Raw genomic sequence first — 280478 nt, 5'->3', positions numbered from 1 at the left:
TTATATTCCTTACCATTTTTGTTTATTATTTTGTACTGTTTTGCTATGGAGGAAAATAAATGTCTTTTGAAATGAAATGAAATGAAATTGAAATGAAACTCGCAATGCACTTTGGTGGTCTAAAACCACCATTAAGGAGATATAGGGCTTCAAAATGATATAGTAAATAGCGGCCATTTTGAATTTATGCTAATTAACACACTTCCTGACGTCCGATTTTGGTAAACTTTGGAAAATTATGTTCATTTCAACAAGGAGAATGTTAGGAAACTTGTTTTCTGCAGTTTCTAAATTGTTCGCATAGTATAATGTCATTTAAGCATTTATAACATAATTTATGACGTCACAACTACCATATGACGTCATGGGTACGTCATATGGAAATTTAAATATGCTAATTAGAATGTTAATTATCACATTTATATCTACTCGTAATGCACTTAAATCCAACCGTTAAGGAGATATGGGGCTTTAAAATAGCAAATGGCGGCCATTTTGAATTTATGCTAATTAACCCACTTCCCGATGTCCGATTTTGGTAAACTTTGGATATGATGTTCATGTTCACCATATCAACCAAATAAAACAAAAATTCTGTTGCAATTTGTTCTAGGTTCAACCATATTTTTACTGGACCATCTGACATACGATGCTGTATTACCACATATTTCTAAGATACTGGAGAAATATTGTTGCATGTGGAGATACACTGGGAATCGGATAGAATAAGTGCTTAAAATAAGCAGCAAAATAATCAATAGTCATTTGATTAAACACTTTAAAAAGCAATATTGTTGAATGGGGCAACAACACTCATACACAATCAGGAAGCGGGAAGCTGCACTGTGATTATTGATTGATAATAGCCATAGGCCTAGTGGTGGTGCTAGGATTTGTTATCCCTCGTTGACACGAAATAGAAAAAAAGACTGAAGCTACAAACGTTTCGTCAAATTGTGGCAGTAGGCCCTACATTACAAATCTATAGGTCTACCTACATCACAGTTTAGCATTTATCATTAACTGTCGCATTATTCATTCAGTGACAAAAACAATTAAAAAAAAACACGAGCTTGTTGAATAGAACCATGTGGATATCACATTTTCGTTGAATATAAAAGAAATTACAAATGCCCCTCGTATCGGTACGAAAACAACAAATCAAACGTCAAGAATATACTTGCGCTATACGTGTAAAAAGACTTGTGCGTGTGTATAGGCTACCTTATGTGTTTACTTTAAAAATTTAACATCTCGCTTGTACTAATCAATGATGCCTTCGTTGTCTAATGCTTTTAGAATTTCAAGCTCCGTCCGAATACATACCTACCTATAACCTACGTATATACGGACTACATTAACATGTTGGCTAATACATATTTCTTTTCGTTTCCTATAAGCCTTTTTGATTTGACATTGGTGTCTGGCGTTTTCATTATATGTTTCAAGTTAATCTTAAAGCAGCAATGAGATATGAACGACTCAAAGAAACGTGTTTCAAAAATATATAAATGACTGCTAATGTTAATAAACTTATAGTATACTTATAAGTTATAGTTATACTATTATTTTAAACATCATAAGTGTTTTATTAGTGTTATATTAATTTGAAATGTGTCATCCAAGCGAATAAAAAGTGAATTTTTAATCAAATGTATTGATATACCAGGAATACTTGTGTGTTTAAGGAAAATAGCTCACGTGTGTTGCATAACCAAAGTATAACTCACAAACAAACCCGTCAAACAAGTACCTTTCAAAAAATGACAGACAATTTTGTTTTATGTTTATTTCAAGACATTTATTCATTATAATACAATGATGATTCTCATTTCAGTATTTCTTTTATCATAGTTCTTCACATTAATGATATAATTAAATATTTTCTTTCGGTACAAGATAATGCTATATTGTCATCTCATGAAAAAGATTATCCAAATTTCACTCATAAGCATTAATTATTTGTATACTATTTTTAAAACATTATTATTTAAAATCTTGCTGTAATAAACGGATTAATACATTTAGAAGAACAAACCATTTTTTACCTAACAAGAAGGTAGTTAATCTAGGTAGCTATCTTGACATTTTCTCATACAATTATTATTTGTACCGTATAACTTTATATTTTGTACATCATAATTAACATGCTAAACTAAAGTTTTATGTGTTTATTAACCACCGAAACGAGTCAGTTTAGAGCATCCAAAACCATGCTATCTTGCTTTACAATCTCTAAAAACTAAGCTATAATCACCATTCAGACTAATTAAATTCTTTCACATATTTATTTAAAGGAAAGGTAGAAGAGAAGAGTGCTTTCATACGAATCCGAAGCCATATTTCTCGAGAGTCTATTTATGTCCATACCACAGTCACAAATGAAAGAACGTAGCAAGAAGAAAATAAAAGAAACATTAATTTTGAAGAGAGTAAACTATGTCTTAAGCTCTGTCTACACTATCAAACGTTATGTGAAAAAAGTGATGTCCCCATGTATGGACATGGTGATGTCATATCATTACCATATTTGGGCACATCATAGTTTTTTTTGTCAGACTAGTTTGATAGAGTAGATAGATCTTTAGAATTAGATAACTAAATGCAAAAATGCCTAATAATCTACACTATAAATGGTTCCCACTTGGACGCAATGAAACGCCATAGGCGCAACGCAAGTGAGTTGCCAATCACAAGCGACGTGATTGGTCAAATTACTTGCGGATCATTGCGTTGCGTCCAAGTGGGAACCAAGCTTAAATAGCAACATCGAAAATGGGACCACATGCATAATTGTAACACAAACTGTGAATTATATATCTAAGACCGCTACGTGTGTAGGCATAATAATATGATAATCGTAATTTGAAACCAATAGATATTTGTTTACAAAGTTATGAATACTCGGTGATATTAAAAAAAAAAAAAATGGTAAGTACGGTAGTCTACATACATTCGTGCATACATAATGACATCTTTGCATATATACGTTTCCACGTCACGGCAAGCATCAACTATTCAATCCTTTACGGTACGTTTTGCTGAGATTATAAAAACACAAAGCGGATTTATGAGAACATGCAATGCCAAGTTTCGATTTGCAATGACCTATGAATATTAATTTTATTAATATGTATTAGGTTAAAATGCGCATGTAGCCTACATCAGAATGTCGTCATCTGTATCTAGAAACGGCAATTAAAATTGGTCCTAACTCAAATAGGTTAATTAAGGGCCGGAGAGAAAGAAAGAAGGGCCGAAAAACAGGAACGTATTTATAACGGCCATTATATAACCGCGAATTGATAAGATAATATATGTTGCATTCAATCTGACCACTACTATACGCGCCTTTCGAGTCTCAAACTCATTCTGCACACGCTCATGAAGTGACAGTAACCTGTTCAGTGGTATTTTACCATGATCGCTCTCTGACTCAGTCACCCTTCATAAAAGGGGATTTATGATTAGGCTAGGCAAACAAGCCTGGTGTAAGTACGACTACATATTCGCGTACCACCGTCCCCAGTGGATTAGCCCCACGCGCACTAAATTACAAAGGTATTTACGTAATACGTTCACTGGCGTATCAAAATAAATGTCAACTTCAATCGAAACTTTCATCATATTGTCATGAAAGAGTACCGATCGACTACCACCCATGTGAACGTAGTGAAAGCTCACACTCAAATCCAAAAGTCCCTAATATCTCCGTAGTCGATTGATGCGTCTTGTAATTTGCCGCCGACAACGAAACTTCTGTACTTTTACTATAAATATTTTCCTGTATTTCATCAATATATAAATACACTGTTAAACGATGATTCCTGCCCTCAAAATCTGCACGTCTTATATACACTTTATTTAATCTGGCTGTACACATAATTCTAATTATACATTATTATCAATATTTACATTATTCTTTTGATACAAAAATATAATTTCTGAACTATTTGCTGCGAGTTGCGACTGATATATAAAATAGTACAAATCTAGATCTAAAACTATCTATAATGCTACCTCAATTAATTTTAAAATACAATATAATTTATATTATCTAATATTATAAACTGCAGTAAGTAGTACTATTATAATTATCTAGTGGTCAATAATACACACTGTACAGTATTTAAAATGGTAATGCTACATAATATGAATTAATGGTAAGGTAAGATGAGTCCCATATTCATTCTGAAGGTAAGAAAAATAGCTGTTAGGAGCACCCTTCCCTGGTTATATATATATTAGGAGCCAGCTTATTTGTACGTATTATGTCGTAGGGTGGCCAGTTCCTTTCCACGCCGCGTATCCGCCCTAATATTTTCCAATATCAAAGGTACACATTTACATCTGAGTTAAGCGTGGTTCCCACTAGAACGCAACGCAGTGACGACGTATCGACGCAAAGTGCTGTATTGCGTAATCACAAGTGGGAACCGACGACGCAATAGTGCTGCAAATATCGAATATAGGTTTGATTTCACGCAGGCGGAGGCAAACACAATGATTGGAAGGGCATTTTGTTACGTTGCGTAGATTGTGTTACGTTGCGTCGCAAGTGAGAACCAAGCTTTAGGGTGGCCAGTTCCTTTCCACGCCGCGTATCCACCCTAATATTTTCCAATATCAGAGGTACTTATTTACAGCTGAGTGAACTGAGAGTGTTCTTAGCGGGAATTGGACCCGTATGTATGACAGTCAAATGTCCTAACCACTACCGCAACCAGCTCTGAACGAATGAAATGAACTAAATACAATGTTACAACAAATCATATTTGATGGTGATAAGTTACTGATGATGTACAATTATAACAGACATACACGTTTTCTGCGCACACCCAACAATAAAGTATAAGAAAAATACATTGGGTTAAACCAATTTGTATATGGGACTATTACCAGCACTAATTGTTGGCATGATAGAAGTACTAGGTTGGCATTTATCTATTTGCGCAATTCAGTATTGTTTCAATTCAATATTGTTTTTATCTAACCAGTGTTTTTTTATTCTTTCAAATAAATGTGCACACATAGCCTATTTATTTTATTTTGAAAACAATATTAAAGAAATTAAAAATGGTTTTTTTTTTGCTAAACAATTTGATAATTCTGAGACTCCTTGAACAGATTTTAACCTACCATTTTTGCGTGGTAAAGCTTATATATAAATGATTATTGTTGATAATACTTATAGAAATAGCAGTGATATTTACAATGGAATGATGTTTCTATTTGATTAAAAGCAGTCTAGAAATACTAACGAGGCTAACACTATCAACCATGAAAGACAGTGAGGTAGATGCTGACTAGTACCTGACGATCGGCTTAGTCGTTGAGGATTGTTACTGTTACTGGTGTCAAGGTAGTCAACGCTGGCTATTTTCAGTACAGACAGTACTGGACTGGTGACCAGTGGCATTTTCCTACCGTTTATCATACTAGCCAAGTGCATCATAGACCCTATACAGGTAACTGATGTCTGAAAAGAATATAGTATATTTATGAGAAGTTATTTCCATAAATGTTTGCATTTGGTGTTGAGAAAAACACAACTTTGTGGACGAGCTTTGTTTATCATTAGGCGATGACTGGCCACATTGATTGAGTTGTCCTTACGTTGCGTCTTGAGACCAAACATTATAGTTAGGTCTACCAGTGGCATTATCTTATTACAAAATCATCATCTAATTTAAAATCATCATCGTTGCGTCATCGTCCTCACCACCTTTAAAGCTGACGTACCTGGTTAGGGTCACTTTCCTCTTCTACTGACCTGAACAGTAGGTTTCCTCTGGTCGTTATTGGAATCAGAACCAACGTACACTAAACAAAATAATATATATTGTTAATGATGAATTGATACACTAAATATTATTGAGTATGTATTCTAATTAAATGTATTCAAAGGTCGGAATGTGTTGTTACAAATGTTGAGTAATATACATACGCTAAAGTGTAGGCTACTCTATCATTCAAATATTCTTTGGTGAAATTGAGGAAATGGGCCTATTGCATTTCATCTTAAGTAAAATATCGTAAGTGCGATTGGTGAATACGGTCACCGACCATTATCTCCAACAAATAGAATTTATTATACGGGTAGGACCTACCTGTTGAATTGAAATAATAATGTATTTACAGTGTTGTTAACGTGAGTAGAACCAACCAAGAAATTACCATCATTACCAGTACTGTCCCGTTTAACAGGCAAATTACATAATACGACATATCCTGTGTATAATACAGTATGTTGTGCCAGTAAAGCTTGGTTTCCACTAGCGACGCAACGTAACGCAATCTACGCAACGTAAGAAAATGCCCTTCTAATAATTGTGTTTGCACCCGCCTGTGTGAAATCAAACCTGCGATGTTTGCAGCACTGTTGCGTCGTCGGTTCCCACTTGTGATTACGCAATACAGCACTTTGCGTCAAAACGGCGTTGCGTTACGTTACGTTGCGTCGCTAGTGGGAACCAGGCTTTAAGGGTTAGGTTAGGGTATATTCACACGTGTGTGAGGAAGGAGGAATGTGTGTAGACATTGGTCAAATTTACGGAACTTGTAAGTTGCATAAATACCTTAGAAGAGACTTTGGTCTCATTATCCAATAGTTCTTGCAACTGTTTATGAAACACGGCATCTGGTACCTGCTCCCCGATAAACTCACTAACATACTGTAATTCACTACTACTGTATCCGATGAATAAGTATGTTTGTCCATCTGAAAGTGTAAAATCTTTTTGGTAACTTTAAATTTTACTAAATTGTCCTGATTTTCTCTTTTATATCCTGTAAAACAAATAAACATTCCTACTGATTTTCAGGATTGATAAAATGCTGACATCACAAAACGTTTTAAAATCTCGAGCTATCATTATTTTCAATGACATAGCATGCCCTCTGTCGCTCAGTTTTTGTATTTAGTTTCATATCAATCGAACTTTTGCGTATTTAGTGAAAATAACTTATATAGGAATGATACAACTTTGTTGTTATTTCAATGGGAAAAATGGATTTCACCACAATTAACTGTAACATTTGAAATGATTGTTGTAATTGTGACTGTGTTTGGAACATTTTATATCTACTTACTGTTTAACTGATAGTCGCTGAGTTCATTTTCAGGTTTTGAGCATATAAATTCACCAGAAATACATGCACAAATTCCATTTCTATGTGTTGAATCATTCTCTATAACATAGAAAAAAAAACAACAAAGACATAAATAAAAAATCTAACGTAGGCCTATTGTACATAAGGCTAGATCATCTACAGACATACATCAGATAGAATATAATTGATTAATGTACACATATTTCAAATGATCACGAAAAAACAACACGTTTCCTTTACGTGGATAAAAGTGTCAACTTGGTTCCAAGGACGTAAAGCCAAACTCTTTGTGAGTTGACCAATCACAAGCGACAGTTCGCATGATCCATCGCGTTGTGTTACTTGCGTTGAGCTGACGTCCTTGTGTTGCGTTCTATATGGTAAAGCTTGGTTCCCACTAACGACGCAACGTAACGCAACCTACGCAACCAACGTAAAAAAATGCCCTTCTGATAATTGTGTTTTCCCCCGCCTGCGTGAAATCAAACATGCGATGTTTGCAGCACTGTTTCGTCGTCGATTCCCACTTGTGATTACGCAATACAGCACTTTGCGTAATAACGTCGCTGCGTTGCGTTACGTTGCGTCGCTAGTGGGAACCACGCCTTAGATAGGGTTCTTTAAGCGTGGTTTCCCACTAGAAGGCAACGTAGCGACGCAAAGTGTTGTATTGCGTAATCACAAATCGGAACCGACGACGCAATAGTGCTGCAAACATCGCAGGTTTGATTTCACGCAGGCGGGGGCAAACACAATTATTAGAAAGGCATTTGCTTACGTTGCGTAGATTGCGTTACGTTACGTCGGTAGTGGGAACCAAGCTTTACTTTAAAATAACAGTAATTATGCAACAATACAAACCATTGTAAACTGTGCTTTGGGTTTCCTCACAAGACAAATTCTGGCCATCAGGGATAGCATGGCAGTAGCCGAGTTTTCTGTCAGCTTTACACTGGCAAATTGAAGATTCGCCTTCAGAATTTGGAACCTGTAGTGACCATTATCAAAGAAGTAATTATATTTTACCTAAATGTACACACAATTTGATCAAGAACTCTATTAAATACCAAGGAGCTAAATTATGGAATTCAATCCATGTAGATATTAAAAATGCATCTAATACTTCTAAATTTAAATTAGTATGATGAACGTTAAATATATGTATTTTATAAGACCAGTTAGGATCGGATAATATGATTTAAATAGAAATTGTAGCTTTATTTTTTATTATTTATTATTAGTTTATGTATATATATATTTTTTTTCTCTTTTTCGTATTCGTATTTAATAATGTTATATCTTGTGGTGGGTCAAACTTAAAGTCTTTCTGACTTATATGACTCTCCCCCCACATGATGACTTTATTGCATTTATTATACTGTATGTATGTTATAATATTGTGGAAATGAATTGAATTGAAAAAAGAAGTTTATGGTAAATGGTTGCACATAATATACAACATTAATCGTATAGTTAAGATGTGTTTGGGCATAGAAAGAGATTTTTAAAGTATGGCATATAAAGCTTACCCGAATAAAAGTACCAATCTTGACACGTAGGGCCTTGGCTTCACTTTCAAGCCTTATCGTACATACTACGACCAAAACAAAAACAGAGAGGTTTTGCAACATTACAATTACGATGACGAAAAAAAATACGTATTACGTTAGTTATAGTTTTCGTTAAGCTCTGTCTACACTATCAAACTTTATGTGACAACAAAATGTGACGATGCCATATTATACAGACACGATGATGTCATCACTACCATATTTGGGCACATCACTACAATATTTGGGCATATCACTACCATATTTAGGCATATCACATTTTGTCTGTCATACTAGTGTGATAGTGTAGACAGAGCTTTGGAAATAAAAGTAAAATCTATTTCGCTCTTGGAAACAAATAATAGAAGACGCAATCTAGGCTAAATTTCATTTTTAAAAATAATTTTTGTCAAATTTACTTTGCATTTTTACTAATTTACTTTTCATATGCATGATGATATATAAGTATTATTATAACCAAGTATATTCCTGATTCAAAACAAGATATGATAAAATAGATAAAAACGATATATATTTTTTGAATTACGAATACTTGAGTGCTGGTCATCAACATGAATGGATCTAAGACTTTGCGAACATGACATTGGTCAAACGTTTGAAAATGTATAACTAATATGTTTTTCTCCTAAATTACGAAAATATTAATAGTTAGGTCCATGAGTAAACCCATTTTTTTTTTCATTTAATTTAATTTTTTTACACGTCGCTTTTTTAAAAAAATTTAAAATGGAATATCAAATTTTTAAAATAGTTTTTCCAATATGCAAACGGGTAAATACGTACTTTCGTAGTCTCTGCGTTCTTCCAACGTCGGATCCTGGTAATAAATAATTGATTTATCTGAAATTAGAAAAATAGATAAACATTAGATAAGCTAATGTGTTGCAATGTAATTAAGGAAACATGTTGAGAAAATGCCGGAAGTCACTGATGAGAATGAATTACATGCTTTTATTAAATTACACACGTGAGAGGAGTAAGTAGTAAAGTTAAATATAGCGCAAAAACCATGCCGATTCTGTAATGTGGTATAAGGGTCCTAATAAAAAGGATGTTGATTGAATTAAAGTAAAGCAGACAGTGGGTACCAAGCTTAAGCGTGGTTCCCACTAGAACGCAACGCAGCGACGTATCGACGCAAAGTGATAGTAGTATTGCGTAATCACAAGTGGGAACCGACGACGCAACAGTGTTGCAAAAATCGCAGGTTTGATTTCACGCAGGCGGGGGAAAACACAATTATTGGAAGGGCATTTTCTTACGTTGCGTAGGTTGCGTTACGTTGCGTCGCTAGTGGGTACCAAGCTTAAGCGTGGTTCCCACTAGAACGCAACGCAGCGACGTATCGACGCAAAGTGCTGTATTGCGTAATCACAAGTGGGAACCGACGACGAAATAGTGATGCAAACATCATAGGTTTGATTTCACGCAGGCGGGGGCAAACACCATGATTGGAAGGGTATTTTCTTACGTTGCGTAGGTTGCGTTATGTTGCGTCGCTAGTGAGAACCAAGTTTTAGAGAAAAAGTAGACAATGTAATACAATACACAAAATAACGAGTAGAGATTAGGAGAAATTTATGTTTCCTAAATTTTGGGGTTTTTTCACCTACCAACACAACTATTTTCTGAAACACGGCGTTGAAAAACTCGGCATTCTGAAAAGTCCACGGCGTTTGGGTCGCACGTACATTTGATAGCAATCGGGGTTTCGAAAAGAGCAGCGTATGCGGTCCGGCACGAACTGTAAACATCCTGATTGCATCTGTTTGGATCACAGTGGTTCTGGAAATTCTGAAATTGTACCCTAAAAGATATTTACAAAAGTTAACTTTACCTTATGCTTTATTTTTATGTTTTTTTTGTCAGAAAGAGACGGTCTACCAGGATTGTTCCTATGTGAAATGGGAGAATGGAAAGATCTGACAAAAGAAGAGAAGCATATAAATAGTAAGTTTTTCATTTTTTTCTACCTTCAAATCCCTAAATTATCAGATCCTGTGCCAATGGCGGTATTTTCATACTTACTGGCATCCAAGAATTTGTCCACATCGAATAGGAAGTTCCAAACAGTTAGGCACTGGCGACACTATCGTGCCGCACTCGCGTTCAGAAGTGGTATCCACACATCCGTCACCATTCTTGGCCCTCTTGCAGTCACTGAACAACACGGCGTGTGATATTATTGGATCTACATGCCTGATGAAATCACCCGTTGCTTGCTGACACTCAGCCTGTGAACAGTTGTGACATTCTCTGGAAAAGGCTACTAAGCTATCAAGACAAACGTCATCTGATTCTGTACATTTGTTTATAGCGTCTTGGTACGGTAGCATCTTGGCTGGAATGAGGTAAAACAACAATAAATATTTTACATTTGTGTACACCACTGGCGATCCATATTAATATTCGGCTCTTAGAATACAATGAGAATATGAAGCTTGACCAATCACAAGCTACAGACTGATCATCCGAATGTATTGATTGGTCAAACTACTTTCAGGCCTAGGCCTACATCCATTTACATTTGAACTATTTTAAACTCATTAAATAAAAGGCTTCGCTTTATAAATTATATTTTCAATGTGATCATGGCCGTTTGAACCATTTTATTTACATAACTTTATTTAATACTCTTTTCACTGTAATGTATAACGTGATACAGGCCAATAGGCCTACGATGTTGACTATTTTTCATTCAAAAAAGACATTGATGCCACCGGAGCCGCACTCGAAAAGCAAGCTAAAAACACCATTTTATGCGCTAAGTCGGCAAAGAAACAACGTTTTCCGACTTCACAATTCACAATATAAATTTACCTAAAAAACCTCGAAGTATTAGTAAATTAAAGTATTTCCAAATTACAAATATCAACTGTTTTTCAAAATTACGAACAACATACCATTAAGTGCCGTGTCTGATTGCACATTGTTAGATTGACAACCTGCGAGAAAAAAAAATGTGGTAACCATTAATGAAGGGAAGTTTGGGGTAAAAAGTGTGCATATTCCTATAACATGTTTGTGAGACGGTACATTATTGAAGCCCACAGAGCCCCACTCTTTAACTGACAGTTTGAGCATTGTCCAAAGTGGGTGAAAGTGCGACATCGATACCGCTCAAGATACAGATTGTCGATACGTTTCTAAAACTTTATTTATTTGTTGAAAATTGAATTGCTACACTAGTTATAAAGTGAGGTAAAAGAAGTGAAAATTGTTGACAAGACTATCTATTAAACTAGATTACAAGAGTGTTGCCAGCAGAAAAAACCGAATGTCTATACTGTATTATAAAGTTTATCGGATAACAAAATACCTCCCATGGATATGCCGTGTACAATCGTCGCCTGCAATAATTGGTTTCACCCGCAGAAAGCGAAACTCGTAAATATTACCTCGTCTTAGGCCAATGTTTTGTAGACAAACAATGAACTTTCGGTTCGCACAGGAAGTATCTGCCCTCTAACGGTCTGATGCTCAGATACAGCACTGGGAATCAGGTAAACGGTCGCAAAAAATGGAAATAAATTTATCCGTATCTCTATAAGTATACGTTAATTTGCTCAAACTCTCTAATGCTAGTGAGTTGACATACGTTCTTATTACGCTATAACTTTGTTTGCGTAGATAATAATATTTAACTCTTTATAAGAGGGATAATCACTGAATAATACAACGAGAGAACGAATCCCTGTATATTTTGATTATCTAAAAAAGTTTATATTCAAAGATATTCAAGATTTATTGTGATTTCATTACTTCTTTCAAGAAGGATCTATATACTTATATCTATATTAATTGTGTGGGTAGACGTTTATCGTTTGAAAGGATTATGACAACCATTACGAATATGCCGTTTGAAAAAAAAACACCATTAAACACCTCCAACATTTGTTATAAACAATAAAATCTGTTCCATGGTAATCCTCTAAATAATTTATGGTAGCAGTTTTCATTACGAGTGGGCGTTTGCGATTTAGATTTAATCTAGGATTTTGGTCCAGGGGCTGAATTCTCAGAGGCGAAATTCACAGGGGTATAACATCTATGTGACAGTGTAATTTTAGGCGAGACAGAATTGTGATTTATTCATATAAGATAGTTGTTTACATTAGTTATATTTGTGTAATTTATACATTAATGACATTGTACTTTTCCCGGCGGCTCACTAATGATAAAAAAAAATGAAATATTTAAAAAAAACCTGAAGAATTTAAAAGAATAGATAAATAGACATACAGTAGAACCCTCTCGTTTGGAATACTACTATATGGCGTAAGCGCAATGCAATTGAATTTGACCAATCACAGAGTGGTGGATTATTCGAACTGTGCTTGTCATTGGTCAACTCGCTTGCACTGGGCTTACTTTCTTGCGTCGCGTCCTTTTGGGATCTAAGTTTTTAGGTTCCCAGGGGTGTCATACTTTTTTTATAATAGTACAAATAAATGATTGCTTATTTACCATCAATACAGGGATTGTTAAACAACTTATCGTAGACAAACTGACAGCGTTTCTTGTGTTTCATAGTCTCCGGGCAGCCGCAATTCACCAGATTAAACGTATCTAATCCATCTCTTGCCTGTCGGAAATATATTAAAAAAAGATAATTGTAGGCATCAGCATTGGTTCAGTATAATTCATTTCTACTCTACGTAGCTCTCGAGTAAAATAGTAATAATACACATGCTCATATTTTTCTGAGCATAGTGAATTCTTTTCGTATTGGAGTTGCGCGTGGTAATGAAAGCTTTCTATGCAACTAAAACAACGCGTTACAGTTGCGCATCATTTAACGCCATTGATTTTAAATACAGTACTGTGTAAACGTATGTTGCGGTTTTATTTAATTTAAAATTACTGTACATTATGAACAGGAAGATCTACATGTCGAACATACTCAAGTAAAGTAAGGTTTGAGGTACACTTATGTGTTTACCAAAAAAGGAAATAAAGTAAGTTGACTATGTATCTACATTCTGTAGGATATGTAACGGTTACGATTACCTCTTGACATTTTGGTGCATCTGATACGCATGCGAAATACTGTTTGACGTCACATGAACAAGCCATTTCAAATGTGGTGAGGGCGTTGTCACATGACCTGTCTCTTCGACATCGGTTAATTTCTATCCAACAATCGTTCATGTTCAGTGCGGAACTTACAAAACTTGAACCAGCTTAAATGTGAAAAATAAAGAAGACAATTACATGTTAATTTTATTTGAACATTGCTATGAAAGGAGGCCAATTTACACAGACGAGCGGTAACGGTAATAAAAATATAGAATCTATGTTATTTCTTATAACTATTTACACAAAAAGCGAAGCGGACGGGCGGTTCCCACTGCTCCCCGCTCAGGATAGATACAGATTCTACGTGGGATAAGCTACGCGGTTTTCCGCTTACCGTTACCGCTCGTCTGTGAAAGTGGTCTAATGCTTAGTACATAGCAAGCAGAAGGTTGCGTCGAGTCGAATATCGGATAGGTGGCAGATTTCCACATCTTTATAATTTTCACCAAAAAAATAAATAAAAAAGTTATAAATTAAATTGCCGGAGTCTCCGAGTAGAAAAAGAACGTTCAAACTGAAGTGAAATTCTTAAATATGTATATTGACTTAAGTGAAATAGTATTTACTTAATTGTATGTGTGATTGTTCGTTTAGTTTTTTTAATACAAAAGGGATTTTAACTGGGAAAGCAGAACAGCTGATCTTCACTGCTGGCTTCCACGAGTCCGTAGAGCTTAATCCGAATTTCCAAAATTTCAGTTACGCTTGCGGGGGCTAATAAATATCAGTTTTTTAACCCTTTCACATCGTTCGCGCACTGCTGGATCCACCGCAGAATTAAGCTTGAATGACAGATGCTACTTACAGCTAAAGTCTGAATCGTATGATACCTCCGATGATATTGATGCTAATGAGTCACTTGAAGATTTCACGTCATTGGGTTTAGTTACTAATACTAGACACAGCAAAAAATTAAGACGAAATGGACGTTATTCAGTAAAAAATTAAAAAGCTTTCAAAATACATTACTTATCTTAGTCAACTTATAACGACATAAGAAATGTCGTACACGCTATTAAGTCTCTCTGTCTATGGCTCACAATGCAAAGTACAAGATGCAGGTCATGCCGTCTTTAAGAGATAATAACTGGGTTATATAGTATCCACCCATATGGATGTTAGTAATCGGAAAAAAGTGTAAATATGAATACAATTGAAGTACAATACGCCTATGTACTGCGATGTGGAGAAGGATGGGCAATGGTTAAATTCTATTTAAATCGTTCACAATGTTCAGTGTGAACGGACCTTAAATCATTCTCTGTTAAAAGGACATGGCAATTAACATTGCCAAGCTGGAGTATAAATTTCAACTTACTTATTACTTTCGATATTGGATCCATGTCAACATCTGTATTTTCTTGTTTTCCGGGTTCGACTTCTGATAAAGAAGCTGGAATAATTGAGGAAATTATTTTTAGACGGAATCGCGTTTAGTAATGCAGTTGCATTGAGTTTGATAAACTAAATTGAATTGGAACACACGGATGATAAATTGTTCCAGTACTCCTGTATGTATTTTTTTTATTCGAGGGCTCAAATTTCCTTCATTATTTTATACCGTATTAGAAAAGAAAGAAAGGCCTATATAGCACCTTGTCATTTGATTGGATGATTTTTGGTCACATGCTATTCAATTAATACTCCATTGAACCTACATCGGAGTGCTCCATAGCGCAGCGTGTAACGTCATTCTGAAACTTTTACCCAATGAAAACCTAAGCAGAATTAAATCACGGTAGGCCTAAATTTGTATTTTTCAGACTATTTTCAGAACTAATATACGTGGTGTACCGCAAACTTTATATCAACATTTGATTTCGCCATGCACACCTTCAAACAATAAGATACAGGTAAAATGTACTGTACTATCAATTAATTAATTAATTGTATTTGTACAATTTAAGCACATCATTTTAAGAAGCCATCTTTTTAGGTCAAGTTTTTCAGGTTAAGCATTTCCTTTAAGACACTAATTTCAGACTCTGTCTGGTTACCGAACCTACTCAAACAACATACACGTCGCCGAGAGCCCATGTGCACATGGTCTTATGCCAGGAGTCTAGCAGTCGTTTGTCTCTCAAAACCTAAATACAGTTAACAACACGACGGATGGCACGTTCACGTCCGTCACAGTCTGTTAACATCGTATTTTTTCGTCTATGAATTGAAAGCTCCACATTAAGGATCGATAATTATACAAAAATGGTTTACTTGAAAGAATTATAGGGTTATTTAGTGATGAAACTTGTTTATAGCGAATGTCACGAATGCAGTTATCGCATACGCAGCGTAGGCCTAATTTGTGTACATATTTAATCCTTTTGTGGTCGCGGTATGGCTTTTCGGGTCATTTGGCCTTTTGCTCTCATCATTATGGTTATAGATTTTTGAAAAAAATCAAAACTTACCAGCCGACTCTCGTACGGTATCATATATTAGTGACAATGTCATATACTGCAGTATCGTGTCTATTGACGGCAAAATGCCCCTAATATCTAAATATTACTTAACCTAACCCTAAATACTGTCGCACTATATCTCGTCAGAGAACGAGATACTGCATGCTCAGCTGAAAACTTACACGAGTAACTTGAGTAATCATCAGTTATAATGGTATCATCAGGCGTAGGATTTATAAATGCTCCATCTATGGATTTATAAGAAACGTGTTATTCATTAATTATATCTGGTAGAAACGATTATGATGCAGTAAATTGCTTTTATCAGAACACTGAATAGGAATTGTACGGTATTGACTAAAATAATACTGAATACATTGTACCCGATTTTCAGTGAGATATACATTATTTGTCCAGTAACATAAGCAATTTCCACAATACAACATCTCATGTGTATCATATTATGTGGTGCCTGTGCCATGGAATGCTAGTTAAGAGTTACGTTAAGGTCTTTGCAACAGGATTCACATGTGAAACACGTGTACGTCCTATGATATCATACTTCAAATAAGATATGTAGTGTACCGATAATCGACATTTTTAATTTTCATTAAAAACTTGATAAAGACACATGATTTCCAATATTTATTTCTAAAAATAAAAGAATTAAAACTTGTCAACTTGTATGAAACAGTAATATACATATTGGTCCAAACGTGGTATTAGTTATGCAATGTTCCACTAGGCGAATACATTCGCGCGCGAATCGAACAATCCAGATATTTGATTCGTTGCAAAATTGTTCACGTCACAAAAAAAAATACGCATGCGCACTAGTCAACGTTTGCCTTTCGCTGGAATGAATTCTCCAGGTTTTAGAGGCACTGATAAACTCACCTCCAACCTCACATGGATGTCTTGTTACTAAATTCTGGAATTGGCGGCATTCAGTGCTGTCTGGGTCGCATGTGCATTCGTTAAGGTGATAGTTTCTTCTCAACATCTCCAACATTTGAACACAAAACATTTTTTGTAATTCTGGTATTTGGCATGGTGAGCCTAAATAATGATTACAACAGGAACATTGTCAGCACAGTCGAGTGAGGGTCATCATCGTAAACCATTAGTTAAGCTTGGTTCCCACTAGGACGTAACGCAAGGACATAAACGCAACGCAAGCGTGTTGACCAATGGCAAGCGACAGTTCAAATACTCCATCGCTTGTGATTAGTCAACTCACTTACGTTGCGTTACATCCTTATGTTGTGCCTCTAGTTGGAACTAAGCATTATGCAAAGAAGTAAGGATGTGTATCGACTTTTACTGGAATAAAAAAATCGTCTTTGTTTCTCATGGTCATAATTGTGGTTTTCAAGATGAATTGGATAACTATCAATTTAAACATCAAAGAGTGGAATGTCGTTAACTCTGCTAATGCACCAACTCGAGTTCCTTTAACTTACCGGCGTCACCACACACGTCTGGTTTAGGGGTCTCTTCAAGAGCAAAACCACACTCCAAATCACCAAGACATTCGTCCCGCATATGTAGACAATCTTCAGACTTCACCAGTGTAACTAACATCAACAGCACAACCGAAGCTGTAAGACAGAAACGAAATACAACTGGTCAGTTAAGGTTGTTCCTCTGAAAATACTAATGTTTAAAAATAATTGTTTTTATTGAATACTTGATCCAAAACTATATACAAATTATCAGAAAACGCGTAATTTGAAGTAAAGAAAAAATTAAAGCCGGAAGCACACTTTCTGCCAGACAACTGGTTTTCGGTAAATTTATACTGTAAAAAAAATGTATCGAATATGCCATTTTAATGTCACAAAGGTTATTTACTTTGACTGAACATTGGATCACAATGATTTAAGGTGAAAAAAACAGGAAGTCCAATAAATTACCAAATTGCGAAGTTTTGGTTACATTTGATTATTTATTTTGCCTTTTTATTTTAAAGGTAAAATTATCATATTATTTCATATTTCAGGGATTTCTTGTTGCGGAACTTTATTAAATGCATTATAAACAGACCAATTGATAATTGAAGTATACATTGACAAAGGAAACGTGCCATAGAAATAAAAATAAATCAAGTCATGCAAATTCAAAAGCAAGATAATAAAACATGTTTATTAACCATAAAAAGTATGTATAAAAGCCTATTTTAAGTACATAGGGACAGGTCATCGTATTGACAGATTTAATATGTTTGCAGAAACTATATTTGCATTGTGGGTGGATGTTTTAATGGCAGAGTTCGCAGACAAGTCTAAAACACAAAAGCCTTTTGAGATTTCAGCAAATCACATGTCATTAAAAATACGCACAGGAAGTCAATGTATTAGTGTACTACAAGTACTTTGCCATTACTGGATAGCAACACTAACATTTTTATTAACACGTTTAAATTTGTTAGCACGAATAAACATTCAGGGAAACACTTTCTATGACGTCATCGTCAGTGTTATAATGTATGAATGAAAGGAGAAACAACTTTAAACATTTAAATTTTGTTGTTATATCATTACTTCCTTATATGGCAACATTTTATTTAATGATGAAGAATACATTAATCAATCAAAAACCCTCAAATACCATGTCATAATTGGCAGTTATTCATAATATAATAATATCGCATTTTTACACAATGCATAAATTGAATGTATATATTTCTGTCATAAACGAAAACAATCTCGTTTTCATGATATCATGATGGTAATCTTTTTAACAGTATCATATCGTTGCTATATTGTCTATCTTCCAAGATTGGAAACATTTTGTCAATACATTTTTTAAACGCAAACGGACGAAGATAAATTATCTAATACTGATGATCTTATCACAATGATGACTTGCGACAGTCAGTTATACTCTAGCTAGTGACATCTACAGAATCGAGTGAATATTATAATACACAAAGTTATACAAACGTAACTTCGACATTTTAAATAAATGTATATCGTAAAATTGCTAACAAAATAATTATTCAAAATTCCTTAAGACCGAAGTAAGCATGTCTCTTGAGTCAATTAAAGTCGCCACAGATTGACTTCTTCATCGGTACTTTCTACGAATGGATAACTGGTTGGGAACATGAACGCTACTTTAATGGTCATACCAAGTATAACATTTGTTTTATTTTACGATCATTCTGGAAAATACCATTTTTACCTGATCAATTTTATCAGGAAGCGAACCGGACAAAATTACTCAGCCAATCGATTTGTCTCGGAAAATATACTATCACCCGGGAACGAGAGTAATTAGAGAGATAATGCATAATTAGTGAGACGGTCATGGCCCCTGTTAATTAGCTGACTGACAAATGACGTGAAATAGCGGTCACTAAAAATATACCATAAGGTCTACTTACCAACCATCGCGTGAGTTATAATTGTTCAATAAACGTTAATAACGAAGATAGGTTTGTCATTTCGTAAAGTAAATAGGCCCAGAAAAAAATCCCGGTTGTCTTTGGTCGAGGCTAGACGCCAGCTGGAGGCAATCTCGACTCCAGCTTGATTTTGTCGTAGTCAAACAAATTATAACTATATATATTAATATTTATGGACGTTGCGTGATTTAGGTCATTGACTGTGAAAGCGAGACTGAACTAGATTTAACCATGGAGATTTAACACAATAATTTGAGGATTATTTACTTAAAGATCGTCGAGCGTGTAAACGAATACAATTATGTAAAAGAGTGTTTATTTTTTAATAATGTCAGTTTTTCCACATTTTACAATTACTGAGAAATATAAAGCGTGTAAACGAAACATTTGATTAATTGTTCATTTTATAATTTTTGTTTCCAGAGTTTTTCAGTACCGTATTAATGAGATAACAACGCGAGTCAACGAAAAAAAATGAAAATATAAAAATCGAATATTATAATCAAGACAAATATTTGAGATTATAGATACTTTTCTTCGGCATTGTTATGTTTAAATGTTTGGTGATTACAGTAATATTATATCGATCGAATTTGCATTGAAACTTTAAAGCGTCGCCTAGAAATATATTTTTATTGAGAGCCTGTTTAGTTATTTTACCCAACAATGGTAAGTTGATATGCTCGTAGCGGAACTCAGAATTGATTCACACAATAGGCCTAAACAAAATGTAGGTATGATTGTGGTATGTTTCCCAAGCACAGAATCAATTGATCATTTTTAAAGCAGATTTTAGTCTGGCCAAGATGGGCCTAAAGGTACTGTCACCTACATCATTTAAACACTCCGAAAGCTCAGCACATTCATGATTTTTTCTTAATTTTGAAAACTGTGTATTTAAAAAAAAATAGTCTCCTGGTGATAAACTAAAGTGTTTGCATGGCAGATCTAGGACGATACAACTTTAAACAAAAAATAATTAGGCCCTAATAATAATAAACGGAATAAAAAAAAAGTGTAATCTTCAATAATCAAATTCTTTTAAACGTGATCTTCAGCGCCAAAATCGAAGGTGTGGTTATATATATATATATCTTGTCTGTGGCAATTGGGAGCGTTCGTGTCTTCTTTTGCTGAGGACGTCTAAGGGCTTTCGATTAATTTATTTTTAGACGCAAAAAGTACAAATTACAGGTTAGAAAATCAATCCAATTTGCCCATTAAAGATTGGGTTGCGTGGGATAACGTATTATAATAAAGAACCAACACGTTTTGGTTTTTTTTCTGCAATCTGCAGCCCCAGGCATGGACCCACGTAAAGAGAGTAATTCTGAGACGAGGCAGTCTCGGGGCGGAGATTACAAGATTTCATTTTTTTAACGCCATCGTTACAAACGTATTACTCCTTCGAATAACGTTTTTAATGGAAGTTTTTAAAATTGTTTACACTTTCTTTATTTTGGTTGAATGGACCACCGTCATTTGAAATATATAAATAATAATAAAGGTAAAGGTATTTATTTTCCTCCTCAAACTTAACTGGAAACTGGGGAAAGACAGCTTACTCCCCAAACCCACGGCATCACAATTGGAAACGATTCCCTATTTTTTCTGCCACAAAATAGAAACTTTTCAGTAATATCTTTGGCAGAAAATTAAATTTGAAACCTAACTTCTATCTTGAACGTAATAACGAAACCATTTAAAAATCAGTGTTTTTAAATCTTTTTTTATAGCACAATAGGTTCTAATTTTTGTAGTGGAATCATGTGGAGACTATTATTGTCAATAATTACGGAACAGCGTATATATATAGACAATTCTTACTTCTTTTTTATGTAAGCTCTTGAAAGGAGAAGTGTCCAAATTTCAAATCATGAGAGAATAATGTGCTCTAATTAAGCGAATTCATTAACTAAAATGAAACATAAATACTGACGTCAGCACCCGGTTCTCGCATGGTATTGTGTAAATAATCAGCATCTGCTGTTTCTTGTCTGTCGACTACAACATCTCTAGCACATTGGCTAAGTTTCTACACTATACAAATCGGCTGGATCAATTAAGGGACAACGTTTGCTTAACTTAATGTTGATCCTTCTTTTGCACTATTTTTTTCCCAACATTAAGGAGCGGACCAACCCGGATGTCCTACCAACCCGCGATCCTACATTAAAGCTGGACATAACATACGCATGCGTGTTATCGCTGTTTTGCCTCTTGCAGTTAGCGCTGAATGTGAACAATACAAAATGAATTGAGGCCTATTGATTTTTGATTAGATAATAATACATAATGATTATTGTAATAAACCCGGTAATAATAAACGATTGAAAATTGGACTGATGGCTTTTTGTTGGTATACTATTGAGAATCGTGGCGCCAATGTACTAATCACTATGTATGTTTTTAAAATCTCACAATTATAATATAGAAAGTCGTTGACGTGTAAATGTATAAAATCAGTGAAATATAAAAAAAAAATCAATAAAAAACGTTTAGTAGGATAAATCTATTCAACTAAGCTTACTACCTGACCTAATGACAATATTCATATCCGTAATAAAAAAATTATATTCAACAACAATAACCGAGAAACAGGAGACAGGGAATACCAACAGTGAACTAAAGGTCTGTCGAGTGGGAACAGTTAGACATACATAAATAAAAATAAAAATAATAAATCTTTTTTTTTTAAGTTTTTTCAATGATAAAATTAGGATAGGATGTTATATTGGTAAAAGGACCTCCGCCTTATATCACGTGACCATTGCAGTGCTCCTTTATCTCTTCAAGGGTCACATAGGAAACAATGGTACTTTTTTTGGTGTGTGGGTTGTAGATTTACCTCAGGGCTTCCCTAATTTAAAATGAGTGTTTAATCACTTAGTGTCTGCTGTCTGTTTGAATTTGAAGCAGAGAGGTGCGGAACGTTCAATGTTTGCAGTGGGTTGTAGGTACCCTTTAGCGCAGAATACATTTTCCACACGGGTTGTTCAGAGACCCTACGGCATAATTTAAACAAATTAAATAGTTGACATTTACAGAGCAACTATCATAAAATTTTAAACACATTTTATGAATTCCCGTAGGTGTGTATATGTATTAAATAAATCACTAACGATATTCAAAATGTGTGATATAATTTTCTTCATCACACATATGAAAACTGTGAATTTTGTACGCGTGCGTCAACTTGTGTGTAGTTTACATATTTTGTACGCGCACTTCAACTTGTATTGTGTAGTTTACATATTTTGTACGCGCGTGTCAACTCGTGTGTAGTTTACATATTTTGTACGCGCACTTCAACTTGTATTGTGTAGTTTACATATTTTGTACGCGCGTGTCAACTCGTGTGTAGTTTACATATTTTGTACGCGCACTTCAACTTGTATTGTGTAGTTTACATATTTTGTACGCGCGTGTCAACTCGTGTGTAGTTTACATATTTTGTACGCGCACCCCAACTTGTGTAGTTTACATATTTTGTACGCGCACCCCAACTTGTGTAGTTTACATATTTTGTACGCTCACGTGAACTTGTGTAGCTTAGATTTTAATACGCGCTTTAATATGCAAGGCATCAACATTGATTTCTAAATACAATTACGATTAATAAAATCTCCTTTTAAAAATATTAATTTCTTTGCGTTGGTGGAATTTTTTATTTTCAGTAAATGCGATTGAATTTAGTAAAATGTTAAGTCAATTGGTAGGCTATTGATCCTTATAAACGTATAGTCCTTGGTTGGACACCCCCGCAGTATTATGCATAGTATTGTGCCTAAAGACGAAGTTATATTTACATTAATTATTGTAAATTATTTTTTAAATCATTAGAAACGTTTTTAATCAAACTGAATAACTAAATCTGTAAGATCATGTTGAAATTAAATTCATCTGATTTCGAATACAGATTTTGAAAATTATTTTTTAGTAAAATTAGGTGAGAGTTTATTTTTTTACAATCGTTTTCCTTATTTTATTCCATTTTTATAGTCATTGTTCCTGGTTCACAACATATAAGGATTACCACCTATCTGATAGGACAGTGTGCCTAGACATAAAATAAATAAAATATCAACCATTAATTCATCAATCATTCATTCACCACCAAATTAATACAAATCTAAATCAAGGTACCGTGTATTTTTTACTGTGGACTTAGACCTGTAGATTCTGCACTACAGAAGGCCATGAACGCTGAAAGCTCAAAATTAAATCAATCAAAATTAGATTGCTTTTTGAGAACAGGTATTTGTAATGCACAATGCAAGCAATTTTCTTTCATAATACATAGCGCTCTTTTAACCTCTCGTATGAAATGGTCTGTTAAAGAGCTATCAAGTCGTTACAGTATGTAAACACTAATGACAAATGCTGTTACGGCGTTCATTAAGCCATTACCGCCATTTACTACAATACAAAAAACGATGCAATACTGAAGTGGTCGCCTTTTTTTATAGGTTAGAATGGCGTGTTCTAAAATCTGATGACAAACAAAAATATACATAAAAAAATGTAGCCATGACTAGAATGACGTATTTGAATCACATGATTTAACATACCTTAAATAAACCGAACGTCAAAGGTTCATGAGAACACTATTACAAATTTAATACATAAATATTAACCAATAAAACTGAAAAAAGCTGGGGGATAGAATAATTTATTGACGATATGTTTTTGATAAAGATACTTGAAGTAGGCCTAGATTAAAAGTCAGACAGGTTCATGAAGAAAACAAATGTTCAGACGAATTACATTTCTACGCTATGCATATAATATATATGCATACGTTTTTACTGAATAAAATAAAAGCTAAGTTAGAAAAAAAATTGCGGATTACTGATGTGCTATTGTGGTTCACGGGTGTTTTTAATTGTTTGCGTCGACTTGACAATAAGGTGCTTTTACTCTTACAATATAGTCCGTCAAAAATATACTAAAGAGTATATTGTAACTTTATTCTGCTTGTCATTATTAAAAAAATGTAGTATAGTAAAGTATAGTATAGAGTATTCACCAATTTCTCGAGAATTCTCCAATTTAGGCCTAATGTGAATTCACCAATTTTTGGAGAAGTTCCTAAATTGCGTGAGAATTTACCAAGTTCGTAAGAATTCAACAATTTCGAGACAATTCATCACTCTCGTGAAAACTCGCCAATTTCATGATAATTCACTAATATTGTGAAGATTCACCAATTTCGCGAAAATTTAACAATTTCTTGACAGTCACCAATTCCGTGAGTAGTTCATCAATTTTGTGAGAATTAGCCAATAATGAATCTGAATCTGATATGACTTTATTTAGTTCTAAATTTGGAGCATTGAAATTTCATTTTATTTGTAAAAACTGTTCAGATTGAAACCCATTTTTTTTCGATTTATAAGTCAATCCAAGCAAGATTTAGATTTCCAATACTGTAAGTGTATTTAATTATTGTTTATTATAATGTCGCCGCATCTACCAATTGCATGCTAAGTGAAGACATAAACTTAAAGATATATTGTCTCCCTGAAAAAATTATTCTTTTTAATTATTTGTTAAATATGCCATTTTAATGTTACCTCATAGTTATCCACTTTGACCAAAAATTTGACCGGAAAAAACTGTAATTTAAAGCAAAAAATAGTCAAATTGCCTGCCAGCCAATGGGTTTTTGGTTGAATTTAACCATTTATTTTGTCATGTTATAAGTGAAAACATTAATGTGTTTAACTTTATTAAAACTACAAAATAATATATTCAAAGTCTGATTTTATTCATCTTTATTTTTCATGTTTTTGAGGGACAATACATCTTTAAAGTTTGAACATTCTCTATTTAACTATGTAAATGTATAAATTATTGACTTGAATGTGAAACACTTAAACTTTATGGAAAATATCTTACTAAGTGTGATATCTGGGCACAATCGATCAATGCCCTACCACTAAACGTATGGCTTTATGACATAACAACCATGTATATAGTATATGTCTATGTTTCAGTATCATTTTTCTGCAATATGCCTGTTCTGTCCACGTGTACATATGTCAACTATTCACTTTATAAACAAGAATGAACTAATGTTGTCAGACAAAAACGTTCCTAATAAAAAAAAAGAAGTTTATACATTATTAACGTGAACTTATGACATATGAATCATTCTAATCGTGTATAGTTGCTATAGGCCTACTTTATGTTTCCGCGCTATCATTCAACAAAGGTGTCATATATGGTAAAAGGTATTCTAATTATAAACACTTTTTCTATGTTCTATGTTTTATCCTTAGCGACGTTTATTTTCATTATTTGGAAGAATGTTAGTAAAAAAATTGAGAATCCGCATCAGGTGGTCGAAACTGATAGTATGTGATATAGTACCAACCTGTAGAGTATAAATAATCTTTGGGATTGGAGGAGTGATTTACCAAAATTTAAAAAAATAGTTTCACGTCTGGATTTGAGAGTCCTAATGTTTGTTATATTAAGAGCATCAGTATAAGACCAATCTATATGAAGTGAAGATTTTCTCAAAAAAAAATCTGATTTCTCTTTTCTGAATTCTCTCCAATTTTCTGGACTTTCGTAGAGTTATTTTTCATAATTTCACACGTTTTATACATTTTCGCGCCGCTCCTTTAGGCAGTTATATTCAAGAGAACGGAAGCATTAGGAAACAGTTAAATGGCTATTTGGAAACTCGGACTGGGCATGCGCACACCCCAAAGAACATCTGGGAAAAGAGAGTCTATGAAAACATTTGCTGATAAATATTGAGATGCCTGTATTGATTGATTGGTTGATTGATTTAGTAGGCCTATTCTTTATTTATCGATATTTATGTAGACGGTAGTTATCGTCAGATGAGCGGCGTTTTGTGTAAGAAATAATTCTTGTTATTTATTCTCATTGAGAACATGTGAGTAGTTCGTCGAAACCACCCTCAGCGTAGTGATAATTGGACCAATCGCAATTCGTCGTCGTAGCGTTTCTACGTCCTATTTTTCGAAAATAAACAACAACGTGACGTAATCAACAGGTTGCTTGTTCTTTTACAAATGAAGATATACTGTTACGCGGTTCAACGAGCTTGTAATGTTAGAATGTAATCAATATAGTATCACGTGATCATAGTGCGTTAAATTAAAGGTACATGGTAAAATACAATAATTAATCTAAGAATTAGTGACTCAACGTTAGTCAGGCTCGTCTAAAAAATAGTGACACACGATGTTTATGATAAACTAATTAACAATATTACCATGTTTGTCATCATTATCTTATTTAAGTTGAGTTGTTAAACGTTGCTTAATGTTCTAATTGAAGCTATATTAATAATATTATAACGCTTGGTTCCCACTTAAGCGTGGTTCCCACTAGCGGCGCAACGCAACACAGCGACGTTTTGACGCAAAGTGCTGTATTGCGTAATCACAAGTGGGAACCGACGACTCAACAGTGCTGGAAACATCGGAGATTTGATTTCACGTAGGCGGGGGAAAACACAATTATCGGAAGGGCATTTTCTTACAAATTTACAATTTTCGTTACGTTGCGTCGCTAGTGGGAACCACCCTTTAGACGCGACGCAATGACGTAAGCGCACCGCAAGTAAATTGACCAATCACGACGCCATCCGAACTGTCGCTTATGAAGCGTGGTTCCCACTAGCGACGCAACGTAAATTGTGTTTGCCCCCGCCTGCGTGAAATCAAACCTGCGATGTTTGCAGCATTATTGCGTCGTCGGTTCCCACTTGTGATTACGCAATACAGAACTTTGAATATTGAACTTTACGTCGCTGCGTTGCGTCCTAGTGGGAACCACGCTTCAAGGAGAAGTTGAAATTGATTTTCCCCCACGTTTTCAATCGAAAACGCCAATGTAAAACATCCTATTTCCTCGCACCGCACTCATGCCGTCACACGTACACGTCTGACAATCATTTTACACGGAGGCGTATACTACTGGTATATCCTTGCAGTGTCGCTGACAAAACTATAGCCATAAATCGTTGAAAAATCAATTACTATAGCAGTAGACCAAATAATTCAGATAAAATTTACTTTAAACCAAACAAGGCCCAGACGCGATTCGTGTAAATAAATCTAATTGACTACAACAATGTATAACAATTGGAAATTACGATTTTCATTAGTTTGTCCGTGGTCTATTGTTAGAAATATTTAATGGCCCATCCGATATCGTTATTAGACATCTCTATACCACAATTCAATTTCAAGAACAAATTGACTAATATTTTGTTCTTTTCTTTCAGAAACTTAATACAGAACCCACGCACGTACTTTAATCGTAAACTTAATTAAACGATAATCGTTTCCATGGTAATTCTCTTGAGAGACATTTTTAAAGGTCGCGACGGGTGCAGTTAAATATTATTGTATGTTACTAAATTACTAAATATTGTTTATTTGTGTTATTCGACTGTACAATTCATGGAGGTAAATACAACTATTGTTAATTTCAGAATGTGAGGTCAATAATTATGTTCATGTAGCCTACTTATTGTAGATAAATAAATCCTAAGTCAAATTACTGGGGACATGAGAACGTGGGTATTAGAGTGGTTTGACTCTACAGATAAAATAAGCGAAAGCTAAATCAAAACCGGGATCAAAACAGTAAGTAAAATAACCCCCAAAAGTGTCAAAGCTTTCGAAGAACACTATTCTTTCATTGAGCTAATATAATTGCGATATTACTAATAATTTTTGTCGGATCAGACTACTTGTACTGCACTTGTAACACACAACAAAAGTACGGGAAAAGGTAATATAATAAAAGGTGAAACCTAGATGTTTTAGTAAACGAAATTTATATGTAATTACTGTATCACTCTAAGAAACAGATTTTTTTTCGATTTCTTTTTTGTTTAGTTTATGGGTTGATTATTGATCAAAAGTAATCTTTTTTTTTGTTTTGGAAAAGTTCAGATGTCAATTTCAACCTTATACAGATAATTGATTTTAAGGCGTAAAATCTTTACTTTTATTTCTGTTTCGAAATGTTTTCCTGCCACGAAGACTTCGTCAGTTGTGACCAAGTTGTTTTTTTTGACGTAAAGAAAAGGCAAAAATACCGAAAAAGACTTGCACTAAGGACCACCGATCCATGTTGAGGTGGGGTTATGTATCGGGACTAACCTGGCCTTTCTCAATCGGAGTTGAAAGTCTATCGGATTTACATTTCGGTTTAGTCATTTTTCTACTTGCTTGCGTTGCGCTAAATATGTCCTTTGTTCGCGTTTGCGTCCGTATAGATTCGAAGCAAGCTTAAATGACGTCAGATAAATTAAGAACAAAAATATAATAGAAGAAACATCTTAATTTCTTTCTGTAGATGGCCCATACATGTGTATTTATCTATATTTTTAAGACTCATAAAATTACGATCGTATAGGAAATGTTGTAATACTTTTCGCCACTTCTGGCGCAGCAAAGCGCGAAGCGATTAGTATAATAGGTCTACTTGCAGACGACGTGCACACTTAGTGCGTCGGAATATATGGACTCATTTCTAAGATTTTAATGGTTATGAATATGCAAATTAGAGTTTAATGAGATATGATCACAATTTGAGTGTTACAGTCAGTTATTCTGAGTGTTATTTATACGGTATGATAATTTTCACAAAATAGCCAATTGTGATTTAAAAAAACATTCCAATATTATACATTTATCATGCTTAAAATACAGCCCAATCTTGGTATTTTTCTACAATTCGGCAAGTAGACCTAGGCCATAGCATATAAAACAGCTGTTCTGGAAACTCTGTTGCGTGCATGGTTGTGTAAAGTGAATCCTCTTTTCGATAGATTTCAACAATAATCACAATATTGGGGCCTTATTTAGATCCGGCCAAAACGAATCTTAGTCTTAGTTAGATCTATAAACTCGTTAATTTCCCCTCTCCACAATCTGGTTTTGTATTTCAAATGGTGGGGAGGTGGGGCGAACTCTAAAAAATAAATCAGTAAGTCAGCTGTCCTGTAACTTAAACTATGAAGGGAAATGTAAAACAACATGAACATTGTAAAATCAATCTATTGTAGAAAATGAATTCTTAGTTGAAAGCTGGGTGTATGCAATACATAGACTGTGACTCTACAAAATAATACCGGTGCGTCAGTAGCCTACAAACACACATGTTCCATTAATAATAATGCTATACCATTACAAATGCAAAAACCACTTTGCCTAAAACAACATCAATTCTATTGAATTAAATTAATTCGCTTATGAAAACCAACTACATTGTGTCATCAGATAATAAAAGTTATTTTTATACAAATCCATTACAAACATAGCAACGGATTTACTCGACTATTAGTGCTAAAATAAAATAAATAACTCACCAACAAAAATAAACCGGCGTGTCATCGTTGCTTTGGCTGTCTTGGTATTAGTATTACTTAAAATCATGAAACCTAAAACACAGGCCTATTGCCAAGGGGCCTGTGACCTGTTCGAAACGTATCGCCGTCGATATTCACTTCATGTACTTTATGTGCAATTATCAAAGTGACCACCACTTAATTACGATGTTAGAGCAAACAAAAACACTTCGTTCCAGATGGGGAATTGGCGAATATGACGTCGGTGGGCAGTATCTCAATCCGCTCCTGCCACTGTTTCCTATAATCGTCTGCGATGCCGGCGGTATTCTTGACTTTCCAACTTGGGCGTGATTAAACCTCTAATGAGATTTTAACAGCGCGTTGTACATACTGGGCGGAGTGTGTGTAACCGCTAGCGATAAGTCTATTGTTACGTATGATACGCGTATATATTTAATGTTACGCGCAGTGATTTCATTCGCTAATCCGGTTAAACGTCGATGTTTATTATGTAGTTGGGAGAAGTGTGATAAATTAAATTTAGCAATTGACAGGTGAGTTAATAGAGTTGTCTGAGTGACGAGAGATAGCAGTTGTGAATTTTCTGATACTTTAATAATTGAGTGTTTGCAATAAAATGATAAAAGCAGAACAAATCTTAAGCTAACAAACAAATGTGATGTGCGCATCACTACCATATTTAGGCACACCACACTTGTTTTGTCAAACTAGTTTGATAGTGGAGACAGAGCTTAATAGTAAAATAGACGCGTTTGATGGCTCTGCTAAACGTATACCCGATTCACACGTACCTATATCTTAGGGATGTCCCCTGAATAGATTGTAATTGTACTTAAGCTTGGTTTCCACTGGGACGTAACGCAAGATTCCGTAGGCTAGTGGAAACTAAGATTTAAGAAACCGTGTGACGTATAACCTACACGTAAGGGCAGCATGTAAGCCGCTGTTTTTTGGTTTTAAGATAAAAGGAAGGGTATAATTTCCTGTCATCGGTAAATGACTTTAGTAGTCAATCAGTGGCAAAGTTTAAAACATCACATTAACACGTTTATATCGGTAAAAAATAATATATTACGAGGATTTGTAACACAAGTAATGATTTTTTTAAATAATTATTAGCGAATAACCACAGGCCTATAATGACTTTTATTAGCCATATCAAAGTAATTGATTGCGCATTATAGTGACAGAATGTTCGCAGTTCGTCTGGCCTACGCAAATAGCGAAGTGAATGGCCAAGCGGTAGTAAAGGTATGGGTTCGTAGACCAGTCATCCGAGACGAACACGAATCGCCTGTTGGTAGAAACGTCCTAGTACCACTATATGACTGAAGCTAAATTCACCACAACCAAGACGAACCATGGTCGTCTATTGATGGTATACTTTTTTTTAACAGTAGAGCTAAATTCACCACAAACGAGAGGAACCAGGATCGGTTGTTGGTAGACGTCATATACACCACTAGAGCTAAATTCACCGCAAACGAGAGGACCAGAACAGAATCGATTCGAACCAGGGTGTCTTTGGTAGACGTCATACCATTTTAAGGAGCTTACGTCACCACAAACAAGACGAATCGGGATCGGGATGATAGACGTCTTATCAAATACCACTGGAGCTAAATTCACGACTAACGGCAAAACCAGAATCGACCTGGAGCTTAAAACACCACAAATGAGAAGAACCAGGATCTTCACTGTGGTAGAAGACGCCCTACCATTAGACCATGACTAGGGATTATATTATCATGTTCAATTTTGATTGATAAATTTGAGTCCGATCCATCCCAAAACGTGTTACTGTGCTAGAAATGTTTCCGATGGTCTTTTAAAATCATATTTATATATTTGGTGGCGATTACATTAAGCCCCCTGAGTAAACTATGTTCTTATACAAAAAGAAACACAAAAGCAAGCACGCGTACAACAGTGCAAATGTGACACTACGATATTGACATTGGAACGAATGTGTTGTCACTACTTCAAATGTGGACTTGTTTACAATTAAACTTACTGACGTCATCGACCTTATTTTGGTCATGGCAATATCAGTAATTTTAATAAACTCTCAATTGTCAAACTGTCAGATTAGTTTCTCATCTAAATAACGTAGCTTTAGGGCCTAAATCAACATCAAGAATGCTTTAATAATAATATTTGCTAATAATTACATGTAATTTGAGGTAATTGTTTCCCAGAAAGAAAACAAACATGCGAATAACGTCGTAGTAGTAGAACGAGGTTTAAAAACAGAGGTGAATGCCCATCTGAAATGAATACAATTATCTTTGGACGTGAGCAGGTTTAAATTAAACGCAGTTAATCTCAAATTCGTGTACACTGTACATAACAGTAGGAAATGAATGCATTGTTTTAAAGATCAACTGTCTACAGGATGTATCGCAAAAAATTAAAGGAGAACAAGTATATAGTTTACAATGTTTAATTTGCAGGAAGAATTATCGAGATTTCGAAATCGCTACATTTGGTTTTTGGTAATTTGTCTACTGTCTTCGGATATTTTCGGTTGCGTCGATGGGATTTTGGAAAAAAATAGTTTCCCGTCACATTTTAATATGAAAAATCGTCGACATACCCGTAGGCCTATGTGTTTCTATATTCTAATTCTCTAATAAACTTTATCCAATTAATCGGCATCTTTGACTAGACCATATAAAAATGCGGCGTTCGGATTTTGGCCGCGGAGTTATAGATAGACGCCGCATACATATAGTGTTAAGGCTTGTCTACATTATCAAACTTTATGTGACAAAAAAATCCAATGTGTCTATATATGATGATAATGTCATACCACTACCATGTTTTGTTTAGGTATATCAGTGTCATATTTGGGCACATCACACTTTTCTGTCTGAACTAGTTTAACAGGATGAACATTTGTTCGATTTTTGTTTCATGCACAAAAAATGCATATCCATCATATACTTATTGTCGATCGTTGTTGTATAAATGAGTCTTAAATAAGATTGGATATTTAAGGAGGCCTAAGGCTTATCCTTTTTTTATATTAGGTAAAAACCAGTGTTGTGACAACAGAAACCACCGTGACAGGTGTCTGGAATATAGTTTAATTTTCATCAGGGGAACCATTGAGTAACGCACTTAGTTGGTTATTGAGGTGATTTAGTAGCTTCTTAGGTGATAGAGCATAGCCTAAAAGAAAGGGATCTATTGTATGTATTTCTTGTAATGGGTTACACACTGCTAGTGTGTATGGATCTATCACATTAGGAAGAGATGGGGTGTAAATTATGAAGTACAGACCTGTTGTGGTAGATGTTACCGTGACTTTAAGATCAGGGGTGCTGATAGTGGGGGGTTTTAGTTGTATAGCTCTACCTTTGAAATATCATTTCGCCGATTCGTGTAGGCCTACTTCCTACGACAATATAGGCCTACCCGAAGGTGTCCCCTTAATAGGGGTTTTACTGTAGTTTTCAAAACTGAAATGCTTATAATGAAAAACCTGTATTACTGCTACTCATTTTGAAAGCGCAAGAATCACTAAAAAAATGTATACTACCAAGCCAGGCTATTTCAGACTTATCTTAATTAAATCCTCACTCTACTTGTAATAATAATCTCGTAACACCACCTGTCCATTCTATCCCATGTATCGGTATCAATAGAAGTCCAGAGTTTGAAACTTTCCCAGGCCATACTTTTAAGTGACCATTAATTTTCTCTCTAAAGACTCTCTAAACTCTCTCTAAATAATACAGTATAGGTGCGGATCAAGAGTACGTCATTTTCCGTACGCCATCCACGTCATAATCATTTTTATCCTACAATGCATAGCCGAATTGCAATATAGCCCTACTATAAATCTAATCAAGAATATTATTATTAATTAGGTTGTATTATTATTATTATGACGTTTCAGTAATTATAATTAAAGTTTTATACCTAGCAAATTCCCACACCACAAACGTCACTCCTCCCTAACCATCTGTGCACCTCTATACAATATTTCTCAATCCTAGCCTGCAGTATGTAAATGGTATTGACATACTTAATAAATAATTCGGAGACAGGCAGACATTATCAACTTTGCTTTACTACTGTATGTTATATTTAAAATTACTATTCTCAGATATTTCTTGTCTTGCATGATGTCATCTTACACTTATTAAATTAAAAGAAACATTGATGTGATGTTTGTCTGTTTAAAGCACTGTCTACACTATCAAACTTTATGTGACAAAAAATGTGATGTGCCCATATATAGAAATGATGATGTAATATCACTACCATATTTGTGAGCACATCACACTTTTGTTGTCAAACTAGTTTGATAGTGTGGACAGCGCTTTATAACTTTAAATTTGAAATCTGTATTCCAGCATACACCATTAAAATAAACAGACTGGACAAAGTTTTCAATAATATTAATTCTGTCACTTAAAAAGTGATTTTAATATTGTAGCATAGTTAATACAAAAGCATGGACATAGTTTACAGTGTCTATATGCATGCACAGTTGATACGTTTGAGTCTATATTATTATTAATACATGAATAACATCGTCGCTTTTGTTTAGGATGAACCAAGATATTCAGAATATAATTACACATACCAGTATGCCAAGCTAACATTGTTCTATTGCATGTCCCAAGAAATCAAGTTATGAATTAGGCCAAACAAATTTAATCATTTTTAGCATCGCATCCCAGTAAAATATCTTGTGGGGAGGTATAAAAAAAAGAATAAAAATACTCTTTCTGGGCGTAAAAAATAAATATTGTCTGGTTGATGAAGATGATTTAACTTTGTTAAATTTCAATAATATTAGACAGTTTGGGTTATGCAAAACAAATATTTGGCCTTACTAGACTGGGCATTAGGTACAGTATGGGTGTGGTATGGGTGTGGTATAATGTATTTAAGCATAGTAGTTAAGGTTGGCTTTCTTCTTTGATTGTACCTCTAGAATACCATCCATATAATCTTCATGGCAAAGCTCGGGTGCTCCACTCCTCAAAGCGATCATACCCTTAAAAACAAGAATACCACAATAATTAGATTATAATAATAATATTTATGAATGAAAAAGTGAGCAATATGGTACAACACATTGATCTGATAACAGAGGTGGTAATGGGTAAAAATAGCTGTAGTAGATAATAGCAATTTAGACTAAACCCTGCCTACTTTCACACAGTGTATGTCTCAATCTTCTATCCTTTGTTATTCATGTTATAAAGGCACAAGGATATAATTTTAAAGCTCTGTCTACACTATAACACTTTATGTGACAATGTGATATACACATATATGGGCACGATTACATCATATCACTGTCGTATTTGGGCACATCACATTTTTTCCCAACTTTTTGATATTATAGACATAGCTTAAGGGATAGAATATTGATACACACACGACACAAACTTGACATGCGTAAATGATCTCAGGAATATCATGCAAGTGATATTTCAAGAGAGTAAAATAATATATTTGTTATACTTACAGCTTCTACGCATACTGCTTTACATTGAGCTCCATTGAAGTCGTCTGTACAGCGAGCCAATTCTTCAAAGTTTACATCTTTACTGTAAATATCAAATGAATTAATCTAATAAACTTGTAAAACTTTACAATATTAAGTGGGATACAATTAACAGCAAAATCAAAACATGAAAGCAGTGAGGAATGACAACACATTGAAAACACTATTTCGCCTTAAAGATGTATTGTCCCCCTGAAAAAATAATTCTTAACAACATTTTTGTTGAATATGCCATTTTAATGTAACATAATAGTTATCCACTTTGACCAAAAATTGGATCGAAAAAAAATGTATTTACCTGGAAAAACTGTAATTTAAAGCAAAAAAATGGTCAAATTGGCTGCCAGGCAATGGGTTTTTGGTTAAATTTTATAAGTGAAAACATTATTAAAATAACAAAATTAAAGTCTGATTTAATTAATCTTCATTTTTCATGTTTTTGGGGGACAATACATCTTTTAATAATAAATTTATATCACTTACCCAACATTCATTTTTCGTGAGTGAATCTGCATGATTCGCGCTCTGGCTTCCTCGTTTGGATTTGGGAATTCAATCTTACGATCTAGACGCCCTGATCGCAGCAACGCTGGATCAAGAATGTCAACACGGTTAGTAGCAGCAATAACCTACAACGAGAATGATCATTAGAATAAAAGGTGGGTAATATACACCTGGGTTAACGAAAACCTAGGTTAATGAACGCTTGTATAAGGGACAACCTTGGGTTAATGAACACCTGTATAAATGTACACCTGGGTAAGTGTACACCTGGGTTAATGTAAATATGTCCTATCTTTAATAATCATTTACTACATAGTTACCTTGATTTCAGATGTTGAACTAAAGCCGTCTAATTGATTAAGTAATTCTAACATAGTTCGTTGAACCTCTCTGTCTCCTGCCTTCTCAGAATCGAAACGCTTTGTTCCAATCGCATCTAATTCATCGATAAATATGATAGCGGGCTGCTTCTCTTTAGCTAGTGCAAATGCATCACGGACAAGCTTGGCACCATCTCCAATAAACATCTGGACAAGTTGAGGTCCAGCTAGTTTCAGAAACGTTGACTAGAGAAAATGATATGAATAATAAATGTTATAATTATAGAAAAATGTTATTTGTATAGCAATGTGTACATATAACATACTGTACTTTGTTTTTGTTATGTTTAGGAAAATTGCTAAGATTAACCATATATGCAAATTCATTCAGTATCTTTCTTAATAGTGGAAATCTTGTTAACAGGACACACAGATACACAGCACTAAATCTAGACATTCAAAAATACTTCATTGGGAATTTATCTAAACAACAAATCCTGCGACCCATCAACAACATCCATTTTTTTCCGCGAACCAAACATTGGGTCACGACCCACAGGTTGCGGAACGGCAACCTTAGCCACCAAGCTGCAACTCCACATATAAAAACATAATTACATATATTGATTGTATCAAGCAGATTTAGGTTATGCTATGACTTGTTGAAGTATGACATATTCAAGTGGGTATCAAACTAAGACCGTATTTAGACACACATCTGACAAACTTCCCTTGTTTACCTTTGTCTGGGCAGCACAGGCTCTTGCCATTAGAGTTTTCCCTGTACCAGGGGCGCCATACAGCAACACTCCTTTAGGAGGTTGGATACCCATGTTGTCAAACCTCTCTCTGTGCGTCATTGGTAGCACTACTGCTTCTATCAGCTAAAGAACAAGAAAACAAAGTTAGCAAACTCTTAGTAAAATCAAGGCAATCAAAACAACATGATGCTGTACTGTTGATATTGGTCGCAGCCAGACATAAGATCAAAGGACTGTTACGAGTTCCCAGCTTGGCATGGCAAGTTCAGTGTCCTGTTGTTAGATTGCCTAATCAACAAATCATTATTACTAGGAATTTTTAAATCAATCATCCTGAAGATGAGGTATGCCTCTCTTTGACAATCACAAATTTAGCTACGAATATAATCTACCATATATAAAGTTACATTTTAAAATATTTAACAATTTTTGAAAATGTAACTAAAGAGTATAAATATGTGAGGGATCATTCACAACATAAACATTAAGAAGGCATGGCGTATAATCATAGAGAAAATAGCGCCCCAGGTGGTTTGTTATGATTTGTACCCATTTCAGTACTATATGTTGGTGTTCAATTTCTGTCCATTATTCCATACCTCTTGAATCTGTTTATCTAAGCCTCCAATATCACTGTATTGTTCTGTTGGTCTCTCATCTACTTCCATAGCTTTTACTCTTGAATCATATCTAAATAGAAAACAAAGAAGTCATGAATTTGAATGCTCTCGTAATAACACTATGTTTTTATTCTGTCAATAGTGGCCAACCTATCAGATTTAGTTGGAGTAGGGATTTGTTCAACTTCCTGGTTGGAAGATGCGCAGCTACCAAATTCTGGGATCTGCTTTCAAATCCTGTCAGAACTTTTTCTCATGACAACAAGAGAAACTCCACTCTCAAAGATTTGTTTACAACTTTTTTTATACAGAACATCTTGTAATTGCTTGTCTTGTGAATGCCATTGTCATCTTTAGAATGACAGTGAATTAATTAATCCTTGGATATGTTTCTAATAAATATATATACAGTCAACTCTCCTAACACTGGACACCTTTGGGCTGACCTAATGTATATGTCTGGTTTTCGGGAAATTCTGGTATTTAGAATGTGTTTTTAATGGTAAAAATGAATTTGGGACCTTTTGTACCTCAAGAAAAGTCTGGTTTTGGGAGAGTTTCCGGTTTTCAAAGAGTTGACTAGGCCTATACTGTATATATATTTATTTAGACATTTTTAATAGTTAATGAGTTTTTAAATATAAATTAAACTTTAACTTGTAGACTTACTCTGCTGGCAATGTTTCAAGAACGAGATAAGAATCTTTGTTGACGCCAACCAGATCACCTGGAGTGAGGTTCTCAGGTTCAACAAGACCAATAACAGGTAGAAAGTATGTCTGAAAAATGTAATTAAATCACTGATAAATAGGTAAAAGTTTATCAAAATAAAAACCAATGTAAATATATGTCTTATAGACAGTTCCGCTATCCGAATCAGCTTAACTTAATCAGTAAACATTGCTATGCTGAGGTCTGTACACCTCCGCAGCTACTACTGGTTAAATTTTAACTGTTTATTTTGTCTTTTAATGTGCAAAATCTTTATTTTTCAGCCAGAGTTAATAACCTTAATAAAAACTACAAAACAGCCTATAATTTGACTTATTTTGCTGGTTTTAAATACATATTTTTTCAATATAATAATATTTTCAAATGCTATAAACAGAATTAAACTTAGGGCTTTATCATAATCGTACTAAAGTAATACAAGTCTGATCGATTCAAAATTTATTGAATCTTTCCAGAGAGATGATTAGTATTAGTAGGAAAAAGAAGAGTCAAGCAATCGGTAAACAAAATTTTGTTTGAAAGGTAAGTGAAGCGATAACTAACCTGTCTTGTAGACGTCTTGATGACCGCACATTTGCCCTTGCGTTGTGAATCTAGGTCGACATTGGCACCATCTTCTTCCTCTTGGTCTTGAGGGTCAACGTCTAAAAGCTGGCCAGAAAATAAACAAGTGAACATTTCTATTAGGATAATAACTGTATGTCGTACAGTACCCGTCATTAAATGACACACTGAATGTGATATTTGTGTGTAACTGTAAATTGTCTAATTAATGTCACATTTTGGTGTCCCAATCTAACTGAAAATTAAGTTAAAATGTTGTGTTTTGTGAATCTCTCTTCTTTATGTAAAACACTTTTTTTTTTATTATCAAACAATACAGTATTTTAGTTATTTTCAGGAAGGTAGACAGAAATTGGGTCCTTACCTCAATAACATTGGATACTAAATATGGGAGTGTCTTGTTGACTTTGATTTTCTCTGTGTTTTCTTTTATCTTGTCCTTTTGTGCTTGTAACTCATGTTGAATTCTCATAGTTTCGCTTTTCATAATCTTATAAAAAAAATAAGCATATAATTGTTTTAAACAATTTTTCTTTAGGAGAAGAGTACAGTAGTAGTCTAATTAATTGGTCAATGTATATTCACATTCGGGATGGTTTTTGTATTATACAAAACAACCTAGAAAATTGCACCTTAATGGCGGGAGACAGTGAGGAGAAAACATATATCGGGAAACTCGGGCATGTATTTGGTTTGGTATACAGTAGTTGACTTACTTTTATTTCATTGTCCAAAAGTCTTGCAAGGCTAATGATTTCGTCTGTTGACATGCGCAGAACCTCTTCTCCAACTGCTGGTTCCTAAAAACAAACATAATTGCATCACATAAATTAATTATTACGAACTGGCTGCCTCTGCCAGTCGTAAATCCAATCCTAGATTCTATATTTATTGACGCTGACTGATATCGCGCCCCTTATAGTTTTTGATATACTAATATGTTATGATATCGGTGGATTGTAAGCCAGCTGGATGGCTGAATGGGTAGTACCTGGTTCTCGCAATGTAATGCTGTAGCATTAGGCTAGGGTTCGAAACTCGTTTCTGGTACTTTTTTTTTGTTTACATTTTTGTTTTATATTACTCACCATCTTCTTTATTGACCATCGTCTTTTCTCATAATTTTCCTAGAGGGATGTTTTTTTTTAGGTTACGAGGGCCGGAGGCCCGTGAAAGAGGGCCTTGGCCCGATCGGGTCAATAGGCGTAGATATAGAATCTACCTGGGATCTACGACTAGTTAGGGTAGATTCAGCCACTTCGTAAGTATTATGAATGTTATCATTTTGTAATGTATTATAGTAGGCCCTATATACTAGCTAGGCTAATCCTACTAACTAAAGAAGTACAGTAGGCCTATTAGTAGCTACTGTAGCTAGCTAGGCCTATTCTATGTTACAGTTATGCTAGGCTAGGCTAGCTAGCCTATATAGGCCTAGTAGTACTAGGGCCTACCTAGTAGCTAGCTAGGCCTAGCTAGGCTTTAGTCTTTGTCTAGCGGGCTAGGAAAATAATATTTTATTATTTGAAAAAGAAGGTATTATGTCTAGGACCGTAACGTTCAATAAGTTAAACAAATTTATGATAAATCGGCTAAGCCTAGAGACCTGCTGAAGCTAGGCCTAGGCTAGGCCGCAGTAAACGCCGGTACCGACTCGGTCGCTTCCACTTCCTTTCGCTGACTCATGTGGCACACGCTAATGAAAAATACATTTTTGTATAGCAGTCAAATCATGGAGTGAATTTTTTTGTAACCACGGTAAATATGTGTATATATATCCTACATCAGTTGGTTCTTAAAACACTAATATAAACACATTTAGAGAAATATACCTCTCCATCTTCTTGCCAAATTGCTTTATCTTCGAGTTGAGCCATCTTTCTTTTTTTGTTTAATGAAACGTTTGTTCGTTTTTAATATCTCAACTACCAATCATAGAGGGGGTACTACTTGAATTTTTAAATGCATATAAAATGAATACAACAAATTCTATATGTTACAGTAAATAACTCCGTGGATTTCTTTCACCAATACAATAGTGATCAGTTTGAGTTTTGAGATAATTAATGATAGTGAAAGTAAATTTGACTCTTCTGTCATTTTAGTGAATTTCTTTTCTTTTACCACTATTATAAGTTCTGTCAAAGATATTCTTAGGTTCTGTCAACACAACTAAACTGACCTCTCTCCCTTTGTACACAAATGCGTGCTCTATTATGCTGTTATAACACAATGACAATGAACATTTTTTTTAACCACGGTTAATATGTGTATATATATCCTACATCAGTTGGTTCTTAAAACACTAATATAAACACAATGAAAATCAAAACGACAATGAAAATCAAAACAGTAATTTTTAGTCTTTTTACATTGTTTTTATTTTTCATCTGAAATTAATAAACATAATAGAGGTCTACTCGTTTTCTTCGCTCCTCAGCCTAGCATGAGCATTCGTTACTTTGATGGCTAATTGCTGTGCACGTTCCACTATGAGTTTTCTCTTGCGAGCCGACACATTATGAGCAACTTCAGCGGCGTAGGTCTTGTTTGACATCATTAGTACTTCCAACTCCTAAATAACATAAAAAATGTAATTTAAATATGTACACAATTCCATCAAAGAACTTAGAAATGGGCAGCTAATAACCTAAGAGGGCAGCAAAGAATTTCGAGAGGGAAGCTAACAGTGTAAAGGAGGTGAAACAGCTTTAGAAAGGGTGGCAGGTTGCTTAGAAAGGGTGGCAAGCTGCTTAGAAAGGGTGGCAAGCTGCTTAGAAATGGTGGCAAGCTTCTTAGAAAGGGTGGCAAACAGCTTAGAAAGGGTGGCAAGCTGCTTAGAAAGGGTGGCAAGCTGCTTAGAAAGGATGGCAAGCTGCTTAGAAAAGGTTGAAAGCTGATTAGAAAGGGTGACAAGCTGCTTAGAAAGGGTGGCAAACAGCATAGAAAGGGTGGCAAGCTGCTAGAAAGGTTGGCAAACATGCATAAAGTATTTTTATGTTTTCCCTTAAACAGAATTTAAAATGGTGTTTGATTTTGTCTTTTTTAAAGTACAGTATTAGGTAATTTTTATTCATTTTTACAGCCTTACCTTAACATTGTGTACAAGGAACTTCTTGAAACCGTCTGGCATCATGTGTCTTGTTTTTTTGTTGCTTCCATAACCGATCTTGGGCATACGCATCTGACCCTTGAAACGTCTACGTACCCTATTGTCAATACCTTTTGGCTTTCTCCAACTTGGCTACATACAAGATAAGGAAAAGATTTATTTTAAATAATGTGCTTTATAATTTTATGATTGGTATTGTTTATAGATTTTATCGTTTTTCACAAGCTTTTGAATACAGTAAAAAAGACACTTTTAGGACCCAACATAGTGTCCCCTTAATAAATAGGGGTGTCATATGATTAGGGGTGTCATATGATTAGGGGTTGGTCAGTGTTAAAAAATATATTGCCACTCAATTGTTTAGTTTCAAAGGGTAGTGTAGGGAGGGGTGTCCCAATGGCGGGGTTCTACTGTATATTAATGTATTACAGATATCGGCATACAGATTGGTAATTGTGTATGCAAACAAACAAATTTAACCAAGCATAAACCTACCTTAACCTTTACATATCTATCACATTGATGACGGATAAACCGTTTGGTCTTCTTTTTGACAATTTTTGGTTTCACAAGTGGTCGAATAGCCATCTTGTTTGTTTTGGTAGTTGGTATACTGAAAAAATAATAATCAATAAGTTATAGGCTAGGCCTAGGTTAACTTGATTAAGGTCCTCTCTCTATGCAGGCTAGCCTACACATTTGTGTATCCGTGTACGCCTAGGCTAGCTAGGCTAGGCTGGTCATTCCATTCAGGCCACGAATGAACACAAACGTCCGCTCCGTGGACCGTGAGGCGTATAGGGCCTATACAATGACGTTTATTTCCTAAAATCAGACAAATATTTTAAAAAATAAAAGTACTTTGTGATTATATGTAATTATTTTAAAGTATAACTTCACATTTCAGATGAAGATGCAAGCGATATATAAAGGATAGTAACAGAAATAAATTCACTTCAATATTTCACTCACTTTCCAAAATCAAGATGGAATTGAAAAGGCCGGATTTAGAGGGCGCTGTTTATAAAAAAATTGATAACTCGTCGACGAAGAAAGATCGATTTTTTTGAATATCACGAAAAAAAGCAAACATGAAAGATTTGAATCATTAAAAAATAAATGTACAATATATACTCAGATAACTTGATTGCTGTTTTCTTTTCATTAAGAATGAAGATAGCTTAGTTAAAAAAATATAAATATATTATTTCACTTAAAAATATTGATGTCCTGGCAATTATTTACATTGTACAGAAAAACATCGCCATCTTCGCCGCCGTATGTCGATTTCTAAAGTTGCTTGATAAAAAATCAAAACAACTATCTCTGCAGCTATTTTACCACTTTTATAAGATGTTGTCGGCCTCATTAGGCTGTGGGGGGAAACTGGGGGGTATATCAGGAAAACGTAAAGAAATTTACAAGTACGAAGCACCATGGACTGTTTACAGCATGAACTGGAGTGTCCGTCCGGACAAAAGGTTCAGGCTTGCAGTCGGCAGCTTCGTCGAAGAATACAACAACAAGGTAGGCCTGACCATATTGCTGTCTGTGTATGCATTTACTTGGGCCTAGGCCTAGCCTAGCTTTTAAATTTTAGTATCTACTAGGCCTATCTATATAGTTATTTACCTAATTTGGCTAGGCTATGCCTAATTAATGTAATTTGTAAATGAAATGATGGTTAACTTATAAAATAAATATTTATTTTATAAATTAGTAATTACTAATTATTTAATTTTAGAAATTAGGCCCTTGTTGGGCCAAGGAGCCTCATCAACATAATTGGCACTTTTGATCAGTATTAGTAGTACTAGGCTATAGCCTACATATGTCAATATCCAGCAATATTATTTAAAAACAAAATTAGGCCTAGGGTGCGTAACAAAATTGTCCAGATAATCATCAATTCAGTGGTGAGTGGTACAAAGAATTTCTACTAGCTAGGTATAATCAATTCATTTTATTTTTATGCAGCAGCAGTGTGGTTTACGCATTATGATTGATCCTCATGACCTTAAAAATTGCCTTTTGACTAATTTTACAACATTGTTTTGCTTTCAGGTTCAAATTGTTGCATTAAATGAAGAAACGTCGGAATTTCAGAGCAAAAGTACATTTGACCATCCTTACCCTACAACCAAAATCATGTGGATTCCAGATAGTGTTAGTAGTATTTATTATTAAACAAAATCTGTAATGGTCTATTTTTTAACAAGTTACATTCGCCACATACAGCAATTCAATATCAAATCTGCGATGGCCTGTATTGTGTCACGGCAAATATCTTTTTTTTTAAAAAAAGCAACAACGATTTTTTTTTAAAAACCCCTGGAAATTTGCATAAAAACCCACAGATAATTTAACAAAAATACCACGGCGACCTTAAAATGAAACACCACATATTTTTTTCCCAATTGTTTAATTGGGTCACCTAAACTACAAAATATTTCCAAAGTATGCTTTGTCATGACAAATTGGTGAGAATGAACTGAATTAGTAATTTATGCGTTTTCTTATTTCTTTTTTTATACAGAAAGGTGTTTTCCCTGATCTTGTGGCAACAAGTGGCGATTACTTGAGGGTTTGGAGGGTGCATTCAGATTCGGAAACAAGATTAGAATGTTTGCTGAATAATGTAAGTACTTAAGTCCTGTTCACACAAGGACATATTAGCTAATTATAACTATACAATTTTTATTTTCTGCTATAGAGTATCACGGTGCTGACGTCACGATGGTAGGTGGCGCTGCGTGGTTGGTAGCGCAACCAAAAATGCGTTCAACCTGCCTGAGTGACTCCAAGGTCACCAATGGTTTGGAATAGGCTTATTGAAGTAGTCATTTTAAACTTAATAATTTTCAATAAAAACAAAACTAAAATTTCAAAAGATCACTAAACATTTGTTTTTAATAATCTATTTATTCTTCAACTACAGTTTAAGTTAAAAAAAAATCGAGCTAAGATACATAATTTGATAGAAATACAGATCTTTACTGTTTATCAACATAGTAGCGTTGAACGCATTTTTTGGTTGGCTAGCAACCATGCAGCGCCCTCTATCTTTGTGACGTCACACCGTGATACTCTATACTATACCTGATCTGAATACAGTGCACATCGGCTGTTGTAATTTCATAAAAAGGCTGTATTTGATAATTTTTCATTAGACTTTATGATATTCTAACATCCATATTAAGTAAACCTTGAAAATTCATAATCCACTAAATAAGAGTTTCCCAAATTATAATTCATTGTCATAACAGGAATTTAAAATTAATGATTTTGATTTCCTTAAAAATACTTTTAATTATGTTTACGTCATTCATTACAGTCATCGATTTAAAATGGAAACAAACAAATTTGATATTGGACTATGAATAATAATGTGACGTTGCACTTTAGTGGAGATTGGTAGTTAACATGCTTGTCTTCCAATCCCAAAGTCCGGGCTTCAATCCTGACTTAGTACCAGGGTTGTAACTCACCACTCTTTCAACTCCACTCCCTAAGCTTCAAATGAGATTTAGTTTATAATCACGATAAATTGTTAAGTAGTTTATCCATCCTATAATTAACGAGTTACTCGCTGTTGAATGCGTATAAAATATAAAAAAAAATAAATAATAATAAATTAAACTGAGTATTGTAATTTTACTGAAAATAACTAAAATATAAAAACCCAAATTGTATACATTCATGTTCTGTTCAACATAGAACTTAACAAGTACACAAGTCCAATTTCTTATGTTAGGAACTCATTATTATAGTAGTCTGATAGCAATAAGAATGACATTCTGTGTCTGTTCGCTCTCCCTGGAATGTATAATAATTTGCCATTTAAATTTTAACATACTGAAAGATCAAAGGATTCAAAGTATTCTCATTAAAGTTACATAACAGTGGTTTATTTGCAAATAATATGAGTTCATCTATGAATATCTTAAACTATAATATTGCATGATCAGAAATGCTAATTCACATCGTCTTCGCTTTTGACTTGTACAGCTCGTTAAACACTAGACTCTCTGTAAAAAGACACTTTATCCTAAGTGACATTTAATGGATGCAATTAGGGCTAAATCCTATCATGATCAGCTCGTATGCTTTACGGCTTTAGATGTATTATTTAGATAGGCAACACTCTGCTATAACATTTTTGCAATGTTTACATTTTAGCTCACTAACATATGGTGCGTTAAGTGTATTGTTTAGTCATTTTCAAACTGCATATGAGGTTGTCTAAAAGTAATAATTGACATGATGGACAATTTTTTTATCTTACAGTAGATTTAAATCGTAAAACTTTTTCTTTTATAATATTCTCATTTTGTCTTATTTATTTTATCTAGAATAAAAACTCTGATTTCTGTGCACCTCTGACGTCTTTTGATTGGAATGAGGTAGACCCTAACCTTTTAGGGACATCCAGTATTGATACAACATGTACTATTTGGGGTCTGGAGACTGGACAGGTGCTGGGAAGGGTCAACATGGTATCTGGACATGTGAAAACACAACTAATAGCCCATGATAAAGAGGTAAAATATTGTGCGCAAATATCATTTTAAAAAAAGATATTTTATTATCAAGTTCTGGTTGTTTTATGCTACAGTCATATCACTACCATGTTGTCTAGTTTATTTTTTTTTAGAATTTATTATGAGATGAGTAAGTTTATTTTGTGCCAAGCTTCCCTCGGTAAACCTACATTAGCCCCTCTCTCCATATGTAATAACATTGTGTTCCTTTAAATAGGTGTATGACATAGCTTTTAGCCGAGCAGGTGGAGGACGAGACATGTTTGCCTCAGTAGGTGCAGACGGTTCAGTAAGAATGTTTGACCTTCGACATTTAGAGCATTCAACTATTATATATGAAGACCCAAATCATCATCCGTTACTGCGACTGTGCTGGAACAAGCAAGATCCCAACTACCTGGCTACAATGGCGATGGACTCCTGTGAGGTAAGATTATTTTATCCACTGGTTTTCATTAAGCCACACATACGACATATGTATGCGCAGTCAACATGCAAGTTTTTAACTTCCTGCAATGATACATAATTCGCTTACGCACGTTTTGCAGATTTGTAATGCATGAAAAGTTACCTCACAAGATTCAAGATAGAAAGCCGCAAACCATACCCATAAAATCATAGGGCAGGTTCAAGGCTCTTGTCGGACATAGTTATTTATTGTAAAACAAGTGATAGGGGTTAAAAAGAAGGCCCAGTGTACACATCTTGCTTGTGTTCCCTTTAAAGAGCACAGTGCATCTTTTGAAAGACTAAAGAGTTACCATGGTACTCCTTCTCGCCCCTCTCATTTATGGTCCCTAGGTATTTAAATTTCCTTAGTTGAGGATAAATACAGTATGAAACAAACAAACCATCATACCTATTTTTTTCTTTTTGAATAGGTGATAATCTTGGATGTACGAGTTCCTTGCACACCAGTTGCACGGCTTAGCAATCACAGAGCGTGTATCAATGGGATTACGTGGGCACCACACTCATCATGCCACATATGTACAGCAGGTAACAATTTAATTTTTTTCCAAGGACAAAATAATGACATTTCAATTCAATTGGTTTTATTTTTCCATGCACAAGATCTGTGATGTGCCAAGCACAGATCTGTAAGGTAATGTGGACCCTTTGGAAATTATGTATTAAAAAAGCAAATTAAATAAAAAGATATAAAATATAGTAGTGGAGTAGAACATGTGTCTAGTATTTTGACTACTGAATATGGCACAGACAGGTCTTGAACCAATGCCTGTCACATGCTAGTCAAATTCCCTCCCATTATGCCATCACTCTTAAATGTACTAATTTAAATTAATGCCCTTTGTTATACGTTTATACAAAGCTTATAGAATTCAAGAATAGAGATTAAATCAGTTTATTTTCTCAATAGTTGTGAATCTTTCATGTTATTATGAAAAAATTTAACCAATGTAGTGTTTGAATTTATACTCTGTGAATAAAATTGTGGATTTTCCAATGAACATAAGTCACCTCTCAGCAAAGAGGTTATACCATGGCCTAGTCCCCTAGATTTCAGAGATCCTTAATTGATGTATGATTTTAAAAAAATATTTTAAGATATTGATTTAAAATCTTTAAAATGCTCTTTTCTTCAGCCGACGACCACCAAGCACTTATCTGGGACATCCAGCAAATGCCACGAGCCATTGAGGATCCAATACTAGCCTATACAGCAGAGGGAGAAATCAACCAGATTCAGTGGGCAGCGACACAACCAGACTGGATTGCAATCTGTTACAACAGCTGTCTGGAGATTCTAAGAGTCTGAAAGTCAGGTTGGTTATTACAGTGATCTAATCGCAAATAACGATTGTACAAAATCACTTGGGGATAATTCCAGACCTTTTTTACACTTTTATGTTGGATCTGTACAGTGGAAATTGTTGACATTTTTTATGGGGATGAAGGAGGTGGGTGGGGTGTGAGAGGGGTGGGGGTAGATACTGTGTAGTAAAGTCAGATAGCAGTATGTTACTGGTCTATAAGATTGTTTTTGGTAAACTACACTGGGAATTTATAAATGTAGTTTATTATATGAGGGACCTATCATAATTGTACATTGAACTGCCCTGTAATTTTTTTTAGTAATAATATTTTTGTCGTAGTACCTGCTGCTTGGGTTTGAATCTCAAGTAATAATTACATTCAAACACTGCATAGGCAAAAGGCATGATTCCAACTATCTAGAGATAGTTCTAGTCTCATCTGAAAGTTCTATGTACCATAATAGGCCCCGGTTTCACATTTTCCACCATTACCATGCCTGGAAAGCCCCTAGCATATCCATGCTAATGCCTGATATTGTTTTAGCGCCCTCTATAATTTAATGTATTCAATTTTCAAAGCGCTCTCTCTTGTTTGGCCATGCTTTCAGAAATTCTCCCGATCACTTTTCCAAGTTGAGGCTTCTGTAGTAGATTATTTAATTGTTGTTTATTGTGTAACTAGAATACGTTAAAATATATTAGGATAGAGACTAGGTGCTTGTAATGATTTGTGTATTTCTTATTAAATTCATTAGTTAACAATACCGTGACTTTCTATCAGTTACTTTACAGCAAGACCACTCAAGTTAAAGATCAGTATGTCAACATCTTTCTTAATGAGATTTTAGACCAGAATGCCTGAAGATTAATTGGTCTTTTTCTGGAAGAATACTGGTATCATAATGTTAATGTTTTTTTGTAGTTTATTATACATTATTGGTGTCAAATGTTTATTATTTGGTAATTACATTTATTATCACTGTTTTAGATTATAATTAAGAAATACATTACAAAAGAATTGAATGTGAATTAATCGATGTACATAATTGTTAAAATTGCTGGTAAGGTTGTGCACATGTTATGGGTTTCCTTAATTGTTCTTCAGGGGCCATTCATAGTGTACCGTTCATATCTGACAAAGCTAGCATTTGCAGTAAAACATGTACACAAAGTTGCACCAACTTATTATCAATTTGATTGCCAGTTTTTTATTTGGTGCACAATGTTATTTATGGAGAAGTAATTTTTGTAAATTTTGACATCATATGACCCAAATTTACCAACCTAAATTGTTTTCGATTTTCCCATGTTCAACCATATTATATATCTCTATGGTTCAACCATGATTTATGCAAAAACACTGCTGTTGTAACTTGAAATGAATGAAAAAAAAAAACAACTGTAATTTGTGATCATTATGCTAATTATATGTTTGTTAAATGTGAATGTAAATATTTGCTTCATATATGTTATGTATAGATCATTCCATAATACAAATATAGTAGAATAGAATGCTATTCAAGGGACGCTTTCCTTTTAAACAAAATAAGCAGAAATATGAGCTGTATGTTGTAAAGATGTCCCCCAAAACATGAACAAAAAAACAATAATAAGTGAAAAAGTTTTATGTGATTTTTTCAGGTGAGAAATATATCTTTACTATCAACCACTATTCAGTGGACGACATACCTATTAAGAGGATACATTTCCCCCTAATAGTAGTCTACAGTAACTAATAATTAATTAAATAATTAATAATAAAAACATTTAAAATGTGCGATAAATAAAATTGCTCATTTTTGGTATAACCAGCTGACATGTGTTTTAAAAATTACTGAAAATTAATTTTTTTAGCCAAATTTATGTAAATAACCGTTTATTTTTGTTCAAATGTTTGTACATTTTTTCATTTAAAAATTCTCATTTAACTGAACGTTATTTTTTGTAGATATTGCAATTTTTTTTGTGCTATAGTATAATTATTTAATTTGTGTGTTTCAAATTCTGCCACCAGCATTTTACGTTTTTTAATTTAATATGGGAATTTGATCTCCATGTATATATGTTCAATTATTATTATTCACTGTTTAGCATTAATATGCAAGCAGAATATATTGATAATTACTGGTTTAATGCATGTTGGTACCTGTACGTTTAAGGTTATTATTAGCATAGATTTAGCTTGTTTGTGTGTTAATAATATTAATTAAAACATAATATGTATACATATTCAGGGATATCAACCGTTTTAACTAGTAGTTGTACTCTTTACAAATTTGAGACACAATACATAGAGTTACTCGGGAACACCTTGTCCACAGTGGTACTCCATGGTTCAAATATTATTACTTCATGGTTCAAATTATAAATTATATTGTATTTTCAAATTAATATTTGTTTTCCTAAATATTAAGAATGTTGCACTGTGTTTTTTACCCCTATTAAGGGACACCTTTGGGACCTACAAACTGTCCCTTTAATAGGGTATTACTGTATATGATAAGGATGATATTATAAGGTACAGATACTATGCTGTTTTCCTATGATTTAAGTATATACTGTACAGTAAACTATTTTAAGACATAGGATAAAAATAACTACATGTAATAACTTAGGGATTTAATGTTTCGATACCTTTACAGGATAATCACCTAGCTAGTGTATCTTGGTAAATGTAATAAGTATCATAGGCAAATTCCTATATACAGTGTAACTTTGTGATACAGTTATAACATATGATAAACATGTGACACTCTATCATGGAGCTTTACTAAAAATAATGAATACATTAAGAGGTGCATCGTCAGGATAGTCAACTTTATGTAAGATAATGAAAAGAAAATGATGGTTATTTTTCAGAAGTTTTTTTTTTTTTAATATGTATATAAATGTGGATTTTCTTATTTCTTCGTAGGATTAATAAATGTTTAGAAATTCTACAGTAGAATATGTTTTACAGATAACCTGTTTGAAACCATGATTTAAATTCATATTTCTACGTTTAAAAAATAGTTAATTAAATTCTTGTAAATACTGTTAGTTATACACTTCTGTGAAATGTATTTGGTTATAATTTGTTAAAAATAATGTGTATGGTAGGTTAGTTTTACAAATTTAGAAATCAATATGAATTCCATTCATTAATCAATTGGCTGGTTTGTAAATATTATTGGTAGGGTTATTTATTTAATGTGAAGTGCATGCGTTCATCAAATACTTGTACTATGTGTTTACCAATAGGTCCCATCCATGTGTTTACCGGACCCTCCTAAACGCCACACGTCACACAAGGCTATACATAATAGCATGGAGGAACTATTCCTCAATGATAATACAGTAGTACCATACGCACCTAATCCTGGACGCTAATAATGTACTCAACCCTAAATAATCAACCTCATTCCTAAATTTAACTGAACCTAACCATATATATGTTTACTTCTAGAGTACTAACGCACATTAGTACCATAACCAGGGTTATATGGTACTGTATCGTATGCATAGCGTTGTGTGATGTGTGGTAGCGTTATGTGGCAGCGTTGTGTGACGTGTGGTAGCGTTATGTGACGTGTGGCAGCGTTGTGTGACGTGTTGCAGCGTTGTGTGACGTGTTGCAGCGTTGTGTGACGTGTGGTAGTGTTATGTGACGTGTGGCAGCGTTGTGTGACGTGTGGTGTTTAGTAGGAACGGTTATGTATGTAATTGTAATACCTTGGTGTTTAGAATACAAATAAGTTTATTAAACTTGGAGGTACTGTAACTTTAGATTTTAATTATTAGACGTCTTAAATTGGCGGTACTAAAGATTTTAATTAAAGAAGTCTCTAAATAGGCGGAGATCTATTTCACATGGCGATATTGTGTGATTTTAATTTTCTTCGTAACTTTTACCCACTACTTTTTAACTTAGTAGAAATAAGCTGATAAGAACAGTGTTCAAATTGACATGTTTTCAATAAACGTATTTATGACATATATACTGTTATAGCTTTTCTTTTTATTATTATAGCATTGGCTACAAGTTTATACAAAAATATAGTTTATCATTACTGTTGACAACTTGTACAAAAATCGTTGACAGACAGGAAGCGTCTCCTACACCCCCCCCCCCCCCACACCTAAATAAAATAAAGCAAGAAATACTCGGCGAATTTGATTTACAATACGGCATTACTCTTATAATACAGTACAAAATATAGAAATATTCTATGAATGAATATTATATTCCAAAGGTACCCGCTTAATTACAGTATATGGTTTCAAATGTGCCATAGCTTCCCGGCGTAGCCTAGACCTGTACTGCTGTGTAACAAGTTATATGGAAATTTAATTACATCCAACACTGTCAGTACAAGTTTAATCATATTTGCTGGCAGGTTTAATGATACATATCAATTATTGAGATGTGAAATTCAGGTTCAAGTGAAATAATAGTTCTTGTTCAAACAAATTAAACATAATTTTAGTTTTGATTCGTCAATACAATTTAATCAAACAGTATATATATTTATTTTACACTAGACATACGTAGGTGTGCTATGCAGATTTAAGTGTTTATAAAGTCATAAGTTAAAATGGTGTTTCAGGCAAAAGCAATGCCTATTGTACATAACATTGTCTTTGTCTTGAAATATGCAGATTAAAATAGGAACTCGGTAATAAAACTTACATTTGAAATGACAAAAATGGACTATAATCGATATAGCCGCGTGTCCACTGACGCGTCGACGCGTCAATGCAAGGTGCATCGGTTTTATATATCGAGTTTACAAGAAGCATTGAGATAGATTCGTAAAATTACATGTATCGAGATAGAGGCATCGATATAGACGCATCGACACATAGCACACATGGAGATAGACGCATCGAGATGGTAGATGCATCGATATAAACGCAGCGACACATAGTCTACGCATGGAAATAGATGCATCGACACATAGTACGCATGGAGATGGTATATGCATCGAGTTAATAGCTAGATGCATTGATATATATACATCAAGAGATGCATTGAAATGGATACATCGACACATATCACGCATGGAGATAGACGCATCCAGATGGTAGATGCATCGAGTTAATAGCTAGATGCATTGATATAGATACATCAATAGATGCATTGAAATAGATACATCGACACATATCACGCATGGAGATAGATGCATCGAAATGGTAGATTAATCGAGTCAGTTAGCTAGATGCATTGATATAGATACGTCAATAGATGCATGGTAATAGATGCATCGACACATAGCACGCATGGAGATAGATGCATCGAGATGGTAGATGCATCGAGTCAGTTAGCTAGATGCATTGATATAGATACGTCAAGAGATGCATTGAAATAGACACATCAACACATAGCACGCATGGAGATAGATGCATCGAAATGGTAGATTAATCGAGTCAGTTAGCTAGATGCATTGATATAGATACGTCAATAGATGCATGGTAATAGATGCATCGACACATAGCACGCATGGAGATAGATGCATCGAGATGGTAGATGCATCGAGTCAGTTAGCTAGATGCATTGATATAGATACGTCAATAGATGCATGGTAATAGAAGCGATAAAAAGACTCGTCGAGATATATGGAGTTTCCCGTCTTGTTTGTATAGACATTTGATAATAGTATATTTTCTGTTGAATTATTTGGGCAAGTTTCTGAAATGATGTGCAAACGTTCTACCAGCTAAATGCGTTTACTTGTACCAATTAATCTTTATTATAGTAGTGTGTAAACTGTTACAGCCCGAGTTGCAATATTCAATCCATCCCTGTGTAGAAATAATAATATAAATATTTGTCCTCGATTTTCCATAATACTAGACGTACATTTGCAGTAGTCGTTCAGTATGATTAACACACACACACACACACTGTATATTTATACTACATGTTGTTTTATATAAAATTGCGAAATCCAAATGGCAATTTGCTGACAAGTAAAGGGTAGCTAGATAAAATTTCTATAAAATAGAGACCTTTATAAACAGCTACGTGAAACAAACCTCCCTTTAAAATGTGTTGTAGCCTACTATACTGGTCGGGCGCGTTATTTCTTTTCATACACAAGTCCCCTCATGAAACGTCACAAAATAAACATGAATATGCATTAGTCATATACATATTCATGAAATGTATTATTTGAAACTCGTACTTACTTTTTTTTTAATACCTTATTCATTTGTTTTATTATTGATTGAAAGAAAGAAAATAAATGTTTACGTTGAATTGAATTGAATTGAATTGAAGGTGTGACGTAAGAATTGATCTAACTGCAATTCACTAATGCGAACGCGTTCTGTCGAGCCGTCTGTTGATCTGAGATGTCGACGTATCGGGTTCGAATCCCATGAGCAACTTCTTTTTACTTTAGAGTGAGAGAGATTATTTAGAAGGTTAGGTTTAGTTATATTTAGGAAGTAGGTCGGCCATCTTTCACATAAGGTGTACCCAACTTATGTACGAAAAGAAAAATCGCGGCCGGGGCTTTTTTATAATGTTCACAAGATAAGAATGACTTAAAAACGCAACCGGGTATTTTCTAATAAAAAATAGTATTTTCCTGTGTACTTGTAATTGATTATTACAAAAAAGTGGGGTGAAAAACATTTTTTTAAATTTTAAACTCGGAGTTACCCTTTAAAGAGGTGTGACGTGTTTCTATTGTGACAGTTACAAAACGAGCTAGGCAGTGTATCTGGGTGTATCAGCCTATGACACATAGGTCTAATTATTCTATCAATGCATTGTAATCCATCCGTGTTTAATAGTAATACAACAATACAATAACAACTTGTCGCACCCAGTTGATCACAATGTACTTAGTCTCAACTTTGTCTTTCAACCTAGTTGTGATATGGTTTGTTGACTAAAAGAAAGTGACAATTCCTAACATTCCTGTTATATATTTGAATTTGAATCAAACGAAACAACAACGGATATTAATACAGTAGAACCTCTATTAAGGAAACTTTTCGGGATCTGAACAAAATTTGTGTCCCAATCATAGATGTTGACCGTAGTGTTAAAACAATTCCTCTCGTTCAATTCGAGATTAATGTACCCTTGGTAGTGGTGTTCTAAAGGAAGGGTGAATTGACATCCCTGATTCTGAAAGTTTGTGGCGTTCTCGTTCAATAATACATTTATGCAGAGAATTTAATTTAATTGTTTCATATTAAAAAGGCCATGCCTATACCCACAACTTTCTTTCTTACATTCATTGTGTGAAGACATAAGTTCACTGAGATAAAAACTATCTGACACGGGGCGCCGTTCGATACACTATACCTGTTACCTTGTGAAGTAGTGTGTCGCGGCGCCCCGTAGTTAATGTTGAAACTCCTACTCTCTGCAATTTACAATGAAATAGAATTGGCGGAATTCCAAACGCCTGAAGAATTAATTGTTTGAAAGTTGATTGAATAAATACAAGAAAATCTTTTTTGAATGATCAGTGAACCTATGAAGGTGTAACAAAGCATCAAGCGACACTAAATCAACAGAACTTAACTCTGTGTATTACGGGGAAGTAACTATTATAAAAATATGTGCTTTGATAGAATAACGATGCTGTTTTTATGAATGTTTTAACACTAATATAAGAACACAGTATACTCAACACGGTATAGCTTTATTCACACAACAATATAACAACGACGTTAGAGTCTATTATAACTAAGACTAATTAGCATATTCTGCAGGTGTCTACTTACAAGAACAACAAATACTAGTGGTTTTTTTTTGTATGTTTTTACTTACATTTTATAAATAGAGGTATTAGCCTTAGGGATATTTTACAGTATTTTTTATGGCAATGCATTGTATGAGATTGTACATCTGGGATTTTCTTTTTCTATAAGGTTTGTAAAATTAACATTCCTTAAAATGGCTTTGTAAATACCGTTGGGCAATAACCACTTCATTGTATGGTAAATCACGGGAGATCGTTGTCAATGAAAACTGCCAACTTAATTCCATAGATGTAACACCCCCGATCGTGTGATCTGTAGTTAAATGGTTCACGGTACTTTGGGTCTTTTCTTCTTTCGTGCACTTACATTCTTTCTGATTGAGGGTTAGGGCGAGGTAGCTCATTCAACCATTTTGTGAATACATGTACCATTAGGCGGTATTCCACTAAAAGTTTGGTAGTATACACGGGTTTTTTTATTTGGTAAGTACGATTTTTTAACTTTTTCATACACACTGCTTTAGCATTCCATCAAGCTTTTTTTCGTCTTATAAATTAGTATTTGTGAAATTGGTATTGGCAGCTGTCATTTTAAAATTTAAACTAACGTACTGCGGACTATACTGTATGTGTTCGTTTCGCCCCCTGTTCATACTGTTTTGGACAAATATTGTTGTATATTGTTTAATATTAATAATATTGATGAATGGCTAGTGTTGCCCGCTAACTTTTCTGGCTGTTTTATTTTATCGTTTTTTATCTTTTCGCTTTTTTTTTGTATCTCCATTGAGATTCAGCCACTGATACCCACAGCATTGTCATTTTTTCAGTATTTTGCCTTTGGATTTGTTTAATATTGATATATATCTACGGAGTTCAGAGATAAACTTTTACGTATAACAATACTGCTTTGAATCCATCAGGCAGTTATAGTAATACAGGAATGTTTTTTAATGTATAAAATGGTTTAGGCCTACTATATTGGTCAGATGTCTGATGCAAAGCTACTTCGCAGTAGTTAAAAACAGTTATACTTTCTTACTAGTTCTCGGCAAGACGATCTCATTGGTTATTGTTTGATTATGACATAGGCCTAATACAGATAAGTGTAGTGTACTTCCACTAAGATGATGAAAGTTCCCAATCACGCGAAATTGATGTAAAGGAAATATCCAAGCTTTTCGAGTTAACACACTCGTTTCACCCAGTCCAACCCATTTAAAGTACATTAAAATTAAATTATTTTAGTGACAGAGAATGTTTGCTAGCGAAAATGAGATAATGTATTATGGTATCATCATTTGAATCATCCAAGCTTCATTACAAAATGATGGAGATCCTGATCTGATCCCGGTGTCTTTTTGTGTGTGTGTATGTTTGCCTTTTTAATTTAAACTTGTTTTTTCTTATGTAATGTAATTGATTTTACGCATCCGAAATAAAAGTAAAATGAATAGCATGGTCTTATTGTACGTCAATGTACACTCAAGACAATGAAGCTAAAAAAAACAAGAAGCAAAGTGTTATTAAGCGATACAAAGTTTTACGCGCGCGTACACAAATAGCACCACATCAACGTTTAAACGCGCGGGTACATATTATTTATTTCTACTAGGTCGTCGACAAATGCCAAAAAATAACAATGGAGGATTCATGAAAAATCCAACTTCAGAATATCTGAAAGTGGTGAACCATGAGATAAATCCCAAAGACAGCAACAATGAACGTTTCTATGCTTTTGTTAAAGTGGATTAAGTGTAATTAAATGCGGTGTATAGTATCCTAGCATAGCTTGTCAAGGTCCGATAGTAGGAGGCCTAGGCCCTGCCACATAAAAATGGTTGTTAACAGGAAAGGATAGACACAATAAAGACAAAATGACAATTATCATTGTGTTTGGAGATTTAGATGTTAGAAAACTAGTTAACTATGGTTAAATTATGAACCAATCACTATTATCATCATAATCATTATAATGTTGCTTTTGCTTTCTACGTCACGTTAAAAGAAGTTTTGTAAATGATGTTTTGATGTAGGATAATAAAAGATCTGTATCTGATGGTGTGATTTTTTTCTTATATTTTATTATTTACCTATTTATCATGTCGGCTTATGATGTATGACTACGGTTTCAGCCAGTGGTTGCTTGTGTCATTTTTTCAAAATAAAGATATACCGGAATATACTTTGTATTCCATATACTTATTGTAAAACAACCGAAACATTCTCAACTTTATTTACTACAAACTTACTTACCTGGAGTATACCGTAAACATTACATTTTTTAATTGACATATAAATAAATTGAAACTTAATTTCTATACTTGAAGTTTAAAAACTAAAACCACCAAGAAAAACAATGAGCTGTCAAAAAATGCAGTATAAAATAATTCAAATTTTTAAGGTTGAATACCTTTGAATAGTTCCTAATTGAATATTGTGGGCGTTTTCGTATTCTACGCCCAGTGTGATCACTTATGACACGCACCGATCCTCCCTGACATGTTATTGTTCAATAATAATTATACTGCAGGAGATATTTTACATCTCCCTGATATAACCATAGAGATATTATTATCTCTATGATATAACTTATTTCTAAATTACAGTCTGCTAACTTAACAGTATCTTTAGTTTTAGTTCCGTTGGGTTCTCAAGCAGATACAAAGAATTCAAACACATTTCAATTTAATATACGCGACTCTTGTGGCATAACTATGAAGCTATTTGTAGACCGATTTAGTGCGTACTCATAGACCTACTCTATATATATTCTGGTTTGTTTCTACACCTCATTGCATAATAACAAAACGTAAACTCCGACCCTTAGTACTCTATTTCGAAGCCATCGATATTTTATAGTATCTTCCCTTTCACATATACGGTAAAATCGATATGCTTTTCTATAGAAATTATAATTGTGCATCCAAAAGCGAAATATATACAACAAGCGGTTGTTGAATACGATTTGTCAATGTTGAAGGAAAGGCAAACATGACAGTCGTATCGGATACTTAAAACTGTCCCTAATATCTTGGTGAATTGTATCTAATTGGGATTTCTTTAAACTGTAATTCTTGATAGTATTGTAACCTTTATGTCGGAGTGGTCGTTCAAGAAATCTGCATATGCAGATCGTATGGACCGTTATATACACGACAGGTATAATACGTTTTACTTTATACTTTAGATACAGACTGTAGTTTGCTACACAACGTAATAGAAACGACATCTTATTATTTTTCTCTATTCTCGTTAGTCTATTTTAAATTATATTTTCTAATGGTCACTCTATTTCTATAACTCTATACTATATGATATAGTTAAGCATGAGGACGAATAATTTTAACCAAGTACTCGAATGTTACCAATTGTTAAAGTTGTATTCCCACCCCCCCCCCCCCCCCCTCAAAACAAAAGAAGACTTTTAATAGACTATTTTGCAGTTTTTGTAGAAAAAAAAACAACAAACATAATGATTTCACTTAAAATAGACAAAAAAACGGTTAATTTTAACCAAAACCCATTGTCTGAAAAGACAATTTCAGTATTTGTTGCTTTAAAATACATTTTTTTTCTTCAGGTAAATCATTTTTTTCGATCCAGTTTTTGGTCAAAGTGAATAACTATTATGTGATGACAATAACAACATATTTGTTAAAACTTATTGTTTCAGAGGGAAAATATCTTTAATATAATAAGTGTATCAGTACGTTTTTTTACAAGTCAGTTAAGTAGCCAAATAAAAGTCTTTATAAAATTTAAAAAATTGATATTATTAAAAGGCTACGGCCTATATTGTCCATTCACACAAACGCATCATTTCAGTTATTTCAGTATACTAATAGTATCTCAACGTAACTATACATTCAGTGAAAAGAAAATATTAAATAACGAAAATCAATTCTGTAAATAACGTCAACAGTGAACATGGGTGGATGACGGAATAGTGTAGTCACGGACCATGTAGACAGCTTCCAGTTGTTGATTAGGTACTGAGGTGATAGCTAGTGAAATATGTATGTAGTTTTCGAATGCTTTCTAAAGTTTTTTTCATAAATACTGCGAGACCGACTAATTCAACTTTAATCGACTTCTAGACTCAAGCTTCAGAATATAGTTATTTAAGTTATGTAAATTATATAAAATAAGGAATGAATGAAATTATTTTGTGGAAAATATATAGGCTAATAGTATATATAAAAGGCCCACTTACATTAGGACGATACTTACAGATACATAAAACAAATGAAATCTAAAAATGCTACTATTAGATAATCTTATGCTGCCATAGTCCAATCAAATGAATGACGTAATGATTAGCAAGAGCAATATCGTGACGCGACGATACGGTTGTATTGTTCTTATTGATCATGGCGTCATTGTATTGAACCATTATAATTAAAGACAATCACACTGTTCTAGAATGACAACTTTTTTATTTTATCGTCGGTTGTAATCGTCCTAGTATAAATGGGCCTATAAATGCAGTATTTAATTTCTCTCTTCGTGATTAATGTTTTAATGGTCTATTTTAGGTCGTACGTATGCCTAGTACCTATCTAGTTTTAAAAAAACCCCGACGGTTGTTAACATGGATAACTGACTAGTCAAATTCGTATCTGATTTTATCAATGAAATTCTTTACGCAATGAAGACGTTTCTCCATTGCGATTTTATTCAATGCTTTCTTCTATTCATTCGATGCATGCCATAAATTATAATTACAAAAGGTGCAATTGTTATAAAGACAATCGCCAAGTATGCCTAGTTCACGCTCTGACAGAACACAACCTTGTAATGATTACACATACAACACAGCACTTAAAATAGATAGACACACTAAACGTTTAAAAGAAAATGATGAATCAACATATTGAAATGTTTTCACGTGAACGGTAAGAGAAAATATCTGCACATTTTATTATAATATATTAATATCAGTGAATGTGCCTGTCATACCACGATCATTGTTTCTTTTTTATTGTACTTTTTCATTGTATTTGATTTGATTTGATTGTCAACCTAATACATTTTTTTTACAGAAATTTTGTACCCCCACCATACTCAGGAAGTAAGATGAAGATGTCAATTCGTCAAACATTCACCTTGTTTACAGGTGGTACCATGGTGGTGTCGGGAATGCTTATTGTCATCATAGGCCTGGAAATGATTCTGTACTTGAGTACATCGACGGCTGATCACGGAGTCTCACCATTAATTGCATTTGCTGGGTTATTGGTAATAAATATTATTGTGTTGATATAAAGTTTGCGGTACACCACGTATTTTGTGAAAAGAACTGTTGAGTTATTGTGCTTACTGTATACTAGGCCTATTCAATTATGACATAGATTGTCATCGTTGACATAACATTATAATCCACTTTTTATAATCATATCAGTTGTTAGAATGTTAGTATTATCACCATCACTATGGTAATATAAACAAGTCAGAAGTTGATTGTTCAACAGATTAAAGAACAGGGGCGTAATAGATGGAGAGAGGGGTAGGCCTACGTAAATTAACAGGGGCGTAATAGATGGAGAGAGGGGTAGACCTACGTAAATTAACAGGGGCGTAATAGATGGAGAGAGGGGTAGGCCTACGTCAATTCTTGATTTTGACCGTCCAAGGAAAACCTTGCTTGCGATGTGTTATTCTAAACTGTAGCTCACTCACTTGTTTTCTGAAATTGAAGAAAGTCGAACCGAGTAACAAATCAGATCGTTGTTAATAATATCGTAATTATGCTTAAGCAATGTTGGTTTATTTTATTTTGGTTTTAGGTCGCCGGTGTCGGTGTTGGTAACCTTATTTCTGGTGTACAAATGTCAGCAAAGAGAAGTCAACGATCTGTAAGTATGCTTACTAAACATTTTGTTGTGCCTTAGCTCGCAATTGGTACTGTCAAAGCTCGCATCGGCACTGTCATAGCTCGCATCGGCACTGTCATAGTTCGCATCGGCACTGTCATAGTTCGCATCGGGACTGTCATAGCTCGCATCGGCACTGTCATAGCTCGCATCGGCACTGTCATAGTTCGCATCGGCACTGTCATAGCTCGCATTGGCACTGTCATAGTTCGCATCGGCACTGTCATAGCTCGCATCAACACTGTCATAGTTCGCATCGGCACTGTCATAGCTCGCATCGGGACTGTCATAGCTCGAAATCGGTACTGTCATAGCTCGCAATCGGTACTGTCATAGCTCGCAATCGGTACTATAGCTCGCAATCGGTACTGTCATAGCTCGCAATCGGTACTGTCATAGCTCGCAATCGGTACTGTCATAGCTCGCAATCGGTACCGACATAGCTCGCATCGGCACTGTCACAGCTCGCACCGGCACTGTCACAAAGCTCGCATCGGCACTGTCACAAAGCTCGCATCGGCACTCTGTCAAACCTTGCATCGGCACTGTCATATCATAGCTTGCCTCGGCACTTTCAAGATTACCTCGTAACTTTTATAGCTTTTGCGAGAACCTAAGAACTGTTTTTTTTTTATAGATTTAATCATGTAATATTTTAGTTTGCCATCCACAAGATACGTGTAATCATTTAAATTATGTTATCGTTTCTATCATTAAAGGTTGCTTGGATATCCATGATAGCCAACCTGTTCTTACTCGTTCTCATTGGCGCTTCTATTGCTCTGGTAACCTATGATGTTTACGATTACTTGGATCAAACAGCAAACGACACTGATTGGCAATACATTGACCAAATGTACACCATCTTGACCTTCATATTCGTCAGTCTGCTGCTCCTGATAATCATCTCACTCTTTACTGAATGCTGCGTTGCCATCGATCCATTTGGCGTGAGTACTTTCAATTTTTTACAATGAAATTTACCTCTACGGTCGAGTCAACCGAACAGGCTCCCCAATTCACTCAAATCAATACAAAATAATGCAACCTTCAAAATAAAACTTAAAGAATATTTTAATAATGAACAGATTGGAATATCAGTTTAATTAAGTTATTTTTTAATATTGATTTTTGATGTGTTCTTGTCTTATATGTATTTTCTTGTTTTTCCATTTTTACTGCGTCCAACTTAATGATATATTGTACTAGGGCCAACCACTCACTTTTTCAGTTAATACGGATTGGACCCTATTGGAAATAAGTTTATATTTTATTTGTCGACTTAATGGGTTATCCTGGTATTCTTTTTGTACATTGTATATTTTAACTTTTGTGTATGAATATCGAATAATATCAATCAATCAATCAACCGTGACGGTAATTTATCATATTCAACCGGTACGTTTTTGCATGCTTTTCTTCTAATATTAATAAGCCTGCATTATTTTGTCCAACGTTTTTCCTGGGAGGTATCTCCCTGCAAGATGTTTGAAATGATAGGTTGTCAATGGCTTTTGTAAATAAAGAACTTAACCCATGCAGTTATACCATTATGCTGTCGATCTTTCCCGCTAAAATGAAACACCCCAGAAAATCACATCATACTAATATTAAACAAAGTACGATTTAATTACATTTGGAATGTAGTAAGATCAATTACTTTTAGACACGATATCACTTGGCTGTACATTTATTATTACTGTACAATATTAAATAAGTATAATGTATGAAACGCCATCTTTTTACGAATTGTAAGCTGAACTATTATTTATTGTGCGATTTATGTTCACAGGGACATGGATACCCACAACCGGGATACGGACACGGAGGATACCCAGGCCCATACAAATACTAGGTATGACGACATTTTGTTTACTGTTTTTTTCTATATATTTACCACACAAAACATTTCTTTTGAGAGAATATAAGAGTTAGTATCCACGGCTAACTAACTAAATAGAAAGTTGACCAATTAGCAATGAAAAGTGAATATTTTATTTTCTTATGCAAATAATATGCAAATATTGTGATAATAATATTGGCACTCTGTAGCTTTATAAACAAACACAACCTATTATGTCAACTTGTTTTCTATACATAACATCTATATTTTATTATATTTACAGGTACATGGCAACAATTTAAGCACATTGATTCTTTCAGGACTGCTCAGTACCAAGCTCAACAATGTTTATAAAATGTGTTCACAAACTCGACATAGGACTACTTTAATCACCCCACACCCTACCCCACCTCAAGTACCATACTCTCTGATTTCGATCCAAATCATAATATAATGAAAATGGGAAAATGCCCCAAAATGCTAAAAGCATTGGATGTATATTCTAGGTAGATTGAATAGTATTTATTAAACAACACAGTAGCCGGTCATTTACGTAGCCTGTCCTTCACGTAGCCTACAACAAAAGTTTGTATGCCGAAGTAGTAATTCAGACAGTAGTTGGTACCTGACCTATCATGTGCATCTCAGGAAACCCCTTCCCTCCCTCTTCATTGCTGGCATGGCACCCAATTCTCATTACATATTATGTACCCCACATATCCAGTACCGTATCAATACTGTTTTACTGTGTTATAGGCACATTCTTTGATATGTGTCACACGTATCGTACGAGGCGCCGGGATGCGATCATGTCAATGATACATACATGAAACATCTATGTACCATTATTACATAACGTGTCTGGTAGGCCACTGTACTGAGTTGATGGCACATTACAATACATACAATAGTAATCTTTTCACAACAAACAGTGTCGTGCGTAATTTAAAGATGTTACTGTAAAATAAGATTTTAGATAGACAATTTCAGGGCAATATTTACGAAGGATAATACATTATATTATGTACTATTTTATAGGTGTATATCATTAGACTGGTTTTATGAAATTTAGCTGGCAATAAATAGACTACTATTTGCCATTCGTTATCGAAAAAAAATAATGTAGATTAGCAACAAAATAGATCGAGCATTGATAAAACGACATTGTCTAAGTTTTTTTAAATATTCCATTTTATTTTTTCTTGTTGTAAAAAAAGACACTCTTCTTTACTCTAATAGTCGTTTTCAATTGAATCATAATACACATGTATTGAATATCAACAATTTGACAATTTAAAATGTGAATTTGTTTTTATTTAAACTGTATAACAAAGTGTATGTCGTAAATTGTTTAAAATAAGGTAGGCATTATCAAACAATGTCATATTTAACGAATATATTTTATATTCATTAAAGAACACAATAGGCTATACAAAAATTGCGAAACCTTGAATCAATGGCGAGAGGTTGTATAGCCTGCTACTATATACCACATACCATTATAAAATATTGTATTTAATATAGTCATGCAGTTACATTATAAAATAGGCATAATTTAATTAGTAAATATACCCCTTATTATTACATAATCCGTAGGCCTTAATATTCGATCAACCAACCAATGATTTACACCTGAAAAAAGGTTTTAGGCCTAATGCATATTGCAGAAAATATGCGCATTATCGGAATTAGAAAATGTAAATCCTAGTATCATTTATTATCTACCTTGCACTATTTAATGAGACCTTCTCATTGTATTATTATAGATATAGAACATCTATTTCATGTAAAAACAATTTGTTATATCAACGGTCATAATTTTTAATTATTTTTTTGTACGCAGAATTCATTATTCAATTGTTTTCAGATACTCAATAAATAGTGTGTTTTTTATAAAAGATATTTTTGTTTGAATTTATTGTTTTTTTTTATTACTGATGTGTTTCTCCAAGTCGGAACTACTGTTAAGATTAACATTTATCAGTTTCTGGCTGACATTATTTATCATTTTGTTGAACATGGATAATAACAATGATAATTTTTCATCGACAGATAACATCACGTACATATAGGCACTATACGATGTTATGATAAACCCCAAATCATGAGAATATCAAATATGCCTAGTACCCAAACCATTGTGGTCCCGTGGTCCCCGTCGGGGTATAGGCCTATACCAGTTACTTCAGTACGACCAAGGCAATCTAACAGTACACTGAGCTCGTCTTGCCAAGATAGGAACTCGTATCAGACTTTGAGTTCTATGTCTGGCTGCGACAAATACCAACAGTACTGTACTATGTACATATTTTCCGCGGCGCGCGATGTAGGGGCGTGGAACTGATCATGTCGCAGCCACAGATAAACCATTTGATTTCTGGAGCTCAACATCCTGTTGTTACCTTGCCTTATCATTATATACTATAACAAGGCCAACAGCATAGTGATACCGGACCGACAGACAGACCGACAGACAGACCGACCGACATAGTGAACTATAGAGTCGCGTCCACGCGACTAAAAATAGTGTACTGCTGTTGTTAGATTGCCTTGGTATGACCTGCTGGCCATTCTATATACTCCCAGTCATTGGTTATGCTTATGCTGAATAAAAACGAATTATATATATAAAAAAAAAAAAAAAAAAAAAAAAATACCCAAAAAGACGAAAAATAAACAATAAAGTTCATTATGTAAGATGCTACATTCATTTTTAGTTATAAGGTAAAGATATCTTTGTTTTAATTGTGCTTAAATTAATTAAATTTCCACTACAATACTGGTAGGTTCAATAAATTAAGTTATGAGTAATCCTACCATGCATTGAACAATGGCTGCTGTTGTTATTATTAATATTTATATAATAGGCTACATGTATTTGAATTAAGTTAAACAATGGTCCAAATAATATGAATAATTCAAACATGCCATTATACATGCGCAGCCATTAGCTTCGTACTAATAAATATTTAAACATACTATAAAAAATAGTTTTCAATAACTATTGATGGTAGGCATTACATTTATAAACAAGTGGTTTGGAATAAACCTGTGTATTCGATGAGTAGTAGCTACCGAAGTCGGATCAAACGTTAATTTTGATTAATTAGAGCCAAGGTGCATATTTTAAAATGACTAGTAAGAATAACATGCGAACGGTGAACGCCGATTTTTTGCCGAAACAAGGGGATTTTGCAGGGTTTGTTACGATTGAAGGTGAGAGGTATCCTCCGATGGTTCGAGATGCTATGCACGACGATATGAGAGCGTTTGAAGTGAGGGACAACGACGTATTTGTAGTCACATATTCAAAAGCAGGTAAATAAATTGTTATTATTCTAAATGATTTCGTGATCAGTAGGCGAATTTATACGGTAAATGTTTTTATTGTTTCTTATTTGGAAAACGTCCGTACTGTCAAAAACACAGTAGCCTAAACAATTGCTGATCGTTCTTTGAAAAAAAGTGTTACAATCTTGTATTTATTTTCTTTATGGATTATTATGCCGTACAGTTTGTACAAATGCTGTAAGCTATTAGGTCATTGATAGAGTCACATAAATCAATTTTGTTTTTTTTAATAGTATTTCTAGCCCGCATTTTTTATTCTTTGCTTTAGTTTATATACTGTAGTAAGAATCGACAATTGTTTGTAGATATCAACCCGCATCTGTAACTTTAATATTTGTTTTGGAGATAATGTAAATCCTAATAGAATGAATATATTATATCGGCTGAAAATTTTGATAATTAAGCTCCCAATGGCAAAAATAAAGTGCCTTTCTAAAGAAGCACAAATATTGTCAGTCAAATATAGGCTTACATACATGTTCAAACCCGTCGATCATTGTGTTCACATGAACGCGCGAAGGATGAACACAGAGTCGATCACGCATAAGTATAATTACAGATCTTTACATCCCACATAGTATTTAAACATTTTGTTTGTTTACCATAGGAACTCATTGGATGACTGAAATTGTAAAAAGTGTTTTAGCCGATGCAGACTATGAAAAGGCTGAGAAGACGTTTATGATACACCCAAAACCCTTAGAATACTTCAACACTGTCGCAGACATGGCTAAAATGTCACGTGATAATCCACGTGTTATTGTCACCCATATTCACGAACAGATGCTCCCAGAGAAAGTGTTCGAAGGCAAAGCAAAGGTAGTTTCTTATTTATTATATTTTAACCATTGTGAATATCTGGAAAGGATAGGCCTACTATAGTGATCGAGCCGTGAGCTGTTTTACAAAACCTTCTCAACGTAAAATGTATATGGATTATTTAATTAGTCTCGCTCAGTGACATTTTGATCTAGGCCTACTTAATCAGTCATTGATTTAGGGTAAAACGACACATTAGTGTATGATTATGTAGTCTATCTTCCGCCCACCCCCCTCCCCGTTTGCCAATAGTTGGGGTCTCTCTTAAATGACTCGTTAACAGCAAAACATAAAGCCTACAACAACAAAAGGTATAATTATAATACTCCAGTGACCGGCGCGATGTTTTTAGGCCTGTTTGAAAGTGGCGCTTAAATAATTTACCACCACACACTTTGAATGCCCCAAACCTACGCTTCGGTTGGGACACTTTCACGTTCTATATTAAGGGTGTGCTTTCCCGTGAAACCTATACCACCAGGATGAACATAAGACGTTAAAACACTACAGCCCATACAAATAGGGGACATTTCGTTGGGTAGGCCTACTGTGATTTTTGGTTTAATACAGCATATAATAATAGCATATTTTGCTTTGGGCCTTAGTTTATCAATCAATTAATCGACATTTATACCGACACTACATCATCATCAATATTGTATTTTTAGGTTGTGTTTGTTATGAGAAATCCAAAAGATTCCGCAGTATCATATTATCACTTTGCTCAACCTTTCCGCTACAGTGAAGAATGGGATACGTGGGAAAGCTTTCTACAGTCATTTATGTCAGACGACAGTAAGTATTACAAGCTCATGTACATCTGTTCTATTCCTATTTTCCTTTCCTTCCTTCCTTCCTTTATTTCTAAACTTTGAACACTATTGGTTAATATGATTGTATTATTATTATTTGTATTTATTTCTAGTGCCAGGACGATCGTGGTGCGACTACAACTTGAATTACTGGAAACATCGCAACGACAAGAACTTCTTCTTGACAACATTTGAAGACATGAAAGAGGTATTGTTTTAATCGTGTCTCTTATTATACCGTTAAACAGAAAAATACATATGAAATCATGTTGATAGTGACTGTAGTCTAGACATTTTTTTGTTAATGTCTGGTATACAAACAAAGCTATACACATCTGAAAGGGTGATATCTAATGGCGATACTGGACTTCCAACCTTTTTGTACGAACACACACACACACAAAAATCTTATTTCCGGAAAAAAAAGTCTCAAGCCGGCTGTGGTGAAGATTATTCGCATCCCCATCCGCTCCGAAAATGATATGCGCCCCTATTGCCGCTACACGTAACTACACAATTCAACCTGAGTCTGAAGTCAATCTTACTTTCATCTTATGAAATATTCTTCTCACTATCATTCATTACGTGTATAATATTCATGCTGTTGTAAATTACTAAGTGCAAAAACGTGTATTTCATCTTGCAGGATATAAGGGCAGTTATTGAAGAAGTTGCTGATTTCCTAGGCCATCCAGCTTCTGGAGAAAACCTTGATAAGCTCGTGGAACTTGCTTCTTTCTCTAGAATGAACAAAAAGTTTGATGGTCTACTACCAACCGGCTCAATTCCAGAGCCACTGAGAAAGAAGTTGCCATTCAAGATTCTAAGAAAAGGTAATGTGAAATAGTTTTCTCTAAGTACGACACATAGAAAATAGATAGGCAAGTGGTAGGCTGAATATAGTCTGGGTTCCTGAGTTTTGGCCTTAAAATATAAATATTTTGACACATATGGCGTTTCATATGTATCTACTTGAAACTTCAACTTTTAATTTCCTTTGGTTTATATAATAAAATGCATGCTTATATATCTATTGTTATCGTGTAAATGGGCCTTAACACAAAAAAGACAATGAATACAGACTTGGGGCAAGTCTATGCTGAATATTGTGCTCTACGTGAAGAATGCCTTCTATCTCTTTGATGTTCTTCCAGCAACCAAAACCATACAGAGAAGACTTCATATTAATATACTGTAGAAATCTTCAAGTAAAAACGATGTATTTTATTTATTATTTCATTATACAATTATTTTATAGGAAAAGTTGGTGATTGGAAAAACTTATTTACTGTTGAACAAAACGAAATTTTCGAGAAATATTATGACGAACAAATGAAAGGATCCAGCATGAAGTCACGTATTAAATATGAAATTAAATAGATGGCGGAAAACATGCAATCAAAATACTGTATATTAAAAACTTGCAGAACAATTCAAACACCAGAGAAATATGATCAAATGATATTTATTTGTAAAAATAGCTTAAATATATATTAACTTCTTATTTATAAATAAGAAAAATAAATTATATAGAATATTTATTACGTATTACACTAATTACAGTTCATGTAAGACAACCTGTTGTCAATTGCTTTGTGATGCATGATGCAACATTTTTGTTTAATATTTTATGTTGTCTCCATTGCAGATGATTAAATAAAAAAGAAAACAATGCACTTAATTTTATTTCAAGAATTGTATATCCTTACAGTATATAAACATTATAACACAAAATCGGTGGTAAGCTTGGCCTGGAAGTCATTTTAGCCTATGTTCTTGACGACGATTCGGCTTATAATTCGTAAATTTAAATAATATAATAATAATACTTGGGTCAAGTCAATGTAATTTGTTGTTATTAATCATGCAATATAACATTTATAATAATTCCATTGACACCAATGCATGATATGAAACTTTTGTGACATGTCATGTCATGCATGACCTGGCATGACATCTGACATGAAACACCTTTGTGTCATATTATGCGTGAGTCGAGTTTCAACAACACATACCTCAGGCCTGCTCCATTATCCTTTCAAGTGGTCGCGTACAGCTGGGATCATAAGCCGTTTTAAAGGCGGGCTTTTTATATGGTTGAAACGTCCACGAAGCTTATAATTTCTTACTTAGAACGACATATTACTGCATACCAAAACACCAATCCTCTTTAATTCATCGTGTTATAATCTGTATTTTGAGAGATCTGTGGTTGAGATTCATAACTACTTGTTCGCAAGCATATATAGGAAGGGGAACATAATTATACAGTTCCGTGAATAATTTTACCTACGTTATCTAGATATTAGGAGGGACACCTTCTCCAGGAGAGTTATTCTCTTATGGAATGCTCTGCCTACGGATGTAGTTTCATGTGCTACGGTGAACTCGTTCAAAGCAAAACTTAACGTCGCATGGTCTAACCACCCGCTGAAGTTTTCACCCTATATTGAATATGATTTTATTGCTAAGAGGGGCTTTTAAGCACTGAGTGCTTCGCCTCGATCCCGTAGACGAAAGTGTACGGGAAACAAGTAAACAAGTAAGTAAGTAAATTTGTTTTGTTGCAACCTTAACGTATTTGATTTTAAAACAACTGTCGTCTAAGCGGAAACGGATGAAATGGCAACAATTGCTAAGTAATGCAACGAATAAAATAAATTGAACAGAAAGTGGGGAATATGGATATAATACTAGAAGAAATTGCCAGATTACCAACGGAAAAAAGATCACGAGGCCTGAAAATAAGTACGGTAAGTGATTTGTTTACAAATTTATATCTATCTTAAGCCATACTCGGCAAATAGGTAGACTTACAGTGCAATAGTTTGGTAATATAAAGAAAAAAAATAGTCCAGGTCCTGTAGTATTAACTACATTTTATCATGTTTTATAATTCTAGAAAAAAAGTGTGCGTGCATTTGCTTTATTTAATTTTTTATTGGAAATAAACCATAAAGCTGCTAAAACGATACATTCCCTTCTTGTCAGCCCTTCCCTTTATCTATCCACAGGCGGTAAACATGCCTTCATAGTTCGCTTTTTGTAGCTTGGATCATTAGGGACTTTTAGATGTGAGTGAACGTGCACGACATTCACGTACACATGGGTCGTAGTCGACTGTTACTCGGCGATAGATAAATAAACGTTTAGGTTAAGTGGACATTTACGATTATTTAAAAATAACCAATACAAATCAATGATTCATAGTTTGCAAATAATTATAATTTGACAGAAATTCGCTTGACTACATTCTCAGAAAATCATCGCGAGATCATTCTCTGCCATGATTTTGGTAAACCTTTGCTGCAGTATTGGGCATACGTCCACTCGTACTCGGTATGATGTCGGTAACGTCAAAATGCCACTGAACAAGCGCTCAAATTTACGCATACCATAAAAATGACGTAATAGGGTAGCAGTCGACATAGTCAAGTGCAATTGTATATAACGATCGTTGGCTACAGTATTTGAATATTGTTTGTGCGTGTCGTTAAGAATAGGCAAAACAGAAGACGCACAGACTGTATAATGGTTTGACATTTTCAATAGGTTATTAAAGGAAAAACGTGACATAAGTACGTTTAAATTATTTCAGTATTCGTTATAAAGTAATAATAGCAATCAGAGAGTTGCAATGCAACCTCCAACAAAGTAAAGGATCAATAATCGTGATGAAAGATCCGTCTTGTAGCTTTGACGTAGGCTGCGGCCTAAAATTAATAAAAAGTGGTCCACATTCGAGATCCTGGTCCGGGACCAAATATCTATGTGGTTTAAATTTAAACAAAGTAAATAAATGAAGCAAAAAGTAAATATAGCAAAAATATAACCTCATAGGGCTAATAATAAGGGTCTAATCAATGGTCATTGTGTTGGTCAAACTTGTGTTTGACCAACAAAATGCAATAGGCCTATGTTATTTTATTTACCATGTGCATACAACACATGGCAACTCGGCATTATCTACGTAGGGTGGACATGCTAACGAATACCCACAAACACCTACGGCAGGATAAAGCAAGAAGCCGTTATGGTTTGGCGAGGAGCCAGGTCTAACTTCTGGGTTTGAATCTATGCAAATGTATTCATGTCCTCCCTTATGAGTGTAATAATCACCCATTAATAAACCTTCGTACTCCTTGGTCCATCCTTGTGGGCACGTACGTTTAGCTGGAATCATCAGACTTGTTGATCGGCCTTGTGCAAGGCACACAGCGCATACTGCATCTTTGTCGTGTAAACCAGCCAAAGGAGAGTAAGTACTAGTTTCAAATTCAGCACCGTATACCAAAGACCGAAGAGAGCCACTTGCTATTAACCCGTTGTTATATTCAGGCGACTCTGGTAAACACAGTGGGTTTTTACCACCTCCACTATGTAAATGGCTTCCACCAGCGATATATCCTACAAATAAAATAACGATCGCTTTACATACTGTTTTATTTAGATTTGTCGAGATATTCATCGGTGCATTGTTGGTGTCAATTGATGTTTTTTTGTATGGTACTGCAGACCAATATAATGCGCATTTAAGTGTGACACTCACTATTGTTACAACATTAATTTTCAAAATGTATACGCCATTTTTCATCTTTAAAGTAATAACATAGAATATACAGTTCTCCAAATTATATTAGACTATATACTGTAATATAAAGAGTTTACTCACCAGTATATATGACGTCAGACGTGTCTGGGGTGCAGTCAGTCCTACCCCAGTGTGTATACACAACGCTAGCATTTCTTGTTTCACACGTCATAAACTCTCCTTTGCAGTCGTTGGGTGGTAGATTCCCTATAAAGAAACCAACATTGTACATTCAAGAAATGTGCTATTATTAGGCACATTGTTATTGTTGTTGCTTCTGCTGATGTTGCTGTTGTTGTGTAAGAAAATAGATAAGAACATATTAATGAAAGAGAAAAAGAAAATCTCACCATCATCACCACCACCACCCAGTATGTTCCAAATGTAATTTACAACATTGTCGGCTACTTCGTCATCACCCTTAAAATAATGAAAATTCTCATAGGAAGATCGATATAAACAAGATATGAAATTAAAATATATCGAGAACAACAGTAAATGATGTCTCACCATACGTTGAGGATATCAATATAGTGAACCCACCGCGTAATGTTTGATGATAAAAACCGTGTTTCGTGAAAAAAGAAAGAAATTCTAATGAAATTAAATTTGTCATAAGTACGCATTAAAGCTTTAAAATTTATAAATTAAAAGATGATTAACATTTTTGAATTAATCAAATGGTATCATGGCTTAACAGTGTTGTATTAAATCCAATCTACGTGTATAGTGTCTGTAGTCACATATTTTCACCTTTGTAAAAAAAATCCATTTCACAAGCGAGTGTTTGTAGTCACAGTTTACTTCGTGGTGTCCATGTTTGTTTGTAGTATTTATTTCTATGTCACAGAACATTACCACAAGATTTCAAAACCACAAAAAAAAAACCCACCAAAATACGACATAGAGGATAAACCTTAAACTGGAATGCTTGATACATAGGGTTCCTCTACAAAACATTAACAAGATAAGTAAGACAATCAAAACAATTAAATATTATATACAAATACTACTTATAAACTTATAAACTTATAAAACCTCAGTGGTCCTAATTGGATAGTATATTGTATTCTTGAATTTTACTGTTTTACCCCTTTGATCACTTGTAAATCTAGTAACTCTTTTTATTTAAAGTTATTTAAAATTAGATATGCACTTTTTTCATAACTTTTAAGTTTAAACTAACAATTTTAATAGACATACAAGTACTTACTAGATAACACCCATCTAGATAACTCCCATCTAGATTACGTTAGGATTAGGGTTAATGAGGTAGGTTTTCATAGACAGTAATTGTAGCTTACCTTTGCTTGATTCATGACAATTAGACAGGAGGCAAAAACTGTGATATAGTTGACGATCTTCATGGCAGTTAATATTGATGCGGCTTCTTTAGATTTGATATAGGCCTACTTTAAATCGTAACACGTCGTCCAGGTTATATACTGATGTAGAAATTATGTTTTTGTTTAACAAATACTTGTAGTCGTTATTGATTTCAACTAATGGTGTTTTGTGGATACTGTACATTGATTTTAAAAACACTGAAGAAAACATGATAATTATGAACGGATTGTTTGACATGATTTACGCGGTAATATTTCAAGGATATGAAACATACAATTCCCAAAAAGATGGAATAGAATAATTAAACATATGATAAATTGTTAGAACGTAGGCTAGTCCAGAGCTGCTATAACACACGTTATGAACTATATAATCAGGACACTACGATAGTGTTGACGAAAGAAATATAACACGTCATGGCCTACATCTAAATACATTTATATCAAAATACTTTAACTGTAACGTTAAGTATAATTACACTTTATAAAATAATATATAAAACAAAATTGCTAAAATTTATAATTGGAAATTTGTGTTGTTTTGCATTAGTATGTGTGTGATCATTTTATACCTTCCAAAAATAATGTCACAGAAATTCCAGTCGAATAGACAATCAGTTAGCAGCTGGACTTCATCATTATATTCATCGACACGAATTCTGTGACTTACGTAGTGTTAGGGTTAACGTTTGCATACCACAATCAATTTACTGTATAAATACATAAACCAAAGACTTAGTGGTGTACACATTTTTCAGTTTGCACATTAAAGAATTGTTTGTTGAGACAACCAGATGTGTACTTATTCTCATTTGAGAACCAGTACAGCTCATGTCATGGATGGAATGGCCACATTGTTAACATTGATCTAGTGTGTGACGTAGTTACAATAAGCTTGTTTTTCCATATACAAAATGTTCTGTGCAAATTGAGTACTGCACAATCCCTCTATTGTTTTTACGCAAGAGCGAATAGGTTAGATTTTTTGATTGCCTACCTCATGAGTTTTTGCATTGGTGCTTATAAACAACTATATTTGTTATTAAAAAAAAGTTTATTTTTAAAATTAAATACTAATTATTGGTTTGATCATGAAAACATTTACTAATGCGCTGATTGTGTTCCGTTAATAAACGCCCTCACAAAAGTGAACAATTTTTGTGTGACGATAAAGAGGGCGCAAATATTGCAGCTTTGAAAAATAATAGAATTTTGATATGGCTTTGAATCCATAAAGAGGGCGCACTATGCATTTGTTTGAAATTTGAAATTAGTTATAGCAGATCAGTTTTTTTTCACAACTGAAAAAAAAATATTTTAACTAACAATACACAATACTCTGGCCTGGTATGCTCTAAGGAATTAGTTTATTAAAACAAACAATTAAACACATGACTGCCTGTCTAAATGATTCCCGTGTTCTTTAGGACAAAAACTTCCTAATAAAATAACAATTTATGGTTCTAGTGAGAAGTTTACAATAAGGGTCCAAGGGAATAAAGGTTTAATGATCACTCAGTACTTGCAAGTCGAATATATTACAAGTTGAGCCGAAGAAAGGCCGTTTTAGATGCACCGTTAATGTATTTACCATGTACAAACAACGCACGGTAACTCAGCATTATCAATGTAGGGTGGGCAGGCTAACGAAGACCCACAAACACCCACGGCGGGATATAGCAAGAAACCATTAAGGTCTGGTGCAGAACCAGGTCTAACTTCAGGATTTGAATCGACACAAAGATAGTCATGTCCTGCAAGGGTTCTATAATTAGCCATCAGTAAACCTTCGTACTCCTTGGTCCATCCTTGTGGGCACGTACGTTTAGCTGGAATCATCAGACTTGTTGATCGGCCTTGTGCAAGACACACAGCGCATAACGGGTCGTTCTCGTATAAGTCTTTCCAGGGAAGGTAATCATTAGCTTGAATTTCAGCACCGTATACCAGAGACCGAAATCTCCCACTTGCTATCAATTCGTTGTTATATTCAGGTGTCTCTGGTAAACACAAAGGATTTGTGCCACCACCACTATGCGAACCGTCTCCACCACCAATATATCCTATAAAACAATATTGAATAATAGAAAGATTGCTTGTAACTTTATGACTACTAGGCTAAATTAAAATTGCCATTCAAAGAAACATGCATTATGTATTATATAATACACTGACTGGCCTAAGCTATTCTTTTTTGTTTAAAAAAATGATTTGTTTACTTCGTCATTTGTATTAAGCCTGTCGTTTCCATATTTAATTTACAACTCATGTTATGCTGTCCTTTATATTCGCCTAAACTTTACTAGCCTTACTCCAAACGATGTTGTAATACAATAACCGAAACGTCGAGATAGTTTTAAATTGATTGTACTTCCTTTTAGGAATCATGATGATTATTATTATAATTTAAATGCAATTACCCACCAGTGTAGACGACGTGTGACGTGTCTGGGGTGCAGTCACTTCCGCCCCAGCGTGTATACACAACGCTAGAATTTCTTGTTTCACACGTCATAAACTCTTGTTTGCAGTCGTTTGCTGGATGGGTCCCTGTACCAAAGTAACATTGTACGTTTCAGAAATGATATATTATTATTATGCTTAGGCCTATAAATAATAGGCTAAAGGAAGCAGTCGATCATAGCCGCAACGGCGCAGATCCGTTTTTAATAGTGGGGGACGTATAAAAATGAATTTAATTTGAACAATTTAATGATTTTGCTGTTGAAAAGTGAGGGGAACAATCCCCCACTAAAATAAAAAGATGCAAATTAATATAAGTTTTACTTTTTTGATATACTGTAAAATATAAATATTGATCAGAGCATTTTTATAATATAATTATAATATATAATATAATGATAATATTTATCATTACATATTCTTAAAAGAATACTTTATTTTATTCCATATTCAGTTAAACTACATAACTTTAAATATTACGCTATAGTTTTAAACTATATTGGTATTCGTGAATTGTCAAGTTATTTTTTAAGTGGTACCTACTGTTTAAGATAATAATATTTTAGAATATTTAAAATGAAATACATTAAAATCTTACCAACATCATCACCGCCACCGCCGAGTATGTTCCATATGTAATTTACAACATTGTCGGCTGCATCGTCATCATCATCACCCTTTAAAATAATGAACATTTTTAGAAGGTCGGTGGGTTTGAACCCTTTTGTTTGTATTGTATGTATGTATGTATGTCTGTAGATAATCCTCCTGACACAGAGTATTTTTGTCAACCAGTTCACCGAGGTAAACCACCTGCTCAAACTGGGTTCTTGAAAGTGTACACGGGCAAACTGTGTACACTTCACCTACGGTTTATAGTCCTTATCCGAGAAGACTTTCACCACCAGAACTACCTGTAGGCCTTAAAAACATGCCGATATTGTTGGCTTTTTTTGGGTACAGTAAACGTTTAATCGCTAGCTCATTTGACTTGCTAATCATCTAAGAACTTAAACATTCCTCCATGGTATTAACAATAATTGACAAAAACGCTCGCGCATCGAAAATTATGTGCTGTTAGATATCGCTATAGTGACGACGCCACGAAGTGGCTAACTGCTTCGCGTAGTTTTTGATAAAAACCGCGCTTCGAGAAAACTCGATTAAAGTAGGAAAACTTCACAAAACACAACCTTTAGCTTCAAGACATTCTCATTTGATTAAATGTGTTATAATTTAAAGCTAAACAATTCAGCAAATAAAAAGTGATTAATTGTAATCTTCTTGTTAATTAATTAAGTTGTATTAAGGCTAATCAGTTTCATTTGATGAAACACAATATCCATTTCACATGCATAGTCACATTCGTTTCACTTAGGTAAATGTATGTTGTCCCCCAAAACCGGAAAAAAGAAGATTAATTTACATATACATGGCTGCAGTCGCGTGCTCAAGTTAGTGTTTACCGACCAGCCGACCGACCGACCGACCGACATAGTGAGCTGTAAGGTCGCGTTGCACGCGACTAAAATGGCTTTGAATAGGCCACTTCACACTTTTAACTTAAAACCCCCCATGTTTTGACTTATAAAAAGACAAAATAAACGGTTACTTCAACCAAAACCTTGTTGACTTCCAGTCAATTTGATTTTTTTTTTAAATTACATATTTTTTTTAGGTAATAATATTGTTTTTTCGATCAAATTGTTGGTCAAAGTGTATAACTATTATTTGGCATAAAAAATTCATATTGAAACAAAAAAAAACAACATTTAAACAAGTCCCCTTTTATCATGGGGACAATATTATCTTGCATTATCGCTTTGAGATATATTCATTAAAAACACCAGTCAAAATTTTTTATATAAAGGGGCAAGTGCTTTTACTAGATTTACACCAACTATATTCTAGATAACTTCCCTCTAGGTTAATTAATGATTGGGTAGGCCTACTCTTTCTAGAAAAGTTACTGTGTCTTACCTTTGCGGCCTGATTCAGAAAAAATAGACAGGAAAACATTGCGATGTAGTTGACGATCTTCATATTGGTTAACATTGATGTGCCTTCTTTAAATTTGAAATAAATCGTTACACATCCACGCTATTTATAGTCTGTATATATCGGATTTTTCTGTTTACAAGTCCATATGTAGTTTTAACTAATGGTGTTTTGTGTATACTATACACTGATTTTTAAAACACTGATGAATGATACATCACGTTCTGTCTGTTTAGCATGTTTGTCGACGTGTTTTTACGTGCTTGTTTCAAGCATATGAAAATTACAATTGATAAAAATAATTAAACATAATATAATATTTTGTTAGAAACTAACTTGGTCCTACTTGGCTTCATTTAAAAAAAAATCAATTAGAACATTTTATTATCTCCAAAAAGTGTGATATTGATGGATTGTTTCTGGACAATTGGTATGTTTTTGTATGTAACGTGATGTTTTGACAATTTAAATTTACAATATCATCACAACGTTTGATTTTGTTATGTTTGTAATTGTTATAAAGTATAGAACAGATGCCTTTAGAGATATTATCAAAGACAACTGGTCAAATAGGCAATCAGTAATGCAGATAATATGGGCTCACTATAATATGCATCGACACGGATAGCTGTGACTTACGTGATTTTAGTGAGAAATACACCAATGACCATAGACTTAGTATGATAAACAATTGTTAGTGTGCACATTGACTATTTTTTAAACAGATTGTCACAAGCTGACGTCATTTATAGTTTGACTGCTTTGTTAGTCCAAACTGCTGTATAGTTTGAGACGCCTTTTCTTACATCTGTTTTTCTATAGTCGAAACATTCTTAAATAGTTTTAGTTTTCATTTTGATTGCGTGTCTCCTGGGTCATTTGGTAAAAAAAGGTGACAGTACTTGCTAAAATTAAAAATTCTAGCAGTAGCCCGTGCTCTGCACGGTCTTTTTCTGCCTCATTTTCTGGTTATATAAAAGCGCACTCTGATAAAAGATAAAAATTAAAATAAAAACAAATTGTATCACGAATAAAATTCGGAACTACTGTATTTACGGCCATAGATTTTGTTGTACACTATCCCTTCACTTTGAAATATATAGGCTAAAAATGAAAGACTGGATATGGAACTTTACTTTTGACTGTTCAGGCTTTACGAAAATAAAAGACGCTAAAGAAAAATTGTACTGTGTGAATTAGATGATGCGCGCAAACACTAACGAACATGGCAAACTATATTTTTTTGGGTGTTTTCGTGTATTAATATGAAAATAAAAACAGGTGGACAAAAATCAAATGAAACACATTGCTGCGGAAACACGAATTGTTAAGTTTATTCATTTACATTTTATTTTTATTTCACTGGTTTTGATATTTTTTCAGTTTGTTTTGTGTGGGAGATTGTTACGTACTTGCTACTTTTGTAATTAAATTGTGGTCTAGCAGTAACCCGTGCCCCGCACGGTTTGGCTGCCTTAATAATAATTCGCATGGCATGATTAAGTATAATAAAAGCACACTCTTCCCGGCCCCTGAAACATTATTAAACAAACAAACAAGCAAATTGTCACGAATACAATTCGGAACTATTTACGGCCATTGACTTTGTTATACACGAAGTATTCCTTTACGTCGTAATACTGTAAGCTACAAAACGAATGCAATACAGGATATGGGACTTGCTGTGTGAATATTATTCTAGGTTGCGCCTTAGAAAGTGACATAAGAGGGACATATTCGTTTAAATATGTCAATCAGTCGGCAGATTAAAACATTTTAATTATAAAAAATGAATTGGTAAATTATCGAATTAAGATGTGAAGTATGGAGTAATAAAACTATATATAGCTGCTTACGGACTCTGAAATCAAAACAAAAAGTAGTGGTAGTGGAAATTAGACGATGCGCTCGGACACAAATTTTACATTTTGGGTAGTAGTTACGTAGTTACAATAAGCTTGTTTTTCCATATACAAAATGTTCTGTGCAAATCGAATACTGCACAATCCTTCTATTGTTTTTACACAAGAGCGAATAGGTTAGATTTTTTGATTGCCTACCTCATGAGTTTTTGAATTGGTTCTTATGAACAAATATATTTGTTATTAAAAAAGTTTATTTTTAAAATTAAATACTAATTATTGCTTTGATCATGAAAAAATACTAATGCTTTGATTGTGTTCCGTTGATAAACGCCCTCGCAACATTTTCACAAAATTGAACAATTTTTGTGTGACGATAAAGAGGGCGCAAATATTGCATCTTTTGAAAAATAGTAGAGTTTTGATATGGCTTCGAATCCATAAAGAGGGCGCACTATGAATTTGTTTGAAATTTGAGATTAGTTATAGCAGAAGAGTTTTTTTTCCCAACTGAGAAAAAAATATTTTAACGAACAAGACATAAACAGGGTACTCTGGCCTGGTATGCTAAGGAATTAGTTTATTAAAACAAAAAAATAACTGCCTGTTTAAATGATTCCCGTGTTCTTTAGGATAAAAACTTCCTAATAAAATAACCATTTATGGTTCTAGTGAGAAGTCTACAATAAGGGTCCAAGGGAATTAAGGTTTAATGATCACTCAGTACTTGCAAGTCGAATATATTAGAAGTTGAGCCGAAAAAAGGCCATTTTAGATGCACCGTTAATGTATTTACCATGTACAAACAACGCACGGTAACTCAGCATTATCAACGTAGGGTGGGCAGGCTAACGAAACCCCACAAACACCCACGGCGGGATAGAGCAAGAAACCATTTTTGTTTGGCGATGAACCAGGTCTAACTTCAGGACTTAAATCGACACAAAGATAGTCATGTCCTGCAAGGGTTCTATAACTACCCATCAGTAAACCTTCGTACTCCTTGGTCCATCCTTGTGGGCACGTACGTTTAGCTGGGATCATCATACTTGTTGATCGGCCTTGTGCAAGACACACAGCGCATAATGGGTCGTTCTGGTGTACGTCACTCCAGGGAAGGTAATCATCAGCTTGAATTTCAGCACCGTATACCAGAGACCGAAGAGTCCCACTTGCTATCAATTCGTTGTTATATTCAGGTGTCTCTGGTAAACACAAAGGATTTGTGCCACCCCCACTATGTGAATACTGTCCACCACCAATATATCCTATAAACAATATTGAATAATAGAAAGATTGCTTATAACTTTATGACTACTAGGCTAAATTAAAATTGCCATTCAAAGAAACATGCATTATGTATTCTGTTTATTTACTTCGGTCATTTTGCATTAAGACTGTCGATTCTATCTGTAATTTAAAAATCCTGTTATGCTGTGCGATATATTCGCCTAAACTTTACTAGCTTTACCTCAAACGATGTTGTAATACAATAACCGAAACTTCGAGATAGTTTTAAATTGATTGTACTTCATTTTATGAATAATGATTATTATTATTATAATTTACATGCAATTACCCACCAGTATAGACGACGTGTGACGTGTCTGGGGTGCAGTCACTCCTACCCCAGTGTGTATACACAACGCTAGCATTTCTTGTTTCACACGTCATAAACTCTTGTTTGCAGTCGTTTGCTGGATGGGTCCCTGTACCAAAGTAACATTGTACGTTTCAGAAATGATATATTATTATTATGCTTATAAATAATAGGCTAAAGGAAGCAGTCGATTATAGCCGCAACGGCGCAGATCCGTTTTTAATAGTGGGGGACGTATTAAAAGGAATTTCATTTGAACAATTTAATGATTTTGCTGTTGAAAAGTGAGGGGAAAAATCCCCCACTAAAAAACAAATGATGCAAATTAATATAAGTTTTACTTTTTTGATATACTGTAAAATATAAATATTGATCAGAGCATTTTTATAATATAATTATAATATAATTATAATATAATGATAATATTTATCATTACATATTCTTAAAAAGAATACTTTATTTTATTCCATATTCAGTTAAACTACATAACTTTAAATATTACGCTATAGTTTTAAACTATATTGGTATTCGTGAATTGTCATGTTATTTTTTAAGTGGTACCTACTGTTTAAGATAATAATATTTTAGAATATTTACATACATTGTCCAACCATGAAATACATTAAAATCTTACCAACATCATCACCGCCACCGCCGAGTATGTTCCATATGTAATTTACAACATTGTCGGCAGCATCGTCATCATCATCAACCTTTAAAATAATGAACATTTTTAGAAGGTCGGTGGGTTTGAACCCTTTTGTTTGTATTGTATGTATGTATGAATGTCTGTAGGTAATCCCCCTGACACAAAGTATTTTTGTCAACCAGTTCACCGAGGTAAACCACCTGCTCAAACTGGGTTCTTGAAAGTGTACACGGGCAAACTGTGTACACTTCACCTACGGTTTATAGTCCTTATCCGAGAAGACTTTCACCACCAGAACTACCTGTAGGCCTTAAAAACATGCCGATATTGTTGGCTTTTTTTGGGTACAGTAAACGTTTAATCGCTAGCTCATTTGACTTGCTAATCATCTAAGAACTTAAACATTCCTCCATGGTATTAACAATAATTGACAAAAACGCTCGCGCATCGAAAATTATGTGCTGTTAGATATCGCTATAGTGACGACGCCACGAAGTGGCTAACTGCTTCGCGTAGTTTTTGATAAAAACCGCGCTTCGAGAAAACTCGATTAAAGTAGGAAAACTTCACAAAACACAACCTTTAGCTTCAAGACATTCTCATTTGATTAAATGTGTTATAATTTAAAGCTAAACATTTCAGCAAATAAAAAGTGATTAATTGTAATCAGTTTCATTTGATGAAACACAATATCCATTTCACATGCATAGTCACATTCGTTTCACTTTGGTAAATGTATGTTGTCCCCCAAAACCGGAAAAAGAAGATTAATTTACATATACATGGCTGCAGTCGCGTGCTCAAGTTAGTGTTTACCGACCAGCCGACCGACCGACCGACATAGTGAGCTGTAAGGTCGCGTTGCACGCGACTAAAATGGCTTTGAATAGGCCACTTCACACTTTTAACTTAAAAACCCCCATGTTTTGACTTATAAAAAGACAAAATAAACGGTTACTTCAACCAAAAACTTGTTGACTTCCAGTCAATTTGATTTTTTTTAAAAATTACATATTTTTTTTAGGTAATAATATTGTTTTTTCGATCAAATTGTTGGTCAAAGTGTATAACTATTATATGGCATAAAAAATTTATATTGAAACAAAAAAAACACAACAACTTTTATCATGGGGACAATATTATCTTGCATTATCGCTTTGAGATATATTCATTAAAAACACCAGTCAAAATTTTTTATATAAAGGGGCAAGTGCTTTTACTAGATTTACACCAACTATCTTCTAGATAACTTCCCTCTAGGTTAATTAATGATTGGGTAGGCCTACTCTTTCTAGAAAAGTTACGGTGTCTTACCTTTGCGGCCTGATTCAGAAAAAATAGACAGGAAAACGTTGCGACGTAGTTGACGATCTTCATCTTGGTTAACATTGATGTGCCTTCTTTAAATTTGAAATAAATCGTTACACATCCCCGTTATTTATAGTCTGTATATATCGGATTTTTCTGTTTACAAATCCATATGTAGTTTTAACTAATGGTGTTTTGTATACTATACACTGATTTTTAAAACACTGAAGGATGGTACATCACGTTCTGTCTGTTTAGCGTGTTTGTCGACGTGTTTTTGCATGCTTATTTCAAGCATATGAAAATTACAATTGATAAAAATAATTAAATATAAGATAATATTTTATTAGAAAGTAAGCTCATTCTTAATTTTTTTCTTTAAAAAAAAAATCAATTAGAACATTTTATTATCTCCAAAAAGTGTGATATTGATGGATTGTTTTCTGGAAAATTGGTATCGTACATACGTGACGTTTTTATATGTAACGTGATGTTTTGACATTTTACATTTTCAATATCATCACAATGTTTGATTTTGTTATGTTTGTAATTGTTATAAAGTATATAACAGATGCTTTTAGAGATATTTAAATAGGCATCAGTAAAGCAGATAATATGGGCTCACTATAATATGCATCGACACGGATACGTGATTTTAGTGATACAATTCGCGTGCCACAATTACAAGATAAATACACCATTGGACATAGACTTAGTATGATACACAATTGTTTTTTAAACAGATGTGTAAAGATTGTCACAAGCTGACGTAATTTATAGTTTGTCTGCTTTGTTAGTCCAAACTGCTGTATAGTTTGTGACGACTTTCTTACGCCTGTTTTTTTCTATAGGCTAAACATTCTTCAATCCTTTTGTTATTTTCACTAAAATATCGAATAGTTTTAGTTTTCATTTTGATTGCGTGTCTCATGGGTCATTTGGTTAAAAAAAAAATTACTTGCTAAAATTAAAAGTATTACGTTAGTTAGGTTTGTAGCATAAGCATACGCCCTCTCACAAGTTGTGAGTAGAACATTATTGTGTGACGATATAGAGGGCGTAATTGTTACATTGTTGGCAGAGCAATACTACTGAAAGAGTTACAACATTGAATGGATTAGAAGTCATTTTTGTGTCAAAAATATTCTTTTCTAGGTTTTAAGGTATACGACTTCTGAGTTGAATATGTATACACAACTCTAGCATTTCTTGAACAGTTAAATCAGTCTGCCAAACAGCTGGCTTTCCGAAAATCGTGAGGGCGTGTGGCGCAGTGTGTTGGACGTTGGACTACTGATCGTGAGACCGAGGTTCGAATCCAACTCTCGCCGCATTGCTTGTATCCGTAGGCAAGATACTTTACTTACGTTTGCCTCTCTCTACCCAGGTGTATAAATGGGTACCCGGTTAGATCAAGACACAACTTTGCGCTGATTACTAGCTGCATTATGGAAGTCTGTTTTCATACGTGTTTGATAAAAAAAAATTACTGGGGTAATAATGTTCAGGGCATTGAGAGCTTGCTTATATGCTCTATATAAGAATGAACTATTATTATTATAATAATGTATTTTGAAGATAGGCTATGTCCTTTATATTGCAGAGTGGGTGTGTGACGAGATTTGGTTGAGTTATATTCATACACCTTATTCTAAGTTATATGAATCGTAGCATTTGTACGTTATGTAACGCACGCTTTTATCGTATCATATCAAACACTTGTTTGAACAAAGGCTTATGTAGTCTTTACTTCAATTAATCATTAGACACGTTTCGTGTATAATGCATAAAAAAGCAAAAGGAAAATGATAATTGTACTATATTACTAAAACGTTCTGTATGGATAAAATGTATTGTTTGAGGAAAGTTAAACCTTTGCACGCCTCTATGATACGTATTCATTTTAGGAGTAGTGAGGAAAATATTCAACATTATAAGTATGGAATAGAGGATAGGGAAACGTAATTACCAATAATATTACTAATTGTTATAATATGTACACGAAAGATGTCATTATCATCTATCATAGAATAGACCACTCTCTCGACCAGTAATTAATGATGAAAAGATCTTTTTTTTCCAAAAATATTTTCACAAAGGTAGATTTAGTTTTACATGGAGTATTTACACGTTAATATCTATACCTTTATTGATATTTATACTATTTGGAAAATACTATTACAATTGTTCTAATATCCTGAAATAAAATAATTTATGGATTAGCTACAATGGTCTTACGATTTTTTTAATCAATCTTTCAGACTTCACTTTATCCCTCAGACATAAATCTAATTTACCATTACCGTATTCTTAGATTCTCCTAATCTTCTTCCATTTCTAAGATGCAAAAACTATTTTGTGTAATAAAAAATCACATTATACCTTTACTTGATTCACGAAAAGACAGTACACACTTGCATACAAGAGATTTACATACATTTCGTTTACTGGTATCGTGTAAGCTGCTTTAGAGTTGATACGGGTCGCTCGTTATATTCGAGCATTGCCTTGCATTTGAGATTATATGAATAGGAATAGATTATAAAGTTACTTATAATTATTAGGTACCGCATGTTTTGTACGCTATCTCGGATGATTATTTGAAGAAAAGCTTACTGAGATTCGTCATTGCTCTTAGCTAATGTTTTTGTGTGTGTATATGCCTACATGGCATTTTGATACCAACAGAAATTAGTATAATGATGTTATTGACACGTTCAGTTGTGCACTAAGTTTGACGAACGTGTATACCTTTGCATGCGTTATAAGATGCATTTCACGGAAGCAATATTAACTTTGTTCGTCGAAAGTTGCTAGTGTTGATCTTACGTTTTTTAATTCAAATACAATTATTTATTTTCCCAAAACACGGTATCGTTATAAATAATGTCTTTAGGTACATATGCTCAAGGAATAACAATAGTATTTAATCACTGTCCTATCAGATAGGCAGTAATTCCACAGAGGCTGTGAAACAGATTACCGGGGTAACCCTTACTCGTCTCGAATGTGCACATGACAAACTTGGTACACGGTTTATATTCTTTATCTGAGAAGACTTGTTCCACCACCAGATCTAGGAGTGAGTCCGCGTCTAACCCATGCCGATATTGTTGGCTCATTAGGTACGGTAAACGGCGCACCTGCCTTAACCACCCGGTTATCGTCAACAGATTTTAGACTAAGACTTACTTTTAGATTAAGTGGACATTTAAGTTGACGTGACAGTGAATGTATGACGTAGTGACCTTGTGATCTGACTTGGTAATCTCTATAGTAGCGCTCATCCGTGTTGCTATTCCACCACCGCGCTGGGCCGGTGGAAATACACGGGCTTAGGCCAGGCTAAGTTTGTATAGCTTATGCCTAGCCGAGATCCTTTATTTTCTGAATGAAGGATGGCGTCCTAGTGGTAACACCCATGCCATAACCTTAATTAATAAAATTAATCATCGCGAGATTCTGGGCAGTGCAGTGTTATGAAGTCCACGTGGTACGTCTATGTCAGAGAGAGAGAACGTCGAAATGCCACTGATTGAACAAGCACTCACATTTGCCCGTCGACGTATCAGTCGCCTAGTGCATGCGCATATCATAAAAATGACGTAATAGCGTGAACATCTAAGAGTCCCTATTATTTACATTGGTTGGTCATCGATCGTCGTTTTACAAAGAGGGACGCTCTGCATGAAATAACTATTAAAACCCAACGGAAAGTATTTATTATTATTACTTGTATAACGCTTTGCTGACAAATGTGTATTATCAAAAATGTTCACCATTTCATTTCATTTTGGTATTGAGAACAGAGGCCTGTTTAAAGTTACAATTTACGTTATAAGAAACGTTGCATAAAATAATAAATAGTTATTTTGTGAAGATAAAGAGGCCGCAATTATAAAAAGAGTATTTCCATAATAAGCGATAGAGAAGACGCACTATACAATAACATTACATATATTTCCGCGATTTTGAAAGTTATTGGTGGAGTGCGTTTATTTTTTTTTTAACCATAAGATTACATGTTTAGAGCTCTACATTATTATGATAAAAATAAAGTGAAACTCAAACAGACTAGCATCTGTTATGCAATATATTATTCCATTATTCGTTAGATGCCGTGGTAAACGGATTACGTAACAGGTTTAAATTATAATTACAAAAAACTTTAAGTTTAAGTGATCAATCACTATACATAAACCAATCAAATTCCGTTTTAGGCAATGTACTGTACTGTAATTACCATGTACATACAACGCATGGTAACTCATTGCGATGAACGTAGGGTGGGCAAGCTAAAGAAGACCCACAAACACCTACGGCAGGAAAAAGCAAGAATCCGTTATGATTTGGTGCAGAACCAGGTCTAACTTCAGGATTTAAATCGACACAAAGGTATTCATGTCCTCCTGGGTGATCATGTCTATTACCCATCAGTAAACCTTCGTACTCCTTGGTCCATCCCTGTGGGCACGTACGTTTAGCTGGAATCATCAGACTTGTTGATCGGCCTTGTGCAAGACATACAGCACATAACGGGTCATTTTGGTATATGTCTTTCCAGGGAAGGTAATCATCAGATTGAATCTCAGCACCGTATACTAGAGACCGTTGATTCCCACTTGCTATCAATCCGTTGTTATATTCAGGTGTCTCTGGTAAACACAGTGCGTTTGTGCCACCCCCACTGTGTGAATACTGTCCACCACCAATATATCCTATAAAACAATTAACAATTAATGTGTGTATTTTATAACACACTACTGTTTAAAAAAAAAGTTTCTTAAATGATTTATTTACTTCGATTTAAATAATTTGCATTTAGCACGTCGTTTCCATCTTTAATTGAATGTTAACAAGCCTGGTTTGGCTTTGATATCCCAAATACCCTCAACTTTACTACAGTAGCTTACTTCAGACGATGTTGTAATACAATAACCGAAATATTTTAAACTTTATTTACTTCTTTTAAGGAATCATGATTATTATTGTTATAATTTACATGCAAACCTTGAAACAATTACCCACCAGTATAGACGACGTGTGACGTGTCTGGTGTGCAGTCACTCCCGCCCCAGCGTGTATACACAACGCTAGCATTTCTTGTTTCACACGTCCTAAACTCTCCTTTGCCGTCGTTAAGTATTTCATACCCTGCAAACAGTGTAATATTATACGTTCAGAAATGTGCTATATTGTAATTGTAGTATTTTATACCCTTGTGCATTGTGTATTTTTATAAAGCCACTGTTAGTGGTTATGTAGGCCTAAGAAATTAAACATGTATAACGATTTATTTAAAGATGTATTGTCCCCCTAAAACATGACAAATAAAGATTAATAAATTAGACTTTGAATAGGCCATTTTGCAGTTTTAATCAAGTTATTCACTTCTGTAGAAAAAAAAGGTTTTTTTCTCTTATAAAAAGACAAAAGAAACGGTTAATTTTAACCAAAAACCATTGTCTGACAGACAATTAAAATTTTTTTTTTTGCTTTAAATTACATTGTTTTCAGGTAAATAATTTTTTTTCCGATCCAAATTTTGGTCAAAGTGAATAACTATTTTGTGCATTAAAATGGCATATTATTCAACAAAAAATAATTTTTTTTAGGCGGACAATAATCTTTAACAACTTATTATCTTACCACCATCACCGCCGAATATGTTCGATATGTAGTTTTCAACATTGTCGTCTATTTTGGCATCATCATCATCGCCCTTAAAAATAATAATAGTAATAATAATAAATGTAATATAAATAAATAATCTAAATGTTTTGAAATGGATAGCCAATACATTAATAATTAATTGATGTTGCTCCATGCGTCAAGGACATGCAAATGAAAGACTGAGAATGACGCCATTACTTTAAAATGAGACTACTCTTAACAGCATTGGCGAAAATGTAGTAGAAACAATCCATTAAGAATTAGTTTTTAGCTTGAAACTAGTTTAAAAAACAGTTTGTGCCTTACCTTTGCTTGTTTCAGGAAAATCAAACAGAAAACAACTGTATAGGTAAAGAACTTCATTTCGCTATAGTACTCGTGCACTTTAGAGTTAATATGAATAATAACACATTCACATGTTGTTTATATACTGTAGGTACCGTATGTTTTTGTTGATGTATCTTAGATGCCTGTTTGAACAAAGGCTTATGAAGTCGTAGTTGTTTTTAACTAATGGTGTTTTGTGTATACATTGCATTAAAACACAGAGGGAAATTATTATAATGCTATTACTGATACTCAACCATGTTTGATAAAAGTGTAAACCTTTCCACGCTTTAAATAAATGCTGACATATGATATATTTCTAAAATAGGAAACAAATAATAATTTAAAATATTTTGAATGTAGATAATCTCAAGACGAACAACTAAAAAATAATACATACTCAATCATGTTTGATAAATGTGTAAACCTTTCCACGCTCTAAATAAATGCTGACATATTTTGAATGTAGATAATCTCAAGACGAACAGGTAAAAAATAATACAAAGTGCAATGCATTTAGTTTCATGTTGTGTGATGTCTCTGTGTTGGGCGTCGTTTTGGTTTGACTTTGAATACAATATTTTTTTTCAATTCTAACACACGGGTATCAAATTCATATTTTGTATTAAATATTGTTGAATTTGCTTGAATTATATAATTGTATGATTAATTAAAATAATGTTATAGTAACAGGTAAGAGTAATACTAATTAACTAATTATCAGAACGTATAGCGCTTCAATTAGATATACAATTTCCCATTATGTAACTCCTATCTCCAGCCCACCATCCCCGTAAAAATATAGCATATGGGTGTTATTATAAAGTACACATTTGTCAAAATATGCAACACATTTACTATGGCAAAATGCTGGTTAACTAACTGAATACAGTACTCAAAATAATTGCATGCAGTTTATTTTCAGTTACGTTGAACGTGTCTGCTGTCGTTGTATACATATACAAAACAACATAACATGTGGAGTAGCGTTGTCTCTGTGTAAAGTAGTATAGCATTGGTGGTGTTTTGCACGACAGTGAATTTAACGCCCCCACTAAATCTTTGAACCGAACAATCACTGTGTGACGATAAAGAGGGCGCAATTTGATAACAACCCGTTTCAATAGAGGACGCACTATACAACTGGTTCGTCATTTGCGATCGACATGCTCGAAGAGAAATAATGCAATTACCGATCTATAAGACTCCATTTAGACTTACGGTATGGACCGGCCTAGGGGTGGCCCTGGGTCGACAATTGATATGTTTAAAAAGTCATGGGCAAAACGATGACCTGGCATAATATGTATACCTCTCACGAGGTAGGATTATTTTAGGGTTAATGACTTTTGCAAGCAGGGGACCAGCAATAGCTTGAAAATGAATTAAATTAATTGTCGCAGCCGTTGTTTGTAACGCATGTGTAAAAATCCTGGAGTGGACCAAAATATAATTATTATGACTCAAACTTAAATGTAAATGGGATCTTTGTCATGGGTAGAGAGGGTCGAGTTGTATAAATGTTTTTCTACCAACAAAAGTTTTTCAGAACTGTTGCCGTTAGTTTATAAAAAACAAATAAAATACATTAAAGAGACTTAAGTGCTATGCAAATGTAGTTTAATTAAAACAGAAGTAGAAAAACCGACATGTTTAATATTTTCCAGAATTTAAAGATAGTACCATATGAAAATGTCAATAATGGTTTTAAGGAATTAAAGGTTAAATTACAATTGATGTGTATCTTGTTAAACATTGGCATTTGTTGGTTTAGGGTTAGGGTACTGTATTGTATTTACCATGTGCATACAACACATGTCAGCTCAGCATTATTAATGTATGGTGGACATGCTAATGAAGACCCACAAACACCTACGGCGGGATAGAGTAAGAGGCCGTTATGGTTTGGTGAAGATCCAGGTCTAACTTCTGGGTTTGAATCTATGCAAATGTATTCATGTCCTCCTTTATGAGTGTAATAATCACCCATTAATAAACCTTCGTACTCCTTGGTCCATCCTTGTGGGCACGTATGTTTAGCTGGAATCATCAGACTTGTTGATCGGCCTTGTGCAAGGCACACAGCGCATACTGCATCTTTGTTGTGTAAACCAGCCAAAGGAGAGTAAGTACTAGTTTCAAATTCAGCACCGTATACCAAAGACCGAAGAGAGCCACTTGATATTAACCCGTTGTTATATTCAGGCGACTCTGGTAAACACAGTGGGTTTTTACTACTTCCACTATGTAAATGGTTTCCACCAGCGATATATCCTACAAATAAAAAAACGATCGCTTTACATACTGTTTTATTTAGATTTGTCGAGATATTCATCGGTGCATTGTTGGTGTCAATTGATGTTTTTTTGTATGGTACTGCAGACCAATATAATGCGCATTTAAGTGTGACACTCACTATTGTTACAACATTAATTTTCAAAATGTCTACGCCATTTTTCATCTTTAAAGTAATAACATAGAATATACAGTTCTTCAAATTATATTAGACTATATACTGTAATATAAAGAGTTTACTCACCAGTATATATGACGTCAGACGTGTCTGGGGTGCAGTCAGTCCTACCCCAATGTGTGTACACAACGCTAGCATTTCTTGTTTCACACGTCATAAACTCTCCTTTGCAGTCGTTGGGTGGTAGATTCCCTATAAAGAAACCAACATTGTACGTTTCAGAGATAATATGCTGGTATAGTACAGCTTAGTTGTAAAGGTGTTTGCAATATCAAATTAAAGAGGTTTAATGTTAGTTTTTCAGACCAAGTCAAAGATAATCCAATTATTGTTTGTACATACAGTAATATTCATTTTTGGTATCAACTTATTTACTATGCAGCCTTCATTAGAAAAGTTCACATTCATTTTGATACGCTTTAACTGTATTTTGTGTCTTTATGTGTAAACTCTTTCTTATTTTGGGCCTTTTATTTTGAAAGATCATTATAAGATATAGACGTTTGGTATTCTATTAATATTGTATAACTAATAACTTTTTGTTTTACCACCATCACCGCCGAATATGTTCCATATGTAATTTTTAACATTGTCGGCAGCATCGTCATCATCACCCTTCAAAATATGGAAATGTGTTTAAATTGTATGAAGATTAATTGACAACTAAACTACTAAACATTTATAACTAAAGTGAGGTGATATTGCACAAATGTCTTTCTTGATAATATACCTCAGTGGCCATTGAAGCGAAGAAGGGTCACCTCAAGAAAGACAACACCTTTCACAAATGTATCTGCTTTTACAGTTAATGCATACGTTGTACCGCTCCCAGTACTCGTATCAGTGTACGCCCTTGGACAACTAATTATGTACCAAAAGTTGTGCCTTACCTTAGCTTGATTGAGGAAAACCAAACAGAAAACAACTGTATACTTGAAGAACTTCATTTCGTTATAGTACTCGTGTACTTTAGAGGTGATATGAATAGTAACACATTCACATGTTGTTTATATACTGTATGTACAGCGTGTTTTTGTTGATGTATCTCAGATGCCTGTTTGAACAAGGGCTTATGAAGTCGCTGTTGCTTTTAACTAATGGTGTTTTGTGTATACATTGCATTAAAACACAGAGGAAAATTATTATAATGCCATTACTGACACTTTCAGTATGTGAATCATGTTTGATGAAAGTTTAAACCTTTCCACGCTTCAATAAATGCTGACATATGATATATTTAAACAATAGGAAACAAATCTAAAGCATTGAATGAATTAGATAATCTCAAGACGAAATGTAAGAAAGTGATACACAGTTAAATAAATGTTGTTTCCTGTTGTGGGATAACAAAGTCTCTTTGAATTTTTAGATACAATTTTTGTTTCAAAGATGGTACAATTCTAATTCTAACACACAACTATCAATATACACTGTGTTACTAGCTTATGTATATTATAAAAACAAAATTCATATTTTTTCTACAAACAATTTTTGAATTCACTGTAATTATATAATGTTATGTTTCAAGAAAATAATTTTATAGTACGCGATCGAATCGGCGACCAGGTTACTGTAATACGGGGTATCGCTGTAATAATTAATCCAAACAATCAGAACGTATAGCGCTTCAAATCGTTATACCATGTCCCATTATGTAACTCCTATCTCTCCAACACCTCCTCAACCCACCCCCACCCCCCACCCGCCTTTAAAATATAGTACATGAATATGTTCTTATAAAGTTTTTATTTTTTGTCAAATATGCAACACATTTATTATGACGAATTGCCGTTAACTAACTGAATACAGTACTTAAATTGCGTGCAGACGTTCAAATCACGTTGAACGTGTCTGCTGCCGTTGCGTAAAGTACAATGTGCAAAATAAAATAAGAATCGTTGTCTCGTTCACCTTGTCGTGTGTATCATTGTAAAATAGTATAGCATTGGTCGTGTTTTGTACGATATTAAGTTAAACGCCATCACCAAGTCTATGAACGGAACTATCACCGTGTGACGATAAAGAGGGCGCAATTAATAAAATGGAAGCGATAACTATGAACGTACTATACAACTTGTTGACATTTGCGATCGACAGTCACGAAGATGAATGCAATTACCGAATGTTGCAGAAACATTCCCAGATCTATAAGACCCCAATTAGACTTACGATTTGGGCTAAGGCTGTATAAATACACAATGAAATCCTGGGCAGAACGATGATCAGGATTTAAACATCTCGGTATCTCAGGAGCGACTTTTACACGCAGTGAACCATAATCAACGGCTTGACAAATAAATTAAGTGAATTGCCGCAGTCATCGTTTGATCGGACTAAAATAGTTTCAAAGCACACTTTTTGAAAACTGTATAATTACTATAATTAGTATATCAAAAAGGTTTAAATAAATTTAAGAGACTTGGTATGCAATACAATAGTGTAGTTTTAATTTAAACAGAAGAAAAAACATGTGATTCCAGTATTTTTAAGATAGTACCATGTCCAAATAAATTGAACGTTTAAAGTTAAAATCTAAATTACAATAATAGGTTTAAGCAAATAAAGGTTAAATAATCATTGATTCTACAATTGTTTAAAGTAGCCAGTCGTTTTGTTAGGCTGTACTGTGCTGTACTTACCAGGTGCATACAACACATGACAACTCAGCATTATGTACATAGGGTGGACATGCTAATGAAGACCCACATACTCCTACGGCATTATGGATCAAGAAGCCATCATGGTTTGGCGAGGAACCAGGTCTAACTTCAGGATTTAAATCGACACAAAGGTATTCGTGTCCAGCTGTTTCCTTGTAATAACTACCCATCAGTAAACCTTCGTACTCCTTGGTCCATCCTTGTGGGCACGTACGTTTAGCTGGGATCATCAGACTTGTTGATCGGCCTTGTGCAAGACACACAGCGCATAATGGATCTTTGTCGTGTAAACCAGCCCATGGAGGGTAGGAACTGGTTTGTAACTCAGAACCGTATATCAAAGACCGATAAATGCCACTTGCTATCAATCCGTTGTTATATTCAGGTGTCTCTGGTAAACACAAAGGATTTGTACCGGCCCCAGAATGTGAATGATGACCACCAGCGATATATCCTATAAAATATAACGACTAAAGTACGAATTTTGTAGTTTAGATCAAACTAATATACACCAAAGGCTATGATGCGGCAAAAAGGCAGGGCACGCAGAATTTATTTTCATTTTTGTACCGAAATATCACGTGAAACTGGCTCCTCAAAACATCTTGTTGAATAGAACCAATGAACATACATAATTAACATTGGATGGAACGTAGTTACCCTATGTCTATATACTACATCAATCAAACAAATGACAGGGGCTTAATTGCCTTATGAATATAATTAAACGATCAAATGGTGAGAATAAAGCACTTAAGTATGATATTATTATACGTAATGTAATAGAAGTTTACTCACCCGTATACACGACGTCTGACGTGTCTGAGGTGCAGTCACTACGTCCCCAATGTGTATACACAACGCTAGCATTTCTTGTTTCACACGTCATAAACTCTCCTTTGCAGTTGTTGATTGGCTCATAATCTGTAAACAAAGTTGGACGTTTCAGAATTTTTGTAGAAATTAATTTAATGTTTGTATTATTGCGTAAAATCTGAGGTTGACCTGATCTACAGGCGGAAAAAGACAAAATAAACTAATTTCGAGTCCGTATATTCAGACTCACTAAAGTATATTTTACAGTTGCAAAAAGTCTGTTAGATGAACTTTTGGCACAATTCCCTACATAGGTTAAACAGAAATATTACCGGAGCTTACGATTTCACCAACAAATTAACTAAACAAAAACAATTGTCATTCAGTCAGTTCAAGAACAAAACTATTTATGATAGATGTGCAACAATATTATACTTTGGCATTGGGTGAATTTGCCAAGAATTTTCTTGTTGGTAACTGTTACGATCAATTTACAGATCTAAATATATTAAAATTTCATGACAATTGTACAAAAAATAATTTATTTTCATTCTTACCACCAGCGTCACCTTTGAAAAAGTTCCATATGTAATTTTCAACATTGTCGGCAACTTCAGCATCGTCACCATCACCCTTCAAAATAATGGACATTTGTTTAAATTGTATTTAATTGACAACTTAACTACTAAACTAAATAACATATTGATAACACCACACGTCCTAATTTCTTTCGTGGTCATGTATCTCGATGAGAGGCCATTGACGCCAATGAGTTCACCTCAAGCAAGACAACACATTTCACACAGTTATTTGCTTTTAAAAGTAAAGCATACATTGTACACCTCCCAGTACTAACATCAGTGTACGCACTTGGACAACTAATTATGTATCAAAAGTTGTGCCTTACCTTAGCTTTATTCAGGAAAATCAAACAGAAAACAACAGTATAGTTGAAGAACTTCATTTCGCTATAGTACTCGTGCACTTTTAGAGATGATATGAATAGTAACATATTCACATGTTGTTTATATACTGTAGGTACCGTATGTTCTGTTTATGTATATCAGATGCCCGTTTGAACAAAGGCTTATGAAATTGCTGTTGTTTTTAAGTAATGGTGTTTTGTGTATACATTGCATTAAAAACAATTAGGAGAATTGTTATAACGTCATTACTGACACGTTCAGTTTGTGTACGATGTTTGACGAAAGTTTAAACCTATTCACGATTTAAAAAGAGCTGACGTGACATTCTTCAAAAATAGGTTGAAAATCGATCGGTTAATAAGTATAATCAAGGGGCTCACCGTAATAACTAGCTTACCAGTATGATTCGTAAGCAACTGTTTCCCCGATAAAACATCTTTTGAGAGCAATCGATGCCTGACTCGATTTGTTCACAACCTTATGGCATTGATCGTATCTTTGCATTACTAGTACAAGTCGTTGTTACGTGCACGCAAGGCAAGATATAATTGCTCAATTTCGTTGCGCGCACATCGCTGCGTTGCGGTTTGGTGGAAACAAGCTAGCTTTAAACTTTTCACGCCTGTGTCGTTTTGATTCCGATTATTTAAATGATTTCTTTCCGAAAAAACGGAACCTATGTGAATGTAGCTTTATGGAGAGAACAATTACAACAACTTACAGCATCTATGTCAATGTTGTACAGAGCATAGCTTCAACAAATACATTATTTTATTTATTGTTAAGAACTTTATCCCATTGTTGGTAAATTAATAAATTGTGTTTGTATTACACTATACAATTTGCTTCCACTTTGTGTGAAGTATAAACAATTGATTAGGCAATAATCCGAATGCTTGTTTTTAATAAATCAAACATTTATAGATTAAGCAAGATTTCGATTTAATTTGGTTTTGGAAGATTTATCACTAAAATTGCAGGCAGTATACACATAAGAATATCGTTTTGATGATAAGTTAAACGCCCTTACGAAATCGAATCTTAAACAGAACAATATTGTGTGATTAATAGGCGATAAAAGAGGGCGCACTTTACTGTTTTTAATTTAGAAAATCGTGATCAGAAACCTTTGTAAATCATGGTGCTTGCACTAGTAGATCAGAATGTTTTTAAACTGTTCATTATCATATAATTATAATAATAACAAAAATAAAACGAAATTAGAGAGAGATACTTTGTATGGTATGCAATAATTGTAGTTTATTTAAAACACAACATTAAAGAAAAAAGAAGTAATTGAATTGTCAATATATTTGTTAGGATAATATTCCTAATCAAATTGATTTGAACACATGTTCGAATTAAAACATGGTTAAGGTTTTAATTTTATTATTTTCTTTAAAATTTAAATTTAAAATTACAAGTTTAGCCGAACAAATGCCGTTGTATGAGGCGTACCGTCACTGCAATTACCATGTGCATACAACACATGACAACTCGGCATAATCTACGTAGGGTGGACAAGCTAACGAAGACCCACAAACACCCACGGCGGGATATAGCAAGAAACCATTAAGGTCTGGTGCAGAACCAGGTCTAACTTCAGGATTTGAATCGACACAAAGGTATTCATGTCCTCCCTTATGAGTGTAATAACTACCCATCAGTAAGCCTTCGTACTCCTTGGTCCATCCTTGTGGGCACGTACGTTTAGCTGGGATCATCATACTTGTTGATCGGCCTTGTGCAAGACACACAGCGCATACTGCATCTTTGTCGTGTAAACCAGCCAAAGGAGAGTAGTCACTGGTTTGTAACTCAGCACCGTATATCAAAGAACGACCAGACCCACTTGATATCAATCCGTTGTCATATTCAGGTGTCTCTGGTAAACACAGTGCGTTTGTGCCACCCCCACCATGTGTATAATGTCCACCACCAATATATCCTAATTATAAATCATAACAATATCAACATATGGGCATTTTTGTTACTGTGTAACTACTAGGCTAGAATACTGTATCATGCTATGACCTAAAGTATGAATTAAACTAAATTAATAATTACATAATTTAAAATTAGTACATTAATTAAAATATTTCGTATTATGTTAGTTAACTTATTATCCTTTGTTCATTTCATAGCGAGTGAGTGGTTAAGACAGTGGAACCATAATTACGTAGCCATAAGATAAGGAATATAAACCGTAGGTCCATTGTACACATCTAGCTTGTGTGCACTTTAAAGAACCTAGTACATCTTTCGGCGTATTAGTACATCACAGGAACTGATCATAACTGGGCCCTCAGGTCGCCCAGTATAAATACATTATTTCAATTAAAAAAAATTAACTATTATATTTTTTTATACTCATTATGATTTTACTCATTTTATCAATTTTTATCTTTTATCTTTTTTTATTTTTATGATAATGATGATGAATAAAGATATTGGATTTGATTTGATTTAATGAACTTACATTCTATTCTAAAAATACTTTCAACACGTGTTTTGTAAATGAGGAATTCCTTTATACTGTAGAATCATATACACAAATATTGAATGTGGAGAATGTTTTTAATGGAACAGTAGTCAAACGTTCAAGGAATCGAATTTGTTCAAGGAATATACATTCATTCTATATGTCATTTTATATCGCACGTATTTTTCCTAAACTACCACGTGAAACGTACACTTTAAAACATGCTGAATAGAAAAAAAATGCTTTACTCTTAAATGGGAAAAAGTTACTACGGCCATTGATACGAATGCAACCAATCGAATGGCAAGGGCATTGTACTAAAGTGTTTTGTAATATAGAAGTTTACCTACCAGAATACACGAGGTCTGACGTGTCTGGGGTGCAGTCACTTCGACCCCAGCGTGTATACACAACGCTAGCATTTCTTGTTTCACACGTCATAAACTCTCCTTTGCAGTTATTGGGTGGCTCATACCCTGTAAACAAAGTCACGTTGTACGTTTCAGAAATGTGCAATTGTGCTACTTTTTAGCTACAAAGGTAATTTTATTATTTTGAGTAAAATCTAAAGTTGACCTGACCTACAGGCAAAAAAATCAAACAAAAAAGACAAAACAAATTGCATGTCCGTATTATTCAGACTTAAACAAAATTAAAAATATTGTTGATCTTAAGTCTCAATCGCACTGGTATAGATTAGATATATGGATATATAACATCATTCCTCACATAGGTAAAACAGAATGATTTCCGGAGCTTAATATTTCACAAACAAAAAATAAACTGAACTGAAATCAACTTATGTTGTCATCCGTAAGTTAAATAACAGAGCAATTAATAATACGCCATGTAACGTTTATACTTTGGCATTGAGTGAGATTGTCAAGACATTTCTGTTACGAACAATTTACAGATCCAAACATGTTTACATTACATGAGCATTGTACAATATTTATTGAATAAATTTATAATCTTACCACCATTTTCTCCGTTGAAAATGTTCCATATGTAATTTTCAACATTGTCGGCAACTTCAGCATCGTCATCATCACCCTTAAAAAATAATGGAAAATGAAAGATAAATTAAAACTAAACTACTAAACAAAATTTGATAACCAAGTGATGTTTCACCGTACAAAAATGTCTCACAGATGTCTTTTTGGTGACTGCTTAAGGAAGAAATGACTGAATTGGGGCTAGTGGGTGAGTCGTGGAAGGAAAATCTGAACCCCTTAAATATGGGTGTACAGGGGCGAAAGTACTTAATTCAGCATTTTACTGTACAATCGTCAATGTAGAAAACGCAAGCTAATGTAACAACCGTTAATGTGGAACAATCCACTGCTTATGTTGTAAAATCCCAAGATAATGTAGGAACACCAACAGCTTATGTAGTAAATCATAAGCTGTTGTAGTTAATGTAGCACGGTAAACAGCTAATGCCCATGTAGTAACTATCTTTAGCAAATGTAAAGCAATGATATATTTTACAAAACCTTTTTTCTTCTATCCATTTTTTGTTGCATTCAAATGGCATATTCAACAACAAAAAAACTTGGGACAATATGACTTTAAACCAACGTACACCCCTGAAAAACTAGTTTATGTAACATAATTTGTGTCTTACCTTCACTTGATTCAGGAAAACCAGACAGAAAACAACTGCGTACTTGACGGTCTTCATGTTCGTTCTTACTCGTGCACCTTGCTAGAGTTAGAGTTAATATGAATTTGTAACATTTTCACACGTGTTTATATACATTTTGGGTCACATGTTTTTGTTGATGTATCTCAGATGAATGTTTGGACAAAGGCTTTTCGGTCCTTACTGCTTTTAACTAATGGTGTTTTGTGTATAAATTGCATTAAAACACCGGGGAGATATGTTATAACGTCATTACTGACACGTTTAGTTTGTGCGATGTTTGACAAAAGTTTAAACCTTTCCACGTGTTAATAAGTGCTGACATGTGATATGTTTCAAAAATAGAGAGAGGATAGATAATTAATTGGATAGAACATGTTTCATCATTAGAGAAACAGTGAGAAAGAAATCAAAATTGTATTAACTTTCTAAAGTCTAAACGTGACGTTTTGATCGCGGTACACAAAGTCTTTTGTGCAGTGGAGTTGAGAAACTACAATTGCTCTAGGCCTAGATTTATCTAGAGGACGTTTTTTAATATAACATTTATTTTTGTTTTAAAATGTATATATGATTGTAACAGTTTTAATATGTGTTAATTGTATAGGCTACTATAACTTCAACCTTATTTTCTTTGACGTTCATTATAAAGTTGTTATAAAATAGGAAGAAAAATACAATTTATTGAATGTTGAGTGTTACTCTTTGATAATATCAACTAAATATCATTCACGTTTCAGATAATATAAAAACATATTAATAACATCAGGGAAGAGTTAAATTACATGGATAGCTCACGAACCTTACATCAAACGTTACAACGCGCGGCACCGTCGCTTCGATTACATAATCAACGGATGTGGACTCAATACGAAGTAATTGATTTGCGCATGCCCAGAACTATTTTTCGTCGTGTCAGTGATCGCTACACTAATCATCGGAACCGCCCCAGCCTAGACACCACCACTTGGTAACCGGACACATAACTTTCTTTTCGGCGATATCGAAAATTTCTATGCCTATAACAATTTCACTTTTCTCTGATAACATTCACGTTTTTTAAAATGTCAAAACAACTAGATTCTCTAATTGACTGTTATAATTGTATTTCTTACAATTTGTAACATATGTTTTATGAAAATACATTCACAGGAGATAGATCATCAGGGGAATGGACTTTCGGTTAAGCTAGAGTGATGAATCAGCTACTAGCTAAATTGGTATTACATTATTTGGTAGGCCTAGTTCCCATGGAGGTATTTTCTGATAAACTGTACAAAATCAGCAACTTATCCAATTTTATGGAAGGCTTGATCTCATTACAAAAACAATTCAAGATGAATGTAAAAAAAAACCAATATTGAGATACAGAGTAAAGAAAGTATAAGCGTGAATGATTTATTTGTAGGCAAGAACAATACTGTGTGTCGATAAAGAGGGCGCCAAACAGAAACGTTTTTACAAGAGATTCTTAGATCTGTAATATTCGACCAGTATCATTGGTAATACTCATTTGTATCACATTTGGTGCCTGTATCATGTAAGATTTAGGTTATGGTATATGATACTGTGAGATACATGTGAAGCACATTTATTGTTGTATTACCAAATGTTCTTATTATACTGGAGAAACTAATTAATCGTACAAGTGTTGATTTAATTTAATAACCTAAATCACTACTACCAGCATGTGTTATCATTCATTCTTATTCAAATTTACGCCATTCTAATTCATTAATTATTATTTAGGCAGGATAACATAATTCAGAAAAGAAAAGATCACACAATTTCTGTTTTTCAATATGGTCCTGCAATGAAACAACTATACAAAAAAAAAAAAAATAGAAAAAATATAACAATCAGTAAATACAGAATATTACAATAATACCTACGGCATACATATTGTATAGAAAAATATCTTTTTAAATTTTGAAAAATTCACACGTTTCCCATCAATATAATTGGGATATAAATTCATCTAACAGACATTTTATTATATAATAAAAATATTTGCTGGTATTGCAAACAAAGTAAAAATATCAATTTACCATTTAAAATTCATAAAAGATAGAATATATCAAATGCTGGTATAGATGACCACAAGAGCAAAGCTCGTTTAGTTCAGTACATTACAAACAACATGAAGACTAAAACTAAACTAGAACTAAACGTGACCAATAAACCAAAATACAGTACATAGATTGTATTAGGCTTTCCCTTTTTTTGTTTACATACTACTTTTTCTAAATGTGGATTAGATAATTTATTTGAAGAGATATGTAACACGATGGATGACAGGGGCGGATCTAGGATTTTGATAAAGAGGGGGCCGATATGGGAAAATAATCGTCTAGACATTTTTTTTCTAGACGCCCGGAGATAGCATCTGAGGCGTTTTGGCCAGTCGATTCTTGTCATATAATTATCTGAATATAGTGGGTTTTATAGACCATTTAATATACGGGACTGTTATTTTTTTTGGCGTCAATAGCCTAAAGCCTGTTTTCCCGTCACGAATTTTTACACATTTTTTACGCGATCGTTAATGGTTTCTTGGTTCTTTCGACGTTGCTGGGACACATGGAAGTTTTTCAAAGCCAAGGCCGGTCACGCGCAGCCGGGCCCGTTGAAAATTGAAAAAGTTACGGGTTTTGATGCTTCAACCCAGCCGGCCTAGGACATTTTTTCGGTGATATCTTAATCTAGGCTTTACACTAAAGACAAACATTAAATTAAATTGTTTTTATATTAAAATTTAGTTTTACTTACAATTGTTATTTTGAAATATCAGACTTTAAAAGAGTAAACAATGAAAATAATTAGTTTTTTTTCTTTGCTTTTTAAAGCCTGTATTACTTTTAATCTTGTACATAATTTATTTCAAGTTTTTAAACTTTTATTTTACTTACTGTATTATGGATGCACCTTCATTCAAGAAGTGTGACACTGTTTCAAAAGTATTACTTTTGTTAATGTTATTTTTTTATATCTTGTACATAATTTAGTTTAAGTTTCCTTGTACTGTAAATATGCCTATTGTTATTCATTTTTTTCCCTCTAACTGTTATTTTACTTACTCTGGACGCACCTTCACTCAAGAAGTGTGTAACTGTTTCGAAAGTGTAGCTTCCAAATAAATTATTAATTATTATTATTTTCTGTAAAATTCATTTTACACAAATGTATGGTGGTGACAAATAATAATTTTGCATTAAACAGTCACTTGTTTTTATTACGACTTGCCGGAAAGATAAAATGTTTATGATATGTCCTTCACAATATATTACAACCATACCATCATATTTTTTTATTAGACAAACACATATAGAAATTTCATTTACTTGATTAATATCTGACGGTTTAGCGTTTGTATTATTTTACTCATAACACAATGGCTACAGCTTTTTCCCAGGTAAGCCAGAAAAGCATTCCGAAGGAAGGGGAGTACGCCGGGTTAGTTGTGGTTGATGGTGAAAGATATCCACCTCAGGTGCGGAAAGACATGCATGAGCTAATGCTGAACTTTGAAGTACGTGATGATGATGTTTTGTTGGTAACATATCCAAAAGCGGGTAAGGTTATAAACAAAATGCTTTACATTTGAATTTGTTTCATGGATGGATACGGTACACAGAGGGCGGTCAAGCTTATACTGTATCAGAGCCATTGTAGGCCTACTGTATGTTGGTGTTTAAAGAAACTATTCCTACATTTTTTTTCGGTCTTAAAAGGTAACAAGGTTTTCGAAATTATTTACATTAGGCCTACATGATACCATCTAATATGATTAGAAGCAGGTATACTAAATTAGATATCAAATGCGCCATTTAATGTAAGTACGTTCCACATAAAATACACTATAAGTTTGTAAGCCTAAACATTTGTTATTTACAATTGAGAATAGGGAGGTTTCGCAACCTTACGAATACGATAACGAAAACGGATACGTCACACATTTGTGAAACTTTTGAGCTGATCCCCATTTCATATTCGTAAAGCGTATTCGTGTTGACGAATATCACCAGTCATATTCGTAACTACAAAACGAGTATAGTTTTTGATCTAGTTTGTACATTTTGCATTTGAATCAGGAATGATTCATGATTATAATTATAATTATAGATTTATTGAAAGTAATTTACTAAAGTAATTTACTAAAATGCCAGGTCAATTTTGATAAATAGCAGTTTTTAAAGTCCTCACTCACTTTGATGTTACGCTAGGCCTAGGTAGCCAAGCACCAAGCAACACGTACCTGCGCTTCGCTCAAATTTACCGCAGTCATATTTTGGAAAACTTTGAAAAATTATGCGAAACAGATTTTTATTGGCTTGACGAAAAAGAATACGTTTGCGTGACGTATCCGTTTTCGTTATCGTATTCGTAAGATTGAGAAACCTCTCTATTATCTCTAAGGTTGGTTTTACTGTTTAGTATTGTACTGTTTTGTAATGAGAATGAATTGATACTTTATCTACGTCATATCGGTTGATCTTTGACCGTTTACATACATTCCGGTAAGCCATTGTTCCGGCTTACAATAGTACAGCGGTTAAAGCTTCTGTTGGGATCAAAACGTAGGTCTTGCAGAATGGCCAAAACATTCACCAAGATTAGCGAAGATTCCATTCCTAAGAAAGGACAGTATGCTGCGCTTGTTGAAATTGAGGGGGATCGATATGTGCCGTCAGTGCGGGCTGATATGCATGAGCGAGTTCGGCAGTTCGTCGTACGAGACGACGATGTGTTTATTGTAACATATTCAAAGGCTGGTAAGTGGGTTTTTTTCGACTCCTCACCCACTCAACTTTGCATGAGAGGGTTTTGTTAGTAAAATTACTCAATGCTGCGTCACCCTCTCGTTTGTCTCAGATTGAAATTTGAGACACTGTAGTGAGTTGGATGAGAGGTTCCCGTTGATTTTTTTTCTGGTATAATTTTTTTTTTTCGATCCAATATTTAATCAATTTTAATAAATGTAATATTCTGGGATGGTCTAAGCCTACAATTTTCTCCAGGGAGGAAATATATTTGCACGTTCCAGTACAGTTTTTTGTTCTATCACCTTTTTTATTATTCATTTTTATCTTATACAGGAACTCATTGGATGACCGAGATTGTCAAAAGTATTTTAGCAGATTGTGATTATGAAAAAGCAGAAAAGATGTTCGGTATTCATCCGAAACCGTTGGAATATTTTGACACAATGATTGAACTTGAAAAGATACCACGTGACCAGCAACGCGTGATAGTGACTCATATTCACGAAGAACTCTTGCCAAAAGCTGTATTTAACGGAAAAGCAAAGGTAATCATTTTAAGTAACCGTTTTAAAATTAACACATGCTTTACAATAACTTTCTCAGACTCGCCAATAAAGAAATTATTAGGATGGAATACTTATAATTTTAATACATGGTAACATACTTGTCCTAGTGGGAATCAAGCTTTAGAGAAACATTTTACAAACAAATGCATCAACAGGCAACATTCAACATAATGATACAGTCAACATAATGATACAGTCGGCAATCAAACAGTCTTACATTTTAAAGCTCTGTCTACACTATAATACTTTATGTGACAAAAAATGTGATGTGCCCAAATATGGTAGTGATATGGCATCATCATTTCCATATATGGGCCCATCGCATTTTTTTGTCACATAAAGTTTGATAGTGTACACAGAGCTTAATATGCTGTCTATCGCTATATAGAGGCTTTAAAGCTTTATTTAACACATTTTTTTAAATGATTAATTTTCTATTTCAGATTGTTTATGTGGTTAGAAACCCAAAAGATTCCGTGGTTTCGTATTTTCATTTTGCACAACCTTTCCGGTATTCCGAGGAATTTGAAACTTGGGAAACTTTCCTGCAATGTTTCATGTCTGAAAATAGTAAGTAAACAGCACCCTAATATGACGTATGATAATGTTTCAATGTTTTAAGAATATTGTATTGATTAAAGATGTAGGCCTATTGTCCTTTGACTAATTCCAAAAAAAGAACAACAAAAAAAAAGATTTAGAAAAAATGTGGGTCATTTTGAAGTATCATAATAGCTGTTAACTTTCACCAAAAATCATTTAACTGAAATACAGACGTTTTTTGTTTAAAAAATAACTTTTCGATCAAAACATATATCATAATACAACGCGCTTGTTTGGCTTCTCTGTATGCATTATCATAAAACTTCCCCGCGATCTGTGTGAAAACACCTCCACTCAATCGTGACGAGTTGTAAACAATCCTAATTAGCATCATGCATAATGCATACATGTGGTTTGAAATCTTTGTTTACTTTCGTTTGCGACGATTTTCTAGACAAAATTTAATCAAATTAATTCACCTGTTAATTACGTAAACTTGTTGTTGTTGGCGCGAATTTTCGACTTAAAGTGAATAACTTTAATATTACTTTGATATGGCCAATTTAAATTTAGAATATTTTTACTTTCATTTTTTTAAGGGACAATACATCTTGCAAAGCGCTGCTTAACAATATCGAATTTCTACTATACAAGAACAACATAATTATCATTGTTTAACATTTTAGAATTTGAATGCTACATTTTAATTATGCCATCTACGGAAGCCATAATTGCTACTGAGATGGATAAATTAAGACGTCATTCTACATCATAGAATTAATTATCAAAATGTTCTTCGTTCGATACTTTAAATGTTCACATTTGAGATGTATTTTTTCACAGTGCCTGGTCGTTCTTGGTTTAATTTTAACTTAAACTACTGGAAACACAGGAATGAAAAGAACTTTTATCTTACAACTTATGAGGACATGAAACTGGTAAGACTGTGCATACACCCAATACGTTCATTAGGGATTTTACTATGATTTACTATTCATCATTCATCATTTAGCATGTGCGCATGCGTAATCGTATTGGTAGTTATCGTTGAGTAAATCTACATATGACGTAACATCGGGCATGGTGAACTGATCAGTAGAAAATAAATCCATCCATTATTTTCCACACCGTAGCTCAAGCACGATCAAATTTATAAACCTAATGAATTAAAGCTTGCCGTGAGAGTGCGCATGCGTAATCTTATTCGTAGGATTTAAAGATAATAACATGGAACTTATGATGTTTCAGAAGTTACATTAATTGAAAGTTTCTCTTCTCTTGTTAATAACAGAGAAATTATTCGTATACCAAATAATACTTTTTTTTTCAAGAACATTCGATCCATTATTGAAGAAATTGCAGCTTTCTTAGGAAAACCAACAACCAATGAAACACTAGATAAACTAGTCAATATTGCTGCATTTTCAAGAATGAATAAAAAGTTTGATGGAAAATTACCAAAGAATTCGGTTCCAGATAAAGTAAGAGAAGCGATTCCATTCAAAATATTACGAAAAGGTAAATACATTTTATTTCTTATTACAAATTATTTTTTACCACAGATTGCTAAAACGCAGTTTATTTGATATCTAAAGATGTTTATTGTGTACTCTATTTTATCCTTATTTTCTTAAAAGAAAGTTCGTGTATGCAACACAAGATAGTAGGCCAATGTAGGCTACTTACTGTTAGATATATTTACTCATCCCATAATTCCATCTAGAGCATTAATTTGCATATTTTTCATGAACATGTGTCAGAAAGAAATGCAAATGAAGTGTAGGCCTAAAAAGGGTCTTTCTTTTTTTGTCGATTTCGGATTTGAAAGTGAATCTTCCTAAACTTGTTAGATTTACACCAGTAATAATAGTAAGTGATAAGCTTAAATTGTAGTGGTTGGTTTAGTGCAGGTGTAGCTTGGTGGTTAACGTACTTGCTTTCTAATCCCAAGGTTCGGGGTTCAATCCTGCCTCAAGCCTCAAATGGGACTTAGTTTATCAGCACGATCAATACATTATAAAATAGTATGAATCACTAAAATAAATGTAAACGGTTACGTTCTTTTTCCATAAAGAGTGGTTCCCACTAACGACGCAACGTACTCGATGCAACGAAAAAAAAAATGCCCTTCCAATGTTTATGCCTCAGCCTGCATGAAATCCATATTTGTTGCCGCGTAGAATTGATTTCCCGTAGCGACTGTTTTGCATCACTTTTGCGTCGTCGGTTCTCACTTGTGATTACGCAATACACTTTGAATCGATGCGTTGCGCTACGTCACCAGTGGGAATCATACTTAATTCTTACAATTTTAGAAAATTCGATACATAACATATATAAAACGGACACATTTTAACTTTAATTTACAGGTCAAGTCGGTGACTGGAAAAACCAATTTACTGTCGCTCAAAATGAAGCTTTTGATAAATTATACGAAGAGAAAATGAAAGGGTCTAGTTTGAAAGATCGCATCAAATTTGAAATCTAAAATGTTAGTGTTCTACATAAAGGGACATACGTAGTAGTAGTAACGTACGGTATGGTAAAAAGGCCTTTCCTTAAATATATGGCAGTAAGCGAGCTGATCAAGCTTACGGATCCTTAAATATGTGGCTGTAGGCCTAAGCCAGCTGATCAATTTTACGAATCCTTAAATAATATATAGCAGTAATCGAGCTGATCAAACTTCCGGATCCTTAAATGTGTGGCAGAAAGCGAGCTGATCAATTTTTCGGATCCTTAAATAATATATGGCAGTAATCGAGCTGATCAAGCTTACGGATCCTTAAATGTGTGGCAGTGTGCGAGCTGATCAAGCTTATGGATCCTTAAATGTGTGGTTGAAAGCGAGCTGAACAAGCTTACGGATCCTTAAATATGTGGCAGTACGCGAGCTAAACAATTTTACGGATCCTTAAATATGTGGCAGAAAGCGAGCTGATAAAGCTTACGTATCCTTAAAATATAAAGCAAGCGAGGTCAAGCCATTGACTATATTCAACTGGCTTCTTTCCAATTAAAAAGAAAACAAAAGTTGAGGAAGCTTATCGTGGAGGTCTTTCTTGTTCAGCTCTCTCTGTGCTTCTGTGCTTCTTTAATAAAGATTCGAATTTCAGACAAAAATGATATTCTAGCGTTTCTATTCATGCAGACTAGTATAGAAATTGCAGTCTATGAAATATGGCGCTATCATCACCACTGCTCAAAAATATTGGTTATTGACGGTACTCAACGGCTATGTCGACTCTATATGGTTTTACGCTCTAGCGAACACAGGATGTCCGTCGTCCTCTTCTAACCGTCCTGTTTTGTAAAGTCCCTATTATTCCGATAGGACCGTAATGTAACCACCAGTACGGTTCAGTTGGTTTCAACCGGCCTTCAAGTTTCTTTTTGTTGACGTCATTATGTCAAAAATTAGAATATAAGTAGTGGGCCCGTAATTTCACCTATGATACACTGTATGTACTGTAGTATACAGAAGGGCCTGCTGTATATCATATGACACCATAAGCTTCATGTTATAGGATGGCATACGTCAGGTTTTTGCGCTCATATTTTAACGTCCCAAGTACATGTTGGTTGGATCTTTAATCACAAAGGTCACTTATAATTCATAAAAAATGGCGAATTAAAATCTAGTTTCAGGTTGTATTTGTGGTTAGAAACTCAACATTTGGTAACACATCTTTCTCACAAAGAAATTCACCAACAGACATAACATGTATAACTCTTTCACACAAAACTAGCATAATAACGTGAGAATTTAGGATACAAAATATTTAGATAGCGTGAAACCTTATCACGGCGCTAACAAAATGAGGTTATTTAGAATGTATCTTTTTAAAAATTGAATATAAATATCTTATATAAATCCAAAGGCAAATTACTGAAAAAATGACAATGCTGTGGGTATCAGTGGCTGGATCTCAATGGAGATACAAAAAAAAAGCGAAAAGCTAAATTAAAACGATAAGTATAACAGCCAGAGCTTTCGGGCAACACTAGCCCTTTATCAGTGCAAGTGAAGGAATTTGGATAACGTCATATCTTATATAATATATATTTTTGTTGATTTTAAAAATACATATTGCAAACAAAACGGTGGTGACAAAAGAAAAGAATGGTTTATTCGTTTTAAGTAGATTCTATTATTTATGCTAGTTCACTGCACTTATCAATGCACTGCTATTTCTGCCTACAGTAAAACGCGGTGAACGTTAACGCAATACAATAGTTTCTATTCTATTTGATAACCTTCATATCCAATTATGCCTTGGCAAATTATTATAATGTATAAATATTCCTTCATAGTTACTAAGAAAGGAAGCCATTTGGAGTTTAGATAAACGTCTACATTGGCTATTTACACAGAATGGCTACACAATTCTCAAAGATGAGCGAAAATGCCATTCCCAAGGAAGGAGAGTACGCTGGGTTTGTAGAAATTGAGGGTGATAGATATTTACCTCTAGTGCGGGCAGATATGCATGAGCAAATACGGAAGTTTGTTGTGCGAGACGATGATGTGTATATTGTAACATATTCAAAGGCTGGTAAGTGTAACAAGTTGGGGGTAGGGGGATGTTTGATTAATAGTTGAGGTCCACGTCTAACACGAACAAAACAAAGCCCAAGCATGACATTTTCTTCCATGGCCTTCTTTTTTTCCACAGGAACTCACTGGATGGCAGAGATTGTAAAAACTATTTTAGCAAATGGCGATTATGAAAAAGCAGAAAGGATGTTTGGCATTCATCTAAAACCATTGGAATATATTGACACAATGATTGAACTTGAAAAGAAACCACGTGACAAGCAACGTGTAATTGTGACGCATATTCACGAAGAGCTCTTGCCTAAAGCTGCATTTAACGGAAAAGCAAAGGTATTAAGTTTTTTTAGTAAAAATTAGTCTCAAGCTGAAAACTCAAATTGATGAAATAAACAACAAAGCCACTGTTTGTTTGGGCTCAGGTTAATGCGATCTACCGATAGAGGGGGTTTAGAGCAACATTGAACCTGATTATTTTTCTATTTCAGATTGTTTTTGTTGTTAGAAATCCAAAAGATACGGTGGTTTCTTATTTTCATTTTGCTAAAACTTTCCGGCATTCCGAAGAATTTGAAACATGGGAAAAGTTTCTGCAATGTTTTACGTCTGAAAATAGTAAGTAAGGAAAGAAAACATCTATATCGTTCATCTAAAATGTTATTTTAAATTGTTAAAGTAAACGAGTAATACAAGAGTTACAAAAGTAATTACTTATTGATTAATTTTAAAACAATAGGAGAATTGAACTTTTTATATAAGAATTTTAAATTGGATCCTAATTACATTTTAAATATAAGTTTATAACAATAAATTAATAATCAAATGTTTTTCCTTTTATTTTATTGATTGAAAGTTAATTAAAATATCATGTCTATAATTACGATTTTTCATCAATCTACACAGTTTTGCCAATATAAATGTTAACACGTTTTTTCACAGTGCCTGGTCGTTCTTGGTTTAATTTTAACTTAAACTACTGGAAACACAGGAATGAAAAGAACTTCTATCTTACAACTTACGAGGACATGAAACTGGTAAGTGTGAACACTGAGAAACAATTACATGTTGTGAATAAAATAAGTCAATTAATCAATCGTTCCATTTTCAAAGCGCCATTCTAACGACCCTTGTTCATAGCGCTGTCAAAAAGAAAAACATTAGAAAAAGTAAGTATTTAGAAGTAACTAAAACAGTCCAAATGTGACGAGATGTAAAGGCATATTGCTCCAGAGCCAGCAGTAATGAAAGTCCGATCTTCCCAGCTATGTTTTCTCATTGGAATGTGCAAGAGCATTTGGTTGCTCGATCTCAGTTCCCTTTTCCTCACTTCGAAGGATAATATTTCAGAAAGCTTAAAGATGTATTGTCCCTTGAAACACAAAAAAATTAAAGTCAAAATATACTAAAATTTCATTGCCCATATCAAAGTAATATTAAAGTTATTCAGTTTAAGTCGAAAATTCGAGCCCTAAACAACAATTTTACGTAATTAACAGCTAAATTAATTTGATTACATTTCGTCTGGAAAATAGTCGCGATTAAAAGTAAACAAAGATTTTAAACCATGAGTATACATTATGCATGATGCTAATTAGGATAATAACTATTATGATACTTCAAAATGACCCACTTTTTTCGAAATCTTTTTATTTTTATTTTTTTGGAATTTGACAAAGGGACAATACATCTTTAAGAAGCGCTGAAATAAAAATTCAGTGATATGTGTATAAACGATGATTACATCACTTAAATGTCTAGGAGTAGGTTAACAATCGTCAACTGTGTCTCGAAAGACATTTAAAATGCAGTAATCATTTCGTTTACAGTACCGATGCGAAAGCTCACTATTGACCAATATGAATAAACATTATAACATAAATAAATTACGAGCAAATAATTACTGTATATGTATCTTTTTTACAGAACATTCGATCTATTATTGAAGAACTTGCTGTTTTCTTAGGACATCCAACTTCCATAGATACTTTAGAAAAACTCGTAAACATTGCTGATTTTTCAACAATGAAGAAAAAGTATGACGGGAAGTTACCAAAGAATTCGGTTCCAGATAAAGTACGAGAAGCGATTCCATTCTATCTATTACGAAAAGGTAATTTGCTTAAATCTTTCTCTCACAAAAGTATGAAATAAATCCTGCCATGACAGACTTTATGTTGGTCTTTGAAGGAAATAATTCAACCAGATATAATGAGTCTATTACGATCTTAAAATGTACTACAATTGGAAAAAGAAATGTGTTCGGTATGAATATTATGAAATGAATATATTTTTACTAATAAAAGAAAAAAAACGGCGAAATGAACTGACTACTTGCTAAGCCACCAGGAACCGTTGAATCTATATTCAATTTTTTTAACAAGAAATGACGAGATCCCGTAAACATTTAAGAGGGTCAATACGATCGTTGTTTTTAAGTGTATCATATTTTCGAAAACATTACTGGTGTAGTTAACCTATTGAATAATTTCAGAACATAATACCATTCGATACATGAACACTTGAACTAACTGCTGCAGCTGTAATGATGTAGATTGTGACCGACTATTAATAGTTATCTACATACGACTCTAGGTGTATTCATTACTTTTAATGCATGGTATCATAATGTATAATTTAATAGAGAGTCTTCACTATGTTTAAACTTTAATTTACAGGTCAAGTCGGAGACTGGAAAAACCAATTTACTGTCGCTGAAAATGAAGCGTTTGATCAATTATACGAAGAGAAAATGAAAGGGTCTAGTTTGAAAGATCGCATCAAATTTAAAATTTAAACATGTATGGGTCAGACGTTCAGTGATAGATTCAATTGTATTGGTATAAACAAAGAGTTGTTTATTAGACGGTTATGGTAGCATTGTCAGAGCATTTTTTTTATCACTCAGTTTATAGTATTAGAGCTTAGAAAGGAAAATATCGCTAAAACAAAACAATTAATAATTTTGATGAATATTTTGCATAAGCGAAAGGAAGGAAAGAAGGTGAACAGACTACAGTATAATAATTCAATCATACCGTGTTCGTTCCGCGAGTTCCGACGTTTACCAAGAAGTAGATGGTAAATTACGTAATGCATTATAATGCAGAATATTGACACATGCTTTAGGCCTATTGGTTATGGTTAGTATAATATGTTGAAATGTTTAATTTTTTTGGGATTGAGAACAGCTTGTTGATCCTTACAGTATGTGGCTGCTTAAAGCAAACCGATCAATCTTAAACGGATCCATAACAATCTGTGAACTAATCATGTCTGCACAAACCACTCCCCTCCCCATTCAACCTGTTGTTCAAAATATTGTTTATGCAAGTAGATTTAAATCAATGACTGAATCGTAACATCTGACTGACCTTTTAATGCTAGTGCTTCATTCATAGCATAATCTCTTCCTGTTCTTGATATTACTTTCCGGCCTCAGTACAAATACCCATACATACATATTGTTTACACAAAACACTGCATTCAATGTGTACATGCTCATTATCTCTAAGTTTTTCTCGGTCGAGAGCACATTGCGAGTTAGGTTGTTGGTAATACCATAATATAAGCCTCATTGAATTGGCATACAATGGATCTATTTTCACGACATTTTAACGAAAGCTTAGGTTATTGTATGTCTTCACAAAGAGCTGTTTTGGAAAATCTGACAACGTCTGCATACAATATTTACACAGTATGGCAACACAATTCAACGAGCTTAGTGAAAATATCATTCCGAAGCAAGGACAGTATGCTGGGTTTGTGGAAATTGAGGGTGATAGATATTTACCCCGAGTGCGGGCAGATATGCATGAGCGAATACGAAAGTTTATCGTGCGCGATGATGATGTGTTTATTGTAACATACTCAAAGGCTGGTAAGTGATGGTTCTGAATATTGTATTTTTTACTTATTTTTATTATATCCTTCCTCTGGCTTATTCAACAATTACAAGAACAAAGAATGCGAAGTACGAAAGAGATTTATGCGAAGCAACTCTAAAGTAGTAGTTAATTTTTTTTAAACAGGGACTCACTGGATGGCAGAGATTGTAAAAACTATTTTAACAAATGGCGATTACGAAAAAGCAGAAAGGATTTTCGGAATTCATCTAAAGCCGTTTGAGTATTTGGACATAATAAGTAAATTTGAACAGACATCACGTGACCATCAACGCGTAATTGTGACGCATATTCACGAAGAACTCTTACCTAAAGCTGCATTAAACGGAAAAGCAAAGGTACTTATTTTTAGTAACACATTTTCATTAACATCATTCATCAACAGACTGGAAATGTTTATAAATTATAATACAGGGCAACAACTTTAAAGAAACATATACACCTACCAAGCACAATTATAGTGATGAAGGGCTAGTACTACCCACAAGCTCTGCATATTTTTCTGGCATTTTTTTTATCATTTGAATTTAGCTTTTTGCTTAATTAGTTTATTTTTTTATCTCCATTGAGATCCAGCTTATGATACTCAACAGTGTCATTATTCAGTAATTTTGAAGATACTAGCTAGCTAAAAGATTCAACGCTTTAGTTTAAAGCAACATTTAATATGATTACCTTGTCTATCTCAGATTGTATTTCTGGTTAGAAATCCAAAAGATTCCGCGGTTTCGTATTTTCATTTTGCACAACCTTTCCGGCATTCCGAAGAATTTGAAACTTGGGACAATTTCTTGCGATGTTTCACGTCTGAAAATAGTAAGTAAACAATTCTTCTTCCTTTAACTCAGAGAGTAAGACATTTTTACTATTCATTATTTGATGTACGATTTTGGCAATTTCAGGTTTAGTTATTTGCCGGGGTTACTTTTACACACCAAAGTAAATGTACCAAAGCCAACGTACCTGTGTAAATGAATAACTAACTTAATCCCTGTTACTAAAAAACAACGACTAAATTAAACAAGCAACAACAGATAAATATCTTCGTTAACATAAATTTTTATATCAAACTTTTTAAATTAGATCCAAGATATTTAAATAATAATAATAATAATTAATGTCTCTGCAAAAATGGCATATATATTCCGTTAGTTTTCTTTCACTTTAATTGAAAAATACTATTAATGAATTATCTATAATTACAATGTCTTATCATTCCACATTTTACAAACATTACCTTAGTATGCATCCCCTTAAAAACATAGATATATTGTTTTTACAGTGCCTGGTCGTTCTTGGTTTAATTTTAACTTAAACTACTGGAAACACAGGAATGAAAAGAACTTTTACTTTACAACTTACGAGGATATGAAACTAGTAAGTGTGAACACTGGAAGTGTGATTACATGGTGGGGCCTCAACATAACACATTGCAGCATGCGTAATCTTAATCCTAGTATTTTTAGTCGCGTCCACGCGACTCTATAGTTCACTATGTCGGTCGGTCGGTCTGTCGGTCTGTCTGTCGGTCCGGTATCACTATGCGTTTTATCGCTTTTCTGTACTTTTTGAACTGTTTTGATGTACAGAAAAGTTTTAAAGTACATTACTTTTTTTTCTGAAAGTTCATTTTTTTCTGAGAGCACGCGACTTAGGCCTATGGCTGTTGGCCTTGTTTAAATAATGACGTAATATTGGCATCAATCAAAAACGAATTCCCGCCATAATCGCATTCGCCGTGGCCCAACCACCACACTGTTTAAATAACCAAGTGGTATAAGGATGACCAATTTATGTTTCCTCCTTTATGTTATCATACGCTTGCGTATAAGCCCATTATCTGGACTGAATTTTGTCGATTTAAATAAAAAACAATATAAATGACCAATCATGACAAAGTGAAGTTTTGCAAGTTTTTATTTCCTTCTTATGATGTTCTTTCTTCTACTTTAAGACCTAACTTACTTTACAGAAATCCGCGTGTCTAGGAGGATGGTGATCATCGTCGAATGTGTCTCGAAAGTGAGATAACGGTCTATTAAATTGCCTTCTCATTTTGTGCTTACTATTGACCAATGTCCAACAACATTATAACACAAAAAAGCTTAATATTTCTGACTATATAATGATCTGTAACCCTTTTTGTAGAATATTCGATCTGTTATTGAAGAACTTGCAACTTTCTTAGGACAACCGACATCCACAGAGACTTTAGATAAACTCATAAACATTGCTGATTTTTCAAGAATGAAGAACAAGTTTGACGGAAAGTTACCAAAGAATTCGGTTCCAGATAAAATACGAGAAGCGATTCCATTCAAACTAATGCGAAAAGGTATTTGAATTAAATTCTTCGATAACAGATTTGTGTTGGTTTTCGATGGAATTAATACAACTATGTCTAATGAGTAGTCTATTACTGTACTATCCTAAAATGTGCTACCATACTACAACAATTGGATGTAACAATGTATCCAATCTTACAACGGCGAAATTAACTGGCCACCAGCAACACTGTATTATGTTCTATTACTTTCCATTTCAATTTATTTAAAAAACTCATCTTAATTACAATACAAATTTGAAAGCCAATTTAATGTCTAGAAAATGTCTAAGAAGGTGATACAATCTTTATTTTAAAGGGTCTCTTACTTCCGAATACAGTTGTAATGGTGCCACAGACGCCATGGGTCGTTACGGTATTCAATCAATTCATAACACAATTATACCATTCGATACATGAACACAGACTAAGCAACTGCTGCAGTTGTGAAAAGGTAGATTGTGACTGACTATTGATACAAGTCTAAGTGTGCTATGCTATCACTTGGTCCGTATCTATAGACAATGTACAATGTAATAGAGAACAATTCATTATTTTTAAACCTTAATTTACAGGTCAAGTCGGTGACTGGAAAAACCAATTTACTGTCGCTCAAAATGAAGCTTTTGATAAATTATACGAAGAGAAAATGAAAGGGTCTAGTTTGAAAGATCGCATCAAATTTGAAATTTAAACATGTAGGGGTCATATCGGGACAGACGTTCAGTAATAGATACAATTGTATTGGTATAAGCATAGAGTCGTTTATTAGACAGTTAAGGTAGCATTGTCTGATAATTTTTTTTAATAATTATCACTCAGCTTATAATAGAACTAGTTAAGAAGGAATTTTCAACTACTATTGTTTAGAAAGGAAAATATCGCTAACAATTAATAATTTTGATGAATGTTTTGCATAAGCGAAAGGAAGGGAAGGAAAGAAAACAGAATTAGAGTATAATAATTCAATTTTACCGTGTTCGTTCCGCGAGTTCCGACGTTTACCAGGAAATAGCTGGTAAATTACATAATGCATTATAATGCATAATATTGACACATGCTTTTAGGGTAGACGATTATCTTGATAGCACTATATGTCGCTCTTGACCGTAGGTGTGTAGCAACTTTTGACCAATTTTATAGCACCGTAATGCGCGTGTCAAGGGCGCACTACATAGCCTCACAAAGTACAGTAGTACTAGGGAAGAGTGACACTCTTGGTAGTACTGTATTTGAAAGAGTTTTACTGTATACAAATAAATGTTACATTGTGTTAATTTCGGTATAGTTATGGTTAGTATAATATGTTGAAATGTTTAATTATGTGAACAGCTTGTTGATCCTTAACAATCTGTGAACTAATCATGTCTGCAAAAACCACAACACTCCCCTTTCAACCAGCGGTAGAAAATATTATTTCTGCAAGTAGATTTAAATCAAGCGTAACATCTTAATAATTTGGATTTTCAGGTTGACCTTTTAATGCTAGTGCTTCATTCATAACATAATCTCTTCCTGTAAATGTTGATATTACTTTCCGGCCTCAGTACAAAGATGTATACATACATAATGTTTACACAAAACACTGCATTTAATGTGTACATGCTCATTATCTCTCAATTTCTATCGTCAAATACACGAGAGCACTTCGCAAGTTAGCTTGTGATAGCTCTGTTCGGTGTACCATAATATATAGTGCTGTTTATATTTTAAAAAAAAAATGTTGAATAGCGTTAAGTTGTTGAAATAACAATGGATCTATTTTACGACTTTTAAACACCATCATATGTTATTGTATGTAGCTGTTAATACGCGGAACGATTTTAGACAGTTACACAACGACTACCGTATCTACAGAATGGCTGCACAATTTACGGATGTTAACGAATATCACATTCCCGATGAAGGGCAATTTTATGGGTTTGTGGAAATCGAGGGTGATAGACATGTGCCACGAGTACATGTGGATATATACGAGCGAATAAGGAAGTTTGTGGTACGAGATGACGATGTTTTTATTGTAACATATTCAAAGGCTGGTAAGTGTTGGTTCAGAGTTCAATTCTCACTCCCTCTTCACCATGTTGTTCTGGTCCTAATGAAATGACGAATTTTGAATCTGAATTTTAATCATCGGTACCGAGAAGTGGCAATCTTTTTTGTGCGTTTTCCGTGTTAAGTGCGTACAGGCTTATTTTGCTTTTAATTTATATAAGAGATAGCATACTTTGCTTTAAAACAACATAACATTATTGACTGAAAATGAGGGTAAACTAGATTGCTCTATACTTGTTTGACCTCCTAAAATGGTGCACAAAAACACAATGAAGACGGCAACAAATGCCAGGAAAAGAACAGAAAATTGGTTAGTTATTTTTTTATAGGAAAAAGTTCAAACCATTTAGGAAGATCTTACCACGTGGTATGAACCCTTCATTTAAATCCTTACATATTTTTAAGTTGGTCCAAAACAGAACATTTCTTTTTATAAATTCCTACTTTTATTTAATAAAACAGGGACCCATTGGATGATGGAGATTGTCAAAAGTATTTTAACAAATGGCGATTATGAAAAAGCAGAAAGGATGTTTGGCATTCATCCAAAACCGTTGGAATATTCGGACACAATATTTGAACTTGAACAGATACCACGTGACCAACAACGCATGATTGTGACGCATATTCACGAAGAACTTTTTCCTAAAGCTGTATTTAACGGAAAAGCAAAGGTACTTTTTTCTTTACAGAACATTCATTCTACCGAGTGCAGCCAATGAACGGATTTGTAGAACTCCAGTACGGAAAATAGTATACTCTACAATTGCGTAGAGGTTAGGTTAAATTTGTATTTATCTATCTGTTTAAGTTTGATTCGAAAGCAAAAAGTTTTCCATTTCAGATTGTTTTTGTGGTTAGAAATCCAAAAGATTCCGTGGTTTCGTATTTTCATTTTGCACAACCTTTCCGGTATTCCGAGGAATTTGAAACTTGGGAAAATTTCCTGAAATGCTTCATGTCTGAAAATAGTAAGTAAACAATAAACCAACATCTGGATGACGTACGTTATTAAAATAACGTAAAATAAAAAGAAGATGACGTATGATCTACATTAGGAATGATGTATGTACATTTCATTTATTTAAGAAAACGATAAACACTTTATGTAACTACTCGAAAACTATAACATCGTTTTCAATAAATATTTTATATTTTGAGAGACATAAACATGTTACTAAAAAAGAAAAAAGAATATTGCATTACAAAATTGATTTTTAAAATAAAGTGAAAGTACATATCAACAGCAAAAAAGTAGGCTATTTAATAATTATTAAGTTCATAATAATTATATAATATTTCCTTCGAATTTCTTGATTTGGCAATTAAAATACACTGATATATCTAGGCTATAATTAGGGCCTCCAATCTTCCACTTTTTTTCAGAATCAACAGAATGTTTAAAACATACTTCATCCATAATTTAATTAGATAATATTGTTTTCACAGTGCCTGGTCGTTCTTGGTTTAATTTTAACTTAAACTACTGGAAACACAGGAATAAAAAGAACTTTTATCTTACAACTTATGAGGACATGAAACTGGTAAGTGTTTAAAAAAACCTAATAAGTCAGTGTAAGTTTTATATCTTCTATGCTTACTATTAAAGTAAACCTAATACAGATGAGCAAACGTAATTACATTTTTTGTCGAATCAATGAAGTTGACAACACACGATTATTCCAATCTATGTGATACAAAGACTAAAGAAATGTGGGAGTTTATCAGCAAATGAATTATAGTGGGTAGTAATTGTAGTAAATCCTTTTTAAGATGGTTTTAAGCTTGAAACATACGTCCTATTCAAATAATGGCAGTCGTTTTAGAATACTTTTTAAAACATTTTAAGAGTATTTATTGCATGCTAAGGACAAACTTTTTAAAAATAAAAAATGTTTTTGGTATACGCGGAATGGTTGTGTCTGTCCATTTTTGTATTTCATCATAATATCCTGATGGTGTCAAAAATTACATTTATTGTTAACTAATAAGGACATAATGATGTGTTTTATGATGGCATGTTTACCTTTTTAAGTTGACTATTCAAGGTTTCTGTTCCAACTTTTGATTTAATTAACACGTACATCAATCTCATGATTATACGTATATGCAACATTTTTAGAACATTCGATCTATTATTGAAGAAATTGCAGCTTTCTTAGGAAAACCAACAACCAATGAAACACTAGATAAACTAGTCAATATTGCTGACTATTCAAGAATGAACAAAAAGTTTGACGGGAAATTACCAAAGAACTCAGTTCCAGATAAAGTGCGAGAAGATTTTCCATTCAAAATACTACGAAAAGGTAATATTTCCTGAAATTTTCTTTCATTCCAAGTGTTCGTTCACATCTTGTGCATGTTTACGTGGTTTGATAAAAGTCCCCACCAGCATAATTTTTATAGATGATAGTAAACATTTACTTCTAAATTTTATAGCAGTTAATCATGTTTATTCTTTATTCTACGTACATTGCAAACTTAACATAATGTACACCTCATTATAAATGAACCTATGTCATTGTAATAGGATATGGTTTCTTTTTTTTTTAAGTTTGTTTACAATACCATTAAGGTACTGACTAAGTATAGCGGATCACCTAATCAGAATGTTGTTCGTGGTGACTGAATGCTTATTGAAAACATGTATAGGCCTAACTGATCATGCCTTCTCTACAATGCAATATGTGTGATGGCGCTAGTCATGCGTGATTCATTTTTAGAATGATGTAATGCATAACGGTATACATTATGTAGCAGAATCGGTACAACCGTACATTTTGATTACCGGTAGATTAGTGTATGTTTTTGCTATCTTATTATTACTTTCTACTTGATTAATTGAATTGAATTTATATATAGGCCTACAACAAAAATTAATACAGAACAAAAAATCACACTAAAATAGGATTTTTTTTCCACTTAGTGAAGATATTTGAATATCGTAACAGATAGTTCGTAGTACATTACTAGGAAATTAAGAAGAATGCATAACATGCTGACCATAATTTTACATATTAATTTACAGGTCAAGTCGGTGACTGGAAAAACCACTTTACTGTCGCTCAAAATGAAGATTTTGATAAATTATACGAAGAGAAAATGAAAGGGTCTAGTTTGAAAGATCGCATCAAATTTGAAATTTAAAAACGCAGTGGTCTACGTTATTATGACGGGTAATATGTGTGGTAGATTAATGGTAACAGGTCTTAGTTATTGTTGGTATTGTTACTTTATATTATATATCATTGGCTAACAACTTTTATCATATTAGTCGATCAGTTTATAATAGAAGAGTATAATTAAAATGAAGATCTAAATATGAAACACAAGTGACTCGAACAATAAATCGTTATATTTTTGCAAGTTTAAACGAGTGATGCGCAGTTAGTTTTACAGAACAGACGTAATTTAAACGAGTGCAGCCGATGAATCGAATTGCGGGACTCTGGTATGAAAAACAAACCCGTATAGATTGTTATACTGACCCTTGACACATCCGTTCCCTTTTATAATAGCAAATATGTTTAAATTTGATTTCGTTATTGCTGTTTCCAATAATATACAAATCATGCCATAGCGAAGGAAGTAAACAAGTAACTATATCAAACGTTACATGGCTGTGAACGTGTTTTGTGTGGTGGTTGTTGCAGCAGCATGTTTACTATAGGATTAATTTTTCGAAAACTTACGGATACGATAACAAAAACACGATACGTCATACCAGGGAAGAGTGAATTTTGTCATCAGTTTCTGAAAAAAAAAATCTTTATACTAGATTATTTCAATCAGTCGATAGAAAACAGCGATTTGATTTTTCTTCGTAACTAAGAGAAATATTGTTAACAATTGTATCCTCGAGTTCACTAACTCTAAAGTGCGAAACGTTATTGTACACAAATTATAACACACATTATATTCAAGCACCGACAGAATTTCCTCAAAATGTAACTAGAACATTCGATGAACATGCGAGTACTGTTTATTCTACAGCACTGTGTAACATGCGTGGACCACGCAGGCAATATTTATTCTACAACATTCTTTCAGGCAAAGTTCATGGTACAATCATGTTTTCTCCATGGTGATACCGGCTATTGTATTTGTATTAGCAAGATCATATTATATATTATAAATAATTAAAGATTCTAAAAAAATCAATCAATCAATATACATTTTAAAAATCAATTATCTTTATTTAAATCAATGCATATAACCTATAATTCGTCATAGTGACTAATTAAATCTAGTTTAATTTAGTTTTATATAAACGTAGAACCTAGATAATAATATTGAAAGTAATTAATTAAAAATGGTAGGTCAATTTGACGAAATCTAAGTAGAAGTTTTTTAAAGTTATCGTTCACTTTGATTTTTTTCTAGGCAGTCAATAATAATAATAATAATAATAATAATAATATTTATTTCCACAAATAATAAAGCGAAATACAGAGTAGCATAATACTGTAAATATACAACTGATAATGAACATAAATAATATAATGCAAGAAAAGAAGTTGGTAAGTGGAAAAGGGACGCCACAGCAAGCAAGCTTTAATTTGGGCGCCCCTTTCAATAGTGAAACAACTTAAACTTTAACATTTTAAAATATTGATATTAATTATTATAAAAACAACAATTGATAATTCAGTTATATGCGATTACAAATTAAACAATTTTCATAACATAAACACCTATTTACATTGTTCCTGTATTCAATAATATATAAACTTTTAATTTTCCTTTTGAAATTATACAAATTATTAATCATTCTAATTTCGTTACTAATATTGTTCCATATTCTTGGCCCTTCATAAGATATTCCCCTTTGTCCCATGTTTGTGTTCTTTTTGATGATATACAAATTATTTTTGTTTCTCGTATCATGTACATGAATAGAGTCATATGTTTGAAAAAAAGAATGAAAATTTGATGGCAGTTGATTTTTATTGTATTTAAACATAAAAAGTGAAACACATTTTTTATATAGGTCATAAACGGTAAGGGAATTAGTTTTTATAAATAGTGGTAAAGATGGATGGTAGTAGTTTGTTTTACATATAATTCTTAAAGCCTTTTTTTGAAGTACATGGATACGTTTCATGTTTTTGGCATCAGTAGTGCCCCAGACTGTTATACAATATGATATATTTGGTAAGATCAGTGAGTTGTATATAGTTAATAAGACTTTATAGGGAAGGATTTTTTTAAGTTTATTTAGGGAACCAATCATAATAGAAATTTTGGTGGCTATGCCATGTACATGATACGAGAACGTCAGGAACTGGTCCAGTTCAATACCAAGAAATCGTATGCTTTCTACACGTTCTAGTACATCATCGTTTATTTTGAGCTTATTTAGGCCAATATCAATTGGTTTAGTTTTGCCTTTAAACAATATGTATTTCGTTTTTGTTACATTTACAGTAAGCATGTTTGCTTTGAACCACATACTTAGACGATGTATTTCATTATTCATTATATTAAATGCAGTATCAATATCATCATGTTCTAAGAAAACGTTGGTGTCATCTGCGAACATTATTGTTTCTGTTTGCGTACATACACCAGGCATATCATTAACATACAATAGAAACAATAACGGCCCCAATATCGAACCCTGGGGCACTCCGTGTGTTATCTCTGTGTAATCAGATTTACATCCTTCGATTTCTACATATTGTTTCCTATTACTTAAGTAGCTTACAAACCATTCTAGAGCAATGCCTCTTATTCCATAATACCTTAGTTTATCAAGCAATATGTCATGATTCATAGAGTCAAATGCTTTTGACAGATCTAGAAAAACCCCTATTACGATTTTTTTATTATCAATTGCTTTGGTCAATGTGTCTATTGTTTGAAGAAGTGCTTGTTCGGTTGAGTGTCCCTCCCTAAACCCATATTGCGACTTGCTAAGTATATTATGTTTAAGTAAAAATGACATTGTCTGATCGTATACTACCCTCTCATAGATCTTAGATAGACATGGTAAGATAGATATCGGTCTGTAATTGCTAACCTCATCTTTATTACCCTTTTTATACACAGGCACAGTTTTTGCTATTTTTAATTGATCTGGAAATATACCACTCTCCAGTGATTTGATAACAATATGAGCAATTGGTTTTGAAAGTAGGTCATAATTACTTACAATATATTTTATCATTATATCATCATGACCACATGACTTATTCTTATCTAATTTACTTATATATTTCATAATATCGTGTTCAGTGACAGCCGTGAAGAATATCGAGCTTAACATATTTGTTCTCATGTACATTCTGTGGCTGTTCTGACTACTTCCAATATTTCTTGCCATTTCATAACCAATATTAACAAAGTATGTGTTGAAAGCATTTGCTATGTCAGTAGACGTGCTATATGTTTGAGTGTACATCTTAATATGATTTGGAATATTTATTTTTCTATTTCTACATAATATTTTATTTATTACTTTCCATGTATTTTTTACATTATTACCGTTTCTTTTGATTTCATTGTCATAATATTCTATTTTCCTATTTCTAATAGTTGTTGTTAGACAGTTTCGAAAACGGTTGTACTTTAATTTATTATTGTGTGTTGGTTTCGTTTTGTATCTTTTATACAATTTTTGTTTTGTTAGGATAGATTTTTGTATACCACTAGTCATCCACGGTGATCTTAACTTATCTGTTTTTATTCTAACTTGTTTAAGTGGGAAACACCTGTCTATTGTAGCAGTTAATTTATTTGCAAACGAATGGTATGCCTCATTAGCATTTGAATACGTTAGGGTATCTTCCCATTGCTCATTCAGGAGTTCTGTTCTAAAAGTTTGTGAACACTGTATTGTGTTTTGTCGTTTAAAAATATATTTTTGTTTCTCTGTTTTTTTAAATATTTCTGTCTTGTTTATACAAAATACTGGAAAGTGATCTGATAAATCTGATATTAAAATGCCGGATTTTATTGATTGGGTGGATATAGAGTTAGTAAATATGTTGTCTAGTATTGTAGCTGATTGGTTAGTGATACGTGTTGGTTTGTTTATGAGCGGAATGAAGGAGTTGGATAGTAGGCTGTCAACATGTATTCTGACATTGATATTTGTTTCATATGAGTTTAGATCAAAGTTTAGGTCCCCCATTAGGTAAGTTTCTTTCCCTTCATTTGTAAGTTTATGTGAGATTTCATCGATTTGTGTGTTACAGAGTTGTACGGTAGTTTCTACATTGTTTGATCTATAAATGACCCCACATATAATGGGCTTGGTGGATGTGTAGACTTCGACAAAGACACATTCAGCACCAGTAAGTAATTGACTTAGATCATTTCTAATTTTATACCTTATATCATTTTTTATGTAGATTGCAACTCCACCACCGGTTCTTGTTTCTCTATTACATGGGATAAAATCATAATTAGGTAGGTTATATAATTTCATATCAGATTTTTCCGATAGCCAGGTTTCAGTCAGTCCTATTATTGTAAATGGATAATTCAGAGTTGAAATATAATTTTTAATGTGATCAAATTTGTTTACCATACTACGGCAATTCAGTGAAAACAATGATAGGTTTACAGGGCTTGTGTTTGTGTTTTTATTTGCTGTTCTGAATTGTTTGGTGTCGTAGTATTTATTATCTAGAGTAATCATACAATCTTGCAGTTCATCTTCTTTATCAAAAGTTGAAAACATAAATTAATAAATGAATAGATAAATTATTTAGTGTCGGTAATGATAATAAACTAAAAGTGTGTAGCGCGTACAATTGTACGATAGTTTCTGCTCTTAAAATACATCTATAAATGTGCAGTATACAACCTTAAATATTTGTCCTGTTTAGAAAACTAATGTAGTGTACTTGCATTTATTTTTCTTGGTATAGTACTCCGTTAATATATAGGGATCCATTCTTAAACAGTGGCCGTTTCTTTTCCTTGTATGCCTTTGCCATGATATCTTTAAGTTCCCGTTTTTTGCGTAAGTCACTTTCTGGTAAGTCTTCAGTAACGAATATGGTCTTATTTTTCAGTTTTTTCCGTGCATCCGCTAAAACTAAGTTCCGTTGAGGCCGGTAGAGAAACTTAGCCAAGATGTGTCGTGGTTTACTTGCTGAACGCTTTCCAACTCGATGACAATTTTCAATAATGATGTCCGTAAGTCCAAGTTCCTTTTCAAATAAACTGTTAAGTTTGACATGTGTGTCCTCTTTTTCATCTTCCTGGATACCACCGAATCTTATATTGAAGCTTCTGGAGTATCGTTCAAGTCTAAGTGTGTCATTTTCAAGATCCGCCATTTTGTTTCCGTACGCCGCCATTTTGTTTTCGTACGCCGCCATTTTGTTTTCATATTCTTCCATTTTATTCGAATAGTTTACTTCAAGTTTTTCCACTTCTTTTTTTTGCTTCTTCTGCCGTTATATTTATAAAATCAATTGAGTGTTCCATTTCCTTTTGTGCCTTTTCAAGTTTTGTGATCCTTTTGGTAAAATTTTCCTGATTTTTTAAAACTTTGTCCAGCTTACCGTTAATTGTGTCTGATATTTTTTTCAGCTCGTCAGCTAGTGATGTGTCTGGTGTGTCTGTTTGAGTTTCCCGCTGGCCTATGTTTCCAGGGGTAGCGGCTTCACTTAACTGGACGCTTTTTTGTTCCTTTCTTTTAGACATCATTTAAAGTTTCAAGGTAAGTTGCTTTTCTTATATATATTAACTTCAAACTGTAGAAGATAACTTAGTTTGTAAGCAAAAATACTGACTTTTTAGGTGAGTTCTTGAAGAGCGAAATCAGGTTTGTCTACTGTTGTTCGCGCATGCTCTAAAAAAGTCAAGCAACCACGTTTCTGCAAAATTGCACTTCGTCAGAGCCATATATAGAGAGAGTTACGACTTTGCGTTCACGGATTTTAGAAAGTCACGTGGTGTGCACGCCGGCCATGTTTGTGTCCAACTATGCCTATGTAGCGTATGGAGTCGAGTCATTTGCTTAAAAAATGTATAACATTCACAAGGCTTTAAATATCGAATTTAATATCAAAACAATCAATTTGTTTATAGGTTTTTGTTAAGATAATAACGAAATCATAAAGTTACTGCGAACATGATTTTAAACAACAAAATGTAAAAACAATGCATTACTATAGAGAATCGCTGTACAAACTAAACGCGCACGCGTAGAGCGTGCATGGAGCGCACAACCAGAGCCATTCCTAAATTGCTATTTTTGTTGTTTTAAATCATGTTCGCAGTAACTTTATATTTTTTTTATTATTTTAACAAAAACCTGTAATCAAATTGATTGTTTTGATATTAAATTCGATAATTAAAGCCTTTTGAACGTTATACATTTTCAAAACAAAAGACTCCATACGCTACATAGGAATAGTTGGACACAAACACGGCTTCTAATCCATTCAATGCCGTAACTCTCTCTATATATGGCTCTGCACTTCGTTCAAATGTACCGCCCTCATATTTTGAATAGCGCCCTCAATATTTGATATATTTTTTAAATTTGTCCTTGCTAACGATCCTGAGATGATCTGATACTGGTATTTTTAGTCGCGACTCTATAGCTCACTATGTATGTAAGTCAGTTGGTCGGTTGGTAAACACTAACTCAAATTTGCGCACACTGCAGCCATGTATATGGCCTTGTTTTTTTGTGTCTGCTTTTTTTATTTAAACTTGTTTATGCAATTGATATTGTAACTATGGACGTCCGTTTCTCGAAATAAAAGTAAAATGAATGAATGTATCCGTTTTCGTTATCATATTCGTAAGATAGCGATACAAGCATAGGCCTACGGAGATGTTATAATGGCAAATATTGTATGGGATACAATTATTAACAATGAATTAATAAAAAGTCTAATCAGTTTGCGCATGTTCGTGAATATGTTAATTAGTTAATTTAAAGAAGAATAACAACAATATTTTCTAAAATCCAAATGCTTTAGACATACTATTGGGTAGTGTTAGCGGTCACGTGCTTGTATGCGACACAGGAACGTGTATAATGTGAAACTTCAGGAATAATTTAAGAAAATGTAATACGGTATCTTTATTTGCTTAGCGTATCCAGACAACTACCAATACCAATTTACCACTAGGACATTCTCCCCCCCCCCCTCCCCCTAGAACAACTACCACCGGGACATCTACCCACTTCTTATAGAGTATCACAGTATGACGTCACAACGATAGAGGGCGCTACATGGTTGCTAGCCAACCAAAAAATGCGTTCAACGCTACTATGTTGATAAACAGTAAAGATCTGTATTTCTATCAAACTATGTATCTTTAGCTTGATTTTTTTTAACTTAAACTGTAGTTGAAGAATAAATAGACTATTAAATACAAATATTTAGTGATCTTTTGAAATTGTAGTTTGTTTTTATTGAAAATTATTAAGTTTTAAAATGACTACTTCAATAAGCCTATTCCTAAACTATTGGTGGCCTTGGAGTCACTCAGGCAGGTTGAACGCATTTTTGGTTGCCTTAGCAACCACGCAGCGCCACCTACCGTCGTGACGTCAGCACCGTGGTACTCTATAGGCCTACTGGTAAATAAATATAAATGTTACAACATAAGGGCGCACTGAAATTCTTGACTTAATTAACATCCTGGTCAAAGTCTAAACAGGTTATTTGGTTCATATTAACTCTGCTGCTTCCTTTAATGATACGCATACACTTTGTGAAGTTTCGTTAAGCAAGATGGCTGGCCAGTCAAGTCGTACGCATTTAGTCATTGCTGTGATTCTTGGTATAATTTGTGGATTTGTTATTGGAATTTTAATCGGTGCTCTTGCGATTAATTCGGATCCGGAACCGAATGCAGCCTATGAAAAATCGATCCGAGAAGCTGATTCCAGCATCAGCAAAAAGTTGATGGAAACTATGAAGTCTTCCAACATTAGAGATAATCTGCTGTAAGTAAACAACAAGGCCAACAGCCATAAGTCGCGTGCTAAAACGCATAGTGATACCAGACCGACCGACCGACCGACCGACCTACCGACCGACCGACCGACCGACCGACCGACATAGTGAACTATAGAGTCGCGTCCACGCGACTAAAAATGCGATTGAGAAAAACAACAGAAACGATAGATTGAATTGCTTGTTGCTATAAGTAGTATAGTTCACACAATTATAAATGTATATCGTCCGTCATCTAAGGTACGGAAAGTAATATTGTCATTATTATTATTATTACTATTATTATTATTATGCTAATACAATTTAGTTCAGGCAATAGATAGGTTTATATTGTGCCAACAATAATGATAATAAAACGTATCGGTCAAGTTTAGGTTAGTCAAACAAGCACCGTTTTTGTAAAATGTGTAACCAGTTTCTGAATAAAAAAAATCTTTATACTAGATTATTCTTAATCAATCGATCGATATGTGTTCTTAGGTAAACAATATGCAAACTTCACCTTGTGAATTTGCGACAAAAAACATGTATAACAGAGTTAGTAAGATACTTTTCTAGCAAAAAAACACACAATTCTACTTTAAAAACCCCACAAAGGTAATTTAACCTCACAACAATTCGTACAAATATTTAGAAAATCTACATCATAGAGAATACATAGGCCCTAGTTACGGATAATGCTGAAAACAGCGATTTGAAAAAGATGACAAATATTGTTAACAATAATGGTAGCCTCGAGTTCACTAACTCATATGTGTCCAACATGTTATTTTACACAAATTATAACACACATTATATTCAAGCACGGACAGAATTTCCTCAAAATTAGAACACTCGATGAACATGCGAGTACTGTTTATTTTACAGCACTGTGTAACACGCGAGGACCATGCAGGCAATGTTTATTCTACAGCACTCCTTTCTTGTGATTTCAGGCAAAGTTCATGGTACAATACACCCAATTCGTTCATATTGACAAAATACATTCTTGTTTACTAATACCTAAATATATTTACGGTAGGGAGTATACCAAGTAAATATTTACCACAAATTGATTAAACTCAATCTTTATCTGTCTTTTCCAAACGACAGTAGCGTCACTAAATGTGTATCATATAAATCATTAACAAAATAAGCAAATTATCTGATAATAATGTTTGATTGTTCTGTAGGCGTAAGAAACTTGAATTTAAAAAACACTGAACTTTTAGCTAGAGATATCAAAACTTGAACATACCACCGATTTAAAGGATCGCTTAATGTTTGAGAAATGTTGAAAGTAATCTCATAACGCATAATGAAAGATTATTCTACAGCTGACGTACAGTTATGTGAGACATAATCACTGTCAACGTTGATAAGCTATTATATGAAAGAGTTGGCACGGGACAACTTGTTAATAATGGTTCATACCTCATAATATTACTTACATTTTCATTTAGCACACAATTTAGTCCTGCTAGCAGAATAACGACCAACTTGCAATTTATTAGAATAAACAAAAGAAAATCATGACCTTGGTTATACGTATTAATCTAATTTCCTAAATGTCTTTATTTACTACTAATTCAATAGGATGTTCACTTCGTAATTCTTTGTTCTTTTTCTCAATTATATTTATTATTTTTTTAATTATAATAGTTGATAATAATAATGTATTTATGATCTTAGTTCTACTTATAGTGTCTAATTTGTAATTTCCAATTTAGCTTTAAATGGAAGGATGTCGTTACAGCATTCAGGATTTTACCGGAACACTCCTTTAAGAACACTTTAATGGGGGATAAAATGGGGACAAAGTTTAACCAGGGAGTTGTTAATTATTAATTATTATCAACTCCTTGGTTTAAACAATCATTAAACAAATTGATATGTCATGAGACACTTTTGTTTAAAGCTCTGTCTACACTATTAATCTAGTTTGACAAAAAAAGTGTCATGTACCCAGTGTTAGTGATATGATATCATCGTGTCTATATTTGGGTACACACAGGTGTTTGTCACATCATGTTTAAATAGTGTAGACAGAGATTAATACTATTAGCGCACGTAGGTCTATAATTTAGCATTTGGTAAAATGTCTATCGTTTACTGATTTCTTCCAATTTATAACATAAAGAACGATCTGAGACATACAAAACACACAACAAAAAATACGAAATACTTTTTTAATAATGAAATAATTATGACATTTACATTTGAATGTATTTTCATATTTCTAACGTTGGGTAAATTAATATTTCTTGCAATTTCAAGATGTGTCTCACAATTAATTTTAGATTCTTTCATTTTGAAAGTGTATAATAAACCATTAGTTTTTAAAAACTTTAATGAAAATATTGTGTCTATTGTGCTTCTATGTTAATGTATTCGACTATAGATCCGAAATCGTTTCCTACCCTATATGTATTGCAATACGGCATAATGTGTTTGATTATTATATTATACGAATTAATTTTGCATTGGTTTCTTGGAATGTGTAGTGTTACATTTTAACTAAGATTAAAATGGTATGGTCTGTTTCTTGGATCGAAATTATAACTTTAAAAACTGATTTCATGGTAATCCTTTAAACAAAATGGAAAACAAATAAACACACGTACCGTAATACAATTATTTCTAAGTTACTGTAAGTTATTCCACTGTCCTTATATAACCTTTTTATAAAACATTACTTGTATTGTGATGATAGCCTACATTACAAACTTATTTTTGTTTAAATCGTGCTAGGCATTATAACTGCTTGAGGCACTCACTTGCACTTTGCAATGTCTGGTAAATTGAAATAAAAACAGATTGTCAATTATTCTATTTAAAATTAAAATGATAAACCGATTCGAAGTATTAAGGATTATTGGAACTTTTGTAAACTTAAGTGAAAAAAGAAAAAAAAAGTTTGTTTTCAGTTCTCAAGCAGAGAAAAAATTAGTTTTCATAATAAGGCTGGAATAACATAGATGATTATTGAAATTAATATACGTTATAATATTTAGGTCTGTCTCAGTAGTACCATAATTTTGTTAGATAAACTATATAACTACAAATCGTATAATGTTCATACTGTTGCAGAATGTACGATTTGCTTAGATATTATGAAATTACTTAATAAACATACATAAAGTCATAAAGAGATGAACTTTGCATTCATTTAAAGATTGGTTTTAGTTACAAAGGTCAAATGTGAGAACAGGAGGAAGTAAGAGAATTAGTATTTGATTTATGATTTCAGATGACATAACGTATAGGGCGTAACCGATTTTATATTATGTAATATAATTAAGTTTTATACTAAAAGTGATATGTCATCTATTTTTTACCAATATACACGTTTTAATATTCGTCATTTTAATAAATGACATTTCCATCCAATGATGGTTTATCTGTGTTTGTTTGTTGTCCTTTCCGGTCGCTAGCGTAACACAAAATGGTATCTGAACCGTGAATTCATTTCCATAAAATATATTTTACGTATGTGCATGACTATATCACACCCGATTTACGTCGTTTTCTGCGTCTGGGTACGACACGGGTTACACAATTCCGGATTATCTCAGGCGGTCTAAAAGAGTATAACTTGGAACTTAGTTCACTTTTCATTTTTTTTATTTAGACATAACTAACTTGCTTAGCTTTGGTTCACAAGAAACGTAAGGGAAACGCAAGTGATTTGACCAATCAGCGACACGGGATATTCCGAGCTGTTGCTTGTGATTGATCTCACTCACTTGCGTTAAATCTTCGTCGTAGTGTTACGTCCAAATGGGAACCGAGCTTTATTAAATTTCAAATTATTTTCCCAAAAAATAAAATATACAAAGATACACTTGTGCTAAAGAAACTTAAATAAGCCCACGGAGCTTTAAGACTATTTCCACCAGGAAAAAAATAACGTCGAATTATTGTTGTCGATAAAACTAAAGCCCCGCCTATTAACCAAATACCCGTAACTGTTTAACAACTGTTATCGATAAGAGACCTAGTATCAACATGGAGAAATAAATTATTAATTAATTTGAAACGATAAAGATGAAATCTATGTTTGAACAATACCATGAAAGCCTCAGTAATCTAATGGTTAGAACATCTGCATATTGTTATGTTCTGTTTTATCTCAACACGTGAGAGAGACATGCAACTCACAAAGGGTCCATTTTGTGTGCTTGTGTCAAGCTAGCCAACAATAAGCCAGCCGACAATAAGCCAGCCCACTTTTTTTTTCCAGCCAGCAATAACTATGAAACGCCGTTTGTGTATTTTTTACATTTTCAGTGTTGCTTATGGTTTTTATGGTATTAGAAATTCAATATTTGTGAGAAAACGGCGGATTTCTCCTGGGAGTCAATTGGTGGGATTATACTAGGGTACCTCCTTAGTCGTCCAGTATAAGTTAGGGCGGGACCACTGGTCCCGTTTACTCAGCCCTCATCTTTTAAAATCTAAGGGTAACACAATTACGATTTTTAATATTATAGTGAAATTTGATACTGTATTTGTGAGAAAATGGCGGATTGCCCCTAGGAGTCACTTGGTGGGATTATACTAGGGTACCCCCTTAGTCGTCCAGTAAAAGTTTGAATAGGACCACTGGTCCCGTTTACTCAGCCCTCATCTTTTAAATCTGAGTGTAACTCAATTACGATTTTTAATATCATAGTGAAATTTGATGCTGTATTTGTGAGAAAATGGCGGATTGCTCTTGGGAGTCACTTGATGGGATTATACCTAGGGTACCTCTCCTTAGTCATCCAGTATAAGTTAGAGTAGGACCACTGGTCCCATTTACTCAGCCCTCATCTTTTAAATCTGAGTGTAACTCAATTACGATTTTTAATATACAGTATAGTGAAATTTGATACTGCATTTGTGAGAAAATGGCGGATTGCTCTTGGGAGTAACTTGGTGGGATTATACTAGGGTACCTCCTTAGTCGTCCAGTATAAGTTAGAATAGTCTAATTACCGAAAACAACCGAAAATAACCGAAAACAACCAAAACAACCGAAAACAACCATAAACAACTATAAACAACCGAAAACAAACCGAAAACAAAATAATCTAAATACCGAAAACAAATTTTGTATAATACTTTTTTTTAATGTCGCCAAATGATCACGAATTTTCTTTGTAAAATAAATTTGAAAATTGAAAATACACTGGAAACGGCGGGATTACTAGCTATTTATGATACGATCTTGCTATTTAGTAATAAAAGTAACATTTGCCTGCTGGCTATACTAGAAAAGGCAAAAAATCATCATATGGGCTAGGCCTATGCCTAGGCTAGTCTGGTTTGAAAGGGCACTTCAGAAAAAGGGGGTTCGTTCGAACCCTACGAACCCCCTTGGCTACGGGCTTGTCAGGTACGCTATTTCGTTTTGGGTAGACATTACGTTCGCTAATCGTTTCCATGATTCTCTTTCGGTGGCCTGATGGTCATCTTTAATTAATTAATTAATCGATCGATATATTTATTTTTTTTATGTTTGCTATCCATGTAGTTTTTAGTATGCCAACTGGTCTTTTAACTTTCCGTGAAAATTCTTGTTAATAGAAATTCTCGAGGTGATATATAATAATTCATTTTTTTTTCTCTTTTGTGGCGCAAACACCACTTTTATTCACATTCATATTATCTCATGTCATTACATAAAATCATATTATTTAACACATTTTTGTCAATTCTAAATGTCGTTACAATTCATCAGTAACATTTTTACATTTATGAATTCCGTATTACCTCCTTTTTTCATTAATTTTCTTATATTTTTCTATACACTTGACATCATTATCATCTATCTCGTTTTAAAATATTTTACACATAAAGAATTTGTGAGTTTTTCATTTTCATTTGTTTGTTTTCATTTTACAACCCGGATTATACAATGTATTTATATATAAGATAAAACGAAATAAAAATCATAATAGATCAGTACCACCTGTAACTCATATCACAGTAATTCCTTTTCTGATAAACGTATCAAATTAGAAATTATATTAGCATAATAGTATTTCTTAAAGCTACTCATTTTTCTATACTTATTTCTTTATTATTATATGTTTCATATTCAATGTTATATAGCATATTGCTTTTAAATGAATTCCATAAAGATTTACCCACTGGCTTATTTAATGCTGATAACATTTTTATTCTATAAATAGTGAAGGCTGCAAATATGTAAATATAATCTACTGGTATAATCCATTGTTGCTGATTTCAATGGATATGAAATGTTGACGAAGAAGTTGATCATTGAACACCTAAAGACAGAAATAAATAAATAAGTATTAGTTAAAAAACAAAGTATCTCTTTATTATAATTATGTTGAAGATTCATACTGAAGACATTAGTAATAAACCTTTTTTTTTATAAGATGAAAGCACATTCATCAAATATAATCAGAATGGATGATAAACTGCTGCTGTGTATTGACAAGTTCACTGTATTCATTATCACTGTGCAAATATAATATCTCCATCATAATTAATGCATCATATCATTAGCATCACTTCCTTTTATCACAATCACTATTATATATACCAACATAGAGATTGTAGTGTTGTACAACGAAATCTGTGGTGTTTAAAAGGTTTACTAATAGGATTCATTAGTCATTGCATTATCTTTATTATCATTGTTGAACATTGAAATACAATGCTTAAATATTTTAATATTTAAGCATTTAAAAATCTCTAAGATTATCTGATAACAAATTGTGTAGCAGGAACTCAATAGAATAATTATATAAATTTAATAGTTTTCTGTATAAATGCACTTATATTGAACTTTTTATCATTATAATTATCAACAATCGGTTCCTTTTTACTAATTGGATTCATTAATCATTGCATTATCTTTGTTGAACATTGAAATACAATATATTATATATTAAATCTCTAAGATTATCTGATAACAAATTGTGTAACAGGAACTCAAAATAATTATTTTATTAAGTTCCTGATACACAAATAATTGTTTTATTAGTTATTGTTGATAATGTGACACTAATGTGAATATTTATAATGATAACAGGTTCAATATAAGTGCATTTATACAGAAAACTATCTAATACATTTGAATAATGAGGATTTGTTGAAGTAAACTGACAGATATGGCGTTATAATATAATTTTGTATTTAAACAGAAGATATTTACATCTTTACATCCCCTAAGGGTTTCCTGGCCCCTGGGGGACCTGGGGCCCCACCATGGTTGGGGCTGAGGCAAGAAAATTGGAAAAGATAGAGCGCTAGATGCTTGGAAATTAGTGTTATACTTTGAAAATATCAGACTATGTTTGGTAGAAAATATTCATGATACTGTTCCGCACCAAAGCCAACTGTTGCTGTCCGACAGTGGGTGTTTCGAAAGAGAGAGAGAGAGACCAGAGACCCGAGACCCTATACGAAAAGGGAGACCCCACTATACGAAAAGGGAGACCCCACTATACGAAAAGGGAGACCCCAGATATACGAAAAGGGAGACCCCAAATATACGAAAAGGGAGACCCAAATATACGAAAAGGGAGACCCAAATATACGAAAAGGGAGGCCCAAATATACGAAAAGGGAGACCCCACTATACGAAAAGGGAGACCCCAAATATACGAAAAGGGAGACCCAAATATACGAAAAAGGAGACCCCAAATATACGAAAAGGGAGACCCAAATATGCGAAAAGGGAGATCCAAATATACGAAAAGGGAGACCCAATTATACGAAAAGGGAGACCCAAATATACGAAAAGGGAGACCCAAATATACGAAAAAGGAGACCCCAAATATACGAAAAGGGAGACCCAAATATACGAAAAGGGAGACCCAAATATACGAAAAGGGAGACCCCAAATATACGAAAAGGGAGACCCAAATGTTCGGATAACTTAAATACGTCAATTTACTGTTTTTTTAAAACTTTCTGGTTATCTGCTCGTGGCGTTATTGTCAGAACGGTTTCTGCCATTTTGGTGTATCGCTTTTCACAAAAAACTTACAAACAAAATATTACCATGATGTTGTTTACAGTGCGCAACGTTTCATGAATTTTGCGTATATTATCAGAATGAGAATTTTGAATTTATGAGAATAGGTTGCGAGCTTACTTATAGTTTGAGCATATGAGGTTTTTTCATGTATTGAATATCGTTTTTTAATATATTCAGTTCTTTTTTTAGAGCGCAATCAAGTTTAAACTTTGTTATGTCCGACAGCCAAATTTTTTATGGTTCGGGTGAGAGTATTTATTCTCTCGTTACTATCATCATTATATCATTACCATTAAAATTATAATTTTACATTGTTTCATTATCCACATAAGTGTACATTGATTCATTGTATTGATTGAAAACATATTTTCACAAATCATATTAAAGAAGAAACTTGATGCAAAAAAATATTGAGTAATAGCCGGGATTTATTTATATATGTTGTGAAGCTTTTAACGCTGTGTACATAAGCCTGCAAACTCTCCTCCTACCCATCCTAGTAAAAATCACTCGCCCCGCTTCCTTATATAGTAAGGGTAACAAGGGCCTTGTATATAATTACTAGCCCAGATACTAGCCAGGGCGGGAGTACGTTGTTGCATTGATGAAAGTTTAGAGAATCGACTGTCAATAGAAATAATGATATATATTTCAATCTTTTGTGATGGTTTCCCATCTATTTTTATAAAATGTAAATATTAATTAATGCAGAAAGAAGTAAAAATAGAATGTAACATTCTCGGCTGTATAAATACAGATGTTTATAACATCTGCTTTAACTGTGTAATGTGTCATATTGGTTAATGATTGAAATTGTTTGGGTCGCCTTTATAGGGTCAACTATATTGTGTTTTGAGAATATCCCCTTCCCAGCATGCCAAGCGAGCTGCCTGAATCTTCCTGTTCGGCGGAAAACAACTGTTGTGAATTCAGCATTTATCTTTTAAATCTGAGTGTAACTCAATTACGATTTTTTATATAGGCCAAGAGTGAAATTTGATACTGTATTTGTGAGAAAACGGCGGATTGCTCCTGGGAGTCACTTGGTGGGATTATACTAGGGTACCTCCTTAGTCGTCCAGTATAAGTTAGAATAGGACCACTGGTCCCGTTTATTCAGCCCTTATCTTTTAAATCTGAGTGTAACTCAATACGATTTTTAATATACAGTATAGTGAAATTTGATACTGTATTTGTGATAAAATGGCGGATTGCTCCCGGGAGTCACTTGGTGGGATTATACTAGGGTACCTCCTTAGTCGTCCAGTATAAGTTAGGGTGGGACCACTGGTCCCGTTTATTCAGCCTTAATCTTTTAAATGTGAGTGTAACTCAATTACGATTTTTAATATCATAGTGAAATTTGATACTGTATTTGTGAGAAAATGGCGGATAGCTCCTGGGAGTCACTTGGTGGGATTATACTAGGGTACCTCCTTAGTCGTCCAGTATAAGTTAGAGTAGGACCACTGGTCCCGTTTACTCAGCCCTCATCTTTTAAATCTGAGTGTAACTCAATTACGATTTTTAATATTATAGTGAAATTTGATACTGTATTTGTGAGAAAATGGCGGATTGCTCCTGGGAGTCACTTGGTGGGATTATATTAGGGTACCTCCTTAGTCGCCCAGTATAAGTTAGGGTGTGACCACTGGTCCCGTTTACTCAGCCCTCATCTTTAAATCTGAGTGTAACTCAATTACGATTTTTAATATTATAGTGAAATTTGATACTGTATTTGTGAGAAAACGGCGGATTGCTCCTGGGAGTTACTTGGTGGGATTATACTAGGGTACCTCCTTAGTCGTCTAGTATAAAGTTAGAATAGGACCGCTGGTCCCGTTTACTCAGCATTTATCTTTTAAATCTGAGTGTAACTAAATTACGATTTCTTATATAGGCCTATAGTGAAATTTGATACTGTATTTGTGGGATTATACTAGGGTACCTCCTTAGTCGTCCAGTATAAGTTAGAATAGGACCACTGGTCCCGTTTACTCAGCATTTATCTTTTAAATCTGAGTGTAACTCAATTACGATTTTTTATATAGGCCTAGAGTGAAATTTGATACTGTATTTGTGAGAAAACGGCGGATTGATCCTGGGAGTCACTTAACTTAATTTAAATCACTGCAACCATGGTCTCCATGAAGCAACTCCCACCCTGGGGCAGGTATCTTTTGCTAGTAGAAAAGAAAACCAATTATTGGATTTCAGACAATAATGACTGTTTTGAAGGTCTAAACTGTAGATTTGTGTCTGTTACCTACTAATAAATATAAATCTGCCAGTTAATACAACTCCCTGGCTTTACCTAAACTGTATCACACATCTAAAACAAAACTGTATAAATCTAGAATACAATAGCACCAAGTCAACATTTTTTCCTCTATCTCCTCTTTAAACCGCAAGTCCGATAGCCTATTACCCGTAAGAAAAAAATGTATAGAATTTCTATAACAAAATTCTATATAAATATTCTATATATACAAATTCTATATATTTATTATATAAAATTTAATATTTAAAAGATAAATGCTGAATAAACGGGACCAGTGGTCCTACTTTAACTTTTACTGGACGACTAAGGAGGTACCCTAGTATAATCCCACCAAGTGACTCCCAGGAGCAATCCGCCATTTTCTCACAAATACAGTATCAAATTTCACTATACTGTATATTAAAAATCGTAATTGAGTTACTACTCAGATTTAAAAGATGAGGGCTGAGTAAACGGAACCAGTGGTCCTATTCTAACTTATACTGGACGACTAAGGAGAGGTACCCTAGGTATAATCCCACCAAGTGACTCCCAGGAGCAATCCGCCGTTTTCTCACAAATACAGTATCAAATTTCACTCTAGGCCTATATAAAAAATCGTAATTGAGTTACACTCAGATTTAAAAGATAAATGCTGAATAAACAGGACCAGTGGTCCTACTCTAACTTTTACTGAACGACTAAGGAGGTACCCTAGTATAATCCCACCAAGTGACTCCCAGGAGCAATCCGCCATTTTCTCACAAATACAGTATCAAATTTCACTATAATATTAAAAATCGTAATTGTGTTACACTCAGATTTAAAAGATGAGGGTTGAGTAAACGGGGCCAGTGGTCCCGCCCTAACTTATACTGGACGACTAGTTGACCGTTGAATACAATACACAAGAGACACGGATAAATGCGTTCGTTTCGTTGCTATAATGTTTATCAAACGCATTCGGTTCTGGAATACGACGGCGAGAAATTCAACTTTAAACTTCAATTTTTATCAGTTTCTGAAAGAATTAAGCTTTGAAATTTGCAATATACCCTTAATAATCAATTCCAAACAGGTGGCTGCTCTCTGGTGGTAGGATGTATTGCTCTAGTAGGTATCTCGTGGTATCTGGTGGTGTTTAGTAGGACCCGGTACCCTAGTATAATCCCACCAAGTGACTTCCAGGAGCAATCCGCCGTTTTCTCACAAATATTGAATTTCTAATACTATAAAAACCTTAAGCAATAATGAAAATGTAAAAAATACACAAACGGCGTTTCATAGTTATTGTCGGCTGCATGGATTAAAGAATATTCTTTGAATCCATGCTTATTGTCGGCTGGCTTATTGTTGGCTAGCTTGACACAAGCATTTTGTGTAACCTTTATTAACACTTGCCATAGAGGGCAGCATAACTCAAATACAATACATAACATCTTCCTTTTTTTCAAAAGAGCAAAACCTTCCTTCTGTTTCACTAATAAACTCTTATGGAAACAATAACTATAAACTCTACATTTTCATTGATTAAGTTAATTAATCCAATCAATTTCAATCACTATAAATATAACTCCAACATCTTTACAAAAAATCAACTATCCTTGTTTTAATCATAAATCTGATCATGGATCAACAGATTTAAGACCACTTACAGAAGAAGATACAGTACGAATAAGAACACAGGAAAAAACATGGAAAAAAGCAGAAGTTTTACCGCAGAACAAACAACCACATCAACCACGGTCTTATACAGTTAAAACACAATCAAGAAGAATATACAGACGAAATAGACGAGATTTACTCAAAACAAGAGAAGATAACAATCAACCACAATTACATAATTCTAATTCACAAAATGGCCCCTGTGTGAGTTGCATGTTTGTCTCACGTGTTGAGGTAAAACAGAAGATAACACATATCAAGCAGAAGGTTCCGGGTTCGAAACTCGCAGATTTCCTAATCTTTATCGTTTCAAAATATTATAATTACATATATAATTTGTTTTGTATTTATTTTTTGAAATACCGATAGGCATTTGACCGAAAATCCACACGTAGCTGGAAGAAAATACAGTAAAGAACTGGCAGAATGGATGCAAGAAAGATTCAAGGATTGGGGAATGACTAGTGCTGATATACTGAGCTACGAAGTGCTTCTTTCTTTCCCGTCTGAGATCAAAGGCGAAGAAAACAGAGTTAGTATAAAATGCAAAATAATGATATTATGACGTTGTATGACATAACATATAACATAGCACAGGTCGGCTGCGGCTATTCTTTTTCCTAAAATCTTTCTCGCATTTTGGTAATATAGTAGTTTATTTACGACTGGATGAAATTGGAATTAAGTGTGCACTTTATAGTTTGGTTATTCAAACAAAGATTATCAGAAGCTGATTATGGAAGTCAATGGCCTACAATAAGCAAATAAGTAGTTTATTTACGACTGGGTGAAATTGGAATTAAGTAATTTATAGTTTGGTTATTCAAACAAAGATTATCAGAAGCTGATTATGGAAGTCAATGGCCTACAATAAGCAAATAATTTAGTAACTTAATAAGTAACTTGCAAGTAGTGATAATCGCACATTTTCATGTAATGCGGCCACAGCCGCGATTACATTTTGATAATTTAAGTTTGAATTTCGTTTGGCTCCTGATAGAACGAAATGACGTAAGTGCAAGTATTTGACCAATCACGATGCGTAGATCGTACGAACTGTCGTTTGTGATTATGGTCATATCGTTATGGCATCCGAGTGGTAACCTAACAGTCATTTTTTTTCTTAGGTTGAATTACTGAATGAAACCGGGAATGTTATATTCACATCGCAGTTGAAAGAAGACTCTCTTGGTGAATCAGCACTTGAACGGGATGACTTGCTTCCTCCATTCAATGCATACTCACCAGCGGGGATCGTTAAAGTTAGTCATGTTTTTACATCCTCTTTTAAAAATGTTTTTCAAAGGTTGACATTATTCAAACTGCTTAACTTATACTTACTAAAAGATTAACTATTAACCGAAAACAAGTTTAGGCACATATATTTTTTTATCTATTTACATTCAGAAAATGCTAAAATCAAATTAATTAGTTTTCAATGTTGGTTCGGTCTACCTTTTACACTTATATATATATTTGACAGATTGTTTCATCTTATTGTATTTATTTTCAGCACTTTTCAGAATTAGGAAATTTAAAGTTTCTCTTCTTGCAGTACAGTAGATTGTATTTCAATGTCATACAAAAAAAAGATGTTTAATTCTTGAATACCATGAGCCTACAGGTCCATGCTTATACAATTAGCAATAGTTATGTACACAATAGGATCGTCTGAAAGTACAAAAAAAAAACAAAAACACAAAATAAACAAACAAAAAGAAACAACAAATATAAACAATTTATAAATTACTTAAGTCAAAAGGAAAATTCTTCTCAACTAGAAAAATATCAATAGCCACATACCATCATGCTGCTTTCCAAATCTTCCTTGAGGCAAGCAAGCTATTTTGCACACTTAGAGAAAAAAAAGACGTGAATATCATTATTAAGTTATAATTACGACATGATAATAAAAAAGACTTTTCTTACTTTTAGGGCGAACTAGTGTACGCCAATTACGCTCGCGTTGAAGACTTCCACTTTCTGACGCGAAACTTATCTTTAAACATTACTGACAAGATTGTGATTGCAAGGTATGGCAAAATCTTCAGAGGTGACAAAGTAAGTAACACAAATACCAAACCTGTTTCCATTCTAGTAAATTATTCATTTTGTTCCACCTAAAGGAAAGAGAAAATACCACTCGTAATCATATAATTGTAAGCACAGTTCTGTTCTCTATTTTACATTCTGTATTCCTTTCTTAGAAAACGTATTACTTACTATGCCTGTTTTACTCTTACTAAATTATTAATGTTGAACAATTAAAAGAAAAGAGAAACATCACTCAAATCTAGCGACCACATATTTTCTTTAGGTCTGGTAATTAATTTCTATCATGTTTCATCTAAATACCATTACCTTGAGCTTGAGCCTTACTGTCTACCATTTATTTCCATGTAGGTTCGTAATGCTGCAGAGGTAGGAGCGAAAGGTTTGATACTGTACTCGGACCCTGGTGACTACGCTGTTCCCGATGCTAAGGTGTACCCAGATGGAATATTTCTACCGGGGACTGGGTGTCAACGAGGCTCAACATACTTAGGCAGAGGTGACCCTCTTACACAAGGATATCCAGCAAAAGGTATGTTGTATATGCCTACTGATTTTAGTTTGTGAAAGTTGGAGGAAGGACGTCACTGGTCCGACCAAAAATATACTTGATGGTGCCCAAATGTGACGTCACTACTTGATCTCAATGAACATATTACGTATACCCAGATATTGTTTATGTTGTAATTAATAATTTACCTAATTAAATTATAAAAAATATGATGCTACGGTTGATGAAAATTGTGTACACCGATCATTTTATTTTAATAGATTATACTTATCGTCATAGTGAAGAAAGCATTGCAGACTCACTACCTGCTATCCCCGTTCATCCTATAGGCTACGATGACGCGACAGAATTTCTGAAGTAAGTAGCCATAACAATTTAGTTAATTAAAAAAGTTGAAAAAATAAATCCTCGTGGCGTTTTGAAATTATTAATCGAAACATTTTTGAGTAACATTTTTATACAATATTTTTATTTTATTCTTCAAGACAGAGAGTGCATTGGTAGTTAGGTCTTACTGTTTTTGTTTTGCTTTTTAAGGCGTCTTGGTGGTGATGAAGTGATATCAGAATGGCGCGGAAACCTACAGAACCTCACCTATCGATACGGACCTGGATTCGCTGGCGCAGATATTAACAAGTTTGTTTATTCAATTATGCGTTGCATCACCACAAAAATTTTAGTTTAAATTATTTAATAGACAAAGATGTGTCTCATCGCAAAAAAATATTTAAAAAAATAAGTACAATTCCGTATAATTTCTTTGTACAGTCCCAACAAAGAGTGGACAGTGAACAGTGTTATACTCGCCACTGATCCTATCAATATTTCTTAGTAGTTTATTTTTTATTAATAAAGGTTGCGTACACATATTACAATATAGCTATCATTTCCATTAGTAAAGTAGTGTATGAATAAAACAGCTGTGTTTTTTATAATTGATAGGGAAGTGAGAATGAATATATACTCATCGAATGTGAGAAGAATGGCATACAACACAATTGGAATGATTGAAGGCGAAGTGGAACCAGGTAAATTTAAAGACTTATCAAACTTCTTGCAGGTCAATGATTTTTTTACAAAATAACTTAAGCAAATATTCTTTACGTATTTCTTTTTCTTAAATCTTAGATGACAAATTTCATTCCTTAAGACAAGTAGATTAATTGACATGTTTTAAATTAAGCACTTCTTAAACTATCTTTATTTATTACTTAAGAATACAGATTGAACAAATTCCAGGCCTAGATCTCAGTAGGTCTACACCTCCATTCCATATTGTCAAAAACGCATGCACTTCCAAACTAGTTAGTAAGGCACGCGCATTCAATGCAAAATACACATCGCTGAATGGATTTTTTTCCTCCAGATCGTTACGTTATTATGGGTAACCACAGAGACGCATGGGCATATGGAGCAATTGACGCATCAGGAGGTACAGCTGTCATGATGGAAGTTGCTAGAGCATTTTGTAAGATGGTTGACAATGGTACGTTAAATGACTAAAGGTCATAGTTCATATAACGATTTGATTATATTATAAGCTTATTATAAGACAACCAAACAACGTCATGTATGACATGACATAAACACGTTTGATGTTTTTTCCGAAAGGAAATTGAAATAGTCATTACAATTACTAAGAACTATTAATATTACATATTTAAAATGTTGTTTAGGGTGGAGGCCACGACGCACATTGGTGTTTGGAAGCTGGGGAGCTGAAGAGCACGGTATTATTGGATCTACAGAATGGGTGGAGGTAGGAGATAAGACAACTAATAGTATGCTTTTTATATAGTTATAGATATGAATAAAGTAAAGATGTGCCAATTAAAGATTTTAAATAATTATGCAGTATTTTGCATTGTTTTTCTTATAGGAATTTTCCAAAAATCTTGGTGAAAGGGCAGTTACATATCTGAATTTAGACGTGGCAATTGAAGGTATTTACGATGTGATGTGATGTTTCTTATATTACATTAACTAGCACATGGAGATAAAATATAATACAGTAATAAACTAAAAAGTATAACAATAACAAATATCTACAATTAATTCATTAAAACATTAACACAACACAATACAAATCGATTCGTAGAAGATAAAGGAATCTACAACCTTTTTTTAAGTTAAAAAATATAAATGAAGAATAAACAGGTTTTACAATTTTTAAAATAATTTATACCTGTTTTAGCTTTGTGGCTTTTTATTCGACAGTTTTTCCAATCAAATCCTTTACCATCACAGGAGTATTTATAGGAATTCCGGTTGATAATATTACCACACTTTCGAGAACACAATAGATTAAAACGAACTTGCGATGAAACAAACCTGAAGCTGATATCACTTTATTTCATTGCTTATACTGGTTCCTTTTACTTTTACAGGAACGTACGTTTTACATGCAGCAGCCACGCCCAACATGAAGCAACTGGTTTATGATACTGTAAAACTTGTAAATATTTTAATACATCTTTCTTTTTTAAAAGTACACTAGTCGACAAACATTTGTAAGGTTTATAACACAGGCACAAGACGTTGAGAGGTTTTATTAAATCGTCGCGAGCGAAAGTAAACAAAGATTTCAAACCACGAGTATGCATTATGCATGATGCTAATTAGGATTGTTTACAACTCGTCGCGGTTGAGAAGGTGTTTTCACACAGATCGCGAAGTTTTATGATTATGCATACAGAGTAGCCAAACAAGAGCGTTGCATTATGAGATATGTTTTGATCGAAAACTTTGACTGGAGATCAAAGTTATTTTTTGAACAAAAAAACGTCTGTATTTCGGTTAAATTATTTTTTTTCGACTCATTTTTGGTAAAGTTAATAACTATTATGATACTTCAAAATGAGCCACTTTTTTTCGAAATATTAAAAAAAAAAAATTTTTTTAATTAGTCAAATGGACAATACATCTTTATTATTTTTTTATTACAGGTTGAGGATCCCGAAAAAACAGGCAAAAGTATATATGAGTTATGGGCAGAAAGATCTCTAACGGAGAAGAACGAAGAACCACCGTAAGTTGTTTTAAATATTCAAAATACATGGCGAAGTTTGTAAATTGTGCTCATTTTTGTTTGTAGTTTTAATCAAGTTAATCACTTAGTAGAAAAAAAAACGAAAAAATAATGTTTTCACTTAAAATAACAAAATAAATCAAATAAACCAAAAGCAAAGTCAATTGACTATTTAAAAAATCTTAAATAAAAGAAAAAGCGACATTAAAAAATTAATTTGAATAACAATCTGAAAATGGTGATTATGTGCTGTAGTACGACTTTCCACTACCGTTTAATACACAATTATATACTTAGATATAAAATTAATACATCAACTACCAATGTTTTTGATTACTCAGTATGGTTAGAAACGCCTGTTTCGTTTGTAGTTGTTGAGATGTGATAGTTATGGTCAAAGTTATGTTTTTTCTCCTGGAATTCATCAGCATTCATTCTAAGATAATATTGATAATTACAGCGGTCCAGTGAGCCGCATACATTTGAAATTCAATAATCAGCAATCTATCATCAAAAGAAACTTACAGAACATATATTGTTAATTGCAGTATTGGAGGATTAGGCTCCGGAAGTGATTATGCATCCTTTCTGCAGCAAATTGGAATTTCCGCCTTTGACATGTCATATACATATGACCATGTAAGTATAAACGGAATGTTTTAACATTTATATTATTCAATAAACGTTTTATGGTGCAACATGATGTTAGAAAAAGTTAAACAAAAAGAAAACACCAGGAGACATTATTATACCGGTATACTTGAGAAAATGGTGATAATGTATATATATTTAAATCTTCTATCTATATAAAATATGCAAGACAATTTCTTTAAACAAATTTACAATTAAAAGGAAAAATTCGAAAACAAAGATTTCGACAGAGTGCACCCAATGAACCAAATCACAGCACTTAGGGAAAAGTTCTATTTTTTAGAAATTAACTTTATAAGGTATGTAGACCCATTGAGATAAATACATTTCAGCTTCTTAAATCAAGCTGATGTATGTTGTATTTTAATGATTTCAGGTCGCATATCCAGTAGCATCCTATCCAATGTACCATTCAGTTTATGAGACTTTTAACCTTGTTGACAAATATTATGATCCGGGCTTCAAGTTCCACCTGACAACAGGTCACATTATGGGAGAGCTTATGAGGGCGCTCTCTGATTCACTGATAATTCCAATGAGTTGCGTAGACTATGCTACAGACGTTGAGATGTACTTCAATAATTTAAAATCAGGAGAAATTGGAAAACGGATTCTTGAAGAAAAGGTGTCACTTGGTACGTGTTATTATTCAATTTTATTTATTTATTTTTTTTTTACTGTTTTTATTTAATTGTATGAGTTTGTTATTTGTTTCAGATGAATTTGAAAGTGCTGTGAATAACTTTACCAGTGCAGCTGCTGGTTTTGAGGAAAGACTTTCTGAGGTTGACAAAACGAAGTATGTATTTTAACAATTACATCTTTTCTTGTACATAAAAATAGTGTAATGCTTTGAGTTAAATTGAGAGACTTAAGAAAATGTATCAACCAATTCTAAGTTATTCAATTAATTAGTCAGTTTCAACATAAATCCAATGTTGAAACGGCAAAAAAGTGTAGAGCCAGGCGCGACCTAACCGCTTTGAACATTATTCGAAATTTACACCTAAAATACATCAACCTCATCACTACGTAGGCCTACTACGTACACCTATCAAACGACCAAAAATAAACACATGATTATTTAACAATAACCCTTTACTTACGGCATCTATCTGCTGATCTCCACTCTAAATAAACTTTTTTGCGCGCGGATTTTCTTGCGTACTCCTCGTATAAAAAAAATGTATACTTACCAAAAAACAATATTTAATGAAAAGAAACAATACCCACACAGTTTTTTAACACAATATATATTTATGCGCAGTCGGATCTTGATTCATGACAGTTACATACATCTTCCTTACAAGCATCGTAATAAGGTTGAACCTGACAAAAATAAAGAAAACCTTGTATGAAGTATATAAGCATTTTACATAGTGGACAAAATGCATGGAGGTATAAAAATAGATACCTCCATGGACAATGCTTGACAATTGAGTGTCAGAAATTACTACTATTTGTTTAATTATCTTTTTTCTCCTTTTTTAAGCCCAATTGAATTAAGAATGTTCAACGACCAAATAATGCAGCTCGAGCGAACATTAGTAGATCCTTTTGGACTACCAGGTCGCCCTCTTACCAGGTGAGTAGGCTAGGCCTTACAGTTACATACAGAACTTTTTTTAATAATGTCATTGTTAAAGATGTATTGTCCCTTGAAACACAAAAAATGAAGGTCAAAATATTCTAAATTTAAATTGGCCATATCAAAGTAATATTAAAGTTATTCACTTTAAGTCGAAAATTCGAGCCAAAAACAACAAGTTTACGTAATTAACAGGTAAATTAACTTGATTACATTTCGTCTGGAAAATCTTCGCGAGCGAAAGTAAACAAAGATTTCAAACCACGAGTATAAGCATTATGCATGATGCTAATTAGGATTGTTTACAACTCGTCACGGTTGAGAAGGTGTTTTATGATTATGCATACAGAATAACCAAACAAGCGCGTTGCATTATGAGATATGTTTTGATCAAAAACTTTGACTGGAAGTCAAAGTTATTTTTTGAACAAAAAAAACGTCTGTATTTCAGTTAAATTATTTTTTTTCGACATATTTTTGGTGAAAGTTTTTATTATTATTTATTATCTATTATGATACTTCAAAATGACCCACCTTTTTTCATATAATAAATTAAATATTTTTATATTTTTTTAGAATTAGTCAAATGGACAATACATCTTTAAATGCTAATAAAAAAATAATTCTATTTATTTCTGTCAACATTTTCAAGCTGCGTCTTAAGACTTATTTGTTCGGATCGTTGTAATCCTTTTTTTTTTTTGCTTTTGTTCACCATTCTTGCCTATTGTTGTTTTCTGACTAGGCTAGGAGACACCGGATCCTTGAAAATATCAATACCTAACCGATGCTAACTGGAGTAGGCTACTTTCACACTGATCCCCAGTTAGCGATGATGGTGTATCCCAATACTCCGGTTTGGGTGCTAGCTTGGTGTTTTTGTCTTTTTGTCCTCTTCCTTTTGGTTTCCACTCTTTTTCTTTATTGTCGAGCGCATAGAGACATCGTTTATTTGCGCTATATAAATCTTTCTATCTATTATTATTATTATTTCAGGCACATCGTGTTTGCACCAAGCAGCAAGAACAGTTACGCTAGTGACAAGTTTCCAGGAATCGTTGACGCCATGTTTGACATTGACAACAACCCGGATGTTAACAAATGGGATATTGTTAAAGAACAAATTTCTATCGCAACATATACTATACAGTCGGCTGCTAGCTCACTAAAACCATACGCTGTTTCAGTGTGAGCAAAACAACACTATTGTTTTTTTTTTCTTTTCGCTGCAATTTGAATACGTCTATGCCTTCTGGTCAGTTTGATCTCTTATGCTTCCCTCAACGCATTTAACCTTATCCCTACTCGGATGGTGGTTTAAATGTAGTTTTGATTTGATCAAGAACTCTATTAGGTACCAAGGAGCTAAATTATGGAATTCAATCCATGTAGATATTAAAAATGCATTTACAACTTTTAAATTTAAATTAGTATACAAGAATTATTTACTTTCAAGATATGATGAACGTTAAATATAATTATATATTTTATAAGACCAGTTAAGATAGGATAATATATGATTTAAATAGAAATTGCAGCTTTGTTTTCTTTTATTTATTATTAGTTTATGTATTTTTTTTTCTTTTTCGTATTGAATGTTATATCTTGGGGTGGGTCAAACCTAAAGTCTTTATGACTTATATGACTCTCCCCCCACATAATCACTTCACTGCATTTATGTATGTATTTTATTATATTGTGGAAATAAATTGAAATTGAATTGATGCTAGTACAATTGTGATCATTTTGATACATCATTACCTCCAACCCTAGCATCTTGCATCCACTGCACCCGATTTTATTCAAATGTAGTTTAAAATCTTCCCAGTGAATTTGTAGTTATTGATGCAAACAATAGCTGCACAAAATCGTACAAAAAAACCCAAACAGCTGCTAAAGTGGTTAAAAAATTTAAAAGATATTGTGGTCGGCGGATAATTTTCAAATTTCACAACATTTCATAAACATTCCCAGTACAATTGCGGTCATTTCTATACCCCATGTGTATGGATTCGTGCAGTAGGAACAAACGTACACATTCTGTATTATAATGTAGACGTTTATATTTGTCATCTGGCCATAGACTCTATAGTTCACTATATCGGTCGGTCGGTCTGTCGGTCTGTCTGTCGGTCCGGTATCACTATGCGTTTTAGCACGCGACTTATGGCTGTTGGCCTTGTTTTTAATGAATGGCTATAGATGGAAACCCAAGGCGCGTACTTTTATCAATATTTAATATTTGTCAAGATTTTATCCAAAAAACAAACCCAATCAAGATTCAACATTTTTACTATGTTACGTTCGTTTTAAGTTAATGGTTATTAAAATCATTACGTTTATTTGACGTTTTTAAGTTACGATGGATCATTCGAACTGTCGCTTGTGATTAGACGTCAACCCACTTGTTTTTCCCCTACGTCATTGCGTTACGTCCAAGTGGGAACCGAGCTTAATGGTTGATCGTTACGTTAGTCGGAAATCGGCATGTTAAATTAGGACTAAGATATTATTAGATTATTATATAAGATTATTATATAATAAGAAATATTTTTTTCTGAAAGCGATTTAAACAGATAAATTTGTTACAGTATAATCCTACATTTGACTAATGTTTGTATTTCTGTAGTACTTTTCTTATGTACCGCGTTGGATTATGTGCTTTTTGTGATATGAAATTCGAGTTGTTCAAACTTTCGATTTGATTACACTTTTGATGCATGAGCATGCCTGACACTGTCACTTTTTTATTGAATTATTTTTAAGCTATATAATGAAATGGACTAAAAACATGTCATTTACCGTTATTTTAGACACATCTTTTAAGAAAAGGTATTTTCTTCCCCTTCAGTAGTAGTAGAACTAATAATGAAGTGCACGTGATATAGGTAACCAATCAAATTACATAGGCCTATAACATGTTGTTAATACCTTGAAATGTCATTGATTCAAATCATTAAAAGTGAGAAACAGAATAATTCAAATATATTATCTCTTTTAATTCATCAATCACCCTAATTTTTACTACGGTAATATAAAGTTATTTGTTATTTCTGTTTAACGTTGGAAGATCGACTATAGAGTTTTTTATCAATCAAGAAATATATTCTGAATTGTATTAATCATTCTTATCTACTTCAATTTTAATCAGTAGTTTATATTAACTTATAAACGTTTTAAGGAAAATATTCAAAATATCACTGAATCGATCATTATATGCGACTGTTATAAACGTAATTTACTCAAATAAGAACCAGGACGAGGCCTGGTTAGAAGATCTAGTTTATGCATAGTAGGGTCCGCGTGTTCCCACCGGAAATGGACGAGGATATGCACCTCCATGTCCACCACCATGTCCACCACCACCGTGCTCAGGTTCTGGTCGACCATGCTCAGGTTCTGGTCGACCATGCTCAGGTTCTGGTCGACCATGCTCAGGTTCTGGTCGACCATGCTCAGGTTCTGGTCGCCCATGCTCAGGTTCTGGTCGACCATGCTCAGGTTCTGGTCTAGGTCGATGAGTAGGTCTAGGTCGATGTCCCCCTCCATGTTCACCACTGCTGTGGCCTCCATGATGTCCTCCATGCCCGTGACTATCGCTGCCATGTCCTCCATGATGTCCGCCATGTTCGTGGCTATCACCGCCGTGGCCTCCATGATGGCCGCCATGTTCGTGGCTACCACCGCCGTGCTCGTCACTGTCACTGCCATGGTTTCCATCGCCACCGTGCTCTCCATGATTGCCGTCGAATTCTTCACTTTCACTACTGCTACTGCTGCTGTCCCCAGAATCCTATGGAAACATTAACAAGACATATATCGTCATTTCAGTCTCGGTTTCAGACTGCGATTCACTTATATTTTGGAAAAATATAAACATGTTTGCACTTGTAGCGTACCATACCTATACTTCTCAAACAAGCAAAACCGTAAAAATAAAAGCAAACTTACGTGTGCATCGCCGAACAATAATGTTAGGGCAATGAACGTTCCAATTACAGCAACTGCTATTATACACAGAACAGCAATGGTCAACAGGACAACTTTGCGTTTGCTGCATCCAGCCTTCTTGATGGCCACTGGTTTTGTTGTACCGGTGGTGACCTATTTATAATAGCATATTATTAGAAAATAATAACAATTCTTACAATGAAGTTCAAATGCAAGATATTCAACTGCATATTATATGTGACTTAAATGACATTTTTTCTCGTATGTAAGCGATGCACAACTCATGACTATAAGAAATCTGCAAAAAGTAGGCCTATTATTAGCCATAGGGAGACTGGGTATGTATATTTTGTGTCTGTCTGTATGTCTCAGTACCTGGTTCCAATTACGCAACCAGCTCGGCCATGTCTATGGATTATAGAGTCTTTATTAAATAGAATGCTGAAATACCCATTATGGCTAATATTCTCGGATTAGGATTAACGACAATTCATAAACTCAACTCCCAGAACAAGACAACAACATTCTAAAATTATTTTGAGAAACGGTACCTGTTTGAATAGATTAGTTATTGTCAATCATCATGGATGTTCATTGTTATATTAAATCTAAAAGCAAACAAGCTACACAATGCGGAATTTGCCGTGTCATCTCTCTGACGACACAATCAACGGCATAATAAACAGACGTAAATAAAAGATACTTGACTTTGGTTTATAAATACAATAAAATGTAAAGACATGTTGTTGTTATTATGCCCAATCGGTTTCTTTAGTTCCGACAATAATGGCCGATTGAATTCAAACAATCGATCGATACGTGGTATGGTGTATTTGTACAGCGTCTGCCAATAGTGATGTCATTTTTCTATATTTACTGTACATATTGTATTTACTCTGTGTACAGATAGACTTAATTATTCTCGGTAAATAATACGTGTATACCGTATAGGCCTATCGTTTGTGTGTTAAACAATCATAAATTTCTTTTTAAAAGTAGCCCTAGTATTGAATGTAAAATATAAAACAAACTGAAACATATCGTCACCCTTAAACTGGAAACTGAGGAAATGCCTTAAGCCGTCTACCCGAGACAACCAGATCACCACACCGATAAGAGGATGCCATGGATTAATGAATCCATGGCAATACATACTATAGTTTTTAAAGCTATCCAAAATTAATGATTGGACAGAAAGAAGGCTAAGACAAGGAACGAATGTTATTATACTTTGCTGACGGATGTTGTGTTGTTCAGTTATGAGCAAGTAGACTCGCATAGATATTATATTAAGCATTTTATAATGAAAACTTGACGAATGCACATTTCTTCCCGTTTATTACTGATATATAGATATCGTATCCGAATTACATCCGCTGTAGGTGATCAGTTAACTTTGTTATAGCTCCGTGTCGGTAACCGTGATAACTCGGGTACATACATCTCCGAAATGGTTTTAGTAAATGGAACATCCGCCAATACAATTTAAACCTGATGTAGAGAAATGTAGGCCTATATTAAGCACCTCTCATCAGGGGGTATATTATAGGCCCTATGTATATTAGTTTTTTTTTTTTCGTTTGAACGCAGAGAACAATTATAACTCCGATAGACTGCAATTTACTCCAATAAATAAAATATTGTTAAATTACATAAGTATTTTTACCGCGGTTGTACGAGGAAATGATGATTCGGATCAGCACATACCGGATTTACATTGAGTTCGTGTGAACTGATAATCTGAAAATGTTACTTACCACAACCACACACGAGTCGTCATATTTCTGGAGGTCTTTCTTTTCTTGGTCAACAGCATCCTTTCCCACGGGATGTATTGTTGGTTTCACCATGATTTTTGTAGGCCTACAGATATCAGAACGTCAGCCTATAATGTTATCGATTAACAGTCGTTTCCTCAATACTCAAGTGTCGCAGTTATAATTATACAGACCTTTGCACCTATTGTGTATTTTTGCCGTTGGTGGAGGACACTTGTTTTCTTTTCATAGGTAGTAGACCGTCAAACATGAATAAGGGATCAGGTATCACAATTATTCATAAAGAACTAATCATGCATTAGAATATAACGACGATTAATTTTAACCAGATCCGTAACAAGTCGGTTAGCAACACGTCGGTCATGTGGTTGTGGGAAATAAAGTTAATACACCAACAAAGAATCCTTTCATCATTCACACAATTTTAAAATGTCTCCTTTCTAAATGACATTCTTAAATGTCTCACTTTTTAAGAAGTGTGATCATAGATATTATAGTGAACTATAATATCTCTATGGTGTGATTGATGTGAATTTGCTTCGTGTTTAGTCTTTTTTTATGCTGATTATTCTATTATATTCAATTATTCAATTATATTTACGAGCGCCACCAGTATGTAACTAACAGAGTCTGGAACCTATATAATTATACTCGACTAGATAGAAGAATATAGGAGCCATGATAGTATTGGTTCTGATTAGTAAAACGATACATATTGTGGCATGCATGGCGCTTCATATGCATAACATTTGGAACTTTAAAGATTCGTTGAGGGCGGGCTAAATGTCAACACGTACGATTAACACACATGTTTTGTTCAACATTCAAATTCAGTCAGACTCAGGCCTACTTAGTTACTATTGTCTTGTAGTACTGTTGCAACACACATAATTCATCTTTAAAGGTAAGCGGGTTATGCATAGTGTAGTGTAGGCCTAATAATATATCTACGACTAGGCCTCTGACTATAATAATACTATTAAATTAGCCCTTGGTTTGGGTTGTTGGCTGGCTGGGCGTATTGGTATAGTGTTGTAGATAGGACAAGGTACTACAAGCCTACTATAGGCCTACTAGGTAGACTAGACCTATACTAGTATGCCTAGACTGAGAGGCTAGGCATAGATTAAAATAAAAGGCTTCTAAAAAGGTATATACGTCTAATAGACCTATACATACTGTTACTAAAAAGTATTGTTATTTATAACATACGATATTTTTTTCTTTACAGGAAAAAGTAAACAACGAAAATAATGATTTCACTTTTTTTTTTAAAAGAGAAAATAAATGGTTAGGATTTAATGAATAACCCGCTTCCAGCTTGACTTTTTTCTCTTAAAATTTTTTTTAGGTTATTAATTTTAAATAAGTTTCTTGTTTTTTCTACAAATTAATAACTATTTTGTGACAATAAAATGGCATATTTCAACAAAAGCATTGTTTAAAAAATATTTTTTACAGCTGGGAAAATCTTTAGAAATGTGATAAAATTGTTTTTAATTTTTCTTTTGATGTCACAGTTGTTATTTCTCTCATCTTCAGAACATGAGTGATTCGGAAGTGCGTGACCTAAATGCATGCTTGCACACATTGGCTATAGAAGCAAGAGGTAATTAAGATTATTTTAATTCAATAATTTAGTGATGCTTTTAAGTGGAAAGCAAGTATTTAATACTTTTAATTGTATTGACTGCCTGCTTTCGAGAAGACAGAGAGAGCTTAAATCAATTGCTATAAATCTTTCGGTATTATTTTGTATCATGGAGCTTGTATATACAGTTAATAGGCCTATCGTTCTGTGGTCCCCATCTAATTATTTAGGTAAAGTTCATTTAATTTTTCTTTTTACTTGTTGACAAAAATGAAATTTAACCTTTGCTCATAATTTCCTTGTCTTTATTTTATTTTTTATTCAGTTAAAAAAATTTTGTATATTTCAGAACTATATTTGCATGACACGGTACCTGTACTAGATGCTCCGCCTTCACCTCTGCAGTTTTACAGGGATTATGTCTCAAGCAATGCACCGTTCATTATCAGGAATGCTGTAGGCCATTGGCCTGCTATAACTAAATGGAACAACAAATTCCTAAAGTAAATGAATATCTCATTATAGTATATCTCATTACATTTTAACTCATTAAATCAGTGCCTTGTGAAGTGTGAAATCACACACCTAACAATAAAGTGAAATAAAATTTATGGCACACTTTAATTTTGATAAACTTCTTAAAATATCGTACCAAGATACAAAACCTACACACATACAGTGTTGTGAAGTGAAATTTTTAACTGCGATTTTTAAAAGAAGTCTAATGTTATTAGAATAAATTCATGTTTAATAGCTCACACCCACTCCCAAACATCCCCAAACCTATAATATTTTATCATAATATAATCACATTTTATTTTACTTATTCATTTATTTCATTTCTTTTTGGCCTATAATTTATCATTGTTTTATGCATATATACTTTTCATTTAAAGATGTATTGTCCCCCAAAAACATGAAAAATGAAGATTAATTAATTAAATCAGACTTTGAATATGTTATATTTTAGTTTTAATAAAGTTAATCACTTCCTTTGAAAAAAATGAACAAAGATAATTTTTTCACTTATAAAATGACAAAACAAATGGTTAAATTCAACCAAAATGGCAGCCAATTTGACGATTTTTTTGCTTTAAATTATAGTTTTTTTCAGGTAAATAGTTTTTTTTTCGATCAAATTTTTGGTCAAAGTGGATAACTATTATGTTACATTAAAATAACATATTCAACAAAAATTTAGTTAAGAATTATTTTTTCATACATCTTTAACACTTGCAGTACTAATTCTCCCCCCACCCCAAATGCACCTCTCCATGCAATCCCTCCCTCACTTTGTTGACATACAGGTAACTTTAAAAGTTAGTTCAACATATTGTAAAACAAACCATTGGATCATTCCTATACAGTATTATAATTCCAAAAATTACCAGTTTTATCTGGTTAGTTAATAAATGAAGTTAATACATCTCTTGCTTGGTTAGACTAACTCATTATTTTATGGGATCATTATGTTTGAATACAAGATGATGATTTATTCTGCTATATCATTCTACATATTGATTTTTTGATTATTCTCAACTCAAAATGCATTGGATATTGTCATGTAATACTATGCAAGTATAAATGTTGTCATGGCGAGGAAAACAAATTATGGTTAATTATCCATGGTTAGTGTACAGCCGATAACAATAGGCCGCCATGCATTTTTTGTACTGCTTAGCTCCGTTTTTAGTATTCATTATGAGTCTGTATGAGACAAAATAGTTAAAATATTACTTTTATCAAGGCTTGAATATTATAACTAAGTTTTATGTATATTAAAGGAACTTAAAAAAGTGGCTCATTATGATTCATTATGATTGATATTTGGGAATGAATTAAGACTAAAAAAATATTTAATATAAAACAGATTCTGAAAAAAAAAACTTTTATTTTTTAAGAATTATACATGGCACAAAATAACAGTTTCGTTGTGTTAAATGAAAACAGTATTGGTCGTACTACTAAAAAAAGATTACTATAACAAAGAAAAAGCACTCTAGAAAATCATTTAAGAGTGAAAAAAGTATATATAGTTTTTTATTTTACTTGGTAGGTTGTCCATTGGGACATAAATGTTGGTTGCCCCGCAAAGGAGGGCAACTGATTCTGCACGCCCAGACATTTTATATCTAATGTATTTTTTAATCTTGATTTTGAAGAGAGACACTAGGAGACAAACAAGTCAGTGTTGCCGTGACGCCAAACGGCTATGCAGATGCTATAAATGACGGCTATTTTGTAATGCCTGAAGAGCGACAAATGAAAATGGGTGATTTTCTAGACACACTTTCCGAGGACTCTTCGTCAAATGGCGTATTTTATCTTCAGAAACAAAATTCAAATTTAACAACCGAATTATCGTGCCTGATGCCAGATGTCGATGATCACATCTCCTGGGCGACAGAAGCTTTAGGTTCGTTCATTTGCCTTTTTTTTTACCGTATATTTTTAGATTCAATTATAATTATTTGGTAAAAAAGTTGGTTTTTATTATTTGTTTCTATTTTATTTATTTTTGTCTCTTTCATGGAGGCAACCCCTTTTATTTCATTTTTTTTTACATGTAAAAATAAAATTTAAGAGGGTAAAAATATAGCAAATCTATAAAATATAATGCACAATTTTCTCTTTCCTTATATAATATAATAAAATATATACATGATAAAAGGAACTTAATTTAAATTTATATTAATGTTAAGAAGATTGTTTGAATATTTTCAGTACATTTCTTTAAAATATATTTTAAAGTTTAAACTTATAACACATTCATATACAGACATACATATAAATTGACGGTTTCTATTTTATAATAATATCAATATTTATTCAGCATGTTATATCAAGCTTAACTGCTCTTGCTCAAACCTAATTTTATCATTAATTATTTATGTTTTATTAATATTATTCTATAATCTGTATTTATACATAATTTATATTTCTAGGCAAACTTCCTGATGCTGTTAATTTCTGGCTGGGAGATAAAAGAGCCATTACATCTAGTAGGTACAGCTTGCGTTTACCCAATTTTGTCTTCAGATGGTGTAGGGAGATGACAACATATCTGATTAGATATATTCATAATATAAATACTCTATAAAGGTGTACATATATAGTATAGTAATTCCAAAAATATACCTACAAATTAGATACCCTTCTTTGGATTGGAACAACCCTATTAAATCAATACAAGCAAGGGGAAATATATGCTTTAACACTTTACGGACCCATTAAATTTCCCCTTAATGACGGTATTTCCAGACTTAGCCGACAAAAATTGTTCTTTTAAATTAATTATTTTACCCGACTCTTTTATTAATTTTTTTTTGTAAACTAATTGTTTATTATTTATTTTAATGGATTAAAAGAATTTAAATGTTTTAAAATTGAAACAGATATGTTGCCTGTATAGGGGTGTCCCGAAGAACTACTATACTACTAAACATAGGTTCATCTGTAAAAGTTCCTGTTTTGTGGAAATAAAAAGTTGAATATATTATTTTGATTTACTGTATTATATAAAAGTAAAGAGGAATATAAATGTTTTAAAATTTAAATAGATGTTCCAAAGAACTATATACTACTAAACATAGGTTCATCTGTAAACTTTAAAAAATATATATATATTATATTGATTTATTATATAAAATTATAATAATTGCTCTGTTTTATTTGCAGTGCATAAAGACCATTATGAAAATCTTTACTGTGTAATATCTGGCGAGAAACACTTTACTCTTTTGCCTCCGACAGAAACATATTTCGTTCCGTATGGTAAGTAGATGTAGTGTATATATTATTATATTCAAAGCAATTTGATAGTATTCAGTCCATGTAATCTAATTAGCTTCACTCATGTTATAGCTCGATTAAACAGTTATGATTATATAGCCATGGTTACTGTATTCATACTCAAGATATTAGATTCAACAATTAGGATAAACAAACTTGGGTTGAGATAATATGTAGCTCTGAACTTTTACATATTTAAAGATGTATTGTCCCCCTGAAAAAAGAATTCTTGTTTTTTTGGTTTTTTTTAATATGCCATTTTATGTCACCTCATAGTTATCCACTTTGACCAAAAATTTAATTTTAAAAAAAATGCATTTACCTAAAAAACTGTAATTTAAAGCAAAAAATATTCAAATTGGCTGCCAGCCAGTCATTTAATAAGTGAAAACATAATTTTTTTTCGTTTTTTTTTCTACAGAAGTAATTAACTTTATTAAAACTACAAAATAATATATTCAAAGTCTGATTTTATTAATCTTTATTGTTCATGTTTTTGGGGGACAATACATCTTTAAGCTTTATTATTATTTTCTCGTTAGAAACATTTTTCTTGATCTCCTCCTTAGAATGAACAACCATATTTTGAGAAAGTTTCATTCACTCGATTCTTTAAAAAATGTGTAGTTTTAATCAAGTTAGTTTTAATTCCAAAAAAAGCTAATATAATGATCACTATTTTTTTTAATGGTCTATTCAAAAACAAATTATTTTTTTAAAGGGACAATATATCTTTATAAATAATTTTTTTTTTAAATGTTTGTTCAGACCTTGCATATTTTATAGGAATTAGATACCATACAAATTATTATTTTGATACTATAAAAAGTAAATTGTTATGCCCAAAAATATATTTTAAAAACCCAAAATGATTTTGCTACTTTAATAGGTGATTTTCCAGCGGCAGTGTACAAAGAAAACTCCAAAGGTGAATTTGATATTGTACCTCAACCTGATATTGGAACTGTCCCGTGGATAACTGTTGACCCTCTCTCACCGAATCTAAAGAAGTACCCAGAATTCGGGCAAGCTCGGGCAATTAATTGCACCCTTAAAGCTGGCGATATGTTGTATCTGCCTTCTCTGTGGTTTCACCACGTGCATCAATCACATGGGTGTATTGCATGTAAGTTGATTAGAATTATTAAATGTTGACCAGGTCAAAGGTCACTTTTTGAAAATGAGGTTTGCTAATTACATTACTAAAATGTATGGAATAATACATTACTTAAACTATTTAAAATTAAGCTACATATGTATAATAAAACATTCATTATAACCCTAGACATTTTTTTTGTGCTGTTTTTGTGATCCCTTCAATTTTTGATGGAAAATATAGCACTTTTTTATGGATATTTTTTCTCTTCTTGATTGCCGGAGTCCCCACAACTTTCAAAGCAAATCAGCACCCTTGTAAATGTGTGTAAATACACTTAAATACAGGCACAGCTGAATAAATCTTGATCATTTGGGGACCAACTTTTCCTCTGGAAGAGTTAATAAACTTTTCATAAGGTACTGAGCTGATATAGAGTACTCTGGCAGCTCTCTTCTCCTTACTATGAAATTCTTTTTGTAAATGCTGTGCGTATTTCTTAATGTGCAGAAAGGTTGCATTTTGATGCTCCACAGTCTTGGCTTTTCCGCACCAATGACAAGAAACATACAATAAAAGCAAGTCACTCAGTATATTATTTCAAATTATTTTCACCATTTTCTAGTAAACTACTGGTACGATATGGAATTTGACATCAAATACAACTACTTTAAATTCACTGAGAGTATTGGCGATATTTGTCGGTACCACAAGAAAGCAAAAGAGAAGATAAAGAAGAAAGAAAGTTCTTAGAGACAAAAGTTAAATATAATTTTTATTTTCTCCTGTTAATTAACATTTTTATCCAGAGATGTAAACTTAAATATAGGTACTGGAGTGTGTTTGTTTGTGTATGCTGGAAATACAATAGACTTACTGCAGTCTTGCATATAGGTAATGTAGTGTGGTAATAGGCTGGAATTACAATAGACTAACTGCAGCCGTACAAATAGGTAATGCAGTGTATTTGTGTATGCTAGAAATACATAGACTGACTGCAGCCTTGCAATAGGTTATGTAGTGTGTTTGTGTATGCTGCAATTACAATAGACTCACTGCAGCTTTGCATGTAGGTACTGTGGTGTGCTTATATGCTAGAATTGCAATAGACTCACTGTAGCCTTGGAATAATGTAGTAGGGCTTTGTATCCTGTAAACACAATAGACTCACTGCAGCCTTTCATATTGGTAATGCAGTTTGTTTTTATATGCTGGAAATTCAATAGACTCGCTGCAGACTTGCATGTTAGTAATGTAGAGTGTTTTTTGTATGCTGGAAATACAATAGACTCACTGCAGCCTGGCAATTGAAGTGTGTTTGTATATTTTAGAAATACAATAGGCACATTGCAGCCATGCAATATATTCAATAAAGTCCATAGAGGGAATCCAGTCTCAGTTATCATAAAAAACAGTATTATTATAAGGAAGAGAATGGATACTGCCTACAAAGTGCATGCTATAGGCATTGCAATAAACATTAACATATCATATATCATAATAATTATTGTTCGTTATTCTCTAGAGACTGATTATTGTCAGAATATTAATTTCTATTAATCATTCCAAAGATTAAACATTATTTTGAATTTCATTTATACTGAAAAATGAAAATAGACAATGTTCAATATTAGTGTGTGTGTTGTATATATATTCTCTTGTATTGCCTGATAAACATAATATTTTAGATATATAGCTGTCTAAATGTTACATTTTTAATGAAAAAATGTACTACATTGTTATTTTCCAGACGGCATTATGTAATAAAAATGGGTTGTGTTGTCATTTAAAATGTGTAGTACTATGATATGAATTACTGTAGATTAATAGGTTGATGTTGGACGTGTGCAATATTTTTAATTGTATTATAATATAAAAATATTCATGTTAAAATATTTATGTATGTATACCCCCTGTACATAAAGCAACCTAATAAAAATATAATAATCAATACGTCCATCGACGAAACTTTGCATTCTAACAACTAACATACTAACTCTATGTTATTAAATGCAGCATACATGCATTTAGCATTATAGTAAATAAAACAACAAAGTACAGTATTATAGTATATAACCATAAATGATTTTATTATAATAGGCAATAGGCCTATATGTGAACAAAAAATAATTGAATAGGAAACAAATTGTATTGTATAAGTGAGTGTAGAATCTGTTTGGGCTTTAGCCGATTCTCACTCCTGGTTATTTTTTCATTGGTGACCGAATAAATATTATTAAAATACTGTAGTATGCCTACTATATAATAGTACAATGAGAAAGGCCTATTGTGTTGTAACGTTAATATGTGTTTTAGATTTATATACAGTATATTATATTTAAAATACTAGCCTTATACTTATCTACAATGTGATTAAATATACCCCATCTTTGTTATAAATTGATATTCATTGCTCTTTAGATTATGCCCATAATCTAACCTTTAAACAATATTGTTTTTTTTTATTGTTTATTGTTTTAAACTGTACTATATTATGAAGAGATATGGCAGTGATAATCAGTGAAGCTATCAAATATAGATTGAGGAGGCGCATTTATTCTCCTTGCCCGACTTTGTACGTCAACTGTTAAAGATGTATTGTCCCCCAAAAACATGAAAAATAAAGATTAATAAAATCAGATTTTGAATAGGCAATTTCACGGTTTTAATAAAGGTATTCACTTCTGTAGAAAAAAATCATCAAAAATAATTATTTCACTTATAAAAAGACAAAAGAAATGGTTAATTTCAACCAAAAACCATTGTCTTCCAGACAATTTAGGTATATTTTGCTTTAAATTACATTTTTTTGGTGGAAAATGTTTTTTTTTTTGGTTCAAGTTTTTGGTCATAGTGAATAACTATTATGTGATATTAAAATGGCATATTCAACAACAAAAATAATTTTTTAGGGGGACAATATATCTTTAAGCTGTGTTGGTATTACCAAAAGTGTGCATTTTCTGCAGTTTCAGATGTTTTATTAAAATTTAGGTAGCTCATGTAAATTACACAAATCTTTTGAGAACATGTTAGTGGTGGTTCACCCTCTAATTATGCTCAGTTTCAGCTGAAATTGTTTACTATGTGTTCACACCTAATAGTTAAGAGAATAACATCAGCTCAGAAGGAATAAACCACTGTATTATCCACACGCAAACAAAGGATGCAATAGTGGAAAAAATGGACTAAAGTTACATAAAGCATTCCACATTGGTCCGCCAATATTGGTTACGCCAAAAATATTATCTATGAAATGCGCATAAGTATAAATAGACATAATTATCAGACTTTTGCGATTAAAGTCAAACGACGTATTTTAACTATTTTTGTGATCTGGAAGCCTTTGCATTGGGGCACAATTTTTATTTAACCATGCATTAGTGTAGGATACTAGTTCTATTTACAGTATTAATCAAACTCAATATCTATTCTATGCATTTCTTTAGACCAAATTAACTGTAGATCCGTTTCTTATTTGACTATGTTAGCAAAATGTTATAATTGTTTTTTAAGGAAGGGAATCAAAATAAAGTTTGAAATATCATAGTACTGTATTAGTATACCAATATAGGAAATTGTAACCAGTCAATTGTATTCAAATTAGTATATTAAGCATTACAGTATGTATATGATGGTATGCCTTTTTTACGGTATATATACAATAGAAATGTAATTATGTCCTGTGTTCTTGTCTGTCTTTTGAAGTTCGACATAATAACTTGTAAAAAATACAAAATTAATGCAATCCACCATTTCAACTGCCAAATATTTTATTTTTCAAAATAGATTGTTACTATTATATATAATTTTTACAGAAATCTTTTGGCATATCTGGTTAATATAATTATCATAATTCGACATGCGCGGACGCACTTAAAGTGTTGTGCGGATGTTATCTCAATGTTTTGAAAAGTCGCTGTACTGTAATTTTCGAGAAATGGTACATGGAAATTTTCGCCCCTTTTTTTGACGTAACTAAGAACTATGGCTCTATAAGATGATGATAACACAATGTATGCGCATATATTGTAATATTATCACATAATTATTGAATTTTAAAATGTGAATATTTTGGCCATTTTTCGAAAAAAAATCTCTGAACTATAGTACAGGGAAATTTTTGAAAATTGCCAAATTTCGACACTTTTATTTTTTGACGTAGCTAGGTACTATGGCTCTATAAGATGATGATAACACAATAATATCCGCATATATGGCAATAATATCACATAATTATTGAATTTTAAAAAGTGGATATTTTGGCCATTTTTCGAAATTTTTTCAAAAAATGGCCAAAATACGCACTTTTTAAAATACTGTTATTATGCAATAATATTGCTATATATGTGCATATATTGCGTTATAAGCATCTTATAGACGTATAGTAACCATTTATGTCAAAAAATAAAAAGGTCGAAATTTGGCAATTTTTGAAAAAAATCCCTGTACTATTAGTACAGGGTTTTTTGTATTGCTATATATGTGCATATATTGCGTTATAAGCATCTTATAGACGTATAGTAACCATTTATGTCAAAAAATAAAAAGGTCGAAATTTGGCCATTTTTGAAAAAAATCCCTGTACTATAGTACAGGGATTTTTTCGAAAAATGGCCAAAATACGCACTTTTTAAAATACTGTTATTATGCAATATTATTGCTATATATGTGCATATATTGCGTTATAAGCATCTTATAGACGTATAGTAACCATTTATGTCAAAAAATAAAAAGGTCGAAATTTGGCAATTTTTGGAAAAAATCCCTGTACTATAGTACAGGGATTTTTTCGAAAAATGGCCAAAATACGAACTTTTTAAAATACTGCTATTATGCAATAATATTGCTATATATGTGCATATATTGCGTTATAAGCATCTTATAGACGTATAGTAACCATTTATGTCAAAAAATAAAAAGGTCGAAATTTGGCCATTTTTGGAAAAAATCCCTGTACTATAATAGTACAGGGATTTTTTCGAAAAATGGCCAAAATACGCACTTTTTAAAATACTGTCATTATGCAATAATATTGCTATATATGTGCATATATTGCGTTATAAGCATCTTATAGACGTATAGTAACCATTTATGTCAAAAAATAAAAAGGTCGAAATTTGGCCATATTTGGAAAAAATCCCTGTACTATAGGGATTTCGAAAAATGCCAAATTTCGAACCTTTTATTTGTTGACGTAACTAGGTACTATGGCTCTATAAGATGACACAATATATGCGCATATATGGCAATATTATCACATAGTTATCCCTGTACTATAGTAGGCTTACAGGGCCGAAAATTGTCGAAAAATATTAACACATAATTATTGAATTTTAAAAAGTGGATATTTTGGTCATTTTTCGAAAAAAAACCTGTATTTTAGTTTAGGGAAATTTTCGAAAAAAATGGCTAAATTTCGACCCTTTTATTTTTTGACGTAACTAGATACTATGGCTCTATAAAGATGACGATAACACAATATATGCGCATATTATTGAAATGGATATTAAATAATTTCGACCCTTTTATTTTTTTGATATACTGTATCTGGTTACTATATCATAATTTGGCATGCGCAGACACACATAATGTGTTCTGCGCATGTTACCTCAATATTTTTAAAGGTCGATATTTTGGAATTTTTTCAAAAAATTCCCTCTACTATAGTTTTATTATTAATTTGGTATGCACAGGTAATCATAAATGTTTTTTTTTGCGCATTTTACCTCAATATTTTGAAAAGTCGATATTTAAACATTTTTTTTTTCGAAAATTGTAGTAGGCCCTTGTGTTTTTAGGATACTTTTTTCTTAGAATTGTTAATTCTTTCCTGAGGTCATTCTGAAAGTTGAATTATTCTGTGTTCTATATTGCATGTTACAATTTGATTATCTCAAAACTAATGCAATCTATCGCTGCTCGTTGGCGTTTCATAATCACCTACGCCAATGCGCATGACAATATCACACTGCATAACTCTAAATAAGGCAACACTTACTACCAGTTGTATTGCAGTGTCTACATGTATATTTATCGCGTGAATTTAGGCTGTGACATGTAGGCCTTTACACAGAATTACAGTGAAAGTAGAAGGCCCACAGACGCAGTCGAGGCTTCACAACAACATTCAAAAACCAAAGGAAGCTAAACATTATTTTTAAGGCCTAGTATTAGTATCGTTGCATATTTGAAATAAATAAATGGAAGGCCCTTTTTATATCAGTGATCGCGCAAAGATTTGTCCCATGGCGATGTTGCTTGACACAAAAAGTTGAACATTATTTATAATTAATAATATTAAAATGTCCTTCCTGATATCCCATTGCTATTTGTTTATGCCACATACCAGGGCATAAATATAACTTGATGACTTTGACTGGAATTAATTATAGTTATAAACGGCTGTGGAATGTGCCATGAGCATTGTTGAGTCATGCGCTGAACGCGACTCGTCGGCGTTTAAATCTCTGCATCACTATAGTAAAACATCAGTCAACAATGAATGTTGGTTTTTTGAATTAATAATAAACTTAATAATTAGCGTTAATTACATCGTGACGGTTCGAAGGAAGACGTAATCATTAACGTTAACGGATGACGTCATAATTAATTCATTTTGTTTATTTATATCGTCATGCATTCAAATGATGGTAAGTTTACATTGTTAATATGATTTATTACGTCACAGACTGTTATTAGACTATAGCGAAATAATTTCTAAACTCATAATCTTTGCATGAACTTCTCTTAATGTTTTTTTTATAGTGATATACCTTCTCTGTTTAATTTAATTTTGTTTGTTGCATCTACGTATTATTTTCTTTCCCAATTTCTCTCATATACATGGCTTATTAAACGTTTTTTTTTCCTTTTTTCAATATTTATTCTTCAAAATTGCTTTCTAGCCATTCACACGTTTAAGAAAATATCGCAACAATCGGAAACTGGTAACAGGCCAAATGTGTATGTCCTATTTAAAGCATTAACAAATGCGACCAAATGCATTGAATTGTCTTAACACAATTAAATTAAAATAAAATAAATAATATTTAAATAATAATATTATTTATTAAGAATTTTGAAGAATAAATATTGACACAACTAAATTAAAACAAAATCAATAATATTTAAATAATAATATTATTTATTAAGAATATTAATAAAATGGGGGAATAACATATTTTATTATTCTCTCCTTTTTCCTTTCTCCGAACTTTATAATTGTTAAATGTTATGGTATTACAATATTGTGTGCGTGTTTAATTATGTTTTTTATGTCTGTGAACCACATCAAACCAGTAGGCCTACCGTTATGTATCATATGTAAGGACGTGAATAAATTATATTTTCAACTGTAGATTCACCGCCCACCAATGGTGTGAAATATGATATCGCCGAAGAGAAGGTTATCTATAATGATCATACGAAGGTAATTATTACTGTTATGAAAACACATTCGAACAAAGTGCACGCCGGGACGCAGTACACGGGACTAAGTGAAGTATAAACCTCAGTGACTAACATTGAGTATTGTTTCATGTTATAGCCATTCGTATACTATACGAAAATGCCAATAGTGATAAATAGTCCAAGAGCATTAGTTCATAAGTATAGGCAGACCCGGAAATTTCTGGTAACAAGCTAATTTTTTCAGGAAAGGTCGAGAACTATGTTTGGAACATCATACTAAAAGTCCTGAAAAATCCTCCTTGTGCTCTCCGAGAAATCCAAGATGGCGTCCAATATGGCTGCCATTTTAAATTGGTCTATAACTTTGTAACCGCTTGTCGTAGAGTATCGATTTTGGTGTCAAATAGTTCACAATATATACATTCCTATTTGCTCTAACAGAAAATTTTGTCAAAAAATGGCCGCTACTACAGTTTCTGGCAGTTTGACCTTTGACCTGGTCTTATCATATCTCGGCAATGGCTTGTCATAGAGAATTAGATTAGGCCCAAATTGTTCAGAACATGCATATTTTTATTTGGTGTAATGAAATGTTTTATCCCAAAATGACCGGAAGTGAGGTTATTGACCTCTTATTGACCTATTCATATCTCTTTACCGTATCTCAATAAATATTTGTCGTAGGGCATTACTTTTGGTGTCATATTGTTTGGAACATATACATTTCTATTTAGTCTAATACAATAGTTTGCCCTAAAATGCTCGGAAGTAAGTTAATTTATTGAAAACTTAAAAAATCAAAGAGCTACATAGGCAGAGGATATGAATACTGTAGAAAAAATCTAAATCAAAGTTTTAACTCTGCCTTAAAACATGTTTTGGGCATAGCACATAATCAGGTAAAGTGAATTGTTACAAAAAGAAAATATAAAGTCAATACATTACAAAGAATAACTGTCAGTAGCTAATCAAAGTTGGTTAAGTAAACAAAAGACAATTGGCAAATACCTATGTACACAGCACATATCCGACCATTTATATGCAATTTTGAGTTGCGTGCAAACGCGACTCTATTGCTCACTATGTCGGTCGGTAAACACTAACTCATATCACTCATATTTTGTCGTTATTTTGATACTGGATATTAATACTTGTAGGCAAATATAAATGTTTTTAAACATTTTTCAACATTTTTTAACCTTTTCAGCAATTTCGGTCGGTTGGTCAGTCGGTAAACACTAACTCACATTCATATTTTTTCGTTAATACTTGGAGGCAAATATAAATGTTTTTACAAATTTTTTTACATTTTCAGCAATTTCGGTTATTCGGTCAGTTGGTAAACACTAACTCATATTCATATTTTGTCGTTATTTTGAAACTGGATATTATTTAATACTTGGAAGAAATGTTTTTAAAAATGTGAACATTTTTAAACATTTTCAGCAATTTCGGACAGTTGGTCGGTCGGTCGGTCAGTAAACAATAACTCAAATTTACGCACGCGACTGCAGCCATGTATATGGCCTTGTTAACTTTGTAAAAATAATGCATTTTGAAACATTCCTTGCTTTAAATGTTCGTTGTATGGCTTATTTATGATAAAAAGAGAATATACCCTAGGTATTTCACGTCAAACGCTCTTTACTCGGCATGCATAGACTTTCTTTTCCAGATTCAGATTTTATTTGGTCCTTGCTGAAATCTATGAAAAATAGATTGGAATACCTGGGCAATGATACCGGTACCTCTCATGCTAAGTGAGAGCTCTACCATTTGAGCTAGTCCCCCAGTTACATATTTAACTGTTTAAAGATGAAAAAAGTATCGCCATATGCCCTATATATGATTTATTAAATATTGAAAATATGCAAAATAAGGGTCTTTAAATCACTTCAACATTGATCAGCAGCATTCTGTTACAGTCATTCATCATCTGATGTTGCATCTTCAACATCTTGGTGTTTGTTGCTTCTTTCACATCATTATCATCATGTTCATCTGTATGGGTGTTTTTGCATGTTTGCCCAAAAGTTAAGACGTTATGAGGTTAGAGAACATTCAATAGTGCATTCTCTTTTAAAACAAGGAATGACCTGCTTTCATGTTTCAAAATGCATTATTTTTACAAATAAAATGGTCTTTAACATTAAGTTTTTGACAATCCGGAGTATAATATATGCCATGTACATAGTGTTCCCTGCCAATTGAGCATTTCCATGCGAAATGTATATGACCTGAACATTTCATTCTCACACTCACAGTATCATAAAGTCTATAAATTTCCTAAATTACATAAAATTTCTACTTTTCTGAACAAAAATAATTATCATAATTTCTATAATAAATAATAAAAATAACGACGTGATTTCAACAAAAGCACTAATTCGCGTATGTACTGTAATGCGAGTTACAGTCGAATAGTGCATTTAAAATGTATTCATGACATCTACATAATAGGTGACATTTTGTAGCAATAACTTTTCAACCATAACTAGTATGAGAATTTCAATTAACGTATCCCATGATATTCTTTGGTCTATCGAAGTTAAATAAATGATTATTTTGGTTTTTTCTTGTATAGTTCATACCCTTATTACAGTAAAATTTACCCTCAAGGTTATTGTTAAAAATAACAAAACACTCTTCAACTACCCAATAAAATGTTGCGGAATAACCCATTTTTTTGTTTACTTAACCAACTTTGATTAGCCAATGACACTTATTCTTTGTAAGTTATTGACTTGATATTTTCTTTTTGTAACTTTACCTGATGATGTGCTATGCCCAAAACATGTTTTAAGGCAGAGTTAAAACTTTGATTTAGATTTTTTCTACAGTATTCATATCCTCTGCCTATGTACAGGTAGCTCTTTGATTTTTTAAGTTTTCAATAAATTAACTTACTTCCGAGCATTTAAGGGCAAACTGTTGTATTAGACTAAATGGAAATGTATATGTTCCAAACAATATGACACCAAAAGTAATGCTCTACGACAAATATTTATTGAGATACGGTAAAGAGATATGAATAGGTCAATAAGAGGTCAATAACCTCACTTCCGGTCATTTTGGGATAAAACATTTTATTACACCAAATAAAAATATGCATGTTCTGAACAATTTGAGCCTAATCTGAATTCTCTATGACAAGCCATTACCGAGATATGATAAGACCAGGTCAAAGGTCAAACTGCCAGAAACTGTAGTAGCGGCCATTTTTTCACAAAAGTTTCTGTTAGAGCAAATAGGAATGTATATATTGTGAACTATTTGACACCAAAATCGATACTCTACGACAAGCGGTTACAAAGTTATAGATCAATTTAAAATGGCAGCCATTTTTGGCGCCATCTTGGATTTCTCGGAGAGCACAAGGAGGATTTTTCAGGACTTTTAGTATGATGTTCCAATCATAGTTCTCGACCTTTCCTGAAAAAATTAGCTTGTTACCAGAAATTTCCGGGTCAAACCCTAATGCTCTTGGACTAAAAGATGTGGTTAAAGTTGCGGCGTGTATCTATACGATTTTGAGTGATATTTATCTTTAATCATTATTTGTAGGCCTACTACCCTTTTTATTAACTTAAGTAAGTTAAGTGAAATTCTATACATAATACATACACGTCGGCATTTTCAAGAAGCGCTCTCTTTGTTTGGTTGTTTAAAATATATATCACATAGTGCCCTCTATGGTTTGGCTACGCTTTTCTAAACTGCAGATAATTGATTCATTTTTCCAAGTCGGGATATTTGAATCTCACATTGTTTCTTTTGTAGAGTGGTCCTGGTGAGATGGTAATGATTCGTGAAATTCACGTACAACCTAATGACTACATGTCGTATGCTATCATCGTTACAATATGCTGTTGCTTACCACTTGGACTAATTGCGATTATCAGATCATCGCAGGTTTGTGCTGTTAAGTCGGCTTTCCGCTAGGCGAATTTGTTCGCGCAAATATAAAACGGTGATTAGTGCGCATGCGCATTAATATTTTCACCTACTTTTTAGTGACGTGAAAAATTGTGCAACCAATCAAAATCAGGATTTTTTATTCGTGCGAAATTATTCGCCTCACATAACCTAGTACAACATATGCATTACGTTACATCCTAACCGTCTTGTTGATTTTGTGTGTTAGGGCAGAAACCAGAAATAAAATATTATAAATTCATATTATTTTAGTATTTATAATATCATTATTAACAACTATTATTTATGACTTTAAAAAAGACTGTTAATATGATTACTTTCGTTTCAATTCATATTTTCAGGTAAGATCACGCTTTGATAATGGTGATTTACAAGGTGCTCGTCTTTCAGCAAAGTCATCAAGACGGTGGTCAATCGCAGGCGTTGTGCTTGGATCACTGTGTTACCTTCTTTCAATATTGTCAATTGTTGCTGCCTTATTTTTAGTAGGCTAATTATCTTAGTTCTATGACACCATAAATGTGATAATATATTAATAATATAATAATAATAATAATATAATGATAAATAATAATATAATAAAATAAAAAATATATATATTATCGTAAATAGTTATTTTATATTTTGACACAAAATATTTTCAAAAATGATTTATGGAGATCCCCATACTAGTAATTATGGCGGAACATTTTGTCAAACGCAATTTTGCTGACGGGTTGCCGGACAAACGTTGATTGAAACTTCAACAAAAGAGCCATAGGTTCCTAGTCGTAGTGTAAAAATGAATATAGTGCGGTAGCTATCCGTGTTAAAATAATCGAGAATAATATATTAAGAACATACAGTTGCCACATACATGAAACGAATTCATAATTGTATCTATATTATTTTTTTCTATGAGATGAAAGATCTTCGTATTCTATAGAAACAGGTTCCATATACTGCGAATTGCTATATTTTTCCAATAATTCAGTAAATACTTCAACTATGTTATCAAAGTTTGGACGCTCAGTTGGATTTTTCAACCAGCATTGAAGCATAAGTCGGTAGCTGAAAAATACAAAAGAGTTTCTGAAGAATCACACTCGACATGTTCCCACATGACTAAAACGACTAAATGATTTATGTATTATTTCAACAGTTTAAAAAAAATCATCAAGAACATTTTGGGTTAAGATTGTTTACATAAAAATATTTTATTTAAAGTGTTGCAACTTCCATTTTTACACGATTCATCTTAATTTTATTTGTATTAAAAATAAATAAAATTAAACAATAAATAAATATAGCAAATGGATAGAGGAGATATGTTGCACCACCTTTAAATAGAAAGGAAAAGAACAAGGCACAACAGAAACAAATAATGGTAGAGGTCATTGAAGAGAGGGAAGCTGATATTCTTATGAAATAGTAATTTTGAATTATTAGTACAATACTTATTGCAGAAGCCAACCCTTTAGTAACTAACTGAGATTGTTGATATTATTTTGGATTGAGGGACAGAGCTTTCAAACTAGTTGAAATCTACATTTAAAAGTAAATTTAAAGGTTCTTCTTTTTGAATAAAAATAACGATAAACTGAAAGAACTTACACTTCTTCAAGACAGTGTTCTGGTTTTGGTAGTCGCTTTCCTGCCTTCAGGTTATCAAGAAGTGTCTCTGTATCAATACGTGGATAAGGAACAGCGCCAAGCGTGAACACTTCGTAAAGTACAACTCCGTACGACCACCTGAAGAAAATTTAAATGAATGATTAACCGATTGAAACTTTGAATAAGGAACAGTGCCAGGTGTAAACAAATTATTGATTGATTGAAATCTTGAAACATAATAAACAAAACAATTACAACTAATCATGACAATTTTAATTGTTATTGCTATATGTTAAACATTTAAAGAATAAACAAAATAGGACATACTATTTAAGAAAATATATTTACAATACATTTAGAAGCAAATCATGTATGTACCAATAAATTAATGTTGGAAAATGGGCTATACGGCTTCAGGTTTGGTATACCTAAATACAATTAGGAAAGAAAGAAACATTCTTAATAGGCACTAATAGGCTGTAGCGTTTCTTCAATAACATTATGAACAAAGTACAAAGGTCTACAAATACAAAATCATCAACCCTGTTCTTGGATAAATGTAAATAAAATTTATTTTGTTCTGTTGTTTGTTTACGTTATTTGTATTGTATGCCTATTTTTTGCTTAAAGATGTATTGTCCCCCAAAAACACGACAAATTAACATTAATTAAATCAGACTTTGAATAGGTTATTTTGTAGTTTAAATAGTTAATCACCTTTCGTAGAAAAAAAACAAACACAATGTTTTCACTTATAAAATGACAAAATAAATGGTTAAATCCAACCAAAAAAAACCCATTTGCTGGCAGCCAATTTGACTATTTTTTTGCTTTAAATTACAGTTTTTAAAGTAAATAATATTTTTTTGATCCAATTTTTGGTCAAAGTGAATAACAATTATGCGACATTATAATGACAACACATTTCAGGGGGAAAATATATCGTAATAAATAATTAGGAATTTGAAGATACAATTCAACATTTTCTATTATCATTGCAAAAGTAAATAAATAAAACTCTCACTTATTATGCATGTACAAACTTACTTTACAATGAATTTGCTAAAGAATAGTGTTTTATTTACTTACACATCACTTTTAATTGTACACACTCCTTCTAATAAAGTTTCTAAGCTAGACCATTTGATTGGCCGTTTTTGCTCTGGTGCCATACGATTGTATCCTGTTTGGTATATATCAGCGGCTAAACCAAAATCACAAATCTTCATTGTCAAGTTTTCACCAACAAGGATATTCCTTGCTGCTAAATCACCATGGTAATACCTCAAAGAAGATACAAACAGCTAAACACAAACAAACAGTTGTTTTTAGTAAAAATTAAGTTGAAAAGTTTTAGAAAACGTAATATTTCACTTTTAAATTAATAGTTGTAAAGCATATAGTAAATGATAATTTCTTTGTTAGAACATAATAGCTGTGAAAAATTACTATTTGGAAAAAGAAATATGCAACACAGATAGAATGAGAATATAATATAATTTATTGGTGATACCGTAAGTAAAGGTAAAAAGGTAAAAAATTAGTCATCACTCGGTGACCATATTTTACACACAGTTATAGAAATGGGTATATTTTTTTTTCAACAAATAATATTTCAAGAATCAATACCGGTAATATATAACACATTTCCATAATTACCATTCCGTTTGCTATCTGCCTTGACATGTTTAACTGATCGACAAGAGACAGGTCATATATTCGGTCTTCTAGTTTAGCCCCATCTCTGACCTACACACACAATGACCAAACAGTATTATTCAGATTAAAACAAGGCACGACATCGTATGACGACAGTGTAAGAACAATCAATTTAAGGGCTCATAAACTAAGAGAAAATAAGGCATTCTATTTTCAAGACACATATAACCTTTAATAAGCTTTTGTTACTTTACCAATACATATATATTTTCTCTTGATAAGTATTTACCAAACACTAGGTTATCGTACAATAAGAGTTGTACAACAAGATTTGTACAATAAGAGTTGTACAACAAGATTTGTACAAGAAGAGTTGTACAACAACATGTGTACAACAAGTACATACTAAAGTAGTACTTCTTTTGCAATTAATAACATAATTACATGTCACCTGGCGGGCCATAAGAAGAAACTCCAGTAAATTCCCATACTTCATGAAATCAAACAGAGCCAAATATGGTTGAGAAGTTGTAACACATCCAACTAGTTTGATGATATTTTTATGTTTTCCAAGTTCAATCAACAACCTAATCTCATCCAGCATGTCATCTTTACGATCACAATTATCTGTATAATTTATCAAATAATCATCAGAACTAGAGCAGAACAAAATAAAAGTATCCAACTACAAACTACAATATAAACCACACATGACACTTACATTTAACCAGTTTGAACAAGTAGTCGGTTATTTAGTAACTGTGATTTGTGAATAGCATTACACTATAAAGCTCGGTTGACATTTGAACGTAACAAAACGATGTCAGGGTAATTTGACGAATCACGACGCGATTGAACATCCGGACTCTCGCCTGTGACTGGTCAACTCACTTTATTGTGCTCACGTCGTTGCGTTTCTTCAAAGTGAGAACCAATAGTAAGGCATTTATTTTTTTGAATATATTAATTTGCAGATAAGATAATTCAAGAGTCAACTTGGAAACCATAATTGTAATACCGTGCGTTACGTGTGAAATGCATGCTTACCTCTAAGACTTTTAATGGCTACTGTCATCTCATCACTTCCATCCTGACCAATCACGTGTCCCATCATCACTTTACCGAACTCACCTCTGCCAACTTTTGACTGCACAACAATTCGGTTCCTCGGTATTTCGTAGTTTTTAAACTCGTGTTCAGATGGTTCAATAGAATTATCATAGACTGTTATAGAATAATATTTATATCACACATTATAATTTAGAAATAAGTAGTCCTTCAGTCCCACCCGAGAATAACTCTCAAAATGTAATTAGCATAAAAAGAATGATACATTAATAGGCAGAGAATGTGATTTACAAAATTCTGAATCATGTGATATGACGTCATGTTACTAACCAGACGTCACAGTTTTTAGTTTGACACTATTCGGTGGTGGCAATGTCACATTTGCAGTACCGTCTTTGTTAATTGTTCGCCTCTTCACAATTACATAGAAGAATACAACTAAAACCACAGCAACTGAACACAAAGTAGCTGCAACAGCAACAATAAGACGCTTATTCGAGCCTGTCGCCTCATTTTTGTTTGAGTCCTTGTGCATAGTAGAACCTATGGACAAATAATAGCAATGTGTCATCTACAAATTCACTCATTTATTACAACAATGTAGCTAAGATAGTCCATTAGTCTGAGTTACGTATCTACAGTACATGTTCATTTTAGGCCTACTGTACAACATCGTGCCATTACACCAAATACCTTGTATCTACATTCCAATGGAAAAAAAAGCTTATTATTCAGATTATTTTGTAGGCCCAATAATGTGAATATGATCTATTTATAAAATCTTAGAGAAAACGTATATACGCATGGTGAAATAAAGATATGTGTAGAATACTAACTTACTGTTACACAATAACGAAACCGTTTGACAATTTTGAGTAGTCGATTCTGCCCATGCGCATTCCACAAGTCTCCTCTCTGTGCCTTCGCAGTTTATTTCACCAACAATCACAGGGTAAAATATGCCTTCTAACGGTTCAAATATTGGGACTTCATTAAGAGGAGTTGATCCGTGGTATCCAAGTTGTTTACATGCAATATCTGCATCGTCTTGAGTCCAGTGATCATCACAGATATATCTCCATGTACCATTTTGCCACATTGTAAGAAGTCCTTCTCGGCTAGAATGACCGTTTACTAATGCCAATGAACCTAACATACAGAATCAGATAATCTTAAATATTAAAGAAGAAAAATGTAAAATTATTATTTTATATGTAATAGCTGAAATAGTTAATGTTACTGTTTGTGTGACTATAGAACTCAAATGTGTAAAAAAACAAAACAAATAGTGACTGTGCATGCAGATTGTGTCGAATAAACAAATGAAAACATGTGTCAACATCTTCCTCGACGATGTGGGTGAAGGGAATTGGGCATGGCCTCCTACTTCCCCTCAACTGGCTTCTCTACTCTTGCAATGATGCGAGATATTCAATAAAAAATTAACCTGTGATTTGATGCAAAAGTGGAAATTCAACACGTTGTTTTATTTAGATAATTAAGATGACACAGTGGTGAACAAAGTCGGAAGTCTAACCTGTCCTCAAGTTATCAATTACAGAATTGATCAGAGGATTTCTTCCTTCAAGACAAGCCGTACCATTAAAATCATCCATAGGCATCGACCAGATAGCAACGCCAGCAAATCCATTCTGTTTCACCCAATCCATCTTAAAACAAAGCAATAATAATGAGTACATGTTTCATTTATTATTAGTGCTCGGTTGAAAAGTTGTCAACTAAAGTGATATGTAATTTCTGTACTACTTTCCCTAGAGGATAATATCGCACGGTACCACAATAATCAAGTGGACATACAATGTTGTAATTCTTTTTGAACAATTTTTACCTTTAATTCGATACTCCTAAAGTGATCAAATGATATCCATTGATCTTCCAAAACTGCATAAAATGCAACCTGTTCTTCATCATAATAAATGTCGTAGTTGTTGACAAATGGACATGACTAGAGATAAATTTTTAAAGTCTATGTTAGTATATCTTTACAATCTTATAGACATGTTTTTTGTTTTTACTAGGCCTTCTTCTTCCACTTCTGGTATCATGTCTTACGTTGATGACTGGTGAGCTGATTGTTATTTATTGTAGATATGTCAAACGTAGACAACCATGACTTCTTCTTCTTTTTCCTTTTCATTTTTGCATAGTGTGAGCAGTTGTATAAATTCTCTAAAATTACAACTTACATATTTGTTTCCTCTTAACATAACGTTTAACATTGACGATTAACAAGAAGATCAAATATAAGTTTGCAGAGGTCTAAACAGAGGTACACTTCATGATATCTTGTGAAAGCGTGAACAACGGCTTTAAAAAATAAACAAATTTTTACAATCAATTACCAAAATACCTCATAATACCTCATAATACGCCAATAACCCAGGTTGGTTGACGAATGACCCAGGTTTGCCATCACCAATAGTCGGCGCACCGATGTAGGATTCGGTTGAGTCCAATAGGGTAAACGTTACGGCAAATGTTGATACACTAACAACAATTTTTGAGTAACTTGCTCCTCCTTTCGTCCACAATCCAACTACGGATTCCTTAAATAATATTGCTGCTATTATATTCATTACCATAATCAGTCATTGAAGTTTATTTTTAATTTACATTTAATTAAGTAATTTTCCACGGACCAGATATTCTGAAATAATAGATTGAACGAACGAAAGAATAAAATAAATACCGTAGATTCATGGTGGTCCAAATCTCCCGGATTAGAATAAAGTGGTGTGTGAAGTATAGTTCTTCGTTCGTCTGGATCATATAGGTAAAACGCACGTACGGTTAAATAGTCTACAGCCCTGGAAATAATAATTATTAATAATTTTATTTTGATAGTACGATGTCACCATCGACTAAACTATTGATCAAAAATCCTATGCAAAATGAATTTTTCTATGATTACCAAAGTCAAGTCAAGTCAAGTATCAAAGGATTATTATCCCGAATAACGACTAATATTAGTAAAATAATGACTGGACCTTATAATTTATATATAACTATATTTAGGATTTACATGTATTGTAAAATATTAGCATAAGATGTTATATTATTATACAGTGGCAATGATTTAGACACAGACCACACTGTACATTGTGTACAGCAACTCCTTATACGAAGTCATGCAAAATGCGATTTAAAGCTCTACTATGTTTACCTTGAAACTTTATCAATCTCATATGCCTTTTCATAGTACTTGTCTCCAGCAACTGCCGCAATAAGAAAAAGCCGCTTTCTTTCTAGTTGTTCAGACTCTTTACGAAATGCTTCTTTAAGTTCCTGAAATTAGAAATAAAAAATATTTACAAACTAGACAAACACAATGAAAACTGTTTACTTTTTCGACGGTATAGGAAGTGACATACAGTATGACCATTTTCGGTGTCCGACGGATAGATATAGTTGATACGAGAACCCAGTGATATGAAAAGCATTGGTATTTTTTGTATAATTCATTCATTCATTTCTTTATTTCGGATAGTACATCCATATACAAATCATACACACAAAAACAAGAAGAGAAATAATTACAACAGAAAATTAACAATATAATCAACTTCCACAAAACCAACCTACAATATCCTAAAAAAACAATTTGCACCAACGTTGGTAGGTTGGATTGTGGAAGTACGGTAATTATGTTTTGAATCAGATTCTACTTTGTTAATACTCTTTAAGAATGATACACAACTAGAGTGAAAATGTGAAACTCTGTGTTAGAGTCATAGATGAGATGTGACTCTAACATTACCTGAAGCAGAAATGTGTATCTTTGGCGATCTTCCGGTGGACTGGTACCAAAAGTAGGATACTGCCAATCAATCTGTAATCCATCGAATTGATTGGCCCTCAGAAAAGTCACTGCATGTCGGATAAACTCAGCTCGCACCTCTACATTAGACGTCATCATTGTAAATGGTTCAGTTCCGAATGAAAATCCACCGACACTAAGTATTATTTGTAGATCCGGATTTATGTTTTTAAGCTGATGTAGTCTCTCGTAGTTTCCGACTAACCATGTTTTGGACAAGTCGTTCCATTCCAAGGCTGCTAAGTGCATGTCATCGTCAATAGTTGCAAAGGCGTAGATCACGTGTGTGCAAAGCGTTGGATCGATGTTATCAACAGTAAAAGCTCCGATTCCTGGTCGATACTGTGCCCATGATATTACGTAACACATGGACACATGGTCATTATAAACTAGAAATGGAAACAAATTTTGTTGAGTTCATTGAAATTTTAATGGAATATCCCTATCTTATGTGGCTAGCTGGACTACTCGTTCAGTTGTTTAGGACGTGCCATTTTTCACGTAAGCCTTTCGAAAGTATATGTTTTCCGACCATTTACTAAAAAAGCAGTATCTACTATTATTTGTTTTTATTCGGATTAATTACCAAATTGTTACTTACTTCTTTTTTCTTCTGAAGTTACCACATTCTCAAACACTAGTGAGACTATTACCATAATCACAATGTTACGCATACTGAAAACCGTCAGCACGTACAGTAGACACAAACTGTAGAACACTAGAAATGCCGAATGGTTGTCACCTTCGTAAATATTATAATCATAGATTTGTTATTGTATTAAAGATTTTCTAAGGTTAATACAAGAGCTTAAACAATCTCAAAGTAAATTCACATGATTGTTTTCTAATCTATTGAAGTAGGTCATTGGAATTCGGAAAAGCATTGTTGTTGCGAATATTCATTCTTGATTATTACTACTTGGTAAAATACAATTTAAGTATCGTACTTGCTTTGTTTGCACAAAAGCGTTTTCATATTTTTTTTTATCCTGTTTTTTTTTGCCATTATACTTATAGAGCCTATTGGTGACTTCACAAAGAGCTTATAATAAAATCTCGAGTTATCTTTAGTACGAGGTGAAAAATTAAAAGGATGGTGCTCATTTTGCCAAGAATTTCAATCACTGGGCGTTTTATTTATTTCACTCACAAATTTCATTATACAATAACACGTTGTTTATTTGATATAATATTGTATTATGCAAATTAAAAATATACATAGCAATTGGTCAAAATGACATTTTTACAGTAAATACTTATGAAAATTGATTATATAATTTTAAAATAGGATAATATACAATTGTAAATAGACATACTTGAGCTAGTGTATTTAAATTGTATTTCTAAATATTGTTATATAATTATTAGTATTATTAAATAAGATAAAATTAAAGTAAAATTTTTATTGCACTCAGAATATTTTTTTTTGCTCTTTTTTTTTGTTAAACAAATACATTGAACCGTCAGTAAAATAACCGTTGATGATACCATTGCTTTGCAGGCAATCGTCTATTTCATTGCCTTTTGTGATATAACTGGTCTACACTGGCTCTGAAAACATTTCTTGGTAAATGTTGAGTTTGTAACCGAAAGTGTGTTAGTGTAGAACAGTCTCTTCCCCTTCGAACGCACAATTAAGCTAATTATGTATTCAGATGAGAGAAACAATTTCTGTCAAAATATAAGATAAACAATTCTATAGACAAATCGACTCATTTCATTTAACTGGTTCTTTGCCAAAATATGATTTAAAAGACTTTTTACAAATAATGTAAGTAGTATTATATAGTGTACGCCATTAAATTTAATTCTTAAAAAATTTTGCTTTAATTTTATCATTAACATAACGTATAGATGTGTTCGTCTTGTCTGACAATGACGTCACGGATATGCTTAAACTATTTTCATTGTTTAGTTCACATTCAGTTGCATTGAAGTCTAAATAGCCTTCAGGTTGATGATGTGTTTCTAGTAGATTGCTTAATTTGTTTGAAATTTCATCGAAGTATGGACGTCTAGTAGAATTCTCCAGCCAGCATAACGACATCAATGAGTATCTGGATTGAAGAAAATGTAACACATAGACCTATACATTTGATAATTAATGTCTGTACAGTACAAAGAGGATAGGCAAAAAAGTTGCTGTATATCTTAACTTTTAATTAAACTCATGTTTGTACACCATTATATGGTATATAAATTACCACATGATTTCCAGTGATAAAACTTAAGACATTGTAATACTGTATGCTGATATATGTAACTTTTTATTTCTATATTGTTTGTATTCAAATATTTAGCTACTTATTGTTAACGAGGAACATAATTGAAAAACAAAACTTTATTGAGACCAGTTCAAGTTAATTGTTTCAAGCTAAATTTAATTTCAACTTAAGTAGTTGACTTGAAAAAATATTTCACACATATTAAAAGTAATACTACAGAAATAAGATACTGTACTAATATTTCATTTAACAATTAACTTCGATAAAAGTTCAATGGGATGTTAACCAGCTCTAACGCAACAGGCCAACGTTCAAAATACATTTCTTTCCGTTTTTCCTTACGGGGGTAAAATTCTTCCGTTTATACCTTATTTTATAATAAATGGTTTAGCCTGGGAAAGAACATTGCATTTTTGAAAGTAAACTTTGCACAATCTTAAATGGCGTTTGTACAAGAAAGATACAGCAAATAATTTCACTCAATTCACTTCCTAATCGTCTTAAATTTAACAAAATACAAGATTAACTTACACATCATCCGGACAATCCTTAGGTTGTGTGAGTCGAGTACCCGCCTTTAATTGGTCAAGAAGTGTATTCGCATTAATGTGAGGGTAAGGAACAGCTCCAAGTGTAAACACTTCGTAAAGAACAACTCCGTATGACCACCTGATATAGAACAAAATGATAACCAAATTATTGTATTTATAAAATGATGTATTAGAAAAACAGAAAATGGCCAAACAACCACGTTGATAGTTCCACCAAATCATTATCCAACCAAAAAGAATACATCCTTACACGTCACTTTTAATGGTGCATATACCCTCTGTCAAAGTCTCTAGGCTAGACCACTTGAACGGTCGCTTTTGCTCTGGTGCCATACGATCGTATCCTTTTTGGTATATATCAGCGGCTAATCCAAAATCACAAATCTTTACGTTCAAGTTTTCACCAACGAGAACATTCCTTGCTGCCAAATCACCATGGTAATATTTCAGAGAAGAAACAAAATCCTGCAGGTGTAATAAATGAAGAAAACTTGTATGTTAGCAGACAATTTCGATAGAGAAAATAGCGTGTATATATTATATAGGTAGAGACCAAGTAATATGTCCAATTAACTTTACCATTCCATTTGCTATCTGTCTTGCAATGTTCAATTGATCGAGAAGTGAAACAGCATATATAGGGTCATCGGCTTCACCTCCCTCTTTGACCTGTAGAACAAGAATAGCCGTTTTACTATAATACGTTTTAAATCAATATGCTTTGAAAACCCATCGGTAACAACTAGTTTAGATAATCAAGTAAACTATGAATAAATATCCAAACACTAGCTTAACACATTAACTGGCTTGGCCGAGCGGTTAGGGGCGCCGTTTACAGTACATACATGTGTTCGAATCTCTCCTAGATCTTGTGGTTGAACAAGTCTTCTCGAAAAAAAATAAATAAAAACCATAGGCCAAGTGGATACGGTTTGCCTAGTCAATCAATCGGAACGATTAGTGTGTAACTGGTGTTACTGGTTCACAAAATAGCTCTTGTGTCAGAGGATTAACCACCTAACTGACAGTGGTTAAATTAATATCGGTAATCCTTGGCCATATGCCTACGTCGAACACGCCATGCTTACTAACCTGGCGAGCCTTGCGAAGAAATTGTAATAGGTCTCCATACTGCATGAACTCAAACAGTGCCATGTTTGGCTGACTTATTGTAACACATCCCACCAAAGATATGATGTTTTTATGCTTTCCTAGTTCGATTAATAACCGAATTTCGTCCAAAAAGTCTTCTTTATTCGATGTGTGATCTACAACACAAATATTATTATTAGTAATACATATTAAACACTAAAACTACGGGGACGGTATAGACTACTGTGGAAAAAAACTGGAACGAAGATTTTCAGAAATTTCCAAAAAATATGTCCATGTTTTCGTGGAATATTACTAATAGCACTAAAAGTAATATTACTTAACAGCCTATAATTAAGTCTTCGACTTTTTAATGTTAATGGTGCAGCAGTGCAACAGATGCTGCTTCCATTTTCTCACATTATACTCTTGTAAACTTTTCAATGGATTGATATGCATTTTGATTTTGTGTGAACAATAAAAAAAAATTCCATTACCATTGTGGAATCTCGCTCTAGTAGACACTCCTCTTGCCATGTTTATAAAACAAATTAGCGTGCATATTAATATTATTTAAATAAAATATCTTAAGTCAATATCACATAGTTACCTCGTAAACATTTAATTGCTACTTTTATAGTCTCGCCACTGCCGTCTATACTAGCAACATGTCCCAGCAGAACTTTGCCAAATTGACCACCTCCGATTCTGTCCTTTGTTGTAATTCTATTTCGTGGAATTTCCATATTCTTGAATTCTTCAGCTGGTTCCACAATTGGTTGAGGTAAATAGTCGTCTGCATTTTAAAAAAAAAATGTATTCAGTTACCATCAGCATTATATAAAACATCAACATATTTTCTTGGATGTCTTTGTTTTCATCACTGTCAGTCGTTTGTTGTCTCGTTCACGTCTTTGAAAACACTATCTTCTTTGTGTCATCACGGTCGTCACTTACTTGTATCATTGTTATCATTTAGTCTTTGTCGTCACCTTTATTGTCATCTGCTATCACAATTGTTGTCCTTGTTGCCATCACTGTACATGTTGTTATCACTGACAGCAGTCTATTATCTTCTTCTCGTCTCTGTCATCACTGTCCTAATCTTTATTTATATCACTGTTGTCTTTGATGTCATCACATCATTTTTTTCTCATGTGATTTTCACAAAAAAAAACTTACGTGACGCTGGACGAACATTACTTTTGTAAGGTAGTGACTTTAACACTGATCGCCTGCGCCGTCGTCGTAGGACAATTAAGACAGCAAATATCACTACTAATACTAGTACAGCAGAACATGTAGAAGCAACTATCACAGCAGTGTTCGATGTTGACATATATGTAGCACCATCGTTTATACGCGTATAAAACACTGAAATTTAAATAACTTATACTTATTGATTGTCAATATCTAGTAATTAGTCTGAAAGAAACGGACCACAAAAACATCATAAACTTCCTGGAAATGATATTTCATATGTTCTTAACATACTAATGTTAATGAAAAAAGTTATGTATTCTATATAAACGCTTATAAGCCTACATAATATATTAAATATTATACCTGACTGTTCACAGAGCCATGGTTGAATTTTAGCACAATCTCTGTCGTGCATAACTCCTCCTACCCTGGGTGTAAAGGTTATACAATCTCCTAAAATTATAAATATAGTTTGTGTTGAACTATTCAGAATAATTAGAGATTTTGAAATCGCTACGCACACAATAATCATTTTTTAGAATGCAGAACACTGTACATATACAATTCTGAAAAAATCACCATCAATTGCTTTCACTGATCTATGGTACGAATTACGATATTATATTTACCCTTATTATTCGGTTGATCAATGTCCCACTTCAGGTATTCAGCAGAAATACCATCTGTTCCTCTATATACTCCTTCTTCTTCCTTTAAAATGTAACGTAAATACGTAACTAAATAATGCAGTAAATAGAATTAGCCGTAGGCCTAAGTCAAAACTTACGTCTGAACTGGATGTCCAGTTGGTTGTAATATTTCTTTAAGTTCAAGCTTTAATTTAGTGGTTCAAAATTAAGGAGAGGAAATTATTCAGAGGAAGCACTAGTACAACCTACGATATCATTAATTGCTGTCCAGTAGTTGTCATTTTCCTTTAACTTCAACATTTCTGCCAGCCAATCTTGTTCATCAGAATTACCGATAGTGGCTAAAGATGCATTTCGGTTGTTGCAATACTGTCTTGCCTCTTGCCATGATAATTGTGTTCTTGACAGCACAAAGCAGGAACCGTTGTATTTTCTCCACATAGGTGGACACGGAGGAGCAGGAGGAGCATTTTTAGACATGTTGATTTTTAACTCTATCACAAAATAGTAAATGAAAAAAAATATGTATGTAATACAATTTTTTATTCCATCCATGATGCCTATGTTATGTATCATAGTCAGTTGCAATTTCAGCATGTGCAGAATATGTGGCTCATAGCATAATACAAAAAATAATTATCTTCTAATTCAGGCTAAGGTTTCTTACCCTGGTAACATAAACGCAAATCGTTTGTTTATGCATAATATATATATATTATTCAACATTCTCTGTAGAGTACCTGGATAAAGCATTAAAAATAAATTAATAATCATTGTGTACTAATAAGTACCTGTGTGGCAATGCAGACATTATTCAAATTCTAACGATTCATAGGTTTGGAGATAGACTAGATGTAGTGTAAATATAATAAATTCCCGAAAGAAAATTCAATAATGTCTTAACGACCAAATACCGTTCCGATAATAAAAAAGAAATGGTGTATAATGAACATGTGGTGTACGCATGCGCCGATAAATATTTTGCATGCAATCTCCGTTTGCTTCATCTACATTTCGTTCCAAAGCGTAAGATCGGCCAACAAATAACAAATTTATACGCGTTATAAAACTCACCCATACGTTCACATAGAAACAGATGCTTTCTTGAACATTTTTCATCTACCCAGAATCCTTTAGTTCTCTCCAGGACAACGCAATTTGCGTCCAAACAATTTCGGTTACATCCTGTTTCAACAATAAAATTATTAAGCCAAATATAATAATATTTGTTTGGAAAGAAGTTTACAAATTAAAAATGGTCAATATTGCAAGTATCTTTTCAATATTGCCTAAGACTGGGCTGATTACGCACAGGCGTGGATGACACATCATGCAACACCTTGCTTAACCGTTCAACCACTTGAATCAATTAAAAGATAAGATAAACATACCTAAATTGTTGGGTTCTCCTTGAAGCCAGTTACTGTAAGACTTGGAACTTCCATCTTCCCATTTATAGACACCTTCTTCAACCTTAAACATATTATATGCATGTCGATAGTCGATTGAGCAGACAAGTCATGAGTTGAAACATTTTTTTTTATTACCGATTTCTGGTTATAAACATTACTTAAAAGCCTACACATGCGCAATTCAAACGTTTGAAACACCTTAATCCAATCCATTCTTTGATGAAATTGCATGGGTAAGTATACCTACATCTGAATCATAGCATAACGATACCACACATATACCTAATTTAGGCAGAAGTCCTTCATTTCAGAAACATAAATGCAATATTAACTTGAAACTTTATATAAGGTACAGTTATAGACAACCTAAAGATGAGCTACAACAACATTTGATGAACTTGCATCATGGGTAAAGATATACTCACGTCATCATTAAGTCCAATCCAAACGTAAACAAATTGATTGTTAAGTTCCTCCAACTCAGAATCATCTCTTATCGTTATCAATTCGGCATCAATGTCATTGCAATAATCTCTAGATTGTGTCCAGTTTAATGGAATTAGGCCATCTAAGCGGGACGAAATAAAAACGCACCTTCCTCCGATATATATCCATCGATCCCCACATCTATCTGCAAATGTAAGAGAAATTATATACTCAACCATTCATTGTCATCGTTCCACGATCAACATACTGATTATCACGGAATAATATGCCTACTTAAGACAGTGTGTGGACTGGAACACCGGGCAGCAAAGCCCTACTCAGTATACTAGGTTCTTAAAAGTGAGACCATTTAGTGTACACTGGACCTACGGTTTGTAGTCCTTATCCAAGTAAACTCGTTTTACCGACACTATGGCTATTAATCACTAGATTAACTGCTAAGCCAGACGCTAGGTTAAATTTCTACATTATGAAATATTCGAAATAATTACAATAATTATTTTTCATTTATATATAACAAAACATTCTAATGCTCCTACTTTTGATACAATTAATTCCGACCACCTCATTGCTAACACAAGAGTCAGATATGAAGTATGAACATTTCTTTATATTGTCCTCACTGCCGTCACATATAACATCAGTCACATAGTGTGTATTGTCAGTTGCCGGTTTCGACGAGCAGCAGTCGTCTGGAACAGAGCCTAGGTATCCAAGCATCTTGCAAACAACGTCTGCGTTAACACTAGTCCATTGAGATGAGCAGACGGTCAGCCAATCATTATTCAAGTATATTTCTAAAATTGGATAATCGCCATCTTCTTCTTGGAGTCTAACATCTCCTATAATAATACAATTACAGTACAATACAGTATTTGTGAAAATACTTTATTGTTTTATTATGTACAACAATTTTTTGTTAATTTTGGAAGATTTGATTGATGTTTGTGTTTTTTGTTTTAAAAAGTTGTACTTCTTATCTGAGGCGCCTTGAAGCTAAGGTGGTTCCACCTTGTGAGGCACCTCTGTGTAATATATATTGAATAAAAAAAAACTGCTTTATATGATTCAGAACTACCTATTTTTACATACAGCATATTCATTCCTCTCTCATATGAGATGCATATTAGGCCTACCAACAAAAAATGAATTCACAAAACCGTTGGAAATATTCTCATGTATTTAATAATGTCAAATTTGATGGCCTATTAATGGGACATTGGTATTGGGCAAGTAATCAGTTGTGACAATTTGTTTTCCAAGACTTTCTCTAAAAATCCCATAGATCAAATAGGTTATCTGCAAGTCAATTCTGTACGTTGACTTGTATGAATTTCAGCTTGAACCCATCGACATTATTGGGTGTTTCTTTTAACAGTTGCGAGAGATTATTGGGGTAAGAGGATAGTTATTAATAAATTGTTTAGTTATCAAAGGTTTTCTCCCTTCGGCCATAGGAAATATTATTTTAAGATTATTTTTAATCAACTTACCATTGCAGTGAACAGATACAGGCTGACAGCTGTCATTAGTTGGTAGCGACCATGTACATTCATCAAGTCGTTTTTCTGTACCGTCACATTCAATGTCTTGCATAAGAACTGGATGACGAAATCCCAATGGCATACTGAAACTTGGAATGCTTTCCACAGCCATGGACCCTGTATAACCAAGCTGTCGACAGGCCACATCTGCATCTTTTTGTGTCCATTCTTTGTCGCAAATGTAGCCTTGTGTTCTGTTTTGACGAATTAAAATATTCCCTTCACGTTTAGAATAGCCATCTCGGAGAATTAAGGAACCTGTAGATTACATATATAATTTACAAAAATAAAATAGTAATATACTGATAGGCCTACACAATATGCTGATGATTGAGACATGATCGAAACGTTTATACTATTATGAGACAAGCAGTCTCTTGGAAATATGCCAGAAGAAAACCAGAATATATAATTTATTTTTCTATGATAAATCTGGCATTGAAAAGTGGAATATCTCAACCCAACACTGGAATTATAACAATAGCAGGTCTAATCAAACGAATAAATTAATGAATATAGTTATATATTAAGAAAACAAAATATCGAATCCAGGCCAATCAATACCTGTTAAGAGTGTGTCCACTGCTGTGCGTATTATAGGTGATTTGCCCTCTTGGCAAGAACTTCCACTAAAATCATCCAAGGCCATGGACCAAATAGCAATTCCAGCAAATCCGTTCTTCTTTACCCATTCGACCTAGTTCATTGAAATACAGTGGCATTAGTATAAAATAGGATGTACAGATACAAGATTCTAAAATTGCATCAAGTAAGTTTTAGTATACCTTATTTCGAATACTCTTGGGGTCATCAAACGAGATCCACTGATCTTCCGAAACTGCATAAGTAGCTTCCTGCTCGTCATCAAAATATATGTTGCTATCGTTAAGCAGACATACCTAATAAGGGGAAAAATAGAATAATAAAATAATAATAGAATGCCTTCATTAGTTGATCCTCGATTTTAAATCATGATGTGGTGAACATAGACGTGTCTAATTTTATATCTCCGTAGTCTGGACTAATCCGCTGGTCGAAAAAGTCTTTTAAAAGTTATATGCCTGAAAAAGTTAGTACAAATTTACTGATATTTACTATCAAACAACATACAATTAACTAATAATTAACTAAAGTAATGTTTTTCATAATGTGTTAACATGTAATCGTAACATTGTGTGCATTTATGCATGATATAGCCACAATTAGACGATGCCTCAGCAGAGAGGGTTTTGCAGGTATTTGTGTACTCCACCACAACCGGATATAGACCGCCCCCTACCGGCTAATAAAGTGCAAAACAAGAAAGAGAGAAGGGATGAAAGAAAGGTTCTTTTTTAAATATACGTACTTCATAGTATGACAATAATCCCGGCTCGTTTACAATCGGTCCTGCGGTACCCTTGCCAATTATTGGCGCACCAACATATGACTCATTATAGGCGGATAACGTGAATGTTCGAGCAAAACTAGTAATCCCAAGTACGACTTTGGAGTAAAGAGCGCCTCCATTAATCCAAAATCCTATAACAGACTCCTGAAAATATTAAATTAAAGCTAATTATTTTGAAAATATGAATTTTGTTATTTTTATTAAGTATACTTCTATATACTATTGATATAACTTACATTCATTATTAGTGATAATGTATAGAGATACTGCAATAAAATACCAGAATATTAAATTACTGATAATAATGAATATTCATGTCATTTAACTAAAGCCGAGATCAATGGTCTCGTATACTTTAATTAATTGATTGATCTTTTCTATAGTTTGTTTTGATCTATTGTATTTCAATTAATATATGTTTTTTTGTTTTTTTTTTAAATAATTTTTTATATGGTTATCATTTGTATCGTTGATAAGCTAATTTTTTTTTTTTTTTTTGTATAAAACATTATTTTAATGCATTGTTTAAAATCATGGTATGTATTTCTGTGTGCTACTAATTGCAGAATTTAGACCTTTTACCATTTTAACACATTCTTATTAATGGTGTCAACTTATTTGTAAGAAGTAATGAAAAAAAAGAGTAGAAATAATAAAGGTGGGTTATTCCCACGAAAGACAAAACAAAAGTAGTATTATAATAATACCATCATTAGGCCTCTATTAAAACGAGAAGTGACTGTTTTAAAGAGATTCTGCACAATCATATTCAAGAACCAATTTTACTATCAATTATTTTAATTTAAAGGACGTGTTATGCATTAGTTAAAGTGTTATGAAACAATTAATGTAAATACAAAGTCATTACCGTTGATTCATGTTCACTGCTACCATCAGGAGAGGGGTAAAGCGGTGAATGATGTTGAGTGTACGGCTCATCCGGATTGTTCAAATCATACGCACGAACTGTCAAGTAATCAACGGCTCTAAAATACAAATTATACAACTTGTGATTAGAGGAGTAAACCCTAACTTACCGGAATAATTTGAGTAATTCCCAGTTAAACATGGATTATATTTTGACATTGTTGGATCTTCATCGATAGTTTGTTTTCCGCTAGGCGGATATATTCGTGAAAATCGCAAACGGCAGTGTATGTAGGTGTTAGTTTCTACTTTTTGCGAAAAGCGTGAAGCGTAAATTTTTCCTCTACGAAAACATTAGTTTCAGGAAAACATGCTTAAAGAAGCTAATTTATATTTCAAATATTATATTAAGGTGTGTTACCGATAAACGGTTACATTTCCAATTGATTCAAATAGGACTCAATCTATTCATATTATACTACTGGGCTAATATAATTGGATTGGAATTCATCGGATTTAAACGGATAATCACTGCAAAATGACGCTCTGTACTTGCTTTGGCCTCTCTGATGGAAGCAAGCAGGTTCTGTACGTGGAGTTGGAACTGACGCAATGATAATGAATGACTACAATTTTGCAATTAAAACAAATGAAAATTGGCATATCTAATTGGAAAATAATCCCATGCTTAATCCAAAAAGCTGCAATTTTATCTTCTACTAACAAAATGCATTTAATTTTCCATTCCATTACTCTCGATCATAAATGCCAAACTAGGGCAAGATGATTTCAAATTTCCTTTTTGTCTAATTACAGTCTAATAATGCTGTCATTAACTGACGGTAATTTCGCTAAGTTATAATTATTTTTCTCGTGTGTTACATTTAATTATTTTGAAGCAATCGAGATATACATATTTTTTAAAGATTAAAGTTTTAATGACGACATAAATATTTCACTAACAAGGGAAGTGTAATAGTAATACTTTTCTGCAGTAATGATTGAAATATGGTAATTGCTGCACTGACCTACAGTACGGTGTTATTCTATTATTATCATCATTTTTAATTTCACTGTTACTGTATTATCACTATCGTAAATATAGATAAAAGGCCTATTAATTTATATCCAATAAGCTATCTATTAAAAATGTTGTTGAATAGTAAGGCCAACACATCATAATGAAGAGTAGCATTTCATGATTTGAAAGATTGGCAGATCTAGCGAGGCAGAGCTTAGTTAAATCGAACAGTCAACCAACCAATACAATATTCTCTGTATTTAACGAATTCAAAACATTCATTAGTTATTTTATAACACATATAATAATAATAATAACATGGGCCTATGCCTAGCCCGGTGTTTCTTAGCTGGGCTAGGCATGATAGTGATACAAAAAATCGCGAGAGAAACGATTTCATTACTTGTAAGCCTATCGTTGGTTAGTTAAAATGTAGGGCCTATTGTTTTGAAAAATGTCAAAACAAGCTATATATTTACCGGTAGTATTTTTGTCCCCTGGGTGACGAGAAACAAAGTGGATCTTGTTGAAAGCTGTAACATTGCGAGGCCAATGTGCCCCACTGCGCCACCGTTCCACCACTTTTCCCATTTTTAATATTCATTTATTATTTAACCCATTTGTTATATATTTATGCTCACTGATTAAACCATCTATCCGTGCATTTGCATTCATTCTATGAAACTCCTATGTTCCACCAATGACAAAGTTTCACATTTTACAAATAAAATAATTGTAATATTTCTTTCTTTTCCCCCTAAATTTCGTATCAATGTTTTGAAAAAAGTCACTACGTTGTGTTTTTTTATACATTGTATATAAGACCTAAATTTAAGCTTGTGTTACAACCATCTCCATTATTCTATTAATGGCGGCAATCGTGATGTCTAGGCCTACTTATAATAATTAGATTTCATCATACAATATAAAAAATGAAGTGTGATTGGACAAATAGTAATATTTTTTAATACATCGTTAGTAAGCCTACCAGTAAAAATAATGGCTACACTCTATAAACGGTCAAAAACTCAGTACATTATAAAGCACAGAACGATTAATTTTTTATATCACCGAATACACGATACAATTACGTCAGAGTTGACTAAACCGTTTTCCTACTTTTCATTCCCGGAAAGCAGTAATTAATAATTATTATATTCATGACTTTACATGTATATCAATTTACTGGTGGATAAGCGATACAGTTATGCCAGAGTTGACCAACCTATCTTACTACCACTGATTACAGGAAAAACTGTAATTGATTCGTATAATAATAATGAATTTACTTTAAACACTAACATGCTAAAAACCAATATATGCACTGAATATCTTTAAATAACAAAGTATAAAACTAACTAAAATTGGATTATGAACAATATAGTTAATGGTGTTGAGTATGCTATGGACATTGCAAAGAATTTCCACTTTTTAAAATTGAAATTATTGGCAAATGCATTTGTAATTATTAGATATTTCGAGGCTCGTTGACCTGAATTTTGTTATAATAATAATATAATAAACAACAATTAATTGGAGTATGTTTATTTTTTGTTTGTTAATGGAGGTATTTTGTATGCTTAGTACTTCTACTTAAGTGGCGGAAGAGAAGAAACAAATAATAGATTTGCAACACGTTATAAAAAAATCCAAATATGACATTCTTCTAACAAAAAAAAGATTAACTTACTTCTTCAAAATACAAAAACGTATTGTATGACTATTGTAAAGTACGGTATAGTTTCTCTAGATATTTTTAGTTTTATTTTGAGTAACAACATAACTGGAGATAATACATAAAAACATCACATACCTCCAATAACAAAGTATATCGCTGTCGATCTTCAGGAGGACTGTCTCCAAATGTTGGATATGTCCAATCAATCTGAAGACCATCGAATCTATTATCTCTTAAAAACGTCACAGAATGCTGGATGAAATCTGCCCGTAGTTCTTCATTTGAAGATAGCTGTGTGAACTTCTTTGTCCCCAGAGCGTATCCCCCAACACTCAATATGGTACGCAGATGTGGGTTTATGTCTTTCAGCTGTTGAAGCTTCTCGTAGTTTCCCACAGACCATGTTGTGGACATGTCGTTCCACTCTGCTGCGGCTATGTGCAAGTTATCGTCAACAGTTGCAAAGGCATAGATCACATGAGTACAAAGAGCTGGGTCGATGTTGTCAATAGTAAAAGCTCCGATTCCTGCTCGGTATTGTGCCCATGATGTTACGTAGCACATGGAGATGAAGTCATTTGAAACTATAGATTATAATTACCATAATGTTAAAAAGATGAATAATGTTTCAAAATCTTAGAAAGCAACATAGCAAGAGTTAATTAGAAGAAGTCGTATAATTTCTTGTGTTTTGAAGAATGCTAAATTACATTACATTACGTAAATGGTACATTTTACATCGGAAATGATATAAAATAGTACTCTAGAAAGTTGAAAAGTTAAAATCTACATTACTTAAAAGAATTAAACAAACAAATATTACAGTAACATAGTAACATGTTTTAATAGTTTTATGTACACCTAAAGTTTCCACTGACTACGGATAGTCAGTTAGAATTCATCTCATGATTGCTGCAAAATGTTAAATAAAGGAAAATTCGAATAGATAATTGAACGAATACGTAGGAATAAGTTATTCAATTAAAAAAAACAACAAAATAGTTACTCTAGTTTACCTCGTGATTCTTCTATCATGAAAACATTTGAAAACATCAACGCAGTAAAAATTACGAGAATCTTAAGGTGCATTTTACTTGCTCACGTCTGGTGAAAAGAATAAATGTTTATATAAACGTACCGTTAAAAATACACGAGTTCGTGCACGTTTACTGTCAATTAATAAAACAAGTCATCAAAAAGTAATAGCAAATTTTTAAGCCACGCCAATCTAAAAATGAGTTTCTGACAAAATAAGTAATTACTCTCTTCTCTATTAAAAAAAACTGGAAAAAAAATTTAAAACTAAGTAATGCTGCATAGCAATAACGATTCCTTATCTTTATAATTGATTATTTAAATATATTCGCCTACGTTAATCTCGTTTATAAGATTGTTTTTTAAGTGTGGTATGTTGATGTTTTTCACTTCATTAATCCCAGTGTAATAATGGTCTGTTCGGTACTCTGGATCCTATTTGTATGCATTTTTCATGAAAAACATGATTTTATTACGTCAATGTTAACACGTTATCTATATTAAGCCTCTATTGAACGTAGACGATGATAATAAAGAAGTGATAGATTGATTCTTTCTACAGACATAGGTATAGACTAGACACATATGTAGGTTCTCTTTTTCCAGAAAGTGTACTTAAAATAACTGAATTGTCAGCGTACTGTAAGAACAATTCTCACATTAATATTGAATCGATCTGGTTGTGAACCTGACCACTTAGACTACTTAGTTTTCTAGGCCTACCTTTATTTTCTAACAAAAAGTAGGCCCTATATAAACAAATAGTACTAACCTAAAATATGCCTTAGCTTTTGTTGATAGTATATTGAATCAATTTCAGTCTGCCTTCCGTATAATACTTGCTTGTGACTGAAACACACTCAGGCTCATTTAGCCTACTAAAGTTAAAGTGTAAAGAGTATTCCTTGTGTACAGTTCCGAAACGTATAATGATGTAAGCTTATCCGAAACCTTCTTATAGTATGATGCATAAGATAAATTTAAAAACAACCGAACTAGTAACTACGTTTTAATACTAACCGAATTTATTTCACATAGGCCTAACAATCCAATCCAATTGACTTTATTCCAATGGCAAATAACTGATTAGAATAAAAGATTTAGAAATATCAACTCAACAATAACGATGACTTTTGTTATAACCAATCTGTATTTGTTTTCTTGGATAGGTATTAATATTGACCTTCACTTTTTTTCCCAATAAAACCATAAATCCATTAAAGCCATAGCTTTATGAATTATGAATTAATTTATATTACTATACGGTCAACGTTTACGTAGGCCCGGTAGTTTTATTTGTAATTTTTAAATCCGTCTGTATGTGTATATTTTATTTTGAAAGTCGTGTGGATTTATATATTTTGAGTCAAGTTCGTGTTGGTGTATACAAAGACATTGAAAACAGACAGTTTAGTTGAAAGATCGCTTTTGTATTTATCTTTTAAAATGTGTTTGTAATATTTAAAGAGCTTTCTAATGAAGTAAATCAGCACATCAATGATCAGATTATTTATATTTTATTGTTTTTTGTGATAGTACGGTAACATTTAGTTGATTAAGCTCACTTATATTGTACGAATCCAAGGATAATAGTTTTATTTTTAATTTTCTCTAAGTTGTTGCAACATACATTTACAAGTTTATGTTAAAAAAATATCATTTTTGAACAAATTCATTTTTAAGAATAAGTTCATGTTTGTGAACAAGTTCCCGTTATGAATAAGATTTTGTTATGAATATTAATTTTTCAAAAAATTTTAAAAAAACATTTAATTCTTTTTAAGTTCATAATATAAATTACAATAATTTTATTAAACTAAGAGAAGTTAAATAACAAAATCAACACGCGGGAACCGGAAACAAGACAAAAAACTGTAATGATGACTTTTGGTTTCTAAGTACCGAAAAAAAGTTCCAAGCGTCTAAATAACACAGGAATTATAATAAACAATGTCGTTACACTTCAAATAGTTCTAAGTTCTCAACCAAACTATTATTATAGCCAACTAACACATCCTATTATTTGAAAATAAAATGATTATAATTTATATTAAAAGTGCTAGTAGGTCTTCGTATGACTTACCTTGACCTCTGACCAACCGTGAGATCACTCGCATCACAGTGATAACTGGACAATGGCGTTAGAACCGGTTAAGCTGCGTCATCGTCAGATACTTGAAACGGAAACTTTCCTCCATGATTATTAATTCCAATGATTTACCTTGCAAACCAGTAGTAAAGCCGATTAATCTTCTTTGAAAGCATCGTATCAATGACGTCATTTATCATTCAATTTTCAGTTCAATTCTAATCAGATTACACAACGTTATTATTTCGCGTTACGTTAAGACTTAGGCCTACTAAACCTACGTAAACATTGCGAAGTAGAGTGATCAAACCAAAAGCTTTGTCGGCTGGCATCGCGCGTAATCTCTATCCAACAATTAGCCCTGTGTTTCCGATGCTTATGGACATTCTAGCTGATAGATAATATATTATATTAATTATTATTCAATTTTTTACAGTTGATTGCTTAGTTTTGCCATTAATACCTTTATTTATTTCAACTATCCTCCAAACATGAGCAAAGTAATATTGTTAAAGTCGATCAATTGAGTAATGTATGAGTTGCTGTGCATTGACACGTATTTTCAAATAAAAAATGGGAATACCTGACGTAACAACGGTCTGTATTCTGATTGGACGACAATTTAATTCTATAGCCAGGTGTTAAAGAAAAGCTACAGAATGCGTTAGTTGCGTTCTCAAGAAGCTTGTGGGTGCTGCAGTCCAGCGATTTTGCTTGCATGTGCCTACGTACGTAGGCATATTACGTCTATTCAAAAGTACGGCCGAAATAATATTCTTCTTTTCTTCTTCTTTTAAGACACAAACCATAAATGAAGGACGTATTATAAATTATAGCATAAATTAAAGCCGTTATGATGTGTGACATAAACTTTGACGTAATTGCTGACGTAAAAATACTCAATACTCGATTTTGACGAATCTTGCACCAGACTGCTTTTTTTCTCATCCATCAAATTTGTTCCAAAACTCAATGCTATAATGTTATAACTGTCTTAATAATTTTTTTTTCAATTCTCTCAATTGAATCAAGAACAAAATTATATTTGATTATTTATACTTTATTTATAAGAAAATAAGATTTTATTTTACATTATGTAGTAATTATTAATCATTTAATTGCCGATATTTTTCACATTTAAAATCAATAAATAACAGATCATACATGATATCCATAAATACTTATAGGCCTGTACACTAATAAACAAAATAAAGTAAACGTGTAGGCAATACAGGTAATCATTCATAACAAACACAATAATTATTAATAATAATATCTTCGGTTTGTGTTTATTATCCTATCAAAAGATATGTATTATAAATGACTTGATAATGAGCATTAATATCAGAATACATCAGTACTTGTGACAAGCATCCACTGGTTGGAAGAAGTAAATTGCCTCTAGTCGGTATTGTTATTATAATTCCTACTTTGATATAAATTGGTTTTCTAGTTTCATGTTGTACTATAATAGGAAAGCCATTAATAATTCTAAATCATTAAACATGTTTTCTTATCCTTGAAACTGACACATGCTATTTCATATTAAATTAAACGAATACTGTAGCAGAAACAAAAAATGTAAAAATACATTATTTCTGATTGAAAATCTGTATTCAAATTTGATTTAAATTTTCAATATCGTAAAAAGACAGAATGTTGACAAAAAAATATTACTAGAATAAAATAAATGGATTGTAGAAGTTTTTTTGTCTTATGTAGGATCGACCCACTTTTATTTCTTCATCAATAAAATTTTGATTACGCTAGTGGTTATTGGATTATTACGGTAATGTTTAATTATGTTAAGTAGTGGTTATTAACGTTCTTTTTGTTACGTTGGTGGTTAACTTTCAATTTAATCTATACCAGTGCATAATGTCTTATATTATGGGTCAGAAACATAGACAACCACAAGAAAATAATAATTATACTACGAGAGTAAAGGCCAATTTACACAGGGTAGGCGGTAACGGTAAACGAAAAACAAACAAAAAATGTTCTTTCTTATGACCATTTACACAAAATGTGGAGATGACGGGTGGTTGAGCGAAACTCTATTAAGGATACAGACTCTATTGAGACAAGCCATGCGGATTTCCGCTTACCGTAACCGCTCGTCTGTGTAAATTGGCCTTATTAGAGCTATTATGGATTAACTAGACGCGACAGAGTTACCAACCGTGACAGAGAAAGAACAATATAAACGAAATAATCAAAGAAATAAAAAAGTGGATTTAGGCAGTACACATATTCAGAAGAGAAGACAATGTAGAGTTTGTCACAGACTGTACACCTAACCCACATGGAAGAAACGGAGCAGGTAGACAAGATGACGGTAACAGACTTAGAAGAGACTAATGGAGGATTGTTGGAGAGGCCTACATCCACTCGTGGACAATGGCTAATAATTAACAATGGATCATAGGAAAACATGCTCTGTTTATTATAGACTAGATTTATACGTATAACAACCTGTGTATCATTACAGTACAAAACAATCGAGGCTCCACTGAAACTGTGTTGCTTCTCTCAGGGTTTAATATTTTAATTAGTGTCCTGTATTTTAATGATATGTTGTTATGCTGTAATTGTCTTGTGTATTATATAATAAACTTTACAATGCTGAAATAAAGTGTATATTGTTAGCATTATTATCTATTGTTATCACATATATTATCATATTATATTATTTTTACTAACAATGAGAAGTATAACTAATTAGTTTCCATTTTAAATTTACCTTTCATCAACTTCGATCTAAGTTGTTCCTATAATAATATCCACTGTCATACACCTATAAAATAAAAATGTTATTCCAATTAAATTGTAAAATAAATTAAATGGAATAAAATATCCAACACTACAAAAACCCGTAATATTAGATCACAAATTACACATTAACATGATGACAAGGAAAGGCCTAGCACATCGTTGAATTCGCAATAACCTTAACAGCAATATACCTTAAGAAGCTTAGAATGTTGTAGGCCAAGCAATGGATTGTTAACCAAACTTCAAGTTAAATATTATAGGGACAGAAACACCGTTGTCCCTGTCGTGGCAAGCAGTAAAAATAACAACATGGCAAACTTTGTACAAGTTACTGTATAATCTACTATTATGCACCCCTCTACAACTAATAGAAATGAGCTCTTATCTTACTCGAATTTCTTCGCTTCAGTCGCATAAATTGGTTTTCACTTGTAATATTGATATCACTCATATTGAACAAAAATATTTCCTTTTCCAAAAAAAAAAACTTTTTAAAAAAGTAAGAGCGTGTCTCAAAAAATGTAAAGAAAAACTAAAATAATCATTTAACATGAACGTCTCAAATGGCACTCGGAACTTCAAGTTAAATCGGGTAAGTTAATAAATTATAAATGTTCTAAGCGACCATATCCCGTAATTAACAATTGAATAAGTTACTTACTGGTTGATGTATATGTCTCAATAAATGCGCTATGTGATTCAGTCTACTCTCTTCAGACGTCGTGGACCTTGATTCTGAAAACTCGCTTTGTAGCGGTAGTAGTAGATTGATACGTTGTGGATTCCTCTGTCATCTACAGTAGATCCCTTTGTTCCTTCGTTTGTTGATAAATGTGCTAGTTGTAGGTGACTCTGTTGGAGTTACTTGAGTTGTAGATACTTCAATTGTAGATAGTTCAGTTGTAGATGGCTCAGTTGTAGATAGCTCACTTGTAGATGCCTCCATTGTAGATGCATACGTTTTAAATTCATCTACAGTGTAGTAGATTAATACGTTGTGGATTCTTCTACCATGTCATACAGTTAGTAGTAGATCCTTTTGTAGATCCTTCTTTTGATGAAATTATGGCAGTTGTAGGTGACTCTGTTGGAGTTACTTAATGGAGTTAATTGTAGATGCCCCAGTTTCAAATTCATCTACAGTAGGAGATTGATACGTGGATTCGATTGGATATGTCATCTACAGTAAATGTTAATTCTAATCCATCTACAGTTGATCATTTTGTAGTTTCTTCTTTTGTTGTAAATGGAGATGACTCTGTTGTAGACGACTCTGATGTAAAACACCAGTTGCAGATGATGCATCAGTTGTATATACCTCAGTTGTAGATGCCTCTGTTGTAGATGACTCAGTTTCAAAGTTATCTACAATAGTAGATTGATACGTTGATATTTTGTAGTTCATTCTTTTATTGTTGCTGACCGGAGAAGTTGGCGGGTGGGTTACTATTTTCAGGTGCCTAATTTAAGATTAGAAATAGTAACCCACTACTCTAATAGTAATCCCCCTTCTAATATAGTAACCCACCCTAACAAAACTATCAAAGAATAATAACCCAGGGTTTCAATTAGCAGATTTACGGATTTACTTGTTTCATTTATTTTGTATTGCCAGGGAAGAAAACACTCGGACAATCCTACCCGAGGTTTTCTACCACATTAAAATAAGAACAGAACAATTTAATTTGTTTCTTGAGTAGCCCGCGGGTAGCCCGGTTTAGGCGTTAGGCCGTCACCGTTTTTCTTCTCCCGATCTCTCTGTTTGTCTATCTCTTTGTCATTTTCTTTGTCAAAAATAATTGTTGGCCTTATCTTCTTAGTTTTAGTTAGCCTATCCTCTACTAGGCCTACTAGGCCTCTGCATTAAAAATAAGAAAATGTTTGTTGCTGGTCAAATAAATAAAAAAAAAACATGTTATTTAATATGAAACTTTATTTTCATTATTAAAAAAAAACAGCTTGGTTTTACCATTGAGAAATGAGTATATCTATACTAGTGTACACAGTACTTAGTTCGCCACACACTCTTATGAAGTCCGAAGTTTTACTTTATATAAATTAGTTCGCAGAAGTCTAAATTTAGCAAACTTGACCAAACGTTGAGTTTGTCAAGAAATGTTTTGCTAGTGTAGACAAGAAAACAAGCTTGCAGAAGTCTACTGTTAAATGTCACTGTTACAACTTCAAAATAATTCTACAGAGAATCCTGTTCCTGATAATGCACATTCATAACATTGACATGAATGTAATAATACCTCAGAAGGAACGTTTGATAAACAGTAGGCTTACATACTCTTCTTGAATAAACTCTGTGAAGAGCAGAAACTTTAAGATTACGGTACTACGCAATTAATTTAGTATTTAATTTTCAACAGATTCAATCTCAGTACTGTATCTACCATGTTTCCAGTATAAATACTGCATGATACAGAGTCCTATGTGTATCCCATCACAGGCGAGACATGTTTCATCCCATGCGAGACATGTATCATCCCATGATACAAAACTTAACGCTTTTTTTAAATTACAGTAGAGCCCCTCCTCTGGTACAATTTGCTGGGTTCTGTGGGTGTCCCCTTAATAGGGGTTTTACTGTATTATAAATAACGGGATGTATTGTACAACCTTGTATTGGAACTAACCTAATATCTATATACATAAGGAATTCATGTCTTATTCTGTTGTTTCATGGAGAACTCCTTGGTTGTTTATTCAAGCGTCACATGTTCATACACTGTGGTTATTTACGAAATAAAAAACTCAAACATGTTTCAGAAATTGCATTGTATGAACTGAATAGCATTGCATGAAAGTGGTAGACAATACCACTTTTTCGGTAGTTCGAATCTGTTACTACATTTCAGAGCTCAAACATATTTGTGAAAGCTTAAACATGGGTATATCAAACAACTAAATGTAGTAGTCCAAATGGCTTGTGACAAGTAAAAACTGATAATCAGTAGCCCGGAAACTTATTGGTACAGTAATTGTAAACATTTAAATCTTCCACCATAAATACAGTATATCAAAAACACTTTCTCGTACAGTATTTTTTTGTAGAACTACAATGGAACCTCTATTAAAGAACCCTTTTGTCCTCTTAATAGGAATGACCCCAAGGAGAGATATTATACAGTCTAAAACATGATACAAAAGAATGCTTAGTATTGTATTATGATCAACATTATACTAAATTATGAAATTATTGCGGATGTTGTCGGGATGATGTCAAAAAGCAAGCTACAGCAGTTACTGCAGTAACTACATTTCGTTCACACTTTTAACCTGTTTTTGCAATTGTCTAGCAAAATGTCTGGTAACAATACAGTCATCCTGATTATTACAATGAATGCTTTACAAACAATAAAACAAACTAAAATCATTACAGTAACTGCGTTAGAATATTTTTGACATGACTCCTTACTAAACTCAGAATTTTCAGTATGTTGTTTATGGACTCCTCAATTGACATTTTTTTATGAAGTTGACTTTTGGTTAATCATTTTATAGCTAAAATTATTTCATTTTTCGTAAAAATAACATTCATGGTATTTCACTTTTCTGGAAACTTGGAGATGAATAAAAGGTTCTAGAGACTCCAAGCAAGTTTTTGAACTTTTTTTTATTATTCTAAATAATACCAATCTACTAGTTTTTATTGATTTAAGCCAGCTATCAAAGTTTATGTGACAAAAAAATGTAATGTGCCCATATATGGACACGATGATGTCATATCAGTACTATATTTGGGCTTTATTAGTGGCAATTAATAATTGCATTAACATCAATTATAACGTGGTATGTACATGATTTATAATAATAAATAAATAAAATTATAAGATTGGGTAAACATTAGCACAAGATTAGAATTACTATACCAAATAGTTTAGATGAACTGACTATGCATTATAATTTCAAAATATACAGTATAAAAATGAATCCACTTTCTCAATGGAAACCCAATATGCAATCTTGAGACTACATACATAGAGTATTTAAGTATAGCTTAAATTAAAATAAAACTTGTTTGGTAAAAACTTACATACCCTAATGTAACGTATTTCGGCACATAATGACATTACAAAATGTAAAGATAAAGATATTTGCAATATTTGTTCATAATTTTGAAGGGCGCCCTCATAAGGCTATACCTTTATCCACGGAATATATTTACAATGTTCCATCATGGCTAATTTCTCCATGATTTTATGAACGTTCAACAACAAATGTACCTAGTATTATTAAGGTGGATAATGTTACGAATTTGTAGTTTTTCGTTTTAGACGTTCTCTCCAGTCTCCTTTGATCGTTTCAAAATTAGCATTGTAAGACGCTTTTCCTCTGAAAAATAAAGTATATTTAGCTAAATTTATTTTGTAAATAATCTTATATCATTATTAAAAGGCTGTAGCTAGAGAGAAAATAGACAAGGCAAATATGCTTTGAAATTTAATTATTATTATTATTATATGACGATCTCTGATGGGGAATTGGGGTGGGTAGTGAAAATTGAAAAATCTCTCTGCCTCATGCTGGCTACGGTCCTGATTATTTGATTTTCTTCATGGTCTTCTTCCAACAACCTCTTTTGATTTTAACATTTTATATGACTTATTTTAAAATAACATTTAGACAGGGCTCGTGTGCAGGGCTGTAATTAGTGACAATTTGACACCGAAAAATAAGCAGAAAACCATTTTATATGCTAGGCATTAGGAAAGTTAATAGTTTTGTCTAAACACCTTCATTTTTAATTTTAATGCCACAGATTATGTTACACATTGCTTTCGATACGACACCTGAATGCTGCGAGTCCAAACAGAGCCTAGTGAATTTCCATATAAACATTAGGTAAATTAATTGTTGTTTGAATGCTATGGATTATCTTACACCTTGCTTTAGATAAGAAACCTTAATGCTGCGAGTCTGAAGAGTCCGAGGAATTTCCATTTAAGCATTGGAAAATTGCTTTAGACAAGAAATCTTAATGTTGTGAGTCTGAACATAGCCAGAGGAATTTGCATTTAAAAATTAGAAGATTGGGAAAGTTATTTGTCATGTCTGAATGCTATGGATTATGTTACACCTTGTTTTAGATAAGAAACCTAAATGGTTCATCATTGTTCATACAAGAGTTAATTTAAATTCATACACTGTTGTTATTTACAAATAAAAGACAGCAAAGTTATTTGTCGTGTCTGAATGCTATGGATTATGTTACACCTTGCTTTAAATAAGAAACCTAAATGGGTCATCATTGTTCATACAAGAGTTAATTTAAATTCATACACTGTTGTTATTTACAAATACAAGACAGGAAAGTTAGATAAGGCACCTTAATGATGCGAGTCTCAACAGAGCCTAAATGATTACTTACGTGAGACGTTGCTTTTCCTTCCACTCTTCTATCCTTCTTTGGTTCATTGTCTCCATGTCTTCTTCCTCTTCTTCAACAACCTCTTCCTCTTTTTCTTGCTCTTCCTTAATCTGTTTCCACTTCTCGACTAAATGCAAGGGAAGAGTTTTGTTCGCAAGGTTTTTCTTAATCTGAAAGAAAAAATCAAATTTAATGAATTTATTGTTTTAATTCAAACAAAAACAAGGCAATGTTGTTGGTGATGACAACAATCATGGTACTTTGGCAGGGAAAGGACTTAAAACCAAGGACTATGAAGTTGGTAAGCAAGCATGTTAACCACAAACTACACAGTGATATGCATGTCTATGTTACTTTACTAACAGTAAGAATATAATACATGATTGCGTGGATGTTGGTGAGCTGGTTGGAGAAGGGCATCAAATTTGTTCACACAATAATTGTGTTATTTTTTATTAAAACCATCTTTATTTTCAGGTACATCACTTACCTTTTAGAAATCTCTTTTATAAACATCACAGTGAAATATATTGTACTACATGTTATTTAATTTATTTGGTACACTACATTTATTATGTCATTTATCCAGCTATACAAAATTCAATATACCTTTTTAGTCTTCTTTGTTTTCGTCTTTACCGGAACAGGTTCTTTCTTTACTACAGGCTGTGGTGGAGGAGGTTGTGGTGCTACAGTTGGTTGGGCATACAGTGTCGGTTGCACCGGTACAGCCGAGTAGCTTGGTACCATCATAATGGGTGGATTGACAACCGATACAGGATTAACATATCTCACCACAGGTTTCGATACAATTGAAACAGGCTCTTGTGGAAGTAAAGGTTCTGATGGCATTGGAGGTATATCTGGGGGTGGTGAAGGTGGTGGACTCACTCCTGGTGGAAGAGGTTCACTGTCAGAGTCAAAATCTGGAGGAGGCCTAGGAGGAAGTGGTGGTGGTGGTGAACTGGGCAGGGGAGGTGGTGGAATGTCTAACTCTGGGGGTGGTGGAGGAGGGGGTTCATCAGGTAATGGAGGAGCACTTGAGACTTCTGATGAAATGGCTACATCAATTGATGGGTTAGGTTCCTCAATTGTTTCTTTACTAATTTTATCCATTTCTGCAAACAAATAAAATATAAAACACTGCATATAAAATATAGTATAAATACGACCTTCAATGAGAAATATGATTAGGTATATTTTGAGGATAGATGCCTGTTTATACTAGCAGAATAACAACTGACAATAAATAAATAAATATAGATTTTTTTTTTCTACAGAAACAAAATTTAACTAGAATTTAATTCGTCACTTTGACGAATTATAGGTGATCATTTTTATCATTTTACCGAAATAATTTTTTTGCACGTACGTTAACATACGATCAGAAAATGTTGATGTATGTCATCCTATTATACGCTTTAGTGCTGAGTTGTGCCTATTATATGCCATATACAATATGTACAGTATATAATGTATCTATATACAGTGTAGCATAGGTGAAATTATGGGACACACATCATGTTCTAATTTTTTGGTATGATGGAATTATCAAAATAAACTCGAAGATGACAATTTCGAAAGATAATGAATTGAGCAAATAAATATAAGAATTGGAAGAGAATTTGGCACGTAGAAGCGCTGTGCGCGCTCTTTGAAATTTGTATAACTTTGACGAAAAAGATGAAAAAACTACTTTTTAACTTCAACTGGCCATATGTTAACGTCACAACATCCGATAGGCTTAATTTTTATATGAATTCATATCTACATTTCATCAGCTTTCATAATAAATTATAATTATCAAGGTAACCTTTAATTCTGAAGAGCTGTAAGATATTCAAATTTACGGCGAAGGTGAAATTACACGACCTACGTTATTCAAGTTTTTACGCGTGATGACGTCATCAAAATAAAAATAGTGGCAGGTCATGAGAAAGTCAATTAATTGAGCAATCACATACTAAAATTTGAGCAAAAATCAGGCACAAATTATTAGAGATGCGTTCTATTGAATGTGATAAAATATGACAAAAGAGAAAAAAAACTTAATTTTAAATTGAAGTGGCCATTTGATGACGTCACAACATTTTGTACGTCAAATGTGTACATGAATTCATATCTACAACTCAATGGCTTCCTGAATAAGTTAAAACAATTGGGGGTCATCTTGCATTCTGAAGAGTTATTTTCATTTTAAAAATGCCTTATTTTTCACCATTTTCAGCACTTTGATGCAATTAATTTGCGTATTTTGTCATTTTTAACGTGCTCGTATAGCGTTATCTTAGGTCGGAATGGACTCAAAATCGGTGAATGTACTAAGAATTGTGAGTAGATTGTGATTTATACATCAAATTTTATTTTTTACGCTTTCTAAGAATCGCGTGCGCAAAAACGCGCAAATGGCCTATTTCATGTTCTAAATTGATCAAAATTTTATTTTGAGTGTTCTAAATTTTTAACGCGCGATTTTACGTGCATGACCTTGAAACGCGCAACTTTTTATTTGCTAATATTTTTACCCTTGACCTGAAGTTTACGTGTAGTGAATTTCATTAATATGTAATAATGAATTATGGAGATATGATTGATAATGTGATTTCACAAAATTGCGTATAAATGACGTCACGGATGAGTGATCACGCTGGAAAGCTTATTAGGATTAAGTTATATTATTTGAAAGATATTCTGAAATTTTGGTAATCATTGACATTAAACTTTTTGAGATAATTGTTACACAAAATAGTGTACAGAAACAATAAAAAGAAAAATAAAGATTTGATACAATAACAATAGGTGATCATTTTATTCTAAATGATCACCTAAAAAGTTTGTAATCCTAGATCTATACGGTTTATAGTGAAAATAATATTTTAAAAATTCAATCAAATGTCGCCCGGATCTGTATGCTCAATATAATGGTAACAAATTCTTATTGATACCTAAGAAAAGTGCCTTCAATTTACTTTAAGTCCAGAAGAACCAGTGACATAGAATAAATTAATTTATATTCACATGAACACACCTTTTTGTTTGTTCTGGTTTTGACCCGTCTCATCTTTGTTTTCGTTGTTGTAGCCACCGACACTAGACGCCTGGTTGAAAGTATCCTTACACACAAACTGATCACGATTGCCTTCCGAACCCACTGTCTGCTTGTGTTGCTGCAACGCTTCTAACGGGTATTCCCATTGCGAATCACCGGTGTTGTTGTTTACGTAATAGTACAATTTGTGCGTTCTATGGAACGAAAAATACAACCTATATCAATTGCAATTCAAACTCGGTTGACTTGAGAGAATGTCATACAATATAGAATATATAACTAAGAAGATCAGAAGGTCCCTTTCCTGTGAAACTAAAAAAAAGTCAGTAACTAATGAAATATTTCAGCGTCGTCTCACTGTCTTTTTTGCAAACATTATGTTTGTACTAAGACAGAAAACAATGGATTATAACAAAATGCTGCAATTTTGTTTTCAATTGAAATAAGTCAAAACGGAAAGAAAATATGAAGCGCGAAAAACAGAAGATTATCATTTCTTCCCAATGATTAATACAATACAGTACAGTATATGGAAAACAATACATTTTTTAATTGTAAATTTTCCTTGAATTTGAATAAAAAATTGACATTGGTATTGAATCGACGTTTCATCTTTCATGTTATAATTTTTGACAACATGAAAGGTAGTGTCGGAATAACCTTTCAATTACGGCTATCCAGACAGTGCGGTTTGGAAGGCAGTCAAAATTGCATTCAACTTTGACTGACTTAGGGTATAAGGCATACTCACAAATCGTTGTACACGTCAGAAAGACCATTTTTACACCTCTGCAGCACATTACTTCACCGTAAAAGATCGCCGCCTCTTCTCTCACCACGTTTCAGAAAAATTTCATTCATAGCAAAAAATATGGCTTACATGCCAACTTAATATATTCTATAAAAATTACACCACCCCCATTTATTGTAAAAAAATATTTAAAAAAAAAGGTGTTTGTATGTTGTTGATGTGGTAATGTATATTAGAGTTGTAAAAAAATATGCTACGGACGACTCCTTTTGCAACTAGTGCTGATTCGGCAAGTTTTTTTTTTTGTTCACTATCGTTAATTCGTTGAGATTATTTTTTGCGGTGTTCCTTAAAACTTTCAACAACAAAAGTTACAACATTCAATGTGTATGATATGTACGGTCATTTTTGGTATCTCAAGAAAAAAGAAATGACCGTACCTGTCCCACGCGCACGTCCAACTGGGCGGTGCAGCTTCTCGTTCATAGAGTTCTAATTCCCAGTTAGCAATTTCTAGTTTTTTCTTTAAGTGCTTGCCGTCTAGAATCCCATCTCGCCAGTCTTGCACACGTGTCTAAAAATGAAAATCATTGCAATGAAATAACGCACAAAAAATCCACAAAAACAGAAATTCCAATATTCAGGAGGTATTTGACTGTATGCATACAAATACACATTTGGGGCTTTGAAGTCTCAGGAAAAGAGAAACAAAGAACTTTTGAACTTATTGTAAAAAAATTGTTTGATTAAGGAAATTGAAATGACATTATAAAAATGTCAGATATTGTTTAATATTTGTCCATTTTATTTTACGAATGATTTCTACATACCTCAATTTCAATCAAAAGTATGTGAAATTTGTTGAGATCTTTCCTTGACATTCCCAGAAATCCAAGCTTGCTTTTTAAATCTGATGTCACTCCAGCAATTTCAGCCTATGAAGAACAACAATAAAACAATAGATATAAATTTTCAAACATGATAGTGCACTGTGAGAAAGTCCTACTAAACATATAAACTATAACACCTAGATATATTCCTGTCATTTTATTGGATGAGTGTGGGTCACATAATAAAAAATAAATGCCCTATTTTTATGCTCACAAGCGTGGTGTAATTCTATTTTTGTAAATTTTTTTTTTCTAGTAATGTAATAAATAATACCACCCTTGTATAATATAGATATATTACCTTCAGATCTGCTTCTTCTTTTGATTTCTGTTTGGTCTTTTCATTTGCAACTTCTGCTACGTCCAGGTCATCGCACTGAGTGGCTTTGTCTTCCATTAATGCCTGCTTCTGACCTTTAAGCATTTCCATACGTTTCTTCTTGAATGGAAGCAAATTTATCTCTCCATTTTCAGCTAGAAATAAGCAAAACATTTTTGTGAGTAAAGGGATAATGGCACAAGTACAATATTATTTTTTCATAATTCAAATAAAAGTTTATAGCATGGTATAAACGTAGATCTCAAGTACACCAGCAGTGAAGTCAACTGATACTAAGTATCTGTCAATGACGGCCATGTGTCTCCAGAAAAAGACGGCTACAAGAACAGTAATAATAGACAAAACATAAAAAAAAAACAATATTAAAATGGCAACGTTTTCAATTAATATGACAAATATTTTCCCTGTACTTCTTGGCCTGTTTCTTGTTAACCTATTTTTTTGTTGTTTGAAGGTTTTCATGGCGAAATAAAATGCTGATATGAAGTTTGCGGTACACCACATATATTTAGTTCTGTTGAGTTTCACAACGTTACAATCAATATACATTTCTTGTTCTTGGATATCTTTATTCATTAATCCTGATGGCATGGCTATTCACTTCAAGACAATGACAACTACAACTTACTGTAAATATTCTCAGACATTTCATCTTGTTTGCGTTTTTGTACTGTAGTCACTTCCTCAGATGAATCAGATGGCTCAATTTCATCAAGAACGCGTAACTCTGCCTATAAAATGAAAAAACAACAATCATAACACAGTCTACACTATCAAACTTTGTGACATGCTCATATATGGATATGATGATGTCAATCACTACCATATTTGGGCATACCACTACCATATTTGGGCATATCACATTTTGTTTTTGTAAAAAATAGACAGAGCTTTTGATTAATAATTGCCTGTACTGTGTATCCCTCATCCAGGATATTGCAACAAATGCTACAATCTGATCTCTCTATCCGGTTTTTGGTCTTCATATGAAGTAAGCGTGTCTGCACAGGGCAGTTAAACTGTATATTACTTTAACTTTGAAGTTTCAGAATTTAGTAGTCGATATGTACTTTAAAAGAAGCTTACTTTTTTCTGTTCTAGTGCCATTTCTAACTGGGCGTCAATATCGTCTTCATCAAATTCTAACGCTGAATCCTTTCCATCTTCTTCCTCCGCTGCCTGCCCATCAATTGTGGAACCATCTTCCTTCTCTTCTGACTCCATAGAACGATCATCTTCATTGTCACTTCTACCCTGGACATCATTTCCCTCTTTCACCTCCTTAACCGGTGATTTGTCCGCAAAAATATCATAATCTCTTTCATTAGATGGCACCAAGGGCTCCCCTTTGACAAATATCCCGTACTCTTTAGAAATATCTGGCTTTTCTTTTTTTAAATCCTGATTAACTGCTACCGTTGCTTTACTTACGTCTGCATCCAAGTCTGGCTTTGGTGCCTTAGGCCCAAAGAGAGGAAATGCTGGTGAAGCGTCAACCTCCATATCTTCAGTGTCTTTCTCTGGCACATTTACTGGCACTTCTGGGATACTAGGCTCTGCCTCTTTATTGATGTCAACATCATTGTAGTGATTTTCTGTGTGGTTTGCAGAAGTAGTCACAGAAGATGCAGAAGCTGAAGGTTCTGCTACGTTCTGAAGCGACTGTGGAAGTTCCCATGTTACTTCATTGGTTACTGTGTTCCAAAAATACATGCAGTTTGTATTTGGATCTAGTAGCTCCTGCCATTCACCTATGGATTTAGAAAGCACAAATTATCTTAAATGACTGCACAATTAAAATTAATCTATATAATATAGTAGTACTGAATTGCCTCTTTTCTCCTAAACCGCAAACACCTTTAAATTCTGTTGTTGGTATTTCTCGATCGTTTTTCCGAAGTCACAATCTGAGATGTTATTGATTGCTGTTACCCTTCTAATGTACAGGCACTATCTATTGAATTACTATCTATTGAGTGTGTCTGGAAGCAAGTAAGGCTGCCAAGTGCATAAAATGCATATTTGAATATACATGTGTCCCAGTTCTGACAAATTAATTTACTTCAAATACCTATTTGTTCTGTAGATTGTTCTGTCGTTTGTGCAGCAGATTGTTCTACTGATGCTTCAACTGATTCCTCTTCAACAATCTCTTCTCTAGGTGTATTGGATCCACTTCCTGTTGGAGTGTCTAATGCTTCTATCTCCTGTTATAAATAGAAACAAAGATTTATTACAAAAAACGTTAGTGGCTTGATCAAATGATTGGCAGGGCACCACAAAAGCTTTAACAAAATTATTCCAGGGGAATTTTGTAAATTGTTACAATACCAGAAATTACAATATATACTTTTTTGTGGTTGTATTCTTGCATTTGATTGCGCATCACATGCTGTTCATTATTTTGCACTAATTAACGATGAAATTGTCAATACTTTTATTTAACAAAAAAACGTAAACTTTATATTATCATCATTATTACTTATTTGTATGCAAAATATTTCTATATGAATAAACATAACAGTACATACCGCAAGGAAGTCTGCCACTTTCAAGTCAATTTCTGTTTTTGGTTTAGCTGGTACTTCCTCTGTAAAAAATGGATGAAACCAGAAATTTAGTACTTCATGTCAATATTTAAAGCAAATTTAATAATGAATACATGAATTGGGGATGTAGCGAGAACTCTAGGGGTGGGTTTCAACAACTTTAAGGCAGGAGGAGGGGTAATAAGACGGGAAAAAACATCCTCCAGAAAATGCATTTAGGGAAAAATTGTTCTGTAAAATTGTTATGTCAATTCGTTACCTTCTTCTTCCTCTTCACTATCTTCTCCATAATGACTTATCAACCCTAACGAGTTACCTGCAATGTAATGTATACAGAAAAATAAATTCTTGTATTGTTTATGAATTAAACTCAAAGTCAGATTTCAAATTGTACATTGCAATTGAGATATTTAAAATTAGGATCTTAAATTGTATATTCCTCTGAAAAACACTTTGCTGATTCACTGAAAAATTAATTATTATTATTATTATTAACTAAAGCGAATAATCTTACCTTGTTTAACTGTAACAGGGCTGCTTCGATTATTTGTAGTACCTTTAAAGAAAAAATAATAAATAAATAATAATAAATAATCAGAAACTTTTCGTAAATATATTATTATTGTATATATTATTTATTCATCTGTGTGAAGAAATAAAGATTGAAATATAGAATCATAATGGCTTGCCTCACTTTTTTAAGAGTTTGTTTTACCATATCAAACCATATCCATGGTTAAATCACAGTTTTTTATAATTTGTATAGAAAAAAGTGTTTACTATATTTCATACAACATTATTAGATTTAGTATCATATATAAATTGAAACCATTTAAACAATAGATATGCCGAGCTAGGCCTATCTTTACCAATAAAAATAAAATTAGTGGGTTACCTCGATTGTCATCTAACTGTAAAACAGTTCTTCTCTTGGGTGCACTTGCTAATTGGAGTTGCCTTTTCCTACCCATTTTAGTTTTCTTTTGATAAGTCGGTCGTAGTTTTCAGATCAACATTTTAAACTCTGTAACCATCATCTTCCCTAAAGAAAAACATTGAATGTTAAAAGCATGAAAAGGAAATAAAACATCTATAAAATGCATATTCGACAATGGGCCGAATGGTCCCGGGCCGAATCGTCGTGCTACCATCGACGACACGGCCTCCTTTAATCTAGCTAATTAATTAGGCAGGCTAGGCCTAGCATTTGGTTTTCAGTATGCCTGCTAACAAAACACACAATTATTTGCCAATCGACCCTATATTATATATAATTTGTTAACCCAATATGAAGGTTCATTATTAAAGAAATTGACACTACCACTCATATTGAAACTAAAAAATAAAACAACGAAAACTACTTGTATTTTATACCTCGTTTTTGCGGCAAAATTCGTTTCTCCGTCGTCCATCATCGCTATATATGGCTAATGTCTATTGTCTATGAAAGAAACCTTGTGATTGGATAACTAGTTGTTCCTTCAGATATTTAGCAAATCAAATCTAATGTTTTATACCTTTAGGTATATCTTCAACATCATGACATGGATTTTGCCAATTTAATATTTTAATTATTGTGTCGCGACAAAAATGGAAGAATTTGTGCAGTCAATGTTTACTGTGTTTGACAGCAGAAATGAAGGGCAAATATGTAGTAAATTGCAAGAATTTAATAAAGAGGTAAGTGTTTATTATTCCATTGGTAAATAAAATTGATTAAATACGTAAATACTGTAGTTTATAATAACGAAGTTTTCCTAGGCTAGGCTTAGGCCTAACATAGATAGTATAATGATGGGCTAGGCTCAGGCGCCTAGGCCTATCTTAAATGCTATGGAAAAGGCTACCCTGACACAAAGAAAGCCGCGTATTTATGTGGTGAGAAGGGTAGAGGCGAGGTCGGGGGTGTTTCACACAGAAATATTTAATACTCTACATACATCTTTTTTTTTTTACAGAATGCCCAAATATTTTCCTTTAGACCGCTCAAAACTGAAACAAAAAGGGTAAGTATAACTATTTATACAAGTAAAGTAGGCCTACAAGTTGAAGTAAGTATAACTATTTTTTACTTGAAAAAAGGAGATGTCTGTCTATGGCCTGGTCTATGTATTTGACCAATTTTCTTTTTTAAAGATTATTACACGATAAATAAATATTGTAATTACATGCTAATTCTATTGTTTTGTAATAGAAATTAATAGGTGATGTGCTGCGATGCCTTGAGGAAGCAGATTATGGTAACGAGTGCAAGTGCCTGTGTTTGGAGATGGTTCGAATCTTGAGCAGGGACAAGTATCGCCTGTTACAGCTACAGGAAGAAGACGGGGTTAATTTAATTATGAAGTTTGCTGGGCTTACAAATGAAACTAGTATTACAGATGGTAAGATTAGGAATGTATCAATAATATCAAAACTACAATTTAACATACTTTTTCCATCAATAATTTCACAGAAAAGTGACCCTTATGAAGGGGTATGGGTGCTAATGCTATGAATAAGAACAAAGTTAGCTAAGTAAAAGTCCATTCCATTTCTAAATATGTTTACAGTCTCAATTTGCATTATCTACACAGCTTTGATAGAAGCACAAAAATGTTTATGTAACTTAGTCTACAACAGCCAGACTGTACAACAAATTAGCAGGTAAGACCTTCCTCTAGTACATACATTGTTTCACTTTTGTTTCATGAGAAAGTTTACCCTTAATAAGGGGTGTCCTAAAAGAGGTATTATAACTTTGTATCCATTTACATTTTCAAATGGTTTTAAAATTTGGCGCTAAATCAGATACAAACGTATTATTGGATTGTAATTTCTTTACAGTAACGGAGATTGTGTTCAGCATATTTTAATGAGAGTGAACAATGTGAATAACTCTACATTGAATCACGATACAAGATATTACGACCTGCGATTACTCTTTCTAATAACAGCTTTCAATCCAAACACCAGGTTAGTGAGATTGTATAATTATTCATTCTGTTTTTAAAATGTTTGGTTGTGAATACCACTTAAGTGAAATCCTCAAATTATTATTGACTTAAGTGAAATACATAGTTTTTTAATTTTTATTTCAACTAAATAATTGAATGCATTGAGATAATAAATATATGATCATTTAAACAAGTTTAATTATATTATTTTGTAGAGGTATTTTCACTTTTTGTTATTCTTTTACAATATGCATTATTAATATTTTTGATAGATCTTATGATGCATAGCAGGATTTTCACATAATTTGTTTGTGTCTTATAGGAGCATGGCCAGACTGGACTACAATGCTGTACGAGTGCTAACATCAACACTACATGACCACATTCTACAGCCAGATAACACCACTATTACAAGTCAGCAACTCCAGCTTGCGATTGAAGTTCTCAAATGCTTTTTTAATGTCACGATAGATGCTGATCTTGATGAGGTACATTTCGGTTTAAGCCTGTTTCCCACTAGGACGTAAACATAACAATTTGACAAATCACAAGCAGTGGATCATCCATTGCTGGCGATTGGTCAAATTATTTGCACATACAAAATTGTGTTATGTCCTTACATCAACCAAGCTCAACATTTAAAGTGAATCTAGATATCTTTCTAAATTTTAATAGCACCCTCTATGGTTTGAGGTAATTTTCAAAATATTATAGCACCCTCTATAGTTTATACATGCTTTTAAAAATACTCCCAATATTTCGTTTTTCCAAGATAAACAAGTAAACTTTTTTTTGTGTGTGTTAATTTACTTAAGGAAAATGATCAAACATTGGAGCTTCTAGGAAATGTTATACAGAAGTTGCTTCTAATAAAAGGACCAACAGACGAAGATATTCACAAGCTACATGGGTATTATATATTCTACTCTATTTTAAAACAGTGTTTGAATATAATAGAAGTCTAAATAATTTTATGAGTTTTCATTCATGGTGAAGGACATATAAGAGACAATTTTTATACTCTGGGTAAATTAGTAATCGGTGTAAATTATTTCATTTTTACAGGCACATCACAAATTTCTTGACTGTGTTCTTGCCGAAGGTATGTGTCAAACAGCTTGTACCAGAATCCGATGAGGGCGCCTGTGGAGGAGCATCTATTTACATGGGACATTCCATGGAGTGTGTTGATATTCTGCTTAAGTTCATGAACAAGAAGCTGGATGAAGTGAGTAAAAAGGAACAAGCTGGAAGATATTTAAAATTATAAAACATCAGTCAAGTCGAGTGACTGTGTGGTGAAGGAAGGGACACGGAAAATCATAGCCATACATTTTGTACAGCTTCTCCTTGACTAATAGTTCTGGTGGTAAATATCTTATCACATAAGGACTTCAAATTGGGGATCCTGTGTACACATCGTGTGTACTTTTCAAAAACCCAGGAAAACACAACATTGTTTATAATAAAGAGTGAGTGAGTGGCCGAGCGGTTAAGACAGTGGAACCGTAATTACGTAGCCATAACATCGGCAGGGGTTCGAGGCTCACTCACTCCATGGTTCTGGTGGTAGAACGAGTCTTCTCGGATAAGGACTATAAACCGTAGGTCCAGTGTACACATCTAGCTCGTGTGCACTTTAAAGAACCTAGTACATCGTTCGAGACGAGTAGGGGGTTACCCCGGTGTATTAGTACAGCACAGCCACTGATCACCAACTGGGGCCTCTGGGAGACCAGTCTTTGACTGAAGAGGTTACCCAGTATAAATATATATATCAATCAATCTATACCCAGCACTCATCCAAATTTCAGATCTTTTCTAATGCCTATCAATTGCAGGATTTTTTTGGCAAAATAAAATTTGGAATTATATTTTTTTTCTCCAGGTCCAGGATAATAATAATAGAATAGCTGGTTTTGAGTTGATTTCTCCTCCAATTACCGCACTGTGTGCAATTTCCAAGACGGAAGCTGTCATCCGGAAATACCTTAAAGATGTGGTAAGAACAGTAGAACACTTCCAATGGAACACCCCTATAAAGTAGAAACTCGTATTAAGGGAAAATCCCTTTTAGGGGAACACAAAATGTGTTTTAACGCTATGTTCAATCCCTATTCAGGGTATCCCCTTAGGCATTCTACTGAAGTACAGGCAACTCTCCTAATAAACATCTTTGGGCTGGCCAAATGTGTCTGGTTTTTCGTAAAGTCTGGTATTATTAATGGTAAAAATGAATTTGGGACCTTTTTAACCTTGAGAAAAGTCTGGTTTTGGGAGAGTTTCTGGTTTTCAGAGAGTCTGGTGATAAATGAATGAATGCGCTACTTGCACAGCATTTATTATCAAGTATATAAAAATATTTAAAACTTGTTGTTTGTACACAGACAAAGCTCTTAAGATTAAATATAAAAAACATGATATTATAATGAAAAACACATGAAAAATACAAAAGCATACAGGCAAAAGAGAAAATGTATTAGGATAATAATAATAATAATATATGGTGTTTATAGTGCCATACAGAACCATTGTAACCATCATCTGTTATGCATACAGCTATTCAGATCCAATGAAATTGGATCGTCATACCTAAAGAAGTCATAAGTAACATATCTGTAACTTTAGATTATTCTATCTATCATAATCATTATTTTATAAATTAAATTTCAGTATATCACCGGGCGGTTTAGAATTATTGTTATATGCCTAATGTAAATAATAAATTATATATTAATAATAAATATATTGAAATATATGTTTCTTTTTAAACAGATTTTACCACCTTTAACTGCTACCATTTGCTCACAACTACCTGAAGAGGGTGACACAACAAGGAACAGGTAAGCAATGTAACTAATTGAATGAGTATTCAGTACATAAGTCTGTTCATAGTGTGTGAATGGCCCATATAGGAGATATCTAATTCTAAATAGAAGGTCTACTAAAATTTGTTGAAGTACAAGTGTATTTGACCTACTGTCCTAATGCCTTTAGGCTGAGTAGTCATCTGTCTGTATGTCTGGGCTGCTTTGGTAATGGTAAGCTTTGTATCTAAACATCATTTTTCGAGGTTCATTTTTCGTTAATTAAGAAATATTTTCATTACTTTTCTTAGACTTGTTCGTCTTATGACAAGCCCGAACACTAATGTAAAAGAAATTGTAGCAGAATTCTTGTTCGTTTTGTGTAAAGAGAATCGTAAGTACAAAGTACAATCTCATTATTTTATGGTAATACTTTTGTTCTGGTTCTGTTTGTAATTTTATTTTTGGTAGATTTGGCTTTCCATACATATGTACACATGGCCTTCAACTGATATATAACACTTGCACTGATGAAGGGCTAGTGTTGCCGAAAGCTCTGCTAATTTTGTTTGACTGTTTTACTTTATCGTTTTGATTTAGCTTTTTGCTTATTTTATTTTGTATCTCCATTGAAATCCAGCCACTGATACCCACAGCATTGTCATTTTTTCAGTAATTTGCCTTTGGTGTTATATTATATATATATATGTTTTTTTCATATTGACACAGCTGGGCGTCTGGTGAAGTACACAGGATATGGTAATGCAGCCGGATTGCTAGCCCGCAGAGGTCTAATGACACTTGGCAAGGGGCATGGGGACTATAGCTCAGACGAAGACAGTGACACTGAAACATACACAAGAGTAATAGACAAGTGAGTGACAATAGACTAATTGAATTATAAAGTATAATCTAATTGTGTAAATAGAATATAAATAGAATTCATGGCATATTAAGACTACTTGTACTCCCATAACACTTGTATAAGCTAATGTAGTGTGTATAGCTATATGTCCTGGGGGAAAATAGAGATAGATTTCAAAGTCCATATTTGGTAACTTGCATTAGCTAAAAATGCATTTGTACACTACTGTAAAAAGTGTGCATTTTGATTTTATATATCGATGCTGCCAATGCCCTAAATGTTTATTGGGCCCAAAATGAACAAACATTTAATGTATACATTAAGGTGTTAATATGGGTATCCCCTGAATAGGGGGAATTTACCCATTAGTAGAGTTGCCAATAACCATATATTTTTTCATGTACTTTTTTAAACCAAAAAGGATAAATCCAGTGACTGGTAGGGTAGAGGAAGAAAAGCCAAGTCCACTGGAGGGCATGTCCGAGGAGCAGAAAGAGTACGAAGCACATCAACTTGCTCAGTTATGTGTTAAACTTTCAAGGTAAAATATTATATTATGTGTTTTTGATGCAACCAAGGCTGATTCAATTCTTTTCAAACCTAATTGTTAACTAGACAAACTGGTACAAAGAATGATATACTGTAAATGTAAGTGTAACCCTGGGTTATTATTCTTTGATTGTTTTTTAGGGTGGGTTACTATTAGAAGAGGGGTTACTATTAGAGTAATGGGTTACTAATCTTAAATTAGGCACCTGAAAATAGTAACCCACCCCCAACTTTTCCGGCAACAGCAACTCATAGCAAAATAATAAAACAGTACGAATAAACAAATTTTATAAACTCAAAAACAATCAATCGTCCCCCACTCCCGAGATCAACATCAAAATACGGCTGCATCATAAGTTTTTGTGACTCTAATAGTAACCCCCATGGGTTACTATTAAAGTAGTGGGTTATTATTATAGATTGACTTATAAGGGGGTTACTATTAGTATGTGGGTTACTATTAGAAGATTTACGGTATTGCAGTTTGGTAGAACAGAGAGTACTGTTGGAACCATTCCACGCTACTGTGTATTATAGGATATTCCATGGACTTATTATTATTATATTTGTGTAAAATATATTTGTATTAGGCAACCATTATTATTTTATAAAGTAAATTGGCAATTTATTTTTTTTTTATAGGGAGGGAATAATCAAACCAATGCAAGTTGGACCTGATGGAAAGATGGTGAGTTTAGAAGAGAGCTTCAGTCAGATGTCACTACCACCAGATCCAAATGCAGATTCAGAGGAGGACACATGAATTGCTATTAACATAAAATGCTAGTGAAATCAACTTTGACTGTACTTGTAACAAAATGTGGTGTTCCATGCATGCAATGTTAGACAGACATCAGATAACCATTCCAACCATTTTACTGGTCTATTATTATATTGGATCGAAGGAAGAATGACAAAATTTGTGTCAAGAATCAGTAGCTGTATTTTCACCATATAAATTCGCTTAAATAAATATTTTAAATATTCTTTTTTAATATTCTAAGCATGGACCTATAGGTCCATGTTCTATGGGTGTTTTCCTTTAGCCTAGGTATGAATGGTAAATATGGCCACTGTTATCTGATACATTTTGTTATATTGCATTTGTAATAGATCTAAGATTGTCGGTACATTTATTTTATAGAAAAATAACTCTCTAGCTTTTCATAATTACTACTGTACTTTATTGTTTAGTGCATGCTTAACAAGTTGTTAGTTAGCATGTCTCTGTCAAATTGTAAATTTTGTCAAATTGTGACTTATGTCATGTTGTGACTTATTGTGACTTTTAATGTGACTTATGTCATATTGTGACTTCTGTCATATTGTGACTTCTGTCATATTGTGACTTTTAATGTGACTTCTGTCATATTGTGACTTATGTCACTGCGATTTCATTCTTTTTGTGACTTGTGTCATTTTGTCATAATTGTGACTTCTGTCATATTTGTGACTTCTGTAATAATTTCTGTCACTGCGATTTCATTCATAATGTCACTTGTGTCAAATTGTGACTTTATCATGTGACTTCTGTCATGTTGTGACCTCTGTCATGTTCTGACCTCTGAGATGTTCTGACCTCTGTCATGTGAATTCTGTGTCATATTGTAACTTCTGTCATGTTGTGACTTCTATCATGTTGCGATATCTGTCATGTTGTGACTTGTATCATGTTGCGATATCTGTCATGCTATTTCACATCAACTGTTTGTGCATTGTAGTTCTTTGCATTTGTTATAGGGTGATGCTAATGAAAAGCTTTATCCCCATATGCCGTTACGAATATTAATTTAGGGAGCTATTTTGGTGCAATGCTTGAATCTGTATATATTGTTTTATTCACAAAATAATGTACTGTAAAGTAAAATGTTAGTGTTGTAGTTGTGAAATCACTAAATATCCATTGTAGATATATTATGTTTCAGATTATTAGAGCAATAATTTAAAACATTGATTTTTGTTTAATAAATCATGAATTATAATTTTATGAAATTATTTTTACGTTATATTTTCTAAGATTCTATAGTTTACTGTAGAGTACATTAGGAAGCTTGTCCTCAGACAATTGTACACAATGACCAAACAGGAACAATATTATAGACCTAAGAAATTCTCGTGAGTGTATCTAGGAAAATATCATAGTATTTTGCCAGTCAAATTCCTAAATACAGTGTAACAGGTGATATTGTTTTTAACATGACAAAACTTTTGAAATAATACCTATGATGCAGTTGTAATGAACATGTGACCTATATCACAGAGCTTTCCAAGATATTAGAAGTGGAGTGAACAAATCTTGTTGTCTGAGTTTACCATATTTCCAGTAATGGAATGACGATTTACATTATTTGTACTTCATTGTAATGTGATTAGCAATATTTTGTAGATGTATTTATTGTGTGTCTATTGTAAACTTGAGTTGTGAAATAAAGACCAACATCTGAGTGCAATCATGGAGTGTACATGTGTTAAATAAAAAAGAGCATTTTAATTTTAACCCTAAAAAATGAACTCTGTGAAAACCAGAGATTATCATTTTACAAGCAAGTAGTTAGCATAGAATGTAAAGTGTAATGATGTGTGTTTGATAGGACGTATCTCTGGTTCAACATTGAGATGTGTGGGAGGTAGATGACGAATTATGACGCAATACAGCTCAGGATTGAGAGACAATCTTGACTTCTTGCCATTCAATGAGATTCAAACCCAGGGCTGAAGTTCAGACAATTACACCATACAAGCTGGCTTGCCAAAAACCGTTGATACAACCTATTTTATCCATGTCCATGCTTTTATATAATGTTCTAATTTATCCCATAATTTATCTCAAGAATTATAATTCCTGCCCGAGAAATCAAGGAATAAAAATGTTGCGGACAGAAGAAGATCCAGGTGGCAATCTTTGATTTTGTTACCACCAATATGTACATTTTGAAGCTCCTAAGTCATAGGTCGTTACAAAGAAGATCTACCCCATTTTTAGTCAAGTGAAACGCGACTCTACATCTCACAATGTCGGTCGCTTGGTCGGTCGGTAAACACTAACTTGAGCACGCGACTGCAGCCATGTATATGGCCTTGTTACAGTAAAACTACCAGCCTCAATAAAACTTTAAAAACAGAGTATTTTAAAAATGGCATGACCAATGCATTTTTATTCACCGGACAAAGAAAATTATAAAAAGGTTTAAATTTTATTATGTCATAATATATAGATTTAAAATAATATAAACAATTATTCAATAGAATTTTATATTAATGTTACAAAATGAAGGAAGATACAAATTTATCTGAATCTTTTAGGCATTTATACTTGGACATAATTATGTTGTTAGATTTAACTAGGAAGACCAAGAATTATTATTCATAAATCTAAATACATAATCTCTTACAGATGAAAACGCTGTAAAAATCTCATCAATTCAACATTTTAGTTTGAGGCACTTATAATATAAACATTTACTAGTGGTAGATATGTTTAACACTAAATACAATAAATAAATACAATTCTACTACTGTAACAATAAATACAGAAATTTTAAAATCATGCTTGGAACTTTATTTTGGAAGAAATAAATTATGTAATAACTGTTTATTATTATCATACGTGTGAATACATTTTGTTATCTAAAATACAACATCTCAGAACCATAACTAAAGTTGTATGATTTAAAAAACGATCATAAAATAAATATTTCAATAAATGCATACAAAACGCACAAATTAACTGATCAATTTATAGTTCAATTTTAAAACTAAATCCACTCTCTCACGGTTAAAACTAAGTCTTCCTTATTCTTAAATCTTTCATCATTTTATTACAATAGGATTGGAATTTGTTGTACAGTACCAAAATGCTGTATAAAGCTATCTACAGTATTCATTAACATAATGACTTTAACCTTTGACCTAAAGACTGCTTTGTTTTTTTGAAATAGTTCCTTTTGAAAGAGACACAAAACAAATTGATAAATTCATTTTTATATAAAATTGATATAAAATTGGAATTGTTACCATATATTTCATAAATATTAATACTGTACTGTGATTTTTTTAATAGTAAATATTTGAGTGAATACATACATAAAAAGTCTTGAATCCGTATCAAATATAAATTTAAAAATGTTCACTTGTATTTTGTAGTTTGTCTTTTTGGTAATGTTCAGAAAATGATTAAATGTCAATTTAATGTATAAAATTAAGATTAAAATCTCAATGGCAGTTACACTATATATTTTATTTAAAACAGCGTTATATTGCAACTTGTGAACCTTATATTTTATGCTTTGATATCAATATTTCTAATATCACTTTAAGTAGCATAGACTTTTGATTGTGACAATTTTATCTTAGCCGGCTCTTCTTTTAAAACAAAATTGATTCCTTTTACTATTATCATTATCAATATAAAACGACTAAATAACTGTACAATATTCACATAGTATCTATACATAATATACAACAACCCTTAGACCCAATCCTTTTATACAAAAATATCTTCTTTTCTTAATTGTAATATTACAAAATAATTCTCTCTCAAAGACAACACCTCTTAAGTTGAATCAGTTGCCGGTGACGGTGGAGGAGGATACAAATCGAAAAAGCTTCTCTCCGTCGACGGTGATGGCGGGCAACTTTCTTGATTGTCTGATAAGCAGCTCTGCGGCGTCGGAGGTGGCGGGAACGGATCCGAAAGATCGTATTTCACCTCTACAGATTTGTAATATCGGCCTCCTCTACGACGCTTTTTTGGTATGTTTGTACTCGTCTCGCTATCGTTACAAATGTCACTACTGCACGGTGTCGGAGGTGGTGGAATATTTCGTACTTTGTAATGTCTGAAAAAGTAAATACAAAAACATTAACTATTAAAATATGATATGACAAAAATAAACAATACCTATTTGTTTAACCTGTTCATTGTAAAGAAATACTGTAATATAATCATTTGGTTGGAGGTGGTAAAATTGTTACAAAACAAATACATATTCAATACTTACTTATAAGAGGATTTTAGTTGAGTTTTGGGACTTGGCTGGTTGTAATAAACAACAGGAAAGTGTGAGCGTTCTGTGACAGGGCTAGGAGGTGGGTTTAAAGTTTCTTTTGGATATCCCGAGACACTGTTACTCGAACAAGATGACGTTCCAGTAGGTCTAGGCCTCTCATTCACGCCTGACCCATTTGTACTCGCTTTTTGTGAGTTTGTAAGATTCGTAGACTTTGGATGCATCATTACTGAAGCTGTAAATGGAAAAAAAAATTATGAACATTGTTAATATGAGTTTACTGTAAGTTACTGCAGTAATTTCTTATTCTAGTAGAGTGGCTGTCTCCATTTAATTCTATTCTATTTAAAAACTATGTCAACATTATTCTTCTACTTTTTTAAACCTGTATACATAATTATTTAGCAAGCCATGGGTGGGGGGGGGGGGGGGGGGAACGATGTTTACAGTTGTGATTAACAAACTAATACATTACAAACAGTAAAAAATGAAGTTACTGCAGTAAATACAACAGAATAATTTTGCCTTGATCTCAAAAATGATCATTTACTCTCACTTTCTTTTTTTTTGCAATTAGTTAGTTTTTCTCCTTCTCAATGTATTTTGAAATGAATAAAAATAAATGTATTATTTTGAAAAAGCACTTGAATTTGTTTTAACTTGATATTAGGCCTAAACCTAACAAAAACATAAACATCAATCAAAAAAATGATCAATGTCAATCAGAAATGAATGAATAACTAACACAGAAAAGGAGGTGATCTCAGCTGTGAACTAGGTCTTCATTTGACTCGCATTCCAGTCACTTAACTGTGTCCTTGGGCAACACGTTTTATCTACATTGTCAGTCAATCGACGGACATGTCAATCAACAATTTAAAAATGCAGTAATATTAGCCTGAAGCTATCCAATGTTATATCACGCTATAAAAATACAGGGAAAAATAATTTGCTGTAATTCGAATTAATCCTAAAGTGTTGAATGTTTAAAGTGTCCATATTGTTATAACCGTAACTTTGTGTAAACGCCTACCCTCATAGGCATGTTCTTAAAAATCAATTTGTTTCTTTGATAAAACGATTAAATTAAACACAATTCAGTCCCAAAGGTAATTTACCATGGTAAAATATTTTTTTAAAATTTATTTTCTCAAAGCTAAGCATTATTTCTCAAAATTGTTGTAATAACCCTGAATCAATACCCCTTTATAAAATGGTTTGTTTCATTTTGTAGTATTTATCAATTTAATTACTGATAGTACCTTTAAGCCTAAACTAATACCTATTTATGAAATGGTTTGTTCCATATTGGGTTATATTTTCAATTACAGTTTAACCCTTGCTAAAGAGGACACATGCATGACCTAATAGAAGGGATGACCCCTTAATAGCAGTGTCCCCTGAAAAAAAAAGGGGCGGGGCTTCTACTGTAATTATGATAGATATTGCATTAGAAAAAGGTTGTTCTATTTTCCTGGTATATCTCAAATTGAATTCTGATGTCAAATTGAATGAAACAGATGATTTAGAAGAAATTAAATTAATCAATTCGACAACATGATATGACAACAAATTCTTTAAAACTTACATGTTAAATATTTACGAGTTGTTTGTTCTTTGTTGAGTTGGTTGAGGACCAGCACCGTGGACAGGTTGTGCTGACTGGCGCTGTCGTACCTCCGGTTGTCCAGCGATTCACTGCCATTTCTACGTTTGCAACATATGACGGTAACTATGACAACGGCGAGTATAACAAAGCCAAAAATGACAACAGCAACTAGAACTTCTTTTGTGATCGGGTTTTGATGAATTGAATCACTCCTTACTGAAGAAAATAAAACCAATGTTTTTTTTTTATTATTCAGTTGCCTAAACATTACATACTAATAAATAAAAAATATTGTATTTATATAGTAACCTCTATCATTAGTTTTGGCCAAAAAAAAAATCCTGGTACTACAGACAGAGAAAAGACTAGAGCCTAAAGCCCTGTCTACACTATCAAACCTTATGTGACAAAAAATGTGATGTACCCATAATATGGACATGATGTCATATCACTACCATATTTGGGCATATCACTATTTTTTTTGTCAAACTAGTTTGATAGTGTAAACAGAGCTTTAGGTCTGTTGAAACATGCTTGCCACCATTCCATATATATATATATATATATAAAAAATTCAACATAAATAACCAACACATCAAATTACCTGTACAATTGAACTCATCGCTCTTGTCAGGGCAATCAAAGAAGCCATTACAATAGGCATCAGAATCAACACACAGTTTGTTCTTGCAGGCAAACTGGAAGCTCTTGCACGGTTTCAAACAATCGTCTTCATCAGATCCGTCATCACAGTCAAAATCATCATTGCATTGGAATTTCTCAGGAATGCACACTCCATTGTCGCATGCGAATTCATCGTCGGCACACAAATCTAGAAAAAGAATATTATAGTTATAACACATTTTTGAGCTGAGAAAATTCTGAAAACACCAAGAGAATTATGAAAACTACAAGAGAATTATGAAAATTCAAAAGGAATTCTGAAAACTCCAAGAGAGTTGTGTAAAAACTAAAAGCTCAAAGGAACTTGATATAATTCTTGATATTCTGGGACTCAATGAGAATTTTGGGAGACTCCATGAGAATTCTGGAGACTCCATGAGAATTCTAGAAAGTCCAATGGCATTCTAAAACCTAAAAAAAGAATTCTCAAAAAAAAAACTGCGACTCTTACCACATCCTATTTCATCACTGCCATCTTCACAGTCAGGATCGGTATCACAAAGCCAAGTCTTCGGAACGCATTCAACATCACCAGATTTACACGCAAAATTATCTGGAGCACACGTAAGTGGATCTATCAAAATAAGAGTTACATGAAGATAACATAGCTTCATATACTTTTATAGAGGTGTTAACTAGGTAAAGTGAAATTTTGTGAGAATTTCTGAAAGAATGGCCTAACAAAAGAGAGCGTTATGAAAATTTAAAACTGTAGATAGCACTTAATGTATTTTATACCTTAGGCATCATCTATATTCAATAATGTGTGGCAAATTTTGGAAAATGTAATTTTTTTTGTCCATAGTAGAACCGACATAACATGTTTTTCTTTCATATACAATCGGGTAAAATTGCATCTTAGCAGATTGACTTGGGAACTCCCACGGTTATCGTGAAACATGGGGTATGCATTCACTACCTTAGGAGAGAACATAACCTATATATTATGTAGCCCTTTGTCATGTATAACATCCATTTATATGGTTCACTTCAGATTCGGCAATAGACTTATTACTTACCAATGCACTGTTCTTCATCCTCGTGGAGGTTCAGATGACTGGGACAGGAGCAACGTGCAGTGCCCATACCAGTTGGGATGCAAAAGTGCGAACATTGTCCATTTCTACGGGAACATGGCTGGTTTGCTATAAATATAAAACAATCCTTACACATTACACCAATATATTGGTACACTCAAAGTCAAGTAAAAAATCTAGTCCTGTCCTGATATATATGCAAGTAAAAATCATCATAGACTTACGATCTTCCACTCTTTTAACAGCAAGGATGTCTGTCAGGTGATCAATACGTCCAAGCATGGTTTGTCTGTCTTCTCCAGAATATTTGTCGGCACGCATTATCTGTTTGAGCTGTTTATCCACCCAATAGATGTAATTTCCGTAAACAGTCATACCTGAAACTAACACAAGGTCATCGACTATCTGACCACGGTCACCAGCTGTAAGACAATTTATATATTATATGTTATATATATATTATTATGTAACCCATAAATGCAGAACACAAATAAATTATAGATGCCTGTTAAGTTCTGTCTACACTAATTAGTTTGACAACAAAATTGTGATGTGCCCAAATTTGATAGTGATATTTCCAAATATGGTATTGATATGACATCATCCATCCATATATGGGTACATAACATTTTTTGTCACATAAAGTTTGATAGCGAAGACAGATCTTTAGCCAATTTGACCAGTTGATCATGAAATTATGTATGCATTCATTTTTTTTTATTTTATTCATTTCGGCAATATGTACTTACTATTAATATTAACATAATTAATTGCACCGGTTCTGTCTTCAAACCAGTAAACTCGGTCAGATTCCGCATCAGCTGTGATCGGGCCTGGCTGATATATGCCAGTGTTTATCAGTTCTTTGTGCATATCACCATCAATAGTTGCCATCTCTAAAGTGGCTGATTTGCTGTCTTTTATATTAGTCCAGAACATTAGCCTACAAATTAAATTTTATGGATTAGAATTTGTTAGGTATATTATTTTAAGTGATTTTGATGCCAAATAACAGGTACTGACAGAGATGTCCAGCCTAGAAGTGCTACCCCAGCACTTTTCCTCCACCCCAGCACTTTCCCAACACCAGCACTTTCCCCCCGCCCCACACATTTTTCAAAATCTTTGGTGTAGTTTAGTCAATCTTTAAATGTAGGTGCAATGGAAAAGCCATCTGTAACTGCTGTGAAACTATAGTCAAATTTGATTTCCAGATTCTTTTTAGAAGCGGCAGATTATTATTTACTGTATTGTATTTGTGTCATCATTATTTCATTTAATCATTGAAAGCTTGACTGTGCTGTTTCTTGCCTCGTTTTCTTACTCACCCTCTTAACGGTAATAACGCAATGCTCCTTGGGTTCTTGTTAGGATCTTTCATAACAAATCCCATCGACGAACCATTCTCGCGGACGACGTTAATTTGGTTGCACGGTTCACACGTCCAGAATATAAGTCGACTGTACGGTTCAAACGCCATGTCATATGGAGTGAATTTGTCTGTTACTTTTACCAACGATTTGGGCTAAATGAATAAAATGATAAACATAATTAAATAACTAAACTAACTAATTTTTTTAACTAGCCCACAATCTTTAAAAAGTCTTTATTAATTTAAGCCTAAATTCACAAAGTTTTATCAGGAGTATGAAAACTATGTATTAAAAGGCAGGCACGGGTGGGTAAAATAACAGTTGGCCTTGGTCAATTTAACCGTGTGGCAAAGGCAGCCAAATAAGGAATGCCATTTACTTTTTGTTTATTAAAGCTTGGTTCCCACTAGTGACCAACCTATGCAACGTAAGAAAATGCCCTTCCAATAATTGTGTTTGCCCCCGTCTGCGTGAAATCAAACCTGTGATTTTTGCATCATCGGTTCCCACTTGTGATTACACAATACATCACTTTGCGTCAATACGTCGCGTTCTAGTGGGATCCACGCTTAACAGTTACTTACTTCAACACCGTTACTTCTTGATCGTTTTATTTCCTTATTTTTACGATCGATCCAGAACACGTATCCTGCTTCATAATCATACTCTATCGCCCTCACCCCCTCGGTTTCACTGATTGGTAGAACGATATCTGGTTCGTCAAAATCAAACAGCAATCTGTTTAAAGAATCCCTTTGACTGTAGACAAGAAATGCTTCAGGAGCTGTAAATAAAATTGAATAATCAAAAAAATTAATGTTGTCATTTTTTAATACAAAGGTTACTAAGCATCAGGAATAGAGTTATTATGTTATAACTAGAGAGTAAAATCCAACATATTCACAGCCCAAAAAGCGAACCACCATGGGTACGGACCATTGAACATGGCTGCATCATATCGACCGATCGGATACGCTAGTTAAAAGCCGCACTCACTACTCAGTCATACACAAATTAACTGGTTATTAACCATCTTTTTTGATAATAATTATTATCATTTTTTCCGTTTTATATGACAATACATCTTTAATGTGGCCTATCAGTATACAGTAGAACCTCTTCTTTTGGAAGACCCCTATTAAGGAGACAGGGTCTCAAAGGTGTCTTCTTAATAGGGATTCTACTGTATATGTATTTCAATTAATCTTAGAAAACTTACGTGAACATGTACGGTTATCTGCGTTCAATGTGTGGTGTGTAGCACACATGCACCTAAAGCCATCCGGATGTGAAAGGCACAAATCGGAGCAACCACCATTGTTGGAATTGCACCTGTTGATTCCTATTTCAAAGAAAATAAATATAGCATTTGAAATTATGACTTATGCTTAGTATTTCAAGTAACATATTTATCTCAGATTCATTACATTTTTAAAAAAAAGATTAAATAAAGTATTGAATCAAGAGACAAAGTACAGAATTATCATGCAGCCTGCAATCGTTTAGCTCGCGATAGTGTGAATCAGTATGTGTAATTATATAACACCTTCAGAGAATACCAACATACAGTCAATGATTCTTTCACAAATTCAACTGTTCACTTGGGACAACCTTTTTAATCTAATAAGTTAAAAATTTGTGTCACCAACCTGCTTGGCGGGACTTGTGAAAAACTTTGATGTCGAGCACATTGTCTTGTTGCCCTTGGATAATCTCACGTCCTGCTCCACTGGTCTTGTTAGCTCGCTCAATAGTCATCGCCGACAAATCGGCCCAGTAAATAAATTCATTGTATTGGGTTAGTCCAAAGGGATTGGTTATATCGTCCTGTACGACTTGTATTATATTACTCCCTAATAAGAACAAGATAAAAAAGAAATAAATTCAATTGATATTAGTTAAGTATGGCATAGCTTTTTTTCACAACCTGACCCACATATTAACAATAGCCTATAGTGATTGAACAATAGCCTAGTGAGTAACAACAAAGCTGTATTATAACTTTTCACACTGAAAAATAACAACACTAGTTATAAATGGCTTTGCCGGTCAGGATCAAACATATGGTATCAATGCTTTTTTTAGTTAATACCATACAAATACAGCAGGTAATGTACATAGAATTATGCACGTTATTTTCTGTGTATAATAAACTTTGTATTTTCTTGTTGTCACCATTTGGGATCAATAATAATTTAGTGCAGTAACTCAATTTTGTTCACTGCAATACTGATATGATTTTAGTTTTAATGTAGAAACTGTCATTGCAATAAACAGTTTGCTAATCACATAAAAAAATTAAAGCGTCAACAAAATGTTACTGCAGTAACTGAAGTAGAATAATTTTGACATGGTCCGTTATTTGATTGCAAATAAAATCAAACACATATCTTTGATTTACTATACCATACAATTGCGAAAAAATATATTGACGTTTCTAAACATTTTTGAGTAAAATAATTTCTAAAATATGTGCCTAGTTGTTGAAAGTTTGTACCTAGGCATTCTATTGTCCGACTTAGGCCAATTGATTGGGATTAAAGGCCAATTCTATTAGGATTTTGGCTGATTTATGTACCTAGGCTAATCTGTTGTGCTTAGGTAGAGGTTATTTGGTATATAAGCCTAACTCTGACCACTTACCATCCAAGTCTGCTGAATAAATCTCGCTAAGATCCAAGTCAACCCAGAAGAGTTTCCTAGTCTGGTAGTCTATGGTCAGTCCATTAGCCCGCCCTTCTACATACATTAAAATCGTCAGGTTAGTACCATCCATGTGTGCCCTTGCTATACGATACCGGTTACTCCATTCACTCCAATACATGTATCTGTAAAGTAAAGTATGATGAACGGATTAAGACATTCCTCAGTTTAAACATACAATAGAACTATAAAGAAACACTCGGGACCAAAAACAAGCGTCTTCAATCTTATGCTTGGTTCCCATTATACCGCAATGAAAAGTCATAAGCGCACTAATCACAAGCAAAGGATAATTCAAACTGTAGCTTGCCATTGGTCAACTCGCATGCATTTCACTAATGCCCTTTGTGCTGCGTCCTAGTGGAAACCAAGCTTTAATAGGGTTTGGCCATAGTGTCAGAACATACACTTTCCCACAATAGTATCATAGTAAAGTGCTCACTTAATAAAGGTGTCCCACAGGAGGGGTTTATACTGTATATTCCTACCTACAAAACAACAGTCGAGCAGGCATGCCATAATTTTTAGGAAAAGATTCGGAATCATGGAAATATGTGATATTTTGGTAACTAACAAATTAAAATGAAATGTGACTTACCCAGCTAGCGGGTCAAGAGCTAAGCTAGTTGGCGCTTCCACATCTTTCCAGATTAGCACACGTCTAGATGTGCCATCAAGTCGAGATACTTCGATACAATCTTTGCCAGAGTCAGTCCAATACAAGTTCTTACCAGTCCAATCAACAGCAATGTCTTCTGGGAATCGTAGCCCATACTCGATGACAAGTTCAAAGCCACTACCATTCATAAATGCTGTCATTATTTCCTATAAATGATTATTATAGCGTTAAAAATTAACATCATATAATTGCAACACACAACCCTTGATCGCACAGAATGTATGGCAGGAATATTGAGTTATTAATTACTGACATTACTAGTGTAATACTGAATTTAATAGCTTGTAACATGCTAGGACAGGAGAAGAGTGCATTCATGTGGCAAACTGGGACAAAATAATGCACAGGGCCTAGGTCATTTCAAATCCATAGCTCCCCAAATAAACATAATATATTTACCCCGGTTTTGCTGTTAGCCCAATAGATCCTATCCCCTACAAAGTCAAAATCAAGCGTTGATCCTTCACGTGCCCCTACCACCGGTATCGCAACATCACTGTTGTTGGTCTCTAGAGCGATTCGACGAAGACCGATATTTCGACGAAGGAAGACGAGAAAAGCTTCAGGTACGATGCATGTCTTTTTATCAGCGTGCAACTCCAGGCCACGTGGACACATACAGACGGTGGCTGAGTGTTTGTACAGACACAAGTGACTACAGCCTGCATTGTCGTTGCTACATGGGTTTACTCCTAATAAAATAATTTGTAAACATTATTAAAAATCTTCAACACAAATAAACTATTAACAAAAGAGATGAGAAATAAATTTGAAATGATCATTTAAAATTCACCTTAGCAAACTAGTATTAAATTTTCCTTACATTTTTCATAAATTCCAGTTGAAAATTAACTAAATAAAAAATTCAAAGTTTTTTTCAGTACAATGCCATACTGCTTGAAAAACAAACAAACATATTGAGTTATGCTATGATATGATTTTCACATTCTTACCTGATTTCTTCTCAAGATTTATCGCCTTGAGACCCATCAAATCCGGGAGCGCATCAATTATCAGCTCACGGTCTTTACCGGTGTATTTATTCACGCGTTCGATGCATCGTCGTTGCCAATCTGTCCAATACACATAATCACCTGCGATGAAGGAGAGTGTGAAAGGAATTAATACCTGAATGGCAAAAATTATCATATAGATGACACAAGCTTTAGGCACTGTTATACACTTGCAATAGACAATGATTTATACAAGACATAGCATATCTTTACAGGCAACATTACAATACAAATATATAAAGATATGGTGGTGACTTTAAGAAGACACACAGTACATTCAAATTACATGATGACTGCTAATTAACAGTAATCTAGTTAGAGATCTCTCTGGACTTAAATCCATTTAGATATATAACTTTAATGGTTGTATGACTGTTACATACTCCATCACACTAAATGCTACCGTGTTGTGGAAATTTCAATTTTATATTGCATCACTCTAAATTATGCTATTGAGTCAAAAAGTCTTTCTGTACATTCTCAGAAAAAAATGGGCATGAGTGGAATGATTGTTGAGTAGTCTAGTGGTTCAGAATTAAATCAGAAATTCTGTAATATTTATTTATTATAGTTTTTTTTATTACAGTATCAGTATTTTACACATACCAAGAAGACTAAAACCAAATATATGCGGCGTATCCGAATCGTCTACCAGTATTTTTCGATCACTACCGTCCAAATTTGCACTCTCAATTCTGTCTGTAAGAGCATCACCCCAGTAGATTCTTCGCTGCTCATAATCGACCGCGATTCCATTTGGCCAGTTCAACGATGTATTAATGAGAACTTTACGATCACTGCCATCCAGTGCTGCACGTTCTATTTTTGGATTATCTTCACCCCAATCTGTCCAGTACATATATCTGTAGGAAAAAAATTAAATAACATGATTCTGGTTGAAAATGAAGCCCGAGCCTTTATTTCCAAATATAGTTAACGTTATCAACTGATAATTGTTTTCTAATAAGCTAAAAAAACACATTTTTTAAAATTGTTAATGTACTTTGCACCTCCCATCCATACCACCACCATCAAACACCAAATATCCTCGGCTCCCTCTAGCGTACTGTACTGGTTGTTTCGTGTTGATTTATCCTGCCTTTGTCCTTCCGTGTGTAAGATTAAGTATTTTTTTGAGTTCCTGCCTCCTTCCATTTAGATTTGTAATTATATAACTCCACGTCCAAAATAAACTAAAACTAGAAAAAATGTTTTTAAAAAATAATTGTATACGTACCCATCTTCCGGATCCACAGCAATAGCTCTTGGTTCGTCCAAATTATCGTCGATCAGAATAAGCCGCGAGGTTCCATTTAAACGAGAGACTTCAATCCTGTTGTTGCCGGTGTCTGTCCAGTAGAGGTTGCGGGAGATCCAGTCAACAGCTATGCCATCTGGATTGGAAATATCCTGTGTAACGATGTATTCACTCTCTGGAAAAAACAAAACAATCATGCAAATTGAGTTTATGTAGCCTAACTGGTGAGGGATAGTGATAGTGGGTGTCAAAAAGTAATGTGTAGAAGGAGAAAAACGTGTATTCAGTTAGCAGGTGTTGCTTGGGTGTGTGTTATATTAAAATTAGGCTGGAGAATGTACCCTATTGTTGAACCATAGACTCATACAGTACTGTACAGTAGATCACAAGCGCCTTTTTTTAGCTCCAAAACACCAACTGTAAATATCTACACTAATTCAGTTCAGGTCATACCACTTTATACAGTAGGGGATAATTCTCGAACAAATGACAAATATGTTTAACATAATGACAAATATGTTTAACATAATGACCAACCCCTAATATGGAAACACCCCTATTAAGGGGACACTTTGTTGGGTCCATTTACAGTAATAATAATAATAAATGAAAATTTATATAGCGCCGGTATCCTCCACCCATGTGGCGCTCATGGCGCTTTGTGCATTAACAACGTGCGAGAACATCAGCGAATAGCGACGTCTTTAGGTTGGTCTTGAAACTGTTTAGACTAGTCGAGCATTTAACTGTTGCTGGTAAGCTGTTCCATACACTTGCGGCCGCAACGTAAAAAGATCTCTGACCCCACTGATTTTTCGCTCTACGCTCTTGAAGAAGGTTTTGTGACAATGATCGTAGGCCTCTGCGGGATGATTCGTAACGATCCACAAGGTCAGATAAATAAGCAGGAGCACTGTCATTTAGGATCTTGAATACAAACAACGCAAGTTTGTACTTAATACGTTGTTGAACAGGCAACCAATGCAAATCCATCAGGACAGGAGTTATGTGAGCGTTTGATTTTGTATAAGTTACAATTCTAGCTGCCATATTTTGCAAGCGCTGCAAACGTTGTATTTGAGATTTTGGTATGCCAAACAACAAGGCATTACCAATGTCAATTTTAGAAGTGACAAATGAGTGTACAATCAATTCAGCTGTTTTCTTGTTAAGATTACCGCGAATACGACCAAGGTTCCTAATCGATATGCATGCTGCTTTGGATACAGTTGTTATTTGTGCTTCCATAGTGAGATTACTATCCAGCATGATTCCCAGATTCCGGACCACCGATGAGGGAGCGATGTTAGAGTTTCCGATTCTGATATGTGTGATGTTGATTTTGGAGATGTTACATTTAGACCCGACGATAATAAACTCTGTCTTTCCATCATTCAACTTTAGGTAATTTGTTGTCATCCAATTGCGAACATCTTCTATACAGGCTTCCATCTTACTGATTGCTGCAGCAACATCCCTTTGCACTGGTTTTACTGACACATAAATCTGTGTATCATCTGCATAGAAATGGAAATGTAGACTGTGTTTGCGAATAATGTCACCAAGGGGAAGCGTATAAATGGAAAACTGGCCAGGCCCAATTACTGACCCCTGTGGTACACCATATTCCAGGCAAGCTTCATCTGAGAATGCATCATTGATACAGACTAGCTGACGTCTTCCTGTAAGATATGACTGGAACCAGTTAAGAGCAACACCATTTATGCCAATGCGATTTTTCAGACGGGTTATCAGTCTTTGGTGATCAACTGTATCAAACGCTGCTGACAAATCCAACAACACCAATAGCGTTATTTTCCCATCATTCATTCCTTGTAACAAATCATTCTGTACCTTTAAAAGGGAACTCTCCGTGCTATGACATGCACGATATGCCGACTGGTAATTCTCATTTAAATTATGCTTTTGAAGATATGGAGTAATGCGTGATGTCACTACACGCTCCAGAGTCTTTCCAAGAAAAGAAAGATTCGACACCGGGCGGTAATTTTTCAGCGTGTTATGATCCAAGTTTTGCTTTTTTATTAAAGGACGAACGTGAGCAATTTTCAGTTCATCTGGCACTATGCCGGTATTAAGAGAATGGTTAATGATTTCCGTTATTATTGGAACGACTGCGTCTATACACTTCTTCAGTATAGAAGTAGGAACTGGATCTAACCTGCATGATTTTGTTGGTGATTTCATCAGAATGTTGCGGATCTCATCTTGAGATGCTGGTGTAAATGTTGTGAGATGCTGATGGACAGCTGTCACAGGCTCATTAAATGACATGTCATCAATCTTGAAGTCGTCTCTGATGATCTTGATCTTGTCTGTGAAAAACTGACAGAACCTGTTCGCAAGATCAAAGTCAGAAAGACTATCTGGGAGAGGTGATACCTGGCGATGATGAAGGAGTTGGTTAACAATTTTAAAAAGTCCTTTCTGATCTGCTGCATGTTCTTCACACAAGCCAATGTAGTAGTTGGCCTTTGCCTTTCTTACCATGGAATTTACATTCCTCTTCTGTGCAATGTAAGCTTGACGATCTATTTCCAGATGAGAGATTCTCCATTTCTTTTCAAGCTTACGCTTTGTTCTTTTCTCAGCATAGATGTCACTGTTATACCAACTAGTGTTTGGTCGGACCTTTACTGTTCTCTTTTTCGGTGGTGCATGTTTGTCAAGAAGTTCACTCAAAGTGGTGACATATAGTCGTACTTTACTTGATAAATCAAGATTTGAGAGCGAAGTTCCGAGATCAGACTGTGTGATATCTTTACATAATGTCTCAAAATTTATAGCATTCCAATGACGAGTTTCGATGGATTTAGTGATTACGGGTGGCTTCTTGATAAGGAGATTACATGTGATTGCATAGTGATCTGATATACCATCAATGACATTAAGGTTTGAGAAAACAGGAGGATCAGATGAACGTGTGATCAGCAAGTCTAATGTATGACCATGTCGGTGTGTAGGTGTAGACACATGCTGTTGAAGACTGCTTGCTACAAGTAGATTCCGAAAATGAATTGCATCTGCATCATTTGGCATATCCACATGGATGTTAAAGTCTCCAACGAATAGTATGGGAGCCGGCTTCAATACATAGTGATCAACCAAAGTTGAGAATTCTTCAGTGAAAACATTTAGACTGCAACCCGTTGATTTACTTTGAGGTCGATATACTGCTACGAGGAAAACTGAGGATGCATTGCTGACTATTTCCACATTTAGCAGTTCAAATGATTTTGGTAATAATCCCGTGTCATAACATTTAACCGCTATGCTTTCCTTGTAAAGAAGTGCAACTCCACCACCTCTTTTAGTACCAGCACGGGGAGCATGTTTGAGAGAGTATCCGTTGGGTGTAATATTTCCTATAACTGATGTGTCTTCTGGTTTAAGCCACGTTTCCGAAAGGGCAACAACATCCAGATTATGTTCGATAACGAAATCCACAAATTCTGTTGTTTTGTTCCGAACGGATCTTGTATTAATACTGCAAAATTTAATATTGTTTTTAGATAAGAGAGAGTTTGATGATAAGTCCGGAAATGATAGATTGTTTTTAGTGTGTTTGTCACGCCCAGCTCTTGTACCACGCCTGGTTTTTCTTTTTGGCCTCCTTGGTAATAGGTGGATACTACAGCTACTGGAGTTCAACTTAAAAGATTGTATAATTAAGCAAGATTCTTCAAGAAGTTCACAACTGTTATTGTTGTTGGTTACACAGCCCTGTAAACCATGAAGAAACTCAGAGCTATAGCTAATTAGCATGACAACAGCAGGTCTTCAAGCATGAGGTGTACAAGGTCATTTACATAACAATATGCACAGTCAGATTGAAAGTACAGGGCTAGCTTCCCACTGATGCTAGTAGACCATTGTTCTTGGGCAGTGATGAGTTTGAATTAAAACAATAAAGGCACAAGCAGGGCCTAGCTGAACTTCAGGAAACAACAAGAAAAACAACTGCGATTTACTCCAAGATACGATTATTTCCACATAAGAAATTTGTGAATATATGGTGCTCAATTTGTTATTCCAGCATCCAGTAAAACTTATTTGATGAAAAAACCATCTGCAAACAGATACGAAGTTGTTATGCACAGAGCAATATAGAGCCGCCACATGGGCGCTGCAACAATCCTCTTCAAAAAATAAGTAATATGGTTCTACTGGATAAATATTTTGCATTGAAGATTTGAATTTAACAGTCCTTGTACTTGAAAACACTTGTTAGTGCCTCATTTGCCTTTTGATAATATAATCAAACTCAAGGTATAAATAGTTTTTTCTAACAGTTATCTACCATACAGTAGATTGAGGCCTATACAAATTTATGCTTTTTAATAATAAACTCTATCACTAACAGTCTATTGGTTCCCTATTAGCAATTATGATAACGTCACAAGGTATCACCAAGTACTTATAATCTCTGAACTTATTGTTGGTGATCACTCACCCCAGTCTGACAGCCTGTCAATCAAACTATTTCATAACATTATGTTTATTGTTTCACCACAAATATTAAAAGTAGATTTACCCTCCACCCAGTAATAGATATCTACCAATCTATTTGTTCAATTGAAAATAGCAGAAATGAATGATATTCAACCATGCACATAAATTGATAAAATGAAAATACTTGATATTGCTTGAGAGGTTTGCTATTGAAAATGTGGTGCAAAGTCCTGTTAAATATCAGCCAACATAATGGTGGAAGATTGCCAATGTTGATTGTACCTTATCAATCAATGTCAAACTTAAGTACATGGCAAATAGACTGGGGAAACAGGTTGATGGCTGTGTTTTTACAATCTGTATACCAAACACAATAGGCTGGGGCACTTAGCAGTTTACAGACGAGCACTCTAGTCACAATAGATCTGGTGAATAAAGAGAGGACTAAAGGATGTAGTATTTATTCCAACTGTTCGTATACAAAAGAGTACAGTACACTTAATACTGTATTATTTATAATACGAATTAAATACAAAGAACCCCCAAAAAATAGTAATGAGGGACATGAACAGAGGATACAGTACCATATAAAAGATCATTTTTGTCTTCTATTTTTCGCAAACTAAAGTTCTACTGTGAAAATATTAGTACTGTATACAGAACTGTACACTAAGCTTCTTCATACAGAGCTATTAGTAGTATTAATTTTTTAATACTGTATACCATACTGTACTGTGGTAAATTGCTGTACCTACAGTATACAGTATCACCTTTCACATACTGTACAGTAGTAAATGGTAAAATTAACAGCAATTATTGCTCTTAGCTACTACTTTTGGTCAACATTGAATGACATTACAATTTGCAATATTTTTTATTCTTAACAAACAACTATACCCCATAACCAACAGCTCATTATTGTCAACTCCATGACTAGACATAGACAAATATTGACACACATTATGTTTATAACATAATGGCCAATCAAAGTGACTGAACCACAACAAACGCAAATAGAAAATTCTGTCAATCTTCCTTTACCAAAGATCAAACATAATAAACAGAAAATGCATGCAGTACAAGTAGAATAAACACATACTAAGCGTTTTTATAAATTATACTACAGTATAAGCACTTTCATACAGTACTGTATACCTTTCACATCCCATAGCAAAAATCATGTGTTTCCACACACGTAAACACCAGTGTTTTGTGTGGTGTGCATGTCGGGGTGTGTAGACGCCGGAGTTTTATTTGTGAAAGGGGTATCATACAACTTCTGTAATAATAATATTTATTTGGCAAAAGTTCTTAAAAGTACGTTTTACATTGCCAGGGGCAAGTAATAGGCATGAGCCCAAATAGAGAACTGCTCTTACTCCATCAAATAATGTAATGTTAATGATGCTTTGTTTTTAATGATTGCATTTTAGGGTTATTCAGGGGCCACTATTTATTCAACTTAAACCAGGAGTTAGTTGGCAAATTTCCAATCTCTAATTATCACATGATGACAGACAAGCTTTTAAGCTTTTTGTGAGACTAGAGGTTAGAATGTGCTTTTCAAAAAAACTAGAGACATTCTTTATAAATATATTTGAATTTGGCTTTCTTGGTTTCTGTAAGATTAAATGTACAACTATTGTATATGTAAAAATTTAAGGAAGAATGGTTGCTACTGTACAGTATATTGCACAATAATTAGTCATGCATATGGTATATGGGCAACTAAAAAAAATAATTTGGGGTTGCACATATTTCTGGTTGCACATTGTAAAAATTTGATGGTATAAGAAGTGAAATTAAAAGCAGACTTGGAACACCAATTGACTTTTAATAATTGAACTGTCAATAAATCATTTTCTCTGCCAGATCCCTGGCTAGTAATCCATGGCTTAGGATAACATAGCCTAGCTCTGTACATCTAGTATACTGTCACCCACTGTGACAAGTCACTGTCACTCTTTGACAACTGAATTATGTTGTTCACAGACAGAAGCCTACTGTACCATTGAGGTGACTTCATAATAGTTGGAACAAAAAACCAATCCATTTCTTGACCTTTGACATGCCTACTAATTATTTAGAATATATCTCTCCACTTGTCTTACTTAATTATCAACTTCATTAATTAACTTAAAACTTAAAAACTTGTTTGGCCTTAATAAGTCACATTTGTCATTAAACTATTAAAAAAAATCATAAAATTTTTTATTATAATAATGTAATAATCTTTTAATGTCTTTCTTTCTCAAATAAACATCATATCATAACTTAAAGACAAAAAGCATTCAAGTTTTGGCCTTTTGCCTCAATTTCATTTATTGAACTTTCTTAGAATTTCACTGACCTTTCCCAGAAGTCCATGCACTGCTCTGTAGAATGTGAGATTCAAATTAATTTTAGTGAATTCTGATGCTAATAGGTGAAATGAAGCAGGCTAAATGTTTGATTTACACCGGCTGTGAATTATTCCCATTCAAGACACAGACATCATGTTCAGTAATTTCTAATACCTAGATGAGGCTTCATTTGAACCGTGAAAGGTTTGTAAATTGCCAACAACCATTATTGATGTATTTTAAACTACAGTAAAAATCAAACTTTTGTTTTAAATGTTTTGTACATTAGTATTAGCATTTTGTTATTTAAAAATCTAGCCAAGATATAGTACAGTAACACTATACTATACTGGATTTATGTAAATATGGTATTTAAATGGTACATAATAAAATCCAAAGTTACATGCTACCTGAATCAAAACTATTGCTAGATATACTGTACAGTAGTAGAATAGCTTTACCCTTGAGAAATAAGTTACTACATGGTTTAACTACTAGGTATACATTTATCAGACTAAGAGACTGTTCACACGTATGGCGTGTAAAATCTAGGGTTTAACTTTTAAAACTTAAGCGATGCTTGGACTTCTTTGTTTAATGCCAATCATTAATATAATGAAGGCTGTAAGTGTGAACACATGAGCAAAAAAATAACCATTCTGTGTTGAAAAATATGTTTATAGTAAAACTAAGTTGAACCCTTATAGACCTTGGAAAACCAATTTGACCTTTTAAGTACCTTTAAACAGGTTCAAAGGTCACCCATCAAATTGCCACTTTGCATACTTCTCTCTCATTATACATAGCTCATTGGGAAAAATATGAAGAAGATGATGGTTTAATAATTGTAGTCAAGGCTCAGGAGTAGAAAAGTACTCCCTGGTGATCACCACATAACTCAAATAGATTCAAGAAAGGTTTTTTACTTGCAAATACCTTTATTATTCTTTGGCTGGGAATTTATAAAATATTTACTAGAAATCACTGCAGGCTTACTAGAGATTTTGTCAAAAAATTGGCAAAATATTAGTACTGTATGTACTGAATTTATCAATCACAGGAAAATTAATTTAAAAAATGAAAATGGTGTTGGTATCTGTGGATAAATATTTTGTAAGAATTGTTTTCATGGCATGTTCAGATCATTTGGGTTATGCCTTGTAAAAAGCATGGTCACAAAGTGTCATAATTATTAATTTAATAAGATTAAGATTTAATAGATTGAATAACGCTTTCATTACTTTATGATCGGGGTGAAAATCTGGTATGCATGAATAAATTTTATTTGGTTGGTGGCCGTCAATATCAATACATGACTTTCGTATCGTAAATGTTGTATCCAAATGTATAATTTTAACTTTCGTAATTTTCTATAGAATTTAATGCTGCATTCAATACAAAATTATTATTCTGTATGTCTGAACCGACACTTATGAATCTATAGAAAAGTAATTGTTGCGTGTGAAAATATAAACGTGTAAACAGAATTTGTGATAGCTTATTCATTATTTACCTGATCCATCAAGTTTTGCTCTTCGAATGGCATGTACATCATCATCGGTCCAATAAATTAAACCGTCCACAGGATCATAATCAATAGCGATTGCGTTCTTCACGTCCTTGAGTTGTATCACCACGTCGGTGTAATCTGGCGTATCCAATGAAATCCGCCGAATGTCTCTTCTTTTCGCTAATAATAAAATCTCCCGAGGACCTGCAATAAACATTGTTTGATTAGCTTCAAATATAAAAATTATCGTTGACAGATTTATTATATTTTTTATACATTTATATTACTGATCATTGCTTTTCTCTTATACTTTAAAGAGCATATTCAAATGAAATTATTACTTACACACAATGCATAATATAATTTTATTTCATGTTTATACGACCAATTAATTGGCTTTGAAAATTCATTGGACAAATTTCTAAACATGAAATTATGACAGACACTTGAAACAAATACAATATATTGTGCTATGATACCTGAAATATGATCTAAGCCAACAAAAAACAAGTTATTTGAAATGTTGAATATAATCTGTATATATTACAAATCAATAACCAGCAAACAATGTCTTCAGGCTGACTGGCCACACAAACCACTTGAAGGGAATATAACATAATCAAGGGATATTGATTTTGTTCAGATGTACAGTGTTGGACCTTCCCTTGACTTGCTTGGCTTGTGTGGTCATAATCAAGTAATCTTAATTCAGGCCTACCGTAACATTAGATATGTTACACAAACTTAATGAAGTTTGAAAATCATGTCAAACTGTTTTTTTTTTAGTATTCAAAAATAGTCATTATTTTATTTTTAAAAAGACATGGCTGTTAAATTTTAGGGGGAGGGGCTAAAGACTGGGTTACAGAAAAATAGTCATTATTTTATTTTAAAAAGACATTGCTGTTAAATTTTAGGGGGAGGGAGGGGCTAAAGCATGTTACCCCCCTGCTTAAATCCGTGTCCGTGTCTACGTTTATCCAGTGAAAATAGTTATTATGTGTTCAATGATACATACCATCTGCACAGGTGAGTTGATCTTCAAGAAGTAGTACACCAGTTGGACAGGCACAGGAATGGTGAAACTCATTTGGAGCCATTAAACACAGGTGTGAACAGCCTCCATTGTTTACTGTACATGGATTAAAACCTGTGAACAAAAGAAAATTGAGGTTTCAATACAGTTGGGAGGAATAAAGTATTGCACAGTTAATGAAAACCATTACAGAAGGTTGAGGATTGAGAGAATGGGCCAGTTTGGGAAGTTTTTTAAAGTCAAATAGACAGTTGAATGGGGTGGGAATGAGGTACCTTCTCAGGGCTGTATTGTTCAGATAGTATACATTAATATAAATACTGTATAGTTTACTTCTCCTCTTTGCACTGCTGTATAAACTTTGAAACAACTTACTTGATTGTTTTTGTCTTTCCGCCGAATAAACATGTATATCCATAGGTGAAAAAACATCATCTTTGATTACTTTTCTATTGCTTCCATCGTATTTATTACAAGAGGATATTATATGCAGTTCCCAATCTGTCCAATATAAAGTATCTCTGTACAAAGTCAATGCAAAAGGGTGGGGTAGCAAATCGGCTCCTTCTAAAACAAGAGTCCTATTTGATCCATCAAAATTGCAACTATGAATAAACGTCTTTTTGGCATCAGCCCAGAAGAGCCGTGACTCTTCGTAGTCTATTGTTAAGCCATTTGGCCAATGTATATTTTCTTCTATAACTACAGAGCGTTTGGTTCCGTCCATTCCGGCACGCTCAATTTTTGGTAATTCCCCCCAATCTGTCCAATACATATACCTGTGAGTGAAAGAAAAAAAAACATAGTTAATTACATTATATAAGAAACTGAAAGGGATTGTTTAAAAATATATAACTGTAAAGATAAAGCTTCAATATCAGTGAGTGGCATCCATATGCATATTCATTAACTTTTATATTGGTTCAATGAGGTTTGCTATGTTTTTTTCGGTGTACAGTGATTTGCAATTACCTACAATAGTACTACTATACTAGTAACCTACAGTTAGTACTGTATTAGTACAATAATGCCAATAGATTGTAAATTGCATTTAATTCTAAAAAAAAAAATGTCAGGCCGATTTTGGCAGGGATTGGATGGTAAAAAATAATTTGTATGACATAATTACTTTTTGACTGAAGTTATATTAAATAAGAAAACTACTGATTACTTAAAAATATTTTTATGTAGATGTTCATATAAGTCATAATTAAACTACAAGGGGTGAGTGTACCGTAATCATACCCAATTAAAGTTAATGTCATGGGCAAATTACTGACTGTCAAATGTATGTAAGTCTTTAATGTTTTTCTTAAGACCTTCTGCTAATTAATGTCATGTATCCTAGTGGGTAGACAAATATAATAAATGGTTGTGTTTACCCTAATAGCATGTCACTGCATTGATTTCTACTGTATGTAAGCCTGTTTGAGCCACAGTAAGAAAGAGAGCTGACATGAGGTTTTACCACTGTACATAAAGTAGTAATGCTCTTAATATTGCTAAGCTTAGGTTTAGGCCTTTTTGCGGTCAATTAAAAGTACCTGTCCAAAATGTCTTGTTAAAAGGTTCTAAATGATATTTTGAAAAATTTGGGTAGACTAAAATGTTGACACAGAGTCAAATCATTTTAAATTAATATTTAATAGATTAAAAAAATGTTAGGAATGAATTAAAACAATGCTGTTTGTATACTTCTTTTAAAATGGTACAGTACAGTACATTAAAATGAAAAACTTGTTTTACTTTGCTTTGTCAAGTCAGTATAACAGATTAACCATGGAGAAATAAGTTATAACTTATTTCTCCATGGATTAACATAATAATTTACATCATCTGTCATTGGAATATTACTGTACTTGTGAAATTGAATCAAACAAACTGAGAACTTATTTTCTTTTCCTTTTTGTCTCGTCAATTAACACATGATAGTTGAACTAAGGAACATTACTAGTTGACATTTTACCAAGTGCAGTAATAACATATTACCTACTACTGGTAACAAACTATTGGAAAGTAAAAGAAATTCTTGTCATCAGGCCACATGAAAAAACAATTTAGCCAGTCTTCTACTAGATGACCTTGTCTTCTACCAGGACACAACAGGGGCCTGATAGCTCACATACAGACTGAATGGCACCATGTGCCCTAGGGTCATGCTAAGCCAACTTGTCAATCCACCTGCCAATCATAACTTCTCTGTTTGTTTTCTTGTGAATTTCCTAACTAGTGAAAAGGGGGATTAATTCAACTTGTATAGGATCCCTGAACTAAGAAATAAAAATTGGTTGTATTTTAAAGGCGGACTGAAGTCTATGGTTAAAAAAAAAACAATGCATACAAATAAACTATCCATCCCACAAAAAAACAAATGTCACATTAAAAATCAAGTGTCAATCATTATTGTGACAAATGAACAAACTTGAGACATGTTTTGACTCTGAACAAATTAAAGACTGATGCATTACACAAACTCAAAGTACAATTAAACAACAGGAATGTTTAGTCTTTCCATAAAGCTAGTAATATTAGTAAGTACAGTATTATTATTAATTGGCAGCGCCATTTAACCAGTTTAGCACTGTGCACCGTCTTTTTAACTAACACTGCACTATACTACAGTAGCAACTACTATACTTAGATGGATATTTTGAACCTTCATTCCTTATACTGTAGGAAGGGTCCTCAACTTATCTCAACAGAGATGATGGTGTTTGTACAAAGACAAATTGATTGACCTACAGTACTACTGGACTACAGTACAGAAAGAAAGTACTGCAACTTTACCTACGAAGTAGCTTCGTAGATAGAACGTAGGCTACGTTGTTGGCTTCGTAGGTTCCATTGTTTGGCTTCGTAACCTCAATAAACAACTTTCAATGAGCTACGTTCTGAACTTCGTAGGGAGTTCGTAACCTATATAAACAACCCTGCGATGTTCTTAGTGAAGTAATTAAGAAGGTGTGAAATTAATGTGTTAAATTTAACTGGCGGAGGACCAAGTTGTAAATTACTAAAAAATAAATAATATTTTTTAATCGAAATCTTTTCCTTCGTGCGTGTTTACCTACTCAACGGCGAATATAAATTTCCCACGATGTAAACGTAGATACACGATCCAACACAGGTGAACCGCAACGGCCAACTAATATAGCTAACGTCTAGTCCATCCAGAAACGATGCCGAGAAAAAAAGATCGTAAACAATTCATTCTAAATATAGTATCAGAACGTTCAATCGGTCGCTCAAAAAGACTGCCGACAGAAGACCGTAATTAATACAGACCTAGTTTTTTTGGTCACATGGCATGAAACGCGATACTCTCTGCTTTACCGCAATCGTTCACGTGTTTTTTTTAACTTAGTACGAGAGGGTGGCTGCCGATCTGACGACGATTAATAAGATCGTGTACCTGGATTTTGTGTCACATGACATGAAACATAATACTCTCTCTCTCTCTGAAACTGCTCACATGTTTTTTCCACTCCAAATTCTGGTCGGGCTTTTTTCTATACACACACATGTCGTAATCATTTTAAAAGGCCTAAGCCAGGCCTAGGCCTATGTTAAATCTTAATATGGAATATATATTTGTTTTGCATATATTTTGTTGGGTTAGGTGTCGTTGTTTTTATAATTCGTAGGAATTCCAAGGTAGGATTAAATAATTTTTAGTGTAGGCCTAGCCTAGGCCGCCGAAACAGGCTAGCCTCGACTCTCTCTACGTGAGCTGAGGTCCACCGGCCCGATGATGTCATTTCGTCGGCGGATTTCCGTCCAAATTAGGATAACCGATGCGTAGGGCGGCTACAAAAATTGACGTCTACTATGTTTAGATAGGATTTTAATTAGCAAATAATACATCGTTTGTTTGCATTGTCAATGCTTTTAAAGGCGATGACAATGGTGTTTACTAACCCTACGAACCACCCTACGTAGGCGCGCCTAGATAATTATCATATTAAACAATACATCGTAGGCTACGAACAATACATCGTAGGCTACGAACAATACATCGTAGGCTACGAACAATACATCGTAGGAGAGAACAATACATCGTAGGCTACGAACAATACATCGTAGGCTACAAACAATACATCGTAGGTTAATACAAACAATACATCGTAGGTTACAAACAATACATCGTAGGCTACGAACAATACATCGTAGGACAGAACAATGACCTACGATCTACCTACGCGTAGGCTACGAAAGGCTACGCGTAGATACGAAGCAGTAATTTCTTTCTGTACTGTATAGGATCTTGATCCTTTGACCGCCTGAGCATTTTGCATTCTGTAGTGATACAGTTTTAGTCTACAGTATGATGACCAATAAAACCTGTTCCCTTGGTTAAAAAAAAATCTCAATATTCACATCCCTGAATGGTTACAAAAACAGTGCTCTATAGGAACATTTAACTTTTCATATCTAAGTCCTCCCTCGGAAGAGCACAGACTATTGTTGGTTTATCCAGGTAAGCTAGGCACGACATAGATACTGTACAAACAATACTGTATGGCACAGATCTTGAAGCCTGTCATCCCATACATTTACGCCATACCACTCTTTATTATCTGGACATTTGTCAATTATGACATGACAAACTGTATTTTTCATCCTACTTACCCATTTACTGGATCCAACGCAATTGCTCGTGGTTGGTCCAAATTTTCCCAAAATAAAACTTTTCTCGAACTACCATCGAAATTGGCCACCTCAATTCTTTTTGTTTCTGAGTCCGTCCAATATATTTTGCGACCAATCCAGTCGACCGCAAGGCCATCGTTTGAAATGAGGCCCGATGTAATAATGTCCTCCTGTTCGTTACTCCTTGTACCGTTAAAATATGTTTTACTAATTCGGGCAAGGTTAATGTCCGTCCAGAAGACATATTGTTCCTCAAATATAAAATCCACTGCAGCGGCATCGTCCAAGCCGTTTATTACCAGGAAATTGTTCGACTTTGGTTTATTACTGCCTGCATCGATAATTCTAATATCTCTACGGTTTGCATACACAAGATAGGGTTCGGCTGTGGAAGAAGGAAAAAGTAGGTGTTATTATGTGTAGGCACTTTAAAGTAAAACAAAATCTTTGCCCAAAATAGACCTAAAAAATTCACTTAAAACTAAAACATTTTACAGTTACAGTTATGTTTTACAGTATCTACAGTACACATTACTGTGCATTACAACACATACAGTACAGTAATAATATCACATATCTTTACTTTTGAGAACAGTAAAGGTAATATATTAAAATGTAATTTCTTACATTTTTAATGTAGCGCCTCCAAAATTTGAAGCAGAAACTAATCTAACTAATCCAAAGTATTAACATCCAACAAACTGTATTTTGATTTTTCTTATCACAAATTTAAATAAAAAAACTACTGTAAAAACTCATAGTTTACAGTAAGTGAATGTTTAATTTAGTATTTTTTACAGTATATAATACTACAGTACTGTATTATTAGCCCAACAGTTATAAATTCCTCTGGGTTTCCATTCATTGTTACACTGGATTAGACAAAGCAGCCGCAACATGGCGTTTAATGATTGTTTCCGAATTAATACATTAATCAGGCTTAAATGCTTCCCATTAAAACATCTCCAATGTATTACCATCAAACATGTTATATTACAATGTACAAACACTCTACCAATTCAATTCTCAATGTGAAAACATTAATATGGGCAAGCGTTCTGCAAGTAACGCCTATGGTGAAAAAAAGCATTATTTGGCAAGTGTTAGAATTATTGATGGAAGTGTACATTGTTTGCTACTTTTGCACCATTCATATCATTTATTACAGCTCAGTAATTAATTTCCTTCTCCATGAAATGTTTTAATTAATACCTGTACAATTGAAGGTTTATCAAGGTTAAAGCACAGTACTGTAGGTTAGTATTTAATGGTAAGATAAAATTTTGAATGAATTTTTTTTATTTTTTAATGAGAGTAGAGACAGATGTGGACTTTCAATTTATAAAAATACTCTCTCACATTCAACGATACAAAACATTCACTATCAAACTTGCTTACTGTGCTGTCTTAAGCTACACTATCAAACTGTATGTGACAAAAAATGTGATGTGCCTATACTGTATGGACACGAGGATGTCATTCTGTATCACTACCATATTTGGGAAGAGCACTACTTGTTTGACAGTGCTTAAAGAAAACTACTAAATTAAAAATCACTAATCTACTGCTGTAATCATTATTTGAAAATCATGAAATTACAAAAATAATCATTATTTTTAAATTTAAAGTCATTTAAAGGGTAGCACTTTGATTTTTCTTAACACTACAAGTCTTCAAACATGCAACAGATAGACAACATTCAAAACATATTCAATGTAATAGAACCATAATAAAACCATTAAATAAAACCAAATAATGCAATAGAACAAATACTGAATGGAGAATTGAATACTCTGTACAACATCAACCAATCAAATGGCAGGAGGATATACACAGGTGTGTTATAATATTAAATACACAGTAATCTACTTATTAACCAAACTCATGTGGCTAAATTTCTCTTTTGATCATATTTTTTATGGCTATCTTACATAATAGGTGTTCATTAAAGCCATTATACAGGCACACAGAATGAGGTATAGTAATAAACAGTCAATGCAATTTAGTTCTGACCTTTGAACTGTCAGGGACCATCAACAAACTGTAAACAAGTATGGAAAGCATTTCACACATGATCACTAATGAGGGCAAATTTCTAACATGGTCCTGTTACAATTTCTACATAATTAGGTAAGCATGTGTTATGAGTTAAAAGTGGTTTGTCTTGATAAAGTATATGTATAGAAATAGACATAAAAAATGTTCTATAAAACATTAAATTTAAATTGAAAATAATTTAAAAATTAAAATGAACACTTCTATGTACTATAGCCAACAATAGATACACCATAAAACAAATCTTACAACTACTATGTATACTTATGATTTAATTTATCGTTAAATGTATTGTTTGTAGTGAAAAAAGGAAACCATTGAGTTATTATTTCTTATTCTTTGTCTACATTATTGTTATTAACATTAGCATTCCAACACATACAGTACCAACAAATAAAGCCATTTTGCTATGTATTGTAATGTTATTTTTTACCATGTACCCAAAAGCTCCCTGACTCATTTTAAACAGTTTATTTTCGGATTTTATAAATAAAATTGGAACGTAGCAAATGATGGTCAGTTTATTTAAAGAAAATATTTTAAAATGTAAGAAATATAATTTTGCAAAGAAAGACATCTCTTTCAACCTTGCTTACTGTACTTGTTATGATTTTCTAAAAATATTTATTTCAGCAAATAAAGTAAGACTGAGAGTTTTGAATTTAGAATATAAGAAACAATGTATAGTACAGGCAGTTATACATTGTATTGTGGTAGACTCAAGCATTCCAAAGCCTGGGTATTATTTAGTGAATTGACCAGGTATTTTTACAGTAATCAACAACCTATTGTACAATACAACAGTTCTGTAGGCTTAGCCCTAACACAATAGAGCGCACATTTCAACATGCAACCATTATCACAAAGCTGAAACGCTTACACTGCTTTTCTTTACAGGTAACCCTCTGAGCAAAGGCAAGGAAATAACAATCTATACCAACTGGTATTCAATGGGGGCTACAAGTACAAGAAAGTGTTTAATCATGTATATAAAAAACATCTAGTTTAACAGTATTTTCGATCATAGCTCGTAAAGGAAGTGAATAGCTTTTAAAAGTGACAGATACATGGTCACCAAAGCTACTGCATTGTCCCAACAACATGACAATTTTAGAAATGTTTATATATGTGTAATTAGTATTTACAGTACTGTAGCAAGCTATCATTACAATTTAAGTATATATTTTTTTTATTTCATACGAGCGCATCCAACAGCGAGCAACTTGACTATTACAGGATAGGTCAACTGTTTTTTAATTCATTTATTTTCTAATTTGAGGGTTAGAGAGCGGAGTTTAAGGTTATGTTCAGATCCATGGAGTTATGCTTTCATATTGCAAGCAATGTCATATTATACTGTAATTAGCATTGTAACAGCAAAAAGTGTTTTCCTTAACTAACGCTTTCGCTTGAATCTGAAGTGTCACCGATTTGGACGAACATCTGGTATGCAGGAGTAAATTTGATTGGTTAAAGGTCAAATTGTTGATGCATGACTTTCGTATCGTAAGCGGAGTTCACTAATCTTGTACCTTGAGCTGTCGTAACGAACGAAAGATCAGTGTCGTATGAGGTGGCTTCCACTAATCTTTTCCTGGTTCAGACCTATGGAGTTGTACTGCATGCCGCGTACAATACGAAAGCATAACCCGTAAGCCTGACCAGGCCCTAAATAATGTAGTTGTGAGTTACAACCCTGGCACTACAGTAGTTCAGGATTGAACAAATTATCGTAATTTTATTAATAGTTTTTACAGTACAAATAATGATTTTGTTGTGAAACAATGCATTTAATTTTTACTACTGTACAGTAATACCATTTCACACGGAACTATGAAATGTATACTGTACAATACCAAGGTTCACACCAAACATCATCCAGGGGTTGACACTCCGATACAGTACAGTATGTGTAAACTCTAAAGTTTTACTAGGCGATATGGCTATTTAACTGTCTTCTTCCATTTCCCAAATAAACAATCAACAATTTAACTGAAAATTTATTTATATTCAATGTAAACAATTAATCCATAGAGTACTGTTGTACAGTACAGTACTGAGGTTAAAGTAGTGGAGAAACATTTTCATGAACAGCTGAATAGTATGATAAATCTGACATAAATTAGCAAAGGTATTGGTCATTTCATACTACTGTACATGATACCACCTTATTAAAGCAACAATACATATCAAATTAAATTGATTTCTACTGTAATAAAAATTAAATTATGCTTTAATTACTAAAAGACCTACGATGCTAATATTTGTATTTAATGTACCGTAGATCATATAAAATAAGATTTTTTTTTAAATAAAATTTATTATTGCAAGATTTGATCATCAATCATTCAGGATAAGAATTTAAAGCAGTTAAGCATTTACTGGATAATTTGCAGATTTTTTTTCTGGAGAAATCATGTCAGTTTGCATGAATGATTTCAGTCATTATATCCCTCTTGTCAATTTTTCATCTACGGCCAGCTTTAAGGAGCCGAAATTCCTGACAGACAAAAAGTCATCATTCTGCGTAGATGACTTGGCTAAGTGTACGCACTAATAATTGTATAACGTACGTTTATTTGAGTCTATGCCGAAAGGAACAATTATTACTTGCTATTTGTATTTACTGTACTCTACATACAATATAAGCTTACAAAATCATCTACTATAAAAAAATAACTGTACTGTATTCAGAAAGAGCATAAATGAGATTGCAATTTCTGTAAATAGGATTGAACCAAATGATAACTGAATTACAATGTTACATCACATTTTGTAAAAAAAAAAACAGAAATGTTTGCGCTATCCAAATTGCAGTATTACACTGTAATTATACTATTGTTCATTGTACTGATCGACTTTAAATGTTTTACAAAGTCTCTACAGTACTTTATCATTAAGCTCTTAGAGATAATTATAAAACGATCTACTGTATAGCACTTTAGACAATTTATGGATTAGCGTTCAACAAAATAGATTACCTAATAGTAATTGCTAGTAATTTCCCATTCAATGATGATAGGTCATGTCATTGATGATTAAGAATTTAATATATTTTATTAACCAACACACATTAAATAATTATTGTATAAACAAAAGTTGCATAAATGAATCAGTATAAAATAATAATTAGCCATGGCATAGCATCACCTAACCATGGTTGATCCATAAATCATCAAAATTTAAATGTATTATATCATCACCATTTTCGAAACCAATGATTACTGTAGTCATCAAGATGGCCGACTAATACAAATTTCCTTTCAACATTGATGGTGCGTTTGGGTATTATTAATGAATTGATAGACTTTATTACATTATCTTAAACAACATTTAAAAGTTTAGCAATTCTTCATGATGACATACACAGACAGTATTTTGATTGAATTTATCAACATTCATTGAAATAAAATTTTCCAAGATCTGCTCAAAATTCATTACGTCATTCAAACAACTTACATTACTGACTACTACGGAGTCATATTGTGCAAAGTAACATAGAATTAATTCATTTTTCACTGTCCGTCTTTCAAGAGCAATTTCAAAAACTATTTCTCATCGTTTTACTTTTGCGAACAATGTATCAGAAAGAAATACATTATTGGTTGGAATGTTGGATATCCAATGTTATTCAACAAATGTTATAGCATAGCATATAAAATGCCAGCCTGTGACATGAATAATGTACAGTAGGATGGAGTCCATCATGCTGCACATACAAAAACAACAAGTGCAAACAAATTGGACTCATTTATAATTTCAAAACAATCATCACAAATAAACAGTACAAACAATTCAAAAACAATATTATTAAATATAATAATGTCATATTAATATAGAATTAACTCTTTTTTATGTCAATCATTATGTTACCAGATACTACAGTAAAGAAGTGAATCAAGTCCGGATATGCTAGCCCAGAATAAGTGCATTGTGTTGTTTTCGATTGCACACTCAGTACTCTTTTTCAAGGGGAGCCATTCTGGCTCCAGCACACACGGCAGCACTGCACTAAGCACAGCTTCAACGGAGCACAAAGCGGCTTGATTAGTTAGTAATCTTACCTTTTACAGCCAATATTATGGAGCAGAAATTAATGAGTGTATACATAAACCTCATCTCTCCCATATGCTAGGGTTATATACTTCCAAAGGCATTTTCTATTGTCGTCAAAAGTGAATCTCAAAGTGTTGATATTAGAACTTTAGCAGTAAACAACTTAACCAGTTCCCTCGTTATTACATTTTATGAAGCTTGCTTATTACCGTACTAAGGTCAAATGTGATATCGCATTACACAATATTAATCCGCGTCTTGTACAAAAAATCCGTTTCATAAAAATAGTCATTTAAAAACAAATAGTGAAGTATTATAGGTTCTAAATTCTGATTAAATAATAAGTTTGCATATTTAGTTAGTATTAAACAATCTACTTTAGATAAGTCTAGAATGTTTGAAATAAAACGGACTATTTTATGGACAAGGAATGTTAAGGCGAGAAGCACTCTCAGCATGAACCCCTGGTGCGATCAAGCGTAACAACAGAATGGCTGTGTGTGTCATAATGATGACGTTGATTGACAAGTTATAGCAAAACATTTGTGTGAAAATCAAACGCAATACAATAGGTATAGTTATTGTTGCAAGAAATTGTGAGGGAAGACCTCATTAGAACTAAAGTATAAAGAAACATCTACATTTCTCGGGAAATAACTGTAAATTATGAATTAATTGCTGTATTTTTAAAACAAAAGAACCCAATTCTTTCTATTTAGTAGGCCTATAATATATGCTAATCTAAAATTAATTACAAAACTATATTTTAATACAAATATCATGAAGAGATTTTGTGCAAATGATTTTTTTTTAGATTGAATTGTGTGTGGTAAGAAATTTGCAATTAATAATTTTTGTTTTATTAGTATAATACAATTTTAGATGCTGTTTCTTCGGTTTGATTGGTTCCCTGTATTGCTATTATTTAACGGCGTGCACTACCCTCTGACTACAATCAGCTGTTCGTGTGCGTGCGCGTGAGCGAATGTTATAAATGATATACACGTTTCCTATACGCATTTCCGAAAAACGCGAACGCGTACGCTCATCCTAAAGGAGTCAAAGGCATTACGCGTGAGATAGAGGGCGGTAACCTAAAATACGAAAAAATGTGTGTTGTGAGAGTATCCATCGCACGGAGAGCCGCAGCCCGCGCGGGGCTAATATTTAAACAGCGGAAGATTTTCACCAAAAAACCGAAATGTATTTATTCAGGGAGCTAGTATTAAATAATACAGTATGTAATTCAAATAGAAATGCGTGTTGTTTATATTGGGTTTATATTTCTAAAGTTGCAACAAAAAATAAGTAAAAATCATATTACAGGTATTAGATAAATGTTTAGCATTATGTATATTTATTTGAACAATGTCTGTTATATTATATATATATGTTATAATATGAATTCTTTTACGTATCTGACCATTTAAGTATTTAATCTAATCATCATTCAAATCAAAATCATCTAAATATTATACTAGGTATCGGCTTATGGGCGGTATTAGTTACTCTTCTTCTGGCGGGTAATCTATAAAAATGGTTACGTACGTTCCGTAAAATATCCAGTGCATCAATTGTCGTGTAGTACGTATGTATTGTGAGAAGGCTGAACGAAATACTCATACTAAAAAATAAATGATATTTTTAACACCTTAAAATTGAAATGAAGGGATTCCTCTCAAATGCACACGTAGGCAAAGCAGTAACATCAAATTGATCTTTTTATTATATTATACAGATCCGCAAAATAATTAAATCTTTTACCACTGAATTTTAGAATAAATGCAACTGAAAACAATTATGAATGAAACAATTTGCATCAACAGAAATGTCCTGGATAGCTAAGCTGTCTTTCTGCATGGAGCTATATAATTTTATAGCTTCATGCTTTCTGTATATCGTTGCTATTTCTATCATTGAAAAATGAAAATGTAATCCAGTAAAAAGAAATAATTAAAAACCCAATAAAGTTGGCTTTACGCCGCCCCCTTTTTTTCATTTTTCGGCGCTCGTACTCTTCTCTCTATTCTCAACTTTATGCCGGAAACCTGTTTTTTTTTCATCAGTATAGTACTAGAGTACAAACAATTTTTGGCACACATGGCCTGTTATAAATGATGCGAGAACTGGTGGCGCTACATAAAAAACAAACAACGTACGTTTGTGTTTTGTATGAAAGAAGTGGAGACTTGTGGCAAATTTATTGTTTAATTATTCGTAATATTCAACACTATAAAGGCTAAGGTTATTTTTAAACTTAACTGATAGTTTTAAGGTTTTTATTTATTTTTATAATCTTTTAATATAGTGGCCTTCTCCCTAGTAAATATAAGGCGTAGGCCTACGCTTGGATTTTTAGAGAGTAGTAATAAGTAGGCTAGGCTATTAGCACCTGGCTACGGCTAGCTAGAGAGGGCTACAATAGTTTATTTGTATCGATATTCGACGCCTACTGTCTTCAGAGTAGGGGCCTAGCCTAACAAAAGCTTTCTTGGTAAGGTCGTGGTAGTAGGACGGATGAATGCGTTCGTTTCGTTGCTATAATGTTTATCAAACGCATTCGGTTCTGGAATACGACGGCGAGAAATTCAACTTTAAACTTCAATTTTTATCAGTTTCTGAAAGAATTAAGCTTTGAAATTTGCGATATACCCTTAATAATCAATTCCAAACAGGTGGCTGCTCTGGTGGTAAGATTTATTGCTCTAGTAGGTATCTGGTGGTGTTTAGTAGGACCGCAAATTGGTTAGCCTATTTTATTAAAATATAGGTAGGACGCCACCGTGGAAGTTGATTTATTCACTTCACATTATTGAGAAAACTAAATTTGTATTGAAATTATACAATAACATACATTTGGTTTGGCATAAAAGTAGGATGTTTCCCTGATTCTAGCAAGACCTAGTACTATAGTAGAGGGCAAACACTTTGGTGACTCTGTGTGGCACTCTCTCAATCAATCAAATGACTCTCACTGACCTAACTGATTGGTGAGTGAGTTTATCCTGTGCAGTATGTAACCATGGAGGTAAAAAATATTTTTATTTTTTTACCTCCACCATGATGTAACCTTCAGAAATGACTTAAAAGCGTGTACTGTTTTTTTGTAGGATTGTTTGTTGCAACAACCATTAGAAAGATGGAAGCAGCATCCAGTTCATCCTCCACAGACGCATCTGCTAAAGATAAGAAAGCTGAAAGAATGAAGAAATTAAGGGAACTCCACCTCAAAAGGGTAAGACAGTGTGACAGATGCTACCAAATGAGTAGGAGTCGGGAAAGAAGTGAATTTGAGGTCATGACTCCTAAACATAGTTTAAACATCTTCATGATATTTCACATAGAGCGTGATCAATGTTCATAAACAACAAAAATAATCATACATATTTATTTGAATATTATAGGCTTCTTATAAAAAATGTGTAAACATAATGTGCTCTTAAATTTCCACACAAAAACATTATTGTGTTATTATTTAAATATACAACATGATTTATGTACCTCACCATTACAAATCTTAGTTTAACGTCTCCCCCCCCCCCCCCCACCCCCCCACCAAAAAAACCCCCAAAAAACGTTCCCATGCCCTGGTGTGTTGGTTGTGTGATTAATAAAATCTCCATTTGTTATCATTTGTATCAATAGAATGAAGCACGGAAATTGAACCATGCAGAAGTAGTAGAAGAAGATAGAAAAGCTAAACTGCCTTCAAATTGGGAAGCAAGAAAGAGACAAGCTGACTGGATACTACAAGATGATGAGAAAAGAAAGGTTTGACATTACAATTAATTATGTTATGTATCTTCTAAACATTGTACTATTATAACACACCTACCTTTCTTTGAAACCTTTAAGTACAATCTAGGTGTATTTTTGACTTGTAAAATTTATTTTTCCCAATTCATTTACAAGTGTAGGTCAGAGCATAACACAAATAGCAGAGAAAGCAGAAACCCAACAAACTCCTTTAGGATTGGCTGTAGTGTAGTGTAAAACCTTTGCTCGTTTCTTGGCAAATTATCCCCTTAATAAGGTTTATCTGTTTTTAAGCACATTTTATTTTAAATTATATTTAGGCTGCTGAAGCAAAAGGTCTTGATTATGACAGATTAAAACTAATGGATGTAACAGCAGAAGAAGCGGAACGCATCGAAAAGAAAAAAAAGAAAAAGAATGCTGATCCTGGGTTTTCAGGTAAAAATGATTGATGTTGAATTGTGAATTGAAAATATGAATTGTGTTTGGAACAAATATTAATCTAAACATGAATGAATATTAATTACTTATAAGTGGCTTATTCTTTATTTTCTTTGCAATGTACAAATAAAATAAATTATTCTTAATATGGTGCAAAAACACAGTAAAAGCTGAGAATTTACCAAATATATTTTCCTCTTGTTTTAGACTATGAACAAGCTACTTTTAGACAATATCAACGTTTAACAAAACAAATGAAGCCAGACATGGAAGAATATGAAAGGAAAAAAGACAAAATGTAAGTTTGTTTATTCAAATTAAACATTGGATTGCACGATTTTGTCACCATATAGTATGTAGAATGTTTTTTTTTTCTCTCTAGGGGTGAAGATATGTATCCAACCGTTAACAGTCTAATGCAAGGGGAACACAAAGATACTGAAGACGCTATTGACAGAATGGTAACAGATTTAGAAAAACAGTAAGCTTTTGTTTAAATGTTTGCAGCACATAAACGTAGTATTTATAAAAAGAAAGGCTTTATTAAGCATGATTTGATCAATCACAAATAACAGATCATCCAGCCATTACTTATGATTGGTCAATTTACTTAGCTGCATCCTAGTGAGGTTAAGATTTTGAATGTTGGCAAATCTGTACTAAGAGACTTGGTTTGTACAGAGATGCATCTAATATGTCTCTGATGACTCTCTGTTATTTAATGAGGCTTAAAAAAATGTTGCTCAAGCCTGACCAACCCAAAATGATCAAATGTATATATTTTTTATTTCTTTTTCGTAATTGAGCTTTTACATTTTTAGTGTAAATGTCATGCGTTTCCTATAATAGCACCCTCTATATTTTAAAACAATATATTTTGGCCCATTAATACATAATTATTCATATCATTAACATGAAATTAAAAAAGGAAAAAAGACCGAACCTGTTTTTCTATTAATGATGTGCTTGGGCAACATAATTATTTTGTTTACATCGTCTGATCTTAAAATGAAAATCTCTATTGATGGGAGTTTTTTGATATATATTAATTACAGTACTGTATTCTAATAGCAGTAAGAGTGAAGAAATTATTCAAATTTGGCAGCTTCTACACATAATTATTACACAATGTTTATCAATTATTTTGGTTTATTTTCAGAATTGACAGACGTGGGAAATTCAGTCGTAGGCGAATGCATAACGAGGACAATGACATTGATTACATTAACGAAAGAAACAAGAAATTCAACGAGAAAGCTGAAAGATTTTATGGAAAATACACTGCTGAGATTAAACAGAATCTGGAGAGAGGAACAGCAGTATAAAGAATTGCATATATACTGCTATATTGGTTGTGTGTGTGTGGTGGGGGGTGGTCAGGGTTAGTGGTTGAAGGAAAGAGGATGAAATATTCTTTGTCTTCTCCTACAATATTTTAGACCGACAAGGCCTCCTCCATTTTGTCATGTAGCGGCCGTGGGCACCTTTGACTTTAATTTGTTGTATTTTACCTCCACTCGAAAAGCTACTTGAAAATAATTTATGTAGAATAACATACTGATAAAAAGTTTAACTCAATTTCAGCCAAACATTCTACAGTATAGTGATTACATCTAGTAAGAGCTGTCCGCTCTTACTTGAGGTATTAACTTTGTTAATATATTATTTGCTATTATTTTCTCATATTGTTATTTTTTAGTACAATATATGGTTTTAAATAAATATAAAATATAATGTTAATGAATAAAATATATTGTTTTATTTTTCTAGCCCCGGTGTCATCGAGCTTGTTGGAAAGTCCAATTCAAAAATGATTATTAGTAGGATAAAATGGGTTTTCTTGTAACTTGTCATTTGTTCGTATGCTTTGGTAGTCATCACAAATAAAAATGCCAGGACAAGTGAAATTTGTCTTCTGTGAATTTCTTTTTCCACCTATATCTGCAATCTGTTTTTCAGGCAGTCTGTTTGTATATCTCAAGTTTCTTGTTTGTGTGAATCTAATCCGAGGTCCTTATTTCACTCCATTTACTTTTGTTGTTGGATAAGCGTCGTACGTCAATATTTATATTTACAGAATGTAAATAAACTACGCACAAAATATGTAACATATTTTTGTTCATTTCATTTATTCAGATAATAATTTATATAATAAAACATTTAGAAAACTAGGTAAGCATGTTTGTATACACTTTGTGTACGTTAGTAAGAGTACATTGTTTCTAGTGCACTAACATTACATTTTGTAACAGCATATCTTAATTTTACTGATAATACATTCTGGTAGTTATATTCAGTTGGAGACACTAATGGCAGATGACTTGGCCATGTTATAATTAATATGCTATGCTTACAAAATTTTATCGAGCTATTCACACATTATGTATAGATTGAAAGTATATACAATTTGTTATTAGAACTACGAATAAACTACACTAAACTTAAATTTACATCATTTATGGACATATCACTACCATATTTGGGTACATCACACTTTTTTTGTAAAAGTAGTATAGTGTAGATAGAGCTTAACTATATTGAACCTAAATTTCATATCATATTATTCTTATCACATAAAAATTAAGAAAAAAATGAGTGCAAAAGAAAACAACTTAAAACTATTAGTACATGTGTAGTTTCAGTAAACAAATGTTACTATCTTTCTTGCAGGACTATTATACATTGACACTATTTCTATAATTTAATTTTCAGTAAATCATCATTTAATTAAAATTTTATAAATATTGGCACCATATTATTACCAATACCAATGAGATGTTAGCAATTATTATAAAAATTACATTTTTATTTTGTTTTGTATGAATCGGCCTCAACTTTAGATTCATTACCAATGTTACAAAAACCAATCAAAAGTGATTAATTAGGCGATTCATTGTTATAAACATGAGATAGGAACGCATCAGTGACATTCCGCAAAACTATTGCAGCTGAAATGCATTTAATTTAATTCAATTTCTCTCTTTGAACACTCACTTTCTATAGCATTCATTACATCATCTGATAAATTGCAATCTTTAATTTTAAGGGAGCATAGGTTATTAGATATTGACAATAAAGAACACATTAAACTACCGTCAATGTCACTCAAATCATTACCACTGATATCGAGTATGTCTATATTAAACTCATCTAGTCTATCTAAACATTCTGTAATCATAGTATTCATTACAGCACCTGATAATTTGCAATTATTCATGCAAAGGCCACCGTCATACTCTTTAGATACCATAGTAAATAATAAAAGCAGTGAACTATCTGTAATGTCACTCAAATCATTATCACTGATATGGAGTGAGTTTAAACACAACTTAACTTGCCTACTTAAACACTCTGTATTCATAGTATTCATTACAGCACCTGATAATTTGCAATTATTCATGATAAGGACACCACCTCTATACCCTTGACATACCATAGTAAATAATAAAAGCAGTGAACTACCTGTTATGTCACTCAAATCATTACCACTGATATCGAGTTGGTCTAAAGTAAACTCATCTAGTCTATCTAAACATTCTGTAATCATAGTATTCATTACAGCACCTGATAATTTGCAATTATTCATGGAAAGGCAACCATTCTTTTGACATACCATAGTAAATAATAAAAGCAGTGAACTATCTGTAATGTCACTCAAATCATTACCACTGATATCGAGTAAACACAACTTAACTTGTCTACTTAAACACTCTGTATTCATAGTATTCATTACAGCACCTGATAATTTGCAATTATTCATGGAAAGGCAACCACCACCATACCCTGGAGATACCATAGTAAATAATAAAAGCAGTAAACTATCTGTAATGTCACTCAAATCATTACCACTGATATCGAGTCTGTTTAAACTCAACTTAACTAGTCTACTTAAACACTCTGTATTCATAGTATTCATTACAGCACATGATAATTTGCAATTATTCATGGAAAGGCAACCATCACCATACCCTTGAGATACCACAGTAAATAATAAAAGCAGTGAACTACCTGTAATGTCACTCAAATCATTACCACTGATATCGAGTAAACGCAACTTAAATTGTCTACTTAAACACTCTGTATTCATAGTATTCATTACAGCACCTGATAATTTGCAATTATTCATGATAAGGTCAACAGCTCTATATTCTTGACATTCCATAGTAAATAATAAAAGCAGTGAACTACCTGTAATGTCACTCAAATCATTACCACTGATATTGAGTGTGTTTAAACGCAACTTAACTTGTCTACTTAAACACTCTGTATTCATAGTATTCATTACAGCACCTGATAATTTGCAATTATTCATGATAAGGTAACCACTATACTCTCGACATACCATAGTAAATAATAAAAGCAGTAAACTACCTGTAATGTCACTCAAATCATTATCACTGATAATGAGTGACATCAACTTAACCTGTCTACTTAAACACTCTGTATTCATAGTATTCATTACAGCACCTGATAATTTGCAATTATTCATGATAAGTCTACCATCACCATACCCTTGAGATACCATAGTAAATAATAAAAGCAGTGAACTACCTGTAATGTCACTCAAATCATTACCACTGATATCGAGTCTCTTTAAACTCAACTTAACTAGTCTACTTAAACACTCTGTATTCATAGTATTCATTACAGCACCTGATAATTTGCAATTATTCATGGAAAGGCAACCACCACCATACCCTTGAGATACCACAGTAAATAATAAAAGCAGTGAACTACCTGTAATGTCACTCAAATCATTACCATTGATATCGAGTCTCCTTAAACTCAACTTCACCTGTCTACTTAAACACTCTGTATTCATAGTATTCACTACATCACATAAATTACAATTATGAATGCGCACTTCCTGTACAGCTCCAATACATAAAACATGTGACAAAACAATCCCTCTACTATCACGTAAAATTGTATTAAGAAATGTGTCCCAATTAAAGTCATATGTGATAGGGATTGAAATAAATGTTCTTAAAATATGCATAAAATTTCCATTAATGTGTTTAAAGGTGGAAGAATTTACATATTGAATAAACTTTGTTAATGAAGTAGATACATCTTCTACAAGTTGTTGTATTTCTATACTTGTTGTGGTTATGTGATTAGTTATTGTTTTGTTCACAGCATCAGCATGATGATCTTCAACAAATTTTGAGGAAGTAGCTAAAGATATATACGTTGATATATTATTTGTAATTGAATATTTTAAGAATTTACAAGCATCAGCACCAAGAAAACCAATTGCAAACTCTCTTGTCATTCTAAAATGCTCACTTTCTAATATTACCCTCAATTCACTTTCATCCAATGGCGTAAGTAATAACTTTAAATCATCATCAGCGCATTCTTTCATTTTACCTTCACTTTCAGCAACTTTGGATAGATAAAATCCTGCCAATGACTCAACTATCAGCTTGTGTGGGGGCATGTAAATCTCATCATAGTTAGTTTTTGAAATGGGCGCATCTTCATAAACAAACCCAAGTTTTAAGGCCCTATCGACCATGTCATCATCCTCAAAAATATTGATGTATTCACCTTTAAAATTATTTTTGTCTATGAAAAGTTGATTTTTTTTCAAGTTTTCATACATGTATTTCCCTAACAAAAGCATAGGATGTAAATACTCAACTGAAGCGTCATCAAGTTTAGAAATAGGTCTCTTTTTTTCTTTTTCAATAAATTGATTTAAAATACTTCGAAATATTTCTTTAAAAAGATCAGATTTACCACTAGGAAGATTTTGTTTGTCTTCCCACATATTACAAATTGTGAGAAGTAACAATGGATTTCGGCACATTGAAATTAGTTCTGGGTGTTTTATCTTGTAATGAGGTTGATTAAAAAGCTCCTTTTCAAGAGAATATCCTAGTTCGGGGGTTTTTAAATGCTTAAAATGATTTCCAATATACGTTTTTATGCTCTCTTCACAAAATCCTCTTACTCTCACATGTACGTCACACGCATTTATGAATTCATCTGTGTTTTCTGTACGTGATGTAAGTATCACCAAACTCTTACTTAATTCGTTCTTTTCAAAAAGATGAATCACACTTTTATTCTCCTTAAACCTTAATTCATCCAATCCATCAATCATTAACACAATCTGACCATCATGTTGCACTATGAAGGATCTGAGTTGTTGAATTGAAAGTTGTGTAGCATCCTCAAAATCGTTCATATTGGGTTGCTTTACAATAAGATCTACAATATTATCATCTTTTTCTAAACCTCTTGCATTCAATGGAAATACAATTTTACCGTCAAATACATTCTCTGTAGCTGTTCTATATGCTATGTACCTTAACAAGGTCGATTTACCTATACCCCCCTCCCCGTCTATAAGCACTTTATTTTTTGACTTGATGTTAGCTAAAACTTCATCCAATGTCTTCCTCTCTTGCTTCCTGCCATTTTCTGTGAGTAGATCCAACTCTGTAAATAGTTCAGGAAGATCAAAACGGCATCTCCTAAATGTTGCTGGTGTAAAGGTCTTGGTATTGTGGCAGAATTGGTTTTGTCTATCACGAAGGTATTTTTCTATCTTTTCTATAAAATAAATAAAACTTATACTATAATACCAATTATATGGATTGTGATCATAACACTAAAACAAAACTGTGCTTTATGTATAAACTGTAAACAGTTAATAATTGTTATGAGAACACAAAAATAAATAATAAATAAAAATAATAAAAATTGTACTGTAGCTTGCTTTTCAATTACAAGGTCAGTGGTTCAAATCCTGGTTCTATAAGTCAAGATTTTTCTGATTATGATTTTTTTTTTTTCATTGCGTTTTTTATTCAGTCATGTCCGACAGCAATTTTTTATAGTTGGGTGTGGTGCAGTTTACAGTATCAGGGCTATTGTCTACCAAACATAGCCTGATAATTTCAAAGTATGTATCACTAATTTCTGAGCATCTAGCACTCTATCTTTTCAAAATGTTCTTACCTCAGCCCCAACCATGGTGAGTCTGAGGAAGTTTGTTTGTTTTTTTACCCTTTTTGATTTGGGGGGGGGGGGGGGGGGGAGGGCAACCAAGGGAAATCCCCATAATATAAGTGCCTTTTTTGTTTTAGAAAAAAGAACTCTGTACAAATAATGGCTACGGGCTTGATAATCGTTAGTGGCGTAGTTTGATACCCTTAGGTAGGCCTACACGATGATGTCAATTCAGATTAAATGGGAACACCCATTTTAAAAAATGGTCAAGTTTTACAATAACCGTCCAGCACAGTGGAAATTTATTTAGTAGCTCGTTTAAATGCTTTTGATCATGAATGATTTCAGCCAAGTTTACAAATGTCCTGATAAAACTGTGGTATGTAGGCAGTCCACTAACACGCAGAAAATTGAATAAAAGCCTAAATTCCCTGATAAAATTAAAAAAGTGAAGTAAAACAGTCATTTCTTACCAGAATCTGATAACAATGGTTCTGTTTCCATTTCACATTGACCATGTTCTGTAAGGTAAGGTTATTTCATCTCTCATTTCAGATTGACTGCAATTTTAGTTTTGAGTCATGCAAGTCCGACTAATAATATTCGTGGGATGGAGGTATATAAAAACATACCACTGCTCCTAGTGGTAACTTTACATTTTTTTCGTTTTAGTTAAATAGTATTATGATAAACTATTACATATTATAATGTAACTGTAAATAACTAAAAACATTAAGATTATTTTAATGCTTTTACTTACTTTTCCTGTATATGGAACCATACATAAAATAATTTATCATTATACAAGGCTCGAATTAGCTACCCAATTCTCTTAAAGTCAGTAAAAAAATATGGCAATATTGTTTTTGTAGGTAAAAATGCAAATATCTAAAAACATTTTTTTTTACTTTTATATGGTCGACTTTTGGAGCATGATGGTCCAACATTGTCCACTTCATCCTCTCTATTTCCTAGAAAAAAAAACAATCATTATTCGTTAACATTCCTGACCTATAAATATACAATCAAACTATTGAAAACAGGCAAATTAGGATTTAGAAAAGGTATGTATAATATAACACAAGAGTTCGATCTAAATTGATATTACAATACTGTTTTACAATGGCGATACAACATTTTACCATTAAAATTCAAATTGTTTAAATTTAAAAACTATACCTTGCGGTATTCTTTTCCTTTTTCTATCGGATTCTATGACTTTATCCTCTGAAAAGAAAGTAAATGATGATATTACAGTATAAATTTAACTGTTAAGCTAAAGAAATGTTGTATGTATTGTACCTGTATAATAAATATATTGGAGGTAGCCAATGTCTCACATGGTAAGGGGAAGGGGTATGCCTGTCCCTACTATTACTTTATAGTGCCGGAGTATTCTTATCTTCTTATTAGTTATTGAGAGTGATACGTGTAAAAAGTTAGTAATTATGTATGTATTTAGAAAAGTAATTCAGCCGTCTAAAGTCGATGGCGTACAGAAAATAACAATTTACACATTAAATACATACTGTTACAATGTGAATCATTTCCGCAATGTTTGATTTGTGGAAGAAGTTCGGCAAATATATCTTTGTTTTCTGGTTCATCAGATAAAAGCTGGTCAGCCTCCAATCTGAATACAACATCCCAGATGTTGGTGTATTCATACTTTGCCAGATTATAATGATCAATAACCTTCTTTAACGCGTCTGGGCCAACATTCTGCAAAGTTTTAAACATTCGTTTTCGATGAGTAGATAGCTTCTCGTCATTATTATTTTCTGCTTTATTGTCTGTAATATACTTGAGTACAACAGCTTCTGCTTTCTTCAAATTGGAAAGTTGTGCAACCTCTAATAACAGGTTAACATTGTTAGGTGCGATTTCACCAGTTTCATCTAGTATGTTGAATAGATAATTTCCAGTGACATTTTCTTCCGAAAGATCCCCTATTGTTACAAAGTCAAACAAGCAAAATTTCAACCAACGAATTCTGTTACCGTCAAAGTGTCGGCTGAGATCAGACTTCAATTGAGTAAACTCTGGATTAGTTTCATACGTTGCCATTTTTGCAGTTATTGATTCTTTTCTGCAAAAAAAAATGGTGGAACCGTCATAATTTATTATAGGCAATAGTAATTATTGTTATTGATTAAAAAATGACTTTGTAATCCAGTGATCGTCAGAATCATCCTCCCATCTTCATCCATAATCATTTTCTTAAGCAAACTACCGGACTACTCACAGGATGTTTTATGCTTGAGTTTTACAATTAAAAACAAATTCAATACAAAAACTATTAATTTCTGTGTATCATTTTGTTTTCATGGTAGGATTTTTAAAATGTTTGAGATTCCTGGTACAGACGGCCATTTTTAACAGAGAGAACTGACACCCTTCAGATTGCTCCAATATTAAACAGATGAACAAATATTTGGTAATACAACATGTGTTTCACATGTATCTCTTCATATCCAACACAACCTAACCCTTAACCTAACCTTATATGATACTAATCAAATATTTCTATGATACTGAGAAAATAATATTCTGTGGAGATATAGTTCTAAAAATCGAGTAGAAATGGCGTATACTGCAATTCATACTGTTCCAATTTATCATGTGGTTTCAATTAGGCCTACGTCAGATTAGATTTTGAAAGGAGTATATAAAACAATGGAAACGACACCCTTCAACTAAGACGTCATTTTACCTACACTACACTTATTCGGATGTCATTTATATACGGTAGTTTCGCTGCTATTTTTAAAATCTGAATATGATTCCGATTATGGTTAGATATAATTAATTGGAAATTAATTGGCCCCAGTTGTTTTTTGTAATTCTGGCATATCTGTTAAAAAATATGTTATTATCTATAAGAAGAGTTCTAGTATAAGGTTTTAGAAATCAGGTCTTTGAAACATTCCTTGGCCTACAGAATACGTAAAATAGGAGCTTACCCTTAAGTTTACCGTTCGCATACAAAGTAGGTTCTGGTATCTTTATGTAAAGCATATACATGTTCTTATTATATGCTAAAAGCAAGATTATGTAGTTTCTAACTGCATGAGCCACACCTAAATATCACAAACTACTGATCAACTGAATATTTAGCCAACTGCATCACTGCTGTATTTGCTTAATATTTCTGTCGGTCAGTCTAATTACCGAAAACAACCATAAACAACCGAAAACAAAATAAAATAATCTAAATACCGAAAACAAAATTGTAACATTTTTTTTAATGTCGCCCTCTACTGATGGGTGTTTCTAGAGCTAAGACCATGACAGAGAGAAGACCGTACGAAATGGTAGTGTGCACAAAATACAATTAAAAATCGTTCAATCAATCAATCATAACACATTTACTTAAGCCTACAGAATCTATAAAAATATTATGATTTTAGTCTTTCGATTTTTTAACCAGAAACCAATGCATGTACTCCTCACATTAATCATGATCAATTTAATTATAGATTTTCAAAGATAATAAATACAAAACCTAGAACTTATTAGTGTAGCTCTTCGTCCTTTCTATCTACCAAGAGAATTTAGTCAGATATTCATCACCATGGTATAGGTTCACCCTGGAGCTGATGTTAAGATAGCAAGGGCTCAGGATCGCCGAAATTGATCATCATCTTCAAAATAAATCTCCTGAAGCGGTATCTATTATTCTTGGTGACTTTAACAAGTCATGTCCTACCTAACTTATATCAACATGTAAACATTCCAACTAGGAATGAGAAAACCATCGACCTCTGTTACAGTAAGATTAAGGACGCGTACAAAGCTGAGAAGAAACCGGGAATTGGATTGTCTGATCACAATATGGTGCATCTTTTACCAATGGGGCGTTCTTTCTATGCCTACAATACAAGTGGAATACCATAGTACATATTTTAATCCAATATTATAAAATAATACTCTTGATTGAGACAAATCTACCGTAGCATATTGACACTATGGATATGAAAATACGATTTACCCACAGAAGTGTACATGCAGAAATTAACCAGATTTTAATTACAAACCATTATGTATAAGACACAGACTTTTTTTATTTGCCTTTTATTTTACTGAAATTATGACAGAGAACCTTATTGAAAATATAAATTCAAACTGTTTCCACTTTTGGCAGGCAACTGTTACTCTGCTTTGATGTTTATTCCGTAACACGCTACGTTTTGTTTTAAGGGGAATCCCCGGATTGTATCAAGGTAAACAAAATCATGTGCTGAAGAACAACAGGCGCACAGGAAGGTTTACTCATCTCATCTCCTACCACCACGTAACATTATATTAAAATGATTATATTTAAACAATGTTAACATTTAATTAGTATAATTCCATGCCAACTCAACAAATTTTCTGAAAATCACGGCTGGGTACCCCCTCAGATTTTCTAATATGCAACTATATGTCTCACGAACACACCAAAAATTTCAGTTGCCAACTCCAAGTCGTTAAAAAGTTATGGCCATTTGAAAATGTGTCGTCTGTAGAATTTTCGGTCTTAATAAATTACCTTTTTGTAAAGTTGCATTTTTAAATAGCCATATTTTAAAAACTATTAAAGCTAATAAGCTGAATATTGATACACTGACATAATTTTGGTCATAGATTAAAAATATGAAAACAAATTTGCTGTATCTCAATTATTTTCCGAGATTTTGGTCCCTAGAGACCCTCCGCTTTCCCATTCCTCTCATTTATTTTCAAATCTTAATCTCATCAAACTTAATGATATCAATTTAATTCAACAAACCATTTTTGTCTACTCTGCCTTAAACAACATCCTTCCTCACCATCTTTGTTATCTATTTACTTCCAATTCCTTCTTTCATTCCCATCACACACGTACTAAAAATAAATTATCTATACCCTCCCATAGAACAAATTCTTTCCAACATAACATTCAATACTCTGGACCCACCCTATGGAACAACCTACCACCCTCCATTTTAAAATCTGCTTCCCCTAAGAATGATACTTCTCTCAAAATTAAAAAAATACACCTTTTCTACTTATTAAATTTTTATTAATCGGTCATGTCTCGATCTGCAGTACCAACAGACTTCTTTTTTTTTCTGTTATTCATATTTTAGATTATGAAATTTATTATGATTTTCTTCAATGCATTTCTTTTCGTTTTTATTTGTGTTAAGGCTCGCCCAACACAAGATGTCACAAACATCTTCCAGGGCTTTTGCCTTCATTTTCTGATATACTTTATAATTCTGTACAATCCTGTTTCTTGTTTTCCTACTGTATGTATTCAGATCTTGTAAAAAAATGTCTATTGAATTGAATTGAAAGAATTAATTTATTTTGTTGCAAACAGTTTCGGCAATTTTTACCCCTTATTTAAATATGAAAATACATTTTTAAATTGATTTTTTCCTATACAATGTTAATATATGGTGCTAAATGTATCCATACACAAAAGTTCATCATATTAAAAATTCATCCTAGGGGTACACTGCGCGTCAAAAAGTCACTCGGGACACAAAATACAAAAAATCATTACGTTTTCGTTTTGAACTTTGACCTTGTGGGCAATTATTCCCAAAGTTGAAACTTATCATATAAGTTCATCAATGTATGATTCAGCATGTATGAAAAAAAACAAAAACATTATTATTAGATAGGTCTACATTGTTATATAGGCTAATTATGTAAACATTTTGTATATTCTTAAGTTGTTGGATTTCGATCATGATTAAGTCAATCACAAGGCGGTAGACCGGGAACCAGTCAACTGACAGAAGAGGGCTCTCAATGTCATTTCTATTGACGTACCTGCACACAATATACATAACCACACACCCCCACTTTAATAATGGAATAACCCTAAGAAAACCTCCAAAACGGCAGTTGATCCTAAAACGTTTGTTTGTTAGGCCCAATCATCTGGACCCGATCGTCTACTGGTCCCGATCGTCTACTGGTCCCGATCGTCTTAAAACCTTGTTGGGCCCGATCGTCTCACGCTTTGGGCCCGATAATCTTACAATGGGCCCGATTGTCTGTTCCCCAAAAATTTACACTCCAACGATTACAAGTCTAGGCCTACGTACAGAAGCCTAAAACAACACGGTGTTTAGTATGGTGTTAGTGTACCAGATCGGCGACCGTCAACAATGGCCAATCTCGTTATCTATAAATCTCCTCTAAACCTAAAACCCGCTTACCATAAGCAACAACAAATTACCATCAGTTTTATCTACAAATAATATAATTAACGCTACTGTATTTTGTTCCCACAATTTGTCAGCGTTTAGGCGTCGACCATCATATCCTCTCTTCTCTATATAGAGGGCTCACTACCGCGTGTGACAGACCCATCCATCACACAATAAACACAAACGCTGTGAACGCACTCGAAAAAGCCGTAAAGTGGTTATTGTACCATCCAATGGTATGACGAAGTCATTAATTAAAAAGCCTAAAAGGGTGCTGCAGTATTTTGTTTCTTTTGTAGAGAAAGGAAAGCCATAATATAATTTTTTTTTTACTAGTGAGATCTTAATTGCTTAAGAGATTTACTGACTGATATTTTTTAATATTAATAAGATTAATAATTTCCTGGTTTTATATAGCGCCTAATGTTGTGAAACCTCTAAGCGCTGAACATTAAATTACCTCAGTCATTTTTTGGGATCAAACACGTGGGAAACAGCTAGTAATCAGCGCAAAGTTGTGTCTTGATCTAACCGGGTATACCCATTTATACACCTGGGTGGAGAGAGGCAAATATTCGAACCTCAATCTCACGATCAGTAGTCCAACGTCCAACACACTTCGCCACACGCCCTCACAGAATAGACGACTTATTTATAATTCAAATCTGTAGTTTTTTCGGGATAGTAGGCCTATAGGCTATATACACATTTAAAAAAAAAAGAATTATCGCGGGCTACCTCTGCTGCTTCTTTCCCAAAAATAGTCTACCTTTTTTTTCTTCTTGAATGCGCTGCTTGCACATCATTTATTGTCAAATATATAAAAATATTTCGCTGTGTAAAGGTGCTTTAGTACTAGTACCTCTTCATTTCTGAATCCCCCCTTTTTTTTGCGCCGACCACATAATTATGCGCATGTCAATTTTAGGGTAACCAATTTATAATATATAGCCATTGTACGCCGGGCTAGCACTAAATCGAGCCCTGTTGTACCATCCAATAATTCCAATGATATGATACTGTATATTGATAATAAAAGTACTTCATTTATAAATAAGTCATGTGGATAAAATCTGTGAACATAATTAACGCAAACTGTATGGATATCATAAATTATAACATACGTAAATTCAGCGGGTGGCGCCAGCGACGTAATAGAAAGTAACATGGTGCTGCAGTATTTTGATAAAAGACAACGTATTTATAAGTCAAATCTGTAGTTTTTTCGGGTTAGTAGGCCTATACAAATTCTTTAATTAAAAATTGTCGCGGCCTACTTCCATGGTTTATATTTCTATTGGTAATATATAAATTTCTCTATAGGGGTGTAGATATGTATCCTACCGTCAACATTTTAATGCAAGGGGAACACAAAGATACTGAAGACGCTATTGACAGAATGGTAACAGATTTAGAAAAGCTGTAGGTTTGTTTTTATTTATAATTTATATTTATATAAATTTACGACACATAATTAGTATTGTTATAAGAAATTCTTTAAGCATGATTTCCGCCAGAACACAATCACAAGCAACAGATAAAAATGTTAAGTTGCTCACTAGTCCGACCAACCCAAGTTTATCAAATCTAAATCTTTTTATTTCTTTTTTTTGTAGTTGAGCTTTAACATTTGTAATAATTATACATTTCATGCATTAAGAGTGCATTTCCTATAGCAACCTTTATATTTTAAAACAATATATTTGGTTCATATTAATAATTTTTTAAACAAGAATACGTAATTATTCATAGGCCTATTATTAACATGAAATTAAAAAAGGAAAAAAGAAACTGTTTTTCTATTAATGCCGTGCTTGGGCAACATAATTATTTTGATTACAATGGCCGATTTTAAAATCAACATTTCTATTGATGGGAGTTTTTATATATATATTTAATTACAGTATTCTAATAGCAGTAAGAGTGAAGAAATTATTCAAATTTGTCAGCTTCTACACATAATTATTACACAATGTTTATCAATTATTTTGGTTTCATTTTCAGAATTGACAGACGTGGGAAATTCAGTCGTAGGCGAATGCATAACGAGGACAATGACATTGATTACATTAACGAAAGAAACAAGAAATTCAACGAGAAAGCTGAAAGATTTTATGGAAAATACACTGCTGAGATTAAACAGAATCTGGAGAGAGGAACAGCAGTATAAAGAATTGCATATATATACTGCTATTTTTGTTGTGTGTGTGTGGTGGGGGGTGGTCAGGGTTAGTGATTGAAGGAAAGAGGATGAAATATTCTTTGTCTTCTCCTACAATATTTTAGACCGACAAGGCCTCCTCCATTTTGTCATGTAGCGGCCGTGGGCACCTTTGACTTTAATTTGTTGTATTTTACCTCCACTCGAAAAGCTACTTGAAAATAATTTATGTAGAATAACATACTGATAAAAAGTTTAACTCAATTTCAGCCAAACAATCTACAGTATAGTGATTACATCTAGTAAGAGCTGTCCACTTACTTGAGGTATTAACTTTGTTAATATATTAGTTGCTATTATTTTCTCATATTGTTATTTTTTAGTACAATATATGGTTTAAAATAAATATAAAATATAGTGTTAATGAAGAAAAGATGTTGTTTTATTTTTCTAGTCCCGGTGTGATCGAGCTTGTTGGAAAGTCCAATTCAAAAATGATTATTAGTAGGATAAAATGGGTTTTCTTGTAACTTGTCATTTGTTCGTATGCTTTGGTAGTCGTCACAAATAAAAATGCCAGGACATGTGAAATTTGTCTCCCATGAATTGAACCCAAGGTCTTTATTTCACTCCATTTACTTGTTGGATAAGCGTCGTACTTCAATATTTATATTTACAGAATATAAACAAACACAGTAAATAAACTACGCACAAAATATGTAACGTATTTTTGTTCATTTCATTTATTCAGATAATAATTTATATAATAAAACATTTAGAAAACTAGGTAAGCATGTTTGTATACACTTTGTGTACGTTAGTAAGAGTACATTGTTTCAAGTGCACTAACATTACATTTTGTAACAGCATATCTTAATTTTACTGATAATACATTCTGGTAGTTATATTCAGTTGGAGACACTAATGGCAGATGACTTGGCCATGTTATAATTAATATGCTATGCTTACAAAATTTTAAGCTTGAGCTATTCACACATTATGTATAGATTGAAAGTATATACAATTTATTATTAGAACTACGAATAAACTACACTAAACTTAAATTTACATCATTTATGGACATAATGATGTCATTTCACTACCATATTTGGGCATATCACTACCATATTTGGGTACATCACACTTTTTTTGTAAAAGTAGTATAGTGTAGATAGAGCTTAACTATATTGAACCTAAATTTACAACATCATATTATTCTTATCACATAAAAATTAAGAAAAAAATGAGTGCAAAAGAAAACAACTTAAAACTATTAGTACATGTGTAGTTTCAGTAAACAAATGTTACTATCTTTCTTGCAGGACTATTATACGTTGACACTATTTCTATAATTTAATTTTCAGTAAATGAACACAAATGATTATACCAACTCGTATGATATTGACAGCTTTATTTTGAAATCATGCAACGACTAATTTTAATTATATCAGAGTAAATTAGGCTTGGAGGTTTAAAGAAAAGCATTATCATTGTTCAAAGCAATGTTGTTGAAAGTATTACTACAGATATTGAGCAAAACAAATTTCTTTTAAATAAGTTTCAGTTTAAGACATTCATTACATCACTTGTAGTCTTGGTTCTAGACTGAAATTAGTAAAGATTTTACTCACATAAATATGTATATGAGATAAATATTTTGGCACATATGGCGTTTCATACATATAATAAATGAGCATGTATACGAGATAAATATTTTGGCACATATGGCGTTTCATACATGAGCTTGTATTTTTCAGTCAAAAATCAAAATGCTGACTGGTGGACTAACATAAAATAGACAATAAATACCGACTTGGTACAACTACATGGTATATTGCAATAGTTCAAACAGATCAGTAGAAGTAATAAATCAAGAATCCAGTAAAATTTTATAAATATTGGCACCATATTATTACCAATACCAATGAGATGTTATCAATTATTATAAAAATTACATTTTTATTTTGTTTTGTATGAATCGGCCTCAACTTTAGATTCATTACCAATGTTACAAAAACCAATCAAAAGTGATTAATTAGGCGATTCATTGTTATAAACATGAGATAGGAACGCATCAGTGACATTTCGCAAAACTATTGCAGCTGACATGCATTTTTGGGGCTTTTTAGTCAGTTGAATTTAAATCAATTTCTCTCTTTGAACACTCACTTTCTATAGCATTCATTACATCATCTGATAAATTGCAATCTTTAATTTTAAGGGAGTATAGGTTATTAGATATTGACAATAAAGAACACATTAAACTACCGTCAATATCACTCAAATCATTACCACTGATATCAAGTATGTCTGAATTAAACTCATCTAGTCTATCTAAACATTCTGTAATCATAGTATTCATTACAGCACCTGATAATTTGCAATTATTCATGTAAAGGTCACCACCTCTATACCCTTGACATACCACAGTAAATAATAAAAGCAGTGAACTACCTGTTATGTCACTCAAATCATTACCACTGATATCGAGTAGGTCTAAATTAAACTCATCTAGTCTATCTAAACATTCTGTAATCATAGTATTCATTACAGCACCTGATAATTTGCAATTATTCATGTAAAGGTCACCATCCTTTTGACATACCATAGTAAATAATAAAAGCAGTGAACTACCTGTTATGTCACTCAAATCATTACCAC

The 280478-nt window shown here is 33.3% G+C and overlaps 24 protein-coding genes and 1 long non-coding RNA gene across 37 annotated transcripts; 12 read left to right on the top strand and 13 right to left on the bottom strand.

The window, feature by feature from the left end:
* Positions 1 to 1792: 1792 nt before the first annotated feature.
* On the bottom strand, positions 1793 to 17219 carry LOC144848667 (uncharacterized). Its single transcript, XM_078705503.1, has 17 exons — positions 17063 to 17219; positions 16348 to 16413; positions 15082 to 15156; positions 14569 to 14658; positions 13695 to 13867; positions 13152 to 13269; positions 11588 to 11629; positions 10713 to 11025; positions 10298 to 10491; positions 9468 to 9524; positions 8643 to 8707; positions 7975 to 8101; positions 7093 to 7191; positions 6579 to 6721; positions 5743 to 5823; positions 5314 to 5479; positions 1793 to 2354 (listed from the first exon to the last, which is right to left on the bottom strand). Exons 1-17 carry the CDS (start codon positions 17190 to 17192, stop codon positions 2266 to 2268), a joined length of 2028 nt encoding a protein of 675 aa, XP_078561629.1. The 5' UTR covers positions 17193 to 17219; the 3' UTR covers positions 1793 to 2265.
* LOC144848668 (uncharacterized) lies at positions 5341 to 10974 on the top strand. The gene is made up of 3 exons (XR_013613903.1): positions 5341 to 5468; positions 10554 to 10634; positions 10842 to 10974. It is a non-coding gene; the product is annotated as an uncharacterized LOC144848668 (long non-coding RNA).
* A 17124-nt stretch (positions 17220 to 34343) lies between the features above and the next one.
* Positions 34344 to 40872, bottom strand: LOC144848851 (26S proteasome regulatory subunit 6A-B). Its single transcript, XM_078705778.1, has 11 exons — positions 40810 to 40872; positions 39694 to 39777; positions 39342 to 39467; positions 38957 to 39064; positions 38351 to 38460; positions 37661 to 37751; positions 37041 to 37184; positions 36301 to 36546; positions 35960 to 36105; positions 35438 to 35519; positions 34344 to 34960 (listed from the first exon to the last, which is right to left on the bottom strand). The coding sequence occupies exons 1-11, from the start codon at positions 40852 to 40854 to the stop codon at positions 34850 to 34852; spliced, it is 1293 nt and encodes a 430-aa protein (XP_078561904.1). The 5' UTR covers positions 40855 to 40872; the 3' UTR covers positions 34344 to 34849.
* Positions 40873 to 41333: 461 nt separating this feature from the next.
* On the bottom strand, positions 41334 to 86711 carry LOC144848332 (large ribosomal subunit protein eL32-like). 3 transcript variants are annotated; one of them, XM_078705049.1, is made up of 4 exons: positions 86706 to 86711; positions 42585 to 42702; positions 42069 to 42221; positions 41334 to 41552 (listed from the first exon to the last, which is right to left on the bottom strand). In XM_078705049.1, exons 2-4 carry the CDS (start codon positions 42675 to 42677, stop codon positions 41394 to 41396), a joined length of 405 nt encoding a protein of 134 aa, XP_078561175.1. In that variant the 5' UTR covers positions 42678 to 42702; positions 86706 to 86711; the 3' UTR covers positions 41334 to 41393. The 3 variants fall into 3 exon arrangements, with proteins under 3 accessions (XP_078561175.1, XP_078561176.1, XP_078561174.1); XM_078705050.1 differs by lacking the exon at positions 86706 to 86711 and adding an exon at positions 44539 to 44542; XM_078705048.1 differs by lacking the exon at positions 86706 to 86711 and adding an exon at positions 43062 to 43092.
* Positions 43362 to 75058, top strand: LOC144848328 (DDB1- and CUL4-associated factor 7). Of its 2 annotated transcripts, none has more exons than XR_013613846.1 (8): positions 43362 to 43616; positions 44154 to 44255; positions 44626 to 44727; positions 46442 to 46630; positions 46848 to 47057; positions 47512 to 47629; positions 48238 to 48471; positions 75048 to 75058. XR_013613846.1 is itself a non-coding variant. In XM_078705041.1 (8 exons), the coding sequence occupies exons 1-7, from the start codon at positions 43443 to 43445 to the stop codon at positions 48408 to 48410; spliced, it is 1068 nt and encodes a 355-aa protein (XP_078561167.1). In that variant the 5' UTR covers positions 43362 to 43442; the 3' UTR covers positions 48411 to 48417; positions 49190 to 52385. The 2 variants fall into 2 exon arrangements, 1 of the variants encoding a protein (XP_078561167.1); XM_078705041.1 differs by lacking the exon at positions 75048 to 75058 and adding an exon at positions 49190 to 52385 and having other exon boundaries at positions 48238 to 48417.
* LOC144848421 (uncharacterized) lies at positions 56476 to 65676 on the top strand. 3 transcript variants are annotated; one of them, XM_078705152.1, is made up of 6 exons: positions 56476 to 56594; positions 61157 to 61352; positions 61901 to 61969; positions 62707 to 62937; positions 63780 to 63842; positions 64114 to 65675. In XM_078705152.1, the coding sequence occupies exons 2-5, from the start codon at positions 61191 to 61193 to the stop codon at positions 63840 to 63842; spliced, it is 525 nt and encodes a 174-aa protein (XP_078561278.1). In that variant the 5' UTR covers positions 56476 to 56594; positions 61157 to 61190; the 3' UTR covers positions 64114 to 65675. The 3 variants fall into 3 exon arrangements, with proteins under 3 accessions (XP_078561278.1, XP_078561275.1, XP_078561277.1); XM_078705149.1 differs by lacking the exon at positions 56476 to 56594 and adding an exon at positions 59075 to 59273 and having other exon boundaries at positions 64114 to 65676; XM_078705151.1 differs by lacking the exon at positions 56476 to 56594 and adding an exon at positions 60715 to 61009 and having other exon boundaries at positions 64114 to 65676.
* LOC144848081 (sulfotransferase 1E1-like) lies at positions 66869 to 70483 on the top strand. Its single transcript, XM_078704758.1, has 6 exons — positions 66869 to 67148; positions 67789 to 68000; positions 68669 to 68795; positions 68926 to 69020; positions 69459 to 69645; positions 70071 to 70483. The coding sequence occupies exons 1-6, from the start codon at positions 66962 to 66964 to the stop codon at positions 70190 to 70192; spliced, it is 930 nt and encodes a 309-aa protein (XP_078560884.1). The 5' UTR covers positions 66869 to 66961; the 3' UTR covers positions 70193 to 70483.
* Positions 71373 to 110697, top strand: LOC144848330 (amine sulfotransferase-like). Of its 3 annotated transcripts, XM_078705045.1 has the most exons (7): positions 71373 to 71565; positions 105033 to 105203; positions 106728 to 106939; positions 107404 to 107530; positions 108347 to 108441; positions 108835 to 109021; positions 109873 to 110692. In XM_078705045.1, the coding sequence occupies exons 2-7, from the start codon at positions 105134 to 105136 to the stop codon at positions 109989 to 109991; spliced, it is 810 nt and encodes a 269-aa protein (XP_078561171.1). In that variant the 5' UTR covers positions 71373 to 71565; positions 105033 to 105133; the 3' UTR covers positions 109992 to 110692. The 3 variants fall into 3 exon arrangements, with proteins under 3 accessions (XP_078561171.1, XP_078561170.1, XP_078561169.1); XM_078705044.1 differs by lacking the exon at positions 71373 to 71565 and having other exon boundaries at positions 105007 to 105203; positions 109873 to 110697; XM_078705043.1 differs by lacking the exons at positions 71373 to 71565; positions 105033 to 105203 and adding an exon at positions 106170 to 106403 and having other exon boundaries at positions 109873 to 110693.
* On the bottom strand, positions 72741 to 74770 carry LOC144848376 (short-chain collagen C4-like). Its single transcript, XM_078705101.1, has 5 exons — positions 74708 to 74770; positions 74296 to 74352; positions 73754 to 73823; positions 73485 to 73610; positions 72741 to 73219 (listed from the first exon to the last, which is right to left on the bottom strand). The coding sequence occupies exons 1-5, from the start codon at positions 74768 to 74770 to the stop codon at positions 72741 to 72743; spliced, it is 795 nt and encodes a 264-aa protein (XP_078561227.1).
* LOC144848374 (short-chain collagen C4-like) lies at positions 76337 to 77907 on the bottom strand. Its single transcript, XM_078705100.1, has 3 exons — positions 77811 to 77907; positions 77174 to 77299; positions 76337 to 76812 (listed from the first exon to the last, which is right to left on the bottom strand). Exons 1-3 carry the CDS (start codon positions 77905 to 77907, stop codon positions 76337 to 76339), a joined length of 699 nt encoding a protein of 232 aa, XP_078561226.1.
* LOC144848373 (short-chain collagen C4-like) lies at positions 81865 to 83403 on the bottom strand. The gene is made up of 3 exons (XM_078705099.1): positions 83307 to 83403; positions 82656 to 82781; positions 81865 to 82340 (listed from the first exon to the last, which is right to left on the bottom strand). Exons 1-3 carry the CDS (start codon positions 83401 to 83403, stop codon positions 81865 to 81867), a joined length of 699 nt encoding a protein of 232 aa, XP_078561225.1.
* Positions 88847 to 94049, bottom strand: LOC144848372 (short-chain collagen C4-like). The gene is made up of 4 exons (XM_078705098.1): positions 93993 to 94049; positions 93651 to 93717; positions 93169 to 93294; positions 88847 to 89347 (listed from the first exon to the last, which is right to left on the bottom strand). Exons 1-4 carry the CDS (start codon positions 94047 to 94049, stop codon positions 88869 to 88871), a joined length of 729 nt encoding a protein of 242 aa, XP_078561224.1. The 3' UTR covers positions 88847 to 88868.
* On the bottom strand, positions 95528 to 97542 carry LOC144848371 (short-chain collagen C4-like). The gene is made up of 4 exons (XM_078705097.1): positions 97486 to 97542; positions 97136 to 97211; positions 96561 to 96686; positions 95528 to 96216 (listed from the first exon to the last, which is right to left on the bottom strand). The coding sequence occupies exons 1-4, from the start codon at positions 97540 to 97542 to the stop codon at positions 95738 to 95740; spliced, it is 738 nt and encodes a 245-aa protein (XP_078561223.1). The 3' UTR covers positions 95528 to 95737.
* Positions 95528 to 101731, bottom strand: LOC144848331 (short-chain collagen C4-like). 2 transcript variants are annotated; one of them, XM_078705046.1, is made up of 5 exons: positions 101614 to 101731; positions 100964 to 101039; positions 100337 to 100462; positions 98963 to 99452; positions 95528 to 95726 (listed from the first exon to the last, which is right to left on the bottom strand). In XM_078705046.1, the coding sequence occupies exons 1-4, from the start codon at positions 101668 to 101670 to the stop codon at positions 98974 to 98976; spliced, it is 738 nt and encodes a 245-aa protein (XP_078561172.1). In that variant the 5' UTR covers positions 101671 to 101731; the 3' UTR covers positions 95528 to 95726; positions 98963 to 98973. The 2 variants fall into 2 exon arrangements, with proteins under 2 accessions (XP_078561172.1, XP_078561173.1); XM_078705047.1 differs by having other exon boundaries at positions 100967 to 101039.
* Positions 110698 to 111786: 1089 nt separating the features above from the next.
* LOC144848370 (uncharacterized) lies at positions 111787 to 129116 on the top strand. The gene is made up of 23 exons (XM_078705096.1): positions 111787 to 112059; positions 112180 to 112391; positions 112547 to 112673; positions 112998 to 113092; positions 113982 to 114168; positions 114734 to 114815; positions 115247 to 115262; positions 115680 to 115935; positions 116087 to 116298; positions 116650 to 116776; positions 117243 to 117337; positions 118109 to 118295; positions 118859 to 118945; positions 120086 to 120322; positions 120801 to 121012; positions 121183 to 121309; positions 121788 to 121882; positions 122461 to 122647; positions 123370 to 123517; positions 126393 to 126476; positions 127697 to 127754; positions 128366 to 128489; positions 128889 to 129116. The coding sequence occupies exons 1-19, from the start codon at positions 111879 to 111881 to the stop codon at positions 123486 to 123488; spliced, it is 2841 nt and encodes a 946-aa protein (XP_078561222.1). The 5' UTR covers positions 111787 to 111878; the 3' UTR covers positions 123489 to 123517; positions 126393 to 126476; positions 127697 to 127754; positions 128366 to 128489; positions 128889 to 129116.
* A 1603-nt stretch (positions 129117 to 130719) lies between these two features.
* LOC144848327 (putative N-acetylated-alpha-linked acidic dipeptidase) lies at positions 130720 to 152738 on the top strand. The gene is made up of 18 exons (XM_078705040.1): positions 130720 to 131268; positions 143554 to 143716; positions 144312 to 144446; positions 145120 to 145245; positions 145588 to 145768; positions 146008 to 146104; positions 146285 to 146383; positions 146690 to 146775; positions 147114 to 147233; positions 147424 to 147506; positions 147627 to 147690; positions 148135 to 148202; positions 148693 to 148775; positions 149324 to 149414; positions 149803 to 150061; positions 150144 to 150225; positions 150919 to 151011; positions 152011 to 152738. The coding sequence occupies exons 1-18, from the start codon at positions 131054 to 131056 to the stop codon at positions 152204 to 152206; spliced, it is 2241 nt and encodes a 746-aa protein (XP_078561166.1). The 5' UTR covers positions 130720 to 131053; the 3' UTR covers positions 152207 to 152738.
* Positions 152739 to 153992: 1254 nt separating this feature from the next.
* Positions 153993 to 156942, bottom strand: LOC144848159 (uncharacterized). Of its 3 annotated transcripts, none has more exons than XM_078704854.1 (4): positions 156723 to 156942; positions 154966 to 155118; positions 154516 to 154807; positions 153993 to 154452 (listed from the first exon to the last, which is right to left on the bottom strand). In XM_078704854.1, exons 1-4 carry the CDS (start codon positions 156813 to 156815, stop codon positions 154298 to 154300), a joined length of 693 nt encoding a protein of 230 aa, XP_078560980.1. In that variant the 5' UTR covers positions 156816 to 156942; the 3' UTR covers positions 153993 to 154297. The 3 variants fall into 3 exon arrangements, with proteins under 3 accessions (XP_078560980.1, XP_078560981.1, XP_078560979.1); XM_078704855.1 differs by having other exon boundaries at positions 153993 to 154431; XM_078704853.1 differs by having other exon boundaries at positions 153993 to 154807; positions 156723 to 156940.
* A 633-nt stretch (positions 156943 to 157575) lies between these two features.
* LOC144847842 (bifunctional peptidase and (3S)-lysyl hydroxylase Jmjd7-like) lies at positions 157576 to 164539 on the top strand. The gene is made up of 8 exons (XM_078704379.1): positions 157576 to 157647; positions 158286 to 158352; positions 158684 to 158837; positions 160497 to 160750; positions 161280 to 161336; positions 162013 to 162108; positions 163016 to 163252; positions 163848 to 164539. Exons 2-8 carry the CDS (start codon positions 158289 to 158291, stop codon positions 163973 to 163975), a joined length of 990 nt encoding a protein of 329 aa, XP_078560505.1. The 5' UTR covers positions 157576 to 157647; positions 158286 to 158288; the 3' UTR covers positions 163976 to 164539.
* A 5104-nt stretch (positions 164540 to 169643) lies between these two features.
* On the top strand, positions 169644 to 176749 carry LOC144847940 (proline-rich transmembrane protein 1-like). Its single transcript, XM_078704539.1, has 4 exons — positions 169644 to 169875; positions 170584 to 170654; positions 174416 to 174547; positions 174913 to 176749. The coding sequence occupies exons 1-4, from the start codon at positions 169860 to 169862 to the stop codon at positions 175063 to 175065; spliced, it is 372 nt and encodes a 123-aa protein (XP_078560665.1). The 5' UTR covers positions 169644 to 169859; the 3' UTR covers positions 175066 to 176749.
* A 7176-nt stretch (positions 176750 to 183925) lies between these two features.
* On the bottom strand, positions 183926 to 197249 carry LOC144847933 (uncharacterized). Its single transcript, XM_078704529.1, has 20 exons — positions 196945 to 197249; positions 194112 to 194229; positions 193202 to 193387; positions 192639 to 192752; positions 192418 to 192550; positions 191803 to 192111; positions 190849 to 191151; positions 190288 to 190493; positions 189842 to 189923; positions 189525 to 189635; positions 188700 to 188944; positions 188430 to 188511; positions 188164 to 188253; positions 187780 to 187971; positions 187208 to 187393; positions 186598 to 186773; positions 186085 to 186174; positions 185756 to 185970; positions 185486 to 185623; positions 183926 to 184786 (listed from the first exon to the last, which is right to left on the bottom strand). The coding sequence occupies exons 1-20, from the start codon at positions 197025 to 197027 to the stop codon at positions 184534 to 184536; spliced, it is 3312 nt and encodes a 1103-aa protein (XP_078560655.1). The 5' UTR covers positions 197028 to 197249; the 3' UTR covers positions 183926 to 184533.
* On the top strand, positions 189099 to 264490 carry LOC144847938 (pre-mRNA-splicing factor SYF2-like). 3 transcript variants are annotated; one of them, XM_078704537.1, is made up of 7 exons: positions 189099 to 189108; positions 261419 to 261543; positions 261954 to 262079; positions 262385 to 262502; positions 262713 to 262803; positions 262888 to 262986; positions 263665 to 264490. In XM_078704537.1, the coding sequence occupies exons 2-7, from the start codon at positions 261448 to 261450 to the stop codon at positions 263828 to 263830; spliced, it is 696 nt and encodes a 231-aa protein (XP_078560663.1). In that variant the 5' UTR covers positions 189099 to 189108; positions 261419 to 261447; the 3' UTR covers positions 263831 to 264490. The 3 variants fall into 3 exon arrangements, with proteins under 3 accessions (XP_078560663.1, XP_078560660.1, XP_078560661.1); XM_078704534.1 differs by lacking the exon at positions 189099 to 189108 and adding an exon at positions 260429 to 260552; XM_078704535.1 differs by lacking the exon at positions 189099 to 189108 and adding an exon at positions 260487 to 260583.
* Positions 206312 to 217103, bottom strand: LOC144847934 (formin-binding protein 4-like). Its single transcript, XM_078704530.1, has 15 exons — positions 217039 to 217103; positions 216560 to 216706; positions 216179 to 216220; positions 215924 to 215980; positions 215647 to 215705; positions 215187 to 215322; positions 214202 to 214866; positions 213744 to 213846; positions 213077 to 213249; positions 212716 to 212820; positions 212326 to 212459; positions 211114 to 211328; positions 208695 to 209203; positions 208086 to 208255; positions 206312 to 207049 (listed from the first exon to the last, which is right to left on the bottom strand). The coding sequence occupies exons 2-15, from the start codon at positions 216633 to 216635 to the stop codon at positions 206965 to 206967; spliced, it is 2529 nt and encodes an 842-aa protein (XP_078560656.1). The 5' UTR covers positions 216636 to 216706; positions 217039 to 217103; the 3' UTR covers positions 206312 to 206964.
* On the top strand, positions 217251 to 225271 carry LOC144847936 (chaperone Ric-8A-like). Its single transcript, XM_078704532.1, has 14 exons — positions 217251 to 217344; positions 217623 to 217670; positions 217859 to 218048; positions 218241 to 218310; positions 218491 to 218619; positions 218923 to 219088; positions 219416 to 219510; positions 219666 to 219828; positions 220489 to 220602; positions 221376 to 221443; positions 221719 to 221801; positions 222137 to 222281; positions 222694 to 222813; positions 223464 to 225271. The coding sequence occupies exons 1-14, from the start codon at positions 217255 to 217257 to the stop codon at positions 223582 to 223584; spliced, it is 1602 nt and encodes a 533-aa protein (XP_078560658.1). The 5' UTR covers positions 217251 to 217254; the 3' UTR covers positions 223585 to 225271.
* On the bottom strand, positions 225933 to 258510 carry LOC144847932 (low-density lipoprotein receptor-related protein 5-like). The gene is made up of 23 exons (XM_078704528.1): positions 258317 to 258510; positions 252177 to 252582; positions 247923 to 248326; positions 247530 to 247661; positions 246515 to 246715; positions 238166 to 238361; positions 237535 to 237791; positions 236869 to 237009; positions 236315 to 236607; positions 235835 to 236061; positions 235177 to 235361; positions 234183 to 234386; positions 233753 to 233875; positions 233118 to 233317; positions 232489 to 232685; positions 231910 to 232103; positions 231385 to 231582; positions 231143 to 231268; positions 230575 to 230697; positions 230044 to 230271; positions 229419 to 229655; positions 227822 to 228065; positions 225933 to 227659 (listed from the first exon to the last, which is right to left on the bottom strand). The coding sequence occupies exons 1-23, from the start codon at positions 258378 to 258380 to the stop codon at positions 227374 to 227376; spliced, it is 4866 nt and encodes a 1621-aa protein (XP_078560654.1). The 5' UTR covers positions 258381 to 258510; the 3' UTR covers positions 225933 to 227373.
* A 12494-nt stretch (positions 264491 to 276984) lies between the features above and the next one.
* LOC144849241 (pre-mRNA-splicing factor syf2-like) lies at positions 276985 to 277858 on the top strand. Its single transcript, XM_078706308.1, has 2 exons — positions 276985 to 277078; positions 277661 to 277858. The coding sequence occupies exons 1-2, from the start codon at positions 276990 to 276992 to the stop codon at positions 277824 to 277826; spliced, it is 255 nt and encodes an 84-aa protein (XP_078562434.1). The 5' UTR covers positions 276985 to 276989; the 3' UTR covers positions 277827 to 277858.
* The last annotated feature ends 2620 nt before the right edge of the window (positions 277859 to 280478 follow it).

Source organism: Antedon bifida, chromosome 7 (assembly GCF_963402885.1).
Source record: "Antedon bifida chromosome 7, ecAntBifi1.1, whole genome shotgun sequence".
In the NCBI taxonomy this organism is placed as follows: domain Eukaryota; kingdom Metazoa; phylum Echinodermata; class Crinoidea; order Comatulida; family Antedonidae; genus Antedon; species Antedon bifida.
The sequence above is the reverse complement of the archived record's forward strand: the minus strand, read 5'-3'. Positions and strand labels throughout refer to the sequence as shown.

What these genes read in the sequence shown, in the direction of transcription:
- LOC144848667 (XM_078705503.1), bottom strand. Translation starts at nt 17,192, where the DNA reads ATGTTTTGTGTTCAAATGTTGGAGATGTTGAGAAGAAACTATCACCTT. An exon ending in CCAAAGCACAGTTTACAATG is followed by an intron (nt 7,192 to 7,974) that starts GTTTGTATTGTT and finishes TCTATGTTATAG; the next exon opens with AGAATGATTCAACACATAGA. An exon ending in ACGACTAAGCCGATCGTCAG is followed by an intron (nt 2,355 to 5,313) that starts GTACTAGTCAGC and finishes GGACATAAATAG; the next exon opens with ACTCTCGAGAAATATGGCTT.
- LOC144848851 (XM_078705778.1), bottom strand. Translation starts at nt 40,854, where the DNA reads ATGGCTCAACTCGAAGATAAAGCAATTTGGCAAGAAGATGGAGAG. An exon ending in CTTGAAACATTGCCAGCAGA is followed by an intron (nt 37,752 to 38,350) that starts GTAAGTCTACAA and finishes TTTTCTATTTAG; the next exon opens with ATATGATTCAAGAGTAAAAG. An exon ending in CCTGTGCTGCCCAGACAAAG is followed by an intron (nt 36,547 to 37,040) that starts GTAAACAAGGGA and finishes CATTTTCTCTAG; the next exon opens with TCAACGTTTCTGAAACTAGC.
- LOC144848332 (XM_078705049.1), bottom strand. Translation starts at nt 42,677, where the DNA reads ATGGCTATTCGACCACTTGTGAAACCAAAAATTGTCAAAAAGAAGACC. An exon ending in ATAGATATGTAAAGGTTAAG is followed by an intron (nt 42,222 to 42,584) that starts GTAGGTTTATGC and finishes TCTTGTATGTAG; the next exon opens with CCAAGTTGGAGAAAGCCAAA. An exon ending in TCCTTGTACACAATGTTAAG is followed by an intron (nt 41,553 to 42,068) that starts GTAAGGCTGTAA and finishes TATGTTATTTAG; the next exon opens with GAGTTGGAAGTACTAATGAT.
- LOC144848328 (XM_078705041.1), top strand. Translation starts at nt 43,443, where the DNA reads ATGTTGTCGGCCTCATTAGGCTGTGGGGGGAAACTGGGGGGTATATCA. An exon ending in TCATGTGGATTCCAGATAGT is followed by an intron (nt 44,256 to 44,625) that starts GTTAGTAGTATT and finishes TTTTTTATACAG; the next exon opens with AAAGGTGTTTTCCCTGATCT. An exon ending in ATGCCACATATGTACAGCAG is followed by an intron (nt 47,630 to 48,237) that starts GTAACAATTTAA and finishes TCTTTTCTTCAG; the next exon opens with CCGACGACCACCAAGCACTT.
- LOC144848421 (XM_078705149.1), top strand. Translation starts at nt 59,209, where the DNA reads ATGTCGGAGTGGTCGTTCAAGAAATCTGCATATGCAGATCGTATGGAC. An exon ending in GACCGTTATATACACGACAG is followed by an intron (nt 59,274 to 61,156) that starts GTATAATACGTT and finishes TTTTTTTTACAG; the next exon opens with AAATTTTGTACCCCCACCAT. An exon ending in CAAAGAGAAGTCAACGATCT is followed by an intron (nt 61,970 to 62,706) that starts GTAAGTATGCTT and finishes CTATCATTAAAG; the next exon opens with GTTGCTTGGATATCCATGAT.
- LOC144848081 (XM_078704758.1), top strand. Translation starts at nt 66,962, where the DNA reads ATGACTAGTAAGAATAACATGCGAACGGTGAACGCCGATTTTTTGCCG. An exon ending in AGTCACATATTCAAAAGCAG is followed by an intron (nt 67,149 to 67,788) that starts GTAAATAAATTG and finishes TGTTTACCATAG; the next exon opens with GAACTCATTGGATGACTGAA. An exon ending in CATTTGAAGACATGAAAGAG is followed by an intron (nt 69,021 to 69,458) that starts GTATTGTTTTAA and finishes TTCATCTTGCAG; the next exon opens with GATATAAGGGCAGTTATTGA.
- LOC144848376 (XM_078705101.1), bottom strand. Translation starts at nt 74,770, where the DNA reads ATGAAGATCGTCAACTATATCACAGTTTTTGCCTCCTGTCTAATTGTC. An exon ending in ATCCTCTATGTCGTATTTTG is followed by an intron (nt 73,824 to 74,295) that starts GTGGGTTTTTTT and finishes CATTATTTTAAG; the next exon opens with GGTGATGACGAAGTAGCCGA. An exon ending in GTCTGACGTCATATATACTG is followed by an intron (nt 73,220 to 73,484) that starts GTGAGTAAACTC and finishes TTTTATTTGTAG; the next exon opens with GATATATCGCTGGTGGAAGC.
- LOC144848374 (XM_078705100.1), bottom strand. Translation starts at nt 77,907, where the DNA reads ATGTTCATTATTTTAAAGGGTGATGATGATGACGATGCAGCCGACAAT. An exon ending in CGGTGGCGGTGATGATGTTG is followed by an intron (nt 77,300 to 77,810) that starts GTAAGATTTTAA and finishes ACTTTGGTACAG; the next exon opens with GGACCCATCCAGCAAACGAC. An exon ending in GTCACACGTCGTCTACACTG is followed by an intron (nt 76,813 to 77,173) that starts GTGGGTAATTGC and finishes ATTGTTTTATAG; the next exon opens with GATATATTGGTGGTGGAGAC.
- LOC144848373 (XM_078705099.1), bottom strand. Translation starts at nt 83,403, where the DNA reads ATGTTCATTATTTTAAAGGTTGATGATGATGACGATGCTGCCGACAAT. An exon ending in CGGTGGCGGTGATGATGTTG is followed by an intron (nt 82,782 to 83,306) that starts GTAAGATTTTAA and finishes ACTTTGGTACAG; the next exon opens with GGACCCATCCAGCAAACGAC. An exon ending in GTCACACGTCGTCTATACTG is followed by an intron (nt 82,341 to 82,655) that starts GTGGGTAATTGC and finishes TATTGTTTATAG; the next exon opens with GATATATTGGTGGTGGACAG.
- LOC144848372 (XM_078705098.1), bottom strand. Translation starts at nt 94,049, where the DNA reads ATGAAGTTCTTCAAGTATACAGTTGTTTTCTGTTTGGTTTTCCTCAAT. An exon ending in TTTTCCTCAATCAAGCTAAG is followed by an intron (nt 93,718 to 93,992) that starts GTAAGGCACAAC and finishes CATATTTTGAAG; the next exon opens with GGTGATGATGACGATGCTGC. An exon ending in GTCTGACGTCATATATACTG is followed by an intron (nt 89,348 to 93,168) that starts GTGAGTAAACTC and finishes ATTGTTTTATAG; the next exon opens with GATATATTGGTGGTGGACAG.
- LOC144848371 (XM_078705097.1), bottom strand. Translation starts at nt 97,542, where the DNA reads ATGAAGTTCTTCAACTATACTGTTGTTTTCTGTTTGATTTTCCTGAAT. An exon ending in TTTTCCTGAATAAAGCTAAG is followed by an intron (nt 97,212 to 97,485) that starts GTAAGGCACAAC and finishes ATTATTTTGAAG; the next exon opens with GGTGATGGTGACGATGCTGA. An exon ending in GTCAGACGTCGTGTATACGG is followed by an intron (nt 96,217 to 96,560) that starts GTGAGTAAACTT and finishes TATATTTTATAG; the next exon opens with GATATATCGCTGGTGGTCAT.
- LOC144848331 (XM_078705046.1), bottom strand. Translation starts at nt 101,670, where the DNA reads ATGAAGACCGTCAAGTACGCAGTTGTTTTCTGTCTGGTTTTCCTGAAT. An exon ending in TTTCAACGGAGAAAATGGTG is followed by an intron (nt 100,463 to 100,963) that starts GTAAGATTATAA and finishes CTTTGTTTACAG; the next exon opens with GGTATGAGCCACCCAATAAC. An exon ending in GTCAGACCTCGTGTATTCTG is followed by an intron (nt 99,453 to 100,336) that starts GTAGGTAAACTT and finishes ATTTATAATTAG; the next exon opens with GATATATTGGTGGTGGACAT.
- LOC144848330 (XM_078705044.1), top strand. Translation starts at nt 105,023, where the DNA reads ATGGCTACAGCTTTTTCCCAGGTAAGCCAGAAAAGCATTCCGAAGGAA. An exon ending in ATGTTTCATGTCTGAAAATA is followed by an intron (nt 107,531 to 108,346) that starts GTAAGTAAACAG and finishes ATTTTTTCACAG; the next exon opens with TGCCTGGTCGTTCTTGGTTT. An exon ending in ATTCAAAATATTACGAAAAG is followed by an intron (nt 109,022 to 109,872) that starts GTAAATACATTT and finishes TTTAATTTACAG; the next exon opens with GTCAAGTCGGTGACTGGAAA.
- LOC144848370 (XM_078705096.1), top strand. Translation starts at nt 111,879, where the DNA reads ATGGCTACACAATTCTCAAAGATGAGCGAAAATGCCATTCCCAAGGAA. An exon ending in CTTACGAGGATATGAAACTA is followed by an intron (nt 117,338 to 118,108) that starts GTAAGTGTGAAC and finishes CCCTTTTTGTAG; the next exon opens with AATATTCGATCTGTTATTGA. An exon ending in TGTAACATATTCAAAGGCTG is followed by an intron (nt 120,323 to 120,800) that starts GTAAGTGTTGGT and finishes TTAATAAAACAG; the next exon opens with GGACCCATTGGATGATGGAG.
- LOC144848327 (XM_078705040.1), top strand. Translation starts at nt 131,054, where the DNA reads ATGGCTGGCCAGTCAAGTCGTACGCATTTAGTCATTGCTGTGATTCTT. An exon ending in TTGTAAGATGGTTGACAATG is followed by an intron (nt 147,234 to 147,423) that starts GTACGTTAAATG and finishes AATGTTGTTTAG; the next exon opens with GGTGGAGGCCACGACGCACA. An exon ending in TGAAGAAAAGGTGTCACTTG is followed by an intron (nt 150,062 to 150,143) that starts GTACGTGTTATT and finishes TATTTGTTTCAG; the next exon opens with ATGAATTTGAAAGTGCTGTG.
- LOC144848159 (XM_078704853.1), bottom strand. Translation starts at nt 156,815, where the DNA reads ATGGTGAAACCAACAATACATCCCGTGGGAAAGGATGCTGTTGACCAA. An exon ending in ACGACTCGTGTGTGGTTGTG is followed by an intron (nt 155,119 to 156,722) that starts GTAAGTAACATT and finishes TATTATAAATAG; the next exon opens with GTCACCACCGGTACAACAAA. An exon ending in TATTGTTCGGCGATGCACAC is followed by an intron (nt 154,808 to 154,965) that starts GTAAGTTTGCTT and finishes ATGTTTCCATAG; the next exon opens with GATTCTGGGGACAGCAGCAG.
- LOC144847842 (XM_078704379.1), top strand. Translation starts at nt 158,289, where the DNA reads ATGAGTGATTCGGAAGTGCGTGACCTAAATGCATGCTTGCACACATTG. An exon ending in TAAAAGAGCCATTACATCTA is followed by an intron (nt 161,337 to 162,012) that starts GTAGGTACAGCT and finishes TTTTATTTGCAG; the next exon opens with TGCATAAAGACCATTATGAA. An exon ending in AACATATTTCGTTCCGTATG is followed by an intron (nt 162,109 to 163,015) that starts GTAAGTAGATGT and finishes CTACTTTAATAG; the next exon opens with GTGATTTTCCAGCGGCAGTG.
- LOC144847940 (XM_078704539.1), top strand. An exon ending in TCTATAATGATCATACGAAG is followed by an intron (nt 170,655 to 174,415) that starts GTAATTATTACT and finishes TTTCTTTTGTAG; the next exon opens with AGTGGTCCTGGTGAGATGGT. An exon ending in CGATTATCAGATCATCGCAG is followed by an intron (nt 174,548 to 174,912) that starts GTTTGTGCTGTT and finishes TCATATTTTCAG; the next exon opens with GTAAGATCACGCTTTGATAA.
- LOC144847933 (XM_078704529.1), bottom strand. Translation starts at nt 197,027, where the DNA reads ATGGTCTTCAGATTGATTGGACATATCCAACATTTGGAGACAGTCCTC. An exon ending in GCAGTGAACATGAATCAACG is followed by an intron (nt 193,388 to 194,111) that starts GTAATGACTTTG and finishes TAATATTTTCAG; the next exon opens with GAGTCTGTTATAGGATTTTG. An exon ending in CCAAGAGTATTCGAAATAAG is followed by an intron (nt 192,551 to 192,638) that starts GTATACTAAAAC and finishes TCAATGAACTAG; the next exon opens with GTCGAATGGGTAAAGAAGAA.
- LOC144847934 (XM_078704530.1), bottom strand. Translation starts at nt 216,635, where the DNA reads ATGGGTAGGAAAAGGCAACTCCAATTAGCAAGTGCACCCAAGAGAAGA. An exon ending in ACAGTTAGATGACAATCGAG is followed by an intron (nt 216,221 to 216,559) that starts GTAACCCACTAA and finishes TTTTCTTTAAAG; the next exon opens with GTACTACAAATAATCGAAGC. An exon ending in TGGACGTGCGCGTGGGACAG is followed by an intron (nt 211,329 to 212,325) that starts GTACGGTCATTT and finishes TTCGTTCCATAG; the next exon opens with AACGCACAAATTGTACTATT.
- LOC144847936 (XM_078704532.1), top strand. Translation starts at nt 217,255, where the DNA reads ATGGAAGAATTTGTGCAGTCAATGTTTACTGTGTTTGACAGCAGAAAT. An exon ending in TAGATGCTGATCTTGATGAG is followed by an intron (nt 219,089 to 219,415) that starts GTACATTTCGGT and finishes AATTTACTTAAG; the next exon opens with GAAAATGATCAAACATTGGA. An exon ending in TTATGTGTTAAACTTTCAAG is followed by an intron (nt 222,814 to 223,463) that starts GTAAAATATTAT and finishes TTTTTTTTATAG; the next exon opens with GGAGGGAATAATCAAACCAA.
- LOC144847932 (XM_078704528.1), bottom strand. Translation starts at nt 258,380, where the DNA reads ATGGGAGAGATGAGGTTTATGTATACACTCATTAATTTCTGCTCCATA. An exon ending in AGCAAAACTTGATGGATCAG is followed by an intron (nt 238,362 to 246,514) that starts GTAAATAATGAA and finishes TGTTTTTTCCAG; the next exon opens with AGAGTGAATACATCGTTACA. An exon ending in GCTCTTGACCCGCTAGCTGG is followed by an intron (nt 235,362 to 235,834) that starts GTAAGTCACATT and finishes TTTACTTTACAG; the next exon opens with ATACATGTATTGGAGTGAAT.
- LOC144847938 (XM_078704537.1), top strand. Translation starts at nt 261,448, where the DNA reads ATGGAAGCAGCATCCAGTTCATCCTCCACAGACGCATCTGCTAAAGAT. An exon ending in GGGAACTCCACCTCAAAAGG is followed by an intron (nt 261,544 to 261,953) that starts GTAAGACAGTGT and finishes TTGTATCAATAG; the next exon opens with AATGAAGCACGGAAATTGAA. An exon ending in TGCTGATCCTGGGTTTTCAG is followed by an intron (nt 262,503 to 262,712) that starts GTAAAAATGATT and finishes CTCTTGTTTTAG; the next exon opens with ACTATGAACAAGCTACTTTT.
- LOC144849241 (XM_078706308.1), top strand. Translation starts at nt 276,990, where the DNA reads ATGTATCCTACCGTCAACATTTTAATGCAAGGGGAACACAAAGATACT. An exon ending in GTAACAGATTTAGAAAAGCT is followed by an intron (nt 277,079 to 277,660) that starts GTAGGTTTGTTT and finishes TTTCATTTTCAG; the next exon opens with AATTGACAGACGTGGGAAAT.